The following is a 239,896-nucleotide window of genomic DNA, read 5'->3' on the forward strand; positions in this document are numbered from 1 at the left end:
ACTGCACTGTGTAACGAATTGACCTGTACAATCGGTTTGTAAGACAAGCTTTTCACTGTACCTTGGTACAAGTGACAATAATAAACCAATACCAATACCAATATTAGAAACATGTCTGGAGACGTGGGCAATCTCACCTATCCCTAACTGCCCTGAGAACACCAGCAAGAGGGTCTTTTGTGGGGCTGACCTGGAAGGTGCACTGAAAGTATTAGCCTAATAGTTCAACTTTACAGCAAAATCACAACTTCAATGGTCTTCTTGAGATGGAAAACACTATTTCAATCTCCTTCCAGTAACTGATACCATGTGGGATAGAAATTGTAGCATGGCTAAAAGTGTGTGTTAAAATGTTGCTGCGCAGGAGCCTGCACCAGTTTGGAATGAGTCATCCAACAGGGACATTCCATCACACACAAGCTCTCTGGCATTAAACACCAAACATTTCACAAGGACCTTTATCTCCTGCACCCACCATTGTGGAAGGTGGAACTGATGAAGGAAGTTAGAAGGGTGCCAGAATGGAGTGTGGTGAAGGAAGTGTCACAGATGAGAATCATGGCAAGAGAGAAACTGAGGAAAATTAGGATTAAGGCAAGGTTTGTGAGGGAAGCATTTGAGGAGAGGGTTGGTCAACAGGTGTTCAGGGATTCTTGAGATATGCACAGTTGGGGAGATGACTAGGGAGCGCTTTGGAAGTGGGAGTGAGACTTAAGGAGATAAATGGGGATTTTTGAGGACAACTTGAGCAAACTGCAAGGTTGAAGGAGCAATCCTACCATCAAATTGATGCCTCAGACTCCTTGGAAGCATCTCAGGTAAGGATGGACCACCATAAGCAATGGTGAGGCAGGCCTCAGCCCTCTGGTTAAGGCCTACTTTAGTATCTGTGGGCCTCACCTGTACACTACATTGTGCAAATGATGTCAAAGGAAACCTTGTATGACCCTAACCCTAGCACTAATGTGTTTGTGCAGATCATACATATTAAGAGCCCAAAATAAAAACATGGATTGAGCTACTAGTGCTTTAACGTGGTCAGATGTTTGATAAAATGCAATTGCACCACATGATTGAATTTCTAGGTCATTAACTTTACAGATCATAGAAAACAGAATTGAAAACCTATATGAAAATTGTTTTGGACAAAGTATTGTTTAAATGTTGCTTTCTTAATTTTCATTAATTGACTATGCAGCTTTTGTTCACTAACCAAGATTGGGTCACATATTTGGGGACAGTGGAATGCAGGTAATGTAAGTAAGAAAGCCATCACTGGTTTCAGATGTGGTCCCAGCAGCAAGATTCCATCATGCTTAAGGCCCAAGGCCTTATATGAGTGCATAATCCCACTTCCTCACTAACTCTGGCATTGTAGAGGAAAACAGGATGTATTGTTTTAGCAGGGGTCGTATTAAATTTGTCAGTTGAAAGAGACCGAAGACAGGGTAAGTGGTTTGTGGATGTGATAGGTGGGTGGGGTTCAGATCTTGAACCCTGAGGCAATGGGGAGGGACCTGGTCTTTAGGGACTGAAGACATAATTCGATGTGTGAGTTGGGGACTAGGAGAAACATTCCAGTGGGAGTCCAACCGTGGTGGTGGACGGTGGATTGGAAAATTGATTGGGGGACCTGACAGGCAGGGTTGTTGTTGTAAGGGTGATGGGACCACCCACAAGAAATACCTTAATGAAAACTAACCTCAGAAAAGATTGCTGCAGTAAGCTCAGTAGTCATGGACCGAATAAGGCTGGTCTCCTTTAACTAGTGAACTTTCAGCTGTTTTATTAATTTCTGCTTCTGCGTGAGTGACATGTGCTGCTGCAGGCCAAGTGTTTGCAAATGAACTTTGCACAAGTGACATATGCACCTTGAAGCAGAAGACTGCAGATGCTGGAAATCTTGAAACAAAAACAGAAAGTGCCAGAAGCACTCAGCAGGTCAGACAGCATCTGTGGAGAGAGAAGGACAGTTAAAAGTTCAGGTCAATGAACTTTCATCAGAGCTGGAAAAGTGAGAGAACAAGTGTGTTTAAACAGTGCTCAGAGAGGTGGATGGGTGAAGAGAGAATTGTTGTGATAGGTTCTAGATTGGTGTCCTCTTCGCTGAAAAAAAACAGATGCAGATTGGGTGACCTCTTTGTAGTTCAGTCACCTGTCACTGTAATTCTCCATCCCACTCCCAATCCCATACTGACCTCTCTGTCCCTGGCGTCCTGTACTGTTCTAATGATGCCCAATGTAAGCTCAAGGAGCAGACCATATCTTCTGTCCAGGCATGTTGCAGCTCTCAGGATTCAATATTAAATTCAACAATTTCAGGTAACCAGCCTTTTCCATTGGTATCAGGACTGGTCTGCTCTGATGTAAGCTCATCCACTCAATTTGTCTCTGTCCACTGATGGATACTTCCAGCATTCATTTTGGTCTACCATTTGCAGCAACTGCTGTGTTATGCATCTCACAGTTTTATTTTGTTCTTTTGTTTCTTTTCTCACTCTAACTCCCAACAATAAAAGTACTTTTACTACCTGGACAACGTTGGCCTCCACTTTATTACAGACATCCCCTCTCTACCTATACAAATGTAACTGAATGCACAAAGCAGGTTTTAGCTTAACATCCGTTCAACAGCACATTAAAACATTGCACTACATGAAGGAATCTATCAGTCCCATATCTGCTTATGATGAAAAATTGCAGATGGAACAAAATTTACTGAGTTTCTTGCATGTTTCATATTAAAATATGATCTGCTTACTGACTAATGATTTAACCATCATAAATTTATAAATATTGCAACACTGCTTCAAGAATTGTACCTCATAAATACAAATACACTAGATTTTTAGAGACAGTTTTTCTAAAGCACGTTGTTGAATTTTGTCATTCAAAATAGGTGCAGATCCACAAAAACATTTTAATTAATAATTGTTTGCCGTGGCAATATTTTAGAGCCAGTGCTCTATTGTTAACACAGCCATCATCTTCCACTTATGAACTTTCACTGATCATCATAAGAATTGAAATGGTTTTAAGTATCTCGGAATTCATCAAAGGTATTTTACAGTTCATTAGAAGGTCTAATTTTCTTCTCTCATTAGTTTGTTTAAATGTATATAATTAAAACTCTTGGATCCTTTGTCTTACATAAGGCGCTGCACCTGTCAAAGGCAAACTTTAGATATACGAGCCAAAAGAAAAATAGTGATTTGCTTAAATGATAGACACCACAATTAGCCAGTGAGGTCCCTTAGAATTTTTGGTTACTGTTGTAATGTAGGAAATAAAGCAACTAATTTATGCCCAGCAACTCCTGGAAACAGCAATCCAGATGTCCAGATTTTGTGACGTTGATTGGGGGATAAAGTTTGACTAGGACTCTGGGTGTAACTGCCCTGTTCTCCTTCAAAATATTGTCATGAGAAAGTGAATGGGACCTCAACTGGAACAGCAGCAGATCCTACAGTGCAGCACCTTCTCGGAGCACCTGCTGTGCTCCCACATCAGCCTGGATTACATATTCAAGCTTCCTTAACAAAAGGGTTTGATCAAAACATTGACATGTGCCATTAAAACAACGTACGCCTTACAAACGCATCCCAGTTCCATATGATGCCGACGGAAAATTAGCTGCATTCTGTGAATTGTAGTTTATTATACAGATATATCGTGTGCTTATATCCAAGAGTGACCGATACAGGAATCTGTTTCTAGTTCATAGATTTTTCACTCTGACGTGAGAAGTGAAGCATAACTGTTTTATTTTTACTGCAAATTTAAGGTGTTACCCAGGTACTTGTTTGTAATATACAAAAATGAAAGGTGTTTTAATACATTGATGTAAGTGAAAGAATGATATTCTGAAGGAAATTTGTAATCCATTTTAGATTCAGGGGCTAATAGAGAAACTAATTTGACTTGAGACAATAATATCTGAATTTGGTGCACTGATCTCTATCAGCAGTGGAATCTTTGTAAATTTTCCATACAACAATGCAAGATTCAGGAGCAATATCTCATCTTGAAGACAGTCAGCTCTTATTTAAAGAGAGTAGTTGGTACAAAAATGTAACAAAGCCATACCACATGATGCACTCTTTTCTTAAAGGTGCACTTACACTTAAATACATTATAATCACTTAAGTGAAATGATCTGCACATAAATTCTCTTGATATTTCTCTTCTAAGTTATAAATGTTTAGTTTTTCCAAATAGTGCTACTTTGCCCCGTGTCTCTTCTAAGAAGACTTTACACCTGAATCATGAACTTGCCTTCCCAGCATTTAACTGATCTTGTACAGTTGCAGTATCTTGTTTCTAACAATTAGTTAGCTTGCAGGGAGTCAGAAGCATTTTGCGGATCATTGACTAATCTTAAATTTGCTTTGGAAAATTGCCAGTGGCTGAAGGAAGTATTTACACACAAAATCTAACCAAGAGAAATAGAAAAAAACAGTGAGACATATTGAAAGTGAAAGAGTTGACAAGGCAGGTATTAAAAAAAAAGTAAAAGAGAGACTTGCATTTAAAATTCATCTTGAACAGGTTATAGTCAATTAAAGGAACACAGTGCATTAAGCTTGCACATACAGAAATATGACTTTGTTCAGACAATCTGTTTCATTAAAGGAAAAAAAAACCTATTTCTGGAATCCCAACATAACAAAATGGTGGAACAACTCAGCAGGTCAGGCAGTATTTGAGAGAAACAGAATTAATGTTTTAGGTCAATGACCCTTCATTAAAACTCTTTTTCAGTGATGTTAGTTGAGGAATAAATTTAGGCCAGGACAAAGGGAGGATATTCCTGCTCTTTTACAAAATAGTGGCATGGAACTACCTGCAAGGACAGATGGGGCCTCAGTTTAATGTCTTCTTTGAAAGTGTACCTGGGCACTGTATTCTCTTTCCTAGGTTTAGTACTTAAGCCTCTGGGATTCTGGATTGGAGAGAAATGTGTTACCAGTAAAGCATTCAAAGAAAGATAGGAAGTAAGCCATTTAATGTGAACATGTTTGAAAGAAATAAATACTGAGAAGTATATAGAAGTGACAACACCCAGAATGAAAACTGAGATTGTGAGACAGAAAGAATTATAGAAGGAGATAAAAACATTTTTGTTTTACTTTATCTGCTCTGAATGACCAAGTTGTTTTAGAAACATAGGAACTGGAATAGATTATTCAGATGTCACGAACCAGCAACAAAAGAAACACACTGAGCATGATTCAGTGTTAAAAACTATTTTATTAATCACTACTTATGATAATATGTAAAATAAAAGTAAAAATGTTAGTATGTTAGAATTCAAAAATGTTAAACCTCGAACGTTAACCCCAAAAACTAAACTCTTCGTGTGTGTGTGTGTGGCAAAGTCCAAAACTCCCAGTTCTGGAATGGTTCTTAAAGTTCAGTTCCGCAAGCCATAAGGTGAAACATGAGCAAGGGCTTCTTCAACAACCACCGTTGTCTGAAGATAAGACGTAGACGTAGAGAAACATAGAGAGAGTAAATACGAAATCCAAATGTTCCACGATGGAACCCAAGCGACACTTCAGTGTTTACTCGGTAGTGACTTCCTCACCCCGAAAAGCATCCGAATCGTGGTCGTCCACACACAAATACCTGTTTCCTTCTACAGGTCAGCAACAAAGTGAACTCCACCGGATTACTTCCAACTTCCATACATGGATTTCAGTGGCAGACACAGTTATTGTTTCTCATCCATCGATAGAGAAAACTAGCAGGCTGGTGTCTCTCTCCTTTCTCTCTCTCTCTCTCCTTCTTCTAACTTCTTCAACAACGTCATTACATCCTTTATCTTCTATTGACGTAAGCACGCCCCACACACACATACACACACACTCTCTATCTTAAAGGGACTTTCACTGAGTCCGTAACACAGACCTTTAAACATGCTCTGCCACTCAATCCAATCATGACTAATCTTCTATCACAATGCTATATCCCTGTTCTCTCCCCATACCCTTTGATATTATTTGTGTCCTTCTTAAACATATTTTTCATTGGCTACCACAGCCTGCTGTGGTAGAGACTTCAACAGGTTCACCACACTTTGCTAAAAGAAATCTCTCCTCACCTCAGTCCTAAATGTCTTATCCTGCATCGGAGACATGGTCTTAGATCCGACAGCCAGGGGAAACATTGTCTCTGCTTGCAATCTGTCAAGCTCTATCAGAGCAGTCGTATGTTTCAATGTGATCTTCTCTTATTTTTCTAAACTCTAATGAATAAGGACCTAGTTGACCCAATCTCTTCTCATACAAGTTCTACCATACCAGGAATCAGTTTAGTAAACCTCTTTTCCAGTGCCTTTGTCACAATTATATCCATTCTTCGGTAAGAGCACCAAAACTGCATGCTGTATTCAAGATGTGGATTCACCAAGGTCCTGTATAATGGTAGCAAGCCATCCTCGCTCCTGCACTTAAAACCTCTTGCAAAGACCAATGTACCATTTGCCTTCTCATTAGCTTGTTGTATCTGCATGTTAGCTTCAGTGACTTGTGTACAAGAACACCCAATTCCCTTTGTACATCAACAATTCTTAACCAAACGCTATTTAGATCATACCCTGCCTCTGGTTCAATTTCAATAGATGCTGCCTGCCCTGCTGAGCTTTTCCAGCATTTTTCATTTTAGTTTCAGATTTCCAGCGTCTGCCTTGATTTTCTTGTACTTCATCTGCCTTGTATTTGTCTACTCACTTAATCTATTTAGGTTGCCTTAAAGCCTCTTTGCATCCTCCTCACAACTCCAATCAGGTTTGTGTCATCAGAGAACTTTTGTTTCCCACATTTACATCATTGCGATATATTGTGAATTGCTGGGGCCCAAGCACTGACTGCTGTGTTACCCTGCTAATTATTGCCAGTCATCCTGAAAAAAAATCCATTTGTTTCTACACTCTGTTTCCTGTCTGTCAGGCAATTTTTAATCCATGCAGGTATATTACCTCTCGTCCCATGTGGTTTAATTTTGCACATCAACCTCTTATGCAGCACTTTATTAAAGGCCTTCTGAAAATCCAAATGCACCACATCCACTGGTGCTCCCTTATCTCCTCTATCCGTTACATCCGCAAAAACTCAACAGTTTGTCAAATATAATTGCAGTTTTGTAAAATCATGTGGGACTTGGCTAATCTTATTGATTTTTTCCAAGTGTCCTTATCACATCCTTTATGATGGACTCTGGGACTTTCTCCTACTGATGCTAAACTGACTGGTGTGTTGTTCCATTAGCTCCCTTGCTTCTTTTGTTTTAAAGAGTGGGGTTACATTTGCCATCCTCCAATCTGCAGGGACCATTTGATAATCTGTAGAATTTTGGACAATGACAAGTAATGCATGCACAATTTCTATGACTACCCCTTTTATTATTCTGGGATGCAGATTATTAGACCCTGGGGAGTTTCTGTCCTATTAATTTCTTCAGAACAATATTTTTACTAATACTACTATCTCATAATTCCTACTTTTCATTTGAATCTTGGTTCCCTTCTCTTCCTTGAAAGTTATTTCTGTCTTCTTCTGTGAAAACAGAACCAAAATATTTGTTTAATTTCTCTGCTAGTCCTTCGTTCTCCATTATAAATTCTCCTATTCCTGACCGTAAGGGACCCACGTTTGTATTAGCTGATCTCTTTGTTTTTCCATACCTTTACATGCAGTCTGCTTTTATGTTCCTAGCACACTTACTCTCGTATTCTATTTTTCTTCTCTTAATCAATCTCTTGGCCCTTGCTTTACTGAATTCTGAATAGCTCCCTATCCCCAGGCTTGGTATTTCTTTTTCTCGCAACTCTCTATGTATCTTACATTACCCTTAACTTAATTACCCTTAAGGTAAGATATGTATCTTACATTATCCCGTTGTCCTGCATTAATTTCTTAGATGTTAACCATCACTCATCCACTGTTATGCCTTGCACTAAGCACCCCACTCCCAATTTATCATTGTTCTCTTACCTCAAAGTTTTGTAATTTCCTTTGTTTAGATTTAGAACCCTAATTTTGGATTGATCTACTTCATTTTCCTCTTTAATGAAGAATTCTATCATGTTATGACCACTCTTCTCTCAAGGACTCTGCAAAATAAGATTGTTAATAAACTCATTCGTATTACACAGAACCCAATGTAGGAATGTGTTTTCCCTGGTTGGATCCTCATCATGTTGTTCATACAAAATGCATTGTGTACACACTACAGGAGTTCATCCTTCACAACAATTTGGTTTGGCCAGTCCATATGTAAATTAAAATCACCTTTGGTTACTCTACTCCCCTTGTTACATGCAGCCCTAATTTCCTGTCTGGTATCATCCCCTACTACTGTTTGGAGGCCATTAGACAACTTCCACCAGTGTTTTTTCCCTCTTTATGTCTTTCAGTTCCTCACAAACTGATTTTTTATTTTGATTTTCTGAGCAAATGTAATTTTTCACTATTTTGCAATTTTCATCCTTTCCCTAAAATAGGGGGATATGTGGGAGGAAGGGGTTAGATAGTCTTAGGCGTGGTTTAAAGGTCGGCACAACATAGTGGGCTGAAGGGCCTGTATTGTGCTGTATTTTTCTATGGTTCTATGATTCCTTTTTCAATTGTCCTTCCTAAGTATCAATTATTCTTCAATATTAAGCTCCCAGCCATTGAAACTCTGCAACCATGTATCTGTAGTTGCAATTATATTTGATCCATTTAAAACTTATTTGCATTGTTAATTCATCTGTCTTTGTGTGTTCATACACAGTACCTTAATGTATTGTCTTTTTGACATTTTAGACATCTTAGTTTTTGTTGTACTTTTGCCCTCTTTGGCACATTACTACTTTTTCTTTCCTGGATCTTCGTTGTTAATGCCCTCTTTTGCTTGTGTGCTCTGCCTCTTCCTGATGTAATTTGGTTACCTTACCCGAATCACTTTCCTGCAATAGTTCCCCGTCTTTTCTTTTTTGCAGTCTTGATTTTTCTCCACTGGGACATTTTTTAAAAATTTAAGGCCCATTTTAATCTAATCCATTTAGATTTTAATCTAATTCTGTTGTTATTCCCTTAGCTGGAACTCTGCTCTCAGAATCGTTCAAGAGTTGTCCATTCCAATAGCATAGTGCTCTCCCCATTACTGATGCTGGACCTTCATGAATTGAAATCCACTTCACCCACATCAATCTGTCAGCAACACATACAAATCCTTGATCCAATTAACCCTGTGCCAATTTGTTTGTAGTTCAGGTAATAATCCAAAGATTATTACCTTTGTGATTCCGCTTTTTAATTTAGTTCCTGAATGCTCAAACTCTCTCAGCAGAATCCTTTTCTTAGTTCTAACTTTGTCCTTTACACTACTATTCAGCACTATTGTTGTTATGTTTTTATATAATGGCCTAGAATTTCCACCAGCAGTAAGCCACCTACTCTCAGTGTGGAACTAAGTAGATATACTGGGATCATCTCGCTGACCAAAGGCATCCCAGTCCTCATCAGCAAGGCCCTGCTTGGTGGTGGAGCCTTGTGTATAGAAATGCCATCACATGGGATACATGCTGAACAACTCCTGTCCACAAAACTGCCAAGCATTTTGCAGCCAGGTAAACCACATCCTGTTTAAATAGGATTAAAAAACATTATAGAAATACTTCAAATCACAAGAACATGCAAGGTTAACTAAAAAAAACCTTTAGCTATATGCAATAAAATTACCTATTCTTTAGCTTTGTCCATCAGTGCTATTCCCTGCCACTCAGATGAATGGAGGTACTGTTCCCGGGTCAGGGATTTGGGTACCTTCCCTAAACCAAATGCCATGGATGTGCAAGACTGTGCTCTGGCACTGTATTCAAAGGTTCCAACATTGGAGTGTAGTCAGGATAAAGCTGATGAATAGGGCCAGCAAGTTCCACGATGAACTGCTGGTATTACCCTACAAAATCAGGACTAATGAACTATCATTTCAATACTCTATTAGGCCATTTATACCAGTCTAGTTCATTCTACCAAATTCATAAAAGAGGACAAAGTAGAATCATGCAAAAATAAATCAGCTCTCATTTTTTTTCATAATGGAAAGAAAATCAACATGAAAAATGTTTCTTCTGCAAGTTAATCATTTATTTTAACTGGTGACTGATGGACATGTTAGCATTGCAATGGATTTTACCGTTTGTTGAAATTTATAGTCATAGTGCTGGGCTTTCACTGTATAGAACTTATGTTGAAACTGATTCTAATAAGAATCTGCCAAATTTGATATTAAGTAAATGAATATAAACCGTAAGATGAACTAATACCTCTTTTCAGGTATTCTGGATAGCCAGATTTACTGGCACTGTTGTGAAAAAATAAACTTAATTGGCTAATTATGTCATAAACAGAGACTCCATCAACCCTGCTTATGTGGCATTTATTACAACAGATACGCTGTGTAAGCACGTCAGCTGGGTCATTGCCTTTTTCTGCAAGTTCTAAAGATAAGATGACTACATAAGTTATCAGGGTAGGATATTTCAAAGCATAGCCTGGTCATATGCCAATAAGTAGTAAGATATTTTAAGGAGCAAAGTAAAAACATGCTGAAAGAATTGGTCTTATAGACCTAGCTTCAAATTGTAGATGCAAATTAAAATGCCCACAGTATGTAATTAATTTTTATTGCCATTCTAAAAGGCTTTTCTTTGTCATTTACTCCATTTAAAGTTGTAACTTGAGCCATAATTAAGTCCTCCAAGCTTCCATATTCCATCTAAATGGCTGTTCTTCATCTGAAAGTCCCATATGTGAACATTAGTAAACGATTGATCTATATGTACATTATTGTGCAACATACCTAGTTGCTTCTAGTCATGGATGCATTACTGTCCCCTAGGAACGGGATAACCAGGAGAATGAGGAGAGGAGCAGTTAATAGATGAAGAAGAGGAGGAAGGGAGATGGTCTGGTGCAGGAAGCCATATCTGCTAAGGATGCTTAGAGAGCAATTTTCCTACCTGACATTCAGCAGGGAGCAATGTGTGAGGCCTGTGCCTCAGCAAGAATGTGCTCATTGAAATTTGCCACGTGCTGCAGCTCAAGTGCAACCCCAGAGCAAGCTAAGGACTGTAATGCCACAAGCAGTCAATGTGAGTGTGGAACCTTTATACATTCAGCTCCTTCCAGACTGGAGCTGGAAATATTTGTACTATCTCATGTTTTTCTGTGCACTGTTCAACATGCAAATTCACTGAGGATGTTTATTCAAAGTGGACTAAATATATTTTATTCTCATTTGCCAGTGATCATGAGGTGGAGACAACTCTTGTCTTCACTGGGATTCAGTTTTACATAACACTTGTGGGATTTCTATGACTCTATGAGATTATGCTGAAAATTTACCAGCATTCAATTTATTGACCTCATCATTAAATAGGCTCAGACAGTTCACCCCATAGTCACCATGACTGCAATAATCTGGCAAATAATTGCAGAGGTTGTGGGGCAGATACATTAGGGACATTTAAGAGACTCTTAGATAGACACACGAATGATAGAGAAATGGAGGGCTATGTGGGAGGGAAGGGTTAGATAGATATTAGAGCAGGATAAAATGTCGGCACAACATTGTGAGGTGAAGGGCCTGTACTGTGCTGGAATGTTCTATAACAATCCTCCCATCTGGATTTGTCTTATGCTTTTCCAGTGGAGGAATTTTCAAATGCATGGGTTAGAAATTTGTCTTTACTACCTAATCAATGACCTGGCAGAGTGGATTTCCAATGTTTTTAAGATCTTCCCATTTTAAACAAATTTGCTTAAGTGGGATTATAATTACAGGTCCTCCTTATGTACAGCCTGTACATACGAGTGAGCATTTGGGAGACCAGCGGGATGGATTTGCCTGCTGCTTCTCGGCAGTATTCTAGACACCAGCTGGAACTTTACCACATCAAACCCAAGGAGAATGCATGTAGTTAACATGTTGATGTCCATTTTGCAAATTCTTCTTAGAGACCTGCTGCCTGGGCCTGCAGCAGTGTCTCTTGTCAAACCGTCAATAGAATTTAAAACCTTGTCCATAATAACATCTTTTAAAAGAATATTATTATTAGCCTGAGTTGGGTTTGGGCTAGGGCTAAATTTGTTAATATCAGCTTTATTATTAAGAATGGAAAAATGGGATTAAATGCTTCTCAAGACTATCTATTCCGAAGGGACAACCCACCTCTGCAGGCATCTTTTGCCGTGTGGAACTCGTTCCATGGCTGCATGTTGATTAGCAAACTGTTCAGATTACAAATAGTTCTCAGGAACGGAACCCTGCTGTAAGCTGGGGAGTACCTGTACACAGGTTCAATAAAGGACGGTGATCCACTCTGCCAGATTATTACCCACACCACGTGGATAAAAATCTGCACCCAAGTTTCTTCGTGAAGTCGGTGCAACAGTTTGCTTACCATACAGCTTTCAGGAAACCGGAAAAATAGTTTTCTGGTAAATATTAGGCTCATGATTTAGTATAACCTATTGGGCAATGCTGTTTTATTATTTGTAAGCTATTGTGTAGTTTGGCTTTGGAAAAGGTACATTTTTATTGAATGCCATTATTGACCTATTCCATGTTGTTAAACAAAACATTAGAGTACAGAAATTGTAACCCAAATAAAAAGGCACTTCAAAGTACCACGTGCAATTTTACAAGGTTGGGTCCTCACTTCCCCAGCAGGAAATCCAAAGCAATATATGTGATAGAACACTACATCACATGCACCAAACTTACACAAGTGCCTTTCCTCAAGATCTCTCACCATCTCAGAGAGCCAAACTCAGAGGAAATCAGTTGGGTCAGCTGTTTCCTAATTTTGGGGGTGGAGGGAAAGAGGATCAGCTGGTTGGGTGGGAGCAGGATTGACAAGTAGAAGTGGGGTGGGTGGGGAGGGCAAAGAGTTTCACAGTGGGGAGAGTGATTGCACATGACTGATTAAGTGCTCTGGCGCTGCACACCACTTGTTCAAAACTTTTAAATGAACTCCACTTTCCAGGTCATGAGCTGCCAAAGAAATTCAGGTGAAGACAATGGACCTGAAATTTATCAAGGCATATTTCAGTGCATTGTCATGGCACCACCTGGGGTCCATGCAGGTCTGATCTGAAGTTATGGATCTGTTATTCAAATGGCAACAATGCTAAAATCATTGTGCAGGGTAGAATCAGCAGTTTGATAATTGATCATGCTTGGCATACAAACCTTGTACTAAAATGTCCCACATGTTCAGGTTCCTTCATGTATTAAGTCAACTGATGCATGAGAGGAACAGAAGAAAAATGGTGCAACTCAAACTCAAGGTTTGATTTTCCTTTACACTTTAGTTTTCAATGAAACCGAATAGTACATTGCATTATACACAGAAATGAGGAGCCAGAAGAGCCAATTTTTTGGAGGTCAATTTTTTTTTAAGGTGGATTAAGAATGGAGTAAGGCAGCTGAAGACTTTTTTGATGGGTTTTTGACCTGAAAAGTTAACTCTCTCTTTCCACAGATGCCATTGCTAACCAAGTGTTTCCAGCATTTTCTGTTTTTATGCATTACTAAACTTCCCTTTGAACCAGGGTTGATCCCCTGGCTTGATGAAAGTGGTAGAGTGAGAGGTATGTTGTGTAGCAACATACAGACGTATAGCAGACTGAAAAGGGATGGTAGATTCCTTCCCAATTAGTTATTGAACAGCATTGATACCAGTTTTAGATTACAGATTACTTAATTATTTATGCATTTAAATTTCTTGGCTGTCTAATCCACAAGAAATTTTGTTAGAAAAGTGCTTTTAAGCACTTTGTAATTGCCTAATCATGACTTTCAGTGAGGAACTTGCACTGATTGTGAAAATTACTAATGGTATTGCAGCTCCAAATTTTTCTATTGTAAGAATATTACAGAACTTTGCAGGAAGGGATCATTATAACAATTCCTTCTTTCACAGTTACACAAATCCAGATATTGTGAAACACTTACAATAAAATAATTAAAACTGAAATTCAAAGAAAGTTCAGGAGGAAGGGCTCTGAACCCGATAAGTTAGTTCATCTTCTTTCTTTGTGCATGGTGATTGACTTGCTGTGCATCATCAGCATTTTCTACATTTAGTGCAATTGCTAACCACTGTCTTTAAGGGAAAATGATACAAGTAGTCAAGAAACAATTAAAAACATAGAAAATATCTTATTTATTATTTCAGTTTTTACATGGATTAAAAGAATGGCAACAATACATTAATAATTACAGTATTCAGCAATGAGGCAGTATTCAGAGACTTACAGCAACATTTTCATTTGCAAGGATGCACCAATAAAGGAATACCTTGCAAAGTTAAAATTGCAAGGACAAAAAATTGTATGAAGTATAGTTATGTTAAAGAACTATCATTAATTGTCTTAATTGTCATCAATCATCAACATTATTTATGATAATAATGTCATAGTTACAAGAAAAATTACTCCCATATTAGAATAAAGTAATTAGCAATATTGGTTTTATTTGTTATATACAAATAAATGTTATCTGACCACAGGTAAATGAAAAACTATTTTCTTTTAAACATTTTTGAGCCTCTGGCAGTTATGACCATGAGAAAAACACCCAGTTGCTGAAAGTACTGAAATAGTTCAAAAATAGGAAGTGCAAAATTTGTAGTGACAAGTCTGTTAGTGGTTTACTACAGGCATATGTATTGGAAACAAGTAAAGGTCAAAATGAATGTCACTAAACTTGTTGGGATATCAACCCTTGATAACAGAATTGTGATTTGTAATAAATGCATCATATTTGCATCAGAGATGTTGAAAAGAAACATTTCTATCCAACTCAAATACAAAATAAAAACACATCAAAAAACAAAATCGTTGCATCTTGTAAATAGATTCACATATTCAAGCATTAATTTTACTGAAGCTGGGGCAAGATGTTGCACTTCAGAAAGATTTTGAAAATTGAGAAATCCTGAGATAACTTAAGTTGGCAGAAAATATGTAAAGAATTATGATATCTGATTGGATAGTTTTGATTTAAATGCTAACCTCAGCATGAATCCTGCCTTTTTCTTCATTTGATAAAAGTCTTCAGTGGGAGTCCATCTCTTCTCAGAATATCAAAGTGCACTGAGTTAAAAAGTTTCTCAAGGTATTGTTGAGTGGCACATCATGGCACAGTCAGCCGGTCTGAATATCAACACGTGGTGCTGGTTTGGAATATTGGTACTGTTGGAGCAGAGCACACCTATTGATTGTCAAGACAGAAGGCACCTAGCAGCTATATGGTTTCTTTGCTGTGGGTTTAGAATAAAAATTCAGACTTCTGACATTATTGTTGATTTTTAGGGTCAGTGTATCTAATTGATTTTAAGTGTGCGAATTTGCCCTAGATCCTAGCTTCCGTACACTCAATCAGTCCCGCAATCCATTTTTTTTTAAAAAAAGAGTTGGCGCAATGTGCTAATGCCACCTCCTATGATAAAATCCCATTAACCATCAGATTGTCCAACTATTACAAGGTTGAAATAATATTTTTTATACTGTGTTGAATCGACACTGGATCATCAATGGCAAGTATGCATTGTCGTAAGATTACTTGAAAAACTTTTGAAATCACTTCATGGATTTCTGAGAAACGGATCTCTAAATGTTGCAGGAATCAATGTGTCGCAACATGATGGATCAAGGAAAATGCTTTAAATGCTCTATTCATTATTATGTCATAAACTGTGTATCTTAGCATGCTCTTTACAATCCAGTGAGGATTTTCTTACTCAGTTAAGTCTTCAGTTTATTAAAAAAGGCCAAAAATTATCCCAGAGGAATGAAGGACACATTATATTGGGTGAGTTGTTTTGTGTGAATTTGGGACTTCTTTATACAAGGATAAAACAAATCACTTTGATATAAAAATGGATTTTAATAAATATGCTAGAACACAGAAATTCTGTTTATAGATGAAGGAATTCACAGCATAATCTGGCTGTAATAATCATATCAAAAATAACCTTTGCTGCCTGGCTTTTAATCACTAAAATAAAAATATTTGGATTTATAACTCTGGCATCTGATAAAGCAAAGAACGTGTGAATTTTCACATTTTATACCTCTATTAAAGATAGAATATACTTTAAATGATATATCCCTACAAACTGAAATTAAAATATGAACACAATATCATTGGCTCATTATTAATAGATAGAAATAAACAATTCTCATTTAAAAATTGTAGGACAGAGAAAGGAGAAAATCTGCTTAATATGAATTAGCAGAGGTGTCTTTTTTAAGTGAAATATTTCTGAGGTAGTGCACCCTGAATTTAATGGCTTTTATAGTATTTGAAATCATGTTGGTGGAGACAGACGTTCCCAGACACACAAGTCAGTCTCACAAAGTTACAAAAATGAACTCGCGTGGATTCAAGTGATAAACTTGAAGTATGTGTTACAAAATGACAAGGCTTCCCATACTTTCCAAAGATATACTTATGGGCTTTTTAAAAAAGCTTGCATTTGTCATTGCCTGGAAATACATGTATGCCTCCATATCATTGTTGCATAAAATCCCCTTATTATTAGTTTGTACTGCAGCAAACATTTGTATCTATAGAAAACTTGCTTGAGCTTTGAAGTAGATTTTGGAACAATTATTGAGCCTGTAAGTTAATTGTACATTATCTGGAATTTCTATGATTCTCTGCCGTAACAACAGGAGGTGAGGGAAGTGCCTTGACAAAAATTCCCCCAAAACAACATAAAAAAGGAAAAAAAAACTTGGAATTATAAAGGACTTTTCACAAAGGCAGGACATTCCAAATTACACCACACTCTAAAAGTACTTTTGAAGAATAATTGCTGTTGTAATATTGGAGGCATTGAATGATTGTCCAGTAATACACTTTAATATTTGGTTCCTGTGTGATCCCTTTATCATTCGGTTATAAATCCTCTGCGATTATTATGTGGAAGAAGCAAGTGTTTGAAGGCAAGGCAAACTGTTAGTACTTATCTTGTAGTTCAGTTAAGTACAGCTGGTAGAAAAAGGGATGTGAGACTCCAATATAGCCTGCAAGGTACACATATTGTATACATTCTTGTATGGAAATGTGCCATTTATTGATTTTAAAAAAACTGTAGTTTTCTTTAAACCTTTTTGATAGGATTATTATCACTACTGTAACTTCAGCAATAAAAGATTCTTCTTCAAATATTTTATGTCCATTAAATAATTTTCATGAAATCTATTTTCTGATATGTACATCTACTGAAATTTGACTGAAATGGTCTAAAGGGGAATCTAAAAATATAGCACAGGTATATACACTAAATAAATGAAGGAAGGAACAAAAGAAATGAAATTATGGAATAACCCAAAATATTATAAAATCATAAATATTAGACAATAAACGTACAGAGAGAGAGAGGTGAGTTGGTTCTCCACTGAAGATGATAAGCAATATTCAGAGCCAAAACCTTGCAAATTCATCCTGAGTTCATGTCAAAATCTAGTTTACATCTTGTTGTACTGCCTGATCATATCTGATTCCTTAAGTGTGTCAGGAAATAAAACTATTTGCATAATGAAAACAGAAATTGCTGAAAATATTTAGCAGGTCAGTTAGCATCTGTGAGAGAGAAAGATAGTGACCATTTCAAGTTGATGACTTTCATCAGAACTAGGAAAACTTAGAAAACAAAGACATTTTACAACCTGTTAATCATAGCCTATTAAATGCAGTTCATCTGTATGGAGGAGATATAATAGAAACATTCTCTCATTTCAGATTTCCAGCAACTGTAATGATTTGTGTTGCCGAATTTCAGGATTATTTTGTACCGTCCCCTCTCTGTTCTTTCACATCTCCTCCAGACTGATCACTGGTGATTCACCATCCTCTCACCCAGCGTCACCACCACTCTTGACGTTCAGCATTTCTTTCTCTCCACCCTAACACAGACATTTTCAGTGTTCTCTCCACCCCTCTCCCTTTTCTGCAACATAAAACATATTTGTTTCTGATTTTTCCATTTCCTGCTATAAAGTCATCAATTTGGAATATTAACTCTGTTTCTCTCTCCACAGGTGCTGCTTAGCCTGCTGAACATTTCAGACATTTTTTTGTTTTTATTTCAGATTCCTGGCATCTGCAGTTGCTTTGTATTTTGATTAATACATACATTACTACAACTTGAATTCGTACAATAAAGTTCAATGGTAAAAGTAAAGGGTTGATTTTAGCTTGGGCAATGTATGGAGTGGAGGGGATGTAATACAAGGATTGGGTCAGAGTGGAGGGGTGCCCAGACAGCAGGTTAAGCATTTTAACAACCCAGCACTTTATAAAATATTTCAGGACTGGGCTATGTCCAAGACCAGTGGAAGTGATGAATGCGCTGGCAGATGAGACCAAAAGAGGGGGCTCTGGGGAAATAATTCCTGATAGGGTTAGTGTTGAATGAAGGTACAGACACTGAATTGGATTGGAAAGGAATCGGAGGAAGTGTAGGAGAAGGGATTCAACTTAGAAACCTATCCCATCTAGGCTACTTTACTGCCCAACCAGGCTTTGCTGTCACACCTCTTAAAATTTGAGTTAAATTGGTATTGGGCTGCTGATGAAATGTCATACTGTGATCTTTGAATATGAATCCCCTGCCTGCCTTCAATGAACACTTATCCTGAACTGTTCCGGGTAAGTTATGATATGACAGGAGCATTACGAACTTGGTCTGAATTCTCTGCCAGTTTAAATTCCATAATAGGCCCTTTACTGTGTTGTACCTTGGGCGTACGTAGTTAAAATATAGTTAAAACCATAGTTAAAAGATACTTGGACAGATACACAAGACAAAATAAGATAGGAAAGGTTTAGAGGGATATGGGCTAAACATGGACAAATGGAACTAGCTTAGATGGGAATATTGGTCAGCAAAGACCAGTTAGGCAGTAGGGCCTGTTTCCATGCCATATGATTCTATGACTCTCTGACTCTAAAATCCACCCTTAAGATGCAAGAAGTCTGTCGTTTCACTTAGAGAATCCTAAATAATTAAATGAATTGAACTAATGTTTCCACAGCAGACTCTTGAATGCACAGAGTACAATATTTATGTGACAGTTAAACATTTATCTTAACTTTACTCTGTGCTTAACTTTGGATTCATTTGCATCGCCAAGTAAAAATGGAACATCGTTCTCATTAAAATAACCTCATCATGCAGTCCTCTTGATGTAGAAGATCTATATAGTTAGTTATTTATTAATTTTGCCTTCAGATGCTTCCCGTTTGTGCAGATGAGATGTTAAATTACCTCTTGTTTTGGAATGGATGCTGGTGGTTTTGATACTGGTGGTACAGAGCCTGCTACTAATTTGTATGGCTCTGATGCAGAACCTCCAGGAGGAGATGGTAAAGGAGTTTCAGGTGTAGCTGTGACAGATATAAAAAAAACCAAAAATGGTTGTTAAATTTTCAAAGGAAAAGCTGGTAATGTAAGATGTACTTAAAACAAATACATTTTTGAGTCAAAGTAAATAATATGAATGCAGTAGTATTAACCTAGCTAAAGACATTGTGGCTAAAAATTAATGACCCCATTGATATATTCCTCCTGCCCTTCCACTGTGAATGTGATTTAAGGGCTGGAAATTAGTCCTCTGTCAACCTTTTACTTGGGCAGCATGGGGAGAGTTGTCCTTTCTGGGGACTAAATCCTTAACCAAACCACAGATCAGGTTATAGTGGCAATTACAGTCTGAATTCCTTCCCATCGAGGATATCTTCGAGAGGCGGTGCCTCAAGAAGGTGGCATCCATCATAAGGACCCACACTATCCTGGACATGCTCTCTTCTCGTTACTACCATCAGGGAGGAGGTACAGGAGCCTGAAGACCCACACTCAACGATTTAGGAACAGCTTCTTCCCCTGATCGGTCCATGATCTTCGTTATTCCTTTTTATGCACTATTTATTCATTTTGTAAATTAAAATAATTTTATATCTTTGTACTGTACTGCTGCCGCAAAACAACAAATTTCACGACGTACAAGTCAGTGAAAATAAACCTGATTCTGATTCTGTTTGTTAGAAATGTAAGGCAGAGAATGGTTGATATCTAATTAATGAGAAGAAATACAAATCTGATCAATCTAGATGCTCGAGAGCATACTGTGGTTGCTGCTTGCATAACAATATCAGCAGAGACATCGGCACAAGTTGACTATTTACCTTTTGTATCTGGAAGTGTCTTATCACAATTAAAAGTAGAAAAAAAATGACGTTAAAACAAGTAATCAAAGTTTGAATTATGAAAGGAAAAGCCGTAGTGTTACCAACAGCTCTTGGATGACATTGGTTAATACTCACAGATCTGCCCATTGTGTACTGGAGCAGGCATTGTACTGGCCACTATTACATTACTTGCCAGGTGTTCCTGGACCAGGTGAGGATGTAGTGAGTGGTGTGTATGTGGTGTCTCGTTCGCAGTACCTGAAGAACAAAGAATGCCTGATAATCTAGAAAAAAGGTCAAGAAGCTAAACTTCCAAAAATCATTTAGATTATCAACAGCAGTTTGACAGAACTATTAAAAGTGCAGAAAAATCAGTATAAAGACTGTTAATTCTGGGGCTGTCAATATGATGGTGAATTATCTCTGGAAATGAGTGAAAACAACCCATGGGTTCTCTGATTGTATTAAATGCTGAACTGAAGACATTATTTTCAGCTAAAAGAGAGACCATGGTAGTAAACAGCTCTGGATAAAGCATTCTTTTAAATAGGATATTAATTTAAATATTATCCTTTGCTTTAACTTGAGTTTTATAATCCATTGCATTGGGACTAACCTAATGATATATTTTATTTAAAATTGTTTCTCACCTCCTAGAAGCATTTCTTGAAGCAAGTTGTCAATTTTAGCCATCCCAAAGAGTTTGACAAACTGGATTTGCTCTATCATTTGCCAGGTGATGCTCTGTAGTGTGGGTAGCAATAGCAGCAGCTCTCCAAATCGACCACGAGAGTCATATTGTCTGTCATTAATATAGTCCTCCAAACTGACTTGTACTTGGAACCGCATGCGCTTGATTTTGGCAGGGTTACTGAGGCCCTTAGCATCTGTGGATAGAAATTAGTTCATCATTTCAAAGCTGCGTTATCCCACTGTATTTCCCTGCTGGTAATCTACTGATAAAAAGGAGAAATCATCTGACTTGTAAACAGTTAAACCATATTAAACATTTTATTTAAGGTAACTGGACCAGCACAGGGTCTGTTGCTTCTGCATTTTGCAGACTGCACGTGGCCAGGACTACAGAAACAATGCTAGATTAATTACATCAATGCGGGCTAACAATGGATGTTGACATCTAAAGAATTGCTTCAAACATTAAAAAATAAGTTTGCAGCAAAACTTAATCTCCCCTACCATAGTTTTCCCATCAAGGTCTCAAATCTGTAGCAAATTGATGGATTTGGATCACAGACAAGTACCACAATCAATTAAAGGCATAAATTCTAACTTAAGTACAGAACCTTTAAAGAAAACATTAAGAATTGGCTGAGAATTTCCTTGGAACTGCTCTGTTAGTTGTGACATGGCTAGCTTACATGCATTAATAGGGTTTGTGCTGCACCTTGACAAAGTCAGTGTGCTAGTGTAAGAGTAACTCTTGGGAAACTTCCAACCTAAATCTTGGTTTGATTCCATTTGTTCACCAACTTTTTGCCAATAGAACGAAGACAGCAAAATTTTGACTTCTCTTCTTCCAAGTTTTCCACTTGCTTCTCAAGAATTGACACCATGCTTGAATAGGCAACATTTGCTAATTACTACCTTAAACATGTGTTCATTAATTAATATGAACCACGGCAGTGTATGCCAGCAGGTTATATAAATGCAGGTAAGCATAAATCCAAATCTGAATCAGTCCTGAAATCACATGAGCCTACTCCAGCAGAAGTCACTTGGATAACGATCAGGAATGGAATCTAACTGAGAAAAGTTATAGTGCCCTACTCCCCTCCAGCTGAGATCAGCTAACCCAGAAAGACTATGGAAGGAATCTGTAACCTTTGCATTGTATATGGTTCAGTTATTCACCAGACAGATTTCCTAAGCTAATGAGAAAGTTTCATTTAGTAAGGATTAAGTAGAATTTGGAGAACTTGTTGACCCATGTTCATGCAATATACTTGAGAGCAATATTTTTCTGCCTACACATTCAGCGGGGAATGGTGGATGTCCAGATTGAAAGACAGCATGCTAGTTTTAGAGCTTTAATGTTGTTTTAAATGTATTATTTGTTTGGACTAATGAACAATCTGCCGGAAGACCTTAGCAGGTCAAGCAGCATCTATGGGAGGAAAGGAATTGGTGCTTCGGGTCAAAACCCTGCATCAGGACCGTTTGGATTACTTTCACATAGTACTTTGGGCTTAAAAACTGGCCATTAAAACGTTACATTACGTAGCAGATGACTGATCAACTATTTCTTTGGAAGTGCCAGCTTCAACATCCTGTGAAAAGTTAACAATGATGCAAAGATCCTCCTTTTACAATGATGTGTATAGTTATTTAATGCACAGAGCTTGGCATTCATGTTTCTACACTCATGTTGTAAATATTAAACTTTTATTTGTTAGTCTGCAAACTATAACTGCCCGGCACTTCTGACGTCATGTTCTGCCACTGGCCTCAGTCTTGAATTCACAGGCAGAGCTCAGTCATATTGAGCTGAGGGGCCACATAAACTTCACATCTGGCCCATCATCTTAGTGCTGGATTTATGCCATTATTGTCCTGGATATTCTTTCATGTGTCCCTCAGCACCAATGGCAGCAACCCACATCAGAAAGAGTGCTCAATGATTAATTTTAAAAATATGACAGATTATGGCCTGAAAACTGGCAGGTGATCTCAGAGAGTACCGTGCTGTATCACTTCCAGGGTTAAAAAAAAAAGGCTCAGCTGAAATCCCAAGATTTCTGACCTGGTGGTCCTAGGCTGCAGTTGGTCTTTGACACCCCAATTACAAGGTTAGTGAAACGGAGGCAGCAGGTAGCAGACTAAGAACAGACATTCTGAATGTTGGTGATCCTATAGTCAGAGGCCACTAGAACTTTGGGAATTCGAAGGGACAAATTTGGGCTGTGAACATCTCGTAAATAGAAATGTATGAAGAAAGTCCTTCAGGTAGTTTTGATCTCCTCCTTTCTTGTATATATCATGCCAAACTTCATAAACATCTAAATATGAATTTAGGGGTACAATTTTATCTACAATTTTGGTAACACTCATGATCAGTTTGACCTTTATTAAAATCTTCAAAAAAGATTCTGTTTTATGGACTTAGTTAAGGGGAATTAACAAGTTCATAGAAATAACTTTCTTATCTTATACTTGATATTCCATACAAATAACATTTACTGTCTTACTTTTCAATTATCAGCTATGAATTATTATTTTATGACAGTACATTGATCATTAATGCTTCAGTGTAAATGTCATTATGCATAAGTGGCCTCCTATCACATTGACAAAAGACCTACAAGGAAACAATCACTGAATGACACAATACATATAGAGAAAGCTCTAAGGGAGGAATGCTTTCAAGACTATATGGTTATCCTGGAGATCATTCAGCTGTCACTCTCTTAAGTTTCTGAAATTAAATGAATAACCTATGCAAATATCAATTATATATGCAAAGTTCTCAAGTGTTCTGTTATTGTCAATCTATGAAACAGATCTTAATGTTGCATGTGTCTGTAACCTACCTGGATCAAAGAAAACAATGGCTTTTAAGCAAGCATATTCATTGTCATCTATCTGGATCTCCTGAAATGTCTGAACTAGTTCATCTAGAATTCTAGTTGCTACACGGCTTATTTCCAGCTCTGGGCAATTGCGTGGTATGATGTAGTCATTTCCTTTAAAGATGAAAGGAAACAGCACAAATGATAAGGATATTTCTAAAATGTTTTAAACAGACTTCTTATTTCACAAATGAATCTTGCAAGAAAGTAAATTAAAAATAATTATCTTACCTAGGAGCAGAACATCTTTGTACATCATGGAACGTTTTGCAGCTCCAAGCAATAAGTGTTCCCCAGCATGAGCTCGTAACAAAGCAACCTACTCAAGTAAATCAATCCATGATTAATATTGGTCACATTTTCTCAGCTCACAGCTTGCTGATTATTATAAAAATCAGAGAACCTTGCAACTTAACATCTCATTGGTCTGCTTTAATGCACACATAATCAAGAATTAATTTCATTTTCAGTTCTTTAATAGTTTTTAGTCCACCCAATAACCAGGCAACCTAAAATGAGAGCTAGCCGATTTATGAGATCATAAAACACTTCCTCACACAAATAGCTGAGGAAATCAAAACCTTTTCTGTGAAGGCTGATGGGGTTAATTGAGATTTTCAAGGCTGATATTGATACTTTTTACTTCTTTGGTTTATCAAGGAATAAGATGCAATGGCAGGTAAATGGAATTAAATGGAGATACTGTTATGATCCAATTAAATATCAGAGCAGGCTCAACCTGATGGGTTAACCCTCATTTGGTATTTCTATCATGGAAAAGTATGCTGCAAACAAGATCTGTTCCAAAGAAAAAATAGCGTGGTGGCATGGAATGGATTCACAGATTTTTTTAAACCATTTTCTCTAATGCACTAACATGAGATCCACACACTTGAACTTGCTGTTAAAAGTGCACAAATTAGAAACAGGAATTACACTTAGAACAGCCTGTGCTGAAATTCCACTCTGTTGATTCTTGGGAAACAAACAGCACATCAGTTGCAGCTTATCTGTTCCAATTTGTGCTCCATACTAATGTTCCTTCCATCGAAAGACTGACTGAGATTGAACTGCATTTTCAATGGTTCTCCAGACTGCCTTCTGAACGTACAGGAATATGCTTATGCAGTGACAAAATCATTGTGTTCACACAGCGTGCCTTTTCATTTTGCAAGTTCCTTTCACCACCTGTTTTAATGTGCTCCTTTCATGATACAGTAATCTAACCCCATTTTGAAACTGTGCATAATGCACGCTGTACATTCAAGTGCGCCTGACATGATTACATTTATTCTTTGATCTTATCTATTCAAAGTTTTTGTATAGAATTGCTTTTTTCCATCCAGTAATTCAAATTCTTCTCTTGAAGTGAGCTGAAAATGCATTTCTTGGTAAGCACAATGTGTGAGGGTTAAGGCCAGACAAATTGACGTGACTTATAGGCATTACGTATTGACCAAAGATGTTAGGTAGGATTAACAAAATTTTATCTTTGTCTGTTCATTGTTGTGTCCATGTTACCAAAGTAACAGGGGAGACCATGATCCTTTTAAGTGTATTTTTGTTTGTTGTAGATATGAGCACTAATAACACAAATTTAAAAAAATGTAAATATAGACAATATTATGAAATGACTTAAGACAAAGTATTTCTGATGCGTGGGACAGAAAGTATAGGAGCTTATTGCTGAAATTGACACTAGACTATCCATCAAGTGCTCCTTTGGAACTAATAACATAAATTTCATGGAATGAGCATTAGGTGGTCCTTCAGAATAGAAATGCTGAGGTATTCAACAAATCATACACTTAACAATAAGTGACTTAATACTTTGTTTTTCCAGTGTTGATGTTTCTCACAAATGTATAAAATGTAATGTCAAACTGGTAAAAATGTTGTGTACAACAACAAAATGTTTAAACATTAACTCCAAAGAAGAATGTCAATGGGACTAGTTTTGCTTCTGTGGTTAGTTTTATGTTAACAGTGCAGTTGACAGATTTAGTATTACCTGAAGCTGCATTTTAGTTATTCTAAATCTTCTTTTTGGTTATTTCGTCCATGTTCAGCTTGTTCCACATTGCACACGCTATTTCCTGGTCGAGAAAGCTCCTAGGGAACCTTCGCTTTCCAGGCCTTTATCAGTGCTACTCCTTCCAAGTGTGAGAAAGTATCTCAGGATGCCATTGGCATTTCCTTACAAAAATGTGAATGAATTTGCAACTCAGCACCATTGGAGGGGAAGGAAAGAGAGGATTGAATTTGTTGCCCATCAGACTATGTCAGCTCTAATTTACTGCATCTCACAATTAATAAACATCAGATGTACATTGTAACTTTATCATAACTTTCAAGTTTTTTTTACATCCATTATATTCAAATATGAGAACGTCTGGTGATGTTCAAAACAACATTCTAATTGTGACAGGCAATGAATTTTACGGTGATGAATTTTCAGAAGTTTTCTTTGGAAGGAAGCTGGGTGTATCGTGGTTCTGAAAAATACATGCCCTTTAATTTTGTTTTTTTTCTAGTTCCTTTGGTGCCACTACCACGCTGCACATACTTCAGGGATTTACCTATTCTGCATTGTCTTGGAGGCACACATACCTCTTTGGGTACATCTCGGAAGCAAAGGTATGGTGCAATGTGTTCAGACTGCAGGAAGAGGATGCCAACACACTTCCCATCATGCATGTGACCTGCGAGTACCATGGATTTTCACCACTGGGTTCCAGGGTTCGATAAACTAATCATTTTTATCTGTTCAGCAGGGATATTATTCCTTCCCTTTATTTGGTTATTCCATGTAATGCATCATCATTTTCACATCCATAAGATACCCCAAAAATTCAGGGGCTGAAAACTGTACTGTGTAACAGAATGTTTTCATGCACTGCACAACAGAATTTTACTTCAAATCTGATAGCTAAACATAATCAAGCACCTTGTGCATGTAAAGCATGCTTCCATAAATTCCAGTTCAGTCTTTCATGCATATAACATGCATACACATGAAGGATGCTGGGCATGTTACTGGCACATTTTTTAAAATCACAAATACATGACATAAACCTTAACAGCAGAAGCATGTGGTAACCAGAGTTCAGCATTATTTAGAGAGACCCTCTCTTTGACCACCACTGGGTAGTCCAGTTGTTAATAATCTCACATGATTAGCCATGCTTTCTTAAGGTATGTCCTCTCTATGTCTGCATCCCCCTACAATTCGGCTCCACTTTTTTCTGATGTTCTCCATGGTCTCCCAGATCTCTCCCAGCATACCCTTCACCGACCTTCTCAATGGTACGACATTCTTCTTTGACCCTCCATCATCTCTTGAACTTTGCCTTGACCTCCCTTCCATCTCCTCCTCACTTACTAAATTTCCTCAAAAGTCTGCTTGGAATTCTGGTTTTCTCCCCCAACCATCCTTTTTTTCATTGGGCCTTTCAAATCTCCTCCCAATACCTGCTCCTCCATTCAATGCTCTTCCCAGGTCTCTGCATTCTCCAGGATCATCTTGTCTCCCACAATCTTCTTCTTGATATACCCTCCTGATCTTTGTCCTCTTGCCATAAAGGGAGATCATGGTGGCAAAAAGTACTGTGGTGTTTGTGTGTGAATGCACGTGAAATTGGGAACTGATAGTTGCATCACATGCCAAATATTCCACCCAGTAGAATATTGTAGCCCTCAGGCCTCACAGCCAACTGGTGTGGGTCACCAGCAGACCATTACTTTAATGCATGGATTCATATTGAAGAATTTCTAGGTGCTGGTTTTTTAACTTTTTTAAAAATGCTTAGATTTTTCCTCCCACATTGCACTTTTGCATTTAATTAGGGATTATAAATACATATAATTTCTGTTTTTCACATAATTATGTACCGAAGTAAACCGAGCAAAGTACTAAATCTGAGACATAACTTCGCTTCAGAACACTTTGTCTATCAGTTCAATACTGCATTGGTTGCAGAAAAGCAATTTCTAGCGTTTTAGGCAAATTGTACTGCAATCAGCTCACCTAGCTAGAACTAGCTAGAACTAGGTTTGAGTTTTAAGTGATATACTGATGTTGCCCCAACTCTTTGGGTGATGAAAGTTAGGTTTGCACAGTGCTGCAGATATCCATTCCACCAGCTATGACACTTCTTTAAGAATTAATAATAATTTTACATACAATGGTACTAAAATAAGTGTTTCAAACCTGATCATCCAGTGCTAGCTCACAGAAAGCTGGGATGTATTTGGCCCACTCCACCAGGACCAAAAGTTGCTGTTTCATGGACTCACAAACGTCACTTATCACTGCAATCTTTTTAGATCTGATGTCACTGTTTATAACTGAAACAGGAGAGGAGATCTGGAACAACATCAGAGAAAGCAAATGGTTATTTAACATTCTGAAACTCAATTCATTCATTTCCCTTCAAATAAACAAATTACCTTTGTGCAATGTAATTAATTTGTGTTATTTCATACGAAAATTTTCTGGCTACCTTATTGATATTCTCAAGCAACATCTGTTGATGTCTTACTTCAGGTTGTTTGAATGTGGTTGCAAAGGAAATTAATTGCTCATTATTGTGGAAGAAAACAGTTCAGATTATTAAGGCTCCTTGGAAGGTCCCGATTCAGTGATCCTCTGAAGCCAGTGATTAAGGACTCCAATCACAAAGAAGGTCATTTATGAGAGGAATAGAATCACATCTCTAAATGCAGTTTGACCTCCAATCATAGGTCTTTAGGAATATGAAAAATGGTGGCACAAGTATATATCTACTGAAATATGGGTGCTTAGAACACCACCGAGATATTGAAATGGAACCTATATTGAACAGCTCAAGAAATGACAATAAATATTTGTTCAATCCAGATCAAAAGACAGCTGATCAAAAACAAGCTGATAGCAATAGTATCATTTTAAAGTGCACCAATTCAAATCAGTGTAGAATACCAAAAATTCAGTTGTCAACCTATCACTGCAAGTTTTGACTGTCAAATGAAACTGCTCTTCCGATGAGTTCATAAATGTTTTGTTCATATCAATCTGGCAAAAAGGGAGTGCTAGATCTTTTGTTTGCACTCAAGGGAAACTTCCATTCCTCTAAATGTTATACAATATGCAATATATTGTAATAACAGGGCAGGACAACATGCTGTCTTGCTTTATGAAATATTCACTTGGAAAATGAAGAGCTACTATGAATTATAGTGGCAGGTATACAGCATGAGCAAAGGTATCAGGCCAGTCATTTTCTTCTGGTAATTAGTACACTGAATCACTCTGATTATATCGTTTAGTTATTTCAGAGAAGCTTTTACATTTATAATATTGTTGTTGATGTAAGATAAAACAGATTAGTGCATTAAACCCAACAAATTAAAAACCTTGTTGCACAATTAGAGATAACAACATCTGACACTGAAAGGTCAGGCCTTTTAATTTTTTTTTAAAGTTTTCAATTGCATGAGTTCTGCAACAAGTTATCTATTTGGAGCATATAAACTACTCAGGCAAATCTTCATTTTTAGAAGATAACCTAGTGACTAAGCAAGCAGTTATTTGAAGTTAATATCACATGCAAAAGGTCTTAAAATGAATCACATATCTGTGGTCTCAGGAAATCAAAGTATTAATTATCCATATGACTGACTTGGGTAATCTAAAGTAGTGGAAGGTAATTTATTATGATGGATCTACTAAGATTGTCAATCTATATTCATTGTTACTCTTTTAATAGAAACAATGAGATTTTGCTTTTTATTTGTGGTCACTTTCCAGCTGGTTAAGCGTGTACATTTTTATGGTAATAAAAATATGCTGCTTATTTGGTCAGTAACTCCAGTCACAAGGCATAGCCAATGTATGTCGATGAGAACTGCAATTCAAGTATTAACCTTTGTCTAAATAAAAAGTGGATGATTTAGATCAGATTTGGGGATAGAGGTTATAATAAAATTAAAATATAATGATGCTTGTTATGTGTTAATTGGTGAATGAATCCTGCCACAGAACCCACCATTCATGCTAGAACTAAACATCAAACAACTTTTGGTTCAGGTATGTGAAGATTTTCTTGATGAGTATTTGGGAAACTTGTATTCAGCTGTCTTTGTATTGGCTAAAGCACAAAAGATAGATAATCCATAGTAGCTGGATATAGGTGCTTGCTATAATACCATGACACAAGTTTCTAAAGCATTGTTTCTTTTCCTCAATTTATATTTCAGAACAATGATTTACTGTGGCCTTAATCAAAACTGTAGCCACAGGAAAACAAATCATAAACTACAATCTGGAGATTCAGTTCAGACTTGGAAAATTTAAAATAGAAAAACAAACAGAGAAAAGAGAGCAATATAAAATGAAACTGAAACATTTAGAAAGGGATGCAACATGAAGATAGATTAAAAACAATTCATTGAAGGAATTCTGTAACCTGGTGGGCATTGTGCTAATGATTGCTTCCATCAAATTTCAGTGCACTGGTCCATGGACTCAGCTTAAAGGCAGTTTACTTTTCAGTTGAACAAATTGTGCTTTGTGGGGTCTTGGGTCGGGCTGGGATTAGATGGAGTTTAGGTCAAAGCTACGATGGGGGCCCTGGGCTTGAGTGGTGAGCAGGTTAAATGGCAGGGGCTGGAGGAATGGGTGGGTCCTGCCAAAAGGATAATAACCGGCGCCTGGGTACTGCTCGATGGAAGGATCAAGGTCAAAGGGTGGCTGGTATCCAACAGAAAGATCAGGGCCTAGGACGCTGGTGGCAAGTGGTGGAGGATCAATGTAATGCAGTGGGATGCAAGAGGAATTACAATGCCATGATAATAAAGTCCAGCCTTCCAAGTGTGCCCATCAATGCTTACTACAATTTAGTCTAATTTCCCCCAGGTGCTCTGAAAATTAATTTCCAATTTCACAATGGTGAGAAACAGTGTTATATAAATGAATTTCTAGACACGTAAGTTTTAGCAATAATGTAAAAGGACTAAACTCAAGTGATTTCATGTTGACTTGCTATTATCCAATGAAAAACAATACATGTGAACATAGATGTTTATGTAAAAAGGAAAAAATTAAAAGGATATCATCTGTACAAAGAAAACAAAATAGCACAACAGATTACTTTTAGATATTTAACAACTGCATCTAAACCCAATTACCACTGGATTTGACAAGAATCAATAACAATTGTTTTTTCTGTATTATATCACTCCTTCAAATTAAGTGAAAATAATCACTTAAATTATTGTTCCATTAAAGTGTTGCCTTTATTTGATTAAAAAATATCCTTATGATCCAAATTATGGAAGCAAAGGAACAGCAATGACAAACCAGGCCTCAAGTATTAACTATTTAGCAAATAAAAGCTTTGTTCAGATGTACCATCCATCATTTATTCTGTGCAATAACTTATTTGTTAAAAACATAGTAGGATGAGTTAATACTACTGTACCTGTCGAGAAAGAACTTCTGCTTGTATGAGCGCATTGATTGAAGGCAAACTGCTGTCCTCGTAGCTTGACCTCCTTGTACTTATTCTGTCTCTTTCATTCTGCACAGCTGGAATGAAGGTCATAGTTTCAAGGTGCTTGTGCTTTATAGACGTACATTCTAAATAGATAAAATCTTAAAGCATTTGTAGCTAAAAATCAAACCGGCATTTGAACTCATAGGTGTATATATGTAAATAGATCAAATTGTACTTTGTAATAAATATCAAACAAATGTTTTAACAAAGTTAAATATCTTAATGTTGCCTGTGCACTGCAGTGGAACACAATGATTTTTCTCCAGAGATTCCTTAACATAGCTTTGGGAAACAGATTTGGCATCTGAGATGATAATGAGCTTTTGATAATGTCACATTGGGAAGGCCCATGGCTTGTCAAATAAGTTTGAGTATGGAAGTTGTTTAATCATAAATATCAGTTTAATTAAAAGGAAACAGAAGGTGATGGTGGAGAGTTATTTTTCAGACTGGAATTCTGTAACCAGAAATGTACTGCAAGGATTTGTGCTGAGACCTTTGTTGTTTGTCATATGTATAAATAATTTGGTTGAAAATGTTTGTGGTCTGATAACTAAGTTTGCTGATGACAGGAAGATTGGTAGAATTGTAGATAGTGAGGATAGTTGCCTAAGGATACAGAGGGACATTGATCAGCTGGAAAGTTGGGCAGAATGGTGGCAGATGGAATTTGCAGCCATCATAGTGTTTCAGAGGCTTAGACAGGAAAACTTAAGGATGGGATAAGGAGGTGGGAGTGGATCCTATAGGTGATTTCCTTATTATTCCTAATGTTTTGCATTTTGGAAGAGGTAATTAAATCATAACTCTGAGTTATTGCCTGTGGGAGGAATACTGGGCAGAATAATGGAATGAGGATACAAAAAGCTGGATAGTAACAGAGGCAGGGCGAGAGTAATTGGGCTGCTTTGTCATTGTGAAACCAAAACTGGGTTTTGCTGAAGCTTGACTCAATTTAATGGCAGGACATAATCAACACTTCTTTTCTCAGCTATTTTGGCCACAGCCATGTAAATTGAGAACTGATTGGCTGTAAAGCATGCTACTCCTTGGCACTAGGCCACGTCTGAGAAGTAACCCAGAGAGGGATCAAGGGGTGAGGGATTGGAAATCCAAGGGAGAAGATTGGAAAGATTGATATCAGAGAGAAACAGAAGTCTTGGTAGGCCGTGGAGGAGATTAGAGGCCTCATGGGGAGATCAGTTGGAGTAATGTTAAGAGACTGGAATAGTCAAGTGCATATTAATGCCTGGATTGGGGCAGATCATCAAACAGCAGGGGTGTGAGTAACGTAGATTCAACAAATAAATGGAAAGGCACTTGCCCACCTGCATTCAGGAGTTTTTCCATTAAATTTGTAATGCTCAGAAAACTTAGTCAGAAAAGGTTAAATTTAAATTAGTGGATCAGCATAAGGCACACAGAATGCTATAATATTTAAATTGCCACCCCATTTCTAAGGAACATGTTGATTGCCACCGCATTCCAAAGACCCCAGCCAATCCAAGTGGAAGTGTGTCAGAGGTTAGGAGTCATATACAGTAGCTAATATTTCACTCACCTGACCCAAACTCATCCATTTTTGGAGGTAGGGTGATAATGTGCATGCTAATGTTTTTATGAATTTATGCTATGTCTGTGATTCAAGACCACTGCCATTGCTTAACTATATTTTATACTTGTTAACCTAACAGTAAAGCTTTATTCCAAAAGAAGCAAATTTCTTTAAACTAAAGCTTTCACATAGCTCCAAACTGGAGCCACTAAAAATCCATGCAACTACGTTCCTCTTAATGAAACAAATGCAAAAATTCATCAAAGACCTAAAATGGGCACAGACCCTAGATTTTTTCATCAATATACTGTAAATGGTTGTTGGGAGATCTGCAGCACTGGTATGTTAACTCTGCAGTGTGAACACCTTCATGTGCCAGCATAGAGTACTTCCCCAATGGGAGTTCTACCAGCTAACCATAAGTGGCATATCCAAATTAAAGTAGAATATCAACTTAAACGAAATACGGATTACTAATAGATCATTAAAATACAGAATATATTGTTCAAGATAAAGTGCTGTGATCATTTGCTCACAATACTGTAAATCCAGAAAACCTGGAATTGGTATATACCTACATAGTGCACATAAAATGCAAATCAGTTGGATACAATGAATAACTTTTATGAGAGAGAAAAAAAAGCAGGAGTGCAGTCAACTGTCCTGAGAGAAGTTCTCAAGGTTATGCATTGGTTTATCAGTGGAGACACTGTGTTCAGTCACAGAGTGCAGCTTTCTGAATGTTTGCTCAGCACTAACTGGTCATGGGCCTCAAGTGAAATCTATTGAATATTAACAGATTTGGGAAAAGATATGAACTGGGGAATTCTACTTTCATTTTTCCAGTTGCAATTGGACTATGACATCTTTCAATGCAATTTTATCGCAAAAAGATGGAAAATGGGGAAATGTGGCACATGGACCAACAGCAGGGCAAATAAGTTACAGGAAGAGACACTGGTGTTGGAACACTTACACCTGAGTCCTAATCAATATTGGGTCTTGGCCTAAATTTGACAAGTTAGAATGCACAAACAGAGAAACAGAAAATAGGAGCAGGAGTAGGCCATTTTGTTCTTTGAGCCTGCTCCAACATTCAATATGTTTATAATTAATCATTCACTTCATTATACTGTTAAGAAATATATCTCCCTCCTTGAATATATTTAATGACGTGACCTCCACTGCTCCTGTGGTAGAGAATTCCATTCTGAGTGAAGTGATTTAAGACCACAAGAAGGCCATAAGATATAGGAGAAGAATTAGGCCATTCAGCCCATTGAGTCTGATGTGCCATTCAATCATGGCTGATTTTTTTTCAACCCCATTTTCCTAATCTTGGTTCCAAATGGCATGACTTCCATCCTGAGGCTGTAATCCTTGATTCTGGTCTCCTCAGTCATTGGGAACATCCTCCTTGCATTTAGTCTCTCTTGTCCTGATAAATTTTTCTAGTTTTCTATGAGATTCCTTTTCAGTTTTCTAAACTCCAGTGAAATTCAGCCTAATCGACCAAACCTCGCCTTATATGTCAGCCTTGCCATCACAATCTCATAAAACTTCATTACTCTGTTTCCATGGCAAGAGCATTCTTCCTCAGATAAGGACTCCAAAACTGTACACAAAACTCCAGAAGGGATCTTACCGAGGCCCTGTATGGCTTGGTCCTGTACAATCCTCTTACAATGAAGACCAACAAATTATTTACCTTCCTAACTGCTTGCTGCACCTGAACACTTACTTTCAGTGACTCCTGTACAAGGACATCCAAGTCTTGCTTTACCGCTCCCTTTCCTAATTTACTACCATTCAAATAATAATCATCTGTCTTTCTGTTTTTGGAAGCATAAATGTCTAGCCTCACATTTTTTTTTCCTTTTTCAATCTTTTTATTAGTTTTCAACTTAATACAGATTAATATATTACATCAATGTTTGTACATGTAATACAAAGAGATCAGGAGAACAATCATGGCATAGATAACCATAAAGAACAATAAAATACAAAAAATTCTGTAGATCCCACTATCTCTTAGTAAAAGAAAGGAAAGAAAAAGCCTCACATTTATTCATGTTATACAGCTTCTGCCATGGATTTGCCCACTCACCAAACTTGTCTAAATCACAGTGGAGCCTCTTTGCATCATCCTCACAGTTGACTATTCCTCTCCCCAGCTTTGTGTGATCTGGAATCTTGGAAATGACATATTTAGCTACCTTATCCAAATCATTGATATAAATTGTGAATAAACTGGGAGTCCAAGCACTGATCCCTTCAATACCAATACGACACTGCCTGCTTCCCAGAAAAAAGATCCATTTATTCCAACTCTCTGGTTTCTGCCTGCTAACCAGTTTTCAATCCGTATGACCCCTGAAACCCACGCACTTCAACTTTGCACACTAACCTCTTATATAGGACATCATTAAAAGCCTTCTGAAAGTCCAGATATACCACATTCGCTGGTTCTTCCTTTTCTGTTCCACATCTCAAAAACCTCCAGTAGATTTGTTAAATATAATTTCCCTTTCATAAATCATGCTGACTTTGTCCATCAATAATTTTCAACTGTTCTGTTATTGCATCTTTTATAATATTCTTCTGCTATTTGCAGATGCCTAATTGCTGTACTGTAGTCATCTTGTTACTAAAGTTGAATTTTGTGATGGGATGTCAGTTGGCGAGGGGAAGGAAAAGAGGAGGTTGGGTGCCATCAGCGACACTCAGGGGGTTTGGGGTAAAGTGGTAAATAGTGGAGCTATGGAGTAATACTAAGGGATCAGAGGGAGTGCAGCTGTTCTGATTTAGGCTATATAATTTGTTAGAAGAAACATCTTTCTTTGTGGCACACTCCATTATCCCCTCTTGGGATCACTTGTTTAGACTGCTAGGGGAGGAGGTAATCGTGAGCCAAGCGGGCCTGACATTTGCAGCCTTGGGGCAAATGAATTTCCAGAACTGTTGTATATCTAAAGCTGGTTATGAGCAATAATAAGCTATCCCCTTAAGGTGTGTCAAAATAGGAGAGACAGAAAGCAGCAAAGTGCAAGTCATTTAGCTTAACATATGTCATAGGGAAAATTAGAGGGTGATTCTGTTAGTATAAATAGGGATAAATCATTTTCACAACCTTACCATCATTGAGATTGAGGTCCCATTCACTGAAGTAGTAGAAAAGCTGCAAAATCATTTCAGCCCAAAGATGGTATTATGAAGAATTATAAATCTGGACCCCATAATGGAAAGGCCAGGAAAGATGATTAGTAATTGTCTGGTCATTCAGTTACAACACTGCAATTTAGGTGTGGCCTTGGAATCATATATTTATATGCAGACTAAAAAGCATATTTAGTCTGTTACTAAATGTACTAGATACAATTTTTAAAGGGGTATTAAAGATAACAGTGTCTCTGGAAATGGCCTCTTAAAAATGTAAAAGAATTTTGGTCTGTACAGAACCTTAGGGTGAATGTGGAACATGTACCAACAACAGAACCGATAGTGGGTGCCTTGACATTGAGTCTGGGTCACCACTGCAATGGGAATCATTCAGCATGAGTGTGTTGGTCCAGAGTAGCAAGATATTCTAAAGGAGAAAGCAAAGGCACGTGGCCACTGTATGTAGGGCTAAAAAAAAGTGTGGTAAACCAGAGTAGTGGCAGCCAAACAGTGTCCAAATGTGGGGAGCAACAATATGATAATATAGCGGCACGGTAGTGTAGCGGTTAGTGTAACGTCATTACAGCGCCAGCAATCAGGGTTCAATTCCCGCCCCTGTGTATAAGGAGTTTGTACGTTCTCCCTGTGACTGTGTGGGTTTCCTCCAGGGGCTCCGGTTTCCTCCCACATTCCGAAGACGTACGGGTTAGTGGGTTAACATGGGTGTAATGGGCCTGTTACCATGCTGTATAAGTAACACGGATGGGCCTGTTACCATGCTGTATAAATAAAGTTTTAAAGTTTTAAAATTTTAAAATTTTAAGGGGAAGCAGTATTGGATATTACTATTGGCTGTGAACAGTAATTATTCGAGGCTGTCACTGCTTTAAGGATTGCATCATGTGACCAACTGCTCTTTGTTCTGCACCAACATATATGGAAAGTTGTTGTAAAGAGCCCTTGAATAAACTACACACACTTTATTTTAGTTTCTCATGCCTTGTGTACACTCTACAATGGACTTCATTGGAGGTTAAGAATCAACTGAACACACAGTTTACACAAATCAACACCATGGTCCTTAGTAACATATAAGGTTTTGCACCAGTTCATGCTGATAGCAAGAAAGCCCTTAAATCACAAAAGTGTATTTTGTGCATTTTTCTGGTATATTCAGGCACGTGAACATGGATTCCTAGATGGAGCACCTGCTCCATTTTCCCTGAGAAATGGGCCCAACATGCCCCAGTTTTGGCACCCAATGTTTACTTGTAAATTGGCATAAACCCAGTTTTCTTTTTTCTATCTGTGGATCTCTCCGTCTTTATTTTGTTAATTAAACTCAATTACAAACAAAATAATGGTGCTTTATCATTCATAGGAATCTGGAAATTTCTTTTTGTCAATGTTTTAATTGTAGACTGGGTGATAACAGCAACAAGTTACATTTCTGCACTCACAAAAGTGTGCCTCCATGAAGGAAGCAAACATGGACATTGAGCCACAGAGGGGAAAAGGGAAACTGAAGGGTTGAGATGGGCTTAAGATGCGATAGGAGAAAAGGACTTTGTTTATCATGAGGGAATTCAGGTTGTGAACTCCTGAAAGCTGGAGCATAATGACAGAGAGATAAGCCCTGGATTTTGAAGAAATGTCAGAAGGGTAGGAGATGTGATGTCTCAAGGAGATCATTTGGATGGGGGTAAGGCAGTGGAAGGATAGCAAGGTGAAGATGAGGGTCTTGATAGCAATTTAGTGGGCTCAGAGGGGCAGTGGAGTTATCTAAGGATGAAAATACAGGCTGATTGAAGAAATTATAACTTATGGATGGACAAAGATGAGGAGTGAATGATTGCTTTGAATGATTGATCAGTAAGTCAATAATTTGTGGAGTACCGTTTCAGCACTTGGGGAAGATTTGGGTGAAATGAAGTTGGAATTTCATTAAGGCCCTATTTAAATTGCATGATGAATTTCAAAATGGCTTGAGTTGAAGGCAAGGCAGATAAAGTTTTGGATATATATTATTTTAATTGCCCTAATTTGAAAAAGTGAGTATACTCATTTTGAGTGGAAGCAAGTTAAACTACAAAAATACATTGTGTTTTTTGTTGAAACCATCTGAAATAGTGCCACTAAATCATATTTGTGCAGTGCTTTAGGTTTATTATCTACTGTAAATTACCCTTAATGTAGGTTAATGGCAAAAAGAAACAAAGAAGCACATGTGAAAGGGAATAAATTGCAGGGATACAGGAAAATAAGAAGTGAAAGAGGACCCAATGGGATCCAATGGGATTGCTCCCCTGGGAGACGGTATTGACCAGATGGGTTGAATAGTCTTATTCAATGTTGTTATAAATATAGGAAAAGATAAGTAGAACAATAAAAATCTAGGTCCTTGTAGTTGGACTTAAAAGAGATAAGGGGCCAAAGAGAAAAGGATTGTCAATGGTGCATAAGGCAATGAAAAGCCAGTACCGATGGGGAAAGATAGTTAGCCAGCATCACAGTTGCACAGATAGCGTACATCAATGACCATAGAAGTCTTAGTTTGGAAGTGTCAGCAAGAAATGACTGGAGAGATAGCATTATAGTTGTATTGTAATGATTAATTATAGAACTTTGATGAGAAAGTGATGGTTGGAGTAAAAACAGAAAATACTGGAACAATCAGCAGGCCAGGCAGCATCTGTAGAAAGAGAAACAGTTAACGTTTCAGGTCAAAGACCCTTCAACAGAACCTTTGACCTGAAATGTCAGCTGATTCTCATTCCACAAATGCTGCCTGACCTGCTGAGTTTTTCCAGCATTTGCAGTTTCATGTCAGATTTCCGGCATCTGCAGATTTTTGATGGTTGGAGTTAGGTAAGTACTCTCAGGACATTGTATGAATGTGAAAGAGCTTATTCAAGAGGAGTTTCATAACACTGCCATTCAGAAAATATGAAGTTAAACCAGAAACTGTTGGAAACACACAGCAGGTCAGGAGGCATCCGTGGGAAGAGAAAGACTGTCAGGTCTGAGACCCTGCAGATTCCTATGATCGCTATAAACACTACTATTTTGCTTGTGATTGAGCTTAATTAACAAAAAGGATGGAGAAGTCCACAGTTAGAAAATAAAAGCTTCTGCCAATTAAAAAGTATGCACATATAAACTGAGCTCTGAACTTTTTCAGAACTGGGAAAGATCCAGAACTTCATTTCACTTTGTTGTCAACTGAGAGTGGGTAAGATGCAGTGGAAAGAGTTTAGAGGGAAAACTCTAGGACAAAGGAGTTTGGAGTTTGTCTTCACCAGTAGAGAAGGTATTTTGAAGGAAAGAACGTACATTTAGTTAAGAGCAGCCAGACCAATAGTTTGTCAAAACTGTTCAAACTACAAATTTGAGGTAATAGTTGAGGCTTCTGACGCATAGTGTAATGGGTATTAAGATACTGAAGGTAAAGGATAGATTAACAGATGAGTTAACGTAATTGTGGATGGAACATCATTATTACAAGTTCCCTTCCAAGCAACACACTCTCTGACTTGGAAATGCACTGCCTTATTTGTTGGGGGATCAAAATTCTCAAACTCCCTCATTGTATTGTGGAAGGACTGCAGTGGGTCAAGAGATTGAAACACAAGCATCTTCTCAAGGTTAATATTAAACACTAACCCTTCCAACAATGCTGGTATCTCAGGAATAAACAAATTACTGGAGGAAGAGGAGGTTACCATATTTGGTGGGATCCATCTTGAAGTTAAGAGCAGCATCTCTCAATGGCTGAGGGAGCTCGTGAATGAGTTTAATCTAGGCAGGAGACTTGTAAAAATTTGAAAGGAAGTTAGTAATTGAAGGTGTTTAGTAGAGGCTCTGAAAGCCTTAAGGCCATCTATGATGACAGTGAAGGATTAGTTGGACATAATTATGAGGGAGGATATGGGACAAGTTGGTCATGGAATTTTAATGGTAGAGGTGAATTAAATAGAAACGAGTTTTGGACACGTTATTGCTCATTGCAGAGTGTGAGACAGACAGAAAGGAAGTGCATCATTGAATTGGATTTTTATACAAATAAGATCTTAACAAAGAGAAGAAACTAAAAATTAGATATTTGAAAAGAGGGAAGAATCTGAAGAATGAGAAAAGAGACCATATTGGAAAATCACCAGCAATGCAAGGTTGGAATGGGATGAGACAGAATATGAGAGAGAAGTTGCTTGATGTGCCAGACATCAATATGATGAAGGTGCTGATCCTTCAGAGTCAACTCCACCAGACTGATATTAGGATAGGAGAGGACAAGAGCCTGCAGCTTGGAACAATGATAGGAAGTAAAACCTGCAGGGGAGTAAAGAATAGAGCCAGCCAACACATTTAACATGGATCATAGTGGATAATGAAGGCAGAGTTAATGAGGAATTGGACACAAGGTGGTGCAGGGGATGTGGAAGATAAAGGATAAAGAGTAGGTGGGGCGAAGAAGTATAGATCTGGAGTGAACTTCAGCACTTTGTTCAGGGACTTTGGTTCTACACCCAACTTGATGCAGCCATCAGGATAAGGGCAATTTTGGGTACATATTTTCCCCGTTCTCTGGAGACATGTGCATTGTGATGGAGACGCTCCATCTTGGATCCCTGATGAAGCAGAAGATGGCCTGGGTGACTGCCGTGGCACAGGAGTAGGATATGGGCCACACATGTGTCACATAACACTGGGAGCAAGTGATGAACTGCATTGACCTTGTAGGCAGCTCACCTCATGGGAAACCTGGCAGAGGAGTTAATGAATGGGCTCACAGCAGCATTTTAAAAAGAAATGCTGCAAAATACGGAAGTCAATAATCAATTTTAATCAATGGACTATTTAAACAGCACTCCCAGGAGCAAGGATTTAAATTTAGTCATCAGACTCAACTCTCCTGAACACACTAAGGTACATGTAACATGTGCCATGATTCCTTCCAGTTTTTGTTAACTGCTTTCCCTTAGTTAGCACTTGAATGGGATTTTTCAAGCATAATACTCGTGCTTTCAGTACAGCCCGAATTATTTCTGGCCAGCGTGCTGGCCATCTAGAAAACTGAGCGACTTGACAGTCACTATTTGATTTCTTCCAGTTTCTATCTGCCCATATCACATTGGGAAAAGATGTGGGTTTACAGCTAAAATATAAAATTGTACCTCCACGTTCTGATTGGGTTAGACTTGAATCAGATGTTGTAGCTGGGTAGTTATACACAGCACAGGAGGAGATAATTTGGCCCTTCTTGCCATGTTGGTGCTTTGATAGAGCTCAGATTTCCAGTTTCTGCTCTTTTTTTTAAATGTTCAATTACTTTAGTGGAGCTGACTGATTGGTCTCAATCCCCAGCTCTATATGCTTGCCATCCCTTAATCTAATTTCCATTCTCAAACACTGCATCGGGTCCTTTATTAAACATCAGCTAATATAATATTCCTGAAGTAATGAATCATGTATTGTATAGTTTTATTAGACCAACATTATGAAATTTGGTCACTCTGTGCTAACATGTTGCATCAATCTTATGATGTTGCAGATGGAAAGTTAACATGGATCCTTCAGTGTAAGCACTATCTCACCAGACAACTCAGCATTTAGTCATCTCTGCTGTTGTGAAACAGACAGTCTTGTGTGTGGTAAGGACATTACTTTCTGGTTGTTTTTCTGGAACCTAATTTCTATTGGTTATAAGTGGTATGGATTCCAACCTTTCCTTCAAATCATCCTCTTCATATAAGCAAATCAAGAGCATTGCCTGAATACAAAGCCTTCTGGCTATCTTCTTCTAACACTCATGAAATTCCTATGCAATGTAAATGTCTCATTATCAACAGACATTGCTTCATGTATACACTTAAGTTTCTTACCTTCCTTTTTCATCCCTGCACGAAAGCACTTTTTTAATCTGCAGTATCTACATTGGTTTCGTTTGTCCTTGTCTACAATGCATTGTCTGTTAAACCTTAAAGGGAACACACAAAAAAAATCACATTGTTAACAACTATCAGTCACCCATAACACAGTTAAACATATTCAAAGGAATGCGGACACAATGATTTTCTTTTTACATGTCACTAATCCACTTACTGTAAGTGTACAAATCTAACAATTGAAATAAATTATCACCAATATTTTTATTAGCACAAATAAACTCTCCCCAATCAGCAAGAATGAGACAGAGCCAGGAGCATGGCATTACATCTACTTTCATTTATATTTGCACTAAAATGAAATCATAGCCCCAATATTGTTTGTCTTTTAAATATTTTTATTTCATGGGAACAACAGTAGCATTCTTAGCACTTTGATTGCTGCTGAGTGATTCAGCATAACCTGATCATTTAAAAGTTCTATTGTTTCCAATATGAATTGTATTTAAAGTGGCATCCAATTAAAAGCTTTCAACCCGACATAACTAAATCATAGAGACTCAATTTTAATCACTCCCATACATTACAGGGTGCAGGTTTTCAGGTTGAGAGTATTCTTATCTGCTGTGACATGTTATGATTATGAGTGTGTTAGTTAATTTCTTGAGGGGAAATTAATTTCATATATGATTAGTATTTGGATTTGAGACACAGGAAAAGGAAATATGAGTGAACAAATAGTGTCGATCTTCAGGACTATTCCATCTACAAACAATGGGCCATTTATCCTTTTGTGTTCAGTCTGTATAACCATATCTTCTACCCATCTCTGTCAGGCATGGCACTTGACTGCGCTATGTACTTGTAAATGTAGGCAAATTTTTAAGGAATAGACTTGATTCGTAGCGAACCAGATGAGTATGTGGTGCAAGGATAGAGAAGCATGAACATAGTTACCAAATGCAAGAAACTGTAACTGTAGAGTATGTTCTAAAAAGATAATTTTAACCAAGCCCCACAAACCAACATAACTGTCTCCATATCAAAGACTGGAAATTGATAGCCCCACCCTGCCCAGTTTCTCTCTCCATCATAATTGGTGAGGGAAGGTCACAGCTGATGCCAGCTGCTGTGATATAATTTGTTGCAATTTCATTAACAGATTGTTTTCTCAACATTTTCACAATTTGGTCGGTGATCCTTAAACTCAATTACTCTTGTTCTGCAGTTAATAAAATTAGCAAATACTTTAATGACACCCAACAAAGATTGCTACACCATAGTGGGAAGTGGAAAACAGACACATACATGTGCAGTGAAGCTATGTGTTCTGAGTGTAAATGATGTCTAACTAACATGACTTGTTGCTCATCTTCAAGTACAGTACTGAGCTCTTATAGTAGTTACTTAGTAAAGATTGTATCTGACTATGTAAAGAAGATTAGCTGTTTAGGCCTCAAAAATGCACCCTCAGTAATGAAACAGCCCTGGGACTATTGAATCAGATGAGATGCTACTGTTTTCGAATGACAATGATAAACTTTTACACTGTCAAAGCAAAAGGAGCATTATGATATCCTTACTGCAACCTTACAATATTTCTTTTGTCATGCTGTATTTAGTTTACATGTCCTGTACAAAATTCATATTTTTTATATAAACTGTAGCGGTTGCTACCGCGGAATAAAACAAGACTCTACTCGGAGGATTGCCAAACAGAACTGGTTTATTTTCCCGCCTTGCGCGGGCCCTTTAAGGGAGAATGTTCCCGCCCAAAACAACCGGCAATGACCTAAGTCCTACGTCATCAGGACTTTCCCGCGCGTGGGTTCTCCCCGTCGCTCGGAAAGACGAGGCCCGCCGCCATCTTGGGCCTCGTCGCTCCAACGCCGCGCGACCCGACTGCCGAGCCGGTTCGCCCGACTAGACGGTGAGTCACCACACAACCCCCGCCCCCCCCCAGAACCGGCGAGACAGTCCCCAAGGTCCGTGGGCTGTGCCAGCTGCCGCTTAGGGGGGCGGCCTCTGCGGCGCGGCGTGGCAACCTCAACAGGCTGTTGCAGATCCAAATGGGCCGGTTTGAGGCGGTCCGCCGTGAAAACCTGTTCCCTGCCTCCAATGTCCAAAATAAAAGTGGATCCGTTATTCCGTATGACTCGGAACGGTCCCTCATATGGTCGTTGCAATGGCGCCCGAGGTGTGCCCCTGCGAACGAAAACAAACTTACAGTCCCGTAGTTCCTTGGGCTGGCTGGATGGGGCTTGACCGTGCCGTGAGGTGGGAATCGGGGCCAAGGCGCCAAGCTTCTCGCGCAGTCTTTGTAGGACTGCTGGGGGTTGTTCCCCTTGGTCCTGAAGGGCAGGTATGAAATCCCCGGGGACAACTAGTGGCGCCCCATATACAAGCTCAGCTGACGAAGTGCGGAGGTCTTCTTTGGGGGCAGTGCGTATACCGAGCAGGACCCAAGGCAGCTCGTCAACCCGGTTAGGACCCTTCAGGCGGGCCATCAAGGCCGATTCCAGATGGCGGTGTAAACGTTCCACCAACCCGTTTGATTGAGGATGGTAGGCCGTGGTGGTGTGCAGCTGCGTCCCTAGCAGGTTCGCTAATGCAGCCCAGAGACTGGAAGTGAATTGGGTGCCTCTGTCTGAAGTGATGTGGGCCGGAACGCCAAAACGTGAGACCCAAGTTGTGAGCAGCGCCCGGGCGCAGGAATCAGTTGTGATGTCAGTCAGGGGGGTTGCCTCAGGCCACCTCGTGAACCGGTCCACGATGGTAAGGAGGTACCGGGCTCCTCTTGAAACCGGCAGAGGGCCCACGAGGTCGACGTGTATGTGGTCGAACCTCCTACGGGTAGGCTCGAACTGCTGTGGTGGGACCTTGGTGTGTTGCTGGATTTTTGACGTCTGGCAGTGCGGACAAGTCCTGGCCCACTCACTGACCTGTTTGCGCAGGCCATGCCAGACAAACTTGCTGGCGACCAGTCGGACAGTAGATCTGATGGACGGGTGCGCCAACCCATGTACCGAGTCAAAAACGCGTCTCCGCCAGGCTGCAGGGACTATAGGGCGGGGCTGACCAGTCGCAACGTCGCAAAGTAGGGTCCGCTGACCTGGACCAACCAAGAAATCTCGGAGCTGCAGACCCGAGACTGCGGTTCTGTAGCTGGGCAGTTCGTCGTCGGCTTGCTGTGCGTCAGCTAGGGCCGTGTAGTCAACACCCAAGGATAGGTTGTGGATGGTTGGTCTGGAAAGTGCATCAGCAACGACATTATCCTTTCCGGAGACATGTTGGATGTCAGTTGTGAACTCGGAAATGTAGGATAAATGTCTCTGCTGACGAGCTGACCAGGGATCGGAGACTTTGGAGAAGGCAAAGGACAGAGGCTTATGATCGGTGAAAGCGGTGAAAAGCCTGCCTTCTAGAAAGTATCGGAAATGCCGGACCGCCAGATACAGCGCTAGAAGTTCCCGATCAAAAGCGCTGTACTTCAGTTCGGGTGGTCTAAGGTGCTTGCTGAAAAATGCCAAGGGTTGCCAGCGGCCTTCGAGTAGCTGTTCCAGTACCCCACCCACCGCGGTGTTGGACGCGTCTACCATGAGGGCAGTCGGGACGTCAGTCCTGGGGTGTACCAGCATCGTGGCGTCTGCCAGGGCGTCCTTGGCCTTAACAAAAGCAGCCGCAGCCTCGTCAGTCCAGGTGATGTCCTTGCCCTTACCAGCCAGCAGCGAGAACAGAGGGCGCATGATACGGGCTGCTGCAGGGATGAAACGATGGTAAAAGTTGACCATCCCCAGGAATTCCTGCAGGCCTTTGACTGTGTCGGGGCGGGCAAAATGGCGGATAGCATCCACCTTGGCGGGTAGGGGTGTTGCCCCGTCGCTGGTGATTTTGTGGCCGAGGAAATCGATAGAGTCAAGTCCGAATTGGCACTTGGACGGGTTAATCGTGAAGCCAAAATCGCGGAGGCGGGAATACAGCTGGCGGAGGTGGGAAAGGTGTTCCTGGCGGTTACGGCTGGCGATCAGTATGTCGTCCAAGTAAATGAACACCAAGTCCAGGTCTCGGCCTACCGCGTCCATCAGCCGCTGGAAGGTCTGCGCGGCGTTCTTAAGGCCGAACAGCATCTGAGGGAATTCGAACAGGCCGAATGGGGTGATAATCGCAGTTTTGGGGACGTCATCTGGATGGACCGGGATTTGGTGGTATTCCCTAACGAGGTCCACTTTGGAAAAGATGAGGGCCCCGTGTAAGTTCGCTGCGAAGTCCTGGATGTGAGGGATGGGATAGCGGTCCGGGGTGGTGGCGTCATTCAGCCTGCGGTAGTCGCCGCAGGGCCTCCACCCTCCGGTGGCTTTGGGGACCATGTGCAGGGGGGAGGCCCAGGGGCTGTCTGACCTGCGAACAATCCCCAGCTCCTCCATGTGACGGAACTCTTCCTTTGCCAGGCGGAGCTTGTCTGAAGGTAATCGTCGTGCTCGGGCATGAAGGGGTGGCCCTGTGGTAATGATGTGGTGTTGTACCCCGTGTGTGGGCCTAGAATTTGTAAACGAAGGTGCCAAAATCGATGGGAATTCGGCTAGGAGCTTGGCAAAATCGTCGCCAGAAAGGGAAATGGAGTCCAGGCGCGGGGCTGGTGGGCTGATTTCTCCCAGGGGATAGGTCCGGAGAGTGCTAGAGTGGACTAACCGCTTCCTTCGCAGGTCGACTAACAGGTTGTGGGCCCGAAGGAAATCGACTCCTAGGAGTGGTCGGGCGACGGTGGCAAGGGTAAAGGTCCAGGTAAAACGGCTGCCGCCAAAGTGTAATTGAAGCGTACGGGTGCCGAAAGACCGTATCGTTGTACCATTGGCGGCATTGAGTAGAGGACCTGGTGGCCTGTCACGAGTGTCGCGGCCTGTCGGGGGCAAAATACTGACCTCCGCTCCAGTAACAACGAGGAAACGCCATCCAGATTTCTTGTCCTGAACGAAGAGGAGGCTCTGTCGGCGGCCAGCCGCCATAGCCATCAGCGGCGGCTGGCCCTGGCGTTTCCCTGAAACTTGCAGGGTGGGCGGCATCGACGGGCCTCCGCACCCCACCTCTGATGGTAGAAGCACAACTGGTCACCTGTGTCGTCGTCTGCGTTCCTGGGGCGTGGCTGCTCGGTTGCTGGGGCCGGGCGAGGCGGGCGTTGGGCTCGCGGCCTGGTGATTTGACTGACGGACGAACCGCTCTCGCGCTTGGCCTTCCACAGGACATCTGCCCAGGCGGCCACCTCACGGGGGTTGCTGAAGTCGGCGTCAGCTAACAACAAGTGGATGTCATCGGGGAGCTGTTCGAGGAAGGCCTGTTCGAACATCAGGCATGGCTTGTGTCCCTCGGCCAATGCCAGCATCTCATTCATTAGGGCGGATGGGGATCTGTCCCCCAGGCCATCCAGATGAAGCAGGCGGGCGGCGCGCTCACGACGGGAGAGGCCGAAGGTCCGGATCAAAAGATCTTTGAAAGCCGGGTACTTATCTTCCTCCGGAAGCGACTGGATGAAATCTCCAACCTGGGCGGCTGTCTCCTGGTCCAGAGAGCTAACCACATGGTAGTACTTCGTGGAGTCGGAGGTGATCTGCCGAAGGTGGAATTGCGCTTCGGCCTGGTCAAACCAGACGCTGGGCCGAAGTGTCCAAAAGGTGGGCAGCTTGAGGGCCACTGCGTTGGCTGCTGTGCTGTCGTCCATTTCGCGGGTCCAAAAGCCGTTTGGACCGTCGGGGTCACCAATGTAGCGGTTGCTACCGCGGAATAAAACAAGACTCTACTCAGAGGATTGCCAAACAGAACTGGTTTATTTTCCCGCCTTGCGCAGGCCCTTTAAGGGAGAATGTTCCCGCCCAAAACAACCGGCAATGACGTAAGTCCTATGTCATCAGGACTTTACTGCGCGCGGGTTCTCCCCGTCGCTTGGAAAGACAAGGCCCGCTGCCATCTTGGGCCTCGTCGCTCCGACGCCGCGCGACCCGACTGCCGAGCCGTTTCGCCCGACTAGACGGTGAGACGCCACAAAACAAATAATTATTTCAGCACATTTTTACGGCAAAGATTCTGAATGAAATTTTACAGTTGTGGTTCTGTGCTGGGTAGATGGAATTTTATTCTTGTTTTCCCAACTTGAAACGTAGTTGTAGTGGAATAAAAATTAGTGCTAATCATTAACAGAGTGGGAATGAAGGGAAAAAAAATCTGTAGGCATAATTCTTTAGAAACAAAGACCAGTCTTTGTAAAAATCCCTGGTTGCCTTGGTAGAGATTGTTCGGTTATTGAAATTATCCACTGTTTTATTTCATCGACATATCATAAAGATGTTATCAATGGAAATTTAACAAAAGTGTCCATCTTTGGCTGGTACCAAATGCTACAGTGGCTCCACTTAGATCACAAAAATCTGAACACAAACATCCTCTTAAATTGGAGCTTATGTTTATTTCTCATCTGGCAGGGAAATTTTATGAGCAGACAGGTTAATAGATGTCATGCAACGTTCATCTTAACCAAGGCCATTTACATTTCACTGAACAGAAATTTCTTCAGGTGGGCATTTTTGAGGGTATATAATTTATTCCCTGTTTTGGGTGTCTTGACTCCTGATTCACCTTTGCATTCTTTGGCTTCAGAAAGTAATAAGTTAGTCAAAGAGGAAATAACTAATCTTTTAGGAATTCTGAATATAATTAAATGTAGTCAACATGGTTTTATGAAAGATAAATCATGTTGGACAAATCTGCTTGAATTCTTTGAAGGACATGACAGGGAGAGTTGATAGAGGGGAACCTGTAGATGTGGTGTATTTAGATTTCCATAAGGCATTTGACGAGGTGCCACATAAGAGGCTGGTGTTTAGGTTAAGAGCCGAAGCTATTGGAGGAAGTGTGTTAGCATGAATTGATAACCAACTGTCTCATAGAAAACAAAGTTGGAATAGATGGATTCTTTTCAGGCTGGAAGGACATAACTGGTGGAGTGTGTCAGGTTTCTGTTTTTGGCCCTCAATTGTTTATTATTTACACCAATGACCTGGAGGAGGGAACAAAATGCAAGTTTTCCAAGTACGCTGATGATAAGAAAATAGGCAGAAAGGCATGTTGTGATAAGGACATTGAGATTCTGCAAAGAGATACCGATATACTGAGTGACTGGGCAAAAACCTGGGAAATGGGGTTCAATGTGTGGAAGTATGAGGTCATGCACTTTGATAAGAGAAGTCAAAAGGTGGATTATAATCAAAATGGAGAGAGACTGCAAATGAGACTGCAAATCAGAGAGATCTAGGTGTTCTCATGCATGAGGTAGTCCAAAGGAGATTCACCAGATTACTTGCTGGGATGAGAGTGTTGTCCTGTCAAGAGAGACTAGATGGTTTTGGTCTGTATTCCTTGGAGTTTAAAAGAGTGAGAGGTGACCTTATTCAAACATAGAAGATCCTAAGGGGGCTTTATCCAACTGTTTGTTAAAAGTTTCAGAAGGAGCACTCCACTCTGATGCAACTTCTTTGTTAGCAGCTAAACAAGAAAACGTGTTACTTTTCCACAAAGTACATGAAGAATTTTGGGATGTGTAAAATTGTGTTATGTTGTAATACACAATATATGTCTCTTGCAAAAGTCTCCCATGAGATTGCTTCTTTCAATTCCATCCATGCTATATCTGGATTGTATTGATATAAAACTTCATCATGAACATTCTCTTCCAGGTAACACTGCAGTAGCACAAACAATTTTGAGACTCCTTCTTGATCCACAAGAATGACCAGAAAAGGTGCTGCAGAAACCAGAACTCAAATATTTACTTGCAGTTGGAATAATTGCTTTGGGGGCTGGGTAGGGGAGGAGAAGAGGTGGTTTTTGTACAGAAAACTGAAAGCAAGACTACTTTACCATCCACTAGTACCCCACATTATCTGTGGGACAAGGAATGTCCCCACCACTCCACATCAGTCTAACATCTGCTAGACTTTTATCATTCTCTGTATAAATTGATCAAATTGACTGTAAACTGTTTCTCACAGGTAGTGACCTACATTTCTGCCCTTCTCCCACACACAGTGATTAGACAATTATTTTGTGATAAATTAAAATTGAGCAATGTATAATACTGCACATTATTATCCTGTTATAATTCAAATCAGACAGTGTGAATATAATCTCAGAAGCAGTACAATACTGAGGGAATACTAGCAGTGCTGAATATATGAGATGTTAAATCAAGCTACGACCTATTCTCTCAGATGACTGTAAAAGATTCCACATCACTGTTTTGAAGAGGAGCAGGAGAGTTTTCCTTGGTGACCTTGTCATTATTTATCCCTCATTAATATAATATTCCTCATTATTGTAATGATGTTTTCCTGGAGACTGTTGTGCACGGATTAGCTGCCACATTTACTACATTTCAACAGTAACATTATTTCAATATGTATGTAATTGGCTGTAAATCGCCTTGCAAGACCTGAGATTGAAAAGATAACACAAAAATTCTAGTCTGTCAATCTGTCCAGACATTGTAGCAACAGCTCAAATGTTTAATATTAACATCAAAATTCCTGTCATACTATATTTACATGCAGTACTCTCTTCAAATAAGTGTACATAAGGATCACCAAGAAACTGTAAAATGTAACTAGCAATAGGTTAGAACAGCAAAAGCTCTTCCTAGCTTTTCACAATGGTGAGATGTAAAGAGTTTGCAATGTGCTTGGATTAAGGCCAAAACGGGGAATTACTTGAACACAAATGACTTTTGTGAAGTTTAAAGAGAATGAATTTTTCAACCTAGTGAATTAGTTCAACACACTTTACCTGCAAGAATACATATGATTTTTTCGGACACTTCGTCTGAAGAAGCCTTTGCAGCCATCACAGCTGGAAGCACCATAATGTTTTCCTGTAGCTCGGTCACCACAGATTGCACAAAGAGCACCGACCGCAAGGCTGTTAGACACATTCATGTTGGTGGCTTCAGTTGGAGATGTCTCTAAGAACAATAGAAATAGATACTTTTAAAGGGAGTTCAGTTGCTCTTAAAAATGAAAGAAGAATGTAGTTGAAGGTAACCTTGACTTGGACATTTTGATGGTCACCATCCATGCCATGATGTTCTGGCCAATACTTGGAAGCCAAATAAGAGTAGAACATATACAGTAAACTGTAGAGCACTAAGGAATGTTGATGTCCATGGGGGTTCATGTCCATAGTTCCCTTAAGGTGGCAACACAGGTAGATAGGATGAAGAAGGCATGCTTGCCTTCAGCGGTCAAGGCATAGAATATAAAAGTGGGGATGTTATATTGCAAATTTACAAAACACAGGTTAGATTGCACTTGGAGTATTGTTGCAGTTCTGGTCACCATACTATAGGAAGAATGTGATTGTGCTGGAAAGAGTGCAAAGGAAATTCACCAGGATATTGCCTGTTTTGGAGGACTTTAGTTATGAGGAGAGATTGGACAGGCTAGGCTTGTTATCCCTGGAGTAACAGAGACAGAGGGATGATCTGATAGAGGTATATAAAATTCTAAGAAGCATAGATAGGGCAAGGAGTTAGAATCTTTCTCCCATGGCAGGGGTATCAAAAACAAGAGGACATATGTTTATAGTGACAGGGAGGATTTTCAAAGGGGACTTGAAACAGGCCCTTGAATAGGCAAGGTACAGCAGGATACGAACTCAGTGTGGGCAAATTGGATTAATATAGATGGGCAAAAAGGTCAGCCTGGACATGATGGGCTGAAGGGCCCATTAAAGTGCAATACATCTCTATGACAATGACTCTATAAAGGGTGTTAAGTGAAACACTATGGCTTTCTGGTGATACAAGGTCAACTGTCTGCCCTATGACGAGTCAATGTCATTCATTTTGTAGGCCTGAACTAATTTTGAAGATCAGTCCAGTTGCAATTTGAGCCCATGTCTTCTGAAGAGAAACCCGGTACTCTAAAGTAATGACCAGTTTATTTTAGAATAATTTTGAAACTTATTGCAACTTGCAAAGAAATGCCTTGCTTCTTCTCTAAAAAAAATCGATCGAGTTACACTAAATGTAGGGTCACATCTCACTAGAGTGGGGCACTTATGCATGGTAACATGCGTTTCCCAAAAAGAGTTAACGAGAACAAAACTAACAAGTGGAACATAAATGAACTGAAATCCAGGACCAACTAAATAGGCAAATCATTAGTGGGAGGTGGGGGAATAGTGCTGATGGAACCTAGGGAGGAAGCTGAGAGGACATGAAAGTTATTGTGAAGGAATCAGAAGGACAATTTAGGTGTTCCTATTCATGTACGGTAGCAAAACCAACAATAGCATTTTTAGACTTTTTGTTTCCAACGTGTAAAATAATGGAATCAGTTATCAGGAATAAGCTTGAGGATCATGGAACATTACAGCACAGTACAGGCCCTTTGGCCCACGATGTTGTGCTGACATTTTATCCTGCTCTAAGATCTATCTAACCCTTCCATCCCACAGAGCCCTCCATTTTTCTATCATTCATGTGCCTAAGGGTCTCTTAAATGTCCCTAATGTATTTGCATCCACCACCTCTGCTGGCAGTGTGTTCCACAACACCCATCTCTCTGTGTAAAAAACTTACCTCTGACATCCCCCCTATACCTTCCTCCAATTACCTTAAAATTATGCCCCTTCATGTTAGCCATTTTCACCCTGGGAAAAAGTCTCTGACTGCCCACTCGATCTATGCCTCTTATCATCTTGTACACATTTCAACCTCCTTCACTCCAAAGAGAAAAGTCCTAGCTCGCTCAACCTATCCTCATAGGACATGCTCTCCAATCCAGGCAGCATCCTGGTAAATTTCCTCTGCATCCTCTCTAAAGCTTCCACATCCTTCCTATAATGAGGTGACCAGAACTGAGCACAATACTCCAAGTGTGGTCTGACCAGAGTTTCATGGAGCTACAACATTGTCTCATGGCTCTTGAACTTAATACCCTGACTAATGAAGGCCAACACACCATATGCCTTCTTAACAACTCTATCAACTTGCATGGCAACCTTGAGGGATCTATGGATGTGGAGCCCAAGATCCCTCTGTTCCTCCACACTGCTAAGAGTCTGCCATTAATCTTGTATTCTGCCTGCAGATTCGATCTTCCAAAGTGTATCACTTTACACTTTTCTGGGTTGAACTCTGTCTGCCACTTCTCAGCCCAGCTCTGCATCCTATTAATGTCCTGTTGTGACCTATAGCATCCTTCTACACTATCCATAACACCACCAACCTTCATGTCATCTGCAAACTTACTAACCCACCCTTCCACATCATCTAGACAATAAGTTAGAAAACACCAGTCTCTCAAATATAGAAAAGGGGAAGATCAAGCCTGACCGAAATTAAAGGAATTCACAAGTTAACTGTGGAAAACCCTGAAAAATGATGCATCCACATTCTATTAGCCATTTTACAAAATCCTTCTTTAGAGCCATTGAAACCTAAAGATATTGGAGTAATATATGTATAAATTGGCTAAAATCTGAGAAACAACTGTCACTTCGATGTAGTGCAATATAGCACTGAACAGTGCTATATATCCTTCCTCAATAATGTTAAACTTATGATCTATTGACCAAGCATCACCCCTCCATTTCAACTCAGAAATGCGTATTGTGGAATATCTAAACAACAAGCAGTCTGAAGGAAACCTGAAACTGGTTTCAAACATAAATAGAATATGAACAATTTAAAATTATATTAAGATTACTTCCAGTTTAATTCTCTACTTTATTATCAGTTATGAAAGATACCTGGTATTATGAAAAATAATAAAACTAAAGTAACCATATAAAAATAAAAACACATTAAAAAACTACAAGAGAAAGGTAGGGAGAATGGTTAAGTCAATAACATCTGGATGTGGTCATAGAAATTGCCATGAATTATCAGACTGGTCCAGTTGACTGCAATGCAGGCTACACGTGAACTTTGTGCTGCCTACCCATTTCAGTGATTTCTGTATTCATTTACAATGTTCCATACAACATTGTGAGTAACTGCAATGCAGCGCTTAAAACTAGTCTCTCTCTTTAGTCTGTGGATGGAGCTGGTGTTGACAATCAGGTAGGAAGAAAATCTTAACAGGAAGCACATATGGCGGGAAAGACCTTCTAAGTCTTTGGATGCCACAATGGAGTGGAAGATGAGAGACCAAGAGATGGTCAGAAAATTATTGGGAGCAGACATTGAGGATCAGTGCCAGGGTCAGCGCCTTTGCAGGACAAAGTAGTGCATAATCAGAGGCAGGACAAGTTAACTGTGGGATAGACACTCCTGTATAACCTAACCCAATGGAGGAGACAGGGATGGCCTTCACTGGATTAACAATTACTGAGTTTGTGGCTAGTGGTAGGATGAAATCAATTGGAGATGACTGTATTTCCCACACCTAATAATTCCTATCCTATCTCATTCTCTCCTCATCCTATAATCCATCCTTAGTCCATTCACCGCAGTTTTACTCTTGTTCCTTTCTCCTTTCAGATAGCTAGAGTGTCCAGGTTTGGCAGTGGAAGGAGAGCAAGAAGGCAGAGAACATGAAGATATGCTCTCACTGTATTTTGTGCTCACAGCCATCTGTTCAATGTGATTAATTAAGAGGATAACTTAATTAATGAGATGAGATCCTCAATGTGGTGAGATAGCAGACATGAGTACCTTGCAACTACAACAGGGAGCAATGGCAGCCAAGATACCAATCCACTAGAGGGTACGTCATACATACCTTCTGCTGCAGAGACAGATGAGGGTTTCATTAGGGCAAGCCACAGAAAACTAATGGATATGCAAACTGCAAAGCTTGATACATTTCAAATTTGCCAGCAATCTTGTATTCACTGGTAAAGATTAAGGACAAATTCAACAGCAATGTGGCAAAGGAGCTTTGGACAGAGCTTGGAGCCAATCCTTTCAAAGATGGAGTGGTTCCAAACTCCATTAATATGATGTAGTGACCATTGATGACCATTTCAGCTTTCATTATATTTGAAGCAAAAGCCATCCAACATGTGGAAACTCAAGTTTTCTGTAGAGATTCAGACACATCAGCTCCTGCCATGCAAGCAGAATCTGCTACTAAGATCGATTGTGAACGACAGAAGGCAAAGTGTTTTGCAGGGTGTTACAGCAGTCCATTAGTCTTCAGATATGTACGGCCTGCAGCATTTTGCTTTTGGATTTGAGCCATCTTGCTCAAAGCTGATTAAAATGCTGAGCCACCACAGTGGGGAACTGACCTCAAACCTGCCCCACTCTTTCAGGAAGACAACTTTCATCTTCCGACCCTTGAGCACTAGATTAAAAGGGCATTTATAACTCTCAAAAGAAGATGGTAAGCAATCAAGTTTCTCACTCATTCCCTTTTGTTAGTCTGAGCAGTGCAAATACAGCACCTGTCACAAGATTCTCATCGATGTATATATCACATTAAACAGATTAATATGTTAACGCATTTAATAGTGTGGACTTGTTGATGTCAAATCAAGTTTGATTAACTTGATTTGAATTGAATGTACGTTTGATTAAGGAAGCATGGTTACTGTTGTATACTTGGATATTGAAAGAAACATTTGGTGTGGTATCATGTGATAAATATTTTATTATAATTGCAGCCTGTATGATTAAAGGTGCAATGGTAATATGGATAATAAATTGATAAAAAAAACAAGCAAAGAGAACTTGAGAGAAATGTTGCTTTTCCAGCTGGAGAGAAGTGTACAATGGTTGGTGTTAAGACTGTGTCTTTTAATGACCTGGACTTGAGTACACTGAGCTAATTTCAAAATTTGCAGCTGAAGATTCAATAGTATATTAAACAGTGAGGAAATAATAACAGATGAGGAGGCCAGAGACTGAGTGGTGAAATGGGAAGACATACACCAATTGAAAAATAACACTGAAACAATTTGATAAGAAGACTGAGGAGAGGCAGCATAAAATAATACAATTTCTAAGAGGGAAACAGAAAGAGACTGATCTGGGGATGTTCATACACAAGCCTTCAAACTTGCAGGAATAGCTGAAAAGGTTATTAAATATATGGAACCTTGACTTTATGGCCAGCCACATAGTCTACAAAAGCAAAGTCCTGCTGTACACTCATTAGACATTAGAAGCATTAAACTGGAGCATTTGTATCAAATTTCGAGTAACTTAGAATGGATGTAAAAAGCCTTAGAGAGTGCACAGAGAAGATTTACTAGAATGACTTGAAGGTTGCGTTATATAAAAAGACTAAGAAAATCATGAGTTGTTTTACATAGACTAGTGAGGGGTAAGAAAGGAAAAAAAAACATGCCTTTGCCAGATGCACTTCACAACCTCAAAACATTTCAAAGTAGTTTACAGTTAATCTAGTACTTATTAAAGAGCAGTTAGCATTAATAAATGGAAAAATGGGAAACACAGCTGCCAATTTTCACACAGCAGGCTCCCACAAACTGGAAAATAATAATGACCAAATCATCTGTTTTAATGATGGTTATTGAGAGATTAATATTGGCTTCTCTACCATAATGGGATCTTTTATATTTTTTAGAGAGAAGATGGGCCCTTGTTTGAGCTTCTGATTTAAATGACAGCACAGTTTTTTTGAGTTTACTTTTCAGGTCTTGACCCCACACTTTTCAACTCAGACAAAAGTTCTTTCAACATGGTTGTGGCTGATGTGAGAACACTTAACAGAGGTCTCAAAATCATAAAGGGTTTTGATGGAGCACACAAGGAGAAATTATGTCCAGTGGCAGAAGGACAGGTAAATCAGGCTACATATTTAAGGTAATTGACAAAAGAGCCAGAGGAAAGAAGAAAAAACATCTTGTGCATATGTAATCTAGAAAACTCTGCTTGGACACAAAGGACAGACATTATCGACTCTTGTACCATCCTGTTCTACAATTCTATGATTAGAATGGGTACCTAAAGCTTGGTTTAGCAAAGAAGGAACCATAAGAATATAAGAAATAGAAACAGGACTAGGTCATATGGTTCCTCATTCATTTCAATGAGAATATGGCTGAGCTTAAGGCAGGAAGAAGGGAAGGAAATTCCAAAGCATGAGGTTTGAAGGAATGGGTTCCAATGTTTGGGTGTGGGAACCTCTGGCCCACGATAAAGGAGGAGCATTGGGGATGGTACTGAGAACCTGAAGCCATGCATTGGGACCACACTGAAACATTGGCAGAAGGATTGCACCACTTCAAACTATCCACCTGCTTTCCCCATCAGTTACTACCTGCTACGTTTGGGGACAAGTCTGCAGTTCCACTTTGGCTTCATTAGTAACACCTCAGAAACCACAAAACCAGAGTGGAATTAAGTCATTCTTGATCCTGAGATACTGCAGAGGGGGGCATCTCAAAGAATGGTATTATTTTTAAGGGATAGAAGAAGAAAGAAGAGTGGGAGAGATATTCATGATGGCAGAGTTAGAGAGGTAGAGACTTCTGAGGAGACCACTTATAGGGCGAGAGGAAACCAAAATAAAAAGGATCAAAGCCATGAACGGATCTAAACATGAACATTTTACAATGGAGACATTGGAACACTGTGCAATATAAGTCAGCAAGGCTAAGAGCTATGCAAGAGAAAGTTGGTGTATGATAGGATAGGGGTAGCATAATTTATGTTGAGGTTTATAGTAGCAGAGCAGTAGGAGGCTGACTGGAAGAGCATTAAAATAGTTGGGTCCAGAGGTGGCAAAGGCACAATATGATACTTCTATCTACTACGCCATCCTAACCAAACCAAGGCTTCCAATGAAAGCGCTGGTTTGTTGTGGAACTTTATATTCATTTCATATAGAATTCTAGATAACTAGGAACTTTGATTCTTTTTATATAGAACTCTTACAAATGGCAGAGGAGAACTTCATTATCCTATTAACCTGGGCTGAATTGGAGAAAAGGGAATCAAAATTGCTTTTTAGTCACTAGCATTTAACACCCAGTAGAATGTTGACCAAAAATCAAGAGTTCCAAAAAATAACTAATATTCCAGTGTCCATTTATGCAAGAGACTAAAAGTAACTTTCTCGTCCTTGGTGTTGGATGTGAAAAGAATGTGTTCAACACTCAGCAAGTTCTTCTGAGCTGTTCCTGATAATTTAATAGTTTTGACCACTGATTCACAGATCAACGGGGTTAATATGGATAACACAGGGTACTCAAACATCCTGATTCATAAATCCAGGGAGAGACGGGCTTTCCTCAGATGCTTCTTTTTATTTGTTTGCACTTCTGAGAATTCATGAAGAATTATTTCCTGAAATCAGTTTGAAAATTACCTTTCACTGGTATGTCCCCCTATTTCCACAGTTTCATTTTAAGCATGATTCCATGTTAGCCATTTCTATACCTTAACCAACAAATTCACCTTTTGGATGCAGCCCCACCACCCCACCCTTCAGCTGAAAACAAAAACCAATGACCTATTTGCTCATTTCTCTTAACTTGGCCTCATTACATCATGGCTCTCCTCTATATTGACTCCACTATTTGAATGTCTCTTTTTTAATGATCAGAACTGGCTTCAAAGTGGATTCTACTATTGACAATACTGTTTAATTATCACCTTCTCTGACTTTTATGTCTTTCTAATTGAACGTGCTAGTAGCTCTGTTAATTGTTGCTTTACATTGGTTGGAAATTACCAGTGTTAAATACACAATATATTCTCCATATCCTTCTGCTTCACGCTTAGTTGAACGACAACACACAAAGTATGTTCCTATGTGCAACTTTTCAAAGTATTGAAATATCCAAAGGATCCAAAATTTGATTTATGTACTGCTAGACAAAATTTTGAGTCACAAATTTATGCAGATCTATGCAGTGAAATGCTAATAGCCTTTTTATATGATGATTAGAAACAATCATAGCCACAATCAATGTTCCATGAAAAATTACAACCAAGAATGATCTTGGGCCCTGTACAAAGCAGCTACCATCATTAGGAAGAAAACTTCGCATTTGTTTTCAAAGGAACAGCTCTAAAAGCTGGAAGCTACTTTCTGCCTTGTTTGCATATACAGAGCATCTATGATAATTATAATTTTTTGACAGATACATTATAATATTTGCATAGGTTACTCAAGATGTGAATCTGGAAACTCCAAGAAATAATTATGAATCCCAGCAAAGATGGGGAAAGGGACTATATTTGATAGCTACAAAAATGGGCATGGGATCATAATGCAATTAACCCATGCAGTGTAGGGTAGCATGCCCACCTTTGTGACCAATATCATCAGTGGATAGTTCCAGTTAAAGGAAGTTTTCAGCAGTTGTTTCAGTTAAAGGTAGCTCTGAAGCTAGCTACTGCCTTTTAATGGAGAAGGTTATTTGCTTCTTCTGACATGCCATCTCAGAGAATCTTCCCTGCAGAACCAAGTAATCCAAAGGAAGCTGGGAATAAAATAGAAAGAGCAGACACAAAGATTCTATTGGTACTTAGTCTTTATTAAGTACCATCAGAAACAATTATTAAGTACCAAAGAACTAATCAAGACGACTCTGCACGAGCCTTCTTAGTTGTAATCTGTGCATACCATACAAGGCTTTCTAACTTAAAAGCCTCCAATTTCTTTTACCACCAAACTTACATCTGCAAGATGTAAGCTGTTTCTGGGAAGAAACAGCTCAAGCAACAGTGCAAAATTTACTTTTGAACTGCAAATCTTTTAAATATTTGGAGTGACTAAATGCAAAACTGATGCTGTCTGAAAAAAATACATGGTAGATGTTCAGACAGAAGAATCGGTTTTCAGTTAATAATAGCAAAGGCCAGAAAACACATAGACCCTGGTCTGAGCTTTTGGAAAAGCAAAACCTTGAAGTAAAAACATTAATGAAGATGCTGAAAGATGTGTGAAATAAAGTAGGTAAATTTGACATTTTTTTTTACAGTTGTAATTTTTTTTTATTCTGCCAGACCTGTTTTTGGTACTGTATGTGGGCACTGCTGGCAAGGATAGAATTTTTTGCTCCATCCCTAAATTCCTGCTTACCAAACTGTTTCAGAAGCATCAGTCTGAGTGATGATGGCAGATTTCCTTCCCTGAGGGAGATGAATGAATCAGATGTTTTTAAAGATAGTCCAATAGTTTCGTGGTCACAGCTTTTTAGATTCCAGGTGAGTTCAATGAATTTAAATACTCCAGTTGCCATGGCAAGATTTAAACAAGTCTTTGGATCAGTAGAGCTCTGATTACTAGTGACATAATGTGAAATCAATTTAACCATTCTGCTACTATGTCTTAATGTGAGCTAATAGCACAACTTAAAATGAGATGGGAAAAACTATGACTCTGATATTTAAGCGGTGCAAACTATATACAAGATTTTAATATGTATGTAATCCCAACATTAATTTTAAACATTTTTCCTATTTGTCCACCAGTTTTAAGAATGTTCTTAAATTTACTCAATGGTTTGGTATCATTTACCATGAAAGTATGTAACAGTTTAAATGTAAATGTGGATAAGAGGTACTGATGGCCATTTGTGCTGTTTTATTAACCTAGGTGTATCTAATCTCTACAATTTTCATAACACTGCTTTGAAGTCTTTGGCACTTCCAATTGCAGTATTCAATTTTTGTTAGTTTGTTAGGAAAGAATAAAGCGTACTGTTTGTATTACACTATGATCCCACAGACTCAAATAGCGCACAGTGCAATGACACAAAGCCCCATCACAATACAAATAATTGAACACAAGTATAAATACTGAACATTACGCAAAGAACTATACATAGTAAAAAAAACAACAGAAATTGTACCAAGTAGCTAACTGTGAATTGCCAAATTTGTCAGATTTCAGTTCTATCTAAAGTTCTCCAGCAATTTAGAAAGAGGGCATTCTTTTCAAGGTGCTAGAAGTGAAACATGTAACAAGGACAAATTTTTACAAATGCAATTCAATATTGCTTAAACAAATAGAGGCTTTTCAAAAGTGACAAAGCTGGAAAGTCTGCTTAACATTCAATTAAACTAGCATAATTCCACAAAACTACTTTAGGAAAGTTCATTGAGGAGTGAATATCATAGCAGCTACAGTCAATAAAGAAGATTAAAATAAAATAAGAGCATACAGCTCCACTGGATTTCCTTGCCAGGATAATTCTGCTATGAATCTCTGCTCTTGACCTGGGTAAACTATCCAGATGTACAGAGAGATCCAAATTTAAATAGGGCCAGGACTGTGGGTGCAGCGGGCTGTGGGGTTGTGGTGTCTAAACCAGCATCTGGCAGTTGTTTATTCTTCAGTCAAAAGTTCCAGTCAAAAAGAGTCTTTCAAAAGGCTTTTCACCATGTTACAATGCTTATCATTCAATTTTGTTCAGGGAAACATGTCTGTAAGAAATATTAAGTCACAAAATTCTGTTTCTCTACCTCAAAGTTATTTTTATTAACCATACTTTGCATGACACATATTAACATGACACATGTTTGCATATACTTTTCCCCGTGAAGTATTGTAATAACTGCTTTACTAAGTTACAAATTACCTTCTGCCAACATAGAGCGGGGTGGTGGGGGTGGGGGGAGGTTTAAATCTATAAAATCCATAATTTTATGTATTACCCAGATAAAATGAAAAAAAACATTAAATTTCACATATCTAACTGATATTTCAACAATCTCCGCAACTTCCTTTGTGATCTAATATTGAAATCAGATGAAATAAAACCTTCCAACTAAGTAAGATTTTTTTTACGCAAGTAAATGTACTGAATTATTTTTGAAGTACTGAAGTTAGCCAGGATGCCTTAATATTTATCAAACTTGCTAACAACCCTATTTTGATTTTTTACACTGATGTTAAATATCTAACATTTTTTAAACTTGTCTCTTATTTGTTCCTGTGTCATGCCTCCAAAGTTAGTCTTCCCATCCATACAATGATGGAAAAATCAAAAAATTACAGATGTTGGAAATTTGAAATACAAAAATAAAATGTTGGAAACACTCAGAAGATCAGACAACATCTGCAGAAAGAGGAAGAGAGTTTATGTTTCAGGCTGCAGAGCTTTCATCAGAACTGGGAAAGGAAGAAGACAAATGGATTAAAGAGAGGGTGGAGAAAGAATGGAGTGAGGGATTCCCAGTTTACAGATCTTTCTGGGAAATAGATTAATGAAGGAAGTCAGAAAGAGGAAATAGATAAAGGTTCATGTAACTCTGAAATGCAGGTTCAGAGTTGTTGCTGAAACCTGAAATCAAAAGGAGCTACCTAGATCAGGCAATGCCTGTGAAAAGAGAAAAACCGAGTTAATACTGAGGTTGGAAAACCTTGCAGCAGAACTGGTCATTTCTGGTACAAGCAGAACAGGCAGCTTATCTGGAATAGTTAAAATTGAAACTGAGTCCTGATAGCCGCAGCATGCCTAGATGGAAAATGATGTGCTGTTCCTTAAGCTTACATTGAGCATTGTTGGAACAATCCAGAAAAGCAGATAGGTCAGAGAAAGAGCTGGAGGGAGAATTAAAATGATACACAACTTGAAATTCGTGGTCAGCCTTGTGGTCTGATTGGAAGTTTCTGATAAGTGTTAACACCGTGGATTCTATTTAACTTTCCTCTGGCATTTTAACTCATTTATTTTCAGCATTTGATGTCTCCATTAAACTAACAAAAATATCATCCAGTTTAATTGAGCATTTTCTCACTGAACTGACAATGGTAAATTCTAAATTTCATTCTTCATCTTCCGTGTCAGAAAGTGATGGTGCACAAGGACAGACCAGGGAACTGAACCTGTGATGATCCCTGTTCTGCTCAATGCAATGACTTCCCAAGACAGTGAAAATCAAAAAAAAACTGCAGATGCTGGAAATTTGAATAAGTATAGAAAATATCAGAACTACTCAGCAGGTCAGGCTCCAGGTACCCAGAGTTTTCTAGGAACGGAAATGAATAGAGGGATATGAACCTAATGCAAGCAAATGGGATTAGCGTAGACAAGCATCATGGTTGCCATGGATGAGCAGGGCTGAAAGGGCCCATTTCTGTGCTGTAAGATTCTATGACTATGATTCTGTTCCATCTCGTTTTCAGACTTCCTAATTCATGCTTCTTAATCCAAAAATTCAGATGGAGATGAATCAGAGCTGGGAAACTTTGCCCTGCTGCTCTGTGATAATGTGGAGGCAAACTGTGAACTGTAGGTGAGAAATCCTTTCAATTGGACATTAGTGTCAGAAATTCAAGCAGCTCTCAAACCATTTTCTAACCATAAATAAAGGTACATGTGCTAGGTCTTCCACAAAGTGCTTCTGACAGGAACAGCTCCTCTAGTGACAGGATCAGATCCTCAGTGGCAGGGCAGACTCAAAACTTTCTTTTTATTTCACATTACCTGGTTTCTCATGTTATGTTGTTCTCTTTTAAGGCAGTCAATGTTGTAGTTTACAAAATAATTCCTGAAAGATTAATTTTGAATATTGCAATTTCAAAATATGGCAATTAAAGCTTGAAACAATCTCAAAATTTCATCAAATGTGGTGAAGTCTCGATAATTCAAATTTTGGAGCTCATTATTACTGAACACAGTTCTCACTTTTGGAATAAAGGTGAGACAAAACTGGGAATGTACTTTTGTACATTTCCTGGTTGTATTAGATGGAAATGCTTCTAACTTTGCGCTTAATTATACTTTCTTTGATTACATTTTGAAATAAATCCTGGTTAGTTATTTCAATCTCTAACTAAAATGATTTATATATAGCATTTTATGCAAACAATTAAAACAAATGATTTTCAGATAAGTACATCATTGGTACTGAAATTTCACCCTAAACTGCATGGGAAAAAGAGGACTTCCATTTATATGGTATTTTCTGTAACTTTCTCTAAAGTTGTGAAATAATTCTGAAGGGTGTTGTAATGTAGGAAACATGGCAGCCAGTTTGTGCCTATCAAGTTCTGACAAATAGTATCGATGAATGGGCTGGAACATATTCCATCTGGCTCATCACCCATTCTTGTGCCCCATATTAATCTACAGGCTCTCAGATAACTTCTGAAGTGCACAGAGTATCACACAACTGTCAAGGAATACTTCTTCCAGCATTTAGCCACTGAGATGTTCATGTCATGGTTTCCCCAGTTGACAAACTGCTGGCGTTATTGAAGGTGATGTTATGGACATGCTTGGCCCTGCAGGGAGGGTTGGAAACCTCAGGGCTGGAGACAAAGACATCTGAAAAGACTAACCCTAGAAAGTCTTCAGTTCTACCTGGACTATTCTGCTGAACAATGTACTTGCAGGTTCAGGTTTTCCAGTTTGGGAAATTCACGTACCTAGACTGTGCTCTTCATCAATGCCAAGACCACGTTGGCTCTCAGTTTCCTTGCTAGGGGATCGTTCCAAGTGCAGAACAAGCTTGCCAACCAAAGACATCAGCCAATGTCAGAGAAAGAGCAGCAAAGTGACCCAGAGCCCAAGGTCCATGAGGCAGGGACTGGAGAGCAGCAGGAGCAAATGACCAGGAAGAAGAAGAATATCACTGAGGGTTGTCCCTGCTCAATGCCCACAGCTTCATCTCCCAGCTGGGCACAGGAGAGAAGCATTGTTGCTACAGGCCATAAGAGATTCCCTAATACAGAGAAGCAGGAGCCTGCAAAGTCATAGTCCTCAAGGCTAACCAAGTGATCCATTCCACTTGCCAATTGTTACCAACAACATTGTAATAATCAGAAAACAGAGGCCAGATTATGCACAATGATCACACCCATGCTTTAACGTATCTGCACTTATCATAGCATATCAACAAATGAATCTGTGATCCAATTGCTGAAATGCTCACCACAGCTTCTCTCTTTGAACAAGATGCCACTCATCAGGACAAAGAACTCCTTCCATAACACAAAATACACTTTCATGTCAGGATCCCTTCACTGCTTGTGTAAACAGTCATCAGGAACTTGAATGATTTAGACTGCTGTTCAGTGTTTTTCGTGGCCATTTTACAGTGTAGCCAAGGCAGTTTGGAGTAATGCACATCACAATATTTTGAACAGACTGGCATGCAATAGAAAGGGAAAGGAGTTAAGTAACTAATGATTCAAGCCAGTGAAGTCAACCCTCATTCAGTGATCCCTATGGAACTGAAAGTGAGGTTCATTCTAAGCTATGGGACTGATAGACCATTTCAATGTCCACAATAAGGAAGAACTGTTGAATTCTCAGCATTGGAAATGCTAGCTTTCAGTCTGTTCACAAAAAATTGGATGTGATCAACACAGCAACACACTCCCTTACACAAGCAATTATTTTTTGACTGGCACTTCCTCACCTATTTTATCTCTTTCAATCCCATGTTTGAAAAGGGGCTTCTTGTGAATGAAGAACATCGAGTGGCCGTTCGATCTCATCAAGCGATTCCGAATTAGAGTCAGATTTATTATTGCGGACATATGATGTGAAATTTGTTGTTTTGCAGCAGCAGTACAGTGCAAAGACAAAAATATATAAATTACACAAATAAATAAAGAGTGCCAAAAAAGGTAAAAACAAAGTGACGTTCATTGGTTCATGGACTGTCCAGAAATCTGATGGCAGAGGGGACAAAGCTGTTCCTGAATCATTGAGTTTGGGTCTTCAGGCTCCTCTACCTCTTCCCTGATGGTGGTAATGAGAAGAGGGCATGTCCCAGATGGTGAGGATCCTTAATGATGGATGCTGCCTTCTTGATGTACTTCCTCTTGAAGGTGCCCTCGATGATGGTGGGGAGGGTTGTGCCTGTGATGGAACTGGCTGAGTCTACAACCCTCTGCAGCCTCTTGTGATCCTATGCATTGGAGCCTCCGTACCAGGCTCTAATGCAACCAGTCAGAATGCTCTCCATCGTGCAGCTATAGAAATTTGTAAGAGTCTTTGGTGACATACTAAATCTCCTCAAGCTCCTAATGAAGTAGAGCCGCTGGCATGCCTTTCTTTGTGATTACATCAGTGTGTTGGGCCCAGGATATCCTACAGACTCTGTAGGAGACCCTCCCTCAGAGTTTGCCATTGTAAGTTACTGTAAATGCAGCTCAAGCAAAGAAGATTCCAGGCATTGGAATCAACTTCAAATGGAGGTAATACTCAGTCATTGCAAGAATAAAATGGAAGCTATGGCATGTCACATTAAATCACAATCATGTACTGTGCTGCAGCAAGGCAATCCTTTTGATCTGAAGAGCATCCCTCACCAGCTAGAATTACATGGAATTACCAGCCTTATTGGGGTGAGGCATCACAGACCTCTGAGACTCCTCTCTACATACTGAAATATATTATTCTCAAATATTCGAAGGCTTGATCTTAGTGTGAGGGGTGGAGGGGATTGAATGTCAAAAAAGGGATGAGGGTGGGTAGGTGCAGGGAATGTGGATAAAGTCACTGTGTTTGTTGCAAGTGTGTTTGTCTGTGTTGGGGGGTGTGGAGGGAGAGGATGAGAGAGAGGGTAAGGTTTAGAGTGGTTGTCAGCTCACCCTGACATGTTCGGTATGCACATGAAATTTATTTCTGAATTGTTCTCGTTCTCGAAGCAGACAACTGGAACGACTTCTTGTTTTGGTGGTAAAGATCTAATCTATAGGTATAAGTGCTTTATTTCATATTTCCAGCACCGGTAATATTTTGATTTTGAACAGTAGTCACATATATCCAACTTGAAATCTTAAACTAAATTTTAACAACAAAATCCTCTACTTTAAAGTGTCTTGAAATCTAATTTTAGTTCTGCGATGCTGGAAATCCAATATACATGACCAGATGAAATAAAGCATAATTGATGTTAGGAAAGACTGTAATGCTTCTCAGGATTTAAATGGTTGCATAAATTGTTCATAAAATGTACAGCCTGACAATTTTATCACTCGATAAATCCTGATTAAGATCTTTAAAATATGTTGTCTGATTGGAATCCACTCTTAAGTTGTTATAGGTGGCTTTCAACACTGACAATAGGTCCAGATACCACATAAATAACAAGATCATCATTTGGCAAAGTAAATAAACGTACAGAAGGTTAATTTATTACCATAGATAACACACATAGATTCAGGCACACAATTAACCATTGCCTGATGGGGATTTTTAGATGTTGTGATCTTATCACACTCATTTAAAACAAACATTTTTCTTCTTTCCAAAGTTGTCGAAGCCATTGCACCCAAGAAGTTGTGTGAGAGGAGATGAAGGCTTGAATACTGTAAGGCACCTATTCTGATAAATATGTTTACAGAATATTATAAAGATGATTAATAAAGTAGAATTTTTCATTAAACTAATTCCTTAACTCAAAACCTTTGAACATTTGCTTTCATAGTTTGGTTAAAAAATATTGGATTGGCAAGAGGCAATTTCCAAATTGTCTTGCATTATCAGAAGGACCTCCAGGATAGATGCAGCATTGTTCAGGTTTGGATACAATTCTTACATTGCTTCAATATCATGGCTTAATCTTGGGGTCAATATCCACTAGGGCACTTCTATTTTCAATCCAAGCAATCCCCAAATTTCTTCTGAGTGAGGTAATCTCTGTCAACATACATAAATGTTAATGCAGGATTTCCTAACCTCCAGAGGTGGGGATTAAATTGCCACATTCTTGCTTTTCTCTGATTATTTTATCCATGAAAACACATCTGAGAAGATACTCGTAACAATATGAAAACACTATTTAGTACTTTCCTTGATGGCCTGGATCTTACAGTCAGTGCCAAAATGAGGGCTTTCACTGCTGACTTCAAAGAAAGCTGCCCACAAAGAGGTAGTGATCTCTGTGGCTTGAAATTCTCCCTTTCCAATGTTATTTTTTGTTCAACAACAGCTCCAATGACTGTCTGGCATCTAGCAAAAGTATTGTCATCAAGCAGGCTGACAAACCAGTCACACTGAAAAATTCTCATGGGCAACAAACTAAGAAGTTAAAGCACAATTTTAATACCTTATAGAAGAAATAAAATAAAGTTCATGTCAGGAGCAAAAAATTAGTGAAAAAACTGGAATATCAAAACTCAAATGAATAAAATATATTTTAAAAGTATAAAATTTTGAAATTTTTATCTGAGGGAACGCTAGTTCACAAATATAAAATTAGCTTTCAGGGGCAGAAAGCTTAGAATGCAATTAAAACTTTGTTAAGCTTCATTCAACAAGGAGCAAAATTTTGTTCTTTTCTTACGCTGAGTTTAGTTGGTCAATAGTTTAAGTTTTCATGGATAAACTGACTTCTCCTGCTTAAACCAGGAAGGGTGCAGTAACACACCTTGTGGAGCAGCAGAGAAAGGCAGACAGCAACATCTGGATTTCCACATTTACCACTGAATGCACACACTCCAGAAACAGCTGTCAGTTTACAAAATAATGACAGAATTTGCTGACCATTCCATAGAATTGGAGAAGTTTGTAGTACATAATTTGACACATTTTGTTTTTGTCAGATGAATTTTCCAATCTTATAATCCTTTCCACTTCTTTTGATTTTGATCACATGACAACTCGAGATCCAAGTATGTTTTAAGTCCATTGAAGATTTCTGCTTTTCCCACCTTTTTTGGACAGGAGTCACTGAGGAGCAAAAAATATTTTCATCTCCCGTTACATGCTTTTATGAACCATAATACATCTGTCAGCTTTTACTGCGGTGAAAGCTTCAAAGTAATCTTGTTATTTACTTTTCTACTAAAAAAAAGTGGATCTTTAAGTGCTGTATGTAGCTTGCTAATATTGTTTGATCAGTCCATTGGTATTTTGATACAGTTTTAGTCTTTTTTCCTCATAATCGGTCAGGTAGCCATTTTTTTGCCACATCATTTTGTCCCATCTGCAAAATTTGGACCATTATTTTTAACACTGAATAAGGGGAAATTTTTTAATCCAAAGCTATAGCATGACACGTTTCTCTCTTGATCAAATATAAAATATTCTTTGCCTGAACCATTATTTAGCTTTGACTGCAATGCTTCAGAACTGAAGAGAAATTCAACTGAAAATAGAACTGTGATTTACAGAGTTGAATTATGCAAAAACATTCCTGTTGGGAATGAGCAGGAAGGACAGGCTTGGAAGTTTATCTGCTCAACCATGCACTGACCCCAGAAATCCTGCACTGCACTGCTCCATTGAGCTCCAAGTGGCTGGTTTTTACCTCTTTATGGAGTTCAATGGGGCAGTGCAGCCTTCCACAGATTTTCCAGCTCATAGGCTAGGAAATCTGTCTGCTGAGCCTCCACCAGGTTAGACCTGGCACAAATACATTGAAATGAATGGGAAACAATGGCTGCAGATAGAAGGGTGAGTGGACTTTTTAATTTGATTTACATCTGGAAGTTTAAAGCTTTTTAATGTGCATAAATATTCTTTGGTTTTTAATTTTATAAAAAACAATTATAATATTTTTAATTTCAAAGTATTTTTTTTCATAGTTCCCAAGTCCTTATGAATGCTTCTGAAAGGGAAAGATCTCTACAGACACAATTTCAAAGGCAGCTTTGAAGGGCGGTGATCCTGGGGACAGGGCCTCAGCAGCTGTTAAGCTATTCCAGTAGTACAGCCAACCACTTCCAATCAGAGAATCTCTGTGCTGTTTTGCACTGAGTTTGGTCTCTCTGATCAGACTGGAGCTGACTTCTGACCAGAAGACTGCACCCCAGACCAAACTAAAGAAACACTTTTGTCCAGGAACAGGTGACTGGTGATCTCAGGATCAGGGAAGGAAATGGAAAAATATAAAAAATGAAGGTTATGATTGGCTATATCTATTTCAGTCAGTTCATTTCTCCATTGTTCATGCCTGCAGCCAAGGATTTTTCAAACCTGGGTGACTGCACTCTGCTTTAAAATCCAACACAAAAACTAAACTGTCCTTTCCAAATTCCTTATGAGAAACAATCGTCAAGAAACTTCAAAGCATCATAAAGCTTTTAAGTTTTGGGGTAAGGTGTTATTCTTATATTTGCACCAGTGGAGTGGCAGCAGTGTTAGTGGCAAAGACTGCATCAGAAAGGTGCAAGTCCCTTTTCTGACATTGAAACAGCATACTCGAGATGGATGTAGCAGAACCTGAAGTTGGAAGTGAAATAGCTAGTAAAACTTACATTCCAAGTGGACAGGGTATCCTCGTCTCCTATTTGGGAATGCAATGAGTGAAATACATTATTGATCGTATGTTCTGCCATTTGTACTTTAGCTACAATCTGAATGCCTTGGTCTGATGTCACCGCGGAGTACAAATGAGTAAAAAAAAGGCTGAATTTCTTGCCACAATCTCAAGTGATTGAGATACAGAAAATAGCCTATTTAGAAAAGAAGCTCACTGACATACTTTAAATTCTTCAGGCTGACCAACTGAAAGCATGCTTATGCCATGGGATGTCATCTTAACAGGACAGGCCTGTAAACAAGTGATTAGAATCAGGCTAAAAAATGTATTGAATAGAATCAATTCACTGATTGAGTTTGTAGCATGCCTACAAAGGAACTGGATGGCCACTGATTCACCTAAATGAGTAAAGACCAGTCCTGGTTTCAAACCTACCCAATAGTTGGAAAGCAAGACTTTTGAAATGTTATGGAAACTTGCAAAGTAGGTTTTCTTTAAAAAGATTTATATACCTTTAACCCACTCCATTGTGCACCAGCAGGTATTGCTATCAGTATTAAGCAAGTTATCTTATTGACAAGCTTTTAACTAGACTGAGCTATCTCATACAAAGGTTTGTACTATCCAAAGACATCAGCGGACAGTGAAAACTTAAAGGCATACTTGGCTATATCCAAATTAAGAAGAAAGATCCAAATATAACATTATATTAATTACATAGAAGTCACCAAATAATAAAAGCAATGTTTGTAACAACCAACTGTCAATTCTAGCTTCAAATAATCGATCTTGTCCTGGATTTAGGCCCTTGAACTAGTTTTCATTCTAATGTGCTTCCATGTCAATTTGAGTTGTGGTAGTTACTGATCAATGATAATTTTATAATTTTTTACTGACCTATTTGAAGACTTTCAGAAGAATTTGATTTTCATAATTTAAACAGTATTATTTAGGTAGGTGATGTGTGGGACTGTACATTCATGAAAATATCCTGAAATTGACATGTGGTGAAGATTTGTTTTTTTTAAAAAATCAGTAAAGGTGACACAGTCATTTGGGCAGCATGTGGTAACTTCTAATGGATGTTATAAACACAATTTATTACATGGGTACAGTAACTATCTGTCAGTTTCCAGCTGAAGTGGTCCTTTAAATATTATTTATGTAAAAGCTTTTCTAAGCATGTTTCATATCAAACTTAAACAATTCTCTTTAACATTTGAAACATATTTCATTTGCACCTTTTAAATGTCCTGAAAACTAATCAGCAGAGCCTGTAAAATACCCTAAATATGGATTATTCAGCATTTGTTTTACTCTCTCAATGACTGTGGTAAAAATAGTTGTAGTAGATTTTGAGACCAGAATTAACAAGTTTTTCACTACTAAATTATCTTTTCTGGTTCAGACATAAAGCATACCCATCATGTATTCAACTGCTCTCATTCTGAAGGGATAACAAATTAATTAGTAATCTGTAAAAGGTAATTTCAATGTAAAACTGATCATACGGACCCTGATACTGAGCACAGCCCTTGAGAAGCAATCTCACGATGTTATTTTTATACAAGGCCAGGGTGAGCAAAACAAATTTTAGATAAGTATTTGAAACAATGTACTAGTCTGTAGGATGGCAATAAGGTTAGAGGTCATAAAGAACCTGATGATATAGGTATCTACCTAACAAAATCTTTTGAACATCCATTATAAAAATTAGTAGGCAAGTTATTGTATGTAATTTTTTGTGCATTTACAGCTTCTTGAAAGCACAGATGTTGGAATTTATTTTCCTACCTTGCCTAATTGAAAACCTTAAAGAAAACTATTTAACTTCTAACAATCTGAAACACTTGCGAAAGTATTAAAAGGATTTTATCAATTATATTGCAATAGGTCACCATAGTGTGAAATTGACTGTTCAGTGTATGAAGCACACCAGAATCTTCATAACTTCTAATTAACCATTCTGTAGATTGATTTTTCAACTTTGCTGATTACTCAAGAACCAACAGAAAAAGCTACACTTTGGCAAATTGCACATCTTATCAATCCCGGTATTAAATCCTATAAACTGACAGTAAAATGTTGGGAACTCACCATTACCCATTGCTAACACTTGCATATTCTCAAACTCCAGAGTTGTGTAAGCAGGATCTAAGGCTGCTGTGTAATCTGGCAAATCCATTTCTATCAGAGCTTTCGACAAGCGCATCGTTACCAAAACTCCACAATCCTCCTTTCAGTGAACTTCTCTGAAGGTTGACGACCACTCTGCCAGGCTTGCATTGACTGAGTCTCTATCAGCTATGATGTTTAACAAGTATTTTACTGAAATGAAGCACAAACTACTAGTGATATATGCTGATGAGGGGTGGAGGGATTTTCATGTTAATATTTAATCTCTTCTTCTATCAATATGTTTTTTTTTAAGGCACTGATTTCTGAAGCAGCTTATTATTTAATGACATGCAGTTTGCTGATCTCAGCTACTGTTTCATTAATAATTGTTAGCAAAAGACGATTGGACCAAGCACAAATTATATTCTGTTTTCTTTCTGCCGTCATTCCATACTGTCATCCGCCATAGCTAAACAACATACCAGGAAAGAAGATGAAAGGAAGATAAAGTGAGTTTCCATGTGCGATATAACAAAGTTTATATATACTATAAGATTCAAGAGAAACTTTACTCTGAAAGGCCAACAACCACAGTAAAGCTCAAGTTTCCCCATTTACTACTAACGTAAAATAAATATGTATTAAAATATTTACAGTCCAAAGTTAGTAATGAATGTATTGCATTCAGTATCAACATGGTGCAGATAAAATAAAGCTCATACACTACTGTTTATTATTGTTTACTCGGACTTAAAATGCTACTAATAAATTGCAGTTAGTCGGTAAATGATTTGACTGTGTTACCCTGAAGAAGTTTTCAGTGATATGACTCTTTTTGAATTTTTCTGCAATTAAAAAAAAGCCAGGAAAAGTCCCTAATCTAAGTTTTGCAATAGGTAAATCAGTATAAGATATGTTATGGGACAATGCCTTTAATTGCACATCTCTCTTTTCTACTGTAATCATTAATGGTTCAATTCTGATCCCCATTCTACTGGCTGTTTGCTCCTGTTAACTCTCTGAATATTCCTGCCCCTGCACATTCATGTGTGCACATAGTTTCCTTTTCCTACTTACAGTTGCTGCTTTTTACATCTATCATCTCTCTAACTTGACTTTTTTTTGTAATGATAAACTATATTTTCACCATCCAGATCGCTGCAATTTTACTTCCATTTTATTGGGAATCAAATTGGATAAGTTCTTATTGAGTTCATAAAGGGTCCTGGAACAAATCAGATCCTGATAATTGGAGAAGAACAATATTATACTAGAAGCTGATATTACTTGTTTGCTAAAATTTTATGTGAGGAATTCATGATTACTAAACGTTAGTGTAGCTTCTCTTACTTACTCCCTTAAATATGACTGCATTTACCAGCTGTGTAGTTTAAGCATATGTTCTTTTAAAGACCGTGTATTATTTTTCTTTATTAAATAAAATAAGCACCATTAAAAAAAGAGGATGTAATAAGAGTCTGCTTTTGTCTTTTCTTAATCTCCATATTCTTTATTTTATTCAAAATACTAAATTGACTACAAATAATCAATACTAACATCAGCTGGAACCCTTTGCCATTGCCTGGCAGAGTGGGTCACACAACTGTAATAGAATAGTTTTCATTTCAATTGATTATACAGTTTATACACTCAAGAGCTGAAGCTAAAATTTATCTATTGTTACAAATATGGGCAAACCCAAATAGATTGATTTCATTACAGTTTACAGTGAAGTCACAGATTAAATGATAGAAACATGACTCATTGGGGGTCTCGGGGAGTAAAAGTGGCCTATGTAAGCAAATCACTGAAAAGTTGCAGAAATATACAAAAAGTGGAGGAACATACTTCCTTGTAACCAGGCGGCTAGAATTTAACAATAGCAATTTTGCTGCAGATCTACAAAGTGTGTGTTAGGTCATACTTTTAATAATGTATAAGGTTCTGCACTTCTCGCCTGAAGATGATGCACTGGCATTGGAAACAGTGCAACACAGATTCATTGTGATATTACAACAATTTAAAGGATTAAATTATGAGAGGAGTTACAAGTAGCCTTGTAATCCTTGACAAAGGATTTTGAAAGATATAGAAAGGTTTGATAAAGTTGTTAACAGTACTTAATGAGATCAGTGATCTCTTTTGACCTCAACTACAACCTCACATGCATGCCTCAACTGTTTTGCCCTTGGAGGTTAAGTTCATGGTCATTCTGAGCTTCTGTCCTCAGGATTGTTCCAGGCCGTGCTGCTGCTCTGCCGCATCGCACAGCTAACTTAGTTGGTTCTAAAGTGTCCAGGCATCATAAAAGGCACCAGGTGAATGCATATATTCCTTCCATACATTTGTCAGTGATTTAGAATGACAGGGTAAATAACAGTATGAGATTGTTATACTGTTAGGCAAAAGCCTGTTCACTCCTCCTTTCAATTAGATTTTAGTCTGAGTTATCTGCAACACAGGAAAATGATGAGAGAATGCTCCCCTTGTGCTACTATGGGTTTTCAATTGTGTTGGCTCTTGGTACATTTAAACTCCAAAACAACTAAACATTGCCTGTTATGGGCCCAGAGGCTTCCAAAATATAGGCACATTCTCCTTGGTATGGAAAAACAAAATCAGGAAATTGTTAGTATAATAATGAACTATGTACAGGATCTTTTGTGTGAACTTTTGACATAATGCCTAACAGAGGCAAGAAAAGGTGGGTGCTGTGAGTTGAGGAAGCTTGCTTAGACACAACATCTTATTAGGATCTATCCATAGGTAGTGGGTAACAGGATTGGTGGTGGCAAGTGTAGCTTTAGACCACAGAGGATGAAACTGGTGTTAACCTAAAGCAAAAAAAATGTACACAACAGATTGGCAGCTCGTTCAACTCTCTTCCACTCCCACACCTCATCTTTACCAATCTGATGGCAAAGAAAGTCAGTATGGATGAAAAATTGGCTGTCAATTTGCTATTGTTCATTTTGCACTATTACTCAAGACCAATTTCACCCCCCAGAGAGAACAAATGACTGAATACAAAGAGGCTGTACAAAGGAAAGTATTGGGGTGGAGAATAGTTTCTTTGGTCACTTTGGTAGATTTGATTAATTTTTTTTCCAACTACAAGCCCACAACCATCATCTTCCATAAAATTTGGCAAACCCGAAGTGATCAGAGCCAGATCAATGTCATCAAAGAGACTTAGTAATTTCTGATCATTTATAGCTGACTGACGTGTATTTACCAGGATGTTTTATAGAATTTAAATCTATAAACTTTCAGGAAACTCTGTTCATTAATAAGAGCAGAAGTAACACCGAAGGCCAAAGTCAATAAACATATTTTCCCATTCCAATACAAATTTAGGTTACGACAATATTGTAATAAATATTATCAATGTATTGTCACCAGCACCAAGCTTTGATAGCTGCTGTCTTCCTTGCATTTATTTTTCTACTGAATCCACATCTTCACCATCCTGAGTTCTGCGTTAAGAGCTAGGCAACTTTAAAACCTGCAGCTGAGTCTCGAGAAAGACTTACTCCCTCTTGGGGCCATCCAGGTGCAGCCAAGAATCTGCTGGCATGACTCATACACTTCTTCTGCCCAGCAATGCTGCAATCTTAGCCTGGGACAGCCAACAAATCAGCATTGGGGCCATAGGTCAACTGGAACTCCAATCCTACTGCCATTCTGACAGGAGAACCAGCAATGTGAAATTTCAGGCCCATAATTTACGACAAACCAGAGAAATGTCAAAAAAACACAAATCAATGTAGAAGTCAGATTATAGGAGGGAAAAGTCGATATTTTATCCAGAGAGGTTTACAAATAAGTTGTCATACTCTTGAGTCAACAATAATAATGTGCATTAGTATAAAAACTTTAAAAATGTAAAACTATCCAAAGCACTGAAGTGCAAGGAAAAATGGATAAGGTGCCACAGAAGCAAAGTTGTGTGAGCGAGGTAAAGGCCTAGGGACTGGCAGCACCTTCAGGCATCTTCGGTGAGTGAGATGTATAAAAAGAGAGGCAGAAATGTAAGGCAGAGGCATTTGTGAGGGGCTGTGAGGTCAAAGTGCTCCTGTTGATGTCAAAACGCAGGCTTTGGTGAACGTTGGGTTTCTGTGAGGTTAGTAAGTAGTGATCTGGTAAGGTTTTTGTTTACTTCTCTTTCTTAGTAGAAGGGTTCTAGGGATAAAGAAATGGAAGCTAGGGCAGTGGTATGTTCCTTCTGTGGTATGTTCCTCCTGTAGAATGTGGGAGATCAGGGACATTTCTGCTGGAAGTGATGATACCTGCGGGAAGTGTGTCCAGCTCCAGTTCTGTCAGACCACATAGAGCAGGAGGAAGTGTGGTTGGACTCGCTATGGAGCAGCTTGGATGTGGAAAATTTTGTAGATAACATGGTTAGTAAGAGGTATAGAAGAAAGGAGATGGGTGACCACCAGGGAAGGGCAGATAGTGCAAGCATCCCCTTGGTCATTCCCCTCTCGAACAGCTATACTCTTGGAGGGGATGCCTTTCAGAAGAAAGCAGCTGAAAGCAGCCAGATTTGTGGCACAATAGTTGGCTCTGATGTATAGCGCGGGGGGGGGGGGGGAGTGGGGGTGGAATGTGTAGGGCGAGCAGTGGCGATGGGGACTCATTGAGGAGGGGAACAGACACATGCTTCTGTGGCCAAGAGTAATACTCCAGAATGGAAAATTGCCTCCCTGGTGTGAGGGTTAGGGATCTCTCTGATTGGGTACAGAACATTCTGAAAGGGGGAAGGAGAACAGCCAGAGGTTGTAATACTGATAACATAGGTAGAAAGAGAGACGAAGTCCTACAAAGTGAATTTAGGGATTTAGGCAGAATTTCTGGGGGTCATAACATTAGAGTTACTCCCTGTGTTACATGTTACTGAGGGGAGAAATAGAAGACAATTCTCCTATCAGTAAAACGATCCCTTTTAGGACTAGTTTTGAGTCTACACCCACATTGAGGAGCTCGCGGCAGAGCTTATCAAACATCTCAGGAGTAAGCTTGATCAAAATGCCTCTGACTTTTCTGAAGATTCCATCTTGACTTTCTTTCTCATTCAAGGAGTTGACACCTCATTTAGTGCTGTTTTCTGGCAGTCGTGATTGTGCTGAGGTGCACCCCTATCTCATGTTATTGTGGGGAGAAATGGGAGAATAGGACAGATAAATGCACGGATAAAGAGCTGGTGCAGAGGGGAGGGCTTTAGGTACATGGATCATTGGGATCACTTCTGGGGCAGGTGGGACTTGTTCAAGAAGAGTGTGTTGCACCTAAGCTAGATTGGGGAACAATATCCTTGCAGGGAGGTTTGCTCACACTGCTTGGGTAACACTTGAACCAGCTAGACATAGAAGGCTTTTATAATGAAATTACAAGAGGCATAGATGGTGTTTTTAGTCAGAATCTTTTATCCATGATAGGGCTGTCAAAAACCAAAGGGCATTAGGTGAGAGGAAGGAGTATTAAAAGGGATTTGAGTGGAAGGTGTTTTTTTTATATACAAAGAGTAGTTGATATCTGGAACTCATTGCCCGAGGAGGTGGTGGAATTAAATACAATCGCTGTATTCAAGAGACATTCAGACAGGCGCTTGAATAGGCGAGGTGTAGAAGAATATAGACCTGATACAAATGGGATTCGTGTAGATGGGCAAAAAGTTTGGCATGGATGTGGTGGGCTGAAGGGCCTGTTTCTGTGCTGTATAAAGTCTGTATAACTCTATAAAGTCTGAGAGATGAGCCAAGTCTTGGTTCAGAGCTAGTTTTAAGGAAGCTTTTAAAATGTTCAAGGAACGTGGAGCCAGAAGGATTCAGGGCAAGAATTCCAATCCATCATCCTGCTTCTTACTGACTTATATTGCAATTTCTTGCAATATCTTAATTTTAAAACTCTCATCTTTGTTTTTGTAATATTTCCATTGACTCAGCCCCTTCCCATCCCTATAAGCTTTGTAATCCAGCCTTATAACTCCATAAGGTAACTGCATTCAACCAATGCTGGCCTTCTGTACATCTCTAGATATAATCTCTCCACAGCTGGCAGCTGTGTCTCAGCTCCCTAGGTTCAAGCTATAAATTACTCCTCACCTCTCTATCCCTCTTTATACCTTTAAAATGCTCCATAAAATCTACCTTTTATTTCATAGTCATAGAATCATACAGTATGGAAACAGGCCCTTCAGTCCACCAAGTCCATGCCAACCACCAAGCACCCATTTTTACATTAATCCTATCCTAACCAATTTTACTCTCCCCACATTCCATCAGCTCTCCCCAAATTTTACCACTCACCTGCACATTAGGGGCAATTTACTGAAGCCAATTAACCTACCAACCTGCACATTTTTTGGGATGTGGGAGGAAACCATAGCACCCAGAGGAAACTCACGTGGTCACAGGGAGATTGTGCAACTCCACACAGACAGCACTTGAGGTCAGGATCAAGCCTGGGTCTCTGGCACTGAGACTGTAGCTCCACTTGCTGTGCCACTGCGACCAGCACAAAAACAGACTCTTCGACACTCCACGCTGATTGTTAAGTACTTATCTACACTAATTCCATTTACCAGCACTTTGTCCACAGCCTTTTATGTTTTGCTGATTCCTGTGCTCAACTAGATACTCCTTAAATATTATGAGAGTCATTGCCACCAGCACTCCCCCAGGGCAATGAGTTTCAAGATTCTAACCACCCTCTGGCTGAAAAAAATCTTTCCTCTCATCCTCACTAAACCTCTTACCCCTTACACTAAACCTTTGCCACATATCTTAATAATGTAGATCTGTGCTTATTACTTTAAATCCTTCTGGCTTCCCATCTTCTCTGTTTATCAGCCATTTGTTCACTTTACAACTTTTGGTTCATTGTTCATAATTTCCTCACGTCCCTCAAAATCCTCAAGTTCTTTTACCTTACTCGTTGTGGAAAACACATTGTTGTCTGTAAGGAGTTTTGTACGTTCTCCCCATGTCTGTGTGGGTTTCCTCCGGGTTCCCTGGTTTCCTCCCACATTCCAAAGACGTACAGGTTAGGAAGTTATGGGCATGCTATGTTGGCGCCAGAAGTGTGGCAACACTTGCGGGCTGCCCCCCCCAAAATCACTGCGCAAAAGATGTATTTCACTGTGTGTTTCAACGTACATGTGACTAATAAAGATCTTATCTTATCATTATGTTCGTGCATCTTCCTTTTATAATGCTCCTGAGAAATGGCTTGGAGCCTTTTACTATTATAAATGCTTTGAAAATGCAAGTAGTTATTGCTGTATGAGTCTGAGTGGCTAAAGTGATTCTTCAATGGAAAGAAGTCACAGAACAAGGAGGCTTTGCAGGTATAAATGAAGTTGTAGATTAGAGAAAGGTGAAGCCAAGCATAAAGGAGAATTTATAATTGTGGAGATTTTCAGAAAAATTATGTATAAAATGCAAATGTTTTTAACTAGCTGCTCAAAAGATAAGAAATAGGATAGGAAAAGGAGATATCACAAGCTTGTGAAAAAGATACAACCTAAACATTTTCACAATTTACTCAAAGCATGTTTTAACTGAAAAAAAATCCATCTGTGATTTTGCAGAGTTAAAGCACTTTTGAAGCTTCATCCCACCCTACTTGTTTGTCTAAGAAAACTGCAGAATGTGCTAGCCATATGTATGTTTGTGATCTATAGATTTTTTCCTTTTGAAGTATTCAGTGTGATAAGCTGCAGTAGACACTGGCTGGAGGTCAAATTTGTGTTAATCAGCAGAAAAAACAGGAATTTTTTGGAAATAAAGTTATTTTCCACTTCTTAATGTTTTCACTTTTTCCCCCAACTTCTCTCAAACCTCTGAATTCCATGTAGAGACTTTTATTACATGTTTTGAATTGTGTTAATGATTTATCTATGTGCTCTTCTCAGTTACTCAGCAAATAAACAACATCGTATCAACATACCTTGATTCGAAAGAGTTTGTGGACATTTTGGTCTGCGTTTGTACAGTGTTCCCAGCAAGCAAGATAAGCATTTCTGTTTGAAATAGCATGCATTTTATTTTATGACTTAATAAGTGACAGTTTTAACATGATAGCATCCTCATTGGCAATGATCAACTTTGTACAAGCTGATATATCTTTTACCGACTTAGACATTTATATTGGTATCTGTTATTTAATATCCATTTATGCTAATGTACAATTGACTATTCTTTAAAAACTGTAATACACAGAGTCATACAAAATATTGTTCTGTGAAAATACTCCATGAGAGCATTTAAAGTAGTTTTCAATATTAGTAAATGCTAAGGAAACATCTTGGTGTTAATCCCAAATTAAGGGTGCCAGTTTGTCTAGTTAAATAACTTTGGAGGCCTAAAAATCCTCCAGTTCCTGAACTGGAGCTCTATCCCAGAGCCCGTGCTGCCTTACTACAATGAGGTGGGTACATGGGTTCAGATTGCATTCTCCATGTGAGATTTTTGCTGACCACTGCTACCAAATATATCAGACAACATGTGGCCTGACAAAAAGGCAATCCGTTTCATATAACTACCGGCACGTTGCAGCAGTAAATAACATCAGGGCTCCAGCCTTTATAAAGGTACCTCACAAGTACGTTATCCAAAGGGTTCAGGTGTGGAATGGCAAACAGAAGGACGAGAAGGGGAAGGAGTAAGCCCATAATTTTCACTGACCATAACCTCCAGATCCTTGAGGTAGAGATGGAACAGTCCTATATGCCAGGATTGGTTGTGTGAGAGAACCAAGAAGCCACACAGAACCACGGTAAGGAAACAATGTAGGAGGTGACCACTGAGCTACCCTCTAGAAATGACACCCAGTTTATTGCAGAGGTGGATAAAACTCCATGACCTCAGCTAGACAGATGAAAGTAAGAGCTTGAACACTTCAGCTGCAACAGTGAAGAACTTTCAGACAACCAAATACATGCAGCCTGTACATGTGTGTAACACACACATACACAGTCAGTCACACACAGACACAAAATCTTGCTCACCGCATCTTCCTCACTCCCCCATGCCCTAATGCTGATACCCCCTTCTTCATTTCTCCCTCCTTCAGTCTCCCTAACTCTGACCACACATCCCTGACTGCCTCTGTCAACCTTCTCTCCCCTTGTCATGCTCTCTCTCAGCTCCTCCCTCCTTCATTCACCTCTTTTCACACATCCCTGTTCCCTTTCATTTTGCTCTCGATCCTACTGTACTCTCCCCACCTGCCCCTCTCTCGGCCTATCCACCTTCCAGCTGCTGGTCATTTGCTCTCACCCAGAGTGAGGCCACCCGCCAACTGCCATGACTTGCTGTTTACAGGAGTGTTTCCTGATTTCCAATTACCCTCTTTTCCTGTCTCAGCAGCAACATGGCCCAAACCCTACGGCCTTTCACAGAGCCACCAAACATCTTCCAGTAAAGCTCGGGAGAATCTTAAGCTGCCCAGAGATAGATTGTGAACATCATTGGGTGGGTTGTTGAGCCTTGGTACACAATATCCCAGCTAACAAAATCCTGCAGGAGAGGGAGCTTTTAGCTCCACTTGTTTTAGAGTGATACTGGAAATGTACCGTCCATTACAGTCTATTTATGGTTACTGATTCCTTACATTAATGATGAAGTAATAAAGAAGGTTGATAAGGGAAATGCAGTTAGATATTGTCTGCATGGATTTTAAGAATGTACTTGATTACGTTCCCACAAAATGTCTCATAAGCACGTTTAAGACCCGTGGAATTAAAGTTAATGGAGGTATGTATTGGAAATTGTCTTAAAGGCAGAAAGTAGAGAGTTGTGGTTGTTTTCCACACTGGAGGGTGGTTATCAGTGTTGTTCCCGTGATTCAATACTGGGTCCATTGCTTGTTTGATATCTATGTGTCAATTTGTAGATGACACAAAGCTTGTAGGTGCAATTGTCAGTGAGGAGGATGGGGATGGACTTCATGAAAATACAGATAGTTTAGCAGAATGGACAGGAAAGTGGCAGATGACATTTAATGCACAGAAGTGTTAAGTGATACATGTTGGCAGGAGGAATAAGAGACAACTGACTTAATGCAACAGTTCTAATATTTGTGCAGGGGGGATATAAGTGTATAAATTTTTGAACCAGGCAGGCCATTTTCAGAGGGTGATCAGTGAGATGTATAGGATCCTGGGAATCATAAGCAGATGCAGACTACAACGCCAGGAAAGTTATATTGAACTTGTAGAAGATATTAGTTAGCTACAAATAGGATATTGTTTCTAATTCTGGTTGTCCCTCCTTAGGAAAGATGTGAAGATCCTCAAGCGGTTACGGTAAAAGAATGGAGAAATGATATACTGTAAGTTTGGAATGGAAGAGCCAGTGTTGTTCTGAGCAAATAAATTAAGCGCAAATCTGATAGAGGTGTTCAAGATCATGTCTGGTTAAGATGGGATAACTAAAGGGAACCTGTTTCCATATGGTTTAATGACCAAGAGGCAAAGAGTTAGAATGCAGAGCAGAAGATACAAGGGGGGTGGGGGTTGCTGTGAGGAACATATTTTTATATGGACGGCGCTTAGTGTCTGTAGGGGTAGTAGGAACAGAACAGATGAGGAATTTCAAGAGAGAACAGCTCAGATATTGGAGTGAAAATAGACTGCAGAGCTATGGGGAATGAATAGGACTGGCTGTATTAATCTACCAGGAGTTAACATAGACTCCTTCAGTGCTGAGACAATGCTATGATTTTAGTAAGTGGAAAAGCAACTACTTTCAATTGGGAAAACTTGCAGTTGCTTAAAAACAGCTTCACTTCAATCTAGTTATCTCTGATTTCATAGAGCTGAATGAAACCACCATGTCATTGCAAGGTTTTATTGTGCTTCCTGCAATTAGTAAATTTAAACATTACACCCTGTGCAAATATATGAAAATATGCTAGCCAGGGGAGTCATGATTCTTAAAATTCAATTGTCAGCCAGCATTGAGTTCAGTTTTAAAGCTGAGGAGGGTTGGACTTGCATTCAGCACTCCCATATCACTTAATATATTCTGTTTGGGTCTGTAGTTAAGAGAACTGTAATGGCCATGTTAATTCTGCAACCTGTAAAAGCCTCCGCAATATTAGAAAACATTTGATAAGTTGCATTTAAACTTTTTTCTGAGATGAAGAATACAAATGGAAGAGATGAAATGGAATTAGATAAACACTATCAGGAGTGATTAAAGGCCGCACCTAAAATATATTGTGCATAATAAAAATAGAACGCATATGGCATAGAATGATAGAATTATTACCGTGTAAAGGGAAGCCATTCAGTCCATCAAGCCCACACCTGCTCCCTGCAGGAGTATTCCAGTCAGTCCTGATCCCCAAGTATTTTCCCACACACGTTGCACTTTTTTCCCCTTAAGTAACGATCTAATACCTTTTGAAAACCACTTTTCAGGTATTGAATTCCAGATCAAAGCTACTTGCTGTGTGAAAGAGTTTTTCTCATGTCACTTTTTTTTTGCCAACTATGTTAAATAATGTCCTCTAGTTACCCCTCCTTCCATCTATGGGAGAAGTTTTTTTTCCCCCACTCTGTCTAGCTCCTTTATGATTTGAACACATATCATATCAAGTCTCAATCTCCTCTAGAATCAGGAGAACTATTTCATCTTCTGCACTATAGCTACATAACCATTATCCTCAGGATGATTCTAGTAAATCTTTCCTGTACATGGTAGAATATGATGGATGCAATACTTCAGTTGAAGTCAGATCTGGAGCAACATAACTTATTTGCTTTTGTACTCTGTACCTTTACAACACTGGGTTTGCCTGACTTTGTAATAACTTTCTCAACCTCTCTGGCTTGTTCAATGATATATGCACATGTATATCCAGGTCTTTTTGTATCCCAATTAGTTTCGTACTTTTTATATTAATTTACTGTCCTAGTCTATACTTCCAAAACATACTTAGAGTCATAGAATCATATAGTATGGAAACCGGTTCTTTGACCCAATAAATCCACATCGACCGTCAAGTACTCATTTACCCAATCATACACTAATCTTCTTCTGTTAATTCTTCCCACGTTCCCATCAACAACCCCATATTCTACTACTCATCTACACACTGGGGCAATTTACAATGGCCAATTAACCTATCACCACACACATTTTTGGGATGTGGGAGGGAACTGGAGTATCTGGAAGAAATCCACATGGTCACAGGGAGATCATGAAAACTCCACACAGGCAGCACCAGGATTGAACTTGGGTTCCTGGAAACATCCCTGGCAACAACTTGGGGAATCTCCTCTGCACCCTCTCTAGTGCAATCACATCCTTCCTATATTGCAGCAACCAGTTCTGCACACAGGAACCAGCTGTAGCCCAACCAATGTTTTACAAAGTCATGCCATAACCCCCATGCTTTTGCATTCTATGCCCTGGTTTATGAAGCCAAATATCCCACATGCTTTCTTAACCACCTCATCTACTTGTGCTGCCATCTTTAGGGATCATTGGACTTGTGGACCAAGGTCCCTGTATTCCTCAATAATCCCTAGGTCCCTACCATTATTGTACATGCCCTGGTCTTATTAGTTTTCCCAAAATGCATCACCCCACATTTTCAAGGATTAAATTCCATTTGCCATTTCTCTGCCCAAGTAACCAAATGACCTATATTATCTTGTAGTCTAATAGTATCCTCTTCACTTTCAACAACGCCTTGTCATCTGCAGGCTTACTAATCATCTCTCTTACACTCACATCCAAATTGTTAATGTATATAACAAGCAGGAAGGGTTCCAGCACCAATCCTTGTGATACACCACTAGTCACAGGTTTCCACTAACAAAAACAATCCCATTTTCAGGCATTTTTGTTTTCAGATCCACACAAAGCAATATCAGTGTTATTCATTCCATTGGTCTGCACAACATTTGTGAGCATTTACTTATTGTGAAACAACCAGCAGCGAAGTTTACTCTACCTCTAGATAAATCTGTTTTCCTCTTAGTGGTAAGGGTCTTTTATCTGCTCTATGATTCTACAGGATTCTTTCTATTCATAGAACTGCAACTTGTGTAAAGCAAATTTGAAGGTAACCAGTTGACTCTTTAAGGGCACTGTGCTGCTGCTGGAATACTTCCAGAAGCAGTTAATGTAGCTAGAACAAGTCCCTTCCGAAAGCTCAGGTAAGACCACCATTGGGGCTTTAACGTAAACCTTTACAGTGTCTTACTTTATAATTCTTTTGATGTTTGTTTGAAAAGGAATGCAATGTCCCCAAAAATCAGTGGGCACTAATTCTGGTATCCTTGCTGTGATCGTGTCTGCTGAACTTGCCACAGTTTGTGTGGTCAGTGAATGGTCCTGTGATTTTACTATTCATGGTTATTGTCAGTAGCAATAGCAATGCTTCTTGGGTGCCTGCCTATTGTACAACAGGGATACTAGTTTCACCCTGTCCACGGGAGGGAAACATTCATATTTTCATTACTCCCCACCCCTCAACCCCTGTCCATCCCACCACATAAAGAGTTTCACCAATACAAATAAATACAGCTTCATGTTATATTTTTTGAGAGTTCATCCTATATCCTACATTTGAACTAACACAGTAGGCTCTAATACCACTGATCCTGAGGTCAATACATCAAGGAGAACCAATGAAGGTCCCCAGTCTTCAAAAATGGAGAAGTCAGAGACAGTCTAACCCTGCACTGTGTCACTGGACTTCACTAGACCCGACACGAGGTTGTGGCTATTCTCCGTGCCCCTGGAAAGGTCTCAACAGGATTTTATTTTTTTTGCAAGGGTCATAAAATTTTGACACCAATATATCTGAATCACTTGGCACCGTGTAAACTCTAGGTGCTATCTGATAAAGTTGTATTGAGCCCCCATCTGCCTGCCAGTTAGATATATATCTCCTCATGAATTATTTGAAGAAAAGTATAGTCTTGCTGTCTGCAAATCTGTTGCTGTATACCTAAAAGCAAATCTACACCAAAATAATCTTGGTGTTTGATGCAACATTTCTTCCTTAGCAAACACAGTAAACATGTCTTCCAGTGATTCACTTACATACTGCTTGTGGTATCTTGATATTTGCAAATTTGCTGCTATGTTTGCCTACATAACATCAGTGACTACACTTTAAAATAATCATTGTTGCCAAGCCTTTAGGACATTCTGAGAAGATGAGAGGTGATAGATAAATTTTCCTTATGATTATCTGCCATTGGTTTGATCAGCAAATATATTTAGGATATTTAAATATAAGTCAGCATTTTGATACTGGTAACAGTTCCAGGGAACAGTACTTTGTAGATCTCCTAAAGGGGTGACCAAAGTTCAGGAAACTAAGATGTAGCAGCAGCTTAGGTAGGAATGAGAAATAGTAAAGGCACTTGTGGGAATGATGTACAGATGCTTTAGCAGTAGCCACATGGTTTGACATAGCATGAAGGAAGAAATAATGGGTACTTATTAGAAAGGTACAGCAATCATCATGGGTGATTTTAATCTTCATATGGAATGGGAAAAAACAGATTGACAAAGGTAGTCTAGACAGAAAATTCATAGAATGATTTCAGGATAGTTTCTTAGAACAGCACATTCTGGAGCCTACCAGAGATCATGCTATACCAGACCTGATGTCACGCAACAAAACAGGATTAATTACTGATCTCCAAAATGAATCTGTGGGATTAATAATGAAAATTAAGGTGAAGACTGATGAATTAAACAAATATTTTTCATTTGTCTTTACCTTAGAGAATGGGTCCGAACTAGTATTTTAAACTTAAATAAGGAAATAATGAGGCTATGAATGCAGAGATAGCTATGTGATCAGGCAAATTAGATTAAGGGATTGGTCAATCTAGATGCAGCAGCAGGTGTTTTGAGGGGATTTTTCAGGATATATTGAATAGATGTATCCCAGTGAGAAACAAAAATTCCAAAGGGAGATCATACCATCTATGGTTAACTGGAAAGGTTAAAGAAGTAATACTAGAGAAATAAAGAACTGCAGATGCTGGAATCTAGATGAAAAACACAATGATGCTTGAGGAAAACAGCAGGCCAGGCAGCATCCGTGGAGAAAAGCAGGCGGTCAACGTTTCGGGTCAGGACCGTTCTTCAGGACTGAAGATAGGAGAAGGGGAAGACCAATATATAGGAGGGAAAAACAGAGCAGTGATAGGTGGACAAAAGAGGGGAGGTGGGGTGGGCACAAGGTGGTGATAGGTAGATGCAGGTAAGAGATAGTGATAGGCATGTGCGGGGAAGGAGGGGCAAGCAGATCCGCCGAGGGATGGGTCAAAGGTAAGGAGAGAGAAAGGATAAATAAGGTAGAAAAAAAAGGCTAGGAAAGGGAAGAAGAGAAGCAGCATGGTTGGGGGTTGGGGGTTGGGGGGTTGTGGGTTGGGGGGTTGGGGGTTGGGGGGTTGGGTGTTGGTGCAGTTTGTGGGGAAGGGGAGGGGGGATTACTTAAGGTGGGAGAATTCAATGTTCATGCCATTAGGCTGCAAGGTTCCAAGATGGAAAATGAGGTGCTGTTCTTCCACTTTGCGCTTGGAATTCTCCTGGCAGTGGAGGAGGCTGAGGACTGACATATCTATGATAGTGTGGGGGTGGGGTGGGGGAGTTGAAGTGACTGGCAACAGGGAGATGCAGATTTAATTGAAGAAAATCATAATTAAAGAAAAGCATATGATTGAGCAAAGAAACCAGCAGGTCAGAGGAGTGCACAGAATATAAGAAAGTAAGTTGTGAGAGGATACAAGGCGGCTCCAAAGGAATATAAATAGTGAACAAAGATCAGACAAATAAACTCCAACATGGAAAATGTGAAGTTCTTTTTTTTTCCCCCCCCCAGGAAAAGTATAAATAAGCATGTTATTGAAATGGTAAGAGACTGCAAGAGTTCCAAGGCACAGAGGGATCTGTGCATGCTAATGCATGATTCGCAAAAGCTTAATATGAATTTAGGAAAGCGAACAATGTCATCATTTATTATGAGGGGAATCAATACAAGAGTAGTCAAGTTATGCTTCAGTTATATAGGCATTGGTTCGATGACATATGGTGTACTATGTGCAGCAATGGTCTCCTTATTTAAGAATACATTGGAAGCAATTCAGAGAAGGTTTATAAGTTGATGCTTGGAATGGGCAGGTTGTCTAATGAAGAAAGATTGGACAGGCTAGGTTTGTAAATGCTGGTTGAGTGAGAAGTGACATGATTGAAAATATACAAGATCATGAGGGTTCTTGAGAGAATGGATATGGAGAGGATATTTCCACTCATGAGAGAAGCAAAAACTAGAGGGGACTGTTTAAAAATAAGCAGTCACCTACTTAATATTGAGACAAGATGAATATTTTTTTTCTTTCAGATGGTCTCTCTTCAGCAAAGGGTAGTGAAAACAGAGTCTTTTAATATTTTTAGGGCAGAAATAGATATAATTCTTGATAAGAAGGAGGTGGAAGGTTATTGTGGGGACAGAGTTCAGATTACATTCAGATCAGTCATGAGCCTATTGAAGACTTGAGGTTGAGTGGCCTACTCCTACTCCTAATTCAAATGTTCTAGGTAGTGACATTATGCAATATTCTGTGGAACCATATTTTTAATATGACTTTCTATCTGAGATTCTTTCCACTATGAATGTTTGCTTTTTAGATTTTGGGAGCAGTTTAACAGTCAGAGAACAACGGTACATGAGCAATTAGGTCAACAATCACTGTCACTGACTGATGTAACTGTTTTCTCTTTGAAATTACAAACTCCAGTTTGTGGACAAAGTCCTGTCTACTTTAGTATATGGATCTCCGACCACTGACCAAACTCCAAATGAAACAACAGCCTATTTATACTTTCTCAGACTCACTGTTATGCTTATTCTCAGTCTGTACTATTGGTGAACTTTGAGGAGCAGAGAAAATTGCTGCATGGCAATTCACCTTTTGGAAACTCGGATCTAATGCATCTGACTGAAGTATTACAGAAAAAAAAAATGTAGAACTGGGAAACTGTTCATGGCCCATCATACAAAAGGTACGTTTTTAAAAAAAGTGTACAATATATGAAAGAAAATGTCCCTTCTCTTGGAGGTTTTATTGGTTTTGTTGAAAACGCAAACAGCCTGCTGTGTATGAATGTGATATGGGTTTATTTTGTGGAACAAACACTTCACGTGGTTAACTGATAACCAGAAGGAGTGTTCATCTTACACTGTTTCTGGGGTGAATGTGGACAGTATAGATGGGATATGAGTAGATGCACAATTCAGAAACTCCAGGTCATTTAACAACAATATCCTTTCAAGTTTCCAAAGTAAAGTAAAAGTGACTTGGTCAAATACCCAGCAATTTGACAGTAAATCAGCTCCATTTACTTCAACCAGTCACCAAGTGAGAGGAGTGCTGTTTCGCAATAATTTTGGCTCTGCAATGTAATAATTTTAACTATTAGTCTGATAGAATGATTTTAGTTATTGATTTCAGAGTTTGAATAGTAATGGAAAGCAAAAAAGGAAATATGCATTGGGACAGCCCTATTATCTGTGAAAATACTTAGCTTTTCAGTTAGTGACCTATATTTGCTTCAACTTCAAGAGAAGCTGCATTAGGTAAAACCTTGGTAAGAGTCTTATTTTCTTTGAAATTCTTCAAAAGTTTTTTCTCACAATAATGATGTAGGTCAAATTAGTAAGACAAGCAACAGAAATATTGTAGGCCACTCTACCCAAAAAGATTTTGCCAAAATCATCCCTTCACTGATTAACTTTTACAACAATCATAAAGCTCATAAACCTACTTCCTAGAACCCTGCTAGTTGCAATCATCCTCAGGATAAATAAATATTAACAACAATTTTTTTTTTCAGATAATAATGGTGAAATAGCTCTCTTGGGAAATCTAAGTGAAGGGTCAAGGCCCAGATTATAGGACAGCAATGAGGCAGATGAGAATAAGAGAATAACCCAACTGGGCACCAAAAAGCAGTGATTTGTTTGCACATCTCGAGTTTTTCCAGAGTGTTTACTTAATACATAAATCAACTTAAATGCAAATTATTGAAACATTAATGCCAATAAATCATTTTCCAGCACATACAATTATAGTAAAGGTAGCAGTACCTCAGAAAATGACAACTTTTCTTTGAGAACATTCAACTGCTATGGTGAAGTTGATGAATAGAAATATAAAGGGTAAATCTATAACTTCCAATAGCTTTGAGGTAGAATAGATATTGAAGATTCAGACTTACACCATTGTGGTCACACCTCCACGTTGTTCTTTTTCAAGCACAGCTCTCCATGGGGAAAGCAATACTTAACCTTCTATGGTATACTGTTCATCAGACAGTTTGACTGCAACTGTATTAACATTTTGAAACAAAACTGCTGGTATATCTTGGAGACAGATTCCATTTGAACTCCATATACTCCAAAGTCCAATAGAGTGGGTGGTTTGTATTGTTGAAGCTTGACAACATCTGGAGTACAACTCCAATATAGTATATGACTGAGTTTATAATTGTCTTAAACTTAGAGCAAAGTCAAAGTAAAGTTTCTGATCTAAATGAAAGAATACAGACAGAAAACAAATTGGGAGCTACACTTCACAACCTACAATGTTACTGGGTTGTTGCCATTTGTACTTTACTCACTAAAGCTAATGGTGCTTTATTTTCAGTGAGTGGGAGCCAGGACTTGGCACAAGAGGTGGGAGATTTCAAAAAGAGGTGAGTCTCTGTGCTTGATGTTCTTTTTCAGTGAGCAGCACCCTTAAAAAGGCACACTTGCATATTGTTAGTAATAATTTGCTAACTAGCTAATCAGCAGCAGCCAATAAGAAGAAGGTAGGGTTAAGTAGAGTGGTCATTGTTAGAGTGGGGGACTGAGGCTTTGGCAAGAAGAGGCTGAGTAAGTGACCCAGGTGTGGGGAGTGCGAGCAGCTCTTTAAAAAGAAAGATTTCAGTAAGAAGGAACAGCTAAGGTCTTTATTTTGGTGTCTGTAAATCCTTAGTCCTTGATTCCGTGTAAGCAGGATGGCAGTTAAGGCAGTGGACGGCTCCTCCTGTAAGATGTGGGATGTCAGGGAACCTCATGGTCTCCCTGATGACTACACCTGCAGGAAGTGCACCCAGCTGCAACTCCTGACTGACCATGTCAAGGAAATGGAGCTGGAGCTGGAGTTGGATGTACTCAGGACCATTCGGGAAGTTGAAAACCTTATAGATCAGACCTTTACTGAGGTGGTCATGCCCAGGGTACAGGCTTCAGATAGATAGGTGACCACCAGGAGAAGTAAGGGGAGTAAGCAGTCAGTGCAAGGTTCCCCTGTGGCCATACCCCTCAGCAAAAAGGATACCCCTTTGGATACTGCTTGGTGGGGTGAGGGGTGGGAGGACTGTGACCTATCAGGGCACAACAGCAGCTGCCAGGTCAGTGGCTCTGTGGCCGTCTCTGTGGCTCAGCAGGGAAGGGTAAATTCAGGCAGAGCAATAGTGATAAGAGACTTGATAGTTAGGGAGACAGACAGGAGATTCTGTAGCTGTGAAAGAGACCCCAGGATGGTGTGTTGCCTCCCAGGTGCTAGGGTCGAGGATGTCTCAGAGCGACTGCAGAATATTGTCAAGAGGGAGGGTGAGTAGCCAGAGGTTGTGGTGCACATTGGCAACCAATGACATAGGTAGAAAAGAGGAAGAGGTCCTGCGCAGTGAGTACAGGGAGTTAGGAAAGAGGCTGAAGAGCAGGAATCTCCAAGGTAGTAATCTCTTGATTTACTCTTGGTGCCACGTACTAGTCAGGGCAGGAATAGGATGACAGAACAGATGAATGAGAGGCTGAGGTACTGGTGCAGGGAACAGGGTTTCAGATCCTTGGATCATTAGAACCTCTTCTAGGGCAGGGTGACCTGTACAAGAAGAACGGGGTTGCACCTCAAGTGGAGGGAACCATATCCTGGCCGGGAGGTCTGCTTGTGCTACTTGGGAGGGTTTAAGCTAGTTTGGCTGGGGGATGGAAACCAGAGCACCAGGTCAGAAAGTGGAGGGATTGAAAGGTAGATGTCCAGGGGGAGTAAAGAAGGTAGGAGCAAATAATAGACACGATGGGATGGACAGTTTTGAAGTGTGGTGCATTTGTATGCTAGGAATATTCTGGGCAAGGGTGATGAACTTAGAGCATGGATCAGTATATGGAACTATGATGTTGTGGTCATAACAAAGGTTTGGTTGAGAGAAGATCAGGAATGGGTTTTGATATTTTAGAAAAGATAGAGGGAGGTAAAAGGAGGAGTGAGTTTCACTGCTAATAAGGGATAATATCACAGCTGCAATCAGAGGGGACATAATGGAGTGCTCGTCCACTGAGTCTATATGGGTCAAATTTAAATACAAGGAAGGTGCAATCACTCTGAAGGAATTATACTACAGACCCTCTGATAGCCACCGGGACATTGAGGAACAGATATACAGGCAGATTAGGGAAAGGTGTGAAAACAACAGGGTTGTTGACGTGGACGGACTTCAACTTCCCTAGTATAAATTGGGACCGCCTTGGTGTAAGAGGTTTATACGGGGCAGAATTTGTTGGTGCATCCAGGAGGGTTTCTTAAATCAATATGTCGATAGTCCAACAAGAGGAGGGGCCATACTGGACCTGGTGTTGGCAAGGTGACTCTCCTTTCAGTGGGAGAATAGTTAGGGAACAGTGACCACAACTCCTTAAGTTTTAAGATGGCTTTAGATAAGGATAAGTATGGACCTTGTGGGAGAGTATTAAATTGGAGCAGGGCAAATTATGGAAGCATTAGGCAGAATTTGGTAGAATTAATTGGGAACAGCTGTTTTTGGTAAGTCTACATCTGACGTGGAGGGTGTTTCAAGACCAACTGCACAGAGTACAGGACAGGTATGTTCTAGTAAGAAGGAAGGACAAGGATGGCAGAGTAAGAGAACCTTTAATGTTGAGAGAGGTGGTGAATTAAGTCAAGAAGAAAAAGGAAAGTTATGTAAAGTTTAGGAAGCTAGGATCAAACAGAGTACTTGAGGATTATAGGAAGCCAGAAAGGAACTCCAGAAGGAAACTGGGAAAGCCAGGAGGGGCCTTAAAGTCCTTGGCAAAATAGGATTAAAGAGAATCCCAAGGCATGCTATATATAGGTCAAGAGCAAGAGGATAACTAGGGAGAGGAATAGAACCACTCAAGGATGAAGGAGGGGACATTGCTTGGAAGCAGAGAGGTGGGTGAAGTCCTTAATGAGTACTTTGCATCATATTTGACATGGAGAATAAGGAGATCAGTGTGGAGCATGCTAATATGCCAGGGCATTTTGAGGATAACATGAGGTAGTGGCAGTCTCTTAAAGAGCATTAAGGTGGCTAATTTCCTAGGGCCTGATGGGATATAACCCAGGTTATTGAGAGAGGCAAGAGATGAGATTGCTGGGCCTTGACCAATACCTTCATGTCCTCTCTAGCCCATAGGTGAGGTCCTGGAGGACTGGCAAGTAGCTAATGTTGCTCCATTATTCATGAAGGAAACAGATCATCCTGGTAACTATAGCTGGTGAGTCTCACGTCAGTGATAGGAAGTTACTGGAGACGATGCTTGGGGATAGGGTTTATGAGCATTTGGAAAACCATGTCCTATTAGGGACAGTCAGCATAGCTTTGTACAGGGCAAGTTGTTGCTTTACTAACTTGATTGAGTTTTTTGACGAGGTGACACGGGTGATTAATGAAGGTAGAACTGTGGATGTTGTCTACATGGATTTTAGTAAGGTGTAAAGTCCCTCATGGGATGCTCATCCAGAAGATTAAGGTGCATGGGATCCAAGGGTGAATTGCCATTTGGATTCGGAACTGGCTTGCCTGTAGAAGACAGAAGGTAGTGGTCAATGGGACCTTGTCCTAGCTGGAGGTCTGTGACTAGAGGCGTTCCTCAAGGATCTGTACTGGGACCTCTGCTGTTTGTGCGTATATAAATGACCTGGGTGAAAATGTACATGGGTGGGTTAGTAAATTTGGCAAATGATACAAGATTGTTGGTGTTGTGGATAGTGTAGAAGGCTGGAAAAGGGTACAGTGGGATATATATTAGTTACAGATATGGGACAGAGAAATGGAAGATGGAATTCAACCAAATGTGAAATGTTGCACCTTGGGAGATCAAATGTAAAGAGACAGTACACTGCTAATGGCAAGACCCTTAACAGTGTTGATGAACAGAGGGATCTTGGGGTCCAAGTCCATAGCTCCCTGAAAGTGGCTACATAGGTTGATAGGGTGGTAAAGAAGGCATATGGCATGCTTGCCTTCATTAGTTGAGGCACTGAGTTCAAGGGTCAGGAAGTTATGCTGCAGCTTTATAAAACTTTAGTTAGGCTGTGTCTGGAGTATTGGATTCAGTTCTGGTCACCCCATTATAGAAGGATGTTGAGGCTTTCGAGAGGATGCAGAAGAGGTTTACCAGGATGCTGCCTGGATTAGCAGGCCTGTGCTATGAGGATAGGTTGAACAAACTTGGGTTGTTTTCTCTGGGGTGGCAGAGGCTGAGAGGAGATCTGATAGAGGTTTATAAGATTGTAGAGGCATAGATAGAGGAGTACAGCCAGTATCTTTTCCCCAGGGTTGAAATGTCTAATACCAGAGGGCATGCATTTAAGGTGAGGGGGGTAAGTTCAAAGGAGATGTGCAGGGCAAGTTCTTTTACACAAAGTGGTGGATGCCTGGAAGGCACTGCCTGGGATGGTGATGGAGGCAAATATGATAGGGGCATTCAAGAAGCTCTTAGATAGGCATGTGAATGTGAGGGAAATGGGTGGATATGGACATTGTGTAGGCAGAAGGAATTAGTTTAGTTGGGCATTTTATTACTAATGTAATTGGTTTGGCACAACATTGTGGGCTGAAGGGCCTGTGCCCTTGAACTGTTTTGTGTTCTATGTATCAATATGGTACTGAGTTATAACATCAGTATGGATTCCTGTACAATTATCATTTAAGAAAGATATTCATTCCCATACTCCAGATCATAATGCAGTTTTGAAATAACAGCCTTTCAAAAGCATCAAAGTCATTTGATGGCATTTTCAACTTTGAGCTTTTTATAATCTGTTGACATAATTTTAAAGTAATAGATTTGTTGTGATGACCACAAAATTATAATTTAATCTTAAAGTTTAGATGTAATCCAAAATGGTTTCAGGATGTCTTGGAGCCTAAAAGCTCATTTGCATAACTCCAGAAAAAAACACCATGCTGTGAAGCTGAAAACTGGCTTAACCCAGAGTAAATTACCCCTGTTTCGGGTGGGTGCCAGGAGAATCAGGGTGGGAGTTGATGGGAATGTGTGAGAACAGGTTACAGGGAAATGATGGAAGAGGATTAATGGAAGTGCTCTGAGACTTTATGGGCTGAATGTCCTCATTCTATGTCATGAAAGAATTGTATAAAATGAGAATAGGGCACATTGCATTGACTAACACTGTCTGTGTGATTGCTGCATCAGCGAGGGAAACATGACAAGATTGTTCCACACACCATGTAATTGAAGTTCTTGCCCTTTTACAATCAAAGCTAAGGTGACCACAACATTGTTTTAAGATTGTTAAAAGACAGTAATGTGATTTCTTGCCCCATGTCTTTAGGACACCTCTAGTACTTCACATTTAATGAATTACTTTTACCATGCATTGGCTGCATTTATGTAGATGAAATGCGAACAATCCCACATATTTTTTGACCTGGTGGTGGCTGAAGGAAGAATGTTAGACAGGACACAGTAAAGGAACTTTCAGTCTTCAAACTGGACACGGCAAAACTTATCCAGTCAACTGTAATAAGACCTTGGGTTAATATAGCACCTGGATGAAAGTATCTTCAAAATTTCAACAATCCTGTAATACAGCACTGAAGTGGTAACTTAGTTCATATAACTGGAACAGGGCTTGGACTCACAAATTAACACAAACTTGAAGGCACCATCAAATAGCCCAAATAAACTTAAACCATACAAGTTTGCGATTTCAGCGAAAAGCTTTGATTAACTTAAACATAATTACCTCATCTTTGGGGTGCATAATTTTATATTTAATATTTTTAAAAACATTTTATGTAACATTTCAACATATTACATTTCAATCCTCTTACCTGAATAGGTTTACCTATTCATAGTGAGCAAATAATTGACTGATTTTAGGTGTTAAGCTGCTAAAATGCAGGAATGCAAAAGCAGCACAAAACAAAAAATAATTTGCAGTTCAATATATTATATTGCCAATTAATTATATTTCAGAAAGAACCAATGAGCTCATGAATGGGTCATCTGGGAGAAAATGAGTGGGACAAAAACATTAAGATTTACAGCATATTTCAGGCAATCACACCTTTGCCTATGCTAATTGTTTAAGATGAGGGTTTTGACTCTAATCCTCTTGTATTTTACATATTCAACATTCTTTTCATGTTTTACTGATTCCTATGTGGATTGTACAGTATTATAGCTTTTCATTCAATAGCCATTTATAGTAAAGCATCCCATGTACAAAATAACCCCTTGAATAGGTATCTTTTCTCAAACTTTCCCCTATACTCTTCAAATCCTGAATCTATACCATCTTGTGCCTGATTTTTCTGCTGACTTCTTTGGTTTTAAGATGACATTTGCAGGATTCTGATAGGCAGTACATTGGTAACTTTCTAGGTGGTGTATCTAATCTCTGTGGGTCAGCTATTGTGAAATCAAATGACAACTTTATGAAATGACACTTCCAAATGGGAAACTTAACTGAAAATCAAAGAAGGATCCTGGTCCTGAAATGTTAACTGTTTCTCTTTCTGTAGATGCTGCCTGACCTATTGAGTGTTTCCAGCATTTCCTGTTTTTAGTTGGGAAACTTAACATTTGGAGACACCCAGTGGGACTTTAGGCATGTGATGTCCAAAATTTTCCATGCATAAAAATATTAATGTTGCTACATTCACAGAACTAACCTAGTTTATCTGAGAACATCTGAAAGTGACAATAACATCAAAGAGCAAAAGACTTTCAGATTCCCCAAGTACTATTGTCAAATGAGAATTCATTGGATAAAGATAAGTGATCACAAATGAGATTTTACTTAGGAATACTAACAAATTCATGTTTGATCCTCTGCATGATATAGATATTCCCAGAGGTTTTTTTTTGCTGCTTTTATACTGTGTATTTATTCATTAATCCAGATTATATGGTGAAATAGTCGAGTACTTATCACCTCCTTTCAATTTAAGACAAGCAATAAGGACAAGAAATTCATCATGGGAGGAGTTTTGATGGAATTCCCCTTTATAATGTCATTCAAACTGAATTGCAAAATTCAAAATAGTTCTGCATGCTAGACTTTTAAAATTAGTTTAGATCGCCACTAGCGTAAAGTTTCTGTGCATAATTTTTTTGCTAAGATATATTGATCTTGCATTCTCTCCTCTTTGTGATTTTCTTCACCTCTGAGTCAGACCGGTGGCTAGAGGAGCAGCAAAGAAGGTTAAAAGGCAGTGCCAAACATTTGAGGAGATACTTCACAGTTCTCAACTTGGAGTACTGTGTACAGTTTTGATCACCCTGTTACCAGAAAGACGTGGTTAACTAGAAGAGTGCAGAAAAGATTTACGAGGTTGTTGCCAGGACTAGAGGGCCTGAGTTATAGGGAGAGGTTTGCCAGGGTCTTTATTCCTTGGAACGAAGGAGAATTAGGGGTGATTCTAGAGAGGTTGTAAGATCATGAAGGGCATACATAAGGGTGGATGGTAAACAGTCTTTTCCCCAGGGTGGGGGAGTCCAAACTAGGGGGAATCAATTTAGGCCGAGAGTGAAAGATTTAAAAGGGACCTGAGGGGCAACTTTTTCACGCAGAGGGTGGTGAGTATGTGGAACGAGCTGCCAGAGGAAGTGGTTGAGGCAGGTATAATTATATCATTCAAGAAGCACTTGGAAAGGTACATGCTGTGATGGGGCTTAGAGGGATATGGGCCAAACATGTGAAATTGGGACTAGATGGGTGGGCACCATGGTTGGCATGGACTGGTTGGGCCAAAGGGCCTGTATCCATGCTGTATTGCTCTATGGCTTTATATGCAATAACAGATCAGCCACCAACAGTAGATCACAGATGATTTTCATTTCTATTGGTTATCTCCAAAATTACTTTCAATATGTCATTTTTGATCCTTTTGCAACTGGGAAATTGCTGGCTAAAATCAATTATGAAGCAAAGATAATATTTCTGAATTGATGAAGGCAAAATCAGTTTACTCCGAATATCCATTCTTTTTCATGCTGTAGTTCTCTCCTCAGAGTCCTTTCCTTAAAGAGTGCTCTTCTCAGTTGAATGGATAAAGATTTAAAATATCTGATCATATTGGTTGAACAGATAAAATTTAAACACCTAGATACAAAATGGTCATAGTCACAATAACCCTGATGATAGAAGTGGACCACATGATCCCTGAAACCCTATTTCACTATTAGTAATGGCCTGCTTCTACATCACCTTCCTGCCCTGTCCTCATACCCTTTGGTCACAATATCCAAGAACCTCAGTCTTGGATACACTGATTGAATGAACATCCAGAGCTATCACGGGAAGAAATCCAAAGGTTCACAACACTAAGCAAAGAAATTTTCTCCTTATGTCTAAGTAACTCTTCATCTTGACACTAATCATTATAAGCTAGGCTGTCAGTTAGGAGAAATAAATTGCCTGCTTCACTAATACCACAAAGCATTTGATGTATTTCAGTTCTTATTTTTTCTAAATGCTAGAGAATATAAACTCACTCTTCTCAATCTCTTATCGCAGGACAACTCTTTCCACCCAGAATCAATCTACTTGAAGAGTTAGAGTCTTCCACTGGAAAGTTGAATTAGGCTGAATTACTCTTTCTGATCAACATGGATACGATGGGCAGAATGGCCTCCTGCTGTGTGGTAAATTTTACTGATTCATGGCTTTTCAAGTATACATCCAAATTCTTTTTAAAAGTAAATGGGTTTCGGTCTTTATCTTCCTTTCAGGCAGTAGGTTCCAGATGCTTACACATCTTCTGAAAGCAAATTGTTTTCCTTATCTTGCCTCTAATTCTTCGACTGATTACTTTCCATCGCTGCCTCTGGCTCTTGACTCCTCGGAAATAAGTTAGTCTATTCTTCTTTAGTGAGTATCGTTTCAATGGCATGATTAGAAACTAAGAAATTGCAGTTGCTGTATGCCATGTTGTGCCTCTCAAGCTTGCTGTACCAGTCAATATGATTATGGCTGATGTAATCATTGGGCTCAAACAGGAATTCAGAACTAGAAGCAAAAGGCAGGGCTGAGGTACCAAATGAGGACTTTACAATATTCTTTATCATGGAATAAGATGCTATTGAGTCTCAGCAAAGGAAGACATAATTGAGATTCTGCTTGGGTTAACAATTGATAAGAGGATGTACCAGAAAGGCTAGCTGTACTTACATTTGATAAATCACCTGGTCCGGCTGGGATACATCCTAGGTTGTAGGGGAAGTAGGGAAGAAAATGCAAAGGAAAATATGCTGGAGATGCTGGAAATCTGAATAAGAACAGAAGATGCTGGTAACCTTCTCAGCTACTTGATACTAACTTATTTCTCTCTTCCTAATACTGATGAAGGATCCAGGACTTGAAACATAACAATTTCTCTTTCTGTTGATGTTGCTATTGGCTGAGAAGTCAGAACTAGAGGGCATGATTCTGTGGCTCTGTGGATAAAGATACCTAGCAAAAGAATCAAAAAGTACCACGAAGAAAAACTTGCTTTGCACAATGAGTGATTAAGACTGGAATGGACTAGCAGGAATAGGAGAGGAGGCAGAATCAGCTACAGCCTTCAAATGGGAGTTGGATAAGTATCTGAAAGGAAAGGATTTCATGGTCTATTGGAAGATGTAGAAGAGTGGGATGAGGCTGGATTGCTCTTGCATAGAGCCAGTACAAACGCAAAGGACTGAGTGGCCACTTTCCATGCTCTAATCATCCTGTAATTCTGTCGTAATAGACATCATGTATAAATGAGAATGAAATAGACATGTATGCAATAAATAAGTTGATGATGGCCAAACATGTCACCCTTGTGTAATCTGCCTTGCACTGTAACACTGAAAAGTGAAGCATGGTCAATATAGCATAATTCAATACAGTCTTACAGGGATCTGATTTTGAATTCACGTCAAAGGAACATTTCCCTGCATTGTTCGTATATTCTCACTTCAGTTCTTGTCATTAATTAAGCATAAATCATTCTGGAGATTCCTGACAACAGATATGCCACCAATTTAATCAATGTCCAATGTCCCCATTTTTTATAATCAATTGGATACTTCTTTGATTCCAGCATGAAAGCAGAGAAGTCTTACAGTAGTAAGTATGTTACTGAAATCATACTGGGCTAATCGTAATGCATTTCCTGAGGTCGTCCTCAGTAAATATTCAGAGCGAATTCTTGCACCAGAATGGGCTTGTGTCCAGGAGTTTGCTGCAAAGGAATGACTGGAAGGGGTGACGGTGCAGCTCCTATACTCTGCAGTTAGCATTTAAAACGATGGAACAATTTTGATGGTTGTGGAATGGAGCTGCCTGTATCTGTTTAATCTTTAGATGAAAGCTAACATATGCTTCTTTTGTTTTTCATTATCTGCTATTTAAATATCTTTGAATTAAAATTTAAATAATGATGGAATAAATTTGCTAGTTTTACTAGTTTTAGCTCCCTCCACTCTTTTTCTGGCCAGATTAGAATTAGATGTGAATGTGGGTATATCAGTATTGGATTATTTGCTTTCTTGAGACGGGTTAGACTAAGATGATTTAAATATTTGGAAAACAATTTTAAAGCTACATCCATAATGGCAATGTAGCAGCACATACTTATACTTAAAAATAATTGTTGCCATGTGCTTTTCTTTATTTGATTGTTTTACCACGTTAGAGAATAACATTTTTACCATTTACCTTGCAGATTAAGACATCCAAGTGCATTAAATGAGTGTTTCAGCAGTCAAAATGATTAGTACTTTAACTTTCAAGAATTATATTGATTTCAAGATTAAAGCGCAGAAATACATTCAGAGCTTTAATCACATGAATCTGCATGTCCAGTCCAATCCAGTTGTATTGGCAATGCAGTGATTTTCATGTGGAACTTTGGCCTAATTATAAACTACTGGATGTGGTTCAACTATTTTCACAATATATTCCCAAAATAAGATTGATTAGTCATTGCCTAATACGCGTTTTCCTGATCAAAGCCACGCAATGGCCTTTCTTTTGCAGCAACTTACTGAGCTACTATAAATGTCTGTTGCATTTTGTTATTGTTAATAATCATGCTGAAACCATTCTTCCTGAATATTAGATCTTCTGTTATATTGTTAACCTTGTCATAATACTAATGGGCCTTGGTTCATGTTATTTCTAGCTGAACAGATTGTGTTCTAACATGTGGCTTTGAGTCTGAAGATTTCATTTAATATAATTGCTTTAATTTTGGTGATTGTGAAATATTATTGATCAATAGGAAATATGGACAAATTTTACACAAAACATTTCTTTTTCTTATCTTCTCAGGACGTGGGCACTGCTGCCTGAACCAACAATGATTCCACATCTGTAGTTGCTGTCCACTGAAGGGCAAAGTGAACTGGTTTCTTGAAATGTTGCAGTTAATGTGATAAGTCTACCATCACAATGTAGTTAGGATGCAAATTCCAGGATTTTCACTCAGTGTTGATGAAGTGACCATGTTATCTCCTAGCTGGGTAGTATGTGACCTGGAAATAGCGCTCCAATACACATTGGTAGTCATGGAAGGTGCTAAAAACAAAGCTCATGTGACTTGTTGTAATGCCTCCTGTAGATGGTACACACTATCAACTATTGTATGGAGGTGTAAAGAGAATAGAACTTTAAGCCACTGGATGTTTTTATATTCATTTTTGGGCAATTCTCCCAATCAAAATTGAGTTTAAAGTTGGTTGAAATTTTAAAAACAGATTGAGTTTTGTTAGAGATGTGAATCAAGGGCTAAAGAACCAAATAATACTTCGACGTAACAATTTTTGTTTAGTCATAGGAAGTCACGAAATGCAATTTTGGAGGCAGAGTACAGCATACATTAACTTATGTGATCAAGAACAAATTTCTCTACACATTCTAACTGAATAGTGGAATAGCCAGGTGTGGATGAATAGCCTTTATGATTATCTGTACATGATTTTCCCTGTTAAGCAAAGGAACTGTGACACTATGTCCAACCTGTTCAAATGTGGAAAGTTTATCAATACGTTAAATGTATTTACAATATCAATCTATAATACTTTCCAAATCTTCTGAGAGAAGTACAAATAAACCTACTTTCAGATAAACCTTGGCTGGCTTCCAAACTTTTATCCCCCCCAACTATAGATAGTTTGGATCATCAATGTCAGAACTTGTTACAAACTTCCAATGACAGTTGCACCATCAGTGACCCAGACTGTGCAAATCACAATAGGCTGCATCAAGAAAGACTGGACTCAATTCTTACAACTGCTGCCTGTAGCTGACACAGGCTCATGTGAGCTGGATGTGGAGGACCTCCACTCTCTCAAATCCAGTGATGTGGTCCAAGCAAACAAACATGGTCTCTGGTGCCAAAGTGGGGAGTGCTGGACTCAATTCACCAAGACCAGCTTGCACAGCTAGCAAAACCAGGGACGAGGTTTTTTACCATCTGTGAAGGCTGTAGATTGTTTTAATAATCTTTTAAATATCTGTGACATTCAAAGACATTTAAAAAGTACTGAAAGTAAAATAAATAATAAAAACAATTTAATGAAAATAAATCTAATTAACAAACACAAAGTACTAAAAAATTCAAAACAAAACCTTCCCCTTTGGCTCCTAACCACAGGTTTATAATCTTTGAGATCAGCAGAGTCTTGGATTCTACACCAGGTCTGACTTGGCGCGGAATCGAGAGGTGAAGAGGCTAGGTTCCTTCTGCACTGTAACGTGAAGTCCAGTGACTGATGAAAGTGACAGATACGGCACCATCTGTCCAGTCAGTATGGACTTGTGCACAGGAAGTTTGCTACTTAAGGCTGTGAACATGTGTGAGCACAGGCAGTTCCAAATGAATGACTTCCAGCTTATTATCATTTAAACCTTAGAACCAAAGGAAATTATTAGTAATTGAGAGAAAACTGCTAAGTAACTAAAACATTAATCTAAAATAAAATAATTAAAATAAGCTTTGCCAATGTCTCCTAATCCAAATCAGTACTGAGGAAAGGAGGAGTTATTCCGTTAAGGCTGACTGCACCTAACCATTCTGCGACCAGGTCTAGTGAATTGAATAAGTTGGGAGATTAATAGGGCTTTACGCTAAATGTGGAGGTTGGGAAAGGGGGAAGGTGTGAAAGAGGGGGATAGGTAAGTGGCGAGGAGGGTCCCAGGGAAGGGAAATCTAGATTACTATCGAGAAGCAGAGCAGGAAAATGATTGGGATGAGGATGATAAATGGTGTCAGAAAGGTACAAGCACACAGATAAAAAAAAATGCATCATCATAGGGTCTGGGCAAGTAAAGAATGTCATTAAGACAATAGGTTATAAAATAGTATAAAATAAATAATGTTAAGGTGCCCCAAAAGGTTAAAAAGAAAAATCTCAAGATGTTTTAATGGACATGATATGCTGTTACAGAGACATGGCTGCAGGGTGACAAATGTTGGGAATTGAATATCCAAGAATATTTGATATTTAGGAAGAGCAGACAAAAGGAAAAGGGAGCAAAAAATGAGCTGCTGGAGGAACTCAGTATCTGCGGAGTGAAGTGGACAGTCAACGTTTCAGAGACACGAGAGACTTCCGATGCTGGAAATCCAGAGCAACGCACACAAAATGCTGGAGGATCGCAGCAGGTCAGGCAGCAACTACGGAGGGAAATGAACAGCCAATGTTTTGGGTTGAGACGCTTCATCTGGACTCAAGAAAAAGGGGGGGGGGGGGCGCGGTGGGGTGGCATTGTTAGCAAAGGATGAAGTTAGTGCAATAGTGAGAAAAAATATTTGTTCGGAAAATGAAAATGTGGAATCAGTCTGTGTGGAGCTAAGAAGCACTAAAGGGTGAAAGACATTGTTGAGAGCTTTCTACAGGCCTCTGAACAGTACTGGAAATGTAGGGGATGGCATCAAACAGGAAACTCAAGATGCATGAAGTAAGGGTATTACAGTAATCGTGCACAGAATTTAAATTAAGCTAAGTCTTGAGTTGTAGAACCTAATGAAACTGCACATTGTAGCGGTTGCTACCGTGGAATAAAACAAGACTCTACTCGGAGGATTGCCAAACAGAACTGGTTTATTTTCCCGCCTTGTGCGGGCCCTTTAAGGGAGAAAAACTCCCGCCCAAAAAACCGGCAATGACGTAAGTCCTACGTCATCAGGACTTTCCCGCGCGCGGGATCTCCCTGTCGCTCGGAAAGACGAGGCCCGCCGCCATCTTGGGCCTCGTCGCTCCGACGCCGCGCGACCCGACTGCCGAGCCGGTTCGCCCGACTAGACGGTGAGTCGCCACAACATCATGTCACAAAACCCGTGGAAGTCAACATAATGATATTCTGGCCATCAGAAAGTATCACTGCCATCAGGACTTGGAATGCTTTGATTTAGACTTAAGGACATTCAGAACTTCTGTATCTCACCACTTACAGTCAAGAACACATTGAACATCTGGAAGCCCTGCACCGGTATACTATATATGATGCTTTAAAGGTTATAGATTTTCTTTGGAGAATTGACATGCACAAAAAATATAAAACTTACAATCATGTTCTGAATATAGTGCAACAATATGCTCCAAGCAATTAACTGTTAACTCTCTACCAGAAGCTTGTAATAACTGCAGCAAAAACAAGACATCTTTTAATTTCACTTATCACTAATTACAATGATTGGATTAACTGAAACTATGTGCAAATCTAAACAGTCCAGAGATCTATTCCAGTATTATAAGCTGATCAAACAAATTACTCTGAAACTGGAAAATTGCTTGTGGTATTGTCAAAGGTTATTTGGTAAACCCACTTTAGAACGTGATAAAATGATGTATATATATATTGCATATAAAAGTCCCACGGGACTGCACAGAATCATTATTAAATATATTTGGTACCAAACTACACAAGGTAATATTATTATAGGAGGTCAACTTTGATAGTAGAAACAGAGGGGGGCAGAGAGATTTAGCAAGACAATTTCAGAGTTTAGCACTTGGATGACTGAAGGCATTGGCCCTAATGGTAGTTTGATAAAAATCGGAATGACACGAGCCCAAAATTGGAGCAGAGAGATAAGGTTTTAGGACTGGAGAAAGTTACAGAGGAAGAACCTGCAACTACATCATGACATTTAAGGTAATAAAATTGATCAGGCAATATCAGCAGTGTATTTTCTAATGATCTGAACCAACTAATAAGAAACAATCATCATGAAAAGAAAGCAGGACTATAGTGCAGGAAGTGCAAGCCCTACAAGATTATAGGTAATAAAATACATGTAGGAAATGTACACATTATAGGTTAAGATTGTGTCTATTTACATTTTCCTGTTCTCATATATTTTAAAGTATACTTCTGGAGCATGTCTGTATCAGGAAGGAGGAAGTGTTAGAAATATTGACATACATTAGGCTGGATAAATCCCCAAGGCCTGACAGGATCTATCCCTGGATGCAATGGAAGCCAGGGTGGAGATTGCCAGGGCTCTGATGGAGATTTTTAAATCTTCATCAGCTGTGGGTGAGGCACCAGAAGACTGGAGGATAGCTGATGAAGATTCAAAAAAGGCAGCTAGTGTAAGCCCGGAAACTACAGGCTGGTGAGCCTTACATCAGTGGTAGGGAAGGTTGCTGAAGATTTGAGGACTAAAGATTTATGATCACTTGGAAAGGCCAGGGACTGATTAGGAGGAGTCAGTGTGGTTTAGTGCAGGGGAGATCATGTGTCACAAATCTTTCAGAGATTTTTTGAGGACGTAACTAAGAAAAATTGATAAAGGCAAACATGGTAGATGTGATTTACATGGATCAGTAAGGCTTTTGAGAAGGTCTGTATGGTAGGGCTGGTCCAGAAGTTTAAGGCATAAGGGATTGAAACCTTTTGGCAAACTGGATTCAACATTGGCTTGGAGATAGAAGGCAGAGGGTAGTGGTAGATGGGTATTTTTGACTGGAATTCTGTAACCAATGGTATATTGCAGGGATTGATGCTGGGACTTTTATTGTCTATAATATATAAATCACTTCAAAGAGAATGTAAGTGGTCTGATTAGTAAATTTGAAGACAACACAAAAATTAGTGGAGTAGTAGAGAGGGAAGAAGGTTGTCTAAGGATATCATGGGACATAGATAAGCTGAATAGCTGGGCGGAGAGGAGGCAGATGGAATTTAATCCAGATAAGTGTGAGGTAATGCACTTTGGGAAGTCAAATTCTAGTAGGACATATAGAATAAATGGCAGGAAGTTTAGGAACTTTTGAAGTACAAGCTTGAAGTTTAGGAACTTGCACCTTGGGGTGCGAGTCCACAGCCTGCTGAAAGTGGGTGACACAGGTGGGGAAGTGAAGAAGGCATTTGGTATGCCTTCTTTCAAAGACTGAGGCATTGAGTATAATAGTTGGGACATAATGTTGCAGCGTATAAAACATTAGTTATAATGCATTTTGGAGAATTGTGTAAAGTCTGGTCAACCCACTACATGAAGGATGTGGAAGCATAGAGGGGTAGAAGAGATTCACCAGGACGTTGCTGAATGGAGGGCTGTAAATGTAAGAGGAGAATACATAGGCTGGTTCATTCTCACTGGAATGTAGAAGGCTTTAGGATGACCTTATAGAGATTTATAAAATTATGAAGGGCATGGATAGGATGGGAAGCTTAAGTCTTTTACCTAGGGAAGGGAAATCTAGAATGAGAGGGAATAGGTTTAAGGCGAGAGGGGGAAAATTTGATGGAGATCTGAGGGGCAAACTTTTTCACACAGAATGGTGGCTATCTGAAATGAGCTGCCAGAGGGAGATGTAGAGGTAGATAAAATTACAGCATTTAAAAGGAATTTGTACAGATACTTAACAAGAAAGGCGGAGTGGGCTATGGCCCTAATGCAAGCAAATAGGATTAGCGCTGATAGGCATCACCGTCAGCATGGGCAAGGTGGGTGAAAGGACCTATTTATGTGTGAACAAACGTAATTCATATCAGGATTGTAGAATTTGCATTAAAATAGTAACATCACCAGTTTTGTGATGTCATTAACAGAAAGAATTCTTTCAGGTTTTCTCTGCTTAAATCTGTGAAGATTTTCTTACAACAAGATAAATGACCATTCCTATGAAACTTTGTCAAAGGCTCATCCAAGTTTGAACATATACCAAATCCATTAGGCTACTGAAAGGGTTAAGTGATAAAGCACTACACTGAAACAAGTGAACCAATGGAGTTCATCACAACAAGCATGAAACACAATGGTCCTTTCTGGTAATCATTACACATTTAGTAGATTTAAGCTAGTACGAGTGACTAAAAAGAACACCAGAGGATGATCAATAATCATGTGATACATTTTATATTTAACTTAACAAAAGGTTTTAATTGCCTTGTTTGCAAATGCTGAGTCATATAACCCAGCACCAAAAACACAGCTCAGTGCTGCATTAAGATTTTCACTAACATGTGGAAAATACTTCAAGGAAACGTTTTCAGCAATTCCATACTTTAAACGTAAACCATTAGAACACACAAGTGAACACTAAACTTCAATTGGAAGTGCACAGAAAGTTAGATGACTGTATGGCTAAATGTTTAAAACCATGCCATTTTGCAAATCAATCACAGTTTTTGATAAAGTGGTTCAATTATTAACAAGACTGCTGCTGACAGTCGTCCCCTGCTTGATGACCTGAACACAGATAGGTAGAGAATATTTGAGTGTCTTAGGTTATGAGTACTCTGCCAAAACTTTTACAGAAATCTCTTCCACAGTTAGAGCACTGTTATCTAGGTGATGATCTGAAACCATTTTTGCCTTGGTGATTGTTCTATATTTAAGATATATAATGGAATTTAATTTTTGTCATAATTAATGAGGTCTAAAATTAAGATAAAGCTTGGGTATAACCAAAACTCTCACCTACTTACAGGGGGATCAGCTTATGAGTACTTACTCAATTAGAAACTTCTTTTTACTGTAATCCATCACCTGTAGATATTAATTGTTTTCTTCAGTGTCCAAACTTAGTCTCCAGAGTTGTACCTGCTATAAAATGCTCTCTAATTACACATTAAGGTTCCTTTGATGGCACCTCCCACAAAATTTGCCATCTAGATGAACAAGAGCAACAAACGCATGAGAACAGCAAAGTTCCTCTTCCAGGTCACGTGCAATCTTGCGTTGGAATACATTACCAATCCTGCATCTTTAATGAATCTCCAGATACATCTATACTGTGAAAGTATCCTCAGCAGAAAGATTGTAATGTTCAAGAAGATGAACTGCATTCTCAAGGGCAACAAATGTTGGCTTTGCTAGCAATACCCATGCCCATAAAAGAATAATAAATAAAATGTAAGAACTACTTCAGGCCTCTAACCTCAAGCAGAAGCTGTCAGTTTCCTTTTGATCACCAATTGTGTAAAACCACATCGTAACATAACCTTTTAAAAAGAACCTTTTCAGGTGAGGAGGCATCCAGTAAGACAGCAATGACACATAATGCCATATTACTTGCAAGCAACATGCTGATTCATTTTCAAACATACAGCTTATATCCTAGGATGTTCTGCACTCTGCTTGGAGCTCTAAGTCCTTTAAATACTTTTTAAATTATGCAGCTGAGAGTTTTATTTACAGTAAATAAAGATAAAACCATGCTGAAAGTCATCATTTTTCTGTCTATTGATCAGGTGAAGCAAACCTATTAATGAGCAATAATGCAACCTTAAAATTTATCTGGTGTTACGTCAGTCTTGACCTTTTGCATGAGTAACACACCAGAAAGGATAACTGGATGCCTTGCATTTTAGCAGGTTTAGCTAGGAGTATTTGACTGCCACAGTCAGCCTATGCCCCTGAGAATTAATAATCATTTGTTGGTAATATTTGTTAGCACTATGATTTGTTGATTATAGGTGGCACCGTGCATAACAGGTAGTGCTGCTGTCTTACAGCTCTGGCAACCTGGATTTGATCCTGACTTCTGTTGCTGTCTGTGTGGATTTGCACATTGTCCCCTGTTGATTGTGTGGTTTTCCTTTCACATCCCAAAGGACATGTGGGTTGATACAATAACTGGCAACTTTAAGTTACCCCAGTGCAGGAGGCTGGTAGGATAATCAAAGTGAAGTTGATGGGCATGTGAGAGAATAGATTACAGGGAAAATAAGTGGGGAAAGGAATTGCTCAGAGTGGGCATAGACTTGAATGGACTGAATGGCTTTCTTCTATGTCTAAATATGAGAAATATAGAAATATAACATCCCATTGCTAAAATGTAAGAATCCATCTTGTTCAACTATTTGTAACGTTAGCTGGATTAATTAAACAGAAAGTATTTTGCATGCATAGGCCTTCATGACTGCTTTTATTGTGTACAGCGGTGACCATAAAAGGTCTTTTGATTAAGCTATCAAATCGCACACTTACAAACTAATTCCTTTGCATGCAGCATAGTACACACTTAGATTTACATGAAATTAATGAAGAGTACTTAATACCTGTTATGCTTTTGAGTAAAATACCATCTTCTCCGCCGATACTCATGATGTTCGATACTCTGCTGTAACTCATTGGTGAAGGGTGCCAAGTTGGCTTTGATTCATTGATGCCAGCAAGCTTCTGAAGCTCATTGTTAATACCTTGTTTTAAGGCGGGTGATAGATCCTGAGCGTGTGGGCTGCAGGCATAATCCTTTAATGCCTGTCACACTGAGATTTGATTGGGGACAGAAATGAATTGTCTAATAACCCATAATGCAGAGCTTGTATTATTGTAGTAGTCAACAGTAGCTTCAGAAGAGTTTATCCACAGATTTAAACCTTATCCCTTAGAGTAAGAGCTATTTGAGTTTTCACGTAGTTTTTTAAAGAACATAAATAATAATGAAGAAAATATTAAGAAAAGGAGCATTAATGATTAACTTCGTATGACATGAAAAATGGATTCTACAAACTTATCATTCAATAGCGAATAGTATAAGAAAAAGTTTTACTTGCTAGTTCCATCCAGACTTTTTGATATTTGATTGCATTATTTATGTTCACTAACTTTTCTGCAATGGGTTTGCTCTAACCATTGAAATAACCTATTTTTTCCCCTGTTTTCAAGTCAAGGGTATTTCACTGAATTTCATGGTGTTAATAACCCTCACAGACTCATGTCTACAGCCATCCTCATGCCGATTCTGAACCATTTTGGCAGCAAACATTGTGTGCAAAATCCCATTGTGAAAGCTCATCGTAATTAATGCAGTAGTTTACTTCAGGACTTCCTTTCAATATTTATGTTGTTAATGGATCAGTATTTAGGTTTATCCAATGAGCAAAGCTGAAAAACAACCAGATGGAGAAGGGAAAAAACATAAATTCCTTAAAAATATTGATAGTCTAAGATTGGGAATTTCACATTCAGAAATCACTCCCTCTGGAAATAGATTAACTATCTTTAAAATCGCCACTGAAGGCACCTTCTTTGTGTAAAGAGGCAATATGTACCTTTGAGGGCTACAGTCAAGTCTCCTGACAGGAGGTTGCCAGGGAAATCTCCATAGAATGGGAATGTGGGCTATAAACTTTTCTACTTTATTGAAAGGAATGATCCTTAGGCTAGGAAGCTGACAGTTTGAACATGAGCACTCTAGACACATGTGAGGTTGTATCTGAGTTTGCAGAAGTCAGAGTTCTCAATGTGAGGACAAAGAATGCAATTCAAGTGCCAGGCCCTTTAACAAAGTTGTTTCTGGAAAAAGGGGAAGGGGGTGGTGACTAAACGTTGTTCTTTTGTTTAAACCAATGAAGCTGAATATCTCACTCTAGACAAGTGTTGACCTCATTTTGGGGAAGTTTCACGTTAGAAAAAGTGCTAGGAAGAATCTTATTGGGAATCGAGGTGACAAACTTACAAAGAGGTTTGAGCTGGGACATAGATAAGTTTTTGTCTGTTCAAAATTTCCATTTTGTGAAATGGTTTGGACATTTCCCTTTATTGAAAGCACCGTGTAAATCAGATTGTTGTTGTTGTTGTTGTTGAATGTGCTCAGTGGGATAATTTGTTATTTTTCCTCCTTACTGGAGGACTAACATGTCCTTTAAGTAAATCTTCAGCTAGTAATTCTGTTTTGAGGGACATAGTCATCAGGGAGGTGGAGTGCAACCAGAATGAAGGTATCCTGGTAGTATCAAGAAATCATGCAGTTCATCTGCGTAAGAAGGATTTGTGGTTGCCATTAGCTGCACATTGATTCTACAGAGGACAATGTAGTTGATGAATACTCCTGTTATCTAAGGGTGCCTTTACTGGTATTGACGATGCTCTACACTTGTGAGAAGCCAGCCAGGAGTGCAAACCTGAGTGCACATTCAGCGGGAATGGTGTTATTGCAGGGAAAATGCAGGTGATTGCTGGCTGTGGCAAACAAGCTTTTCTGTCCATATTTGTCAGCTGCTGACTGCCAGTTCCCTGCAAGCACTCTCCAGAAGGATCCAGAGGCAAAGAAATTAATCTTGACACCTACTGATAAAGCATGGTAACAGTTCCTGCAAGGCAACAGGTCTTGTTCCAGTAGACTACAGATAGCTGCCACCACTTCAATGGTAATGCCCTGAGGCTCCTCAGACACAAGAATCCCAACACATCAAGGATACTTACCCTCTAGTAGACCCTGTATAGCCTTCTGCAAACTGCACCTCTTTGCAGATACTCCTTCCCACTGCAGAGTGTAGGCCTGTAAGAAGCAGTTTGTTGCTGTTGGTGTCACTGGTATTGGTGCTGCTCTTACCACTCCTGCCAGAGGCACTGATTGTCATCTGAGATCTAAGGTAACACGACCATAAATGCACTCAGGTGTATCTAAAAGGCCAGAACTCCATGATGGGCATCAGAAGTACAAGTCTTCAAAGTGTGGTTAAACACCTTCAAAGTTGTAAAAGTTTCATGAAAATTGTCTAAGTATTTTCCAAGTTATTTTTAAGTATCTTTCTACAATGAATAAATGTTTCACAGAGGCAGGCATGAATAAAGTTGTGAAGTATCATTTTTTAGTAGTACATTTCCCTGTTTATTTTCATCCACTCCCTTGATTGATATTTTGTTCTAATGTTGCTTTACTGGTGACTTCCAGATGTCCGGGGAACCCGTGGACACACTGTAAACTCTGCTTCCTGGATATTGGGACTTTTTTTTCGGATTCCTATATTGATGGGAAGCTGATAAAACACCTTCTGTATGAAATTGTCTTTGTACAATGTGAGAAAATTAAAATGGAAACAAGAAAAAGACTGTTATATTGTGAAAACCAACTTATATCCTAGTAATTGATTGAAGTTGACAACTCCCATAGCTGTCTCAACTATACTTGTTCCTAACCCTTCCTTCTGTAGGGACATCACTCCCTTCTCCCATTCCTCATCTCTGTAATATCAGCTCTTTCCACACAGGTACCTTTGAGATCTCTTCCTGTTTCTCTTAATCATGGGTTTCCTCTATGCTAGTTGACAAAATCCTTGACAATATCTCATTTATTTCCAGCACCTTTGCTCTCACCTGTTCTCCTCCTGGCCAGAAGAAGAATGGGGTTCCCCAGGTTCAACTGAGATCCTTTGCAATTTTCACCACTTTCATTGAGATTCCATTACCAGACACATCTTCCCTCCCCTTGCCTTTCAGCATTCCAATGGGAATGCTCCTTGGCCCACACAGCCAACTCCAACAGCCATTCTCACAGCATTTACCGGTGAACCACAGGAGATGCATTGCCTTCCTTTTGCATCTGCTGGCTATTTCCAGCATTCGCTTTTTGGTTTCTGGTTGAGGAACAACTCTGACCTGCATTTCAAAGCTTTAAAAATGTTCCTTAGTCCCTTTTCTCTCTCTCCCCAACTGTCCTCATTAATCGAATAACCAGCTGACCCTGTCCTCATCATCCAAAGGTTTCTCCTTTTATCCTATCTACTTCTCCTCCATCTTCTCAACAACTAAAACTGACTTGCTTTCTCTCTTGCAACAAACAATCTACTGGAAGAACTCAGCAGGTTGAACAGCAACTGTGGGAGGAAAGGAGTTGTTAATGTTTTGGATCTAAACCCTGCATTTGGTCCTGATTGCAGGGTTTCGACAGAAATGTTAACAATTCCTTTCCTTCCACAGATCCTGTTTTGACCCCCTGATTCTTCCAGCAAAGTTATTTGTGCTCCAGATTCCAACATCAGGAGTCTTTTGTGTCTCCATTGCTTTTTCTCTTTCCTGCTTCCAATCAAAGGTCTTTGACCAAAAATATTAGATCTGTTTCTACTTCCTCATATGCTGCCTGACCTGTTGAATGGTTCCAATATTTTCTGTTTTTAAGTTTATGGCTGATCTTGATCTTCCATTCTTTTATAATATCACCCCAACCCACCAAGATGCAGGCTTATTCAAGAAAACCTTTCTGACCAAATACACATCCAAAATTTCATCAAATGGGATGGATGCTGAGAGCTGGTACATTGAAATTTGCTCTACAAAATCAATATTCAACAAAAACTTGAACAAAGATCTGACCATAGAGCTTCCAGGTTTCTAGTCCAACACAATATTGGACCATGCTGAACCACATTCATTCAAGAACAAATGGGGGACGGAGAACTTGTCAAACTTGTGCAAGTGGTGAGTCAGTATGCCACATGGCAAACTCTTGCCTTGATTGTGGCATATCACTGAGAGATTGGAAGCAATCCATTAAGCTCGTCCAAGAGCCATCAATCCTCAACATGCAACTTAATTGGCTAGCAATATTTTTGCCATTGCTTGCTTCAAAAGGCAGATGTGGAATCAGACAGTCTTAATATACAGCAAAAAATGGAATCTCCAACACCTTGTGATGAGATTGGCCAGAATAAGAAATTTGAGGGAAAATTTGTATATCACAGCTTCTTAACTGGTTTTCTGTTGAATTAGCAGGCAATATTCAGCAATTTCAATAGAATTAAAATAAAAAAATCAGTCCTGAAAACGTTCTGTAAATTTACCATTGAGATTTTCAAAACTTCCCTGCAGTTTAGTCCGTTACCTTACATTATGTGGCATTTTGTTATGCAGGCAGCGGTGTAGTCTTATATTTTGAATATGTTCATTCACATTGATATGTTTTACACCTTGGTCTGTAGTCCATCCATATAACAGTAAGAAATGTTGTATCATACAGCAAGGTTACGTTATCACTTTACACATGAATACTGTTGAAGATGGAGAAGCCTTTCCATTTTTTATACATGAATGTACGTCCTACAGGAGAATGGGCTCAAAACAGGAAGCAAATCCAGGGGCTCTAGGTCTGTGGATGAAAAACCCCAAAACTGCAGATACTGGAAATCTGAAATAAAAACAGAAAATGCTGGGAATATTTCAACAGGTCAGGGAACATCTGTGGTAAGAGAAACAGAGTTAATGTTTCAGATCAAAGAATCTGCATCAGAACTGGTAGAATAAGAGCAAGTTAGTTTTAAGTTGCAGAGAGAGTGGGGAGAGGGGTGGCCAGGATCAAGGGAATATCCCTGATGGGATGAGGCCGGGGGTTGGCAAGGCTAATGGAGCTGTCTGGCTGATAGATTAATGAGAGACAGCTGAGAGGGACAAAAGCAAACAAAGGGACATATTAAATTTCTGAAGTGCTTTTGCTAAAACCAAAAGGAGAATGCTGAAAATTAGGCATTGTCTATGGAAAGACCCCTACTACCCTCTGGGTAAAAAAAATCTCATTCCTCCTCTAATCCTTTGACTAGATATATGCTCCTTCTTTTGACATGTAATGAGGGAAATAGATCTTTCCTATTTATTAGATATGGGCATCACAAATTTTATACACGTCAATTAAGTCTCACCCTCAGCCAAAGAAGACAAACTCCAGGCGATCTATTATTTCACCACCACACCAATTTTCTAATCCTGGTAACATCCCTCAAATATCCTTTCCTCATCTTCTCCCATTACAGTTACATCTTTTCTGTAATGTGGTGACCAGAAGAGCATGCAGAACTCTAGGTGTTCTCTACCCAGCTCTGTACATAATTTTAGCACAACTATCCTATTCCTATACTCAGTGCTTGAGCTAATGAAGGAAAGAATCATGTCCACCTTATCAGTCATTGCTACCCTTAAGGATCTGTGGGCAAACACTCCAAGGTCCTTCTGTTCCAATTTATTGTGAATTCCCTTGCCCAACTGCACCTCATCCAACTGCATCACTCACACTTCTCTGGATTAAATACGATTCGCTGCTGCTGCTGTCAACTGCCCAGCCATAATTATTTTCCTGCAGCACATAGTCACTTTTTGTACGATCTACATTTTCTTTTATCATGCTCTTCACATTCAAGTATAAATCATTATTACATGGCCACAAAAAGCAAGGGACTGACCATTGACTCTTGAGGAACCCCACCGGTAATAGCCTTCCAATTCAAAAAAACACATTTGCTTTCTGTCACAGACAATTTTAGATCTAATTTGTCATTCACCCTTGGATCCCATGGGCTTTTATTTGTTTATCAGCCTGCTATGAAAAGCTTTGCTAAAATCAAATGACTGCCCTCCTAGTTATCTCTACAAAAAAATAAAATTAAGTTAGTCAGATATAACTTTCCCTTAATAAATCCATGCTGGCTGTCCTTATATGATCTGTGCCTTTTTAAGTAAAGGTTTATATTGTCCCTCAGAAGTGATTCCAGTGATGTGTCCACCCTTGAAACTAAACTAACTGACCTGCAATTACTTGGTTTATCCCTTCCTCCCATTTTGAATCATATTACTATGTTAGTAATCCTCCACCACAGGCAGCATTAGTTAGAGGAAAATAATGATTGTCAGAACTTCAGCAATTTACTCCAGTGCTACCTTCCTTTTACAGCCTGGGATATTTTCATTTACTTTCCCACTTTCAAAGATGTTAATCCTTTTAATATTTCCTCCCTTACTATGTTTGCCCAATTAAATATTTCCCACTTCTTGTTCTTAAACATATTGGCTGTACCCTTCTTGTTTGTGAAGGCAGACCAAAATATTCATCCTCTACCCTACATTGATTTGTCTGTTGGTCCCCAATGTTGCTTTAATTATTCTTTTATGTCTTTATGTATTTATAAAATGTTCCTTGATGTTATTTACCAGTAGTTTTCTATTCCTTCCTTTTTCTTTCATAATTTCCTTTTAATTTCACACCAACACTTTCCATATATTTTGATGCTTTCAGCAATACTTAACTCTTGCCATCTGACATAAGTTTCCTTTTCTCTACTCTCACTCTCCGTGCAGTTATCATTTTGGGGCTCTAGATCTGGCAGTCACACTATTTTCTTTGTGGGCACATGCTTACCCGACCATAGAACCATAGAAAAATACAGCACAATACAGGCCCTTCAGCCCACCGTGTTGTGCTGACCTAACCACACCTAGGACTATCTAACCCCTTCCTCCCACATATCCCTCTATTTTAAATTCCTCCATATGTTTATCTAACAATCTCTTGAACTTGACCAATGTATCAGCCTCCACCACCACCCCGGGCAGCACATTCCATGCACATACCACTCTCTGGGTGAAAAACCTCCCTCTGACATCACCCTTGAACTTCCCACCCATTGCCTTAAAGCCATGCCCTCTTGTATTGAGCATTGGTGCCTTGGGAAAGAGGCGTTGGCTGTCCACTCTATCTATTCCTCTCAATATTTTGTATACCTCTATCATGTCTCCTCTCATCCTCCTTCTCTCTAATGAGTAAAGCCCTAGCTCCTTTAGTCTCTCCTCATAATCCATACTCTCTAATCCAGGCAGCATCCTGGTAAATCTCCTCTGCACCCTCTCCAATGCCTCCACATCCTTCCTATAATGACGCGACCAGAATTGGACACAGTACTCTAAGTGTGGTCTAACCAGAGTTTTGTAAAGCTGCATCATTACTTTGCAGCTCTTAAACTCGATCCCACGACTTATGAATACTAACATCCCATAAGCTTTCTTAACTACCCTATCCACCTGTGGGGCAACTTTCAGTGATCTGTGGATATGAACCCCCAGATCCCTCTGCTCCTCTACACTGCCCAAAATACTGCCATTAACCTTGTATTCCGCCTTGGAGTTAGTCCTTCTAAAGTGTACCACCTCACACTTCTCCGGATTGAACTCCATCTGTCACTTGTCAGTCCAGCTCTGCATCCTATCAATGTCCCTCTGTAAGCTTCTACAGCCCTCCACACAATCCACAACACCACCGATCTTTGTGTCGTCTGCAAACTTGCTAACCCACCCTTCCACCCCCTCATCTAAGTCATTAATAAATATCACAAAAAGTAGAGGTCCCAGAACCGATCCCTGTGGGACACCACTAGTCACAGCCCTCCAATCTGAATGCACTCCCTCCACCACAACCCTCTGCTTTCTACAGGCAAGCCAATTTTGAATCCACACGGCCAAGCCCCCCTGGATCCCTTGGCCTCTGACCTTCTGAAGAAGCCTACCATGTGGAACCTTGTCAAACGCCATACTATAATCCATGTAGACCACATCTACCGCACTACCCTCATCAATCTTCCTGGTCACCTCCTCAGAGAACCCTATCAGGCTTGTGAGGCAAGATCTTCCCTTCACAAAGCCATGCTGGCTGTCCCTAATTAGTCCATGTTTCTAAATGTTCATAGATCCTATCTCTTAGACACCTTTCTAACAGCTTACCCGCCATAGACGTAAGGCTCACCAGTCTGTAATTCCCTGGACTACCCCTACTACCTTTCTTGAATAAGGGGACAACATTTGCCACCCTCCAATCCTCCGGTACCATTCCTGTGGACAACGAGGACTCAAAGATCCTAGCCAACAGTTCAGCAATCTCCTCCCTCGCCTCACGCAGAAGCCTGGGGAATATTCTGTCAGGTCCCGGGGACTAATCTGTCCTAATATTTTATAACAGCTCCAACACATCCTCTCTCTTGATATCTACATGCTCTAGAACATTGCCCTTACCAACACTGTCCTCAGCGTCATCAAGACCCCTCTCCTTGGTGAATACTGAAGAGAAATATTCATTGAGAGCCTCACCCACTTTCACAGCTCCACTCTTCCACAGCTACCCTGAACTCTTTAAATCTCTCTCCCACTGACCTGACAATGTTTTATCTTCAGATAGCAGTTTTCAGTCAACTTTTGCTAAATTACTGCTATTTGAGTAAAAGTGACTTCCTCCCAATCTGGAACACTTCCTCCAATTTTATTTTTGTTATTTTTGGTAATTCCTCTAGCTCTAACAGAAGTAAGATCAGAACCATAAACCCTCTTGCTGACACTCCTGCACTTGGCCAGGCTTCATTCCTTACAGTGAAAGTTCTTCTCTATGTAGTTTAGGAATTCTGTGCCCATATTAACATCGGGAGAATAGAAATCTTCCAGTATTACAGCCCTAGTCCTTTTCTACTTTGGAAATTTGTCAGCTCAATTTCTCTTCCATTTCCCTTAGAGGTCTAAAGTACTCCCCAACAACATGATTGTTTTTTTGCTCTTTAGTTCAACACTTGTAGCCTTGGTTGATGATCCTTGTATTATATTCATCCATTCTCACGTAGGTAAGTGTTTCTTTAACCTATATTGCCACCTTCTTCTTTTCAATCACCCCCTCCCCCTAATCTTGTCTGCAAACCTGTAACCAGGAACATAAAGCTGCCATGTTTCAGTAAAGGCTAAAATATTACGTTTCCACATTATGCATGCCTTCAGTTTGCCTGTGTTATTCTCTAAACTCCGTGCATTTAGATATATACCAATAAGCACAGTCAGACTCCTTTTTTGGTCAATTTTCCAACCTTTGTTAATTCAAACTTTTCACCAATTGTTTTTTACCATTTCTAGTTGTTATTCTCCCATCCCCCCGTCAAGCTAGTTTAAGATAAGATAAGATAAGATCTTTATTAGTCACATGTACATTGAAACACACAGTGAAATACATCTTTTGCGTAGTGATTTTGGGGGGCAGCCTGCAAGTGTCGCCATGCTTCCGGTGCCAACATAGCATGCCCATAACTTCCTAACCCATATGTCTTTGGAATGTGGGAGGAAACTGGAGCACCCAGAGGAAACCCATGCAGACACGGGGAGAACGTACAAGCTCCTTACAGACAGTGGCCAGATTTGAACCCGGGTCACTGGCGCTATAAAGCATTATGCTAACCACTATGCTACTGTGCCTACCGTGTATACAACGGCATTAGCAAACCTGCCTCCTAGGACATTCAATGCCCTTTAAGTGAATGCTACTGGGCCTATCCAGAACTGCTCACAGAAAATGCTGTAAAGTGCTAGAAAAACTCAGCAGGTCAGGCAACATCAGTAGAAAGAGAAACAGATAACATTTCGGGTCTGGGACCCTTCATCTGAACTGGGAAAAGGGGAAAGACAAATTAGTTATCAGGAGAGAAGGTGGGGGAAGAGATGGGTAGATAGATCAAAGGGAATATCTTTGATTGGGTGAGTCCATGGATTAATGAGGGCAGTGACCAGCACATTATGCTTCTTTATCTGTGTAATGTGTTGCTAGTGGCAAGGTTGTGGGACAGGCACAGAAGGCCAGACCATATGAGTAGAATAAGAAACACTGAGACATAAATGGCGAGTTCTGATACAGACATAAAGTTGGAGAATTCACTTGGGGAATTGAATCTAAAAGGCTGCAACGTGACCAGACAGAAGATGGGGTATTGTTTCTCAAGCTTGTGTTGTGCCTTGTTGTAATAGTGGAGGAGGCCACTGAACAGATAGGTAAGAGGGGGATTAGGATAGTGAATTAAAGTGGCAGGCAACAAACTTGGAGTCACTCCTGTGGACTAATTGCAAGTGCTCAGCAAAGTGGTCACTCAATATACATTTGGTTCTCCAGTGTAAAGGAGGCCATATTGTGAATACTAATTGCATTACACTAGAGTGGAAGAAGTATAAGTGAATCACTGTGATGGAGCCTGCCCTGTTACTGTTTCCAGCATTTTCTGTTTTTATTCCAGCTTTCCAGCTTCTGTAGCTTTTTGATTTTCACTGGTTTGCACTGGTCAAGTGCCTGGGACAGATAATTTAACTCTTGAACAATTTTGGATTTCATCAACACAGTCAGAGGTTCTGCTTGAGGCAGAAAAGATTTTGTAATTTCTGTCCTAGTTTATAATTTGCTATTTTAGCCTTTTTAAAGTGCTGAGGCTGACATTCCTCTCTGACATTTAACACCTAAAAGTTAAACTGTTAACTGTATTCATAAAGTGGATAGAATGTGAGAACGAAGATAATCATTGTAGAAAATACATGAAAATATATAGCAAAAGTATATTGAATTGTGAAAATGGATTTACATCTTTGAAATTAAAGCCCTTATCATTTTGGAGTTAATAGACATCTTAACTCAATTCTTGCGATGTCTCTGATTCCAGTTCCATTAGTTTTACTGCACATTTTGCCTGGATTCTGCTTGCAATGTTCAACAACACTCTTAATTTCATGCTTCTAAATCCATCTACAGGGATATCAGCACAAACTGACACAGCCGAGTATAGTGCCGAGTGCTGCACAGTTGAATGTTTGGCCCGGATATTCTGCTTAAACATTCCGCTGCAAGTGTGTTTGGAACTGTCGACTCTTATCCATGTAGCTGGATGGGAGTTTGGAAGTTCTGAGCAAAAGCAGAAATCTCAAACTTCTGTTTGGCTGATCACCATTCCCAGGGCAAATGACCCTGATGCTGGACTCCTCATGGACAGAACAGTGAGTGCAAGGTAAATTAGTTTTAATGCGTTAATGTATTTAATTATTTTCAGCTAATTCATCGTAGCTTTAACTGTTTTACTGCTCTTTGAGTGTTGTTGAACGTCCATGAATGGTCAGTCAGGTGGATGAAAAAATATCCCATGGTACTACTTCAAAGAAGAGAGGGGAAATGAAGCTGGTATCCTGGCCAATATTTTCCTTGCATCAACATCACTAATGGAGTCATCAAACTGCTGTTTATGGAAGTTGCTGTGTTCAAATTGGCTGTATGTTTCCTTGGTATTACTGTGACCACATTTCAAAAGGACTTCATTAGCTGGAAGCCCCTGAGGTGCTAAAAGATCCTCTATAAACACCAGTTTCTTTTTTTTTCCTTGGGTCTCCTTGGAATTAACCATAACATGCCTAAGAAACTAATAACAATCAAGAGGTAAATTTCCACTCAGATTTTAGCATTCACATTATCTGTAACCCTTTTTAATAGAACCTTGTTCACAAATAAACAAAGTTAATCTACCTTATCTAAAGATGCTGACTAAAGAAATAAGATGGAAATAACTAGGAATAGAAGATCTGTCCAATTCTGGCACCTGATGGAGATGTTAATCATTCCTAGCACCAGTGAAACATGGCTGGGTACTGGGCAAAACTCTGTCTTGTCTGTCCTGTCACTGGGCCACATCAGGCTGGCTGTGGCTGGTGATTCTGAAAGGAACCACCAGAGTTCAGCCCCTCTCTAGTCAGTAAGCCTTGGGTCTATGCTGCACCACTGTCAGTGTGGGACCTGCAGAAGCTGGCACATCTGAGGCTTTGCTTCACCACTAGGTTGTGTTTTGAGTCCAATGACAAAGCTCAGTTGTGCTAAGAATTGCCAGCATTACTTTAGCAATTCAGCACCCCCATTCTAATCTATGTAGACAGCGCAGAAACAATGACTCCCTTGGCTTGAATAGGAATTCTCAGCCTCTAGATTAGATGGGAAAAGGTAAATAAGATGTTCAGTTAGTCATTTTTACTTATTTTTATTTTATTTATGTTAATATAAGAATAACAGGAATTAGCCATCTGTTTCTTTGAGCCTGCTCTGTCATTTATCAAGATCATGGCTGATCTTAGACTTCAGATCTATTTTTCTGCAGTATCTTACTCTTCATTCCCTTATATCCAGAAACATATTGTTTGTGTTCTGAATGATCTCAATAACCAACCCTTCATATTCCTCTGGGACAGAGAATTCCAAAGACTCACCATCCATTGAGTGAAGAAACTTCTCCTCATCTCATTCCTAAATGGCCTACCTCTTATTCTGAAACTTTGTCCCCTGATTCTAGATGCTTCAGTCAGCGGAAACACAATCCCTGCATCCGGTCTACTGAGCCCTGTAGGAATTTTGTAGGTTATAGTGAGATCACCTAGATTCTACAGAATACAGGCTGAGTCTATTCAATCTCCCCTCATAGGGCAAACACATCATCCCAGGGACCAGAATGGTGAATATTCATTGCACTCCCCCTATGGCAGATACCTTTTTTAGGTAAGGAGATGAAAACTGTCCATAATACTCCATGTGTGGTCCTATTAAATGACCATCTAATTGCAATAAGACCTCTTTACTCCTGTACTCAAAAGCTCTTGTAATAAAGCTAACACTCTCTTTGCCTTTCTAACTGCTTGCTGCACCTGCTTTCAGTAACCTGTGAAAAAGGACACATAAGTCTCTTTGAACATCAACATTTTCTAAATCTCTTCCCATTTAAAAATATTCTTTGCTGTTTTGTGCACCAAAGTGGATGACCTCACATTTTTTGGTATTGGTATTGCTATTGGTTTATTATTGTCACTTGTATTGAGGAACATTATATTCCATCTACAATGTCCTTGTTCATACACTTAGCTTGTCTATGCCCACTTGAAGCCTCTTTACCTCCTCCACCCGACTCACAATTCCACCTAGGTTTGTATCATCACTACATTTGCAAATGTGACATTTGATCCCCTCAGCCAAGACACTGATATAGATTATGAATAACTGAGGCCCAAGCACTGAACGCCAGAAGTCACAGCCTAGCAGTCTGAGAAAGATTCATTTATTTCCACTCCTTACTTTTTGTCTGTTAATCAATTCTCAAACCATGATAGTGTATCACCCCATCTTCACGTGTTTTAACCCAGCTGAACAACCTCTTGTGTTGGACCTTCTGGAAAGTCTTCTGAAAATCCAAGTGTACCACATCCACTGGTTCCTGTTATCTATTCTTCTAGTCAAATCCTCAATGAACTCCAGTGATTTCCTTTTTGTAAATTCCATGTTGATTCTGCACAATCCTATTATTCAATTCTAAGTATTCTGTTATTGTACCATTCATTATAGAATCCAGCATTTTACCCCCCTATTGATGTTAGTTTAACAGGTTGGTGTTCTTTCATAAATAGAGGGTCACATTTGTCACCTACCAATCTGCGGATATCATTCCTGAATGTATTGAATTTTGAAAAAATGATTACCAATATATCCTCTAACTCTATTGGCACCTCGGTCAAAACCCAGGGGGTGTTGATCATTGATTGTAGGATTTATCAGCTTGTAGTCTCACTGATTACTCTGATGGAGACACAAGAAATTCTGCAGATGCTGGGATCTGGAGCAATGCACAAAAGGTGCCGGAGGAATGCAGCAGGTCAGGCAGCATCCATGGAGGGAAATAAACAGTCAATGTTTCGGTTCAAGACCCTTCAGCAGGACTGGAAAGGAAGAGGGCAGAAGCCAGAATAAGAAGGTGGGGGGAGGGGGAGGAGTACACACAGACAGGGGATAGATGAGATCAGGTGATAGGCGAGTCCAGGTGAGAGGGGGAAGGTAGTGGGTTGGGGAGGGGGAGAAGATGTAATAAGCTGAGAGGTGATAGGTAGAAGAGGCCAAGGTCTGAAGAAGAAGGAATCTGGTAGGAGAGGGCAGTGGACCATGGAATAAAGGATGGGGGAGGGGAGGAGAGGAGATGGACAGGTCATCAAGGTGGGGGAAGGGAGCCATAGGAATAAGGGAAGACAAAGGAGTGGGGGGTGGGGGAAGAAAAGAAGGGGTGGGGTTACCAGAAGTTCGAGAAATCGATGTTAAAGCCATCAGGTTGGAGACTCCCAAGGCGGAATATGAGGTGTTGTTCCTCCAACCTGCACCTGGCCTCAACATGGCAGTAGAGGAGGCCATGGATAGACATGTCAGTATGGGAATGGGATGTGGAATTGAAGTGGGTGGCCACCGGGAGGTCCTGGCTGTTCCGGCGGATAGAGCGAAGGTGCTTGATGAAGCGGTCACCTAACCTGCATTGGGTCTCACCGTTGGGTCTTGCTCTGGTACTTTTTTCCCACAAATACTAATTACCTTGATTTCCTCATGCTAGCTAGCCCTTTACTTCTCTCATATTTCTGACATGCTTTTTGTATCATCTTCTGTGAAGACAGATATTAAGTATTTGTTGAATTTCTCTGTAATTTCCTTATTTACCATCATAAATTTGCTGGTCTCTATCTGTAAGGGACCCACATTTGCCTTCACTAGTCTTTTCCTTTTTATGTATCTATGGAAGATCTATTCTTATGTTTCTTTTTATGTTTCTTACCTGACATTCTACCTTCTGTCCCTTTATCAATAGCTTAGTGCTTCCTTGTTGAGTTCTAAAATACCCCCAATACTCACACCTACTGCTTTTCCTTACAACTTTATAAACTTCCTTCTTTGATTTAATATAACGTTTAATTTCTCTTAACAACCTGTTTGGATTTTATACTATGTTTTTTTTTGCAAAGATGTATTATTTAAGTGCTGTCTGACATGATAGAGTACTTTCCCAATCAATCATAGCCAAATCACTCCGATTTGGTAGTTTCCTTTGTCTAGACACTTTCAAACTTACTCTTCTCTGAATTTCTTTAAATTACTTCTGAATATTTTAATGCATTTTTAATTATTGTATTTATTTTTTAAAGAGGCATAAAATCTTAAAAGTAGTTTTAATCATTTATAACAATCTTAACAGTTATTGTAATGTTTGAATCAGATGATACTGTTGCACAGCTTCACAGGTTTTAGACAGGAGATGAGACTCCAGCCCCAGTCTCTCTGCTGTTGTTGGCTGTCAGGATGTTCTGAGGATGGGCCTCAGTGATCACCACCTGCTGCCTACACAATGCCAAAGTCTCACAAGCCTCTCCAGACCATTTCCTAGTTGTGGCCAGGTCAGCTTGTTTGCCCTTTCCATCCTGTCCACCTGAGAACAGGTAGAAGGGATTATGGGCGACACATTTGGGTACTGGGACAAATATGGTTCTATTCAGGCCAGTGTCTTTAGTTGACTTTGAAAGCATGGGTCTACTGCACCAGTGGAATTTTTTTATGTACATTGTGACTGTCTGACTTTCTTACATTTTAAAGGTTTTCTGAACGAAATAAACTATTGTGTTAAATTGTTGCTGTTTCCAATCATACTTCAATGATGATCAACTGAGTTTAAAATATTGTAAACAGTGGGTGGTGAGTTTCCACAGAGTTCTCTGGTCTTCTGCCACAACATTAGTAAAGGGGACATAAGTCTTGAAATAAAGAGTGTGGAGACTGTTTCCTGCTGCTTTCTGAATGGTTATCACTGCCATTATTGGAAACATATGGTGCATCTGGAGAACTCTGTGGAAAACAATCCTCATTTGGTTATATGCCCAGATAACTGGCATAACGTATTAAAACCTGCATGAAATTATGTTTCCATTTATGTGAGTTGGATTCAATAAAGGTTCTAGAGGTGACAGTGAAAGTGAACACCTCTATGCTATGTAGGATTGTATTACATGTTGTTCAATGACCAATAGAAAGTTTAGGTACAAAATTCCATTACCATTGGTGGAAATATAATGTGACACTGGCATAAAGAGCAAGAATCTAGTGTGTGAATTAGCTATGTTAGAGGTACACACCTTCCAAAATAGGCCTGCAACTTCTCTTTGAATTGTCTGATGACAGCAGGTGTGCCCATCCACAAAGTGGTTAACATTGGCAAATGACAGAATAATGAAGCCAAGAGCTGCTGCCCCAAAAATTGCACCATGTGCACTAAGGTTCCAGCTGGTTTAAGCTTGGATTTTAGTAAACAAACAACTCTGCAAGCCAGGAAACTAGGGGTCATGGCTGCTGAAATTTCAAAGAGTTTCAGGCCAAGAGGTGAACTGCAGATCATTTCTGATTTCATTAGTCTCTGGTTTATCACCCTGGCACTGAGTTCCTGTGCTCAGAATCATCCAGCCTTTTTCAATATATCTTACTTGCTGATTGGCAGGAGGCCTCCGGCTGAGTGAGATCCTGGGAAGTTATGGGGTCTCTGGTTCATGGGGGTGAAGTGGGATGTGGAGAGGGTACAAGTGTAGAATCTCTTGTGGGAGAGATTTATTGTTGTGTGCAAGTTTTAGTATACATGGTTATGCAGAAGGGGAAAGGATTCCATTTTTAAAACTCAAATACAAGTGATAAAATTCCATTTGTTTTAGGAGTAGATTGCTCAAGTGGAAATCTGTATGACAATGTCCATTATGGATAACTTAAAAATTATTCAAGTTCCTTTTCCTAGAGTGGTGCCTCCATATTTCTGTACTGCCCTGAATTAATGAAAATGCTAACTGTTCTAGGTAGTGTTGTGCTTTTTAAATACCACAGAGTTTCACAAAGTGAATAGAGCAGCAACTAGCATATTATTTAAAAAGCTTCATATTGGAAACAAAAACATCAAATCCTGAAAGCACACTGCAAGACAGCATCTGGTTGAAGAACAGGCAAGTTAATGCTTTTGGTTTTAGCGGGCTGCCACTTCTTGGCCATGGGCTTTTCTCACAACCACTCAACAGAAAATATGGATTTATTAAGGCTGTAGCCTGGGGAGATTTGTTTTTACTGCCATCCTTGGCAAATTCAGAAAGTTTACATTAGGATTGCCCTCCCACTAAAAACCAATACAAAATCAGCTTTAGAATGTACACAAGGGACTAGAGGACACTAGTGTAAAATAGCAATGCAATATTTCCTTTTAAGTTGTTATAATATCTTGCCTTTGATTTAAAAATTTACTTTACCAGCCAATGTGTTTCTCAGCTTAATCACTAGAAGTTATGCTATTACTATGCATGAAAGGTGGTGATGTGATCTCTAGCATGTGTTTGACAGATAAGACTCCCATTGTGAGTTTGGCTAGAACAACGGAGGGTAAACAAATGCAAAAAGTATGCATAAAAGAGCTGATAAGTGGGTCAGGGGATCCAGCCATGTATCAAAATGAATGTCCTCAATGAAAACTACCTGAATGCAATTTTGGCAGAGGAGTATTTTGATTCTCACACTTCCTTCTCAGCCATGGGATTCTGTTCAAGTGTTCAATATATTTTTCTGATGCAGGCAGAATAGAATAGCATGGAAGAGAAAATAATGGAGTCTCATGGGATAAAGAGATACCAAAGGAGATGTCTTTCCTGCAGAATATAGATGAAGCTTTGTGGGCTGAAGGGCCTGAATTGTGCTGTAGTTTTTCTATGTTCTATGTTCTAAATGAAGCGTATACCTCATTAAATTTCATCACTGTTAAAAATTCATGGGGAACCTGTGCAGGTGTCCCACTAACTAAGTGAATGGACATCTGAGGATGAAGGCTGGATGGGTCTCATTAGCTGTCAGCAACAGAGAACAATCCAATATAAACATACTATTTCTGCACCACAGTGCCCAACTGGGGGCAGAGCCAATGGTACATTCAGGGAATGAACGCAAATGTTTGTGTTCCACCTGCTATTTGGCTATCTGTCTTTTGAAAATGACATCAAGGATTTCATGTTATGCAACTTTGTTCTGAGAGCATGGCCTCTGGGTGTACAGACTAATGAAAGATGGCTCCACACCTCACTCTCCAATCACTTTTTTACCTCCTGATCTCTCCCGTACCATGAAGATTGAGGGAAAATGAATGCATAGAGAAGGAGCAGAGTACCTGCCTGTCCTTTTAGTAAGTTATTCCTGGGATTAAAACGGAAAATGCTCAAATTAAGAATTTAGTTTTGTTTCATGAACTGTGATGAAATTGCTGTTTTGGAACTAAGTAACTATCTTTGTCATGTTTCTGCACCTGTAAATAAGTTCATTGATGCATAAACTTACCAAAATTAAACAAGTTCCAGAATATCTTATGTAGCTGAAATTAATTTTGTTTTGAAGTTCTAAGAAATATGTGGAATACTTGTTTACCTTATAAAAGGATTGATTGCTTGTCTGGGGCATGTTACGCCAGATTATTTCACAGATGAAGTCATGTTCCTTTCACAGGGAGATACAGAAAGTGAGAGCTTATCTGTGAGAACAAACTTTTTGCATTTGATTTGAGGTGAAATATCTGGAGTGAACTACTCAAACCAAATAATACAAATATTATGTGATTCATGACCAGCACTCCAATGGCATCAGATTAATGTTTTATAAAATGCAAGTAAAACATCTGCTTTTAAACACTCCACCTGGTACAAGCATTGTTTCTGCAGTTGAATGAATTGGTTCAATAAATGGTAAAATGCACTGAGAGCCTGATTTACAATCACTGAATTTAGATGTTTCCCATTTCCCACAACCTCTGATTCATGGGTTTGGAGGCTATCAATCATCAAATATATGGCAGATAGCATATCTGTAACTTGAAGTCTGTGAAAGAATTATATGCCCAGGAAGTTGCCAATGCAGTGGAGTGGGAGCATCAGCAGAAATCAGAAAGTCCCAGATGAATCAGTTTGTTTAAATAAAGCCAGATGATCAAACATTGCCTTGAATACTGCATAAAATTACATAGATTATGAAGCACAGAAACAAGTTACGTGGCCAATGCAAATCCTGCGGACATTACTGCACTACTCTAATCTCCTTCCATCCTTCAGGGTATACCTCAATCAGCATTATCCTTTAGTTCCATCCCCCTCACACACCTGTTAACTTTCCTTTTAACTGCTTCTATAGTATTCATTTCAAATACTCCCTGAAGAAGCTGGTTCCTAATTCTTATCGTCCTCTGGTTAAGTGGGTGCTCTCTGAAAGCCTTATTTCATTTATTGGAGCTCTTCTTAAGTTGAAGTCCTTTGGTTTTCATCTAGCCCACAAGTGGAAGAAGTGCGAGTGAATTGCTGCTTTACAGGTTTGAGTTTGTTTGAGTCCGTAGATGGTGGGAAGGAAAGCAGTAAAAGGACAGGTGTTGCATCTCTCCTCTGGTTGCAAGAATTACTGATTGTTTCCAACATTTTCTGTTTTTATTTCAGACTTCCAGCCTCTGTTTCTTTGGTTCTCACTGACAGTATGAGAAATTGGAAAATTCTTGTTAGCATTTCCACAGGATGTTATAAATATTCATTTAAATGACAGAGGCTTTCTAGGGAGAATCAACATGCCTTTTATTGGAAATGAAAGAACAAAATGTCCTGTTTTACAAGCCTACAAAATCTTTGAGGATGGTGCCTTTGACCTGAGATTTAACTAGACGAGCTACATAAGTACTCTGACTACAAGATTAGATCAGAAGCAGGCAACTCATCTCTTGGTACTCCAAAGGCTTCCCACCATCTGTAAGGGAGCATGAAGGAATAATCTCCAATAGCCCAGAGAAGTGCAGCTTGAACAACAATCAAGCAGCCCACTTGACTAGCCATCCATCCAATGCCACAGATATTGATTCCCACCACCGTGGCTGGAGTGTGCACCATCTTTAAAATTCACTGCACCTACTCACGGCTACTGATACTCCTTTGACAGAACTTCTCAAGCTTGCAACCTTTGATATCTACAGGATATTTGCTGTGTCCTCCATGGTGAAGACTGATGTAAAAAATTGATCTAACATACGTGCCACTTCTTTGTTTCCTATTATTAATTCACGAAAAGTCCCCCACCTATCTTAGCCAACTTCTTCCTATCTACACATCCACAGAAACTCTTATTGCTTGTTTTAATATTATATGCAGGTTTTCTCTCAAAATCAATTTTCTCCTTTCCAAGAGCTTTTTGTTATTTCACTGTTGGATCCTAAAAGCTTCCCAGTCCTCTGGTCTACCTCCAGTCCTTGCCACTTCTATGCCCTACTTTTCAATTTAACATTACATTTGACCTTCTTTATTAACTGTGGATTGTGCCTCATTCTCATGGAATCCCTCTTTCTAATTGGGATACACCCCTGTTGAACATTAGGGGTCAGCTCTTTGAATATCTGCCACTATTTGTCTACTAACCTACCTATTAGCTTCTGTTCTCAGTCCACCTTAGACTTCACATTCATACCATTAAACTTGCTCTTAATTTGAAAAAAAAGTGTTTATGGTTCTGTGGTGTTCGCCCTCAGACTGCTTCTGGAATTCTATGATATCGTGAACATGACCTCCTTGGGATCTTTTAACCCCAAGATCTCTTTTTAATCCTTCTTGCTCGCTCCTGACCAAATCTAAGATTAGCCTGTTTTTGGGTAGGCTCGGTAATATACCATTCTAAGAAGCAAACCCAAAAGCAATCCACAAATTCTTCTATGGTACCCTTGGTAGTTTGATTTGTCAACTCAGTATGTAGATTGAGATCTCCCAATTCCCTTTAAACATGCACTATACATTTCCCTATTTATGTTTCAGCCGATCAAGAGGTCACATTTTGGGGCCTAGAGGCTATTCCCACAAGTGTTTCCTTTCTCTGCTATTCATGATTCAATCCAAACCGATTCTTCTTTACTATCCACTGCCTCTATATCACGGCTTAACACTGCTCTTTCACCTTCCTTGATTAATAACACTACTCTGTCTCCTTTCCTTTATGGTCTGTTCAGTCAGAACATCATACAACCTAGAATATTAAGAACCCAGTCCTGGTCACCCTGTTACCACGTCTCCATAATAGCTATTACATTATACTCATATGTTGCTATCTGTGCTGTCAACTCACCTGTCTTATTACAAATTCAACATGCATTCAAGTAAATATTGTCAAGCTTTGATGTTTTTATATATAGTTTTTGCTAACACTGGACTTGCTCTTGATTTATTGACCGTTTCCAACAAGAGAGATTCCACTTGACACAGGTTACAGGTTTAGGAGGTTCTGTCAACTGCAGCTTGCTAAACTATGCTTACATTTGGATTCTTCCAGTGTGCATATTTCTTGATCAGTAAAGGAAGCTACAAATTCCTTCCAAACTTGGGTCACAAAACTGCAATATGTTATGAAACATGCTCTGGGACTCCATCTTCTCACAGAATTATTACCTTCCTCACCAGCTTCCACATTGGCCTGACTACCTTCCACCATTTGTGTCAGCTGCAGCTTGATTACAGTATGAAGTCGTTCTTGATCTAACTTCTGCCATTCTTCTTAAGACTCTTTACCACCCATTCCTTTTGTGCCTCGGCCTAGCTTCGTAAGAACACAACAACATAAGGAATAGGAGCAGGAGTAGGCCGTCTGGCCTGTCGAGCCTGCTCCGCCATTCAATATGATCATGGCTGATCTGGCCATGGATTCAGTTCCACCAGCGTGCCTTTTCCCCATAGCCCTTAATTCCCCTACTGTGCCCAAAATATATTTAATGAGGTAGCCTCTAGTGCTTCCTTCGGCAGGGAATCCCACAGATTCACTACTCTCTGGGAAAAGCAGTTCCTCCTCATCTCCATCCTAAATCTATTCCCCGAACCTTGAGGCTATGTCTTCTAGTTCCAGTCTCACCTACCAGTGGAAACAACTTTCCTGGCTCTATCTGATCTATCCCTTTCATAATTTTATATGTTGCTATAAGATCCCCTCCCATTCTTCTGAATTCCAGTGAGCATAGTCCCAGGCGACTCAATCTCTCCTCATAGGCAACCCTCTCATCTCTGGAATCAACCTGGTGAACCTCCTCTGCTGCGTCTCCAAAGGCATTGTATCTTTTCTCAAGTAAAGAGACCAGAACTTTATGCAGTACTCTAGGTGTGGCCTCACCAGTACCCTGTACAGTTGCAGCATAACCTCCCTGCTCTTAAATTCAATCCCTCTAGCAATGAAGGCCAATATTCCATTTGCCTTCTTGATAGTCTGTTACACCTGCAAACCAACCTTTCGTGATTCTTGCACGAGCACTCCCAAGTCCCTCTGCACAACAGTATGCTGCAATTTTTCACCATTTAAATAATAATCTGATCTATTTTTCTTTCCAAAGTGGATGGCCTCGCATTTACTAACATTGTACTCCATCTGCCAGACCCTTGTCCATTCACTTAACCTATCTATATCTCTCTGCATACTCTTCGTATCCTCTGCACAATTTGGTTTTCTACTCAATTTAGTGTCATCAGCAAACTTAGATATGCTCCACTCAGTCCCCTCTTCCAAATCGTTAATGTATATCGTGGCACCTTATCAAACACCATCTGGAAATCCAAACATACAACATCCACCCACTGTGCTCATTATATCCTCAAGGAGCTCCAGTAATTTTGTCAAACAGGACCTGCCCTTCCTGAATCCATGCTGTGTTTGCTTGATGCCTTGCTATTTCTTCCTTAATGATAGCTTCAAGCATTTTCCAGACTACAGACATTAAGCTAACTATAGGCCTTTTGCCTACATCATTTTTTAAACAGTGGCATTGACATTCACTGTCTTCCAATCCACCAGGACCTGCCCAGAATCCAGACAATTTTGGTGAATTATCACAAATGCCTCTACTATAACTTCTGCCATTTCTTTCAGTACCCTGGGATGCATTCCATCAGGACCAGGGGACTTATCTACTTCTAGGCTCACTAATTTACTCAGCACCACCACTTTAGTGATAATGATTGTTTCGAGGTCCTCACCTCCCCTCACATCCGTAACATCTCTCTTTGACATGTTAGATGTGTCCTCCACCATGAAGGCCGACGCAAAATTGTCGTTCAAGGCCTCGGCCACGTCCACATTGTCCAATATTAATTCCCCCTTCTCCTCTTCCAAGGGACCCACGTTCACTTCAGCCACCCCTTTCTGTTTTATATAATTATAAAGCAGATCTATTATTGTTATATATTTATAAAGCAGATCTGTCACTATCTGTTTTTATATTTTGTGCTAGTTTACTTTCGTAAGCTTTCCCTTTCCCTTCAGCTTCAGATTATTCCTTCTGGCCTATACAGCAATTTACATGTAATTTTAATTTTGTATCCTGTACTTTCCTTGATTTCAATCTCTCTCCATGTCTTGAATTTCCCTGGCTTTCTACTTCTAAAGATATTTTCTCATTCCTTAATACTTTAAGGCTGCTGTTATATAACTAAGATAATCCATACGATCTTTTACATTGTTATCTTCTTGCCTGAGGATTTCTTTCTTCTGTGTATCATTATGCCTGTTAACCTCTTATGTTTGAGGTTTGAAACCTAAAATATCTGCACTCAAAATGTTAACTTGCCTGGTCTCTCCACAGATCCTCACCTTCCAGCATTTAGTACATTTATTTCTTTGAGGATCCCCCTGGCTTCTTCAATAGAGTTGCTACCAGAAAAAGAGTTGGAAACAGTGAATGATGCAAGGAATGAGAAACTAGTATGACACATACAAGATATTGTTAAATGTTGTCACAGCAGTTGTCATAGCTGTGAGGCTTTGAAGAAAAAGAATGTGTCAGAAAGCTATATTTCACTGTAAATGCTGAGGTGGAATTAATTTATCCTGCAAGTGTTTCAGAACGTATGTGAGAGGAGAGGCTTATATCCTTGACAGGAAAGATGGAGAACTATGAGTTTGGTACCAATGACAATATTACAAAGTGGTGTGGATATTTTGTGGATTGACTTTAAGCATTGACTTGTAAGCAAGTTTGTGATTTGATTAATAGGCCAAAAATTTAGAGGCTCATAGACTAAATGCAATTCATTATGCATTTATAATCCTCCCAGTGTTTGGTTTAATGATGTAAATTACATTCAAATCTACATATGTTCAATATGTTAAATGCTATTATTAGGGTGTGATTGTATATCCCTTTCCAACAAATTTTTTTCTCTATAAATTATCCATCAACTAATTTCTGTTTGACAATCCAGAACAGAGGACATCAGTAAACAGACAACTGCAATAAAGTTTTAATAATATTGGGAAGAAAATGGAACAGGATGTAGTAATTACAGAAATTCAAACATGGATAATGAACCTTGTATTCTTATGTCTACATCTGTATTAGGCTTAATGTAATTTAAAACAACTTCACGTAATTTGTTTGATACATTCTTATCAGTAATTTATTTGAGATATATTTCCATTATAATGGCAGCATTCACTCCACATCTCCTCCAGGAACTTTCAGTTTGTTTCGCTCTAGAATGCAGTCCATTCCCCACTGCAGATTTCTACCACAAAAATGAAACAACAGGATCAGACCAACTAAACAACACGATTTTATTCCAGGAAGTAGCTGCTTACTCAATAAAAAGAAGAGCTGAATTTAATATTGATACTAAGACTATTTCTGAGTCTTCATTTTCAGCTGTATCATGTACTGTTCCATAGTTGGGGTTGTATATATTGAACTATTTGGATTCTGCAACAGTCATCAGACCCACTGGAAGAATTCACTTCAGTGTGGAAAGTGTATTTAGCTGTCTCACATCGAGATAAATATAATAATACATGTGAATCAAACAGAGACTTGGTTGCCGTAATTTGCCTTGCCCTCTTTCACATCCCCTTCCCGGTGGTGCTGCCATGTTCTCAGACCCCTAATTCTACCTCTTCTATTACTGTCACTTCAGCACTTCTTTTTGAACTACCTCAGTTGCCATCCTTTGCACTATTCTGTTGTTTTCGTGCTCGTTGCTGTATTTATTGTTGCATTTATTATTACCATGTATACTGTGAGATTCACGTGCACAAGAAATTTCATTGCACGCTGCTGTATATGACAATAAACTAGTTTGAATCTGAATCTTGATTATATTACATACCACTCTATGATTTAATTTTCTTGAGGAGGGAAAAAAACATGCACACTATTGCACTGAGCTTCAGAATAAACACACACTTACTTCATTGTCGAACTGAAGAACTAGTACTCTTTCAGATGGATGTAAAATGAATAACTTAATTCAGATTCAGGGAATTGTTTCAGTGTTTTGATGATATTCATCCCTTAACTAACAATACCAAAGTCTGATTATGTTGTCTTTTACTTCCAAATGTCCTGCTCTGTCCAAATTTATTGCCATATTTTCCTAAAATATAACATTGATATCACTTCAAATGTACCCAATAGTCTGTGAAGAGCTCTATGAAAACCCAAGGATAAGAAATTAAAAAAGGTCATAGAAATCCAAGTCATTTATTCCTTTATTGAACAGGTGAATGAAAAATGTTTAGAGTAAAGAGTACACTAATGGGTCAAACATTTCTAAAGAAAATGTTACTCTTCCATTACCTCTGAACATAAAAATAGTCCTATGAAACATGGCTACATATTTTTACAGGGCCATTGTTTTGACGTTCTTGACCTCAATGTGACTGCTCAATCTTTTGACGATATTGAACAGAATGGTGTGTGGATCAAAAAGCGTCATGAAAAGCTTCTAATGAATTAACAATCTGAAGTAAGTCCTGTGTGCACAGAACGGCCGATAGTAAAGAAATTAATAGATGGTTCATTACAGGAAAAATTTTAGCATTTTAAAAGAAATAAGGGAAATTAAAAAATGTGAACAAAAATCAAAGTAGCATAATGCAGCAGATCCCAAAATGCTAGAGATACTCAGGCAACAACAATGGAGAGAACCAAAAGTTAACAACATGGAACTGCTGGAAATTTCTTCCTTATTTGCTAGGAATTTCAGGAAACCTGACCGAACAAGCATAAACATAATGTCCCAACCTCCCTAAGGGGTGCAAGCTGGCAATCTCCCAACTGCTCTTCAATGGGGACACTACGGAATCCAGAAGCAGAGTGTCAAACTCCTGCTCATCGAGGTTGCACAGGGTAAGGCAGGCATTCACAAAAACTTTCACAAAAACTTTCACAAAGACATTCAGAGGCATTCATAAATATTCAAAGAAACATTTGTCAGTCAGCTAAGCTTAGGGATGTGGTCAAACCAGCTGCCAATGCATTTCTGTCACTGGGATTAGTTCAGCCTGTCCAGCACAATACTGGTAACAACCAGAAGACCTGTATTGCACAGAACCTCACCAAACACATTATGGAAGTTGACACCACAGAATATATAGGCAGTTACTGCTGACTGTTTTCAGTAACTGAACTGTTTGACATAGCTAAAAGATTATGTGTAAACATTCAAAAAAAGAACTTATTTCTTATGACCACCAGATGGAGCTTCCTTTTTAAATCTCACCAGAAAGAATTAATTTACCACTGGTTAGCTCACCTTTCCAAAATTTCCATCATCAGGTCATCTTCCAATCCACACAAAATAGCACAACCTCAGAATCTACCAGCTCACCTCTATAGCCTATCATCCAGTAGCTCATCTTATCAAATGTTCACAAATTAGTTCGCTCTCTTAAACTATCAGTTATTAACTCACTCTCCCAACCTATAAAATACTTACTCAGTCTCCCAACCTATCAGTGACCGGCTCCCGGGACCATATTGTTGTGAGAAATCCACATGGTTGTCACGTGACAGTAACAACATCGACCCCCGCTGACCGGAGGACAACATTGCTCCTCTGAGCGGAAATGATACTACTGTCAATCAAGGTGTGGCTCCACCCACACCTCAGGTGTGGGAGTACCTTTTGCCTTTGAACTTGCCTGACCAGTACCCTTTGTCTCTGAACCTGCCTGACCATTGGCTGTGGCAGGAACCTTTGTCTTTGACTCCCACACCATTGGCTCGTTTAAATCACAACAGTGAGGCTCCACCCAGCCTCCTAGCACCATAAAAAGGGCTGTCATCCCCTAGCCCTTCCTCTTTTGACCACCCCAGGAGTAGTGAGGCAATGCTGCAGAGATCATTGGTAAGAGTGCATCACCACATGGTCAGGGAGCATTTCACTCAGGGAGTGTTAAGGGCCAATGCTAGTGTGGGACGGGCATTGAAGTGTTATATCCTGAAGTTGTACATTGTTACTGTGTGCTTGTGTGTATTAGTGTGTGAGTGTATCCTAAACTAGTTGCGATCCCCTCTCGTGTTTGTGGTATCCTGTGCGTGAGTGAGCGTGTGTCTGTTCCCATCCATTCTGTCCCGCATTTGCCTTGTGATTAAACTAGTTTTGGTCTACAAAGCTCGTGTCCCGAGTCCTTGATCCTTAAGACAGAAAAGAACGATTTCACACAACATTTGGCACTGCGAGCAAGGTCTTGAGGATCTTGGCTGGACACAAATGCGGGGAGAATGTTTTGGAACTGGGGATACAAGGCTAGTGCAGATACAGAGGAGAGGATCCTGGGGTGGACAGATGAGATTGAGGGATTTGGGAGCTTGGCCAGCCTATTGGCAAACCACGGCAAGCCCGTGGACTTGGCTGAGCAGTTAGATCCACGTGGTGAGAAACTGGGACACCACGTGGTGGCCCTCCTCCAGCAGTCAGGGTTCCTCAGTGCCAGAGGGAGCCTGAGGGGTGCCATCTGGCTCCTAGCATCCCTCCTGAAGCGCCAGGTCGAGATTACTGGCCAGTTGCAGGATACCTGCTCAGTAAGGGAAAGAGATAGAGACCCTCTGACAAAGGTGTTGCACACTCCAGGAGGCGGTCCAAACTGCCCAGACCCGGGCCAATGACCTTGAGGTCCGAGGTACCGAGGTCGCCTGCTGGCTGGTCCAGGTGAGGCAGGCACAAGCTGCCCGCAGAGCCGGCTGGCAGCCAGATCCCTTCAAAATCCCAGCCCTGGTCCGGCGTGGTGACCGGCTGGACACATGGCTTGGGGACGGGGACATTGGATGGACACGGACGAGGAAGGGGCGCTTGAAGAGCGGGAGCCCCTCCAAGCCCGACCACCACCCTGTGCCCCTGAGCCCTTGTAGGCTTGACCCATCAGAACACAGTCCCAGGTCCGCTCCACAAGGGAGGGGAGTGGGGATGAGGCAGCCCCGGGGGAGAATGCACGGAGCCCCTCCGAGGTCACGGAGACCTGGGACTTCTCCATCAAGGAGTTAACGCAGCTGGCAGACCGGTACCGCCAGCAGCCGGGCGAGCACCTGGCCGTGTGGTTGCTCTGACTGTGGGATGGGGGGGCCTCCAACGTGAGCCTCTCCCACCAGGAGGCGTGTGCCCTGGGGAGCCAGTCCGACCAGCAAAGCATCAACAACACCCTGTGGGTGCCACCGGGGAGGGCTGGGAATGATGCCACGCTGTGGAACCAGGTAGTGACCACAGTAAGGACCCGGTATCCTACCCTCCTAGGATGGGACCTATTTGGGAGACCCCAGTGGAGTACAGTCAGCGAGGGCACGGGGTCATTAGAGAGTGGGCAGGTGACCTGGAGCTTTTAGAAAATACTGTGGCGACCAGTGCGCTAGCAGGCTACCTAGTTGCCACCGCGCGCCCGGAATTGAGACTGGTGATCCTGCCCCTCATGGGACCGATTGGGGGGGGGGGGGGGGGGGGGGGAGACCGTACGGGATGCCATCACCCTCCTGGAGGGATTGGAGTACATGAAGCGGGGGATGCCTGCCAAGGTCCGCAGAGCGGAGACGAGGGCCGGGGACATCATCCCCCATCCCATGCGCAGGCAGCTGTACTTAGATATGTTGTGCGCAGGGGTGGATGGCGCGAGTATAGATGGAGCTCTGACCTCCGCTCTCCATGTGCGCTGGAAGAAGCTTTGCGGGGAGAAGCCTGGCCGCGGAAAGACCGGGGGCCACCCCGGCTCCAAGCCTGACTCAGGGGGTGCCCCCAACCGCTGGGCGACGTGGGCTGCCCCTGCAGAGGCTGACATTGCCTCTGCTCCTCCCTTACCTAAAACTGCCTCTCCTGCACTCATAGCTCAGCTACGGGACCTGTTGCGGCAGGAGATGGCCCAGTTCCGCCCACAAGAGCCCTAACCCATGGAGTGGCAGACCCCCAGCCCCCTCCCATAGGATGAAGGCCAGGGTCCCCAACATGTCTGCTCTGTCACCCTTCTGCGCCCGGGGGATCAGAGGCCACACATACCTGTAGCAATACACTGGGGAAAAGGGAACATACAGAGCTGGATGGCACTCGTTGACATGGGTGCCCAGCACACCATTGTACCAGGGAACCCCGTGATTTGGAAGGGGCCACAAGATGCAAATTGAGGGGCTGGGGGGTTCCCCTTTGCCAGCAGAGGAAGTCAAGGTCCGCATGGCTGTCGGGAACCAACCCCTCCCGAACGGTGGCCGTTTTAATTGCGGACTCGCCTGAGCGTATACTGGGGATAAATGTCCTAAAGGGACAGTCCCTACACACTAGTCGGGGCAAGTTTACTTCGGAGTCCGCCCGAGCCACGGTGTAGTCGGGGCGGCTAAATGGGAGCCAGTTTGTCATCCCCCCTCCCTCGCAGGTACAGTCGACAGTATAGGGTAGGGGGGGGGACACCAGGATATTACAGAGGCTGTGCAAGCCTTGCTGCGGGAGGGTTACTAGGCCCGCAGCCTCCCCTTTCAATAGTGCCATCTGGCCCGTCCTGAAAAAGGATGGGACCTGGCGCATGACGGTGGACTACCGGCAGTTGAACAAGGCTGCCCCCCCACTTGCTTCCACAGCACCCACGATAGTCACCCTCGTGGAGAATGTGTCAGGGCGCCCAGACAAGTCATGGTACGCCATTATAGATCTGGTCAATGCTTTCTTCTCCATCCCCCTCCACGATACCTCCCAGGATCAGTTTGCCTTTACCTGGGACGGGAGACAATATACATTTAGACGCCGCCCCCAAGGGTACATCCACAGTCCCACGATATGCCATGGGTTAATTGCACAGGATTTACAGACCATTGAACTTCCCCAGGGGGTGGTAGCTACCCTTTACATCAATGATGTCTTGCTGCAAGGCCATTCCGAGGCCATTGTTGCAGAAGCCCTTGACAGGATAATTTCCTCTCTCAGTGGGACTGGGCCATTAATATGGAAAAGGTGCAAGGCCCAGCCCAGGATGTATTGTTCTTAGGAATCCGATGGCACGCCGGCGGGAGAGAGATCCCTGAGCCCTGCCCCTTGCACCCCATCAGGAAGGGGTCCCCTTTGAACTACAAGTCTCCAGTAGCGAGTCGGTTGCTGAATGGAGCCCCTGGCAAAGGACCCAGGGGCACAGAGTCCCGCTTGGCTTCTGGACCAAGTCCTTGCCGAAGGCTGCTGCCCACTACAGCCTTTTCAAGCACCAGCTGATGGCCTGTTACCTGGCGCTCCTCGCCACAGAACACCAAACTGGCACTGACCCCGTCATCCTTCGTCCCCATCTGCCCAGCATACGATGGGTCAAGTCCCCCTACTCCACTCACAAAGAGGGCAAGCCCAGAGGTCCTCGGTGGTGAAGTGGAAGTGGTACATCATGGACCGGGCTGAGCCTGGTCCGGAAGGGGTCAGCCGCCTCCACGAAGAGGTCACATCCTTTCCCCAAGCCCAGGAATCACTCCCAGACATTCCCAAAATTGTGCCTTCCCCCGTGTCCTGGGGCCAACCTTTCAAATCCCTCGACCCTGAGAAGAAGCGGCATGCCTGGTTCACAGAAGGCTCCAGCCACTGAAAAAATGGGAAGCAACATTGGAAGGCGGTGGCACTTCATCCCACCACGGGGAAAACAGTGACAAAAGAGGGAGCGGGAGGGTCCAGTCAATTGGCCGAGCTAGCGGCAGTGGCACTCACGCTACAGAACTCCACTGGGCCAGTCCACATCCATACCGACTCTTGGGCAGTGGCCAACGGTATGGCGGTGTGGATGGCGTGGTGGCACGAAACGGGGTGGAAAATTCACGGACGCTCCCTCTGGGGCCAGGAACATTGGCGCTATATCTAGGATCAAGCGGCCCAGAGACGCATATTGGTCCACCATGTGGATGCCCATACACACAGAAAGACTCAGGAGGCCATCCATAATGCCACGGTAGACCAGGCTGCCCAGATATGTTGCGCTACTGTTCCCCCTGATGAACCTGACTTCAGCGCCCTAGCTGCATGGGCGCACCGTAAGAGCAGCCACCTAGGGGTCGACGGTACACGCCGCTGTGCAGAACAGTTTGGGGTCCTCCTCACAATGGACTAGTGTAAGACCATGGTCGTGAACTGCCCCATCTGCCAGCAGGTAAAACCACGAGGTTGGCGGACGGGGCCACCGGGCCATATTCGCCGTAGCACGGGAGCGGGTCGCGTGTGGCAGATAGATTATATCGGACTGCTCCCACACCATAACAGAAAGAAATACGCCCTAATGATGGTGGACACGTACTCAAGTGTCCTGGTGGCAGTGCCTGTGAAAGGGCCGACCAGAACAGCACCATCAAGGGATTGCAGTACCTCTCCTCCACCTATGGAGTACCGTGGGAGGTACAGTCCGATCAGGGCTCCCATTTCGCGGGGGCTAAGGTACAAAACTGGGCTGCAGAGGAGGGTATCTCGTGGCTGTTTCACATCCCCTACCATCCCCAGGCATCGGGCCTGATCGAGAGAATGAACGGCCTGCTGAAGGAGACGATATGCACGCTGACACCCTCCTGCACACTGCAGTGGTGGTCGGGCGTGCTACAGCAAGCTGTCGATCTGCTGAACACATGGCCCACTGGCCAAGGGGGGTCTCCATTATCCCGCCATCTGGCTTACTCCCCACCATCCGACTTGCGAGACCCCGAATCCCCCGGGACTGAGGAGTCCGGGAGGGTCTGGGTCCAACAGCCACAAGGCCCCCCTCAGAGGGGGGAAGTCATTGCGCGCGGTCCCAGGGACACTCGTTGGGTCGCGATTCTGGGTCGAACTAACCTGTCCTGTCTCCATACCCGACACCTGACCAGCCGGGAATGAGTTTGTTTTCCCCGCTACAGGACGATGGCACTGCTCCCTCCACCCTCCATCTCTTTCTGCTGACTGTGATGATTGACGAGATGTCTGCTCAACCTTCCCTTGAAATTACTCAGGGATCTGCCAACACCTCCAAAGACGGAACCGTGGAGCATGTGGAATGGTTGAATCTACCCCTGAATCCAGGCACACGCCATTGAAGCCTTGCCATCGACAATGATTCCTTGAGCTACTTGTCAGAATGGACTGTTTACATGGACTCTCTTGTTTTTATTAGTTTTCCTTTTATCTCTGTTGCGTCGGTGTTGCGCGATTCAGTCTCCCTGTTGCACCTGTCGGGCTCGTTATATCCGTGTTCTGGGGGGGCTGGATGGCAGTTCCTCATCATTTCCCCTACCATTGCACATTCCTTCCAGAGATTCCGAACGGGGTGGGTGTTCCAGGAGCTGGTATTTCCCTTCATACAATTTGACCTCCACGCGAGTCCTGACCCTCAGAGTATTCCGCAGTTACAGAGCATGCCAAGGGAATGCTGGTGTAGACTCCAGGATGAGTACAGTTCCACCTTTTCAGTTGGCCGTTGTGAGTTTGAGCGAGACTGGTGTCCAGGTGCCCCATGATCACTGCTGATGGTGCTGCTAAGCTGGGGCTCCCTAAACTCCGAACGTGACCCACTGGATCTCTGGCTCCAGTACCTACCTGTGGCTCCCTAAGGGCTGGTACAGTTGCTGTCTTCCAGTGTTGACGGTGCCCTGAATCCACACTCGATGAACAGGGGGAGCATCCAGCACACAGCGGGTACAGGGAGAGCAGGGCCATCGCGGAGGTGGAGGGGCTTGAGAGGATAGCCTGCCCCCCCGTATTGCACGGCCAGACTGTCCCATGAGAAATGACGATAGCAGCAGAACTGGCTGCAGTCAGGCTGGTAACCTGGTGGAATCAGACGGCCCTGGATGGTCCACTCGCTGCGAATGGTGGTACATATGCGGTGATTACAAAGGAGTGCTGCACCTTTATCTCTGATAAATCCAGCAACCCCTCCAACCTGGTTGTTCAATTCGGGGACTCAGTGGCCAAAACTCAGAACCAAGGGACCAGCTCCTCCAGCACGACACCTTACGGGAAACAAGTGGCCGTTTGGGTCACTGGGAGATGTTGGGCTACTGTCATCCACTGGCCATTGCCCTCCTTTTGTTGATTATGGTTTCTGTGTACCCTGGTAGCTCCCCCCTTGGTTGGCATGTCGTCTAACTTCCGAGGGGTGGAATGTTGTGAGAAATCCACGTGGCTGTCACGTGACAGTAACAACACTAACCCCCGCTGACCGGAGGATAGCATTGCTCCTCTGAGCGGAAGTGATACTACTGTCAATCAAGGTGTGGCTCCACCCACCCCTCAGGTGTGGGAGTACCTTTTGCCTCTGAACTTGCCTGACCGGTACCCTTTGTCTCTGAACCTACCTGACCATTGGCTGTGGCAGGCACCTTTGTCTTTGACTCCCACACCATTAGCTCATGTAAATCACAACAGTGAGGCTCCACCCAGCCTCCTAGCACCATAAAAAGGGCTGCATCCACTAGCCCTTCCTCTTTTGACCACCCCAGGAGTAGTGAGGCAATGCTGCAGAGATCATTGGTAAGAGTGCATCACCACATAGTCAGGGAGCATTAAGGGCCAATGCTAGTGTGGGACAGGCATTGAAGTGTTATATCCTGAAGTTGTACATTGTTACTGTGTGCTTGTGTGTATTAGTGTGTGTGTATGAGTGTATCCTAAACTAGTTGCGATCCCCTCTCGTGTTCGTGGTATCCTGTACATGAGTGAGCATGTGTCTGTTCCCATCCATTCTGTCCCACATTTGCCTTTGTGATTAAACTAGTTTTGGTCTACAAAGCTTGTGTCCAGAGTCCTTGATCCTTAAGACAGAATAGAATGATTTCACACAACATATATGCAGGAACTACAACAGTTATACATTCCTGCCTGGTGTAAAATTGCAAAAGCGAAATCAATCCAACCATGGCTAACAAAGCAAATAAAGGATTGTGTTAGATCCAAAGAAAAGTCATGTGAGTTTGCCAGATAAAGTAGCAAGCCTGAGCATTGGGAGAAGTTTAGATTTCAACAATGAAGGACAAAGAAAAGGATTAAAAGAACAAGAGTAAAGGAGTAAACTTGCAGGGAACATCAGAATGGACTGTAAAAATTGCTACATTTAAGCAAAAAGAAAAACAGTGCTGAAGTCAAGTGTAGATTCTTAATAGCAAGAAACAGGAAAACTTATAATGGAAAACATGGAAATGGCAGAGCAATTAAACAAACATTTTGATTTCGTTTTCACGGAAGTGAAAGTAAGAAAATTACCAGAAATGTTAAGGAACCAAAAATCTAATGAAGGCGGGGAAATACAGGAAATTAGTATTGTAAGAAGATAGTGCCAGAGAAATTAATGGGACTAAAAGCCAATAAATCCCCAGGGTCGGATAATCAGCATTCCAGAGTACTACAAGGTGTAGCCATGGAAGTAATGGATGCATTGGTTATCATCTTCCTGAATTCTAAAGATTACAGAGTAGTTCTTGCCGATTAGAGGTGGCAACTCTAGAAAAAAGGAGAGAGAGAGAGTAAATAGGAAATGATAGACCAGTTAGCCTAACATCAGTACTGGGAAAATGCTAGACCCTAATGAAAAGAATGAGATGATGGGACATTTAGGAAATATCAACAACAACATGAATACAGACTTCTGCAAGGGAAACCATATTTGAGAAACCTACTGGAGTTCTTTGAGAATACAGCCAGTGGAATGGATAAGAGAAAAGCTGTGGGTGTTGAATGCTTGATTTTCCAAAAACCTTTGATAAAGTCCCACATAAAAAGTTCATATATAAAATTAAAACGTGTGGTATTATGGGTAATGTAGTAGCATAGATTGAAAATTAGTTGATGAATGAAAACAGAGAGTAGGAATAATTTTTTTTCAGGGTTGCTGATGGTAGTTGGTGGGATACCACAGGGATCAGTGCTTGGGGTGAAGCTATTCATAATATTTGGATGAGGAAACCAAATGTAATATTTTGAGGCAACATACAATCTGCTGAAGGAACTCAGTGAGTTGAGTAGCATCTGTGAGGGGAAAGGAATTGTCAATGTTTCAGGTTGGAACCGTGCATCAGGATGTGTGTCTCCAGTAATATTTTGAAGGGAATATGGAATATAGAGGGATATAAGATAAGATAAGATTTCTTTATTAGTCACATGTACATCGAAACACACAGTGAAACGCACCTTTTGCGTAGAGTGTTCTGGGGGCAGCCCACAAGTGTTGCCACTCTTCCTGCGCCAACATTGAATGCCCACAGCTCCTAACCCCGTATGTCTTTGGAATGTGGGAGGAAACCGGAGCACTCGGAGGAAACCCACACAGACATAGGGAGAACGTACAAACTCCTTACAGACAGTGGCAGGAATTGACCCAGGTCACTGGCGCTGTAATAGCATTACACTAACTGCTACACTACCATGCCTATGTGCATAGATATGGACAGTGTGCAGGCTGATGGGATCAGTTTAGATTGGCATCATGGTCAGTGCAGGCACAATGACCCAAAGGGCCTGTTCCTGTGTGGTACTGTTCTATGTTCTATGTTTATCTAATAAAGAATATACTTCCATAGCATGACTGCAGTGAAGGTTCATCAGACTGATTCTTGGAATTGCAGGACTGCTGAATAAGGAGAAATTAAGTCAATTATTTTGTATTCACCAGATTTTAGAAGAATGAGAGGAGATCTAATTGAAACCTAAAAATTTTGACAGGCCTAGTTAGGCTGGATGCAGGGAAAACATTTCCCCTGGCTGGGGAGTCTAGAAGAAATGGCATGTTCTCAGGATATTGGGTAAGGCACTTAGGAACGAGATGAGGAGATGTCTCTTGAGGAAATGTCTTCAATCAGCAAGTGGTGAACCTGTGGAATTCAGTCCCTCAGAGGGTCGTAGTGGGCAAGTCACTGAACATATTGAAAGATGTAGGTGAATTTCTAGATGCAAAAGCTATCGTCTTTTGAAAGGTGGAGCTCATGCAAAGGGCCTGATGGCCAACTCCTGCATGTAGTTTTATATGTTCTATGTTTTCTATCAGCACATTATCCCAATCTGTCAGTGAACAGCTCACTATCCCAACCCATCAGATATTAGGTCACTGTCCCGACCTATCACTCATCAACTCACCTTCCCATTCCTATGAGGAACAGCACCATTGATATTGATGTTGCACTTGCCCATTGACTTTTTTCAGTGTTTTGTTCTCCAACTTTGTGTCAGTCAAATCACCAAATGGCATTCCATCCCCTGCAGACTATCTGTGTCCAGTTTGAATAGGACTAGCAACTGTGCATTTCTCTAACCAAATAATCTGAAGAACTGATAGCGTTTGAAAAATAGTCTCAAAAAGATCAATGATATACTTGAGGCAGAATACTGAGAGGGAAGAAATTAGATTAGAAAAACATGAAGGAAAGTAAAAGAATATTTTAAAAAAAATCTTAATCAATGATTAAAATCTGAAGGACCTCAATTATCAGCATTTATAAAAGTTAATTTTCAGTGCCAAAAAGGTTAATTAAAAATAACTATTGCTTACCCCTGTATTAAAATGATATGTACACTGACACAGACAAGCCTCAACATTTTGTCCGTATCTACAACATCCGTACAGGATACTGTTATTCAATCGGGCAGCACAGTGGTGCAGCCAGTAGAGCTGCTGCCTCACAGCTCCAGCAACCCACATTCTCCAATGTTTTCTGTGAGGAGTTTGCACGCTCTTCCTGTGACCACGAGGGTTTCCCCCAGGTGCTTGGGTTTCTTCCCATTATTGCAAATATGTGCAGGTTGGTAGGTTAATTGACCACTATAAAATGCCACTAGTGTGTAGGTGAGTGGTAAAACCTGGGGGAAGTTGATGGGAATATGGGGAGAATAAAAATGGGATTAGTGTAAATGAGTACCTGATGGTTGACATAGACTCTATGAGACAATGGTGTTAGAATTATGAGCAGATGGCAAGACGCTATTGGAATACTTATAAAAGAATGTGGTATCTCAGATAGAAATGCCAGATTTTCTCTTGTGGGTGCACTTGCTGGAATTTTTTGTCCAATTTGCACATAATTAATTGTGAATATTAATGGATTACTATTTCTGAAAATCCTTATGTGTGGAGGGAGGCAGAGAGTGAAAGAAAGCAAAAGGCAAAAGTATTGTATTAATATGAAGTGGCCCTAGTTATTTTCCAGTTCCATCAATTTGCAAAACAGTTATCAGATATTTCCTGATTCTAAGTCACGTACCAATTCATCTATCAACTTACATTAACTTCCAGAAGTGACAAAATTAAATGTCCTCCTTTAGCACCTTGCAAACATTCTAGTAATTTTGATGCTTGCACATCATTACTGATGGGTTTGATCTTCTACTGACTGTCAAACCACCTGAACTCATTCCCTGAGCATACTTGTCACTTGCTCTTTCTCAGAGCAGTTTGCTGGGAGTTGTCAAAACTGTTGTTGAAATTGGATGTTCCACAAACATTCAAAATCACTCAAAAGCTATTAAAAAATGAAAATACAATTACAAATTTGAAACTAATTTATTACTTTAACAACAAAAAAAACACCAGATCACAATTAAAAATAAGTATAAACGTTAAAATCTACTTAATTATATCAATAAAAAAGAAATTACCTTTATTAACCTTATGCCTGCAGCCGTGTCTCTCCATTGAAATCAATGGGCTTGTTGGCCTTGTGCCAGGTTCAGCTAGCGCAAGCTCAGTGGGCAGATTTCCCAGCCTGGGTACAGGGAAATCGGCAGAAGTATGCACTGCCCCGTTGGACTTTGTGAAAATGTCCAGTGAAGTTATAGGTTCCTTTTCCGCAGCCCTGGCTCTACCACAATAGATTCATCATCATTATCAACAATCATACAGCTGTTACTCATACCAAGGATAGTCTTTGCTATTTGTTCATTATTCATTCTTTATGTACTCTGTAATGTGTAGGTGCAAAGGTATATAAGGACACACATTATGAGTTTGGTGCAGATTAACCACTCCTCCAACAGTAAATAAAGGTATGCACCTATTATGGTTCAGAATGAAGTCAACCAAACTGAGACTAGGCTTGCTAATGTATTTTTGTTTCTTAAATTCACGATTTGGCCATCTGCCCAGCAATACTGGTCAGTTTAATTTATTAAGAATGAGTAGAAAAGGTTCTAAATGTAGGTATATTAATACACCCTTCCCCTTCTGTAGCCAAGTTAAACATATTTTATAATCAGTCAAAACAACCTGACTGTGCCTAACCAATGTCAGGCTGAGAATCACTCTAAATTAAATCAAAGTGCTTGGACTTCACTCTAGCCAGGCCAAAAAACTCACGACGATTTGCAATAAATCAGAATAATTGGTAACTTTGCCTCAGGGAATATTCATTAAACTAAACTTACCCTCCAAATTGGAATACACATTCAGCACATTAATTTGTTCACAAAATTATTTCCTGTCAGCTGAAACGACTGTGCCCAGTTTCAACCCTGTACTGCACCCATCTGCATCAATTAGTATCAGGTTTACACTCTTACATCCAGTTTATTCTTGAACATTAAGTGAAGATTCCACTTAGAATAAAAGTTTTAAACTGTGCTAAAATTATATTTACGATAGAGATAAAGATGCAATTAGAAGGATATGGCTTTGACTGAAAAAGCTAACTAATACAGAAATTTTAAGGAAAAGAAAATTGATGAAGAAATGAAAAGTTTGAGTGACAATTATTTTCAGTAAAAAATCATTTCACAATAATGACCATTATTAATTCCAAAATGCATTTAAATTGGTCTATATGCTTAAAAAGAAGTAGGACACATAATTAGATATGGTGTTTTGGTCCCATTTTGGACCTAAAAACGGTGTGTGCATGCATAATGAGTCATTAATACCAGCATATGGTGATATCTTACAGTTGAGCTGATGTCAAAATGTACTTTTGCTAATGTCCAATGAATACGCTTTTTTGACCTTAAATAGCTGAACATATGTTCAGCAGCAGAAATGATGCACCCCCATTAATGCCAGTGGCTCTGACATCCACCATCGTGAAGTGCTTTGAGAGACTGGCTATGACACACATTAACTCCAGCCTCCCAGACAACCTCGATCCACTGCAATTCACCTACTGCCGAAACAGGTCTACGGCAGACATCATCTCCCTGGCCCTACGCTCATCTCTGCAGCATCTGCACAGTAAAGACACCTATGTTAAACTATTGTTTATTGACTACAGCTCCACCTTCAACACTATAATTCCAAGCAAACTCATCACCAAACTCTGAAACCTGGGACTCAACACCTCCCTTTGCAACTGTATCCTTGACTTCCTGACCAATCAGTAAGGGTAGGCAGCAACACCTCCACCACGATTATTCTCAACACTGGTTCCCCACAAGGCTGGATCCTCAGCCCCCTACTCTACTCCCTATATGCCCATGACTGTGTGGCCAGATTCTGCTCCAACTCCATCTACAAGTTTGTAGATAATACCACGTAGTGGGCCGTATCTCAAATAATGATGAGTCGGAGTACAGGAAGGAGATAGTGAGCTTAGTAACATGGTGTCATGACAACAACCTTTCCCTCACTGTCAGTAAAACAAAAGAGCTGGTTATTGACTTCAGGAAAGGGGGCAGTGCACATGCTCCTGTCTACATTAACGGTGTTGAGGTCAAGAGAGTTGAGAGCTTCAAGTTCCTAGAAGTGAACATCACCAATAGCCTGTCCTGGTCCAACCACATAGACAACACCAGGCACAAGGACAGCTTCTATCCTGCTGTTATAAGACTATTGAATGGTTTCCTAGTACGATAGGATGAACTCTTGACCTCACGATCTACCTTGTTATGACCTTGCACCTTATTGTCTACCTGTACTGCATTTTATCTGTAGCTGTTACACTTCTTTTTGCATTCTGTTAATGTTTTACCTTGTACTTTATTTATACAACACAGTAACAGACCCTTCCAACTCAACAAGCCCGTGCTGCCCAATTACACCCATGTTAACCTCCTAACCCGTACGTCTTTGGAACTGGAGCACCCAGAGGAAACCCATGGAGTCACAGGGAGAACATACAAACTCCTTACAGACAGAGGCGGGAGTTGACCCCCGATTGCTGGCCTTGTAATAGTGTTACGCTAACCGCTACCTCGATGCACTGTGTAATGAATTGATCTGTATGAATGGTATGCAAGATAAATTATTCACTGTACCTCGGTATGTGTGACAATAATAAACCAATTCCAATTTATAGGAAATAACAAATAATTTGATTGTAGTTGTTTGATTGGTTGACCTGCTGGCTAATGCTATGATTATGGAGTTTTTTGGTGCTTTCTAAATATTCTTTCAACTTAGTCTACAGGGAAAAGGGTGGAAGATGTTGAAGAATTTTATCCTGAGTTCAAGGATTCTGCACAAATCAGTTGCTCCCAGCTTTCAGATGCTGGTGAATTAGTAAAAATTTCCTTGGAACAACGCTAAACTAAGAGAAGAAGCAGAGAGCAGGACAAGTTGCTGAAAGTGAGGGTGAAGGGGAAGGAGTGGGAGGAGGAGAAGGAAGGAAGGAAGGAAGGAAAAGAGGAGGAGAAGGAAGGAAGGGAGAGAGGAGGAGAGGGAGGGGAAAACAGAGTGGAAAAAGGAGGGGTAAAGGGCTTTAGGCAGGAAGCCATAGACATCATTGTCTTCAGCAAGCACTTCTCTTGCCAGAACCTCAGTGGAATACTGGGTGTGAGACATCCTTTCTTCTAAGGATGTCCTCACTGAAACCTTTTTCATATTCAGACATAATCACAACTTCTGAACAGGACAAGCCTTGTATTTTCAGTGAATGTGAGGTGACTGTGACAATTTTTATGCTGGAGACAGTTGTAAGAAAGGAAGTAAAGGAGGAAATAAAAGAAGCAAAGGGAGAACATGAGAAAAGATTGGCTGTGAATAGAAATGGTTTCCAAAAATATTCTCTTAGTATATAAACAGAAAAATGACGAAGAAATGAGGCCAATTAGAGACAAAAAAGGAAATTTACTCAAGAATATAGAAAGCATGGCTGAGGTACTAAAGGGATACTTTATCGAAGAAAAATATGCTGCTTGAGTGTCAGCAAAGGAAGATGCAGCTGAGATTCTGGATGGGCTAACAATTGATAAAGAAAAGCTACTAGAAAGGCTGGCTGTGGTCTCACCGGATAAATAACTTGGCCTGATGGGATGTATCCTAGGTTGCTGATAGAGGTAATGGGGGAAATTGCAGAGGCCCTGCCCATAATCTTCCAAATATCTACAGTTTCAGAGATAGTGCGTAAGGACTGAAGAATTGCAAAATTTACATCCTTGTCCATAAAAGGGCACAGGTATAAGCTCAGTAATCAATGAACACTCAGAGTAATTAAAGACCAACAAATTTAACCTCAGTAGTAGGGAAAGTTTGAGAAACAATAATAATCAGGGATAGAATTAGCGGTCACATGGACAAGTGTGGATTAATTGGAGAAAACTAGCATGGATTTATTAAAGGCAAATCATGTCTAACCAACTTAATATTGCTTCTGGTATTGATGAATTAGTTGAGAGGGTCAATGAGGGAAATGCAGTTGATGTGATAAATACGGACATCCAAAAGACATTTGAGGTAGCGCCACTTAATAGGTTTATCATCAAGACGGAACCCCATGGAATAAAATGGGTTGGAGCAACATGGATAGAAAATTGAAATAGAGAGTATTAGTAGAAAACTGTTATTTAGACTGCAGGAAAATATAAAGTGAAATTCTCAGGTTTATTAATGATTTGTACTTGGGTATGCAGGGCAAAATTTTCAGATGACAGAAAAGTTGGAGGCATGAACTGTGATAACATTAGAGGGGGTAGAAGAGATTGACTAAAGCAATTACATGGATGGGGGAATTTAATTAAATGGGGAGAATGGAAAAGCTGGGATTCAGTTAGATACAGGGGAGGTTGCCAAGGAGATCCTACAGCGGTATTTAAAACTATTAAAGGCAGAGACAGAATAGATAAAGAGAAACTGTTCATTTTGGGAGAAGGAGATATAGGATGAAGGTGATAAACAAAAGAACCAGAAGTGACATGAGGAAACATTTTTTATGTAGTGATTAGAGCCAGGGAAATGATGAGCCAAGTGATGCTATGAGTCTCTGATCTCGTTACTTAATGTGCATTGTGGGGTGGTTACTGTCGCTGATCATATTTCATTCTTTCCTGTCATAAAGTAGCAGAGAGATTTGCAGAGAACAAGGTTTCCCCAAGAGATTGATAGGATCTGAGGAGGAGGATCAGGCCTGAAGGTTAACATGATCAGAGTTTCAGTGCAGCCAATGGGCACAGCTTCAGCAATGCTGCACCAATGCTGGTGAGCATAGGAATAATGACAGGCAGTGCACCTGCTGTCATTGCTGCCTCCAGTTTTCTGCCACCTTATCCTGCAGGAGAGAGGGAAATGTTTGTCTCGTCATGAGAAAATCTTGTTGCCCTCTTTTGCCCACGTTGTGCCATTATTTTCCAGGTCAAAGTGACTTTTACAAAGACTTCTATTGCCTGCTGCAGCCAGAATGCATTTATCCAGGATGGATTTAAATGATGCAGAGCTACTTATGATATTCCCCACAGCCACCCATCCCTTCAATCCCAGCTATGGCATATAGCCTCTTAACAGCACAGTTAGCACCGGCTAAACACAATAACCATGTCAGTTCACAGCTAGGAAAAGCTTGGCATGATGCCCACATCAAAAGCAACAGAAAGTTAATAATGCCTGTTTTGGGGCTATTGATTTAATTCCATTGTCTTTCTGTCAGAATTACTTTTCTATATTGAACAGAATCCACTGCTGCCATGGAATATTGGTCAAAGCAACTTTCACACCACTGAAACCAAAACCCTGGGTGAATGATAACATCACCCAATGCTGATTGAGCCCTTTCCTCAAAATTACTCTGCACTGAGCCAGCAGCCCTGATGATTTTCACTTAGCTGAAACATTTCAATCATCAACTAAAATAGACAAACAGAATCTGATCCATATTTGAATTAAAGATACATCATCAATTTCATTTTAAAAGAATTATGACGAAGAGAATCCTTTTAAAAATGTATTAAACTGCAAATTAATATGTGTTGGTTCTATCATCTGTATGACATTACAAGGGGAAATTGTCTGTTGTAACTAAGTTACAGGCTACATATGATTGTTCAATAAATTTTTACTAGACTCTCAGAGTTTCTATGTGAATCTACATTCACTTTTTTAAATTTCAATTGATATTTGTTTGATAGCAATGTTGAGAATGGAACTCCATTTCATGTTGCTTATCCATTTCAGCATCAAATGTGCCAGCACAGCAGAAGCATGGTATGGAATGAGCAATCTGGGATGGGAGTTGGATTGTTTTGTTCTATGCCATGAACTAGATGAAGATTGGTGCAAGTTAATTTCATGCATTCGCCTTATAGCTGGCAAGCAAGGTGAACTTTTATTCCCTCAATCCAGACCTCAGTCAAGGCTGGATCAGAACCTAGATTCTCCAAGTTGCAAGGCTACTGTTTTACTTCATTTAACCATCCTCCAGGACTGGTTGATAATGCCAGAGACTGAAGATTAACCTCCAGGACATGTCTATGACCAATAAGGAGCATAACTCGTTAGGACATTAATTAAGATTATACACTTGTATTAACTTATTTAAGTAGTTCAGCTTTTGATTATACAAAAAAATCTTAATGGAAAAAAGCAAGACGTCAGTTATCATCATTTGGATAAGAACGACTCTTTTCTGCTTTTAAATTGTTGAGTGAGGGAGTTGTGCCTTGAAAATGAGGCTTTTGAGTGACTAATGACTAATGGGAGAAATATGGGGACTGAGCATTTGGAGGCAGGAGATCAGATGGTAAAACCTCCAGTAATATATTCAACCAGAAATGTCAACACTATTGCATTCACCCTAATTTCTATGCCAAACTAACCAAGATTTGTTTCTGGTCATATCATAAGTATATTAGAAATGGAATGATCAAACCAGACATAGTACTTGGGAAATGTGTTACATTTTTTTAAGAAATAAAGGGCAACCTGTATAGGCCTAATGTTTTGCTTTTTAAGAAATCAGTTATTATTTCAATAACACAAAATATATCACGGTCAAAATAGTTTTACTTATGTAAGATGTTGTTATCTTATCTATTTCAGAAAGTAGAGTATTGAAAGCTTTTTAGATCCCAGAATAAAGCCCCATCTGTGCAATGTGTCTGCTTTTACTTCAAGATTTTAAATGGGTTTAAATGATATAATGAAGTGAAGTAATGCTACCATTTCAGCAACACAAGTATGTTTATGGCTCCATGCTAAACCATTTTGATGTACTTTTGTTTGTTTTTGTGTGTGGCTCCTGTTGACATTAGTCTACCATTAAGTGCATATGGTTTGAAGAGAATGGTTAGAACCTGACAGCAACTTCACCCTTCAAGGATATTGCTAAGAAACCCACTGAGGATTTGCCAAAGGATTTACTTGCTGACCAAGGAGGAGAATCTCCACTCAAGAAGCACTTCCAATATGAGACACTTTAACATGATTTCCATTGCCTTGTTCATTCTTGTTTATGCACTTGTGACATTTATGTTGGTAGGTTCTTGCAGATCAGAAAAAAAGTGATACCATATGCCATTATTTGCTTTTCATGGATAATAACACATCCAATCTAATAGGTAATTGCAGTAAACAATATTACTTGAATTTCTGTATCTTTACCAAACTGGCAGCCAAATTACTTGTTGTAACTATCCTTGTCCTTACTTAGTGTTCCTTTGAACTTCTTTGGAATTCCAAATTTGCCCTCCTCACAGTCTCAGCTGAATCAAGACTCAGTGAATGCTGTCCTACTCTAACTAAATCCTTCCTGACGCCTCAAAATTAGAGAACTCTTTTCATTTCTACTATATATTTCAGATGTTTTAAACATTATTTTCTGCATATACCTTATCTCTTTTCTCTTTTTTTGGTTTGGTGGTGTCTTAACCTTGAATCCCTACCATAGCTTCAAGATAAAAATAAAATCTTTACACTGAAATCATTTTAGAAAGATTTCAACTTGGAACATCAGGCAAGAACAGAAAATGCTGGAGGTACTCAGCAGGTCAGACAATATCCCTCGAGAGGGAGAAACAGAGTTACCACTTCAGGATGATGATTTATCATCTGACTGAAGGGAACATACCCAATAAGGATTGGAGCATCGACGCTCTGCCTAGCAGTAAGTGTATGTTGGCGGGGGTGGGGGGGGGGGGGATCAAGAGAGATGGGCAGATGGATGCGGATGGAATTGGCAGTGGGGTGGAGGCAGCGGGAAAGTAGTAAAAATCATAAAAATGATCAAGAGCTTGGGAAAGAATTAGGAAGGGTGTACTTTGATGGAAAGAAACACGCTACTTTCTTCCTGTGGCTATTCTTTCATCTGCTGGAAAGAGCAAATTAATTTCAGGTAATGACAAAAAGGATGCAGGATTCAAGATGTTAAGTAATTCTTGATATCTTCATTGTAACTCCCCACCCCAATCTGGGTTCTGATATGTAGGAAGACTTAAAATCTGGAACATGACCATAAAGATATCCACAGAAGGAAAGTGGGGCAACTTAACAATGGGCTGCGCCCCTTCTGATTACGCCCGAGCTCATAATCATTCTTATGGTTTTCACTACCCCACTCCATTCAGTCCCCCCCACCTCTCATGCGTATTTCCTCCTTCCTTGGCATAGATAGGGTAGTTAGTAAGAGTCTTTTTCCCAGGGTGGAAATTTCAAATACTTGAAGGCATAGGTTTAAGGTGAGAGGGGGACAGTTTAAAGGAGGTGTGTGATGCAATTTGTCTTACACAGAGAGTGGTATGTGCCTGGAATGTGCTGTGAGGGAGTGGGAGGCAGATATGATAGTGATGTTTAAAGGGCATCTAGACAGGCACATGAACATACAAGGAATGGAGGGATATAGATCATGTGCAAACAGATGGGATTAGTTTAATTTGGCATCATGGTTGCCACAGACGTTGTGGGCCGAAGGGCCTGTTCGTGTGCTGTACTGTTCTGTGTTCTCATTTAATTATTGTTTCTATTTTTGTTAGACTACTATTATTTCTGGTAGACTGGAAAGGTTAAAATCAGGACCGACTGTGATTTAAGATTCCTGATGTGGAAAAGTTCCTTCCTTCTATTTTATCTTATGACTTTGAATTCTTTCCTCCTTGATGTACCCTCATGGGTTATGGACAATGTCAGTCTGCAGTTAGTTATTCTGTGGAATCACTTGATTTGCATATTCAGGGAGTGACAAGTTTGGGATTAAGACCATCAGACTAGTTTTGATTTCAATGGAAATAAAATTTGGGAGAAACATAAAGGAACTGCAGGTTCATTCTCATTGGTTTTACACTACCACATTAGGTCAAAATCTACCCTCAACCCCATCTGCTCCGTATGTGGGAAATCACTGGTAGGAGCAAGCACATAAGTAGTAAATTTCCATTCTATTGAATCATTCGAGGTATTATTGTTACACTTGTATTTTTAAAAAAATTTGCATCCTTGTGTTCTCTTTCAGCTACTTTTTTTCTCTACAGTTTTCATTATTCTGTATAACTGACCAGAAGTACACTTATAATGCTGATTATTCTTTGGTGCTGACCCAGTAAACTTACAATTTTTGTTAAAGCTGATTTGTTTCTTTGTATAAATGAATGAGAATCAAACTTTCTTGTTAAATCTAATGGATTGACTCCAAAACTGCATTTTTGACCCAGTAGTTTATTATTAATTGCCAATTGCTCTAAACATCATCATTCTAGCTGTATCTTTTACAATTCAGTTGTGAAAATGATGTTACTTCTAACTTTCCAAACAAACTGTGAACTTCTGCCATTGCTTTCATTTTAGTTGTTAAACTCATGATATGCATCCAATAAAACTTTTCCATGAAACTATATCATGAGCTAAAAATATATGTATGGATAACAGCTGTGGTTTAATTCCTCTTCTCAACAATAAAAATGGCAATAAAACTCATATGCAAGTTTGAAAGCTTTGACCATTATGACTTTCATGAGAGATTTAATAATTGCAAGTTAAATCTTTGCTATTGGTAATTTATCTCTAAAATCAAAATTATTTTGCAATCAAAATGATGATTTTGTAAACTGAACCATGTGTAGAGGGGTCTGTATTTGAACTTCCAACCTCAGAAAGTGAAGAAAGGCTAAGAGAGGAAACATCTGCAAAGTCGTCATTGGTTGGTGCCTTGCATTTCTCAGTTGCCAGCTAAGAATCATACTAGCAAAAGTCTGATGGAATTTATACCCTGATAAGGTGTAGATTAGAACTATGAAAAGTGATGGAAATGAGAAAAATAAGTACAGCACTTCTATAAAAAAAACCAACAATCACCTTTGGATATTTACACAAGTAGAACATCCTTGTATTTATAAAATTCTTCGAAATTAACATTAATTTTCAAGTCTTCAGCTTTCAAGTGTTAAAGATATTTCTCTTTCCACAGATGCTGCCTGATCTCTTGAGTATTTCCAGTACTTTCTTATTTTTCTTTCAGATTTCCATTTTACTTAATACTTTCTGCAGAAAAGCATTCACAGTTCTAAATGCTTTTGTCATTAATTATCTTACCACATCAAAAAATAAACTTTTCGATAAATTTCTAATAATCCCATACTGACAGGTTAGAAGCCTCCTTTATTTAAAAGTTGAGATTAAAGTTAATTTAGCTATTAGGATCCATTGTCAAAAATGGCCTCAAATTTGACCCTAATTTGTTTGGTTCCTTCAACTGGAGCAATTTACAAAATCTATCTTTGCACAACTCAAGTCACTGGGGACAATGGAGATATGGTTCCCACAAACTCAGGAAAGGAAGATTGGATCAGAAGGTTTCAAGGGGAAGGAAGATAAAGTGAAAGACTTATAGATGGAGACTGAAATTCTGCTGCAGTCATCGACTTAGTTCATAGTTATTGCCTCGATGCAAGGCACTTACATGGGGAAGAATTCAGAAAATGCATTTATGAGAGGTTTCTGAAGTACTATGTAGAGAGTCCTACTATGGAGGGGACTGTACTTGACTTTATCTTAGGGAATAAAGATAGCTAAGTGACTGAAGTGTCTGTGGACGAACCCTTTGGGAATAGTGACCATAGTTCAGTAAGCTTCAAGGTAGTCATGGAAAAAAATAAACTTGGTCCTCGAGTTAGGGGGGTGGGGGGCATGGAGTGGATTTTGATAGTGTAAGACAGGAGAGGGAAATTGGGAACAGTCTACATCTGAAATGTGGGAAGTGTTTAAAAGTGAGATTGTAAGAATATGAAGTCAGCATGTAAGGGTGAGAGGCAAAGATGGAAAGATTAGGGAAACCTGGTTGATGAAGGATATTGAAGATTTAATCAGGGAGAAGAAGGAAGCTTATGTCAGGTATAGGAAACTGTTATCAAACAAGTCACTTGAGGTTTGTAGGGAGATATAGGAGAAAAGCTAAGAAAGAAATTAGGAAGGCAAAAAAGAGGCCATGAAATGTCCTTGCAAGTAGGATTAGGGAGAATACTAAAACCTTTTATGAGTATATTAGAAGCAAGAGGGTAGCTAAGGAGAGAATAGATTCTTTCATGGACCAGAGGGGTGAACTAAGCATGGAGTCAAATGAATAGTTCTCATTGGTATTCACCAGGGAGAAGGACATGGAGACTGAAGAGTTAAGGGTGGGTATGTCAACATTCTGGAGCACACCTGTATCAGAAAGGAGGAATTGCTGGAAATATTGGCACATATTAGGATGGATAAAACCCCAGGGACAGACAGGATCTATTGCAGAATGCTAAGGGCAGCAAGGGAAGAGATGGCTGGGGCTCTGACAGAGATTTTTGCATCTTCATTATCCACGGGTTAGGTATAAGAAGACTGGAGGATAGCTAATGTTGCCCCCTTGTGCAAACAGGGCAGTAGGGGATAAACTTGGAAACTAAAGGCTGGTGAGTCTTACATCAGTGGTGGGGAAATTGTTGGCGAAGATTCTGAGGGATGGGGCATCATGTTGCACTTGTACAAAACATTGGTTAGACCACACTTTAGGATATTGTGTACAGTTTTGGTTGCCACACTACAGGAAGGGTGTGGTAGCAATAAAACGTGCAGAAAAGATTCACCAGGATGTTGCCTGGAGTGAAGGGCTGTTATAAGGAAAGATTGGATAGGGTGAGTTTTTTCTCACTGGATGATAGGAGAGTGAGGGGTGACCTTAGAGAGGTTTACCAAATTATGAGGTGCTTAGATAAAATCCCCACTTGAATCTTTTGTCTAAAATTATAAATCTGTGATCTCTGGTCCTGCAACCAGCTGCTAATAAGAATAACTTCCCTTTATCCACCTTTCTAAACTAGCCAAGAATTTGCAGACCTCCATCAGATTTGCTCACGACCTTCTGTACTTTAAGGAGAATGCCGTCTGCTTCTCAGTTCCACCACCTGTGTAAAGCTTCTCTGCACCAGCCCTCAGACTTTCACAATCTTCCTAATGTGCTGTGGCCAGAACTGTATCCTAACTGGTGTTCTTTTACAAAAAAAATTCCTGCTCTTGTACTCTATTCTTCTATTTATGCATTCCAGATCCCATGTGATTGACTACTCAGTCTCTCAACTAGCCTGCCACATTCAAGAATTGATGAACATGTACACCTAGGTCCCTCGGGCTCCTGAAGTTACTGAGGTCACTAGCAATACCGAATAACCACATCGAACTACGCTGCAGGAAGTAAATATGAAACCAGAAATGTTACTGATACACAGTATTATTGGATAACAGTAGTTTTCAATGTTGAAACTCCATTTGTATTCAATTATTGGTGAAAATGTAATGATCAAATGGTATTCTCTTCTGCAGATTTTCAACGGTGTGCTTAGACATTAAACTGACATTCACTCGTTACATAAAGTGTTTGATTTTATTATCTCTTTGGAAGTGTGTGAAAATGGATTCTCTGATAACCACATGTTTTCTCCCCAGGAGCCATGTTGAAGGTCTACTCCACTGACCCCAAGTACACACTACTAGATTGTACTCCCAAGTGCTTCAGTGATTTTTATCTTAAGTTAACATTAAATTAAAGTTACCAATGGCATTATACCCTATCTGTTAGCATGATATTTGTGCAGGGAATGTATCATTCTCTAGCATTGCTGGGATAAATGAATCTTAAGAAATGAAAAGGAAATTACATCAACAGTTGAATGTTAAGAGGTTGTACAGAAAGACTTCTGGCAATGATAGTCAAACAGAAGCCATAAAGACTGGACCGTTCCCAGTTCGTAGCTGCAGAAACAGTAAGGAATCTGACAGATGAGTTAGAAGCAAAGAGAAGATAAATCAATAGATTTCTGCTGAAAAGATTCCTATGCTGTTTCCTCTGGAAGAATGCTTGCAACTTACATGAATGTACATTCCAATGTATACAATTATAGATCAACTGAAATCCTTTGTTACATCTTGTTGTCCTTCTCTGAAAACCTGACGTTCAATCACTGAATGCCGGATTCAGCTCACATAATCAACAGCCTGGGTCCTTACATATTCCACATGTGATAAGACATTACGATGACTATCGCATCCGGCAAATGCATAAAAAATTCTCAAAGATTCATCAGATTTCTTCCTCAACAAAGCCACTGAAATAACATCAGAATTATTATTCTAGATGTCAAAGCTGGGCAGCATAGTGTTGGGATAAGAGATTGGCCATTTAGGACAAACCATAGAAGAAATTACATCACCTAGATGGCAGTAAGTCTTTAGAATTCAGTAGCCAAGAGGGCTGTGGATGCACCATGCTGAGACTGGTTGGTATTTTGGTAGCTAGGCAATCTGTCAGAAAGTGGAAGGCATAAGATTAGCCGTGATATTGAATGCTGGAGAAGGCTCGAAGGGACATATGTCTGTTCTTTCTTTTATTTCTTACATTCTTATCTTCCCAAATCTCTGGAACAAATAATATCATCAAATGCAATAACTGAATGCAATATTGTTAAACATCAATGTTATATTATCTGCTGAGTGGCCTTTACACTGACAGCTGCTACAACAAAGAAGATGAAAACTATCAACAACTGAACACTATGCATATAAAAAACAAGCCTTTCATTTTTAGCTGGGTAATCAATGAGGTGACCTAGAAACTCATCTATAGTCTACAGATAAGACACAAGGTATTTTAACTCCTAGGTCTCACTTAATTGCCACCATCCAACTTCCTATTCAATGTAAATGAGGCATTGACAGCAAGTCTCAAGAACTTGTGGGGCATGGAGATCCACCCATAATGAGCTAGAAGATGGTGAGGCTGGCTTCCACAGCTGCCCAGAAGATGACTTCACAATCTTGAAGATAAGACATAAGTAATGAATAGGGAAACATACCATGCTCCTATGTCATGCCTCATAGAAATGGGGAGGAAAAAATGCCATTTTTGCCCTGTCCTGGCCTCAGTCCACTTTCTCACTTGGTTTTGACAAAGGAGGAAACACACTGGGGCTTCCCGCTCTAGCTACTAAATTAAAATATGTTTAGTTACCAATTAGAATCCATCTTTTAAAATTTTTAAAAAGGAACCTGCCAGCTGGTCATCTGAAAGGTTAAACTTTCAACAGGTTGGCGCCTGGTGGCCCTTCCATAGTACTTCTGTATATGTAGTAATAAAGTGCGGCAGGTGCTTTTAACTGACAACCTACACACATTTACCTGCCAGATAGGATTGAACTCCTCCATAGATTTGTTTGCTATTTAATGCATATTCAAACTTCTTTGGTGGGATGATAGTATTGGGGTGCTTCTGATCCGTGTTATTCTGTGTGAACTATTGAATATTATTTGAGTAACATTACTCCTTGGTATCCATTATCAGCTCTGGAGAAGTTTAGAAGTGTTGCAATTTACAGTGGTACCATTTTGTACACAACTTTCACATTCTTACTGTAGATTTGAAGAGCTTGCACATGCTTTACAAATTTCCAATAAAAGGTTAATTCTTTAAAAATGTTCATTTTCTTCTTAAGAGTTATTACAGCATTTGTCATATTAAAAATACTTACACTAAGATATTAATGTGCTATTGTTTTCCCTAAAGACAATTTCCCTAAAAATTTCAGACTGTTCTGATATATCCTCGTAATAGTTATTCATTAGAACTCTAGTTCAAGTGCAAAGATATTTTCTAAAGACTGATACAAAGTATTTGCTGTAGAACCAACAGCAGGATATGTTAATCTTACCTGACAGAAATGGGTCCGAGAGGAGTGCGTTTTACTTTGCAAAGTCACAGTAAAGCACATATAATAAACTGTGACTGAAATGAACACAAAGGCTCCTGTTGCCATGGAGGGCTTTGCCACATTAAATTTACAACAGGGCTAAAGGACCAGCTGATCAAATGGCTTTTAACTATAAGCCTTGATGTAATAGCTTCGAACGGAATCAATAACAGAGAATCCCCCATGCTGAAGTATAAATAAATATAAATGTTCCAGCTAAAAGAAACTGATATTGCTAAAAATTTTCATGTATGCTTCTCATATATAAATAGTCAGAAATAAAAGATAGCATTAAACTTACCATATGGCGTCTCCATGTTTGTATTTAACTGTGTTCTCACATTGACCATTGTTTTCTTCTCTAGAGCTGAGTTTTAAAATTGTGGCTCTCACAAAGTTTTGAGGACTGAAAAGAAAGTTAACAAAAGGTTTTTCCACGTGGTTTTTGGTGTTACGAGTGATTGTATGTGTATTATGTTATCATATTGATTCTTCTAATCAACCCTAATGTGGGTGGGGATGTTAAACAGTAACCAGGCTGTTTTGGAAGAGAATCTATATGGGAGCAGTTACTATGGTAATCATGAGGCTAGACAAACTAAAACAAAGCTCATATCAAAGCTTTTATTGCTGTGGTTTTTAAATTTCATCCTGGCACCCATCTTTTAGACCTTTTTCAGGATCTGTTTTTGCAGTACCAATGCAGACAATTTCTGTGGTGAAAATGTCTATTGAGTACTACAAAAGCCCCATAACTCATAAATAAGCACTGATTTAGTGCAAGAGATTTGGGAACTCTCAGTCTTCGGTTTACTTCATCAACAAGAACAATTGTGGCACCTAAGGCAGCCTTTGGATTCATTTTAGATCACTACTGCAGCTGCCATCTGTCAAATGATTCACATGCATGATTATTAATAATTAGCCAATGAAGCATGAATTGATCACTTTCTGATAGTGTGACCAATAAATATGAAACCTTGATAGAAAATAATTGGAAGACATTGCTTGATCTGGGAAATGGTAAAATAAGAGTTCCAGTTTAGTATGTTTAAATTGTTTATCCAGTGCTTTTTTGCACAGGAGTGAAAAAGCTTGAATTGATCAAAGTAATAAGTAATCCTTCTTTGGCTGTGAACTTGTCATTGATTTCACCTCAAGCAAAATCTTAGTTGCAACTATTAACAGTTTACGCTTGTATATTTCTACTATTTTCTTTCAAATGTGCACTTTTAAAACTTCCTTCACTTGCTAAACACATTACTGTGTTTCATGGGCAACAAAGTGATTTTGAAGTGTAGTTACTCTTATTATATATCCAATACAGCATTCACTCTGTGTACAGCAAGATCTGAGAAACAGGAATGAGATTAAGGACTACTTAATCTGTTTTTGATGAAATTAGATGAAGGATATATCATTGGCAAGACATTTGTATAACTCCTGTGCGCTTGTCAAATAATATTTTAAATTCACCTGTTAGATTAATTGTGCTGTAATTTAGTATTTCATTTCAACAGCACATTATGTTCTCAGTTCCGCACAGAACTCCAGCTGCTTATGTGGTCTGGAGTAGGCTTTGAGTTCATAAGCTTCTGTCTGAATCAGAGGCAGCTGTACCTCCATTTCCACAAGCCATAACAGAGCACAGAAATAAGCTAGAATGACATATTTCATTTGGTCAATGTTCACTCCCAGTAAGAGATACTTTTTCTGACATGCCTGACAAGAGCATGAAAGGTCATGCATAGCAGCTTGATAGCCTAACACTGTTTTCTTGGTGTTGTACATTTGAAAATTGATTTTACCTGGAGTGAAACATGACTAATAACCATCTCCAGGTTGTTTTGGATCACTTTGTAAATTCAAACTGCCCATTCCCGGAGTGACCAACCATTGTGCAGCTCAAGCAATTTCCATGTTGGTTGCACATGGATGACAACGTTTCTCATACATCCTGTTGAATATTCTGAGAGGGAAATTGGATCGATAGCCCAGGGGAAATTATCATTGGACTGCCTGGACCGTGGGATTTTAATAAGGTAGGACTTGTATTTACCCTTAGTCCTCCCCCATAGGTCATTGACATTTCCTGGCTGGCACATTTTCAATTACGAAATGTCCAACACCCTTCTCAGTAGTGTCTAAAGGGTGACATTTACAATATTGGGTTCAAAATCAAGACATCATTAGTGCCCCACTACAAAGGCTGTCTGACTTACTCATCAGAGTACCTAGAAATATACAGTGGTAGCCTCATGAGCAATCTACATTGACTAGTACAGCCACCAGCTGGATGAGGACAGGAAACAGTTACCAATCTACAATTTATTGAGTGGCCATAGCCAACTGCCAGCATTCACCAACATGGGCAAAGGAATAATGTGCCCCAGGGGATATCTTGTGCAGTCCAGACAATCACCCCTGTCTCTTACAGATCCATGTGGAAAAGTAAAAAAAAACTGATTACAAGAACTTTCATCTCCTGATTCTCCTCTGACTTGTGTCAGCCCAATGGAAAAATCCTAATAATGTCATTTTGAAGTTTACTCAGAAGATTTTTTTTTAAATGGAGACACAGCAGACTAAGCATACTGGAATCTGGAGCAAAAGCAGAAACTGCTAGTGGAACTCAGTGGGTCAGGCAGCATCTATGAAGGCAAAGGAATGGTTGACACTTCAGGTCGAGACCATGTATCAGGACTAATATGGAAAATTTTGGGATTCAGTTGTGATATTATCATGTAAATAAGATGTGTCATTTTACCTGCCCAGCCATCCCTCTGCACTGTTTCCACTAGGAGAGCATAGTGGTTAGTGGGTTGGTGAGAAAAGGGTTAAAAATCAGTCTAGTTATGAATTCAGTATTAATATTATATAAAAGCACATGTCACTGAGCACAAAATTTAAACAAAAGGGATAAAACCAGAAAGTGTTGGAAATACTCAGCAAGTTAGGTAGCATCTAAGCAAGAGAGTCAGAGTTATCATTGCAGGTTGATGACCTTTCATCGGAACGAGGAAGAGTTAGAGACGAAGCAATTTGTGAAATTCAGGGAAAAGAGGTAGGAGCAAAAGGAAAAATCTGTGATAGGGTGGAAGGCAGGAATGTTTAAAAGATCAAAGGAACAATGATGCAAAGGTGGTTGGTAATGGGGCAAGTAAAGAAAGTAAGGATGGATTTAGGTAAGGTGTAATTGGAAATTGGATTCATTATCCTAAGTTGTTGAGCTCAGTGTTAGTCCGGAAGGTTATAATGTGCTTAGTGGAAAGATGAGGGACTGTTCCATGAGCTTTAGTGGGAAAAAAATAATTGTTGCAGACAGGAGGTTCAAATTGGGAATGGAACTAAAGGTTAAAGTGACAACTGGAAGCACTGTCATGCTTTCAGGCTGAGTGGAGGAGCTCCAAAAGGTGCTTACTCAATCTGCATTGTGGAGGGAATGCCACTATGACCAGGAATTGCAGTATCATTACTTGTCCCATCACCTACCCTGCTTTGCATTATCATTCTTTTTAGCATTTAATTTGCTGCTTATAACCTGTATTGGGGGAAGGACTAGATACCAGAGTCATTGTAATGACAATGGATGGAATGCATTAAGCTACAATGACTAAAACTGCACAAGATATAGAAAGAAAAGGATGAGACTGCTTACAACATAGGTGGGTGTCAGGAGTGATCTGATGAAATAGGTTTGACAAAATTGAAAGAGTATGCAGCTCTTTTCATCTTTCTGATCTGATTTAATTTTTAAAATGGTTCCTAATTTGAATTCAGTAGAGTGGTGTAATGTTCCTGCTGTTGATATCCTTGGTGAACATCCAGCCAAAAGAAGACTCCTTCCTCCCACTGCTGTGGTAGAATATCTTCTTTGGAATCTTCATCACCTCCAACTGTACATCAAGGGAAGTGTCGAGAAGGGAGGCACAACCTTTCACCTCTCATTTTCCTGACTCCCATGACTCTTCCAAATTCCACCCACGTATTTTCCTTTTAAGTGCTCTAGTTGAGGTTGCATCCACACCACATTTTTTGTTGTGCAAGTATCAGCAAAGCCCAAAAGATATGATGAAGTGGTAACTGTATTGCACAACCACACATAGAGTCATAGAGTTGTACAGCACAGAAATGGGCCCTCTGGCCCACCTCATCCATGCCAGCTATTGTAAATATTTACACTAATCCTATTTGCCTACATTAGGTCTGTAGTCACTTGACTGAACTCTGATGGGTTTTCTCATATGATATTAGATTGTGCTCCCACTCTTTTCAGTGCACCTTAATGTTCTTATTGGGCCAAGGATCTTGATTACATGATTGAAGGAAAAAGCAGACAGTAAATGAGCAGAGACAGCAAGTCACAGAAGAAGATTGGAAGAGTATTAGAACACTGGAGAATGATGTATGACATGAGAAATTTAAAGAGGGAGAAGAAATAATTTAGAAATTGTAAGATGAAAAACAAAGAATATAGATATTTTGAACAATTAGGCCCAGGTTAAATCCAACTTATGAGATCTGTAACAAACATCATTAGCAAAAAAGAAGACATAATGATGAAAGGATGATCATCAACTATGACCCAAGCATAGTATCTAAATTATGGGAGATTTCAGAGCTCTGAGATGAAGAGTTATCTGGATGTCTTACTGTACAATTTGCAAAATCCATTTACAAGTATCATGAGTATTTAGGAAAGCTAACAGGATGTTATTGTTTATTGTTGGGAGAATTGAATACAAATGCATTAGTGGCATGCTTCAGTTACATATGGCAATGGAGAGACCAGATTTGGTGAAAAGTGTATTATATTGGTCTCTTTATTTAAGGAAGGATGTTGTATATTGGAAGCACTTCAGAGAAGGTTTGCTGGACTAATATTTGGTTTAGGTGGGTTACCTTATGAAGAAAGATTGGAAAGGCTAGGTTGGTATCTGCTGGAATTTAGAAGAGTGAGAGTAGACGTTTGAAGCATGTAAGGTCCCAAGGGTGGATGGAGAGGATGTTTCCTCATCTGGAAGAATCTAGAACTACAGGTCACTGTTTAAAAGTAAAGGGTCATCCATTTAACACAGCAATAAAGTGATTTTTTTTCTATAAGAGGATCATTAGTTTTTGGAACACTTCATCAAAGAATTATGGAAGCATAGGTTTTAAATATGTTTAAAGCAGAGTTAAGTAGGTCCTTGATAAGCAAGGAACTAAAAGGTTACTATATTTGGTTGGGAATGTGAGATTGAGGTTACAATCAGATCAGACGTGGTCTCATTGAATGGTGGAGCAGGCTTGAGAGGCCGAGTAGCCTCTGATTCATATATTTGTGAATTTGTTCATAAATGGTAAAACTAAGTTTCTTCCAGACATAAAATAACCTTCTGAAAACAATCACCATAGTCAAAGGATGCTGAAAAACATCAGAGTATCACTCTCTGAAATAATGATCTCATTGTTGTGCATTGTTTTACATTGAACCTGTCATATATTCTGATTTTGAGCCAAGGAAACTCTGCCATATATTGTGTGATGTCAAGTTCAATGATTTTGCATATTTTTGGCTGATATATAGTCCACATATTAATTAGAGAGGCTGGAAATGGGTTAATCCACAAGGCACTTCCTGCTGCAATTAAAGATGTTATCGGTTATTATGTTACCAATTGATGGTTTTGTGGCGACTCACCGTCTAGTCGGGCGAACCGGCTCGGCAGTCGGGTCGCGCGGCGTCGGAGCGACGAGGCCCAAGATGGCAGCGGGCCTCGTCTTTCCGAGCGACGGGGAGAACCCGCGCGCGGGAAAGTCCTGATGACGTAGGACTTACGTCATTGCCGGTTGTTTTGGGCGGGAACATTCTCCCTTAAAGGGCCCGCGCAAGGCGGGAAAATAAACCAGTTCTGTTTGGCAATCCTCCGAGTAGAGTCTTGTTTTATTCCGCGGTAGCAACCGCTACATGGTGACCCCGACGGTCCAAACGGCTTTTGGACCCGCGAAATGGACGACAGCGCAGCAGCCAACGCAGTGGCCCTCAAGCTGCCCACCTTTTGGACACTTCGGCCCAGCGTCTGGTTTGACCAGGCCGAAGCGCAATTCCACCTTCGGCAGATCACCTCTGACTCCACGAAGTACTACCATGTGGTTAGCTCTCTGGACCAGGAGACAGCTGCCCAGGTTGGAGACTTCATCCAGTCGCCTCCGGAGGAAGGTAAGTACCCGGCTTTCAAAGACCTTTTGATTCAGACCTTCGGCCTCTCCCGTCATGAGTGCGCCGCCCGCCTGCTTCATCTGGATGGCCTGGGGGACAGATCCCCATCCGCCCTAATGAATGAGATGCTGGCATTGGCCGAGGGACAAAAGCCATGCCTGATGTTCGAACAGGCCTTCCTCGAACAGCTCCCCAATGACATCCACTTGTTGTTAGCTGACGCCGACTTCAGCAACCCCCGTGAGGTGGCCGCCCGGGCAGATGTCTTGTGGAGGGCCAAGCGCGAGAGCGGTTCGTCCGTCAGTCAAATCACCAGGCCGAGAGCCCAACGCCCTCCTCGCCCGGCCCCAGCAACCGAGCAGCCACGCCCCAGCAACGCAGACGACGACACGAGTGACCAGCTGTGCTTCTACCATCAGAGGTGGGGTGCGGAGGCCCGTCGATGCCGCCCACCCTGCAAGTTTCAGGGAAACACCAGGGCCAGCCGCCGCTGGTGGCTACGGCGGCTGGCCGCAAGCAGAGCCTCCTCTTTGTTCAGGACAAGAAATCTGGACGGCATTTCCTCGTTGATACTGGAGCGGAGGTCAGTATTTTGCCCCCGACAGGCTGCGACACTCGTGACAGGCCACCAGGTCCTCTACTCAATGCTGCCAACGGTACAACGATACGGTCTTTCGGCACCCGTATGCTTCAATTACACTTTGGTGGCAGCCGTTTTACCTGGACCTTTACCCTTGCCACCGTCGCCCGACCACTCCTAGGAGCCGATTTCCTTCGGGCCCACAACCTGTTAGTCGACCTGCTAAGGAAGGGGTTAGTCCACTCTAGCACTCTCCGGACCTATCCCCTGGGAGAAATCAGCCCACCAGCCCCGCGCCTGGACTCCATTTCCCTTTCTGGCGACGATTTTGCCAAGCTCCTAGCCGAATTCCCATCGATTTTGGCACCTTCGTTTACAAATTCTAGGCCCACACACGGGGTACGACACCACATCATTACCACAGGGCCACCCCTTCATGCCCGAGCACGACGATTACCTCCAGACAAGCTCCACCTGGCAAAGGAAGAGTTCCGTCACATGGAGGAGCTGGGGATTGTTCGCAGGTCAGACAGCCCCTGGGCCTCCCCCCTGTACATGGTCCCCAAAGCTACCGGAGGGTGGAGGCCCTGCGGCGACTACCGCAGGCTGAATGACGCCACCACCCTGGACCACTATCCCATCCCTCACATCCAGGACTTCGCAGCGAACTTACACGGGGCCCTCATCTTTTCCAAAGTGGACCTCGTTAGGGGATACCACCAAATCCCGGTCCATCCGGATGACGTCCCCAAAACTGGGATTATCACCCCATTCGGCCTGTTTGAATTCCTTCGGATGCCGTTCGGCCTTAAGAACGCCGCGCAGACCTTCCAGCGGCTGATGGACGCGGTAGGCCGAGACCTGGACTTGGTGTTCATTTACTTGGACGACATACTGATCGCCAGCCGTAACCGCCAGGAACACCTTTCCCACCTCCGCCAGCTGTATTCCCGCCTCCGCGATTTCGGCCTCACGATCAACCTGTCCAAGTGCCAATTCGGACTTGACTCTATCGATTTCCTCGGCCACAAAATCACCAGCGATGGGGCAACACCCCTACCCGCCAAGGTGGATGCTATCTGCCATTTTGCCCACCCCGACACAGTCAAAGGCCTACAGGAATTCCTTGGGATGGTCAACTTTTACCATCATTTCATCCCTGCAGCAGCCCGTATCATGCGCCCTCTGTTCTCGCTGCTGGCTGGTAAGGGCAAGGACATCACCTGGACTGACGAGGCTGCGGCTGCTTTCATTAAGGCCAAAGACGCCCTGGCAGACGCCACGATGCTGGTACACCCTAGGACTGACGTCCCGACTGCCGTCACGGTAGACGCGTCCAACACCGCGGTGGGTGGGGTACTGGAACAGCTACTCGAAGGCCGCTGGCAACCCTTGGCATTTTTCAGCAAGCACCTTAGACCGCCCGAACTGAAGTACAGCGCTTTTGATCGGGAACTTCTAGCGCTGTATCTGGCGGTCCGGCATTTCCGATACTTTCTAGAAGGCAGGCCTTTCACCGCTTTCACCGATCATAAGCCTCTGTCCTTTGCCTTCTCCAAAGTCTCCGATCCCTGGTCAGCTCGTCAGCAGAGACATTTATCCCACATTTCCGAGTTCACAACTGACATCCAATATGTCTCCGGTAAGGATAATGTCGTTGCTGATGCACTTTCCAGACCAACCATCCACATCCTATCCTTGGGTGTTGACTACACGGCCCTAGCTGACGCACAGCAAGCCGACGACGAACTGCCCAGCTACAGAACCGCAGTCTCGGGTCTGCAGCTCCGAGATTTCTTGGTTGGTCCAGGTCAGTGGACCCTACTTTGCGACGTTGCGACTGGTCAGCCCCGCCCTATAGTCCCTGCAGCCTGGCGGAGACGCGTTTTTGACTCGGTACATGGGTTGGCGCACCCATCCATCAGATCTACTGTCCGACTGGTCGCCAGCAAGTTTGTCTGGCATGGCCTGCGCAAACAGGTCAGTGAGTGGGCCAGGACTTGTCCGCACTGCCAGACGTCAAAAATCCAGCGACACACCAAGGTCCCACCATAGCAGTTTGAGCCTACCTGTAGGAGGTTCGACCACATACACGTCGACCTCGTGGGCCCTCTGCCGGTTTCAAGAGGAGCCCGGTACCTCCTTACCATCGTGGACCGGTTCACGAGGTGGCCTGAGGCAACCCCCCTGACTGACATCACAACTGATTCCTGCGCCCGGGCGCTGCTCACAACTTGGGTCTCACGTTTTGGCGTTCCGGCCCACATCACTTCAGACAGAGGCACCCAATTCACTTCCAGTCTCTGGGCTGCATTAGCGAACCTGCTAGGGACGCAGCTGCACACCACCACGGCCTACCATCCTCAATCAAACGGATTGGTGGAACGTTTTCACCGCCATCTGAAATCGGCCTTGATGGCTCGCCTGAAGGGTCCTAACTGGGTTGACGAGCTGCCTTGGGTCCTGCTCGGCATACGCACTGCCCCCAAAGAAGACCTCCGCACTTCGTCAGCTGAGCTTGTATACGGGGCGCCACTAGTTGTCCCCGGGGATTTCATACCTGCCCTTCAGGACCAAGGGGAACAACCCCCAGCAGTCCTACAAAGACTGCGCGAGAAGCTTGGCGCCTTGGCCCCGATTCCCACCTCACGGCACGGTCAAGCCCCATCCTGCCAGCCCAAGGAACTACGGGACTGTAAGTTTGTTTTCGTTCGCAGGGGCACACCTCGGGCGCCATTGCAACGACCATATGAGGGACCGTTCCGAGTCATACGCAATAACGGATCCACTTTTATTTTGGACATTGGAGGCAGGGAACAGGTTTTCACGGCGGACCGCCTCAAACCGGCCCATTTGGATCTGCAACAGCCTGTCGAGGTTGCCACGCCGCGACGCAGAGGCCGCCCCCCTAAGCGGCAGCTGGCACAGCCCACGGACCTTGGGGACTGTCTCGCCGGTTCTGGGGGGGGTTGTGTGGCGACTCACCGTCTAGTCGGGCGAACCGGCTCGGCAGTCGGGTCACGCGGCGTCGGAGCAACGAGGCCCAAGATGGCGGCGGGCCTCGTCTTTCCGAGCGATGGGGAGAACCCGCGTGCGGGAAAGTCCCGATGACGTAGGACTTATGTCATTGCCGGTTGTTTTGGGCGGGAATATTCTCCCTTAAAGGGCCCGCGCAAGGCGGGAAAATAAACCAGTTCTGTTTGGCAATCCTCCGAGTAGAGTCTTGTTTTATTCCGTGGTAGCAACCGCTACAGTTTTATAGATTTGCTTTGCCAAAGAAGGTTGTCACGAAGCTAGTGTTAACAACATAATGCTTTCCTCTCTGTGGCAAAGAACTCTGAGAGGAGTGCACTACTCTGGTAATTTACTATCAACCAGTCCATGAACTGAATCTTAGTAGTTAAAGTAACTGTTGCAGACTGAGCTATTCAGATCCAAACTTGCATAATTCAAATGCACATGTGAACTCCAGCATGAAGTGCTTTTGAGTTTACATGAGTTCCATGGTAATATGAAGCTTGGTGAAAGGTATTTGATTTAACAGCAAATCATACCATAGTAATAGCCATGTATATTGCAAAATTCCCGATGAAGCGTCCTATGTTTGTAACAGATCCTGAAAATTGCCTTTATTTTTTCAACAGCATCAAAAATATAATTAATTAGTTACAAAAATATTTTAATATTTAACCTACTTCAGAAAACAAAATTGACATTTTACCTTACAGAAAGTGGTGGACATTTTAATCTGTGATTGTGATGAACATAACTTACATATATTTTGTAGGGTTTTGTTCATCTCCTTTCATATATCTTGTTTTAAGTTTAACATAAAATATATGAAAAGAGTCTTCATTGTATTAGCCACAGATACAATCATTTAAACTAAATCAGTGACCAATGAGGAAGTACCAATCATTTCAGAACAGTGGTCTGCATATCAAATAAGGGCTACAAAATTAATCCAAGAAAATATGGCTCAATTGATTTCATTTTAATTCCTTCCAAAATAATTGAGTTGATTATCAGTAGGTTCAAGGATCCTTTGTGCAACATACTAATTATTATCAGTCACCATGACCTTAGACAGGAAAGAACCTGACTGATTTACTTGAATAAGTGACAATCCAAGCTGGTTGTTCATTGTTCAGATGAGCTTTGAAAGGTACAGTTGAACACAAAGGATTATAAATTAATTCCAAGACCATCGGGCTTCAGAACAAAATTTAAATATGGATAAAAGTTAGAAAACAATTGGCTTTGGTTTGAGTTTGAGGCCAAGTGTTATACTGTACAATCTAGGTCCAACACTGGGACTATTACTGTTCCTCAATTATATCAGTGGTTTGCATTCTAAAACTTGGTATCTTTTCACATAATTAAGAACTGGGACTAAGATCAAAAGAAGTAGTGTGGAAACCATATTACAGGCAGTCTCCAGGTTCCAAGAGAGTTCTGTTCCTGAGAACTGTTTGTAATCCAAATTTTTTATGAGTCAAAAACGAACTAAAACGGTATGCGGGAGAGGATCACAGAAGCAGTTGTGAAGGGAGAGCAAGCAGGCACAGGAAGGGTAGCCGCCAGCCAGCCTCACTAACTCAGTGAGGGAGCGAGTGAGTCTGCTCAGCATTCCCATCTCTGCTCAGCTTGACCCATCCCCTGATTGTTGCGAGGGGTGCGTGTTGGGAGACAAGGCACGCGTAAGTGCCCTGTTCCCACTCTGCAGCTCTGCAGCAGCAGCAAATCCATCCCCATCCATCCTGCCAGTCTTCCAAATGCTCATTCATACGCACAGGTGTCCATAAGTCAGGCATTCATAATCCAGGGAGGCCCTGTATTGAAAGGAGGTTTGAAGCAAATGAATTTATAAGCTGAGGGACTGGGATACAAAAGGTTAAGCTTGAATACAAATTTACTAAACATTTACATAGGTTAGTGGAATACAGGTTCAAACTCAAAATAAAACTTTAGGATTGATAATATATTCTTCATGAAAAATGAGACAAGCACTTGGATTGTACTTACAGCTATTGTGATTGAGGCAAATGCCGGAGCAACAGAAGGATCTTGGGGTAGTTCTGGATGAATATATTAATATTGTTCAATGGCCTTCCTTGTCCATAAGTATTTTATGGCATTATGCCTTTAAGAAATTTCAAGATCATTGTGTGGAATGTGTAAAAAAGGCATAGCTGAACTTAAGTATAGTTAGTTAATTAAATATTGAACCTAATTATACCCAATTTTGTGACATACTGAAATGCAAATTGATAACACAATGATTTACACTACAGGTAGTTCTGCTATAATGCAACAGTTATAGTCCTAAGAAACCTCATGTTATAGGAAGTCCTATCATAGCAACACAGGCTGTAGTTGACTTCAAAGCAAAGATTTAAACAGATTTTCCTGATCACAATTACGCTATAACCAATGTGGCCTGTGCAATGCAAATAGTGTTCCCTAACACTATCAATTAAACCCTATTAATTGCATTACAACCAATTTGTGTTATGGAAACGTGCATTATAGCAGAACTACCTGTAGTGTAAATCAGACTGCATAGTAATGGTCATAGAATCCAAGAACACTCTGGTCTGGATTTTCCTCCAGGAATACACCCATTTCAAGAGACATTCACTGAAGAAAAGTAAATGAGGAGATTTACTGCAGAATCACTTTTCTAAACCTTTAACCCCAACATACATTGACATGGGTCTCATTTTCAAGTTCTTTAACTATCCCAACACATTTAATTGATAACAAAGGGAAAGTGTAGGACTTGATCCACTTTCTTTCCCCTTGGAGTACAAGCATAGAAGTTATGTTGCAACTAAAGAAAGTTTTGGTTAGACCACTTCTTGGGTATTATGAACTGCTCTTGGCCCTAATGGAAACAGAATGTAGATTTACCAGCGTTATACCTAGACTTCAAGTGGTTAAATTATGGGAAGTGATTACAGAACTATAGTTGCATTTTCTGGAATTAAGGTTGAGAAATAAATTGATAAAAGTTTTCAAGATGTTAAGGAAAACTGATGGGGTAACCTGAGCTGGTAACTGGTTAGAGGATAGGAGGCAAAGGGTAGCAGTGAATAGATGTTTTCGTGTTTTCAGAGAATTGTGCAGCTGCATCCCCTAGGTCTGATATTACAATAATTTATTTTTGTGTGATATAAACATGACTTGCACTTGGGGAAGAAGTCCTGTTTTGAAGTTTGAGGATGATACAAAAATTGGCAACCTGGAGATTTTAAACAGAAAATGCTGAAAATATTCAGAAGGTCAAGCAACATATGTGGAGGAAGAAAATAAGTTAACATTTCAGATCGAAGACCTTCCATCAACACTCTGATCTAATGGACCTAACCATGAAATGGACAGTTGTTTGAGAATTTGCAGTTCAAAGCAATGGGAAGTGATGCACTTTAGGCAGAATATCATATGGAGGTAGAATACTTCAGATGGTACCATCCTGTAGGAGTGATAAGTGTGGAGGGTTTTGAAGTCAATAACCAAAGGTCACAGATTTAAAATAATTAGCAAAAGAACTAAAAGGGAAATAAGAATGACTTATGAAGGACTAATATAAATGCAAATCTTTCTTTTCTTTTATTGGAGCAAAGCTGGAGAATTGAATTGAAATGGGCAGTCCTTGCAAAGGTAATACAGGAACAATGAGTATCCTCCAATGTTGTGATTCTATAACTTGTCTAGTTTATTTGAATCATATTTGTAATTAGTTATAAAAACCTGATATTCAAGTACAGAAGAATTATTATCCTCTCTTCTCAGACAATATATTAGTATTGATGTATGAACTGGAAAGAAAGGCAGAAAATATCTGTACTTCATTAAGAATTAGTGCCTTTGGGAGAGGTGGAAGAAATTAGGATAAAGGTGGAAATTCATGCATTAATGAAGTTATTTTTGCACATAACTTGCTGAACAACATCCGGTTAAATGCTGTCTGATGGACCCCATTGAATAAGATGGCAGCTGAGTTATATTATCTGAATGTTACCCAATGATACTTTAACTGTTGTACAATAGGTTCATAGCTATGAGAGAACTATAGGTCTACACCTGACTAATGATATATTTCTCCATTTAAAATGATTCCAGAGCAAACACAGGTAAGTGTCCAACTTGTTTACATTCTCATTGCATGAATAGTAATTGATATCCGTTTTATGCACATAACCACAAGTTAAATAGTTGCAGATCCATGTCTTATCTAGTATTGTGCAGAACAGTGGTCTGTTTCAAACTTACCTAGCAAGCAGGGGGAAAGAATTTAGGAAGTCTAAAGGGGTGAATTTTTTAAAGAGTTAATTAAAATTATTTGACATATAAACAACAAGGTACATCTTCATAAAAAGAAAAATGAATCTGGAGAAAACAGTATCTGTTTCACAATTGAGTGCATGTGATTTATCTTGTGACTGGGTAACACCAAGCCTTGAGGTGCAGGTTTTTTTAATGAGTTTTTTTTGATAGGGAAAGATACCAGTTTGGAATAATATGCTTTAGGACTGAACTTACTTATGTCTGTTTTGACAAGAGACCAGTGAAAAAGGTTGTGGATTTGCAGAGCATAGAATATGAATTGGTAGTGCCTATTTACCTGGTGCTTCATGTATCATTGGTGAGTGAATCGTGCAAATTGCTACACTAGTGAGGTTGTTAGGGTGCATTCAGTGAATTGCCATTGGATATTTCCAAAACAAGAAAATAATGGCATCAATCAACATGCAAAAGTGATTTGATGCAAACACTGTCATTTTGGACCTCAGTGCTCCGCTGATGCCCACTTATTACAGTAGCAGAAAGGATTCTTCTTGTTTTTTTTACTTCTTCTCCTTCCTCCTTTCTTCTTCATTGTCTTGGGATTAAAGATGACACAACAGTCCTGTGGATGCTGAGGTAACTTGACATATCTTTTATAGGCTCTGCAGACTCTGTCCCATGTGGTTTAGGTGGATCTCGATAGCATCCACGGTAGTGGCACGGTAGCATAGCAGTTAGCATAACGCTATTACAGCACCAGCGACCTGGGTTCAGTTCCTACTGCTGCCTGTAAGGAGTTTGTATATTCTCCCTGTGTCTGCGTGGGTTTCCTCTGGGTGCTCCGGTTTCCTCCCATGTTCCAAAGACATACAGGTTAGGACCTGTGGGCATGCTATGTTAGCGCCGGAAGAGTGGCGACACGTTGTCTGCCCCCAGAACACTCTACGCAAAAAGATGTATTTTCACTGTGTGTTTTGATGTACATGTGACTAATAAATAAATAAATATCTAAATAAGTAAAAGGAGTTGGGTGGGTTGATTACATTTTTGCATGGACCTTCCAGTGCTTGCACTTCGTGTCCTAGGACTTCTGTCAGATGACTTGAAGTGCTCATCCCTTTCCTGAATGCTTCTCTGCTAGTCTGTGTTGCTTTGGGTCAAGGTTTCGCACAAGTCTGTAAGGAAATTATGTATTTTCAAGAAGGTTTTGAGAACATCATGGAAGTAGTTTCTCTGTGCTCCTGGAAACCTCGTGCTGCAGTGGAACTCAGAGTAGTGTGGCTGTTTTGGGAGTCTGGCTTGAGTCATGTAGAAGATGTGGTGTGCTCAATGGAGCTGTTTGAGTGTTAGCAGTGCCTCAGTGTTGGGAATGTTGGTTTGGCAGAGGTTGTTGATGTTCATTTGCTTATCCTGTCAATGGACTTGGACAATTTTGATGGTACTTTTCCGGTGCTTTAATGTGCCTACTGTAAGCTTCAAGGGATATGGGGATAGAATGAGAATATGGTATTTGGATAGAGGATTAACCAAGATGCTATGATACAGCAGGCTCAAAGGACGAAATGGCCTTCTCCTGCTCCTGTTGTCTATGTTTCCATGCTGATATCTCTGACAATTTCAGGAGGGCAGGAGTCAATGGTGCTTGGCAGACTGTAAGATTGCCATCGAGTTTGAAGTGTTGGTCCTTCAACATTCTTTTCCACAGGTGGCTAAAGGCTGTGCTGATGTATTGGAGGCAGTGGCAGGATGAAGCAACTAGGACAAATGCTCGTAGCCAGGACGTCCTTTAAGTTATTATTTCCATAACAGTACCAGGGTCTGAAACTGCAATTTCCCACTTGCCAATGGTCTTAAACCTTATCCGCCCTTATCGTGTGATGACCTGCTAAGGGGTTATGGAAGAGGGGCATTGTGACCAGTGGGAATTGCATCTGTATATCCGCACAGAGGAAAGAATGGATCATTAAGTCATATCTATGAATCAAAGTGATACAATTTCCATATAGAGTTTTAAAGCTTATTCCAGTGTCAGATTGCCCTCTGGCTCCAGATTCATGTTGTGTTTACTTTATGACTGTGGAATCTGTACCAAGCAAAATGTATTCAAATTGAGGCTGATTTTATTGTGAACTCATCTTGAGAATCTTTGAGATCAGAATATCATTGACTGATTATCCACATTTATCTTCAAGACCCAGTCTGAATAATGAAAAATAGCAGAAATTATCCAGCATAGGAATGTGTGGAGTTCATATGGAGCTTTGGTTCCGGGTGTGATAGAAGATTTTACTTGGAAAAAGAACTAGAAACAGAAGAAAAAGAACAGTAAAAGCAAGTTTATGTAGAATGAAGAAAAAGAATAACAGATGTAGGTCTGTTAAAGTTATTCATTTTTAATCATCTACTTACAACCCTATATTCTTTCAAATATTGCCATTTATTTAGTCAGCAGCATGTGACTTAGTGTGATCAGTCTTTTTATTTTTTCCTTTCTCTCAATGACTCCTACAGTAGATGCTCTATATTTTTCAATAGCAGCATGGCTGAAATGAGGGTCTTAACATGTGGGGGCCACTTGCTTGTAAATTCTGGGTGCCTATTACTACTCAAGGTATCTTTTAGACAAACATACTTCTTCCAGCCACTTGTGTGTCTGTGTAAGAGAACTGTGCATTTACCAGGCTTAGACTTACTGCTATCTACAGCCACAAATTGTATTTGGTACAAAATGTTTGTGACAAAGAGAGTCAGGGAGTTATAGAGCACAGAATGAGGCCCTTTGACCCACCAAGTCTGTGCTGACCATCAAGCACCCATTTAAACAGCACTTCGTTAATCCCATTTTGTTCTCCCAACAGTCCATCAACAAACCCAACCTAGATTCTACCACTCACCCACTTGCTTTTACTGTTTCTTTTCTGCTTCTGGTTCTTTTCCAGATAAATCTTACCTTAAACTCTTCTATTACACCCAGAATCAAAGCTCCATGTGAACTCCACATATTGCTATGCTGGATTAATTTCTCCCATTTTTCACTATTTAGGCTAGGTCAATGTGGATAATCAGTCAATGATATTCTAATCTCAAAGATTCTACCAATGCACATATCCTTGGGATGTGGGAGGAAACTGGGAGGAAGTCCACACACTCACAGGGAGAATGTGTAAATTCCGCACACAGCATCAATGGTCAGGATTGAACCCAAGTCATTGGAGCTGTGAGGCAGCTGCTCTACTGGCAGCATGACTGTGCCGCCCGCATATGTTACAATATCTGGAACTGGACCAACCTGTAACATCCTCCCCTGAAAGCATTTTCATTGTTACAGAGGAGGACACAAGTCAGCTCTGAATAAGGGAAAACGTTTTTGATTGCTCCTAGGTTACTCCTTAGGTTACTCTTAACAACTTTGGGAATCATTTCAATTTTAGATGATATTAGACCATAGTCCTGGCTGTCTGCAACTTCACCCTCTCCACCCCCCACCTGGCTCCACCTTCATTTGCCTTGTCTGCTTCCACCTATCATCTACCTTCCTCATCTCCGAACTCCACCCCTCCTCATCCCCCACCTGATTCCACCTGCCCATCATCCTTCGCCGCTCCTCAGTCCACCGATCATCTAATGGCCCCTGTATCACCACTCCCCCTCTCTATACTGGGTATCATCCCCCTCCACTCTCAGTCCTGATGCAGGGTCTCGACCCAAAATGTTGACTTCTCCTTTTCACCCCACAGATGCTGCTCGACTCGTTGAGTTCCCCCAGCAGATTTTTTGTTGCTCCAGCATTTATTGTTCCTTGTGTTTCCACAGTCTCGAAGATTGTATTTTCCTTGTCCTGTATATATGATGTCCATTGTATGCCAATTTATGACAACATACAAATAATCATATCAGTAATGGTGACCTCAGAGGTCCCTTGCATGAACTCAGGATATTTCAAAGTGCTTTGAAATACTGCCTTGAAATACAATTACAGCTGTTGCATGGGAAACATAGCATCTAATTTGTATGCAGCAATGACCAAGAAGGATGGACAATAAGTTCTGGCTTTACCAGTTACATGCCTATCTCAAAAAACTAATAAATAAATAGTTCCACAAACAGCAATGAGACAAAATACAAGAGAACAACCAAGACATTTTTCAGTACATGTTAAGATGCATGTTACTGCAGAGGGAGCACGTGCCAGCTTGTCACAAGGCTCCCAGATTCCAGAGGCCTGAGATATCATGCATAATAGAATACCCCTTATACTCACAATATGCACACAATCCTCTGTTCTTGCAGAAATTGAAAATCCTTTATCAGCAAGTGTGTTGAGGACTGTGTACCAAAGAGGACAATCAGGGTGTTCCCAAACCAGAAACCATGGATGGACCAGGAGACCCACTCTCTACTGAAGTCCAGGATTGCAGCATTCAAATCAGGTGACCCTGACCTTTACAAGAAATCAAGATACAACCTCGGTAAAGCTATCAGAGATGCCGAGACAAAATAAGTCCAAAATTAAGTCCCAGGCCAGCCATCAGTTGTGGCAGGGTTTACATGCTATAATGAGCTACAAAACAACAACCTTTCCGAAACAAAAGACTTCAGGAAGGGGGGTGGTGCACATGCTCCTGTCTACATCAACAGTACGGAGGTCAAGAGGGTTGAGAGCTTCAAGTTCCTAGGAGTGAACATCACCAATAGCCTGTCCCAGACCAACCACGTAGACGCCATGGCCAAGAAAGCTCACCCGCACTTCTACTTCCTCAGGAGGCTAAAGAAATTTGGCATGCCCCCCTTGACATTCACCAACTTTTATCGATGCAACATAGAAAGCATTGTATCTGGATGCATCACAGCTTGGTATGGCAACTGCTCTGCCTGGGACCGCAAGAAACTGCAGACAGTCATGGACACAGCTCAGCACATCACGGAAGCCAGCCTCCCCTCTATGGACTCTTGTCTATACTTCTTGCAGCCTCGGTAAAGCAACTAGTATAATCAAAGACCCCACCCACCCTGGACATTTTCTCTTCTCCCATCTCCCATCAGGCAGAAGATACAAAAGCCTGAAGGCACATACCACCAGGCTCAAGGACAGCTTCTAACCCATTGTTATAAGACTATTGAACAGTTCCCTTATACGATGAATTGGACTCTTGACCGCACAACTTACCTCATTATGACCTTGCACTTTATTGTCTATCTGTACTTTCTCTGTAGCTGTGACACTTTACTCTGCATTCTGTATTGTTTTACCCTGTACTACCTCAATGAATTGATCTGTATGAACGGTATGCAAGACAAGTTTTTCACTGTACCTTGGTGACAATAATAAACCAATTCTAAATCCTGAAGGAAGTGTGTTGGGGAGTGATAGAGCAGAGGGATGGCTGGGCAGCTGATAGGAATGAGTCCGTGAAAATAATCAGGGCAGGGGTTGGGGAGATAACCAGCATTGGAGTTAGGGAGCTGATGTAGTTAGGGGAGGCCTGATAATATTGGCAGGATGGGGCTGGAGCATGGCAATCAATAACCATGAAAAGTAAAGAAGCTGGGAAAAGAACAATCCCTCGGACACACAGGTAGTGAACTAATGAGGTTTGGCCCTATAACAAATGCTAAATCAGACCTCAGCACTCTGGTTAAGATCTGCTCTAGTGTTCAAGCCCATGCTATTCTCAGGATCTCTATGTGCAGTAATATTTTGCTCATGAAGTCCTATTGGTTTTGTGCACCATTTGGTGTCTCATCGCATTCCTAACTGTCTCCGTGCATATGCTCATTGTGCACATGGAAAACCTGGAATGAAAATCCAGAAGTATGTTACCATGCACAAAGTGCTCAGTGTTGCCTGGATGTTAAGGAGAAATCATCTGTTCCTTTATGAATTAGAGCCACAGTATGTTTTGTGTTCACTGGAGAGCTGGTACACCTTATCGAAAAATGGCACCTTTGACATTGTACAGTTACCGATATGTGCATGGGAAATCTGCCAGATTTTCTTTTGCAAGTCTGTGCAGTGGCCCTTAATCCACAATGTCTGACTCAGAGATGAACTTGGACGACTGCACTATGCTATTTCAATTATAAAGAATCACAAATAAATAAGATAGACCTGAAAGTGTTTAAAAAGTTACAAGTGTCTGTCTTGTCACTGAAGCCTAATGCCTGACAAACCAAATCAATAAGCACATTACCTCACCGTGGTCTGATTTATGAGGGTGTGAGCAATAGCATTGGCAAACACTTTTTATTGCAGCTCCTGGATTATGTTGTCACGCAAAGGTTTATTGTGCCAATCCGCGGTTTAAAATAGAAAGCAATGAAATTGTTGCAAAAAATATATAATTGTGTCTCAATATTATATCAGGAAAATAAAAGCATCTCACCCTGCTCTTTTCAAATGTATTCCAGTGAAACAGCAAATGTATTTCTACCATAACTTAGCATTTATGGAAGTATTATAATGTCACAACAGTAGACATTTACAATACATGACCATAATGAATGGCTGAGAGTTGATTAGTCATTCTAAACATAGTAGATAGAGTTCTAGTTAAAAATTGAGATAAAGGTCATGAACTTCGATGATGCAACTGCCAATTGCGCTTAAAATTGAGCTAAGTTTGAGTGAGGTTTCTTCCATCAGGTACTGTTCAAATGTGTTTGCATGCAAATTCTTTCCTGAAGGATGGCAATTAGAACACAATTACGCATTTTAAAATGCCATCTCAATAACTGCGTTAAATATAACTCTGGAGTAAACCTGGTACAGTTTTATTAATAATGCTAAAGGAGAGTTTTTATCATGAAAGCATTTTAATCATAGTTTGGTTCACTGCCTTTGAGTAACTTGAAAGTAAGTAACTGAGAATGACTTTAAAATGCAATACTGAAGAAGTTAGAGAGTTAATGCACTGCAGTGAATTTAATAGAAAATTAAAAGGAAGCATATTTAAAAGCTTTCAAAACATGCTTTTCGTGACTACGCTTAAATAATAATTTTGAAACACTGTATGAAAGTTGCAAGCAGTTGTAATAAATGTAAGCTTGCCATGATGATCAATTCAGACTGCAAGTATGGCTTGGATTATGGGTGTATGTTTTTAACTCATGGACACAATGTAACTTAACTGATCCTGGACAAAACTCTATCATTAAAAATGTTTGCACTGGTTTGGTTGATTGCAAATGAATTATGGTGACATGAGCAATGCAACCTGACAAAATCTCTTGTTCAATATAAATAAGAAATAACAAACAATCTGCTGGAGAAACTCAGCAGGTCGAGCAGCACCTGTGGAGGGGCAGTGAAGGAATTGTTGGGTCAAAACCCTCCATCCGGTATATAAGAAGTGAGCAGAAAGACTCTTGGGCAAGCTAGTGGCCATAAAATCTGACCCATCGTGGTCATTTTCCAGGCACTGAGCAGACACTTAAGTTGCCAAAGTGGCAAACAGGAAGTGTGAGTGTTCATGACCCAGCTACTGCTTAGAAGTACACAAATGATGTCAATCTCAACAACCAAACTATAAAAACTCACAAATTGTGTAATTTCTTCTATATTTGTACGAACAACCAAAGAAGAGAAATGTCCGTTAATGTTCTTTATCACAAATTTAATCCTCAAATTATGGATTACTTTCATTGCTGACTGATTCAATCGATGTATTCACATAGAAAGCAGGTATACCACATCACTGGCAAGCTGTTCTCAAGTGGAAACTGAAAGATTTACACAGACTAGACTGCCACCTAGCACAGTTACTGCAGGGTTGGATGAATATATTTTTAAAAAAGGAAAAGGACAAGTTCAATTCAACAGGAAATGGAGAGAAATTGTTTTGATGCTCCCACTGCAGAGAGACCAAAACGTTTTGAGAATTGCTTCACTGGGAGGTAAAACAATGTTGTAGCTAAGAACTTTTTTCCATTGCTAGCTCCTAACTTTCATGTCACATTTGTTAGCTGGCATTTGAAATGTGAAACAAATGTTAGTTGGTTGATCTTGACTAGAAGCATAGATATTGTGCAGTCACAATCTCGATAGATATTTGCCGTTGTTAATTCCCCTTTTAATTCTTTTTCGTCAAACATCTCAAGTGATGGCTAGGGGGCTTGGGCTCACTGAGACTCAATGGTAATAATCATAACATTCTGGGAAGACTACCAACAGCATTGTAATGACTGTTAGGTTTAGGAATTTATACAATTCATCTATATCTCTGTGGCTGTTACTACTCTTAACTTACATTTTCCTTTGTATATAAATAATATAAAAGTGTGCATGTCACCACTAGAAGGATTCCACCCCTGGAATTTGCTGGTGTATGGGGAGGAGGAATTGGAATTTTCTCCTAAATTTTGTGAGCACGTTGTTGTGTCCCCCGAGCCATGGGATTGGAACTTGAACAATTTTTTGTTGAAACTATCAATGGAAAGGAGGTGCCTCATTTTGGCATTCATTCATTTGGCGTTCATATATGGATCCAAGTCAGCAGGACTCTTGACTTTCACAAAATCTACACAGTGCTTTTCTGAAGTCTTGTCAGTTGGGGACCTGTTTCTTTTATCTTAATGTAATACTTGCATACATGCACAGGTTGTGGATGTCACTCCCAAGGTTATGCTTAATTTGCACCTTGAACTTGCTAGGGCATTTCAAAAGATGATTTAGAGATGCCAATCATAATGAATGTGATGCAATCGAAAGAGATTTAGCTGGCCCATTTAAAGTTAATACAGTGTGCCTTACTTCTCATATTGTTTTCTTGACTTGGGCATCAGATCTACAAATGTTGACTCCCAGGCCAGGAAAGAGTCAATAGCCTGGATTTTAACATCAGCAGAGAGGACTGCTGAACCCTGTTGACCTCAGCAATGAGTAGGAACTTTGCTCGGAGTGATCCTCCTAGTATGGACTGCTGAGGACCACTGTGTGAATCCTGCCTGACAGGGCATAAGCCCTGTCCACAACAACCTTTCAGCATCAAATGAAAATCAAAAGAACTGCAAATGCTAGAAATCTGTAATAAAAACAGAAAATGCTCGAAAAAACTCAGCATGTCAGGCAGCATCTGTGGAAAGGGAAACAGTTAACGTTTCAGGTCATGTTTCAGGACCCTTCATCACCATCGCACTCTGACTCTGATCTTTCTACCTGTGGCCTACTGCATTCTTATAACGAGGTCCAACTCAAGCTCAAGCAACAACATCTCATCTTCCGTCAGGACGCGTTGCAACTTGTAGGACTCAATATCGAATTCTGCAACTTTAGATAACTTGCTCTTTCTTTCTGTTGTGTCAGAACTGGCCACTTTTGCCTATCATCCTTCTTTTATTTTCCTCCTGTTGATATGGTCTGGCCTGCTAGGCATGTCCCAGGAGGTCAGACTATAAAAGATTCCACAGACTAGACAACATTAACAAAACATTACACGGACAAAGGAACTTAATCTGATCTTAACTGCCACATTATTTCACCGTATGAGAGGAGAGAAATTCCCTTTGTTCCACCCATTTCCCTTCTCCACTTTCTCTGCTATCCAGACTAACTCGTTTTTCTCTCTCTCTGATGAAGGTTCCTGGATTTAAACCATCAACTGTGTGTTATTATGTGTTATTATGTAGTTATAATAAAGAACTACAGTTCCCAGAAGGCAATGCAAGGGGTCACATGGGAGAAACAGGAAGTGGCTGGAAAGAGCGAGAAAAGCAGCCAGTCTGTCTGTTGCACGTCTGTTGCAGCCTGTTGTTGTTTTGTTGTTTTAATATATGTTCAAATGTTAAGCCCACGCCAAGTTTGCCTTGTGATGAAGAACAAACATAACATGGTGTCAGAAGTTGGTGTGAGGTCTGAACAAAGAAAGTAAATGAATACTGTGTGCAATTGACTCAGTAAATACTGAAGAAAAGCTGTAAAAAGACAGAGAAAATGCCGGCCGGCGTGGCGAGGGAGCACGTTGTTCCTGAAGTTCAGCAGTCACCGGATTTGCCAAGAGAGATTCAAGTGAGAGGCCGAGAGTTCCCGTTATGGATAAGCTAAGTCCTCCCAAGCCTATGCAGTTTACTGGCAATCTAGCCGATAATTGGAAACGCTTCAAACAGTGATTCAACATATATTTAGATGCTAGTGGAGTGGGAAGGAAGAATGAAAAATTGAAAATGTCTATTTTTCTGCACGTGATTGGCAAAGATGCTTTGGACATCTATAACAGCTTTCAAGTTGATGAGACAGCTTTTGAGTTGGGCACCTTGATGGAAAAATTTGAGGAATATTTTATCCCAAGTAAAACCATCACATTTGAGAGATATAAATTATTTTCCTGTGACCAGAAACAAGGTGTCAGCTTCGACCAATACTTAGCTGAGCTTCACACACTGAGTAAGTCTTGTGAATTTGGAGATCTGAGAAACTCACTAGTTAAAGACAGAATAGTTTGTGGAATTCCAGATAATGGACTCAGAGAAAGACTGTTGCGTGAAAAAGATTTGACCCTGGAAAAGGCGGTGAATATGTGTAGGTCAGCAGAAACCACACGAGCACAAGCTAAGGAGCTGTACAGAGCAGACACAACAGTACATGCTGTGAAAACAGAGAAGCAGTTTCCAAGGTGTTTCTGAAAGCAACAGCAAATCAAAGAGGAAGGCTCAAACAGCAAATGCAGCAGATGTGGAGGTAAACACCTTCCAAAGATGTGCCCTGCCTATGGGAAGTCCTGCAATAGCTGTGGGAAGAAGAATCACTTTGCAAGGTGCTGTAAAGCTGGAGCTAACAAGAGAAAGGTGCACACAGTTGATGAGGAAGTGGAGGAATTCTTTGTGGATTCTGTACAGACTGTGGCTGCTGGTAAAACAGAATGGATTGTTCCAGTAACTGTGAATGAGACAGTAATTCCATTCAAACTTGACACTGGAGCTCAGGTGAATCAATTAGCCATGGATGATTGTAAGACTCTCACAGTAAAGTGTAAGATTTACCCTGTGAAGTTAAAAGTGACAGGCTACACTGGAGAGAAAGTTCCAGTAAAAGGGGTCTGTATGGTGACCTTTAAGCACGAAGGGCAGCACATAAAATCACAGCTACTGATTGTAGAAAAGAGAATACAGCCAATATTAGGTCTGAGTGCATGTGAAAAGCTCAACCTAGTGAAAAGAGTTTTCATAGTAGCTTCACATACCAAAGATGACCACACAACACTCATGGAAGGGTATGCAGATGTCTTTGAGGAGCTCGGATGCTTACCTAGTGTACACAAAATTCACATAGATGAGGCAGTGGCTCCTGTTGTCCATGCATGCAGGAAAGTTCTGTTTCAACTTAGAGATAAACTTAAACAAGAACTAGCATGCATGGAATGGATGAATGTCATACAGAACATTGAAGAACCAACAGATTGGGTGAGTTCACTGGTCATTGTGCAAAAGAAAAATGGAGCATTGCGGATATGTCTAGACCCAAGAGATCTCAATAAAGCCATCAAGAGAGAGCATTTTAAATTGCCAACACGGGAGGAGATCATGTCCCAGTTTTCAGGGGCCAAATGGTTTAGCAAGCTTGATGCATCGTCTGGATTTTGGCAGATGAAGCTTGATGAAGCAAGTTTGAGACTGTGTACTTTTAACACACCACATGGAAGATATCGTTATCTTCGGCTGCCATATGGGATCCTGTCTGCACCAGAAGTCCACCATAAAACCATCCACATGATTTTTGAGGCATACCTGGTGTCGAGACCATGATGGATGACATGATCATCTGGGGGTCCACCAAGGAGGAACACGATACTTGACTGAGACAAGTGCTTGATGTGACAAGGAATGTCAATTTGAAATTAAATAAAGAGAAATGTGAGTTTGGTGTGAAGACACTGACCTTCATAGGAGATGTCATATCTGAGGAGGGAGTGAAGCCTGACCCAAGAAAGATGTCAGTCATTGAAAACATGGAGAGGCCTCAAAACAAAGAGGAGGTGAGACGTTTCTTAGGGATGGTGACTTACCTGGCTAAGTTCATCCCACGGCTGTCAACAGTGTCAGCACCACTTAGGTCACTCCTTGAGCAACAAAATGAATGGATTTGTTCTCATGAGCAAGAAGAGTGTTTCCAGACATTGAAAAGGGTCCTAACTGAAGAGCCCGTTCTGAAGTTTTATGATCCGGAAAGGTGTATCAGGATATCAGCTGATGCGTCCCAGCACGGCCTTGGATCATTACTACTGCAGCAGCATGATGGCAAATGGCAACCTGTGGCCTATGCGGAAGCCAACTATGTGCAAATAGAGAAAGAGATTCTCGCCACTACATATGCATGTGAAAGCTTCCATCAGTATATTTATGGGCAAGCTATTGAAGTGGAGACAGACCATAAACCATTGGTCTCAATTACGTCCAAACCACTGAATGACTGTCCCATGAGGATACAGCGCATGTTGATAAGGCTGCAGAAATATGATGTGAAGATGATCTAACACCGGGAAAATATATGTTTGCTGCTGATGCTCTGTCTCGAGCAGTCGACAAGACAGAAAAAAGTGACCAACAGGTTAATGCAGATATACAGGCCTATGTTGACATGATAGTCACCTCTCTTCCAGTACCTCCGGATAGAACAGAGCAGATTAGGAAAGCAGCAGAGGCAGATGAAACAATGAAAGTACTCAAGGATACAATACAGAAAGGATGGCCAGCAGCAAAGGATGACTGTCCAATGTGTATTCGAGATTATTGGGCACGCAGAGCTGAACTGTCATTCATGAAAGATATGGTTTTCAAAGGCAACAGGTTTGTGAATCCAGTGTCACTACGCAAGGAGATGCTCCAGAAGATACACAAAGGACATCTTGGGGAGGTAAAAATGTAAACGTAGAGCACGTGAAGTGATGTACTGGCCAAGAATGAACCGAGACATCAGCCGAACTATTGCTTCATGTGAAATATGCCTTACCTACAGACCAAAGCAGCAAGCAGAACCACTTACACCACACCCTGTACCAGACAGGCCGTATTTCAAAGTTGGAGTGGATTTGTTTGACTGTAATGGGAAGAGCCATATTGTTGTAACAGACTACTTTTCCAATTACCCAGAGGTTGCGACACTGCAATCAACGTCCAGCAAAACAGTTATCACGTTCCTGAAAGCTGTGTTTGTGAGGCATGGAGTTCCATGTGTAGTAGTATCAGACAATGGTCCACAATTTTCGAGCAGTGAATTTGAATCCTTTGCCAATGTTTGGGGGTTTTGACATATAACCTCAAGTCCACATCACCCAAAATCTAATGGCCTAGCAGAGAGTTCAGTTAAGGTGGTGAAGGGCCTCATGAAGAAAGCGCAAGATGGACAAGAGGATTTCCATCTTGTAAGTCTAATGATTTACAGAAGTGCGTCACTGCAGAATGGCCTCTCACCAGTCCAAATACTGATGGGTCGATGCATACGCACTAACCTTCCAATACATGAAAACCTGTTGACACCTGAAGGAGCACACAAGGTCAAACAGGCTAAAGAGGAAGGGAAAGAAAAACAGAAACGGAATCACAACAAGACAGCGAAAAGCCTACCAGTCCTGAAGCCTGGGGATCAAGTGCGAATCCGAGATCATGATTCTGGCACATGGTCCATGCAAGGAGCTGTGCAAGAGGAAGTAAATCCACATTCATACCAGATCCAGACGGAGCGGGGGACACCTCTGAGGAGGAACTGCGTGGATCGCATGGACAAGCTCCAACCCATGGCTGTGACCCGTTTCCTGTCAGTAAACCAAAGGGGCCAGCATATGGAGAAAGTGAACATGTGGACCAGAGTTCCCAGGGAAACACCAATGCAGCAAATGAAAGCAACACACCCGCGGAAACAAGTACCAGACCAAAAAGGACCATAAAACCGCCTCAGAGACTGATTGAAAAGCTGCTGAGTGGACAAGGGTTCTTGGCAGGTTTATAAGGACAAAGTATTGTGTTTGTTTTTCTTTAAAGGGGGAAGATGTGTTATTATGTGTTGTTATGTAGTTATAATAAAGAACTACAGTTCCCAGCAGGCAATGCAAGGGGTCACATGGGGGAAACAGGACGTGGCTGGAGAGAGCGGGAGAAGCAGCCAGCCTGTCTGTTGCAAGTCTGTTGCAGCCTGTTGTTGTTTTGTTGTTTTAATATATGTTCAGATGTTAAACCCACGCCAAGTTTGTCTCGTGATGAAGAACAAACATAACAAACTGTTTCTCATTTCACAAATGCTTTCTGCCTTCAGGTTTCCACAGCATTTTCTGTTTTGTTCTTTTACTTTTCAGCAGCCACAGCAGCAGCAAATAATCAAATCAAATTTAGGTGACGGAGCGTAGTTCGGTCAGCCCTCAAAGACAGACATTTAACATCGTGCCACTGCAGCAGAGGGGGGAGAGGGAGAGGGGGAGGGTTGGAGAAGGGATGAAAGAGGCTGGTGGGAGAGAAGGAGGAGGGAAGGAGGGGAGTTGGAAGGAAAGTGGGGGTGTAGAGAGGGGAAGGGTTGGCAACAGTCATGTAGTGAAGGGTACATATCCTTTTCAATGAGAAATTGTCTGTTCTGTATGCAATCAAAGCCAGAGGCCCCTCCTGACCCATAATATTCTCAACCATGGTTTCCATCCCCAAGGATTGATCCTGGGCTGGTCTTCAGCTGGGTGACTCTGAGAGATGTACGGTCACGGTTCTTGCTGCAAAATTCTGAAGCCTCCTGAATTCAATAATGTGTTGCAACAACCTGCTGAGAAACTCAGCAGGTCCATCAGCATCTGTGGGGGCGTGGGGGGGGTGGGGGTGGGGACGGAATTGCCGACGTTTCAGGTTGAAACTCTGCATCAGGATTGAGAGAGGGAAGATTGCTATTATAAAGAGGAGAGGAGCTACATTGCTCATGTAGCTTTAAGCATGTTCATGGATTGATGCAGTCTGTCTATTTGTTAAACCAGTAAACTACAAAATGAAAAAGAGAACCAAACCCATTGTGGAATGAGAGCTGTGAATTGTACAATGAAATAACCCCATTATTCTTCTACTGAGTCTCTGAAAAAGTAAATATATTGAGAATTACAACAGAACAAGACTGTGATGATTTGCTCTTCAGTTCCAACCATGCCTTCTCTCCACAGCTGTCACCTTTCCTCTTCAAACAAGGTATGCTTGCTGAGCAAATCCAATTTACTTGCCAACTCATCAGCTCACGAGTCATCCTTTTGAGTTGCCCTGCCTTTGATTTCTGTTCTCATTTCTTTTTACTTGGGAAGTGATCAGGTAGGTTATTAATGTGCAACCTTTGGTCTCCATATCCTTGAAATGATGTGTCTGTTTTCAAGCAAAAAACTGGACCTCTTATTGTTGCCTTTCTTTCGTTTGGCAGGTTGATGTTAAATGGATGAAATCTCCATGTTAGAATTGTGTCCAAGAAGCCATGGAGCAAAAGACCCCAGAAGGCTCCACCTCAGACCTAAAACTAGTTTGTCACCCAAGAGCAAAAAGTGAAGTCTGGAAGTACTTTGGATTTGACACTGATGCTGAAGGATGTATACCGCAGTGGAAGAAAATCTACTGCAGAGTTTGCCGTGCTCAAATAGCTTATTCTGGCAACATCTCCAACCTTGCCTATCACCTTGAGAAGAATCATCCCAATGAATTCCATCAAGTTGTCAAGAGCAACGCTGAACAGTCAAGGGAGTCGTTTACCTCTAGTTTCTTGAAACAGGAGTCTGACCGTGCGCATCTGAGCATGCAAGATGCAATCTTGTAAACTTCTTACAGCCAAGACAGTAAACGGCACCAGGAGTTGACTACTCTGGTCACCAGCTTCATATGTGAGGGGCTATATCCTGTCTCTGTGGTAGAGGAGCCAACTTTCAAAAAGCTCCTTAAAATGGCTGACCCGAGGTTTGAGCTCCCCAGCAGGAAGTATTTCTTGAGCAAAGCTATCCCTGAGCGCCCATAATTTTACCTGTGCTTCTTCTGTTGAGGTTGGTAGATAATGGAACTACCTCACAGCAGGGAAAACATAAAAGAAAAAATATGTAGTTCTTCCCCTTTGCTAGTGCCTGTATAAATAGTGGATGTTGTGATATCTTGTCTGCAAATCCGATTAACTGAAGAAAAGATATTGAGGAGAAAATAACATAATGAATTTAGAGATATTAAAAAAGCTGACATGCATAAACACATGTCTATATATGAGATTTAGTTTACTTTGGCGTCATGTTCAGTTCAGACATTGTGGGCCGAAGGGCCTGTTCCTGTGCTCTATTGTTTTATGTTCTATATATATTATATTCCATTCCCATGTGTCCATACACACATGTTCATATACACATCAATACATGCATGTCCATATGCATGTCCACATACATGTCTGTGTATACATGTAGTCATAGGAAATTAATTTAAATTCCAATGGAACATGAAAACTCCACACAGACAGCACTGGAGTTTAGGACTGAACCCTGTTCATCGGAGCGTGAGGCTGCACTACTGTGCATCCTTAAGGCTGTGTTCAGTCCTGACCAATGATGCTGGCTGTGTGGAGTTTCAATGCTCTCCCTGTGAGCATGTGGGTTTCCACCAAATGCTTCGGTTTCTGCCCACATCCCAAAGGGATGCAGTTTTGGTGGGTTAATTTGCCACTGTAAATTGCCCCTAGTGTATAGGTGAGTGGTAGACCCCAGGGGAATTTGATGGGAATTTGGGGAGGAAATGGGATTAGTGTAGGATTAGTTTAAAAGAATTGTTGATGGTCAGCACAGTCTTGGTGGCTGAATTGTATCATGTATTTTCGTACTGTATGACTCTACATAGTTTGTTTTGTATTGAAATGGAAACAGTAAAATGTAAAAGCAGTTGATCAAAAGCTATCTTTAATTATACTCTCTATGTAAGACTGATTTACAGTTCATATGTGAAGATAGATAGGGTGAACAAGCAATATCTTTTTCCTGTTATTCAGTAATCCAATACCAGAGGGCGTGCATTTAAGGTGAGAGGGGGTAGGTTCAGAACAGACATCAGGGGCACGTTTTTTTACTCAGAGAATGATGGATGCCTGGAGTGTGTTGCCTGATAGGGTGGTGGAGGCAAATTCATTGGGGGCTTTTAAGAGGGGCTTGGATGGGCACATGAATAAGGGGAAAATGGAGGGATATGGGATTTCTGCAGGTAGAAGGGATTAGCTACATTGGCACAACATTGTGGGCCGAAGGGCCTGTTCTGTGTGCTGTAATATCCTATGCTCTATGTAAAACATAAAAAATGTAATATTTTACAACAGGTGTTTAGACATTGCATCACTCCTGCTAGGTTCTGCTGCTGGAGAAAGAATAGTCCTGTGATTCATAGCATCAACAATGCAGTTCCTCATTCAGTCGACAAAGTGCTAACTTGAAGACTAATCAGCAAGCTTAAGAATGTCAGTTAATATATGGAAACATATACAAAAAACATGATACAATTTACAAGAGAGAGACCTACTAGAATATTCTACACACTTTGCCAAAAATATTGTTGAGAAAGTTTCTATTAAGTAGTTAAATGAACAGATCTGTTTTATATCTTAAGACAAGTGCCTTAATCATGCATCAATCCACAGATAGTCAAAACGAAACCAATACTTATTCTTTTTCAGCAGAAATATTCTCATTACGTCATATACATAACATGGCAACATTCCCTATCTAATCCAAACACTGGTTTACATGACATATTATGATGCACTTAGTTCTGAAATTTGAGCCAGGGTGAGTAAGTTTCAAAATCTGTGTAAAGCAGTGAAAACTGCTGTCTATTGTATTAAATGATGCCAAAAGAATATTGTTAGTTCCATACTGGAAATTAAGAATAATTTATAGTTTGGAAGCCAAATATTCCTAATAAAGGTGAAGTTTTAAATAAAATTACTTAAACTGGTGATCTTTGTTCATTTCTAAAGGACACCATCAAGTTGACAAATGTTGTATCTGAGCAAATTCTCAAACTCAGAAACTTGACATAGACTTGGAATTTGAATCTTCATTCATTTTCAGTATCTTGAAATAAGAGAGATATTGTCATTTTTTGTAACATTGTAGAGATCATCATTTCATTTCTGACTTATTTTGTATGATAAAATATATTCACATTGTTGGCCTTCCAATAAGCTGAGAAGCAGGGATTGCTATTGATGTGATAAAACAAATGAATAAAATAATGGAAAGCAAAAGAGAAGAATGTTTAGATGAGATTTCATTTCATTCTACATTTGCCTCGAAACTTATCCAACGTGGCAATACTAAACCATCCATATAGTCGCAGTATTGACTTGGAACTGAATTTCAAAGGCAGACTACAACAGGATCATTGACTTGAAATATTAACTCATCTCCCTCTTTAACCATGTATGATTTGCTGAACATTTCCAGCATTTTGTTTTTTTTTATTTCAGCAGACTACAACACACTGGTGCAACTAAATAAAATGTTTAGTGAGACCAACTGGGATGAATGTCCATATTATATATTATCTGTGATGATGTTCTGCTATCAGCAGTGTTAAGCAATGCCCAATAGAGGGCAATCTTGATTTGCTTTTTTATGTCTGTATTTTCTCAAGATCAGTTATTTTTAGAAAAATATATACTTTTTAGTAGTACTCTTTAGTAGTACTCTTTAGTAGTACTTTTAGTAGTATACTTTTTAGAAGTATAGTTTTGCTGTATTGCATCTTTATTATGTACACCTTTAAAAGTGTTGAAATTTAGAAAACTATAATAACTTATCTTCCAGTTAAAAATTCATCCTCATGAGATATTCTGCTTTTATACCAGTTGTCTGATTTACTGGAACATGGAAACTATTGTGATTTAATGTGTGTATTTTTTAAAGTGTAATACAATTGATATCATCTTTCTAGAGGTGTGAAAATCATTTGTGATACATAAACAATGATCTCATTCATAAAGGAATGCATTATCTTTTAATTACTTTCATCAGTAAGTATGCTGCATTCTATTTTTTTCTCTTTGGTGTTATTCCTGATTAATGTTTACAACAAAATGATTGGTTTACATTTTGATAGAGAAAAGGAAACTGAATACACATTATTAACCTCACCTTCACTCTACCACTATCCCCTCAACTAACTTGGCATTACTTGAAAAGGAACACCTTATTTAACTTCATTCCTGGAACACACAGATTGTTTCTACAGGAACCTCCATAGTTGGGTGGGCAAGCTGAACATGGTTTTCCTGCTTTGTATGGAGCTTCTCCAATCCAGTTTCCCCTGTGATAAAAAAATGCATTTTAATACTGTAGAGTTTGTACAGAATTGGAAATCGTACAGGGATCACTACTTACTTCCATGTAACATTCCTTCTGCTAGACAAAGATACCTGACTGTGAACCAATGACATTCTTCAGAATGAACGTTGTGAATTGCAATATAGATTAAGTTTAAGGGCAGAGGATGTCATTTGTGCACCTGTAAGTTTATGTTGATAGTGACCATGCCAGGTAACAATGAGATGTCCAAATCTGAATATCTGAAGAAATTCTGTATCAATTCCAGGTTGGAAGTTAGTGTATTTCCACTAATTGACACAGTCCATACTTATGTCTTTAAGTACAATTTCTTAGTGCTTCTATTCAATATTTTAAGCGTGTTTTAGACAAGGACATTTTAATTGTTCCTTGTTCATTACATTTATGGGTGTTGTAATAAACTATTCCTGCACATGCCCTCTCTGAATATAGTTTAAATTAAAACAAATACCTACTTTATGGAATAGTTGCACACTAGGAATATAGTGTGATGCCATCTGGATCCCCAAACATTCATGTTACTGCAGGTGTGGACAGCACAGCCTATTTTGTTTGATGCAGCCCATATCATCTGAAAAATAAGATACAAACCTTTTAAAATTGCTGAACTGAAAATGGTAACCAGAGTACACCATTCATATTTCAAGTTTTAATATCATATGTAGATTGGACAAACAGAAGTGATTAAAATATATTAACTTCATTAAGAAATAGATTGAAAAAATTAGTTGCTGAAATGTAACTCTGGGGGTCCACTATGTCAGTAATTCTCTCTCAAAAGATAGCCCATTCAGACCAGACTTTTGACATTGCTCACTGCTGTAAGGAAGGTTTACATCAGATCAGCTAGGTATTTAAATTTCAGATTTTAGTAGCTCATGTCTGGAAAAACAAAACAAGTACCTGGAAATGCAAATTTGGTTGGCAGTATTAAACACACGTCAGAGAGCTGTAATCTGTTTCTGAAATGCATTTCTTTGAAGCTAAAGGAATGAATTTCAGAGGCAAATAGAAGAGATTTAATGCCATCAACTGGGATGAATTTGTTGACAAAGCAGTCTTCAAACATCCTGAACAATGATCCTGAAAGCCTTATAACACTATTTCACTGTGACAGGAGGACATACTAAAAGCAGAAAACTGCACTTTGCACCTCTAGAGAGAAAGAGCAGGTTAATCTTCCAAATAAATGTCTTTGCAAAGCTGGAAAGATAAAGGTAAATGATGTTGTTAATATGACTGAACAACAGAGTTCATGCAATTACAACCAGCAAAACATGTTCAAAAATTTGGAAATAAATGTAAACGAATCCCATACAATAACAGATGTATCAAATGTGTTCTGCTTTATAATTTTTGTTTCAAATTTCCAGAATATTCCCAACACTACTTGGTTAACATCACAAGATAACTATTAAATTTAAATATCCTACTGATGAATATACGGCACATGTGAATTAATTACCATTGTGTTATAAGTTGAAATCAATGTCCTTTAGTTAAATTAATTGGTTGTCTGGTACCTGTGTGTAATGGGAACAAATTGCTCCATTGCATTTATTGGGGCATCTTGGTGTACCTTCTCCAGGATAGGGATAGGAGTAGTATCGATGCTCATCATACCAGGATTTCACAAGATCTATAATATATTGGTAACTGGGAAATAAGAAATACATATTTTTATACATGTATCTATCAATTAAGCCAGTATAAACAGTTCAGCTCTGGAACATTAATCTATAAGTTTACACATTAATAAAAATACAACTAATGAATAATATAAGGACTTGAACAGATCTGGTACATAAATTGAGCGGAACAATAAAATTAATTAATCTTCAAAAACAAATGGTGAAGGTGAAGGTCTGATGTTTTCTCACTAATCTACAGGTACTTTTTTGATAAACTTCTAAACTCAGTGACTCAATTGTAATGGTACACAGAAAAAAATTGAAACATGTTTCATTTCTCCAATGCCCTTTGCATGCTTCACCTTAACAGACACATGGAAAGGATGGGTGTCACAATCCAAATTTTCTTCCAGCCTGAGGTGTGGGAAAAATACAACAGGGTCTTTATTTCTCAACTCTATTCAATTAAGTAAAGTACACATACAGGATGGTGTTTGAGAATGATACTTTCACTGGTGCACAGTCTATTGACACACACCAATTAAAAAGGAAGATACTAATGAAACCACATTACAAGGTAGCAACTTTGGCAGAATTAATTTAAATAAATGGCTTGTAGAAATATTAAGCTGCATAACAGCATTAAAGGGGCACTTTGGAAAGGGATGGAAATGTTGGCTGGCCAAACATTTAACGCTCTGTTCAGTATCTCTTTTCAGTGAGGAAAGGAAAATTGAGGCAGGTATGGAACAGGCGAATGGGCAATAGGCAATCTGGAACTACCAGACTCCTGCAAACCCTAAAGATGAAATTATCATCCATATATCCAGTTGGTTCTTTTTTTCAGTTAGAGAAAAGACCTCTTTTACTTACCGTCCTGACTGAATAGACATATTTTGACCAACATATTTTAACAGGTGTGGTGGTCCATGATCCCATTTACAATAAGCTGCCCAAGCTTCAGCAGATGCTGCAAGTTGGCTGTCCCAGAACTGTAATTGAAACAAAGTGAGGTAGTATATTTCATTTAATAAACCGAATGTAGAAATTACCCTTCCTGATATAAATGGTCACAAAATTATTGGACTGTTCAACATACATACTCCCAATTTCCTGTATGTGTTTCTGGTTAGTTAACTTATAATCCTGCTATTGAAAAATTACACTACTCCATGATGATTGAAATCTGTCCAATCTGTATTTAATGCATTCAACAATTCAAAGGGTGGCCATTTTCTTTCTCAGAAAACTATGGAAATATTTCTCTTCAAAGGTTAACTTATGTGAGTGCTCTTCCATTGACTACAATGCACATTCCTACATGAGCCTGATATTTTTGTTACAGGAACTGTTGCAAATTGTTATGCTGGAGTACCATTACAACACTGTAATGCCTCAATTCCTATCAGTGTGGATTTTAAGGTGCGATGGTCGTCCCACTTCTCAATACTAATCAACTTCTACTTTAACCTCACTGAAGGAATTTGCTGAAATGACTCATTAACTCGCACTTCCTCACGCACGTGTAAACTGTTCCATATGTTTCTAGTTAAATTATGTCCTGTTATTGAAAGCCTCTGAAGACTTGTCTTTGGAAAGGTGTGGAGTCAGAACAAAGTGAAAACTATCAAGAAACTTATGATTGATTAACCTATTCAATGAGTAATCTAGTTTATTGTCACTGGTAAATATTGAATGTGTTTAACATTTCTGAATTTCATTTTAAAATGTGAGGCTGAAGTTTAACTTCAGGTGTATTTTGAAGAAACTCTTCTAGAAATGTAATTCTTTCCTTACAGGCTTCACTTAAACCACACCCTCAGACTGGAATGAAGTGGCTGAAAAGTGCATGAGTTTGACATTGCTTGACAACACCAAGTCAATGAGAAGACTAGTTTCTAGGGCTGCCTCATAGAGTTTGTGATAAGGAAAAAAGGGAGAGACCATGACAGGATTTTCTTGTGGGGGCCAGAGGAGTACTCTTGACATTAAAGGAAATTAAAGATTTATCTACAGGTCCTTCCCACGTTATGACAGGATTCTGCTCCTGGGAACTTTGTAACTTGAAAAGTTGGCAAGTTGGAAATGTGGCTTCCTGGCAATATATATAAATATAAATATAGCTCAACCAAGGCAATGTGTAGTTAAACAAGGGCTGTAAACTCAACCATTCGGATATTGCTGCAGTCTGAGTTTCCACACGGCAGAAGATGCCTACAGCCCCACAACAGCCAGCAAATCCAGCCCGCTGGTTTCCCAAACACTCATCCGTGTGTACAAGCTGTACATAAATCAGGCATTCACAACCTGGGGAGGATCTGTATTGGCTCTTGTTTGGGCTGAATTCCCCTCCCTACTGCCTATGGAAAAGCTTCGGATTCAGGATTCTTTTCTTTTTCTATTGTCACAATTTGCATGAGTTCTTGAGAGCACAAGCAGCGGGAAACTAATCACTTTCTTCTATGAATGTGAAAAGATTTTGTTTAAATGCAAAGTATTAACATTTTCTCCAGTTTAATTCAATAATTTTTCAGTTGCCTTAATTTACACAGTGAGTTAAAATTGGAGTTCTGTCCTAATGCCAACAATCCATGATGTTGCCTCTCCTTAGTTTCAGGATATGGAAGTTGCTGGCAGGCCATTTATTCTGCTGATTATTGGTGACATAGATCTAGTGGCACTGATGGCTAGAGTCCAAGAGCCTGATACTGCAATTGGCATTAAAGACAGACAATATCATCTAGAGGCCACCTTTTGACAGGTCAGAGATAGCTAAATTTTAAAGGATGAATGCAATGTGACAACTTCCAGCATCACAACAATTGACAATGAAGTTATTATGCAAGTCATAACACATAATTTTTACAATGAAGAAGTGGGAGACAATCCTGTGGAAGGATATTCTACAGGATCAGTGTTGAGGAATGGAGCTTGTGGCACAAACAATGGCTTTGGTCTTCCAAATATTTGTTTGGAGGAAATCCTTGTTCATTAAGTACTGTACGTCAGACAAGCAGTGGGACAATTTAGATATTATTTGATATGTGAACTTCTGGTCACGCCGACAAGGAGGTTGTAATACACATGAAACATGCTCTCATGAATTTAATACAATGTATGGTGGGGCTCTAAGTGCTTTAATTCATCAAGACAGTTGGATGAGATTTTATTTCCTGGATCACAGAATTACTGAGGAAAGAAAACATATTCAGAGCAGCCAGCTCCAGAATGCAGGAGTGGTGGGTAGCAGAAAATTATTTGTTTAAATTGATTAAAGTGTTTCGGTAATGCAGAAAAAATGTATTGATTATTTGGCATTACTGCTCAAAGACAAACAGCAATAAAATATCAATGTAGGAATGGATAGTTGAGGTTACAGAATGAGCATATTTTTTTGGCAGTGGTGTAAATAATGTAAATTTGTTCTGCACTTATCTCATTCCCATTCACAAATTCTGAAATGCACAAATCCTAGAGGATAAATAAAATCATTAAATATGAGCAACTTAACTGATTTTATTGGCAGCAGGTGTGACACCAATTTGTTTTTAAATCTAAATTACAACTTGGCTTGAAACATTAACTCAAGGATGATCACTCCAGTAAAAATCTGTTGCAACTTCATTAACACAAATGAGAGGAAATATGGGAATGAATTTAAAGGTGCATTTGGGGTTGAGATATCACATCAAACTAATCATAGGAGGCTTCATGAATTGATATTTCACTGACGGTTCAACCAAAAATCTAGTTTTACTTCTTTCACAAAGGCTACTTAAAAAGTATTTTAAAATTATGTTTTTAAGATTAAAAAAAATACTGTCAATTAATTTAGCAACATTAAAAGAATAGCGTATTCTCTACACTATTACTCCAGATTCTTTGTCCTGCATTTTCCATGAGGTTACACTTTTAATTGTCTGAAATTAGCCAAACAAATGCAAATGATTAGGAATTTCAAAACCAAATTATATCCACTACTAATTAAAACAACATTCCAGAAATCAACCTTGACCCCAAATTGAATTGATCACTATAACAAATGTTATGGCTTATTGAATAGTTTAAAGGCACCCATTTACAATTTTTGAGAAGTTTCTTAAAACTAAATTTCTTGAGGCACAATTATAATGGTAAGCAATAATTAATAGCTTAGTGAAATTTAAAAATCTTAATTTATTCATGAAGTAATGGCTATACATTTATAATGCTAGTGAATGATTCTGTACATTTTTTTAAAGTTGTGTTCAATTATTCAAAATCAAATTACTCATATTGTACATGTGACACCAATTCATTGTATAATAAACCCATTAATAACACTGCACCATCTTTCAAGGAATATTTTAATGCTTTAAAATTGTTCTAAAATGTTGCTTGATGCAACTTTTGTGGGAAAAAATTGATTTGGCCTCATACAAAGGAATTTGAGCAGAAATTTGACCTTGTGTATTTATTGTTAAGCCCTTAGGAGTAGGTGAGGGTGGATTCCCTTCCTGAACTGAGAATTGATCGATGGTTACATCTGAGTGACTTGCAGGGTCAAAGATTAAGGGCCCACAGCCCGGGTTAAAGCAAGGGATTTCCTTCTCAACGGGGCATTAATAAGTAAATTAGGTTTTTACAAAAATATACAACTTTGTGATAACTCTTACATACCAACTTTTCATTTCAACTTGCTAATTGAATTCCAATATGAACTGATGTGGAAATTCACCTTCTGTCCTTGGGCAAAGTGCCCAACACCATTGCAATCCATCTTCTTTTAATGAAACCGAATTTCGCGAATGGAGTAGTAAGCACAGACACTATTATATTGTGAGCTCAGCACAAGCAATGGAGGTCGAATTTCTATCCCACATTCTTTAGATCACTGTAAAATCAACTGTTCTGACTAACATCAAAATGCCCTGATGTTTAATTAGTGAGTAAATCTCAGTACTAATGATTGCACAAGTGTTTTCACAAAATAAATTCAAACTGACACGAATTGCAGCCAGGCAGGAGCAAGGTTACCTAAATTCTGACTGGTACTGGTTCACATAAAAGTGTCACCTGCAGGTTTGGTTGCAGAGCACTCCAAACATCGGCTTATTTTAAAATACTTGGACTGTGGAGAATGTTTGTTCTCATTCTCTGATCTACGGGTGGTTCCCGGGGACACACACACAGATGGACATCAACTGCTGCTGGAAGGTCATCAACTCAGTGAAAGACGCCCTTCGGTCGGCCCGAAACTTGTTGGTCTTCCAGCACTGTGAGATGTCCATAGGGGAATGCTGCCGACTGGTACATTCCAGGCTGCAGGATTACGTGCTGAGGGACGCACTGAAGCTGGGTACAGCCAACGCAAAGGTTCGGTGGGGAAGGACTACAGTTTAGGGCTCTTCTGCCACTGGAGAGGGATGGGCGGGGTCAGGCGAGAAAGCCCCTAAATATTGTAAATACGGGACTGGGTAGCTCCCCAGGGAGCCACACGGGTGGCATCGGTGCTGTTTTTTTTATAAAAAGGTAACACTAATGAATGATCTGTGCAAGAATGTAAAGGTTTGCACTGTTTTATAATTGTATATAGTTTATATTTTATTATGAATAAAGTTTATTTTGATTTTAAGAAAAGAAACAGTTAAATTAAGGTGCTCTGCAGCAGCTCACTCCCTTCTCTGGAATATCACATTCAACACTGAATCCCGATGACACATTCGCACTTGCACAATGCACAGACTGGGAATGCGAACGCCCCTGGAAATGTTCCTCTGGGCAGGTATTGGAGTCAAGAAGAGCCTGTACTAATTAACTAAAGGCTTTGCCCAATTTACTTCCTTCCGAGTTAACAAGCACGTTATCTGGGACAGACTTTCACTCACCATGTATTCCATGTTAGCAGCGGGAGGGAATACCTGCGACCGAATCTTGTTGTGATAATCCAGAATCACATTCCGGTCTCTGAGAGAGAGGTGCCGCTTGCGCCTGCTGCGGGGAGCGCCCGCAACATAAGGACGGTTACTTAGATCAGGCCGGTAGTCGATAGTTGGGTTCGCAGTCGGTTGGGTGACATTAGACAGCACAAGCGCGCCAGACTCCTGAATGATCCAGAATAACAAGCTTGTCAGACATAGGGCAAAGTGTAAAATAATCATGGCACTTCTGGTACCAAATCGGTGCTTCCACGTTGGTACCTAAAGCAATTAAAAATGAGTTTAGTATTAACTGTTTAACGTTATACAATCTTTTTAAAATCACATCTTGGTTATCTTTTAAACGGAATATTGCGAGATAGAGAGCACAAAATTAACCCTGCAGTAGCAATCTCAGTTTAACTTAACCTGTGCGTCAATGAAACAGTCTCTTCAGTGGCACACACCAGAATCCTTTGGTCAGCGACAACAACAGACCAACCTGAATCCTGGCGTTTGCAAACAAACTGAGGTCTAACATGTGGGAGGAAATATGTGGTCAGTCTTACTGCTGCGATTTAACAAACGGGAGGCCCGTGTAAACTTTCCCGGGAAACGTCAAAGTGTTGGAGGACCTGTGATAGGCTGTGCAGGTATTCAGTGCTTCATGTGCAGAGAACATCGCGAGTGCATTGCATCCCCTTGGATCACTTCAACGTTCAGTGTTCACGATTCATATTAAAGTGGGCTCAACCCCCAAAATCATACGTTAAACTAAGTTAAGACACCCGTAACGACAGTAGACTTAACCTGCAGTTCACTTCGTTAATTTATTAGAATTGCATTTTTTAAGTAAACCAGTATTTCTAAAAGTAAAGCAAGCTGAACATAAGCGGCATCCCGTATTCCCCAGTTTCCACTTTTCTATTGAATTCAGCCTTCCGAGTTTTAATGACTTACATTTTACCACCTTCCTGCAGAAGCAGATTGTTTTGCCTGATTTTCAAGAAAAGTCGGACAAGTAGTTCTTTTTCAGTCACTTGTACTAAACAGATGCTAGAGTACTGGTTTAAAGTTTGATATGTTCTTTGAGGGCTAGGGAAGCAGGTAGTCAAATGATGTCCTGGGTCAATGAGTCAACCTAACATCAATATGGTATTTATAATATAATATAATATAATATAATATAATATAATATAATATAATATATAATGTTATTCTCATATCTTCCTCCAAAGTTAATGCAATAGTTATTAATAGTATTACAGATTATGCTATCTGTTTTAATGTTGAGAAATGAGCCAGTACCCAAGTAATGGATATCAAGTTGAGGTCTCTGAAATGTGTCAACTGATTTGGGCTAAGACTCTTTGTCCAAAGAGGGGAAAGTTTCCATCTCACTTTGATCCATATCAGAGAGTTGTTCAGAGAGCTACAAAAAAACTTTGTTCTTTCTATAATTATACACTCAAGGTTCACCTAAATAACCAAAACTAAATGAGAAACAGAGTTATTAATTTATACCCATGACATTTGTGACTAATTTCATTTTGCACCAGTAAAAGGACAATACAACTATTGCTATCACTCTGGCTATGACAGCATTTTATTTCTGTGGTTTGTTGGGGATCCAATGCCTGCATGGTCTGGGATTCTGTGTGTCATCATTTCAAATCTAGTTGCTTCATACGAGCCTCTAAATCCAGAATACCATCGCGTTGTGTCCATTTTATGGTTGCAAGATTTTACTTTTCTTATGTATTAGAGTCATAGAGTCTGCAGGGGATACTCTGATGTACTGTAAGCAGTAGGTTTCCACTTTTGCCTGTCATGGTTACAGTGAAGGACATGGGGAACCTACCATATAATTTTATACAAAGGGATAATTGCTTTGTTCATTTATAAGTGGGCTTTGGTCATTGTTCAATGCTAGGTGTTTGTATGATGTATTCACATGCTCTGTTCAACAATTCCTTGCCAATTATTTTGATATTATGAACATAATTCTGTGAGATATGGTCCTTGTCGATCAAATCACAATTTTTAAAATATAATATCAATGCAGTAACTAGGAGTGACTGATGTTAAATTACAGAAACTGATGTTTAAACTTTAAAATTAATCTTTGTAACATCTGAAATTAGCAGTAAAAATACAAAGTAATTCTGTCATGAGTTCCCTTGGAATCGTCTTCAACAATCCTTTTTACATAACTGACTAATTAAGTTTACAATGAGAACTGAGTTTATCATTTTTGAGAGGTGATCTTTAATCTTTGGGATGCTCTGACCATGATTACTCAATTGCATCATCCATTCCATGGAAACGACAAGTTATTTTATCAAGTAGTTATTGATTTAATTATAAAGATGCGTCAGAAGATTTAGCCAGTTGCTTCAACTATTTGTTGATATTCTGACAATATAGCTCAAATCCATTTAAGAACTGGCAGTTAGCCAAGCAAAGGCCATTTGGAGATTTGGATCTTGAGCTCTTAAATGGGCAATATTATTGCAGAGGTAGAGGGAAATAGACAAATCTTGTGTTTAAAATTAAAAAAAAGAATGAGAAAAATAATAGTAATTAAGAATCAAAGTTGAGTTAAAAGCAATTTAAAATTAAATCTATTTTATCAGATTAAAAATGAGCTTAGGATAACAGAACCAGAAAAAAGATATTAAACCCTTTCTCCCTCATCTATTCATCACCACCCAGAACAAGTAGAAGGGGAGGTGGGGTTGTAAAAATAAAAGATGTGAAATGTAACCCCAGTCCCACCAGAGATACTGTTTTTAGGTCAGTGTGTCTGAGTGCCATATCTAAATTAGACTCTAATATTGCAAATGAGAAATCTATTTCAAATGCACTGGTGAAGCACAGGTTTTTCAAAGGTCAGAGGTCCGGCAGTGTAAAGGGAGTTGGGAACTGTTTGAACCCCTGACCTTGCTGATTACACCTAGATATTGCTTACTATGGAGGACTGGCAGGGGTGGGGGTGGGATGGGTTTGAGTGTTGGTAGCCTTCAGCAAGAGACTGATGGAATATAATGCAATGGGTAACAACACTGCAGCATAAAATCAAGAGAAGTTTTCATTTTCTACAAGCATTCTGTATAAGTTCTACCAATTCAACAGACCACACTATGTGAATGAATTAATATTTTTCCATTATGGAGCAATTTGCATTTTTAAAAACCTTTCTTTTTCAATTATTTTATTGAATTTCAAATTAATTCAAATTAATATACATAACATTAATAATTATACATATGGTGTGAAGAGATCGGGATAACAATAACAGTTAATATATATACTCACAAGGAGTAAAATATATAATCTAGACCTCCCACTCTCTTGCTAAGTGAACATGATACAAAAAAAAAGAAATTGAAAAGAAATTTGATTATATGAAAAGAAGACCCTCAAATCAAAAAAAAGTATAATAATAAACAAAAGCAAACTAAAAACTTCAAATCAAAACTGGACTGATATTTCTTCGGTTAAAAAAACATTATTATGTCGTTGGCTCCGCTCTTCTATATTCAAAGGTTATGCATTTTTTAAAACCTAACAGAATTAAAAAGAGGCATAAAGGTAATTCTGAACATGTTGACCACAGATAGGGTATAATCAAATCAAGATCTAGTTGTATGCTATCATGTTCCTATTTGCATTTGCTTAATTATATTTCTAAATAAGCCCAACAAACTATCAGAACATCTTGTCCATGTAATATACTGTGCTTGAATACAACTTGCATCATAATATATTGTGGGTATCAGTAGAAAGTAGATCTGAATCCTCGGTGTTAAAATTAATTTGTAGATATACAAAGAAAAATACCAATTTACCAATTCACTGTTCAATGAAGAAGTAAAACAGTTTTTTTTATTGAAGTGAGTTTCACATCCTACTTAATTGTCATACGAAAAGTTCCCTTTAGTTTGCACTGCATCTTCTAGTTGATAAAATATTCCTAACTTGACTTGTTTTGAGTGGCATTCACGGAGATCAATTGACCTTTAGACATTGCAGGTACATCATCTTTCATGGGAAAATAGGAAGTTGTTCATGTTAGAAGGAAGAATAAAAGAATTGGGGGTCCTTGTGCATGATACACAAAAAGCTAATGCACAAGTGCAGCAGGTAATAGTAAAGGCCTTATTTCAAGGGATTGGAGTACTAAAGTAGGGAAGTCTTACTGCAACTGTGCAAGACATCAGTGAGACTACATCTAGCACACTGCAAACAGTTTAAGTCCCATTTGAGTTTGAAGTTAAGGGATATGTATTGATTTGGTGAGACAATTATGATTATTATTCATTATTACCAATAAATGTATTTTGTTAATTATTTATTACACCATTACATTTACATGTGCAACTTACTGGGACAAAGGGGAGAAATCCCCTTTCACACTCACTCATGCTCTTTCACTCTGATCTGAATGAATTGTTATCACTGTGAAACACAATTGTTAAGGTATACATTAAAACTTTGATGGCAGAAGCCAATAAATTCTCACCACCTTAGAATACAAACTATATACTTGATGGAGCAGAAATTCACTAGACACACATTTGATCTAAAGGAAACCTTAAAACAGAATGTAAATAGAAAACAAAGATGAGGTCAGCAAGTATGACCCCCATGGTTCACATGATGGCCATAAAATTTCACCTTCAAACTTTTCAATGAATAGGTTCATATACCATATGATGCACTGCAAGGAGCTTTTATTGGCATGAAAGTGACATTTAGAATATTATGTCATTTGTAAATAAACAGTTGTCTGGTACCTTTGTAGAATGCATCTTTGAAGTTAGGTCAAAATATGTATAATTTTCTACACAAATTAGAAAAAACGCAGTAAATCTTGAGTTTGAAGTGAAAAGGGGTGGGCGACTGCAGGAAGATGGAAGGGTTTTAAGGGAATCAAGGATCATGTTTGCAGACATAGTTACAGTTTGCACCAAAACAGATTGCTCAGATAAGATCATATTGAGATGGTAATAATGAGTAGCAGTAAATAAGAAAGGCAATAACAGTTCTGTTTTAGTGCATCAGAAATCAATAAAGCATGTTGAAGTTGAGACACAGGTCAAATTGTACGGAGATCACAAAATGAATATTTCGTTCTGGTATTATCCTAAATGCTTTCAAGCAGATAAGTAACTTAAATTACTTCTGCCATATTTCAGTAGAATGGCTCAAATAAATACAGGAATCTGGATTCATTGGGCCCTGATCTCAGTTAGGAATTACCACTTAATCTTGTAAGAAAGGCAGTTTCTGTCTGTCCCTTTTAAGAATATTTACCTACAGGAAGTAGCGATCCTATGTATTAGTGGTTTCCTCTTTCACAATCAATATATTGAACTGGATTCTGCTGTTCACAGTGAGATGAAGCATCCCAGCCTCCAGGAGGTCATATTTAAATCAGGAGCTGGAATTCAGTAGAGTCATAGGGTCATAGAGAGGTACAGTATGGAAATAGCTTCTCAGCCTGCTGACTCCACAATGACAACTACCACCCATTTACATTAATCCTACATTATTCACATTTTTTATTCACCCCACATTTCTCACCCCAGATTCCAAGACTCAGTTGTAGAATCTACTGTAACTACTCAGTTGTAGTAGTTGGTGGGAAGGGAAGCATCTCTCACATCTAATCTCAACAGTGAGAGAACCAGGCAATTTTGTTTCCTGGGCTTCATCTGCATTCTTTTGGTCAATTATCATCATTCTCAAACCCTATCCTTGAACTGGCTGTAAAATGCCACCTCTCTGACAGGCAGGAGTGAAATTTTGACCAGCAGAAGACTGCCCACTAATCCTGATGGAACGATCCCTGACAACAAGGCAAGGATAAGGGAAAGTTTGCAAAAGAGAAGAGGCTGGGGAAGGAGAGACTTAAAACTTGCTGTTGAGCCTGAAGGGAGCTTGGTCCACATGGAAAGTTGAAAATAAACTTACTTTGACATTATTTGGCCCAAGATCCTCTTACTGTTAGCTTCATCAGGTGGGGACATTAAAACATCTTTCCTGCTTAGCCATCCACTTAAAGTTGCAGATAGTAGGTTCAGTTGGAGGAAAATGGCAACAGAGCAACAGATAATTGTCCTGGATGATTTTAATTTCCTATCTGTCACCTTAGGTTAAAATTACATCTAAAGACTCTGCAGGACAGGTTGTACACTCCAGCATTTTGGAGTTTAAATGTAATGGGACCAGAGTTGCTGGTATTTGTTTCTGGTAATAAAACACTGCTGGTAAGAATTTGGAGACTAAATTCAAGAATAATTTCAGCTATTTTCAGGTAAAATTGTGGATTATTTTGCTATAGTGACTTTTATACTACTTAAAGCAACTTCAAATGCCTGTAGTTGCCTTTGAACTTTTTGGGCTTCTGAAAAGAAAGTTTTTTTTCCACAGGCATTTTTTTCTGGCTATGGTGATCCTGGCCATGGAAAAAATTTGAGGCAAGACACCAGGACCAAGGACCGACCAGGGATGTCGCCATTGGGAAAGCAGGTCAAAAGTGGGACACGCTTGTTGGAATCCTTACCCTGAAGGCAAAGTAACTACAATTATCTGGAAACCATTGCTTTAAGAGGCTTTGTTTCTCTAGCTGTCCACAGAGAGCACATTGCACAGTTTTGATTCTTCAGCTTAATCTGTTAGGCCCTGCTGTGACATTGAGGTCGGCTACATGATAACTTCTTCAAGGATAAAGAGCACACATTCCAGGAACAGCTTGTGTAACTGAAGCCATGTATGAAAATAACCCTTGTGCCTTAGTGGCATTTTTAAATGCCTGAAACTGGTCCAATTTAATCTGGTTTGACTTGGTCTGGTATAGCTTTCCTGAATTTTTTATGACACTTCCACTGCACACTCTTCTGACAGGAATACCAATGTCCAGTTCTTCTGCTTTTTCTGTCACTTTTTGGTGTCTTCTCTGGAGCAGTGTCTGTATTCCCTTTACTGCTGCTATGGACCTAGCTTCTGCTGGGACCATGGATTGTTTTGTCCATCAGTAGATTGGTCCCAGAGTTTGCATAGTGAAAGTTCTCTCCAATATATTAAACATCCCAGGACTAGAAACTGTTTCTTGGTATAAAGGTTCTGTTCTCTCATCCATTTCAGTGTGTTGATATGAACACAGTTTTTATACCTGTGAATGAAAATCAATATAAAAACTGCAAGTACTGGAAATCTGAAGTTAAAGTAGAAAATGCAGGAACATCTGCGGAAAGGAAGGCAGTTAACATTTAAGGTTTGGGACCCTTCACCAGAGTCCTGATGGACAGAGCCAATGATGATGAAGGGTCCTGGACCTGAAACATTAATTGCTTCTCATTCAACACATGCTGCCTGACCTGTTGAGTATTTCCAGCACTTTTTGTTTTAATTTAATATCTGTGAGACCTGATTGTTTGTCAATGCTTAAGGAGGCCTTCTTTACAGAGAAGTATATAAACAGTAGTAAGCATCAATGAAAGAGAAAACAGAAATAAAGCAATTTTCGCACATGCAGCTCTTTTCATATTTTTGGTATGTTCCAAAATATTTTACAATCATTGAATGACTTTTGAATTGTATGTGTAATATTGTTGTTATGTAGCCAAAATTGGCAGAGATTTTTGTATGTCTTAAGGACTTACAAACAAATGAATAACTAAATAAATTGCTTTTTCAAAGGCAGGAAGTTGCCAAAGTCATGGGGAGAAACCCTTATTTTATTTGAAATTGTGCTGTGGAATCTTTTCCATTACTTGAGTAGGCATGTGAAGCTACAGATTAATGGTTCTATAAAACAGTAGATGGCTCTGCCAACCAAGCTCTCTCAGCGCTGCATTGAGGTAAGAGACTGAATGCTTATGTCTATGGTAGGATTCCACTGAACAACCTACTGATTTAGAGATGCAAGTTTGCTGCCTTATTGAGCTAACACTCAAAGTATTGTTTCAGCATTTTACAGGGATATTTTCACCTTGCAATGGCATACATATATTTCTATAAAAAGATGTTTTAAGTTCTCTGTGGTCTTGCAAATTCTTGTTCGCACTTATCTGATAAATTCTTCTCATTCTGACAAAATGTAGTGAGACAGCCATCAGTGCAAATCATTTTGATTGGTATACATGTGAACATAGACAGTTTTGAAATTCTGCAATGACATTTTGAGCTCAGGAAACACTTGAAACACATTTTCTATTAATTCAATGTATACCTGCTTTCCCACTCTTCTCTTTCAAATGCTGCAACGCTGTCACATGCTAAGCCATGATCATCTCAAACAAAAAAGGGTCTGACCATGACAATTAACAGCATTACCAGTGACAGTTTTCATGACATCAATATTCTGGGGTTTATCATTCACCTGAAACTTAACTGGATCAACCACATACATAGTGTAGCAACAGAACAGTTGAGAGATTGGGTATTCTGTAGGGAGTAACTCACCCACTGACTTCCCAAAGTCATTCCACCAACTACTAGGCATTAATTGGGAGTACGAGGGAATTCTCAACACTTTCCTGGTTGTGTGCGGCTCAGACTACATACAAAAAATTTGCACCTTTCAGGACAAATCAGTCTCTTTGACTGGCACCTCATCCATCATCCCAGGTATTCACTCCCTTCACTCCTGGCACATCATGGCTATATTATAATACTACCATTGGTAGATTTACTAATTGGTAGAACTGTATTAGAAGAATTGATTTGTAGATACAATGCAGTGTGACTCATTGATGGAGCCTAAAGGATATGGGATCCAATAACGGGAGCAATAGATAACACTATGCAGACATTTAAGTTTGTTACGATGACTCTGATAGCAAGTACAAAAGGGACAAATATACCAGAAAAATAAACAAATATAGCATTGAAATATTTGATTATCTATGTTGACAGTTAGGATGTTATGCATTTCTCAATCTACAAATGTGCAGATAAGGTATCAGTTGTCTAAAAATAACTATCCAGAAATAAAGTTAACAGACATATGAAGTTTTCTGCACCAAATATATTAGATGAAGCAAATAGCAGCACTCTGATTGTAAATAATCTTGCCAGAAAATATGCTGAAATAAACTGAGAAATCTGAGCCAGTGAAATCATCCCATGTCTGTGTTATTACCTCCAGTGAGGACTTTTGCAAAGTGAATATTTGCATTCCTTTTGACATTAAGTTAATGACCATTTAATAATGCCTGGAGTAATCAATGAGATATGGTTCAGATTATTAAACAGTGATTGTTTCTTAAAGGGAATGCAGTAAATATAGAAATAGAAATTCATCCTCTGTTTGCACAAATGCACAATGTGATAATATACACACCTTAAACTCTACTAAAATTTAGCTTCATTGACTTCAAAGGAAGTAATTTTTTGAAGTAGTTTTTGAAATATGAAATGTTACTATTGTCTCAATATATTCTCTCATTCATTCTCTAGAATACTATAGGAAAGCCAGTGATGTAAGCCAGCAGAGATATTTTATTTATAAAAGAACTTACATTCTGTAAAAGAGCATTTCTTATAGTGGCTTTCTCGACAGAGACCCACAGCATCTGGAAGCTCCTACACTGAAACTTTTGCAGCAATATGCAGAGAACAGTTTGGTGACATACTTAAATGGGCTGAACCAATCTTACAATATTATAAATGATACCTACTACATTATGCAATAATTGTATGTGGATTTTGTTGGTCAGGTGTCATGCAGGAAGAATGCAGGAAGGTTTCTGATGTGTAACATAAGATTGAATATAGCAGGTTGGTTGATAGGAAGAAAATAAAGAGTTAGAGTTAATGGAAATTATCCTGTTTGCTTGGCCATTTATAATGAAAAGAATTTGGGAAACAAGTCTAAACATTGGGTTTTTAAAGCAAAATGCATTGTTGTTTTTTTTCTTATTTTAAATGAAGACTGAGGTTAAAGTGGTAAAAGTGATCATTCTTGGGCTTTAGGAAGATAATTACTCATTCACATTTTTACTTCATTTGCCCTCAAAACTCAGAACTCAGTCCTGAGGAAGGGTTCCTGACACAAAATGTTAACTGGTTTCTCTTTCCACAGATGATGGTTGGTTGACTGACTGAATTCTTCCAGCATTTTCTGTTTTTGTTTCAGATTCCAGCATCTGTTGTTTTATTTGTTTTTCTATTCTTCGTCAATCCCATTTAGCATAATGGTAGTGCCACACAACAGGATAGAGGGCCTGTTTTCACAAGCACTGAGCAGTGGTCACTTCTATTAATGATATCATGGATAGATGGAGATAGATTGATGAGGAAGAGGTCAATAGGATTTAGCCTTGTGTTATTTCAATCACAACCTGCCACAGACCCAATATGGCAGCTGTGTCCTTTTTTCAATTAATGAACATACAAAAGTTTATTCTCTAAAAGGACTACAAAAGGAAATCCAGTGTCAAAACTACAACTAATACAAGGAAGAAGAAAAAATTATGCAGGCAGATTCTAACTACATAACTATAGCAAATAACTAACGACCGCAAAACGCACCACTTCAGATGAGAAGCTCGTTCACACTGTCCACGACACATGCAATCCCGAGGGGCCCACCAATTGCGCAATTCACCTAGGGTGAAACTATGTCTTTCAGTACTCAACTAGCTCAGTCAGCAGTGCAACCAAACCACTCTTGGTGATAGATACTCTGTGCGATTGCTACTTTCATTGCTTCTTCCAAGTGTTGCTCAATGAGAATCCAGAAACAAGGGCCATTTTGGATTGACTTATTAACTTTGGGCATAAATAGACCATCTGTAAACTGGAGTTAGTTCTGTTCAACTCAGTTTTTATCCTTAGCACAAGACATTTACACACCCTGAAAATGATTCATCCCCATGGATTCAAGAATCCTCACAATTTTAAACATATTGATTGGCATACTTTAAAATAAAACTCTGTGAAGTTTTATTTACCCACTGAATTCCCACACCAAATGCCCAAGCTGGCAGATAGGAATTTTGGTGGTGTCCCTGACAGAGAAACCTTTTTTTGCACAATCTTACTCTATGCCAACCCTGCTAAGAAAACACCTCGGTATCAAAATGCAAAATATTTCCCGCCAAATAAAAAAACCTCTTATTATGCCAGAATTTTTTTGTGGAACTATGTTTAGAGATTTCAGCCCAAATAATATATATTATTCAGAAGTTTCTAATAATAAAATTTGACTGTAGTAAGCTACGTTCCTTAGATTTTGGTTGGTCTTATTTGTGGATGCCAATGCAATGACTTAGTCATTCCTATAAAGATTCCCAAAGCCTTGAGTCGCAGCTAGCAATACCACACAGACCACATAAACTGCTTGCAGAGATATTGTAAACACTTGCAAATATTTCATCTCACATTCTTGTCCTGGTAAGCTCATAGCATGGTATACACTATGATCCTGTTGATTGTATTATTTGGAATTGAACTTCATAGTGAAGAAACTGTAGTTTTACTGCAGTGCAACTGTTCAGTAAACCAGCAGCTCTTTGATAGCAGTACACATCGGTATCATTCTGAAAACCTTTATTCGTCAAACTGAACCAATCATTAAACTGAGAAGAGACACTAATGCAAAGAAATTTTTCCCAATTTCATCAAAATTCATGTGATAAGATTGTAAATGAACTCCTTTATGATGTTAAATCAAAGGACGAAAGAAGGGCATGAGTGATGATTGAGTAGCAGCAAACTTCCCGTAGATTTTCTTTGCTGCATCACATGGCAAGTTCCTGTCAGCCATGTGTCTAAGTAGCATGACATCTTTTATGAATGGGACCCTCCTTAAGCAATCAGATTGAAGCATCGTTAAGGAACAGCATTGTGACTTAACAAGGGATTGTAAATCAGAATATGTAATTTATTATCAAATAGGAAAAAATTCCCATATATTTATCATTTGCAAAAGAAAAGTGATTGCTGCAGAGCTGGGTGGAGCAGGTGTGCTCCTCCAAATCCTCAGTAAACCTGAGAGCCATTGGTGTCCACAACCTCTGTTCCCATCCTTCCAGGCCTTACTTGAAGGCCTTTCTTAGACAAAGCCAATATCACATGCATTGTGCTCATATTTCAGAGACCTGGTATTGGAATTGGTTTATTATTGTCACTTGTACTGAGGTACAGTGAAAAATTTGTCTTGCATACCGATCGTACAGGTCAGTTCATTACACAGTGCAGTTACATTGAGTTAGTACAGAATGCATTGACGTAGTACAGGTAAAAACAATAACAGTACAGAGTAAAGTGTCACAGCTACAGAGAAAGTGCAGTGCTGCAGTGCAATAAGGTGCAAGGTCACAACAAGGTCTGCTGCCCACCACCTTCTTCCCTCCCATGGCCCCATCCATTTCCCTGGGATTCACCTTAGAGCCTCTGCTCACTGTGCTGTGGCTTGGAATTACGTTGGGCAAGATAATTGCAGAAGCAAGAGTCACACCAACATCTCACTCTGAATCTTTCCATTAGTTTCTAATGGACTACAAATCGTTCATTTTCTGCTTTCAAAATGCATTCTGGATTTGTAGACCTTGGAATTTTGATTGCAAGCAATGGTTTTAACATAGAATTTCTATATATAGAGAGATTGTGTGAAGCTAATGACACAGTATTACAAAAGAATCAAATGGTTAAGGTGTTTAGATTTTTCCATGTGCTAGCAGTATTAAATGATTTCATGATATGATTCACATAATACATAGAGTCATTGAAAGATACAGGAGGGAAACAGGCCCACCGGGTCTGGACTGACCCATCAACCATCAGAAAGTAATCCCATTTTATTACCTCCCGACATTCTTGTTAACTCTCCCAAGATTCTACCAGTCAGCTGCACACTAGGACCAATTAACCTACTAACCAGCACGTCTTTGGGATGTGGGAGGAAACTGGAGCACCCTAAGGGAACCCATGCAATCAGAGAGAGAATGTGCAAACTCCATAGAGACAGCATCTGGTGTCTGCTCTCTAACATTTAATCTTATTGCTCCACCTACTGTCAAAATAGGTTAAACCTTCTCCTGCAACACTTTTAATTTCTTTACTACAAGGACATCACCCCCAGACATGTGAGAGCACAGGTTGTGCATTTTGTATTTTATATTTCCTCCTGACCCATAACTGGTCCCAATGCCCCAGGACTTTGAACCTGTCCCTCCTGCACCATTTCTCCAGCCACAAATATTAACCTGCCTCATCTCACTTCTCCAAAACCCACCACCATATAGCACTGGAAGTATTCAAGACAGGGGACACTTTATTAATATCCCCAGCTCCTGAAATCCTGCACACAGAACCTTATCTCTTTTCCTCCCCATCATGGTTCCAACACAGACTTCTTTATGTTCCATTTCCTCCTACAAAATATCTTCTAATAAACTTTATTGGTCCTCTTGTTCTTCACGGCAGGAATTGTCAGTGGAAATCAACTGAGGAATCATAAGTGAAATCATCAGTGGAAATCCCAATACGGGATTTGAGTTAATTTCTTTTAGTTAATTTCAACAACATGTCCACCAATGTAATATATTGATGGGAATATGGGAAATGTTGAATGGTAATAGGAAATAAAATTATAATGATGCATTCGGTCAATTTAGTCAATAAATCTAACAAAAGTATTAACACTTAACAAATGAGCATGCTTGAACTTTCACAAAAAGTGCTAGCCAATTCATTGCTGAATTGTGATGACACAACACATTGCAAATTTTTATCTCATAGTTTCTGTAGACAGATTTCCTGCCTTCAGGATTTTCTTTGCAACTAGTGCTTCTGCCATTTGAATTTAAAGTTAACGTCTCATCTGAATGGTTATCAAGCATGAGGTTGGGAAGACATGCCTGGTAGTCAAAGGTTCAGCAAAAAAAAAATCAGCCAAGTGTATGAGAATTTTGATGGAAACTTAAGAAATAAACAGACGTAATTTTTAGCAACAGTCAAGTTCATGTAAATTCTGTCAGTTAGTTAATAGTTTTGTCACTAAACATGGAATGCATGGGAAAATGTTAGATCCTAAAATAAAATTATCAATCAGGGAAATAAATCTTGCAATGAACACAAAAGTCTGGACAAGTTTCAGATTCTCACATTACATGAATGCAAAAACAGGATCTTCTTTCTGGAGCATGGAGTTTGGGTCACCTCTCTAATAACCCAGTGAGCAACAAACTGTGGGGAATGGCAAATATCAGCAGCAGAAGCCCGTGGTGGTCCAGAGGCTAGGTAGCTGAGAGAAACTGTGATCCAGACCTCCAGAGCAATTGTGGCACGCATGTGTAGTTATATTGGAGGTTTTTCAAACCAATGAGATTGAACATTTCACTGGAAACAAATTTTGTGCATTGCATAACTATTGTTGTGATCTGGGGGAGTTTTATTCCGGAAGAAAAGTGGTAGGGAGAATGCAGTTAAATGACAAGATAAATTTCCCAGAAATAAGCACAAAATTATTCCATTTGGGGTTAACCTGATTTTCAACTAAAATGTTTTTGGAGTTGTGTGAATGAATTTTCAGTCCTTTCTTCATTATTTTTGTTAAAATTTTCACTCTTGAGTTTTTGATATTTCCAGTGAATATTCATTCAGAAAGGAAACTTATACAGATATTTTGCACAATGATTCTCCAAGGTCAAAGAGACAAAAATAGTCCAGAAAGCAATTGTGAAAAGGGCAAGGAATCATCCTCCAGATTACTACCTACCATTGTCACTCAGTTGATGAATAAGTGCTCCTCTATGTTGAATAACATATTTTTTAAATTAAGTTTTGGAATTTGGATGTTGAGGGCAAATCTGCAGAAGAGCAAATGGCAGCCTTCAAGGAAGAGATGCTTCTGGTACAGATGAGGCACATTTCCACAAGGGACAAAGGAAGAACAAACAAATCCAGAGCTCCATGGTGATAAAAGAGATATAGGGGAAGATAAAGCAAAAGGTATGAGGTTATGCACTTTAAGAGGTCAAATTAGTAGGACATACAGAGTAAATGGCAGGGACCTCAGGAGTGTTAATGTACAGAGAAACCTTGTACAGAGAGTCCTTGGGGTGCAAGTCCATAGCTCCCTGAAAGTGACAACACAGGTGGACAGGGTAATGAGAAAGGCCTTTGGCATGCTAGCCTTCATAAACCCAGGCATCGAGTGTAAGAGTTGGAATATCATGTTGCAGTTGTACAAAATATTGATTAGACCGTACTTAAGAATATTATGTACAGTTCTACTCTCCACAATACAGGAGGGATGTGGTAGCAATAGAAAGAGTGCAGAAGAGATTCACCAGGATGTTGCCTGGAATGGAGGGCTGTCGTTATAAGGAGAGATTGGATAGTGGGTTTATTCTCAGTAGAACGTAGGAGGCTGAGGGACCTTATGGAGGTTTATAAAATTAGGAGGGGCATAGAGAAGATAGATAGTCAGAATCTTTTTCCCAGGGCAGGGGAGTCTAGAACTAGTGGGTACAAGTTTAAGGTGAGAGGGCTGAAATTTAAAAGAGAGCTAAAGTTTTTCTCACGGAGGGTAGTGAATATCTTGAATGAGCTCTCAGAGGAAGTGGTGGAGGTAAATACAATTACAATGTTTAAAACACATTTGGACAGGTACTTGGATGGAAAGGTGTGGAGGGATACGGGCCTAATGCAGAAAAATGGGATTAACAGAGGTAGGCATCATGGTCAGCATGGACGAGGTGGGCCCAAGGAGCCTGTTTCTGTGCTGTATGTTTCTATGATTCCATGAAAAGAATGCTGCCTGTAACAAGTTTAGGATTGCAAATACTAGTGAGAATCAGATTGGTTACAAAAGGATCAGAAGGGGAGTGAAAACTGAAAAAAGAGGCAGAGAGAAAACAAATGAGAAAAGATTAGCTGCCAACAGAAATGGGAATCCAGAAGAGTTTCAAAGGCATAGATATGGTAAAAAATACTACATGGAGGAATGGGGCCTATTAAGGATAAAATAGGGAACTTTCACTAAAAATGGGATGAGGGTGCTTCCAAAATAATAGTGAAGGAGAAGATAGTTGAGACACTAGACACATTAAAAATTGATTGCGCGACGCTATTAGAAAAGGTATTAGAAAATATAATTTAAAGTAGATAAGTCAGCAAAATGAGATGGTATGTATCCTAGCGCTCTGAGGGAAGTATGAGGGGAAAGTGCAGGGGTGCTGTCCAGAAATTTTTAATGCTCTTGGACACGGAAGTGATGTTAGAGAACTGGAGAGTGGCAAATGCTTCCTCCTTGTTCAAAAAAGGGAGTGAAGAAAAACCCACCAACTATAGATCAGTCAGTTTAAGCTCAGTGATGGGAAAGCTTCTAGAAGCATTGATCCAAGTCAGGATTAATAGTCACCGGGGGAAAGTGGATTAATTAAGGCAAGCCAACGTGGACGTTGAGGGCAAATCATATTTAATCGATTTGATGAGAATTGATGAAGGTAATGCAGTTAATGTGGTGTACATGGACTTCCAGAGAGCTTTTGTTAAGGCCCTGCATAACAGCTTTATCAGCAAAGTTGAAGTACATAGCATAAAAGGAACATTGATAGCATGTGCAAGAAGTTGGCTAAGTAACGGACATTAGGTGGTTGTGGTGAATGCTTCTTGGAGGAAGATGATAGTGGTATTCCCCACAGATTGGTGTTAAGACCATCATTTTTTGATTTCTATTAATAATCTAGACTTGGGGTGAAAACTACAATGTCTAAATTGTGGATAACACAAAACTTGGCAGAATTGTAAACAGCAATAAGAATGGTGATAAATTGCAGCAGGATATAAACAGACTGGTAAAATGGGCAGACATGTGGCAGATGAAGTTTAATATGGAGAAATTTGAGACAATGTATTTTGATAGAAGGAATGATTAGGGGCAATACTGAATGGAGACTACTGTTCTAAAGGGATGGATGAACAAAAGGAACTGAGAGTTTGGATGCACATCATTGAAAGCAGCAGGGCAGTCTGAGAAAGCTCAATCAGGCATACACAGTTCTGGGCTTTATTAACAGAAGCATCTTGCTGAAGCTTTATAAAACACTAGTCCGGCCTCCACTGGTGTATTGTGTTCAATTCTGGTCACCGTATTGTAGGTTGGATGTGGAGGCATTGGAGAGGATCCATGAGGATAGTTCTGGGATGAGAAGCTACAGCTGTAAGGACAGATTGGTGTAACTGGAACTGTTTACTTTGGAAGGAAGAGATCTGAGAGAAGTATATAAAATGATTGGGGGTCTGGGCTGAGTGAATAATGGGAGGCTGTTCCCAAAGGTGGAATGATAGATAAAGTCATAGATAAAAAGTAAAGGAGAAGAGAATTAATAGTGACATGAAAGAAAACGTTTTTTACATTGGAAAAAGCCTGCAGATGTGGTGGAGGCAGGTTCCATAGGAGAAATGGATATATATGTGGTGAGGAAAAGTTTGCAAGGCTATAGAGAAAGGGCCAGAGGGTGGAACAAGTGAGTTGCTCTGGTAGAGAGCCAGTGCAGACCCAGTGGGCCGATTGGCCTCCTTCAGTGTTGTAAACATTCTATGATTAATCATTTTATTGATTGAGGATGTATATTTATCTAACTCAAAGCTATCTGAAGGATGGTACTGTATTACTTGTAGAATTTCTTTGCCAAAACTAAAGGCAAAAGAATTTTCCTCAAACATTTGTTAGTGTAAACAGGTCCTGATTTCATGCCAATTTCTGAAGGCAAGGCACTCTGTCCAGGCAGACAGAAAGCCCTTGCAATGCTGCAGGATTTACTGAGGCACCTTTAGCAAGAAATTAAACTAATAATTCTGCTTGAAAGAAATCAAAATAAATATTACCAAAGGTGTATTTGAAGTTTTAACCACAATGGATTGAGGCTGAGTGGTCTTTGTCTCCGAGATATTTAACAAGATTTTCCTTTTGACAGTGAGATTTCACTCTTCATGAACTCCATCTTTGTTCCATGTTAGTAGACATTGAACTGAATACATCTGCACTTTTGTTATAGATAGAAGCATGGGATCCTTATGTTGTTCTCAGATGGATGAAACTGTAACCAAAGTTACTCAACCAAAATAAACAGGCAATAACTTGTTAAATGTTATTTCCAGGGAAACAGAATACAGTGAATTTCCCAGGGACCAAGGATTTGGCCATTCAGAAAATAAATAGTATAGAAATAATGATTAATCTTTTGGTTTTTGTTTTTTTAATGTTATTGAGGGCTAACAGGATCAGTAATTAAAAAGGCATGACATTTCATTCCAACAGTTCTGCACCACACAGCTACCATTCCTCCTATTCCATAGGGTTCCGTTTTACCGACAAGCTTAATGTCTCATCAATTTTTTTTTAGAAAAGCTATTTCAGCAGCATCAGCTGCAATGCCCTCATTGACATTTTCTGTTAACTCATCAAAAAAATTCAATCAAGTTCATTAAGTAAAATCTGCCTTCAAAATACCCACGCAAACTTTCCTTTATTGGTCTGTACTTGTCAATATGACAATTAATTTTATCCCTGTTTTGGCCTACTCAGGATATCAACCACCTCTTTAATACAAAACAGAAACACATAATACTGGAAACACTCTGCAAGTCAAAATACAACAGTGGGGAGAGAAACAGAGTTAATGTCTTTAGTCAAGGACTGTTCATCAGAACTGTAAAAGTAAGAAAATAAGTGTGTTTTAAGATGCAGAGAGAGGGAGTTGGAGAGAACACAATGAATATCTGTGCTGGGATGCAGGTCAATGTTGTTGAGGTAACAACTACTGTAAGAAAAATAGCATTTTGAAGAGGTAACTGAAAGGCTAGATGAGGGTAGAGTAGTGGATGTTATCTATTTGGGCTTTAGCAAGGCCTTCACCAAGGTCTCACATGGTAGGCTGGTCTGGAAGGTTAGCTCCCATGGAATCCAGGGAGAGTTAGTTAGCTGGATTCAAAATTGGCTCAGAGGTAGGAAGCAGAGGGTGGTGGTTGAAGGTTGTATCTCGGAATGGTGATGAGCGGTGTGCCTCAGGGGTCGGTTTTGGGACCCTTGTTATTCATTATTTATATACCTGATTTGGATGTGAGTGGACAAGACTTAATCAGTAAGTTTATGAACAGCACAAAATTTGTTATTGATAGTGAAGAAGGTTATTGTAGATTATAGGGGGATCTTGATCATTGGGGCAAGTGGGTTGAGAGGCGGTGACTTTAGATGCAATTCCCTTTAAGAGGGCGGATCCTTTAACTGCACATCAGGGCAGCGGGCCAATGGGGGTTTGAGGGTGTGTCCGGAAGGGGCGGGGCCGATGAAGATGTCGCTGGACGGTTGTGTGCACTTCATGGCCGGTTTTCAGCGGGCTTGGCTGCGCCGGCACCTGGCTCTGCTGCTCGCTGCCATCACTCTGGGCGGCTCGGTACTCAAAGTCACGCAGCCCCTGGCCGAGTCCTACTTCTCCAACCGGCGCAACGCGCTCAACGTGTGAGTGTTGGAGGGCGTCCCGCAACGCGGGGGATGGGGGGGAATCGGCGTCCCGCAACGCGGGATGTGGGGTGGGGATCGGCGTCCCGCAACGCGGAATGTGGGGTGGGGATCGGCGTCCCGCAACGCGGGGGGGGGGGTGGGGTGGGGATCGGCGTCCCGCAACGCGGGGGGGGGGGGGGTGGGGTGGGGATCGGCGTCCCGCAACGCGGGGGGGGGGTGGGGTGGGGATCGGCGTCCCGCAACGCGGGGGGGGGGGGGGATCGGCGTCCCGCAACGCGGGATGTGGGGTGGGGGATCGGCGTCCCGCAACGCGGGATGTGGGGTGGGGATCGGCGTCCCTCAACGCGGGGGGGTGGTGGAATCCGGCGTCCAGCAACCGCGGGGGAGGGACTGGTGTTGGGTGTGCTCCCCATATATGGAGGTGAAGCAGACCGCACGGCCAACGTTGAGGACAGGCAGAATACGCTTGAATCCTGTCCTAAACTCGGAAATGACTTGATCTGTACATCGGAGCGGTTTCTGTTTTATTTAAATGTTGCTCTAAAGTTTCCTCCTGCTCCCGACTTGGTCGTCAGGAAAGGGCCTCTACCCCCTGTGATTGGGAATTACTGTCTAGGGGTACAGGAGCCGTTTGAGTGACCGGGGTTGGCACCTGCTGGAAGGTCATTCTGTGTGAGCCCTGGGGGGGAGCTGTGGCCCTGAACACTGCATCTTGGAATGAAAAGTGAGATAAGGCTTGTCTGCTTGCACAATCTCTGTATATGCTGTTCTCTGAATTCGTTTGGAGGATTGTGATTTCCTTCAATATTTCTTCTGAAGCTTCATTGCAATAGAATCGTAACAACTACAATTATTTAGGGCCATTGTGAGACTGTACCTGAAGTATTGTGTACAGTTTGGTCTTTACCTAAACAAAAAGATATACCTGCCATAGAGTGAGTGTAGTGAAGATTTGCTTGACTGGTTCCAGGAATGGTGGGTTTGCTGAACAAGCACAGATTAAGCTGACTAGGCCTGTATTCCCAGAGTTTAGTTGAATGAGAAAAGATTTCCTTGAAATTTATAACATTCTTTGAGTTTGGTGAATGCAGGGAGGATATTTCCCCTGGCTGAGAATCTAGAACTGGTGGTTATGGTCTCAGTATAAAGGGTGGGACATTTAGACTGAAATGGGGAGAAATCCCTTCACACGGATGGTGCTGAATCTTTGTAATTGTCAACTTGAGAGCTGCAGAGGCACAATCATTGATAAATTTCTGGATATTATGAGAATTGAAGGAAATAGGCAGGAAAGTGATTCTGAGATGGAAGTTCAGCTATGATCTTGATGAATGTCGGAGCAGGCTTGAAGGAGCCAGTGTTTTTAATACTTGAAAGAGAATATTCATTCAATACAAAAGTGCAGGGGGAACATATGAATTTAATTTCTAGGACACAATTCTTTTTTTAAATTTAGGAGCCCGGGAAAGACTTTTCCACTAACTGCTGGCTTTAAACAACCTCGGGTAATATTTTTTGTTTCAGGAATCACCACTCAAGATTAATGATTTTTCCTGAACTTGTATAGTTACAAAGTGTATTTTATCAACAACAACTCGCACTCACAAAGCTGAACAATGTGCAGTGATTCACTGCGAGGGCTGGTGATGGATGCGGTGGAGTGAGTGGTGTAGCTGTCCGTTACTGAGATGTGGGGCTCAGGCTACATTCGGTCTGCACGGTGAGCATGGGCATTGATGGGGACTGGTATCAGTTACACCACATGTTGACAGACAGCCCAGATCCTACAGTTTTTCTCATCAAGTCCTGTTGGATATGATGGAAGCTGCTGTGTACCTCTCTTTTGGTTGCTTACACAGCTCTTCCCAGCCCATAAGTTCTTGGGTATTCCAACATTTTGAATATCAAATCTTCATTCTTTTGATTAATTCTCTACATGCGTCGCCTCTCCATTTCTGTAACTTTCTGCCCTACAACTTCTCCCCAATGCCCCACTGTACCAAATTTCTTGTTTCTATACTACATCATCCCCTCCATCCCTTGACACCCCCGACCCCACAACTGCCATTCACCCCATCATTGCTGGTGGTGCCTTTGACCATTTCATTTTATGGAATTCTCTCCCTTTTGCCATTTTAAGGTTTTTTTTCTGAAACTACCTTTCTCACAATTGTTGTCATACCTCCAAATAACTCTCTTGGGTCTATGTGCATTTTTTTCCTTGCATATTTTAACATCAGAATTAAGGGAGGTTGTGTGTTACTTCAGACGTTAATTCACAATTATTGAGAAATACTTGTGTACAAAAATGAATGAGGGAGGAAAAGTGGTACTGTTGGGATACAACTGGTTGGGGCTGTCGTAGCTTGTGTATGTGTAAAAAGAAAACATGTTTGTTCAACACAGTTTTATATTTTGCTGGATAATGATTCTTTCTTAGGAGTCACCTCTAAAATTCTGTAGAATAAAAGGATTTGAACCACTGAGGTCCTGCACCTCCTGTTAACAGGAGGCAAGGCTAGTGAATAGAAGCTTGTCTCCTGCAAATCTTGACAGGTTTTATAACAGTTTTTAAATGTCTGATATTTCTGAGACACAAACAAATAATTACAAATATCAAAGAAAGGTAAAATAAATAACATATCTATTTTCTTCTGATCTAGGTTAGAAATCCCCAGTAAAATGAATAAGATTCCAATCCTATGTCAAGTCTGGCTAGAATAGGATGGCAGAAATGGTTTCCACATCATGGTGCTGGAAATCCCTGCACGTGCAGGCTCTGGTTTTGGGCCTCCTTTCAGTGGCAGAAAGGAGTGAGAGATGTGCCATTGTTGGTCACTCAGCTCATCCAGACTTGCAGCAGGGAGGGGAAGCTGATGTTATTTTGTGGATAGCTTAAGTTATTACAGTTTTCTTAAAAATTCTTGGAATCTATTCAGTTCTTAAAATTAATAACACATTTTCAATTATATTTACAAATGTTAGGAACCTAAACAATTAATTTTACATCAAATATGCAGCATAGAAATAGGCCAAAGTGTCCAGGCAGGCCCTTCCAACCTCTTCACCTGCTGCACTAGCCTCCAATTGAAGATGAAAGGATGATTGTTCCTGAACAATATCAGCATTAATACTGTTTTCCTCTTGCTTTTGTAGGTACTTTGTCAAATTTTCATGGGGTTGGACTGTGGGCCTGCTTCTTCCTTTTATTTTTACCTCAAACTACTTTGTCCAACGAGATGTTTTGTATGCATTACGGCGCATAACTTCATGTGTGGTAGGCACTGTTGTTTGGTTTCTCAGCACACGGATCTTTCACATTGTTGAAAATTTCACAGGCGAATGCTTTGAATCCCAAAATATGACCGTTCTCCATGAATTTGAAAATAAGCATGCTTGCAGCAAACAAGGCCATTTATGGATTGGCTTCGACATCTCTGGGCACTCCTTCTTGTTGTCATACTGTGTACTGATGATAATAGAAGAAACAGCAATCATGAATGAACTTCACAAAGTGGAACAAAAGCCGGGAAAGGCCACCTCCACTATCATTAAGTCACTGTTTATTGCTTTGAATGCATTGTTTCTGTTGTGGATTTGGATGTTCTTCTGCACTGCAGTATATTTTCACGATCTACCTCAAAAGATTATCGGAACTATTTTTGGAATTTCTGCCTGGTATTTAACGTACAAGCTTTGGTACAAGAAACGGTTTTCTCCTGGACTGCCACCGGAAATTGGGAACAAAAATGAGTAAAAGATCAGAGGTATTCAAGTACAAAAAACAAAATTCTTACTGACTACAGACAATTAAGAAAAACTACCACATTGTGCAAGCTCCAAGCATTAGAATTCTAATTTGTATTTTCTTAATACACTTATAATGTGTTCAAGCAATCTGTATTCTCCATACGTGTACCTGGATGAGTTAATGAACAGTATGAGAGCAGAAGCCAGGACAAATATGGAATGTCATTAGAAAAAGGTGTAACTAAAATTGGCTTCCACATAAGAATGCTAATAATGAATAAACTGAATATGGGTTTAAAAAATTGTACGTGTTTGGGACATTTTTGGATTTTTTTGTTTACTCAATCCCTCTGCAATATGTATGTGCCTTGCTGAGGTGGATTGAATTTCATAGGTTGTAGAAAATAGTCTGGTATAAAAACTAAAATCTATCCGTATGAATTTGATTGCTGGGTCAAGTATTTTAAAGGGCAATATTTTGATGTCATACCTGCAGTTCACAATATATCTGCATATGTTTACCCAATTATATAATTAGAGGAATTCTGTTTGCTCTTGCAGGAGATGCTGGCTTGTACTCTGCTTCTTGATTAGATTGTTAGGGGAACATGCACAAAATTGTATCTTTCTGGTTTGGCCAGTGCACAAACTGCTAAGCTTTCAGTACAACTGCAGTACTTAGCTTTAGCTTTAAAACATTTGTCAAGAAAATCGGCCCAATAAGTTGATGAAAAATTCAGTGACATAGTGTTAGCTGTTTAAAATGTGCATTTTTTCAGTACTTCCAATGTGTTAAATGCAGAACCCTGTTTAAAACTTAATAATCTACACCAAATTATGCAGTATAAGGATTGCAAGAGTATTATTTACTTAGTTCTTGCATCGGCTCATGCAGTTTTAGGGTTAACCAAAAAGTGCATTAAGGATGTTGCTTCACTGGAGCGGAAATGATGCTAAACCTGTGACTCCATGTCTTTAATGCCACAGAAGGAGGCAATTTGGCCCATTGTCATTGCCAGGCCCCAGAGGAGGAATCTCATTAGTCTTGCCCCAACAACTTACTATTTCTTGTATACAATAAGGGCTAATTAACTGCCAGGACATCATTGGGATGTGTGAGGAAACCCATGTAGTCACAAAGAGAGCATGCAAACTCCATACAGGCAGCACTGGAGGTTAGGATTGAACCTGGGTCCCTGGAGTTGTGAGGTATCAGCATTAACTCGTGCAACACCATATCGCAACCGTCCTAAACTACTTGGAATACTGCTAAAAATTGTACCTTCGAAAGAGTATGTCCATTTATTTTTGGTGTCACCAGTAACAAGTTTGCTTTCCAATATTGCTAATGTCTGGTGGTTTTAAGTTATTCCTTGTATCTAAAGTTAATATTTATAATTAAGTCTATAAAAATATTGGCCTGGAACTTCCTGGGAGCAGTGAGCTTGAATGAATCCTCTGCAAAGAATTTCCTTTATGAAGCTGCATTTGATCTAATCAGCACAGCTGTGCAAATTACAATGCCTTCCAGTGATAACTCTCTCAGGACCACTTTGGCTGGGTAGTTCATACCTTCAGGAGGAACTGGCAGTTAAATCTGTCCCAGAAATAATCAAACCCTATTTAAAAATTAGGCACAGTACTAATTTTTTTTTAAAGATTGTAAATACAGATTTAAACACTCGAAGATGTTTGTTCAATACTCATTTCAAAGAAAAATCCTGTGCTCTGTCCCTTCCACACAGTTGTTCTCTGATATTGCTGGTTCATCCTGGTTTGAGTTCAGTGGTCAGGCATTCTACTATAATTGTCAGGACTGCAAGAAGTACGTGCTCAATGACTGGACTAGACTCAAGAGCCATTGTTGGAGTGCAATTGGAAAGATGGCAGCAAGCCCTCTTGGGAAGTTAAGATCTTCTGCTTTCATGCATGTGTGCCTGGGAGTCCTGAATTTCATGATGGTCAGCTGGGGAAATGCCAGTAGTTCCATGTGAAACTGCTGTCATTTCCAAGGAAAGTGTAGGGAAAGGTGCATCGCATTCTTAATGATTTAGATGTTGAAAGCAAATTCAGGAAGGTAGTATATCTATACACTGTGCATATGTTATATTGAGAAAGATTGTATGTTTTCAGTTCTTGACAGTACTATGGACAACGAAGGAAAACATTGAGGAATCTTGCATTGGAACAATGTTATAAGTTGAAGGTGCAGTATGTAAATACGGATTTTCCACTGTTTCTGTTAACTCTTATAGCTTGTTTTTGTACGAAAATGGTGTTTATTTGATTTTCAGTTCTGTCATTTGTTTGAAAGAAATTTAAGTTTTTATGAGATGGAGACTGACACTGTTGTGTAGATGGTGGTAGATGGTGCTATAATGTTTCAGCCATACATTAAACTCTTCAGAAACATACTTTTAAAATTACATTGATTGACTATAATTGTGTATAATAGTTTAAGAATTTGGCATTGCTTTTATTATGTGAGTAACATTTAAAATCTTAACAGGTTTTATGCAAGTAAAACTGACTGAAATGTAACATTATACTATGTCCTGTTTAGACTACTTGTAAAATCTTTGACCTGTTTGCTTTGCAGTATGAAACACATGAGATAAACAACATGTAATTGTAACAGTTTTGCATGTTCAAAATACTGTATCTAAATATGGAGTCAAAATATTAAATTATATTGAGTTCCATATTGCTTTTCAGTTCATTTGAGAAGAGTTCAAATTTTTGGAAGCTCTTTCAACTATACACAAGAACTCCAAATTCTGGTTTTGTGCATACCTGACTACTTTCACCCATCTGTTGCCTATTTGTGCTATTGCCCTTCTGGTTCCCATATTCTGGCATTTCCACCCCTGACCTCTCCTCTCCTTTGACACCTTTTAAACTACATCTTTGGCCAAGCTTTTAGTCACTCATTCTGGTATCTCCTCGTTTGCCTCTGTTAGCGTTTTGACTTGTGTTGCTGTAAGAATGCCTTTGATATTTTTCTATGTTAACAATATCTAAAAATATTGTTGCTGGGCAGCTGAAATGAAGAATGCTGAAGGTTGTTATAACTCATAAACATATTTAAAGAAGACCTTACTTAGAAAAATTGTGCTGCATAAGCTTTTATAAATGGAAAAGCAACATAATAGTCCAAAAGCAAAATACCACACTTGCTGCAAATCTGACAAACTCAGCAGGTCAGGCAGCACCTGTGAAAGTTTCAGGTCAGTGACTTTCATCAGTCTTGTTTTTAGTTCAGAATTAATGGTGCCCAGACATATTTTGATCCAGTAGGTTTCTGTGTGTACAGCATCTTAAAATTGACTATTTTGCCATTGTTTTTCATCTTGAGTGTATTGGTTCATATTAACTTGGAGCTGTTAACCTATCTGCTCATTCTATTTAACCTGTCTGTATCAAAATCTTTTACAGTTCTCCTCACTGTGGTAAATTTTGATGAAAGATGTCAATGAGTTTAACTTTGTCCAAGCATTCATCCTCTTTGAACAGTGCTAACTTCTGAGATAGAGCATTTGGAACTTATTTCCAATCAAACTAACACTCATTTACCCTAAGCTATTGACTTCCTGGTTGTCGAGCAATTTTCTGTCCGTGCTACTACATTTCTAATGCAGTAAAGCTGAATTCTTCCAAAAAGCATCTGTGACTTCTTTTGAATCATACACCAGTGTAATCATCCATATATTGGATGTGGTTCCAATGCCCACCTAGTTCTTGAACTCTGGCATTTCTATCCCTGATCTCTCTAGTTACTTTCATACTTGAGTTGTTTCTTATACACAGCTATAAATCTGACAAACATATCTTGCCTTTTCACAATCAATACAGGCTGAATTTTAGATTTGCTTTTTATAAAATATTCACAATTTTATGATTTCAAATTTAAGGAGACAGAGTTTGTCTAATTTACAGGCTAACTGCATCATGTGATTTATTTTGGTCACTTCATATTGCTGCTTCCTCTGTCATTTAAAAAATTTCTTTGTTTTTTTTCAATCTCTGCAATTCTAAATTGGGCTCTTGCATCGGAACAAGAGTAGACCATAGCCCCTGGAGCTTATTCTGCCTTTCAGTGAAATTGTGACTGATTAAACTTGCTACTTTATCACTTTTTTCATTTTCCTATTGTTCCATTGATTTCCCTTTTCAAATCCACATCGCAATTTCTACGTTCTTTGTAATTTTCTGTTGTATCAAATCTTGTTTAAATGTCTAATCTTGAATGCATTAAAGTTTTTGCCTCAAGAATATATTTTGTACCCTTCACTTTCATTTATTTCCCACAACTAATCTGTTCATCTTATTAACATCTCTCTCTGCCAACGTAACCTTGACTCTCATTTTAGTGGTTTGCCTTTAGTTTCAGGCCCTGTATCTTTTAATGCATCATTTTCCTTTTTAGTTACATTGAAAGAGATTGGGGTGAGTAAGGTAGTCAAAGGATTCAGCAGGATATAGACCAGTTAGAAATATGGGCCTAGAAATGGCAGATGGTGTTTAATCTGGACAAGTGTGAGGTGTTGCACTTTGGGAGGTCAATTGTAAGGGGAAAGTATACAGTAAATGGCAAGACCTTTGGGAGCATTGAAGTACAGTGGGATCTTGGGGTGCAAGTCCACAGCTCCCTGTAAGTGGCAACACAAGTAGATAGGGTGGTAAAGAAGATGTTCAGCTCCAGATTCCAGCATCTGCAGAATCTCCTGTGTCTCCGTTCAGCATACTTGCCTTCATTTTGAGTGTAGATGTAGGGAAGTCAAGTTGCAGCTGTATAAAATTTTGGCCAGGACTCATTTGGAGTACTGTGTACAGTTCTGATTACTGCATAACAGGAAGGATATGGAGGATTTGGGGAGAGTGCAGAAGAGGTTCAACAGAATGTTGCCTGGATTAGAGAGTATTAACTATAAGGAGAGGTTAAACAAACTTGGATTGTTTTCTCTGGACTGTCAGAGGCAGAGGGGTGACCTGCTGGAAGTATAGAAAATAATGAGAGGCATATATAGGGCAGACAGTCATTTTCCAAGGGTGGAAGTGTCAAATACTAGAGGGTGTAGATTTAAGTGAGAGGGGGAAAGTTTAAAGGAGGTTTGAGGCAAGTTTTTTTTTACACAGTAAGTGTTAGGTGTCTGGAACGCGCTGCCAGGGCAAATTGTGGAAGCAGATACAACAGCAACGTTTAAGAGGCAGGGAGTGGAGGGTGATAGACCATGTGCAAGCAGATTAGTTTGAATTGGCATCATAGTAGACACAGTGGGCTGAAGGGCCTATTCCTGTGCTGTACTGTTTTAGATGTTGGAATCTGGAGCAAAAGACAAACTGCTGGATGAACTCAGCGAGTCAAGCAGCATCTGTGGTTGGGGGTGGGGGAAGGGAAGGGAAGGAATTGTCACCATCTTGGGTCAAGATCCGGCATCAGGACTGAGTAGAGAGGGAAGATAGCATAAAGAGGAGAGGGGGAGGGATGAGGCAGGGGCTGGTCGATGATAGGTGGACCATGGAGGGGTGAAGGTAGATGGGCAGATGAGCCTGTTGGGGGAGTGGAGGTTAAAGTTGGGGACAGCTGCTGGAGGGTGATCAGCAGGAACACAAACGCTACCAGTGCTGGAATCTGATAAGGGAGGTGATAATGGTAACCATTAAGGGAGAGATGGAACCGGATGGAGGAGGGAGTCCAGTGGGTGAAATGTGTGGGTAGTAGTGGATGGAACCAGGAGGGGGAGGAGGATGAAGATAGGTGATGGGGTGCTGGAGGTGGGGAATGGGAAAGGGAACAAAAATGGGAGGACTGGAGGTGGATTGGAAAGGGGAACACAGGAGGTGCCTGAAAGATTAAAGTTCAATGTTCACATCATTGAGAATGAACCATTATAACCAAAGCATTATATTAATGCCAATATTCTCCAGTGGTAGCCCTAGTCTCGTTTAAGCTATTTGCTTTTTTTATTTCTCATTGCTGTTCCTTGTTGGACTGGTAACTTTAACTTGGGAAGCAGTCCTGGATGAAGCTTTAAAGCACTTGACAATTGGCTGTGTCTTGCCTTCAGTTGAGTCTGTCTTGGGATATTATGTACTGCCCTGTTTGTAAATCTCAGTTGTCTGTATTTTCTCGACTTGATGCCCATCACCAATCAAAATTTTAAGTTTTCAATGAATTTTATCTGGAGACTCCCTGGAACATTCTGGATTTCTAGCACTGGGTTAGAATACATTACCAACATCACTGACCAATGTCCCTGTGCCACTCAATGTGGTGACATAACCAGGAATTTGGAGTTTTTTTGCCTAAATCTAAACCTGGTTTCAATTACAGCTTGTGCAAATCATTCCACTCTAATTATTAATGATACTTGTCAAAGCCCACTTTCACCTTCTTAGGATTTTTATTGTGGTTTGCTCTTTCTATAGGTTTTTGGCTTTTATTTCCTTTCCTGTTTCTCATTTCTGCTCTTATTTTAAGAGAGGTATTAACTTTCCTATTGCTGTCAAGCCTCGGACATAAACTTCACAGACTCCCACACCCATTCCATTTTTAGTTTAATAACCCTCCTCCCCCTCCATTCCCTTAGTCCTACTATATTTATCCTCTCCTGTGGACACTTAATGCACTTTCAGTCAGTTGAAGGACATTTCTTTATTATGTACTTGTTTCAGAAGTTACTTTATTTCCTTAACAAAAATGTGAACTCCACCTACAGCTATTTGTTGACCTTCCTTATCTGCTTCATTCATCCACTTCTTCACATGGGAAGCAGCTTGGAAAGCACCTCCCTTGAGGCCTTGCTTTTCTGATGACGCATTGGAGGGTCTATTTCTTTGTAATGTGACCCATGACGTTTGGCCATTTTTTTCTTCTAGGTATCTTCACTATTTCAATGACTCCACCATTTTACTTGGCACTTTCCTCTTACTATGGTGAGGGTAATATTCAATTGGGGAATTGTTCACAATACACAGTTATCTTTTCTCCCTGGCTGAAACGTACAGCTATTCTATTGGCGCAGTTTACCTGTCCTTTTCTCACTTGGGGAGTCACTTGGTTCCAAGTTCTAGGCTGTTGTTTAACAGTAGATTCTAGAATTTGCACAATTATTGAGTAAGTTGTAGCAACTCACCTAGAAAACAACAACAGGATTTATGAAAGTCATGTCTGACACATCTATGAGGGTTTTTTTAAGGTTATAACTAGCAGATCAGACAAGGGTGAACTAATGGATATGAAATATTGGGACTTTCAGAAGTCTTCCACAAGATGCTATAGCAGACAATTACACAATGTTAAAACACATGGCATTAGAGGGAATGTACTGGCATGGTTCGGGGACTACTTAACAGACACGAGATAGTAGGAATCAGTTGGTCATTTTTGGGGTGGAAGGCTGTTATGAATAGGATGCATTGCTGGGACCCCAGCTGTTCACAATTTCTGTCAATGATTTGGATGAGGGGAACCTACTGTAATATAATCCAAGTCAGTGAATGGGACAAAACTAGGTGCTAGGGTGGTGCGTGAGGAGGGTGCAGAGGGATTTTGGGGGGCTATAAATAGGCTCAGTAAATAACTGAAGATGGGGCAAACAGCACATCTTGTGGAAAAATGTGCGGTCGTCCACTTTGGTGGGGAAAAAAAAGAGAAGTGGATTATTTTTTAAAGGGTGGGAGATTGAAAGATGTTGGTGTCAGAGTGACCTGGGAGTCCCTGTACACAAATCACTGAAAATTAATGTGCAGGTACAGCAATCAATTAAGAATACACTCTGTTGTTCTTAATTGCAAAAGGGTTTGAGCACAAGAGTAAAGACTGCAATTATGAAGGAGCCTGATGAAGTTGCACTGGAAATACTGTGTATAGTCTGGTTACTTGTGATAGAGGGAATCCAACAAAGGTTTACCAGATTGATTCCTGAGATGGGAGATTTGTCTTAATAAAATAGATTAAGCAAAGTGGCCTTATACTGTCTTGAGTTTAGAAGTGATCTCATTGAAACATACAAAATCCTTATGGGCTTGACATGGTAGATACAGGGATGATGTTGCATCTGTTTGGGGTATCTAGGATTAAGGGTCACAGTTTCAAAATAAGGGAACAGTCATTCATGACAGAGCTGAAATTTCTTCACTCCCGAAGAGTGCTGTGGAAGCTCAGTCACTCAATATATTCAAAACAGAGTTTTGGAAATTAGAAGAATTGGGACTGGTCCAGGATAGTGGTGATGAGGTAAAATATAAGCCATGATTTTGCTGACTTGTGCAGCAAGAGTAAGGGTCCAAATGTACGACTTTTCATTTCTTATGTTCTTCCATTCTTAAATAGTCCTATGAATAAAGAAATCATCTCTTGAATGAAGTTTGTTTGGTAAATATGTGCCCATGATCATTTAATTAGCTTTGCAGCAATGTTCACATTTTCAGGGATTTTTTTAACAGTAGGCTTTTAAAAACAATTTTGGTTATTTAACAGGAGACGTTTAACTGGCTAATATGTGACTGTAAATAAAAGGAATTGGAACATAAAATAGTTTTTAAAATGTTTCAATGACCATAATTAACCTTGAACAATTTGATATTGCAATGTGCATTTTGTGGTTGCTTTAACCCCCTCCTAAAAGAAACTGACATTGCAAAAATAACTTGGCTTGACATTGTTTCTTTGCATTGGTATATATTCAGATTAATTTTTAAAATTATGAATGTATCTTTCTGTGCAGCTGGCCAACAAAGTAGCATTAATTATTTGTCATGGAATGGTGTTTGTGTGGAGAAAAATTGGTTCAGGTCCATTCACTGTAAAATACACACACTGGATTTTGTGGCAGCATTTAAATGGCAGCTTCTGACCACCTATGTAGCTTGACGTATACATACAATTAATGTAGTTTACTGCTTGCCTCAAAAGTGAATTGGAAGCAAATGTTGATTGACTTTAGCATTAAGAAGCCACAATGCCAAAATTCAAGATTTTAGGCAGCAAATTGTACATAGCATTTTGCTCCTTAACTCATTTCCTTTAGCAAATTTATCAGCATGATAAAGTTGAAATTATTTTGTATGGAAAGTAATTATTAATTAAGTGAAATATTTTTTGTAGGTCTTAATGCAAATGTTTTAAGTGAGAAATATGAACTCTGTCAATAGTGTTGGAAGACCAAAATAAAAATGACAACATTATTTAATTGCAAGAAACAAAAGATAATAAACGCTGATATCTAGAAGTTAACAAAATATGGTGGCCTTTTGTTTATTTACCATGTAATCAAAAAAGTAAAACTGTAATATTCATATTCCCTATCCATAGTATACTATAAATCATTTACAATCCAGTACCTGAACAAAAGTGAACTACGTTTGCAGGGTGAATATCATCTGTTGTACGTACATTCAGAGTAACTCTTAGCAATTAGTCATGCTTGATGCCAATCATAATTTTTTTTGTTCAAAATCCAAGTCCTGATGATGGGTTTCATAGCCAGATAATTAGACATAATTGCAATCCTCAGTCATTTGTAGATACTCCTCTATTTTTTTTTAGAAAGAACAACTAATTGGCAGGAAATCTGGCATGTAGATTTGTTAAAAACTATTTCACATCTACTGAGCTGCACTGGGGAATTGAGAGTGGGCAAGGGATCTAAAACAACAGTTGTAAGAAGCCCTATTATGATATATTAGAGACTTTCTTTTTGATAGTTACAAAACAAATGCCTTTCAATTAATGGCCACAGGTCAGACTTCCTAAATTCTTCTGTGAATACAGAAACAATTCCCAAAAAATAGTGTCACAAATTCTAATCTAATTGTCCCACAAAATAATCTTTAGTGTAAAGCATAAATCAACAGTTTTCCTTTGATGGTTCCAGTTTTTATATATTTGTACTGAACATCAACTGCAGTGCTTGTGAAAATGTTTCCTTTGACACATACCGATATTAGAATGGGGTGAAATGCACACGGGTCCTCTCCAGGTTATGAATGCTCAACTTGTGGACATTCTGTGCATACAAAATGAGCGTTCAGGGGACCAACGGGATAGGTGGGGATGGATTTGCCACCTGTTGCGGGACTGCAGACATCTGCCTGGTTGGAATGGAGCATTTCTGTGTGCCTTCTCTCCCCAGTCCTCGCCCCCACCCACTCACAATCCCCAGAGCTGCAACAACTGGGGTCTGGGTCGAGCTGAGCAGAGCAGGGAGTGCTGAACAGGGAGCAGGGGTGTTGTTTACTCACTGAATCAGTGAGGCTGAATGACAGTTGCTCTTCCTGCGACTGCTCACTCTCCCATCACAGCTGTTTCTGTGATCTTCTCCTGCACACTGTTTTTGTTCACTTCAGACTTACGAACAGTTCAGGTTATGAATGGTTCTCAGGAACAGACCCCTGTCATAACCTGGGGACTGCCCGTAACTTTCTCTGGATTAATCTAGTGTAAGGACTATGTTAATTTGTTTTGCTTCCCACTACATTTTACTTTTAAGGATGATTTTGGACAGATGGAATTGACAAGCAGAGAATTTGCTGCAGTTGTAATGTTTCCACAAATTAAGAAGCATGGTTTTAAAATCTGCATTTAGTTGGTGTATACTGCTCAGGCCTGGATCCTGTAGGTGGCAGAACTACCACATTTGCCATAATTACAGTAACTGACAGTAACTTCTGGAGGGCACACATGAGCACTGAAGTGAGAACATTCAGAAGCAGCTGTCAGTGATTCCCAACTCCTCCACAGGCTGTGTTGTTTTGAGGTTTTCACCAGGGTAGTAAGAGGAATTTGATGAAAGGTATCTATTAATAATGTCACTTTAGAATACACATGGTATAACTTTTTAGTTTATTATGGAGTATTAGACCAAATATATTGCTTATCTGTGCTTTTAAGAAGCTAATTTTATGTATGTTTACTTCAGATTCTTAAGAATCTTTTCAAAATTCAATCGATTTTAATTTTTAAAAAGGTGATAATATTTCTGCATCTACCTTATATATATATATATATATATATATATATTGAGTCTTTAATTCATACTGTTCATTAGTTAAAAATTGTGTTTTTTTCCATCCTGATTGGAATGATACGTTGATTGATGAAATCACTGTTGCTGGATGCCTGATATCCTTTGAACTGATGCTTGACAGCAATTAGATCAGAAAAGCTGAAGCCCACATTGCAGACATCACCAGAGATCAGCTGTGAGCATTGTTGTTTCACTGCTGAGTGCAAAATCCAGGCCTTTATAATACTTAACTATGCAGACAAAGTCTAAGTTTTGGAGATTTTTAAAGTGTAGGTTAACTTTAAAAAGCATATGCATTTTGAATCTGATAAGACAATTTTGGCATGTTATTAAAAATTTATAACCGCAGCAGAACTCATTTTAATAGTCGTCAAACATTTGAGCGTAGCTTTACTCTGGTAAAATTATTGGTAGGAATTTACTCACAGTGACATTCCATCGCTTAAGAAATCCTAGGTATATGTAAATTGCATGCAAGGAGCTAAAAATATGGTTTCTAAAAACCAGGTGTGAATAAAGCTAAATCATAATGTTGTAATTAAAATAATTATCACTCTTAAACCTATAGCTATTCTTATATGTTAACATTTTACCATTAATGCACATTGAGTATGTAATAAATCTGATATTTGCATCACTGCATCTGATGGATTGAACAGGAAAATTATCCCATAAAATGCAGATTAGAACTATTGGTAACTCTCGTGAACTTGCCACAATAATACTAAAGATTATTGTCTTTTGTATTGCTGGTTATTCCTCCTTTCACTTGTTTTTTTTAATACCTAAAAACCTTTGTCATTTGTATCCTGGAAGAGAGTTGTCCATATGAAATATTATGAAATTACATCGAGTTTTAAAGTGTATTTCAATTTACATATATTCTTTCCTGACACACATCTATCCCCTTCTGCCCATTTGTTGCTTAGTATAGTTTTTAAGAAAAAGACATATTTCTTTCAGGGCAAAATACTTGAAACCGGAGTTCTGTCATATTATTCAAAAAAGATCTTTATAAACGCATTATTGCGTATTCATGACAGATGGTGACCAGATAAATGACTTGAGTATCATTCTATACATTGCAGCTTTGCCCCATGGAAAGAGAAATTGGAACTAGCAATCTACCGATATACGTAATTCCCAGTGAATTAAGACACTGATTCATTTCGTTCTGATTTCTTTTAAAAGAAATTTACAACCTTGAAGAGCATATGATATTTAAGAAATGTTTGAAGTGGTATCCATTTTAATGGTGTACATCTTAAGGCTGCTTTGTGGTCAGGAAGTTTGGATTCCTGATGTAAACATTGAAGACAAGGTCCTTGATCCTCCATTGTATAGCGATACCATATTATAGAAAAACTTCAGATTCTGTAGCTCGCAAAGCATCCTGTTTGAGATCTGTTTATGGAGAGTAAGGTATTGAGACCACTTAAGTGGTTCACTATTCCAAAACCTGCACAGAATTGATCTTCTGTTCCTGCCATATAAACGGCAAAGACTGTACTTCCACCAAGATTTTATTTCTTGGTTTCTAAGATTTCAACTTATCACTTGAAATCAAGAAAATGATTAGTGTTAGCAATGCAATTATTCTAATCAGGACCTAACTAACTTAAAAGCTTTTATCTACAATCATTTTGTCTTTATAATAGTGTAAGCAACAATTTATCCCTCCACAACACCATGTTGATCCACCCAACAAAGACTCACTTAGTTACTATGATGTGACCAGTAATGATCTAGGTGAAAGTAAACGCAACCTTTGCAAGTGCGATTGTAGCAGTGCACAGATTGTGCTCACAACTAAAGCATTGCAAAGAAAATGTATTAAGTGTTACAATACTGATCAATTTCATCTAAATGCTATATTTCTACATGGCTTTTTTTCATTAAGAAAATTAAAGGTATGTTATTTTTCTTTCATGAAAATAACAATTTTTGGATGGTAAAACAAATCTGAAATAAAATTGAAATAGTTTAA

General features: G+C 39.9%; 3 protein-coding genes and 1 long non-coding RNA gene across 9 annotated transcripts; 2 read left to right on the top strand and 2 right to left on the bottom strand.

The window, feature by feature from the left end:
* Positions 1 to 14,235: 14,235 nt before the first annotated feature.
* Positions 14,236 to 163,117, bottom strand: hnf4a (hepatocyte nuclear factor 4, alpha). Of its 5 annotated transcripts, none has more exons than XM_052031092.1 (11): positions 163,047 to 163,117; positions 50,801 to 50,973; positions 41,972 to 42,066; positions 31,301 to 31,407; positions 28,051 to 28,206; positions 24,072 to 24,159; positions 23,802 to 23,954; positions 20,904 to 21,140; positions 20,389 to 20,511; positions 19,334 to 19,452; positions 14,236 to 15,248 (listed from the first exon to the last, which is right to left on the bottom strand). In XM_052031092.1, the coding sequence occupies exons 1-11, from the start codon at positions 163,047 to 163,049 to the stop codon at positions 15,201 to 15,203; spliced, it is 1,302 nt and encodes a 433-aa protein (XP_051887052.1). In that variant the 5' UTR covers positions 163,050 to 163,117; the 3' UTR covers positions 14,236 to 15,200. The 5 variants fall into 5 exon arrangements, with proteins under 5 accessions (XP_051887052.1, XP_051887054.1, XP_051887053.1 ...); XM_052031094.1 differs by lacking the exon at positions 163,047 to 163,117 and adding an exon at positions 90,488 to 90,571; XM_052031093.1 differs by lacking the exon at positions 163,047 to 163,117 and adding an exon at positions 80,178 to 80,223 and having other exon boundaries at positions 50,801 to 50,975.
* Positions 88,985 to 102,656, top strand: LOC127578726 (uncharacterized). The gene is made up of 4 exons (XR_007957563.1): positions 88,985 to 89,272; positions 90,916 to 90,964; positions 99,070 to 99,197; positions 101,854 to 102,656. It is a non-coding gene; the product is annotated as an uncharacterized LOC127578726 (long non-coding RNA).
* Positions 163,118 to 195,941: 32,824 nt separating the features above from the next.
* On the bottom strand, positions 195,942 to 217,950 carry LOC127579034 (peptidase inhibitor 15-like). The gene is made up of 6 exons (XM_052031668.1): positions 217,819 to 217,950; positions 203,614 to 203,925; positions 198,620 to 198,738; positions 197,639 to 197,771; positions 196,571 to 196,686; positions 195,942 to 196,077 (listed from the first exon to the last, which is right to left on the bottom strand). The coding sequence occupies exons 1-6, from the start codon at positions 217,948 to 217,950 to the stop codon at positions 195,942 to 195,944; spliced, it is 948 nt and encodes a 315-aa protein (XP_051887628.1).
* A 5,010-nt stretch (positions 217,951 to 222,960) lies between these two features.
* On the top strand, positions 222,961 to 230,841 carry fitm2 (fat storage inducing transmembrane protein 2). Of its 2 annotated transcripts, none has more exons than XM_052031101.1 (2): positions 222,961 to 223,126; positions 226,286 to 230,841. In XM_052031101.1, exons 1-2 carry the CDS (start codon positions 222,987 to 222,989, stop codon positions 226,884 to 226,886), a joined length of 741 nt encoding a protein of 246 aa, XP_051887061.1. In that variant the 5' UTR covers positions 222,961 to 222,986; the 3' UTR covers positions 226,887 to 230,841. The 2 variants fall into 2 exon arrangements, with proteins under 2 accessions (XP_051887061.1, XP_051887062.1); XM_052031102.1 differs by lacking the exon at positions 222,961 to 223,126 and adding an exon at positions 224,669 to 224,849.
* The last annotated feature ends 9,055 nt before the right edge of the window (positions 230,842 to 239,896 follow it).

The sequence above is a fragment of the Pristis pectinata genome, chromosome 16, assembly GCF_009764475.1.
Source record: "Pristis pectinata isolate sPriPec2 chromosome 16, sPriPec2.1.pri, whole genome shotgun sequence".
In the NCBI taxonomy this organism is placed as follows: Eukaryota; Metazoa; Chordata; class Chondrichthyes; order Rhinopristiformes; family Pristidae; genus Pristis; species Pristis pectinata.

Bases quoted from the DNA above. Each gene is read 5' to 3' on its own strand.
- LOC127579034 (XM_052031668.1), bottom strand. From the start codon at position 217,950: ATGCGTGCCACAATTGCTCTGGAGGTCTGGATCACAGTTTCTCTCAGC. The intron at 197,772-198,619 runs GTAAGTAAAAGA...CTTATTTCCCAG, and splicing joins ATGTCTATTCAGTCAGGACG to TTACCAATATATTATAGATC. The intron at 196,687-197,638 runs GTACCAGACAAC...CTTATTTTTCAG, and splicing joins TTTGTTCCCATTACACACAG to ATGATATGGGCTGCATCAAA.
- hnf4a (XM_052031089.1), bottom strand. From the start codon at position 72,321: ATGCGCTTGTCGAAAGCTCTGATAGAAATGGATTTGCCAGATTACACA. The intron at 42,067-50,800 runs GTAAAGTGTGTT...GTTCCCTTTAAG, and splicing joins AATCATATGTATTCTTGCAG to GTTTAACAGACAATGCATTG. The intron at 28,207-31,300 runs GTACAGTAGTAT...ATGTTGTTCCAG, and splicing joins CAGAAGTTCTTTCTCGACAG to ATCTCCTCTCCTGTTTCAGT.
- fitm2 (XM_052031101.1), top strand. From the start codon at position 222,987: ATGGCCGGTTTTCAGCGGGCTTGGCTGCGCCGGCACCTGGCTCTGCTG. The intron at 223,127-226,285 runs GTGAGTGTTGGA...TTGCTTTTGTAG, and splicing joins CGGCGCAACGCGCTCAACGT to GTACTTTGTCAAATTTTCAT.